Below are 237,512 nucleotides of genomic sequence, written 5' to 3' on the forward strand. Positions count from 1 at the left end.
GACCAACAGGAAAACTCAACTCTTCCTGGACAACACACCAAGATGAAAGGGTTCCATATCCTGATAGTCTCTCTGCTGATATGGTAAGCCAAATCCAGCAAAATTCAAAATAAAAGACCACCAGGCAGTGGCGAGTCATGCCTTTAATTCCCGCACTCTCGAGGCAAAGACAGGCAAATTTCTGTCAGTTGGAGGCCAGCCTGGTCTACAGAGCTAGTTCTAGGATAGGCTTCAAAGCCACACAGAGAAGCCCTGTCTTGGAAAAATAAATAAATAAATAAATATTAAAAAAGTAAAGATCAGGTTTATGGGAGAAGGGAAGAAAGGGAGGGGAATAGAGAAAAATGTGTAGCACAATAAAAGAAAGAAAAAAGTTTAAAATAAAAAAGACTGGGTTTAGTGGGCAAAATGTTCCCAGGTGACATTTCTGGCCCCTAGAGATGAGACTGGGTGAAGAGATGGGAAAAATCACATGGCTGCTCTCTAGAAGGAAGCTTTAACACCCTGTAGGCCTGTCTTGGATAGCTCCAGGGGATGAGCTCCAGCTTGGTGGGCTTTCTGAGAGGGGCAGAGTTTCAAATGCGGGTAGTGGGAACGAAGTGTATCTTGCAACTAAACAGTTACAGCAGAAGCATGGTGACATATAGGCAGACATGGTGCTGGAGAGGTAGTTGGGAGTGAGGTACTGGCCTCATTTGAGTATCTGAGACCTCAAAACTGACCTGCTTTGTGGCATGCTCAGTGGCATGCTTCTTCCAATACCACATCTACTCCAAGGGCACACCTCCTAACAGTGCAGTCCCCTGTGAACCATCATAGAGGGTGTGAGGGAGTTAAAACCTGGCAAAATTTCCTTGAGAGAGCCTTGGGTGACTTCTAGGTCAGACAGAAGTGACACAGATGTTGGAACCGAATAACAAAGACATCAAAGCTGTGTTGAAAGAAGCACAGCGGCTCCTGCAATCTTGGTGGAACTCTGAAACACAGCTTGCTCCAATACTGAGGGGACCTAAGAGGTGAGTGAGCAGTCACACGGCCCACTCTTTAGGACCTCCCCAGTGGGACAAGACCCAGGTGCCCTTCCCAACTCCCTCGGCTATTCTAGCCAACCAGCAGGGAGTTTCCTGAAGCTAGGCTCCCCCAAAACCCAAACCTATCCACTAGACCCCAAAAACTACTAACCACACCCCACATAAGAGCTGAGAGCTTGCTGTACTACTGAAGGGACCAAGAGCTTTCTACAACACTCAGGAGATTAGGAGAGAGCATCAAGAGAGCAAACCAGGAGAGATGACCAAGACAGCAGGTGTATAGAGCCTTTCTGAGACAGACATTGACAGTACAGGGCAGACCAAGAAAAACTCCCAAATACTCAGACAGCCACAGCAAGGATTGGACCAAGATGAAAAAACACTGTCAGCCTCATTTGAAGGAAGAGATGGGAAGTCACCAATGCAAGAATTCCTCCAACAACCTAAAAAGCACCATGGGATCACTAGAACCCAGTGGTCAAACAACAGGAAGACTTGGTCATCCTAACCCATAAGAAGTAGAAGAAAATGACTTTAAGTATAACTTTATGAAAATAATGGAGACCTTTAAAGAGGAAGTGAAAAACTCCCTTAAAGAAAGGGAAGAGAAGACAAACAAAAAATGGAAAAAATTAATAAATCCCTCAAAGATAACCAAGAAAACCAAGAAAAAAACCAAACAGGTGAAAGAAACAGTTCAAGACTTGAAGACTGAAATAGAGGTAATATAAAAACACAAACTGAGGGAATACTGGGTATGAAAAATCTGAATAAATGAACAGGAACTACAGAGACAAGTATAACCAACAGAATACAAGAGATGGAAGAAAGAATCTCAGGTGTTGTAGATACTATAGAGAAAATAGACTCATTGATCAAAGAAAACATTAAATTCAACAAAATCTTAACACAAAACATTCAGGAAATCTGGGACACCATGAAAACACAAAACTTAAGAATAATAGGAGTAGAAGAAGGAGAAGAAATCCAGTTCAAAAGAACAGAAAATATATTCAACAAAATTATAGAAGAAAATCTTCCCAACCTAAAGAAGGATATCCCTATAAAAGTACAAGAAACTTACAGAACACCAAATAGACTGGATCAGAAAAAAACATCCCCTCGCCATATAATAATCAAAACACAAAACATACAGAATAAACAAAGAATATTAAGAGCTGCAAAAGAAAAAGGGCAAGTAACATATAAAGGTAAACCTATCAGAATTACACCCAACTTCTCAATGGAAACCATGAAAGTCAGAAGGTCCTGAATAGATGTGCTGTAGACACTAAGAGACCATGGATGGAAGCCCAGACTACTATACCCAGCAAGTATGTCATTCACCATTGATGGAGAAAACAACATACTCCATGACAAAAACAGATTTAAACAATATATATCCACAAACTCAGCCTTACAGAAAGTGTAAGAAGGAAAACCCCAATCCAAGGAAGCTAACTACACCCACAATATCACAGACATCTGATAACCCCCCACCAGCACAACCCAAAGAAGGGAAACACACAAACACTACTACTACCAAAAAATAACCAGAGTTAACAACCACTTGCCATTAATATTGTTTAATATCAATGGACTCAATTCATCTATAAAAAGACACAGGCTAAGAGAATGGATATAGAAACAAGATCCAGCATTCTGCTGTTTATAAGAAATACCTCAACCTCAAAGAAAGACACTACCTCAGAGTAAAGGGTTGGGAAAAGGTTTCCAATCAAATGGATCTAAGAAACAAACAGGTGTAGCTATCCTAATAATTCAAACTAAAATCAATCAGAAGAGATGGAAAAGGATACTTTATACTCATAACAGGAACAATTCGTCAAGATGAAGTCTCAGTCCTAAATATCTGTGCCCCTAATACAAGAGCACCCACATATGTAAAAGAAACATTACTAAAATTTAAATCACACATCAAACCCCACACACTAATAGTAGGAGACTTCAACACTCCATTCTCGCCAATGGACAGGTCAACTAGACAGAAACTTAACAGAGAAATAAGAAAACTAACAGATATAATGAATCAAATGGGCTTAACAGACATCTATAGAACAAAAAGGAATATACCTTCCTCTCAGGACCTCATGGAACCTTCTCTAAAATTGATTATGTAGCTGTACCAGAAGATACAATGGAGGGGTAAGTGTGTTGTTCCTGACCGCCACACAAGCCCGTTTAGGGAACACACAATATTCCCGCCATCCTTATCTCCCTGGCTACTCCAAAGGGGCGGCTTCCCCCAGCTAAACCCTCTCTCCTGCTACGCCATCCCAGCTTTCTGCCTGGAACCCCTACCCTTCCCCTCTCCCTTTTTCGGGGCTTAAATTCCTCCATCTCAGCCGGGGTGGGCGCTGCGGGCCGGGACAGGCAGTGAGTGCAAAGGGACAGGAGTCCCTTTGTTCTTATAGCCGGCCTGCAGCAAGCTAAGACTGCAGGCAGGGAGACTTCTGACCCGCGAGTGGCTCTGATTCTGTACCAGAAGATACAAAGGAGGGGTAAGTGTGTTGTTCCTGACCGGCACACAAGTCTGGTTAGGGAACACACAATATTCCCACCATCTTTATCTCCCTAGCTACTCAAAAGGGGCAGCTTCCCCCAGCTAAAACCTCTCTCCTGCTATGCTATCCCAGCTTACTGCCTGGAACCCCTACCCTTCCCCTCTCCTTTTTCGGGGCTTAAATTACTCCATCTCAGCCCGGGTGGGCACCACAGGCCGGGACAGGCGGTGAGTGCAAAGGGACGGAAGTCCCTTTGTTCTAATAGCCTGTCTGCAGCAAGCTAAGGCTGCAGGCAAAGTGATTCCTGGATAGCAAGGGGCACTACTCCAGTAGAAGAAGACCCAGCAGAGGGAAGAGCCATTGGAGAGCATCTGAAGGAAGAGATGGGCAGGCGCCAAGGCAAGAATTCCTCCAACAATCTGAAAAACAACATGAAAACACCAGATCCCAGCGATCTTACGACAGAAGGACTTGAACAACCTATTCCGGAAGAAGTGGAAAACAGTGTCATTATGAAAGCAATAGAGTCTCTTAAACAGGGTATGAATAACTCATTTAAAGAAATAGAAGACAAATATAACAAAAAGATGGAAGAAATGAGTAAAGAAATGGAAGAGAAATATAACAAAAACTTTGAAGAAATGAGTAAATTCGTAAATGATACCCTGGGAAACCAAGAAAAAAACAATCAAACAGGTAATGGAATCAGCTCAAGAATTGAAAACTGAAATGGAGGAAGTGAAGAAAACACAAACTGAGGGCCAGCTGGATATGGAAAATCTAGGTAAACAAACAGAGACTTCAGGAACAAGCATAACCAATAGAATACAAGAGATAGAAGAACGAATCTCAGATTATGAAGACACCATAGAGAAAATAAACGCCCTGACAAAAGCAAATCCAACAAATTCTCATCACAAAACATTTAGATAATATGGGACATAATCAAAAAACCAAATCTAAGAATAAATAATAGGAGTAGAAGAAGGAAAAGAATTGCAGATGAAAGGTCCAGAAAATATATTCAACAAAATTATAGAAGAAAACTTTCCCATCCTAAAGAACGATATTACTATGAAGGTGCAAGAAGCATACAAACACCGAATAGACTGGATCAGAAAAAAACATCCCCTCGCCATATAATAATCAAAACACAAAGCATTCAGATTAAAGAAAGGATATTAAGAGCTGCAAAGGAAAAAAGTCAAGTAACATATAAAGGTAAACCTATCAGACTTACACCAGACTTCTCTATGGAAACCATGAAAGCCAGAAGGTCCTGGATAGAGGTACTGCAGAAACTAAGGGACCATGGATGCAAGCCCAGACTACTTTACCCAGCCAAGCTTTCGTTCACTATCAACGGAGAAAACAAAATATCCCAGGATAAAAACAAATTTAAACAATATGTAACTACTAATCCAACCTTACAGAGAATAATAGAAGGAAAATTACATCCAAAGGAATCCAACATTCCCAGCACTGCCTAAAATAACTCAGACATCTAGCGACCCTTCACAAACAGAACTCAAAGAAGGAAAACACATACACTCTACTACCCAAAAAAAAAAAATGACCGGATTCAACAACCACTGGTCATTACTATCTCTTAGTATCAATGGACTCAATTCACCTATAAAGAGGCACAGACTTAGATATTGGATACGAAAACAGAATCCAACATTCTGCTGTTTACAAGAAACACACCTCAACCACAAAGACAGACACCTACTCAGAGTAAAGGGTTGGGAAAAGGTTTTCCAAGCAAATGGACCTAAGAAACTAGCGGTGTGGCCATTCTAATATCTAACAAAATCAACTTCAAACTAAAATCAATCAGAAGAGATGGAGATGGACATTTCATACTCATAACAGGAACACCTCATCAGGAAGAAGTTTCAATCCTGAATATCTATGCCCCTAATATAAAGGCACCCACATATGTAAAAGAAACTCTTCTAGAACTCAAGGCAGTCATCAAACCACACACGCTAATAGTAGGAGACTTCAACACTCCCCTCTCACCAATGGACAGGTCAATCGGACAGAAACTAAACAGAGAATTAAGAGATTTATTGGAGGTATTGAATCAAATGGACTTAACAGACATCTATAGAACACTCCACCCAAATAGGAAAGAATATACCTTCTTCTCTGCAGTTCATGGAACCTTCTCGAAAATTGACCACATACTCGGTAACAAAGCAAACTTCCACAGATACAAAAAAAATTAGTAACCACCTGTGTCTTGTCAGATCACCATGGATTAAAATTAGAATTCAACAACAATGCTACCCCCAGAAAGTCAACAAACTCATGGAAGTTGAACAGTCAACTACTAAATCACCCCTGGGTCAAGGAAGAAATTAAGAAAGAAATTATAGTCTTCCTTGAATTTAATGAAAACAAAGACACAACATACTCAAACCTATGGGACACTATGAAAGCAGTGCTAAGAGGAAAGTTCATAGCAATAGGTGCCCAAATAAAGAAAACGGAGAAAGCACACATTGGAGACTTAACAGCACACTTGAAAGCTCTAGAAAAAAAAGAAGCTGATTCACCCAGGAGGAGTAGAAGACTGGAAATAATCAAACTGAGGGCTGAAATCAACAAAATAGAAACAGAGAAAACAATCCAAAGAATCAATGAATCAAAAAGCTGGTTCTTGGAGAAAAACAACAAGATCGACAAACCCCTATCCAAACTAATCAAACGGCAGAGAGAGCACATGCAAATTAATAGGATCAGAAATGAAAAGGGGGACATAACCACAGACACAGAGGAAATTCAGAGAATCATTAGATCTTACTACAAAAGTTTATATGCCACAAAGTTGGAAAATGTAAAAGAAATGGACATTTTTTTTAGATAAGTACCATATACCAAAGTTGAACCAAGAACAGGTGAACAATCTAAATAGACCTGTTAGTCATGAAGAATTAGAAGCTGTTATCAGAAATCTCCCTACCAAAAAAAGCCCAGGACCAGATGGTTTCAATGCAGAATTCTACCAGAACTTCCAGGAAGAGCTAATACCTATACTCCTTAATGTATTCCACAATATAGAAACAGAAGGGTCATTGCCAAACTCCTTTTATGAAGCTATAGTTACCCTAATACCAAAACAACACAAAGACACAACCAAGAAAGAGAATTACAGGCCAATCTCACTCATGAACATCGACGCGAAAATTCTCAATAAAATCCTGGCAAACTGAATCCAGGAACACATTAGAAAAATTATCCATTATGATCAAGTAGGCTTCATCCCAGAGATGCAGGGCTGGTTCAACATACGCAAATCTATCAATGTAATCCATCATATAAATAAACTGAAAGAAAAAAACCATATGATCATTTCATTGGATGCTGAAAAAGCATTTGACAAAATTCAACACCCATTTATGATAAAGGTGTTGGAGAGACTGGGGATACAAGGATCATACCTAAATATAATAAAAACAATATACAGCAAGCCGACAGCTAACATCAAATTGAATGGAGAGAAACTCAAAGCCTTTCCACTAAAATCAGGAACACGACAAGCCTGTCCACTCTCTCCATGCCTCTTCAATATAGTGCTTGAAGTTCTAGCAATAGCAATAAGACAACATAAGGGGATCAAGGGGATTCGAATTGGAAAGGATGAAGTTAAACTTTCGTTATTTGCAGATGATATGATAGTGTACATAAGCGACCCCAAAAACTCTACCAAAGAACTCCTACAGCTGATAAACACCTTTAGTAATGTGGCAGGATACAAGATCAACTCCAAAAAATCGGTTGCCCTCCTATACACAAGGGATAAAGAAGCTGAGAGGGAAATCAGAGAAACATCACCTTTCACGATAGCCACAAATAGCATAAAATATCTTGGGGATACTCTAACCAAAGAAGTGAAAGACCTATTTGACAAGAACTTTAAGTCTTTGAAGAAAGAAATTGAGGAGGATACCATAAAATGGAAAGACCTCCCCTGGAGGTATTGGGAGAATCAACATAGTAAAAATGGCAATTCTACCAAAAGCAATCTATAGATTCAATGCAATCCCTATCAAAATCCCATCAAACTTCTTCACAGACCTTCAGAGAACAATAATCAAGTTTATATGGCAAAACAAAAAACCCAGGATAGCCAAAACAATCTTATACAATAAAGGAACTTCTGGAGGCGTTACCATCCCTGACTTCAAACTCTATTACAGAGCTACAGTATTGAAAACAGCTTGGTATTGGCATAAGAACAGAGAAATCGACCTTTGGAATCGAATAGAAGACCCGGATATTAACCCACAAACCTATGAACACCTAATTTTTGACAAGGGAGCTAAAGGTATACAATGGAAGAAGGAAAGCATCTTTAACAAATGGTGCTGGCATAACTGGATGTCAACCTGTAGAAGGATGAAAGTAGATCCATATCTATCACCATGCACAAAACTCAGGTTCAAATGGATTAAAGACATCAACATTAATCCGTCCACTTTGAACCTGATAGAAGAGAAAGTGGGAAGTAGTCTACAAGATATAGGCACAGGAGGCCACTTCCTAAGTATTCCCAGTAGCACAGACAATAAGAGAAACAATGAATAAATGGGACCTCCTGAAACTGAGAAGCTTCTGTAAAGCAAAGGACACTGTCAGTAAGACAAAAAGGCTCCCTTCTGACTGGGAGAAGATCTTCACCAACCCCTCATCAGACAAAGGTCTGATCTCCAAAATATACAAAGAACTCAAGAAACTAGACACTAAAACTCTAATTAACCCAATTAAAAAATGGGGTACTGAACTGAACAGAGAATTCACAACAGATGAACTTCAAATGGCCAGAAGACACTTAAGGTCATGCTCAACCTCCTTAGCGATCAGGGAAATGCAAATCAAAACCACTTTGAGATACCATCTTACACCTGTCAGAATAGCTAAAGTCAAAAACACCAATGATAGCCTATGCTGGAGAGGATGTGGAGTGAGGGGAACACTCATCCATTGTTGGTGGGAATGTTCAGCTATGTTCATAGCAGCACTATTTGTAATAGCCAGAACATGGAAACAACCTAGGTACCCCTCAATAGAAGAATGGTTAAGGAAGGTGTGGAACATATATACGTTAGAGTTTTACTCAGCGGTAAAAAACAATGACATCTTGAATTTTGCATTCAAATGGATGGAAATAGAAAACGCTTTACTGAGTAAGGTAACCCAGACCCAAAAGGAGGAATATGGTATGTACTCACTCATAAGTGGATTCTAGCCATAGTTAAAGGTCTTTGAGTCTATAATTTGTGATCCTACAGAAGCTAAATAAGAAGGTGAACCTGAAGAAAATCATATAGTTATCCTCCTGGATAGTGGAACTAGGCAAGATTGCCAGGCAAACTCGGGTGCATGGGGGATGGGGGGTGGAAGTAAGGGAAGATGGTCAGGGAGGGGGGGAGGATTGGGTATGACTTGGGGGAATGGGATGGGGGGAGGGAGGAAGGATGGTTGTGGGAGCAGGGAGGTGTATATCTCAGCTAACGGAGCCATTTTAGGGGTTGCAAGAGACTTGATTCTGGAGGGGTTCCCAGTAAAAATTAAATAAAAAAAATTAAAAAAAAAATAAAAATTAAAAAAATAATAAAATAATAATAATAATAAAAAGAAAACATTTTACTGAGTCAGGTAAACCATACCCAAAAAGAGGAATTTGGTATGTATTCACTCATAAGTGGATTCTAGCCATAATTAAAGGTCTTTGAGCCTATTTTTCATGATCTAAGAGAAGCTGGATAGGAGGGTGAACCTGAAGTAAATTCAGGTAGTTTTCCTCCTGGAGGTTGGAAATAGACAAGAGTCCCAGGTGACCTCGGGTGCACTGGGGGGTGGGAGGGTCGTGGGAAGGGTAGGGGTTTAGAGAGAATGGAGCAGGGCAGGAATGGGGAATGCTGGGGGACTGGGAGGGGGAGAGGGAGGAAGGATAGATATGGGATCAGGGAAGAATATATCTCAACTAAGGGAGTCAGTTTAGGGTTTACTAGAGACTTGATTATAAATGGGATCCCAGGTCCAAGGAGAGATCCCCAGAATGTTCTCTGGACAGAGGAGAGGGTGCCTGAACTGGCCTTGGCCCATAACCATACTGATGAATATTTTGCATATCACCATAGATCCTTCATCTGGCGATGGATGGAAACGGAGACCCACTTTGGAACACTGGACTTAACTCCCTAGGTCCAAACGAGAAGCAGAAGGGAAGAGAACGTGAGCAAGGAAGGCAAGATCAGAGGGAACCTTCATCCAACAATGGATGGCGATACAGACGGAGACCCACATTGGAGCACCGGAATGAGTCCCCAAAGGTCCAAATGAGGAGCAGAAGCAGGAAGAAAATGAAAAAGGAAATCAGGACTGCGAGGGATGCGACCACCCACTGATACAAGGGGACTGATCTAATGAGAGTTCACCAAGGCCAGTTGTCTGGGAATGAGCGAGCGTGTGATCCAGCCAGATCCTCTGAATGAGGCCGGTTTCTCTGAATAGGGCTGGCCCGGAGGCTTTCTGAAAAGCCATTGACAATGACACTGGGACTTGTTTCCTCTGCATATACTGGATTTTTGGGATCCACTCTGTTTTGATGCTCACCTTCCTGGACCTGGAGGGAGGGGAGAGGAGTTTGAACTACCCACAGGGTGGGAGAACCTGACTGCTCTTGGGGATGGAGAGGGACGAGGAGAGGGAGTGGGGGGAGTGGGAGGGTTCTGGGAGGAGGGGCGGAATTGGAGACTTTTGTATTTTAATAAACTTTGAGAAAAAAATTAAAAAAATAAAAAAATAAAATAAATAAAATAAAATTGATTATGTACTCGGCAACAAAACAAACCTCCACACATACAAAAAAAAATGGAGTAACACCCTGTGTCTTATCGGATCACCAGGGATTAAAGTTAGAATTTACCAACAATACTACTCTCAGAAAGCTTAAAAACTTATAGAAATTGAACAGTCGACTACTGAACCACCCCTGGGTCAAGGAAGAAATAAAAAAAAAGAAATTAAGTCTTCTTTTAATTCAACAGAAATGAAGGCACAACATACCGAAACCTATGGGACACTATGAAAACCATGCTAAGAGGAAAGTTCATAGCACTAAATGCCCACATAAAGAAAACAGAGAAAGTACACATTAGTGGCTTAACAGCACACCTGAAAACTCCAGAACAAAAAGAAGTAGACTCACCAGGAGGAATAGAAAACAGGAAATAATCAAATTGAGGGCTGAAATCGGCAAAATAAAAGCAAAGAAAACGACACAAAGAATCAATGAAACAAAGAGCTGATACCTTACTAAAAATCTTAATTGTGACAGTGGGGTAACACTAACCAAGGAAGTGAAAGACCTCTTTGACAAGAACTTTGAGTCTTTGAAAAAAGAAACTGAAGAAGATACCAGAAAATGGAAATATCTTCCATGTTCTTGGATAGGGAGAATTAGCATAATAAAAATGGCAATCCTACCAAAAGTAATCTATAGATTCAATGCAATCCCCATCAAAATCCCAACACAATTCTTCCCGGACCTTGAAAGAACAATAATCAACTTCATATGGAAAAAAAAACCCAGGATAGCCCAAACAATCCTATATAATAAAGGAACTTCTGTAGGCATTACCATCCCTGGCATCAAGCTCTTTTATAGAGCTACAGTAACGAAAACAGCTTGGTATTGGCATAAAAACAGAATTGACCAATGGAATAAAATTGAAGACCCGAATATTAATCCACACACCTATGAACACCTGATTTTTTATAAAAACTAAAATTATACAATGGAAGAAAGAAAGCATCTTCAACAAAAGGTGCTGGCATAACTGGTTGTCAACCTGTAGAAGAATGACAATAGATTCACATCTATCACTATGCACAAAACTCAAGTCCAAATGGATTAAAGACCTCAATATAAATCCAATCACACTGAACCTGATAGAAGAGAAAGTGGGAAGTAATCTGCAACACATGGGCACAGGAGACCACTTTCTACATAGAACCCCAGTAGCACAGACAATAAGAGAAACAATAAATAAATGGGGCCTCCTGAAACTGAGAAGCTTCTGTAAAGCAAAGGACACTGTCATTAAGACAAAAAGGCAGCCTACTGAATGGGAAAAGATCTTCACCAACCCCACATCAGACAAAGGACTGATCTCCAAAATATATAAAAAACTAAAGAAATTAGACATGAAAATTCTAAATAGCACAATTTAAAAAATGGAGTATTGAACTAAACAGAATTCTCAACAGAAGAAATTCAAAGGGCCAAAAGACACTTAAGGAAGTGTTCAACTTCCTTAGCTATCAGGGAAATGCAAATCAAAACAACTCTGAGATACCATCTTACACCTGTCAGAATGGCTAAGATCAAAAACACTAATGATAGCCTATGCTGGAGAGGATATGGAATAATGGGAACACTCATTCATTGCTGGTGGGAATGTAAACTTGTACAGCCACTTTAGAAATCAGTGTGGCGGTTTCTCAGGAAATTGGGAATCAACCTACCTCAGGATCCAGCAATACCACTCTTGGGAATATACTCAAAAGATGCTCAATCATACTACAAAAGTACTTGTTCGACTATGTTCATAGTAGCATTATTTGTAATAGCCAGAACCTGGAAACAACCTAGGTGCCCCTCAACTGAAGAATGGATAAAAAAAAATTGTGGCACATTTACACATTAGAGTACTACTCAGCGGTAAAAAAACAATGGCATCTTGAATTTTGCATGCAAATGGATGGAATTAGAAAACACTATCCTGAGTGAGGTAACCCAGACCCATAAAACAAATATGGTATGTACTGACTCGTAAGTGGATACTAGCTATAAACATAGGAAATTGAGCCTATAGTTCGTGATCCTAGAGAAGCTAAGTAATAACATGAACCCAAAGAAAAACATATATAGACCCGCCTGGAAATTGGAAACAGACAAGATTGCCTGACAAAATTGGGAGCATGGGGGGTAGAAGGAAGGGAAGAAAGGGAAGAGGAGGAGAGAAGGGAAGGGTTGAGGAAAACTTGAGGGAATGAGATAGTTGAGGCAGGAAGGACAGATATGAGAGCAAGGAAAGAGATATCTTGATTGAGGGAGCCATTATGGGGTTAGTAAGAAACCCGGCTCTATAAAAATTCCCAGGAATCCACAAGGATGACCCCAGCTAAGACCCTAAGCAATAGTGGAGAGGGTGCCTGAACTTGCCTTGCCCTACAGTCAGACTGATGGTTATCTTAAATATCACCATAGAACCTTCATCCAACAACAGATGGAAACAGAGGCAGAGACCCACATTGGAGCACTGGACTGAGCTCCCAAAGTTCAGTTGAAGAGTAGAAGGAATGAGAATATGAGCAAAGAGGTCAAGACCATGAAGGGTTCATCCACTGAAACAGTTTACCTGAGCTAATGGGAGATCGCCATATCCAGCTGGACTGGGAAGGAACAAGCATAAAACCAACCTAGGCCCTCTGAATGCCAGAGGCATATGGAAGGCTCCAGAGCAGAGGGAGAAAGAAGTAGACTGAGCATGACCCACAGCCTGGACCTGGGAAGGGCCATCTGTAATAGAATGGAAAATAACAGGGAGTGATGGTTTCAATAAGGATGGCCCCCATAGGCTCACAGGGAGTGGCACTATTTGGAGGTGTGGCCTTGTCAGAGGAAGTGTGCCAATGGGGGTAGACTTTGAGGTTCAGAAGCTCATTCTCTCTTCCTGCTGCCTGCTGATGCAGATGGAGAATTCTCTACTACCTCTGCAGCACCCTGTCTGCCTGTGGCTACCATGCTTTCTGCCATGATAATAATGGACTGAATCTCTGAAACTGTAAGCCATACCCAATTAGTTGTTTTCCTTATTAAGAGTTGCTATGATGTCCCTTCACAGCAATAGAAACCCTAAGACAGTGAGTATAAAATAGGAGAAAACATAGTGAGATCAGGGCACAGCAAAGAAAGAAAAAGATACAGCCCAAAATAGCATGGTTTTAAGGAGAATGAGTAAAGGCAGAGCCACCTGTGAGCTGGGGAAGCTTTGAGATGGAAGGAGGGGAGAAGGCCTAGGATGCTAGCTTGAACTTTGAAATGTGTAACAGGTACTTGAGATACTGAGGAAGTCTGGAGGGCCACATGAGCTCTGATAGGCTGATAGGGTCCTAGAGAAAGACTGTGTCCCTTCTGTCAGAGGTAAGGGGAATGGCTCCTTTTGCTAACAGGGAAGTGGCTTCACATGTTCCCAAGGAGTGCTGGTGTAGTAGGAACCCTCTTGTTGGTTCCTGGCTGCCCAGACTCAAAATAACCACACAGAAACTGTATTAATTAAATTACTGCTTGGCCCATTAGCTCTAGCTTCTTACTGGCTAGCTCTCACATCTTAATTTAACCCATTTCTATTAATCTGTATATTGCCATGTGGCTGTGGCTTATCAGCAAGGTTCTGGCTTGTCTGTTCCTGGCAGCTACATGGTGTCTCCTGACTCCACCTTCTTTCTGCCAGCGTTCAATTTAGTTTTCCCCGCCTAGCTCTTTTCTGCTCTGCTATAGGCTCAAAGTTGTTTCTTTATTCATTAACCAATAAAAGCAACACATATACAGAAGGACTTCCCACATCATCTCCCTTTTTCTGTCTAAATAAAAAGGAGGGCTTTCACTTTAGCATAGTAAAATTACATATAACAAGACAGGCATCAAGAAAGAATTACAGTTACAACATTTGTATCTACTTTATATTTTATCACATTTAAGGAAAAATATAAGTATCTATTATCAACTCCATCAATGACTCCAGAAGGATATAGTATTACCTAAATAAACAGAAAGTACATTGTAAGCAATTTTCAAAACTTTGTAATTGACAGAGACATCTCGCTGCCTGGACAGTCCACAGACTTCTTCTGTAACATTGGGGCACCCATATTCAGTCTACTGGCCCAAGGTATCCGGCAGACTTTCCCATGAAGCAGGAAATTTCAAAGATAGTTCTGCCTATATTGGCAGTTTGTCAGTCACTTTCTTCTGTGTCCTACAGAATGTCTGGCAGATTCTTTCGTGAAACAGGAACCCCAAAGGACTGTCTCACCTTTAGACAAGTTCAGCAGTCATTTTTCTGTGGGTTCTGCACATCCAGTTCATACAACATAAGCTCAAGCAGTTCAGGCAAGAGCAGTTTCTTGCCCAAATGGCTAACCAATAAAAGCAACACATACACAAAACGACTTCCCACATTATGCTGGCTTGATTCTAAAAGTAAATCCTCACCAGAAATCTCCCCACAGTCCAGGCTGAGCCCATTGCTGGATATTTGGACTGCAGTTTGGAGTTTGGAGGAGCTGGAGTTTCCTTTGGAACTGGCATAGTTAAGGTAAGGGATTTACCATGACTGTGAGACCAGCTATCTGGGCGATACAAGTTCCAGGTCAGAGTGGACAGAGAGTAAGGAACTGTCTTTAAAATGCAGAGGAGAGAAGAAAGAAGCCTGCTTTTCTCTCTGCACAGCTCTGGCTGTGTTGTTAAGTGTGTGTGTGGTGTCTTAGCTGGTGTTTCTATTGCTGAGATGAAACACCATGACCAAAAACCAAGCTGGGAAGGAAAGGGCCTATTTGGCTTACACTTCAGCATTGCTGTTCATCACTGAAGGAAGTCAGGACAGGAACTCAAACAAGGCAGAATCCAGGAAGCAGGAGCTAATGCAGAGGCCATGGAGGGGTGCTGCTTACTGCCTGCTTCCCCTGGATTACTCAGTCCACCTTTTTATAGAACCCAGGAACACCAGCCCCAGGATGGTACCACCCATAATAGACTGGGCCCTCCCTCATTGATCACTAAATGAGAAAATGCCTTACAGCTGGATCTCATTGAGGCATTTCCTCAACTGAGGCTCCTTCCTCTGATGACTCCAGCTTGTGTTAAACTGACAAAAACCCCCAGTACAACTGACCCCTTCTCCACTTGGCACACAAACACATGACTAGTAAGCCACACACACGATCTTAAATGACTTTAAACGTCACTTATAAATTTAAAAGTCTTTATAAATTCAAACACATTAAAATTTCAGTCCTTTTAAAATAGTCTCTTTAAGTCAGGCAGTGGTGGTGCATGCCTTTAGTCCCATCACTTGGGAGGCAGAGTGATGAACCAGCTTCATCTACAGAGTGAGTTCCAGGAAAGGCCCCAAAGCTACATAGAAATCCTGTCTCAAAAAAAGAAAGTAAAAATAATCTCTTTAAAATTCCAAAGTCTTTTAAATTTTAAAATGCAAATCTCTCAACTGTGGGCGCTAGTAAAATACAATCTTCTTACTTCAAGAGGGAAGAATCATGGCACAGTCAAAAATCAAAGCAAAACAAAATTCTAACCATCCAATGTCTGGGATTCACTCACCATCTTCTGGACCCTCCAAAGGGCTTGGGTCACTTCTCTGGCTTTGCCCTCTGCAGCACACACGCAGCAGCACACACATGCAGCAGCACACACGCAGCAGCACACACACACAGCACACACACACGCAGCAGCACACATGCAGCAGCACACACATGTGCAGCAGTACACAAGCAGCAGCATACACAGCAGCAGCACACACACACACGCAGCAGCACACATGCAGCAGCACACACACATGCAGCAGTACACAAGCAGCAGCACACACAGCAGCAGCACACACACACATGCAGCAGCACACACGCAGCAGCACACACACAGCAGCAGCAGCACACACATGCAGCAGCACACACACGTGCAGCAGTACACAAGCAGCAGCACACACAGCAGCAGCACACACACAGCAGCAGCAGCACACATGCAGTTTGTCTTCTAGATTCTGGCCAGCTGCATTCCACTGTCGCTCCTGTTCTTGGTGGTCTTTCCGTGGTACTGATATCTCCAAGACTTGGGGTCCCATGCTCTAACTGGGCTGCACTTCCCCCAGTAGCCTGCCATGGGCTCTCCTCATGGCGACAGGCTCAACTTCCTTTCATGATCCCTTCAGTCCTGGGTCTCCGACTGCCACTGAAGCTTCCCCTTCACAAACAACCTTTCCTGGCCTCTCACAGTGCCGAGTTCCAGTAGTTCTCCATGATCCCTTCGTGTCTTCAAAACCAGTCCCACCTGGGCGACGTCTACACATGACCAATCCCTGCTGCCAGAAGGAGATACAACCATAGCTGCCTCTGGAACACAGCTTCTCTGTGCTCTCAGGAAACACTTCCCAGAAGATTTCACCTCAATGAAGCTGGTCTCTTCCTAATCACAGCTAATTTCTTAGCTTCAGCCAACCAGAACCAATTGTCCCAGTAACACAAAGGTTTCACTCCAGTAATTCTGGGATCTTGTAACCACAGCTGATTCTTCAGCCCCAGCTAACCAGAACCACAGGACCTTAATTCAAGGCACTGATGCCGCAGGGCGATCAGTAATGAAAAGTTCCCAGACTATCTTAATACAAAATATACAGCTTTAATAAACAGAAGTAAGACTTACACCAGCTTACACCAGAATCCAAACGATCCGTCCAGACGCAGGAGCCAGGCAAGAGAGAGAGAGAGAGAGAGAGAGAGAGAGAGAGAGAGAGAGAGAGATAAAGAGAGAGAGAGAGAGAGAGAGAGAGAGAGAGAGAGAGAGAGCTAGGGAAGAGCACTCGCCAGGTTTATCGGTAAACTTTAGCCTAAGGGCAACACAGAACAGAGTGTGATTGGCTGAAATTCCCTATCATCTCCCCCTTTTTTCTAAAATAAGACAGAACCAAACCAAATACAACTATATACAATAGAAGCAAATAATAAATATAAAGTTACAAACAATAAACAATATTAAGCAAGAAACATATAACAAAAGTTTTACTAAACATTCTATTTCAAGGAGTCTAATTAATGTAGAGGGTAACTACAACTATCTAATCTTCAACTCCATCAAAGATCTGAGAAGGAAAATAATTTTACTCAAGCAGCCCGGAAGTACAAGCGGGAAACTTCTGAAATGTGCAACGAATGGAAGAGACAACTGAATACCTGGGCAATCACCCAAAGTCTCATTTCCAATGTTGAGTCAACCTACTTTGGCTAAGGCCTGATGTAACTGACATGTCATTTTTCAAAGACAAGAAACCTTTTAGGACTCTCTCACCCTGTCTTGGCAAGATAAGACAATCCTGCTTTTATCCATTTACAGATATTTTGTAATTTTGTCAGTGGTTGAGGTATGGGCTTTTTCTTTGCCCAAAGGCCAGTTCTGCCAGGAAGAAGACAAGCTCCATGTGGAGTGTCTTTGGTGCTCAATGTTCTCTCGGGAGTAGAGCGGTGATGCCAGGAGCGATTGTGTCTCACAACTATAGAACTATGCGTTAGATTAAAGGCCATTTTCCACAGCTCTTCGAAGAGGTTGAAGATTATACTATCTATACTAAGTATGCACCTAAATAACCTGATTAGCCTAAATATAAATATAATAAACATATATGACTATTGATTTCTATTTATCTAACTTGAAGACTAAGAGAATGAACAACTGTGCAATGAGTGAGGACAATGAACTCCAAATGTAAACAATGTATATCATTACATAAATATCTTAATCAGAGGTAGGAATGTAAATATATGTATATATATATATCAATACAAATAGAGGTAGAGCATACTCACATACAATATTCAATATATCAATGTACAAAAATCAACACCAATACAATTTTCTAAAAACAATAACTCACAAATACCAATATATTATTATCCCATCACCAATCAATCCCCTTTTTTTGATAAACACCCCTGAGCTTATAAAATACCTCCTCCATTCCCTCATCCCTATATCAATTATAACCAATCCCTAAATTATATCCCTAAACCTAAGGGCAAATTCTACTGGAAGAGGGACATCGTCCTCTAAAATTGCTTCCAGCTGTCACGGGGGCGACGTTTCTCTTAGGGGGGTCCTGTGAAAATAATTGATGGTAAAATTCCCATATAAACATTTGGTGTGAGAGAGTTGTAAATAGTCTCTGAATAAGTTGAGGAGGTCTGGCCAGAGTGTTGTCAAATATTGTGCATCATCTGGAACTGTTTTGTGTAGCTGGTACCAAAAAAACAGGTCTAAGAAATAGCGCTATCAACATTATGACGTCATAGTAACCAGGTGGAGTTGGTGTTGTGGGGCCCCATCTTCATCCTAGAAGCTTTAAAGATTACTGCAGGAAAATTTATTGTTTGTCATGAGAAAGTTAAACATTATCTATGAAGACATATACAGATATATATATATATATATGTAAAGATAGAAACAGATGTGGGGAAAGGCAAAGAAAATTTATCAATTATACTTATTCTGTCCTGTATCTTGGCTCTTGGCATGAGACAGAAACTCTGGGATATCTCTTATCAACAGGCTTGGAAATGAAGAGGGACTGAGCCATAGTCCAACTCCAAAACCAGCTCTACATATTTATAAATAAATGCACATTAGTACATATTAAAAAATAGTAATACTTACCTAAACTATTTGGATTAATTGTTGATCCTCTTTGGGTCATAAGTGGCTTCTATATTCAATTATTCAGGGTCCCTTGGATCCTTTGAAAATGAGCGTTCTCCCTGTGGAAATCAGTGTGGCGGTTTCTCAGGAAACTGGGAGTCACTCTCCCTCAGGACCCAGCAATTCCACTCTTGGGAATATACCCTAGAGATTCCCTAGCATACTACAAAAGCATTTGTTCAACTATGTTCATAGCAGCACTATTTGTAATAGCCAGAACCTGGAAACAGCCTAGGTGCCCCTCAATAGAAGAATGGTTAAAAAAGGTGTGGAACATATACACATTAGAGTTTTACTCAGCGGTAAAAAATAATGACATCTTGAATTTTGCATGCAAATGGATGGACATAGAAAACGCTTTACTGAGTGAGGTAAGCCAGACCCAAAAAGAGGAACACAGTATGTATTCACTCATAAGTGGATTCTAACCATAATTTAAAGGTCTTTGAGCCTATTATTCGTGATCCTAGAGAAGCTAAATAAGAAGACGAACCTGATGAAGATTATTTAGCTATCCGCCAGGAGGTAGGAAATAGACAAGAGTCCCAGGTAACCTCGGGTGCATGGGGGGGGGGGTTGTTGGAAGGGGAGAGGGTTAGAGAGAAGGGAGTAGGGGAGGATTGGAGAAAGCTCGGTTGACCGGGATGGGGGGAAGGGAGGAAGGATGAATATGGGATCAGGGAAGAATATATTTCAACTAAGGGAGTCATTTTAGGGTTTATAGGAAACTTGATTATATATGGGATCCCAGGTCCAAGGAGAGATCCCCAGATTGTTCTCTGGACAGAGGAGAGGGTGCCTGAACCGGCCTTGGCCCATAACCATACTGATGAATATTTTGCTTATCACCATAGATCCTTCATCTGGCATTGGATGGCGATACAGACGGAGACCCACATTGGAGCACCGGACTGAGCCCCCCAAGGGCCAAATGAGGAGCAGAAGGACGAAGAAAATGAAGAAGGACTGCGAGGGATGCTATCACCCACTGATACAAGGGGTCAGATCTAATGAGAGTTTACCAGGGGCAGTTGGACTGCGACTGAACGAGCACGTGATCCAACCAGATTCTCTGAATGTGACCGGATTCTCTGAATGTGGCTGGCCCGGAGTCTTTCTGAGAAGCCATTGACAATGACACTGGGGCTAGTTTCCTCTGCATATACTGGATTTTTGGGATCCAGTCTGTTTGGATACTCACCTTCCTGGACCTGGAGGGAGGGGGGACGAACTTGAACTTCCCACAGGGCTTGAAACCCTGACTGCCCTTAGGGACAAAGAGGGAGGAGGAGAGGGGGGGAGTGGGAGGGTGTTGGGAAGAGGGGCGTAAATGGAAACTTTTAAAATTTAATAAAATTACTTAAAAAAAAAAAGAAAATGAGCGTTCTCCTGTGGAGACAAGAAGAGAACCCTGCCCCCAACCTATATATTTCTCTTACCTTTGGTGTGATTATTATCCTTGTAAGTGAGTTATCATTTATCTCTTCCAAGAGGCTTCTCCTCTTCAAACTGAACCTTTATTAATTTTGATGGTATCGACAATTTTTCTTCTCCTGTGGAAACAAGAGCAAAACCCCTTCCCCAACGCAGCACATCTTCTGGCTTCCATTGTGAGGTCAGCACATCCTTGAAAGAAATTGGTTGATTTAATTCAGCAGACTTTTCCAATATCCAGTGTCTTTCTGCAGCCGTTGTCCCCTTCTCATTAGCGTTGAGAAAATTTAAGGTTAATAAAGCATTATGTAACCTATTCCTGGGGGTATTTTCCACCCCTTTCTGTTTGTTCAACATATCTTTTATAGTTCGATTTGATCTTTCTATAACTGCTTGACCTGTAGGATTGTATGGTATACTTGTAAAATGCTTAATATTATAATAAACAAAAAATCGTTTCATTTTCCTAGAAACATAAGCTGGACCATTATCCATCTTTATCTGTGTAGGTATTTCCATGATGGCCATAACTTCTAATAAATGAGTGATTACTGAATCAGCTTTTTCTGAGCTTAAAGCAGTTGCCCATTGGAAACCTGAGTATGTGTCAATGGTGTGATGTACATATTTTAATTTGCCAAATTCTGGAAAGTGAAACACATCCATCTGCCAAATTTCATTCCTTTTAATACCCTTGGATTAGTCCCTGCAGGCAATGGTGTTTGGTTATAAAAAGAGCAAGTAGGGCATTTCTTTACAATCTCCTTAGCTTGTTGCCATGTAATAGAAAACTCTTTTTTCAAGCCTTTGCTATTGACATGATGTTTTTTATGAAATTCAGATGCCTGCAGCACACTAGCAATCAATAATTGATCAATATCTGCATTACCTTGTGCTAGAGGACCTGGCAGACCCGTATGGGATCGAATGTGTGTTATATACATAGGGCAAAGCCTGTTCCTGATCATGTCTTGTACCTGGATAAACAATGAGGTCAGTTCTGTATCATCAGGTATAAATTCAGCAGTTTCAATATGCAAGATAACTCTTTCTGCATATTGTGAGTCAGTAATTATATTAAGAGGTTCTTTAAAATCCCTAAGCACCATAAAAATGGCATATAATTCTGCCTTCTGGACAGAATCATAAGGACTTTGTTCCACTTTACTCAATTCTTCTGATTTGTAACCTGCTTTCCCTGATTTATTAGTATCAGTATAAAATGTACGGGCTCCGGTTATTGGAGCATCATGGACGATTCGAGGAAGGATCCAATAAGCTCTCTTTATAAAGTTAAGTCTCTTGCTTTTTGGGTAATTGTTATTGATTTCTCCCAAAAAAGTAGCACAAGCTCTTTGCCATGGTTCATTGTCTTCCCACAACTTTTTTATCTCATCAGCAGTGAAAGGCACTATAATTTCTGCTGGGTCTATACCTGCTAATTGACGAAGTCTCAATTTTCCTTTTATAATCAATTCAGAGACTTTTTCCACATAAGTTTTTAACTTTTTACTTGGTTTGTGTGGCAAAAAGATCCATTCCAAGATAATATCATCTCTTTGCATCAAGATTCCTGTAGGAGAAATTCTGGAAGGCAATATAACGAGAATACAACTAAGCTTTGGATTTACCCTGTCCACATGAGCCTCCTATAATTTTTCTTCAACCATTGTCAGTTCTTTTTCTGCTTCAGCTGTTAATTCTCTGGGACTGTTTAAGTCTTTGTCACCATCCAAGGTCTTGTTTAAATGAATTATTAGATCAGGTGTTATCCCAACAGCCAGTCGTAGGCTGGAGATGTCACCTAATAATCTTTGAAAGTCATTAAGAGTTTGTAACCAGTCTCTCCTGATTTGTGCCTTTTGTGTCTTAATTCTTTGTAAACCTATTTTATAACCTAAATAATTAACAGAATCTCCTCTCTGAATTTTTTCAGGAGCAATTTGCAATCCCCATTTAGGTAATACTATTTTTACTTCTTCAAACAGCCTTTCTAAGGTATCTTTGTTTTGATCAGATATTGAGATGTCATCCATATAGTGGTATATTATGGACTTAGGAAATTGTTTGCGTATAATTTTTAATGGTTGGCTTACAAAATATTGGCACAGGGTGGGAGAGTTTAACATTCCCTGTGGGAGGACGGTCCACTGGTACCTCCTTGTAGGCTGAGAGTTATTATAAGTAGGCACTGTGAAGGCAAACTTTTCTCTATCTTTTTCTTGTAAAGGTATAGTGAAGAAACAATCTTTCAGATCAATAACTATAAGAGGCCATCCCTTTGGTAACAGGGAGAGCAGAGGAATTCCAGATTGCAGAGGGCCCATAGGTTGAATAACCTTGTTGACAGCTCTAAGATCTGTCATCATTCTTCATTTACTGGATTTCTTCTTAACAACAAATACAGGAGAATTCCAAGGGCTAGTAGTTTCTTCTATATGTCGAGCATCTAATTGCTCTTGTACCAGCTGTTCTAAAGCCTGTAATTTTTCCTCAGATGAGGGCCATTGTTTAGTCCATATTGGTTTCTCAGTCAACCATTTTAGAGGCATGGCTGTTGATACCTCTGAAGGGCCGTCAATTGTGTTGTGTTCTTGTACAACTCTAATGGCCGGTTTCCGCCATCTGTAATATCTTGTAATATTGTCCTCAGAAATATAGGCTCTAGAAGCAGCAGGAATGTTAATTTGGGTATTCCATTGCTGCAATAGGTCACGGCCCCATAAATTCACTGCAATATTGGCTACATATGGCCTCAGTTTTCCTATTTGTCCATCTGGACCTATACAATTGACCCATCTTGTGCTTTGTCTTACTCAAGATAGGGTTCCAATTCCTAAGAACTGAATATCTACCTCCTGAAGAGGCCAATGCGGATGCCAAGACTCTGGTGTAATGATACTTACATCCGCACCTGTGTCCAGTAAGCCAGTAATAAGTTTGCCATTTACACACACTCTTAGCTGTGGTCTTTGTTCATTTATAGAAGTCTGCCAGAATGTTCGTTTACTTTGTCCTCTTAGATTTCTTGATTCATTCACCACATTTAACTCATCCTTCAGGCCATTATTGCTTTTAACAGCAGGCATGGGGCATTCGAATTTCCCTGAAGAGGCATGTTCTCTGCAGTGATGGGAAATGACTGGACCACATTTGTCTGCTCGAGGCCCCTCCTTACGTTTCCCAATGGCAACGGGTTGCCCTGATTATCTCTTGTTGACCTACACTCATTCGTCCAATGCCTGCCCTTTCCACATCTCCTACATAAACCTGAAGGCTGAGTCCTCCTATTCCTGTTATTCCTAGAAGAGGCATCATTCCTGGAATTCCATTGTCTGCACTCCCTTTTCATGTGTCCCATTTTGCCACAATGAAAGCATTTTGTAATCTGATGTCTCCTTTTACCTTTGGAAATTGCTTCTTGTACCTATGTTTCATTGCCATAATCAAATGTATCAACATTCATTGTATTGTACCCATTCATCCAAAGGCGCTGATCTGATCTTTAAAGGCCCCAGGATCCTTTTGCATTCTACATTGGCATTCTCATAAGCCAAAGACTCAATTACTATATTTCTTGCTTCTGGATCAGGTATCCCTATTTGTACAGCCTTAGTTAATCTTTGTAATAAGTCGCTAAAGGGTTCTCTCTGACCCTGTTTTACCCTGATATATGATTCTACTCTCTGACCTGAGTCTTGAACCCTGTCCCAGGCCCTTAGAGCTGCTGTGGCACATATGGATAAAATATTTTCATCATAAAGAGCTTGTTCCTGAGGATCAGAGTAAAGTCCTTCACCTAGAATTTGATCTAGAGAAACCTCAATTCCTTTCGCTGATTCTTGTTGTTGTAAAAGTCTGGCCTCTTGCTTGAAGAGGCATTTGAAATGCCATAAAGGTCCATTCTCCAAGACTGCTGACGTTAATTGATTCCAATCTTGAGAGGTTGCCCTGCTGTTGAGAGCCCAGGATTTTAACATCTCTCAAACAAAGGATGAATGTAGTCCGTAATTCACAATTGCTTGTTTAAATTCTTTCAGATCACTCATAAGTATAGGCTCCCATGTATGTTCTTTAATGACCTTAGGGTTTTTGGAGACAGTTATCTTTTCTGATGTTATTACTGGAAAGGCAGTATAACTCTGTGTAGACTCAGAGTTTTCGGAGGTAAATGTTGCCTTTCTATCTTTTGCTCCTGTTCATCAGAGTCTATGATTTCCTCAATCTTATTAAATCTGCTCACCATTGCCTTCTGTAAGTCCTGAATCTCTTGTCCAGTATTATGCTCCAAAGCCTTCATTAACGATTCTAAGGCATGGAGCTTGTCCGTCAGAGACACGATTTCCTCCCTGGACACTATCGCCTTCGTTGATAATTCTAAGGCGTGGAGCTTGTCCGTTAGAGATACCATATCCTCCTTGGACATAATCCTCATGGCATGTACTGTGCCTTCTTTTTTTTATTCCTTATTTATTTATTTAAAGAATTTCCACTTCCTCCCCCCATTCCCTCTCCTCCTCCCTCACCATTCCCAAGAGCAGTCAGGGTTTCCTGCCCTGTAGGAAATCCAAGTCCCTCCCCACTCCCTCCAGGTCCAGGAAGGTGAGCATCCAAACAGACCAGGATCCCAAAAAGCCAGTCCATGCAGACGAAACAAGACCCAGTGCCATTGTCAATGGCTTCTCAGTCAGTCCCCATGTAGGCCACATTCAGAGAATCCGGTTTGATCACATGCTCATTCAGTCCCAGTCCAGCTGGCCTTGGTGAGCTCTCATTCAATTAGTCCCCTTGTATCAGTGGGTGAACGCACCCTTCACGGTCCTGACTTCCTTTTTCACGTTTTCCTTCCTTCTGCTCTTCATTTGGACCTTGGAAGCTCAGTCCAGTGCTCCAATGTGGGTCTCTGTCTCTATCTCCATCCATCGTTGGATGAAGGGTCCCTCTGGTTCTGCTTTCCTTGCTCACGATCTCCCTCCCTCTGCTTCTCATTTGGACCTAGGGAGTTAAGTCCAGTGTTCCAATATGTGTCTCTGTCTCTATCTCCATTCTTCGCCATATGAAAGTTCTGTGGTGACATGCAAAGACTTAAAGTTCTTGTCAAATAGGTCTTTCACTTCCTTGGCTAGAGTTACCCCAAGATACTTTATGCTATTTGTGACTATCGTGAAAGGTGATGTTTCTCTGATTTCCCTCTCTGCTCCTTTATCCTTTGTGTATAGGAGAGCAACCGATTTTTTGGAGTTGATCTTGTATCCTACCACATTACTAAAGGTGTTTATCAGTTGTAGCAGTTCTTTGGTAGAGTTTTTGGGGTCGCTTATGTACACTATCATATCATCTGCAAATAACGAAAGTTTAACTTCATCCTTTCCAATTCGAATCCCCTTGATCCCCTTATGTTTTCTTATTGCTTTTGCTAGAACTTCAAGCACTATATTGAGAGGTATGGAGAGAGTGGACAGCCTTGTCGTGTTCCTGAGTTTGGTGGAATGGCTTTGAGTTTCTCTCCATTCCATTTGATGTTAGCTGTCGGCTTGCTGTAGATAGCTTTTATTATATTTAGGTATGATCCTTGTATTCCCCAATCTCTCCAACACCTTTATCATAAAGGGGTGTTGAATTTTGTCAAATGCTTTTTCAGCATCCAATGAAATGATCATATGGTTTTTTTCTTTCAGTTTATTTATATGATGGATTACATTGATAGATTTGCGTATGTTGAACCAGCCCTGCATCTCTGGGATGAAGCCTACTTGATCATAATGGATAATTTTTCTAATGTGTTCTTGGATTCGGTTTGCCAGGATTTTATTGAGTATTTTTGCGTCGATGTTCATGAGTGAGATTGGCCTGTAATTCTCTTTCTTGGTTGTGTCTTTGTGTGGTTTTGGTATCAGGGTAACTGTAGCTTCATAAAAAGAGTTTGGCAATGACGCTTCTGTTTCTATATTGTGAAATAGATTAAGGAGTGTAGGTATTAGCTCTTCCTGGAAGTTCTGGTAGAATTCTTCATTGAGACCATCTGGTCCTGGGCTTTTTTTGGTAGGGAGATTTTTGATAACAGCTTCTAATTCTTCGTGACTAACAAGTCTATTTAGATTGTTCGCCTGATCTTGGTTCAACTTTGGTATATGGTACTCATCTAAAAAAATGTCCATTTCTTTTACAATTTCCAATTTTGTGGCATACAGGCTTTTGTAGTAAGATCTAATAATTCTCTGAATTTCCTCTGTGTCTGTGGTTATATCCCCCTTTTCATTTCTGATCTTATTAATTTGCATGTTCTCTCTCTGCCGTTTGATAAGTTTGGATAGGGGTTTGTCAATCTTGTTGATTTTCTCCAAGAACCAGCTTTTTGTTTCATTGATTCTTTGGATTATTTCCTGTGTTTCTATTTTGTTGATTTCAGCCCTCAGTTTGATTATTTCCAGTCTTATACTGGAATTAACTTTATTATTCATTCAGGTTCAAGACACAATCAAGAAGAGGCTTTGTCCCGTATACATAACACACATCTGATCCCATATGTGTCTGCACAGGCTAAGGCAAAAACTGATCGATTGTTGATTGGAAATGTGCTGAAAGCCTCAGAATGTCATGAAAAACATCATGTCAATAGCAAAGGTTTAAGAAAGAGCTTCCTATTACATGTCAACAAGCTAAGGGAGATTATAAAGATGTGCCCTACTTTCTCTTTCTATAACCAAATACTGTTACCTGAAGGGAGTAACCCAGAGGGTACTCAAAGGAATGAAATCTGGCAAATGGATGTGTTCTACTTTACAGAATTTGGAAAATTAAAATATGTACACCACACCATTGACACTTATTCAGGTTTTCATTGGACAACTGCCTTGAGCTCAGAAAAGGGTTACGGCCATCATGGGTATACCTGCACAAATAAAGACAGATAATGGTCTTAGACACAGATAATGTGTCTAAGAAAGTGAAACAGTCTTTTGCTTATTATAATACAAAGCATACTACAGGCATACAAAACAATCCTACAAGTCAGGCATTTATAGAAAGGTCAAATTGAACTATAAAGGATATGCTGAACCAACATAAATGGAGAAAAAACACCCCAGAAATAGGTTCATAATGCTTTATTAATCTTGAATTTTCTTAACGCTAATGAGAAAGGAACAATGGCAGCAGAGAGACATGGGATTATAGAAAAAACTTGTGAATTAAATCAGCCAGTTTATTTTAAGGATGTATTGACCTCACAATGGAAGCCAGGAGATGGACTACATTGGGGAAGGGTTTTTGCTCTTGTTGTCACAGGAAAAGAAAAACTATGGATACCATCAAAATTAATAAAGATTTGCTTTGAAAAAGAGAAACCTCTAGAGAAAGAAAAATGAAAGCTCATCAACAAAGGTGACAACCCAGGTGGTAAGAAAAGCATATAGGGTTGGGGCAGGAATCTGTTCTTGTCTTTTCAGGAAAATACACATCTTCAAAAAGTCAAAAGAGCATGCACATTTGGATGCTGAAACAAGAAAAGATAAATATCCAGAGAAGATCGCCAAGGATAAAAGACTTATGAGGACGGGTGATCAATATATATACATATACATGTGTGTCTATATAAAGCTGGCTTTGGAGTTGGACAATGGCTATCCTTCTCTAAATCCAAGCTTGTTCTTTTTTTTTTAGTGATTTTATTAAATTATAAAAGTTTCCATTTACGCCCCTCTTCCCAACACCCTCCCACTCCCCCCCCCTCCCTCTCCTCCTCCCTCTTTGTCCCTAAGGGCAGTCAGGGTTTCCAGCCCTGTGGGAAGTTCAAGTTCGTCCCCCCTCCCTCCAGGTCCAGGAAGGTGAGTATCCAAACAGACTGGATCCCAAAAATCCAGTATATGCAGAGGAAACTAGTCCCAGTGTCATTGTCAATGGCTTCTCAGAAAGACTCCGGGCCAGCCACATCCAGAGAATCCGGCCACATTCAGAGAATCTGGTTGGATCACGTGCTCGTTCAGTCGCAGTCCAACTGCCCTTGGTACACTATCATTAGATTCGACTCCTTGTATCAGTGGGTGATAGCATCCCTCGCAGTCCTTCGTCATCTTCTCCGTCCTTCTGCTCCTCATTTGGACCTTGGGGGGCTCAGTCCGGTGCTCCAATGTGGGTCTCCGTCTGTATCGCCATCCAATGCCAGATGAAGGATCTATGGTGATAAGCAAAATATTCATCAGTATGGTTATGGGCCAAGGCCGGTTCAGGCACCCTCTCCTCTGTCCAGAGAACAATCTGGGGATCTCTCCTTGGAACTGGGATCCCATATATAATCAAGTTTCCTATAAACCCTAAAATGACTCCCTTAGTTGAAATATATTCTTCCCTGATCCCATATTCATCCTTCCTCCCTTCCCCCCATCCCGGTCAACCGAGCTTTCTCCATTCCTCCCCTACTCCCTTCTCTCTAACCCTCTCCCCTTCCAACAACCCTCCCACCCCCCCACCCCCCCCACCCCCCACCCCCCGTGCACCCAAGGTTACCTGGGACTCTTGACTATTTCCTACCTCCTGGCGGATAGCTAAATAATCTTCATCAGGTTCGTCTTCTTATTTAGCTTCTCTAGGATCACGAATAATAGGCTCAAAGACCTTTAAATTATGGTTAGAATCCACTTATGAGTGAATACATACCGTGTTCCTCTTTTTGGGTCTGGCTTACCTCACTCAGTAAAGTGTTTTCTATGTCCATCCATTTGCATGCAAAATTCAAGATGTCATTATTTTTTACCGCTGAGTAAAACTCTAATGTGTATATGTTCCACACCTTTTTTAACCATTCTTCTATTGAGGGGCACCTAGGCTGTTTCCAGGTTCTGGCTATTACAAATAGTGCTGCTATGAACATAGTTGAACAAATGCTTTTGTAGTATGCTAGGGAATCTCTAGGGTATATTCCCAAGAGTGGAATTGCTGGGTCCTGAGGGAGATTGACTCCCAGTTTCCTGAGAAACCGCCACACTGATTTCCGCAGTGGCTGCACAAGTTTGCATTCCCACCAACAATGGATGAGTGTTCCCCTCACCCCACATCCTCTCCAGCATAGGCTATCATTGGTGTTTTTGACTTTAGCTATTCTGACAGGTGTAAGATGGTATCTCAAAGTGGTTTTGATTTGCATTTCCCTGATCGCTAAGGAGGTTGAGCATGACCTTAAGTGTCTTCTGGCCATTCGAAGTTCATCTGTTGTGAATTCTCTGTTCAGTTCAGTACCCCATTTTTTAATTGGGTTAATTAGAGTTTTAGTGTCTAGTTTCTTGAGTTCTTTGTATATTTTGGAGATCAGACCTTTGTCTGATGAGGGGTTGGTGAAGATCTTCTCCCAGTCAGAAGGCAGCCTTTTTGTCCTACTGACAGTGTCCTTTGCTTTACAGAAGCTTCCAGGTTTCAGTAGATCCCATTTATTCATTGTTTCTCTTATTGTCTGTGCAGCTGGGGTCCTGCTTAGGAAGAGGCCTCCCGTGCCTATATCTTGTAGACTACTTCCCACTTTCTCTTCTATCAGGTTCAAAGTGGACGGACTAATGTTGATGTCTTTAATCCATTTGGACCTGAGTTTTGTGCATGGTGATAGATATGGATCTACTTTCATCCTTCTACAGGTTGACATCCAGTTATGCCAGCACCATTTGTTAAAGATGCTTTCCTTCTTCCATTGTATACCTTTAGCTCCCTTGTCAAAAATTAGGTGCTCATAGGTTTGTGGGTTAATATCCGGGTCTTCTATTCGATTCCAAAGGTCAATTTCTCTGTTCTTATGCCAATACCAAGCTGTTTTCAATACTGTAGCTCTGTAATAGAGTTTGAAGTCAGGGATGGTAATGCCTCCTGAAGTTCCTTTATTGTATAAGATTGTTTTGGCTATCCTGGGTTTTTTGTTTTGCCATATAAACTTGATTATTGTTTTCTCAAGGTCTGTGAAGAAGTTTGATGGGATTTTGATGGGGATTGCATTGAATCTATAGATTGCTTTTGGTAGAATTGCCATTTTTACTATGTTGATCCTCCCAATCCAAGAACAAGGGAGATCTTTCCATTTTCTGGTATCCTCCTCAATTTCTTTCTTCAAAGACTTAAAGTTCTTGTCAAATAGGTCTTTCACTTCCTTGGATAGAGTAACCCCAAGATATTTTATGCTATTTGTGGCTATCGTGAAAGGTGATGTTTCTCTGATTTCCCTCTCTGCTTCTTTATCCTTTGTGTATAGGAGGGCCACTGATTTTTTGGAGTTGATCTTGTATCCTGCCACATTACTAAAGGTGTTTATCAGCTGTAGGAGTTCTTTGGTAGAGTTTTTGGGGTCACTTATGTACACTATCATATCGTCAGCAAATAACGAAAGTTTAACTTCATCCTTTCCAATTCGAATCCCCTTGATCTCCTTATGTTGTCTTATTGCTATTGCTAGAACTTCAAGCACTATATTGAAGAGGTATGGAGAGAGTGGACAGCCTTGTCACATTCCTGATTTTAGTGGAAAGGCTTTGAGTTTCTCTCCATTCAATTTGATGTTAGCTATCGGCTTGCTGTAGATAGCTTTTATTATATTTAGGTATGATCCTTGTATCCCCAGTCTCTCCAACACCTTTATCATAAAGGGGTGTTGAATTTTGTCAAATGCTTTTTCAGCATCCAATGAAATGATCATATGGTTTTTTTCTTTCAGTTTCTTTATATGATGGATTACATTGATAGATTTGCGTATGTTGAACTATCCCTGCATCTCTGGGATGAAGCCTACTTGATCATAATGAATAATTTTTCTAATGTGTTCCTGGATTCGGTTTGCCAAGATTTTATTGAGAATTTTCGCGTCGATGTTCATGAGTGAGATTGGCCTGTAATTCTCTTTCCTGGTTGTGTCTTTATGTGGTTTTGGTATTAAGGTAACTGTAGCTTCATAAAAGGAGTTTGGCAATGACTCTTCTGTTTCTATATTATGGAACATTAAGGAGTATAGGAATTAGCTCTTCCTGGAAGTTCTGGTAGAATTCTGCATTGAAACCATCTGGTCCTGGGTTTTTTTTGGCAGGGAGATTTCTGATAACAGCTTCTAATTCTTCACGACTAACAGATCTATTTAGATTGTTCACCTGTTCTTGGTTCAACTTTGGTATATGGTACTTATCTAAAAAAAATGTCCATTTCTTTTACATTTTCCAACTTTGTGGCATATAAACTTTTGTAGTAAGATCTAATGATTCTCTGAATTTCCTCTGTGTCTGTGGTTATGTCCCCCTTTTCATTTCTGATCCTATTAATTTGCATGTGCTCTCTCTGCCGTTTGATTAGTTTGGATAGGGGTTTGTCAATCTTGTTGTTTTTCTCCAAGAACCAGCTTTTTGATTCATTGATTCTTTGGATTGTTTTCTCTATTTCTATTTTGTTGATTTCAGCCCTCAGTTTGATTATTTCCAGTCTTCTACTCCTCCTGGGTGAATCAGCTTCTTTTTTTCGAGAGCTTTCAAGTGTGCTGTTAGGTCTCCAATGTGTGCTTTCTCCGTTTTCTTTATTTGGGCACCTATTGCTATGAACTTTCCTCTTAGCACTGCTTTCATAGTGCCCCATAGGTTTGAGTATGTTGTGTCTTTGTTTTCTTTAAATTCAAGGAAGAGTTTAATTTCTTTCTTAATTTCGTCCCTGACCCAGGGGTGATTTAGTAGTTGACTGTTCAACTTCCATGAGTTTGTTGACTTCCTGGGGGTAGCATTGTTGTTGAATTCTAATTTTAATCCATGGTGATCTGACAAGACACAGGTGGTTACTAATATTTTTTTGTATCTGTGGAAGTTTGCTTTGTTACCGAGTATGTGGTCAATCTTCGAGAAGGTTCCATAAACTGCAGAGAAGAAGGTATATTCTTTCCTATTTGGGTGGAGTGTTCTATAGATGTCTGTTAAGTCCATTTGATTCAATACCTCCAATAAATCTCTTAATTCTCTGTTTGGTTTCTGTCTGATTGACCTGTCCATTGGTGAGAGGGGAGTGTTGAAGTCTCCTACTATTAGCGTGTGTGGTTTGATGACCGCCTTGAGTTCTAGAAGAGTTTCTTTTACATATGTGGGTGCCTTTACATTAGGGGCATAGATATTCAGGATTGAGACTTCTTCCTGATGAGTTGTTCCTGTTATGAGTATGAAATGTCCATCTCCATCTCTTCTGATTGATTTTAGTTTGAAGTCGATTTTGTTAGATATTAGAATGGCCACACCCGCTTGTTTCTTAGGTCCATTTGCTTGGAAAACCTTTTCCCAACCCTTTACTCTGAGTAGGTGTCTGTCTTTGTGGTTGAGGTGTGTTTCTTGTAAACAGCAGAATGTTGGATCCTGTTTTCGTAACCAATCTCTAAGTCTGTGCCTCTTTATAGGTGAATTGAGTCCATTGATATTAAGAGATATTAATGACCATTGGTTGTTGACTCCAGTCATTTTTGGGGGGATAATAGAGTGTATGTGTTTTCCTTCTTTGAATTGTGCTAGTGAAGGGTCGCTAGATGTCTGAATTATTGTAGTCAGTGTTGACAATGTTGGATTCCTTGGGATGTAATTTTCCTTCTAGTATTCTCTGTAAGGCTGGATTAGTAGTTACGTATTGTTTAAATTTGTTTTTATCCTGGAATATTTTGTTTTCTCCGTTGATAGTGAACGAAAGCTTGGCTGGGTAAAGTAGTCTGGGCTTGCATCCATGGTCCCTTAGTTTCTGCAGTGCCTCTATCCAGGACCTTCTGGCTTTCATGGTTTCTATAGAGAAGTCTGGTGTAAGTCTGATAGGTTTACCTTTATAGGTTACTTGACCTTTTTCCTTTGCAGCTCTTAATATCCTTTCTTTAATCTGACTGCTTTGTGTTTTGATTATTATATGGCGAGGGGATGTTTTTTTCTGATCCAATCTATTCGGTGTTCTGTATGCTTTTTGCACCTTCATAGGAATATCCCTCTTTGGGATGGGAAAGTTTTCTTCTATAATTTTGTTGAATATATCTTCTGGACCTTTGATCTGCAATTCTTCTCCTTCTTCTACTCCTATTATTCTTATATTTGGTTTTTTTATTATGTCCCATATTTCCTGAATGTTTTGTGATGAGAATTTGTTGGATTTGCTGTTTTCTTTGGTCAGGGCGTTTATTTTCTCTATGGTGTCTTCATAATCTGAGATTCGTTCTTCTATCTCTTGTATTCTATTGGTTAAGCTTGATTCTGTAGTCTCCGTTCATTTACCTAGATTTTCCATATCCAGCCGGCCCTCGGATTGTGTTTTCCTCACTGCCTCCATTTCAGTTTTCAATTCTTGAACTGATTCCATTACCTGTTTGATTGCTTTTTCTTGGTTTCCCAGGGTATCATTTACGAATTTACTCATTTCTTCAAACTTTTTGTTATATTTCTCTTCCATTTCTTTACTCATTTCTTCCATCTTTTTGTTATATTTCTCTTCTATTTCTTTAAGTGAGTTATTCATACCCTGTTTAAGAGACTCTATTGCTTTCATAATGACACTGTTTTCCACTTCTTCCGGAATAGGGCGTTCCAGTCCTTCTGTCGTAAGATCGCTGGGATCTGGTGTTTTCATGTTGTTTTTCTGATTGTTGGAGGAGTTCTTGCCTTGGCACCTGCCCATCTCTTCCTTCAGATGCTCTCCAATGGCTCTTCCCTCTGCTGGGTCTTCTTCTACTGGATTAGTGTCCCTTGCTATCCAGGAATCACTTTGCCTGCAGTCTTAGCTTGCTGCAGGCAGGCTATTAGAACAAAGGGACTTCCTTCCCTTTGCACTCACCACCTGTCCCGACCCGCAGTGCCCACCCCGGCTGAGATGGAGGAATTTAAGCCCCGAAAAAGGGAGAGAGGAGGGGAGGGGTTCGAAGCCAAAAGCTGGGATGGCGTAGCAGGAGAGAGGGATTAGCTGGGGGAAGCTGCCCCTATGGAGCAGCCAGGGAGATAAGGATGGCGGGAATACCGTGTGTACCTAACCGGACTCGTATGGCGGTCAACACACTCACCCCTCCACAGGATCAGAGCCCCTCGCTGGTCAGAAGACTCCCTGCCTGCAGTCTTAGCTTGCTGCAGGCCGGCTATCAGAACAAAGGGACTCCCGTCCCTTTGCACTCACCACCTGTCCCGACCCGCGGTGCCCACCCCGGCTGAGATGGAGGAATTTAAGCCCCAAAAAAGGGAGAGAGGAGGGGCCAAGCTTGTTCTTTAAAGAAAAATTCAGAGTTTTTGTCTCATGTCAGGAGCCATCTTGTATGGGACAAAAAGAAGAAAGAATTTAAGAAAAATTTTATTTTCTCCATGTCTATTTTGTCTATATCATATTTTTCACTGAATATATGTCTATATGAATAATGTTTAAGATTTCCAGAGTGAACAGTTGATTTCCCTATGGATCTTTTTCATGAAGTAATCTTGAAGTTTCCAGGAAGAAGATGGGGCCCCACAACAACTCCCCCTGGTTGAGATGGTATTGTGATGGTGATAGTGTTATTATAAGACTGGTTTTGGGTACCAGCTGCTGAAATGGTACACCTTCTCACAACATTCTGGCAAGATACTCCAATTTAAAACTTTGGAAAAACCCTATCAACTACGCAGAAATCATACAATTTAATTACCAGTAATCTTGAAACTTAACCATTGCTTTATTTTTACAGGATCCCATAGAAATAACATTGCCCCCATGACAGTCGGAAGCAATTCTAGAAGATGACGTCCTCTCTCCCAACAAAGTTTGTCCTCAGGGCTGGGGATATGTTTTAGGGGTATATTATTACTGGTGTAAGTTAGAGGGTTGGGGTGGAAATTATGTAGGCCCCGAGTTCTCCTTGAAAAAAAAAAAGAGGGAAAATTGAATGGAGTAATTCGTTTAGTGTGAATTTATTCACACTAAAAATAATAATAGTGAACAATAAAGTGAATGCTTGTGAGCTATTTTTTATGGACAATTTACACTGGTAAAATTTCTTGTATATTGATAAAATGTCAAATTATATTTGTTATCTCTGTTTACAGTATTTGTACATCTATGCAAAATTATTTTGTCAGATTGTATGCATGCATGTTTCTACCTCTGTTTAAGATGTCTTGTATACTGATATGATTTTAGGATATATTTATCATATTGCATTATATATTTCTATCTCTGATCAAGATACTTATACATTGTTTACATTTTGAGGTCATTTTCCTCCTTTATTGTGCAGTTGTTTAAAGACTGTTTAATATTCTGATATGAAGTCTTAGTATTTAAGTTATACAGGTATTAAGCATTATAGATCAATAGTCTTTCATGTTAGTTAGACTTATCAGGTTCTTTAAATACATAGAGATTGTATTCTGCCTAGATAGGTAATCTCCAACCACTTCAAAGAACTATAGAACATGGCATTTAAATAACTTAGGGTTCTGTTGATGTGAGACACGATTGCTCCTGACAGCACCAATCTATTCCTGAGAGCGTGTTGAGCACCAAAGACACTGTACTCAGAGTTTGTTTTCTTCTTGTCAAAACTGGCCTTTGGGAAAGGAGCTGCCCATGCCTTGACCACTGACAAAGTACATGGTATCTGGACTGGATAAGCAGGACACAAGAAAAAAAACTGCCAAACCTTGCGAAGACAGGGTAAGATGGTTCTGAAAAGTTTCCTGCCTCTGAAAATGGTCTGTCAGTTACACTAGGCCTTAGCCAAAGTTGGTTGCTTCAACATTGCTAATGAGACTTTGGGTGATTGTTCAGGTAGCCATTTGTCTCTGTCATATACTGCACATTTTGGAAACTGCTTGATTGCACTTCCTGCCTAGTCAAGTGATGTTATCTTCCTTCTAAAGCTTCCGATGGGCTTGAAGATTAGATAGTTGTAGTTACTTTCCACTTACAATTTAGCCAAGTCGTTTCTAATACAAGACTCCTTAGGATAGAATGATTATTGAAACATTTAGCATATGTTTCTTGTTTAATATTGTTTTATGCTGGTTGTAATTCTGATTTTTTACTTGATATCTGTTCTTAACATTTACAGTTTTGTATTGGGTTTGGAACTCTTTTATTTAGACAAAACAGGGAGATGATGGAGAACCTCCTTCAGCCAATGGCCTTTGAGAGGCTGGACCAGGCTGAGGCATGAATTTGAAGTACCAAAAAGCCATGGTCCTGTCCACTCGCCTCTCTCTTCCCAGGCTCCACACCTGGACATTGAACCCCCGCTCCTGTTCTGTGAGTTTCCTTTTTTAATAAAGAAAAACCTTAGTATACTGTATTCAGAGTTAACTTGGGGCTCATATCCCCCCCATTTGATACATTCTGCATCAAGAGGTATAGCGGGAAGAGAGAAAATGAGAGAAAAATAGAGGGACAGAAAGAAAGAGAAGGAAGAGGAGGGGGCTTGGAGGTATGGAGCTGCCTCTTCAGAAGAAGAGCGGAGAGAGAAAGGGAGGAGGGCCAAGACCAGCTTGCCTTAGTGGGAGATTGGCAGTGGTCACAGCTTGTCTTTTAAAGGAAGAGGGTACCCAGTTGACAGGTCAGGCCAGCATGATTATAATTAAAACACTAACTTAACACTTTCCTTGAGCTATTTTAATGTTAAATCATTTAAAATACTGGGGCCGGCTTAACTTAGTAGTTTTTTCCACAATCCAACGGCTTTCAGCAGCTGCTGTCCCTATTTTATTAACATTTAAATTTTAAATTAGAAGCTAGGAAAGCATTATGTGTTCTGTTTCTGGGGATCCTCTTATCCACCTTCTCTTTAACGAGCTCTTCCTTTAGAGTATGATTAGACTTTTCCTAATCTGTGCCTTTTATGACTGAATTTTCTGTTTACTTACATTAAATCCTAAATAGCTAAGAGAATCTCTTCTTTCTACATTTTTTAGAGAAATTTGTAATCCCCTATAGGGTAAATTTTTCTGTACCACATTAAACATTCTTCCTAAGGTATCTGTATCAAAGCAGCCAATAAGATGCTGTCATTATAATGTAGATAATAGACTGAGGGAATTGGTTACATACCACTTCCAGGGGTTGGTTTACAAAATACTGACACAAAGCTGGGCTATTTAACATTTTTAAAGAAAGTATTTTATTTTATTGATAACTCTTTACAGACTAGGCATTATTATAAGTAGGCACTGTACGGGCAAATTTTTCCCTATCCTGTTCTTGTAAAGGACTCCCAGGCTATAAAGATCCCACAGATTGAATTATCTTTTTAATAGCTCATAGATCAGCGAATATTTTTCACTTTCCAGATTCTTTTTTATTACAAATACAGGAGAATTCCTAGGCCTAGTAGTATTCACAATTGCTTAGCTTCTAATTATCCATTTACAAGTTCCTCAAGAACCTCCGATTTTTCTTTAGTTAGGGGCATTGCTTTACCCACACAGGCCTTAGCATCCTTTTTGTTCTTTAGTTCTTTGTTTGTATGTTTGTTTTTGAGACCGAGTTTCTCTGTAGCTTTGGAGCCTGTCCTAGAACTCCCTCTATAGGCCAGGCTGGCCTCAAACTCACAGAGATCCACCTGCCTCTGACTCCCGAGTGCTGGGATTAAAGACATGCGCCACCACCGCCCGGCTTATCCTTTGTTTGTTTTGGTTTTGGTTTTGGTTTTGGTTTTGGTCCCTTAGTTCTTATGTATTTAATCCACTTTATATCTTGTTCCTCCTGAAATAAGGATTTAATGTCTAAAAGCTGAGTGGAGACCTCTTGTAAAGGCCAATTGAGATCCTTGGATTGTGAAAAATGACAGACACATGAGCTTGAGAGTCCAGCAGGACCGAATCTCAGTGCCATTTTCTTGCAATGTTAGCTTTGGCCTCTCATCATTAATAACAGTTTGCCAAAACACCTATTTGCCAAAGCATTATTTTTAAAACCGTCTATCCTATAATTGGAGCTGTTTTACCTTTAAAATACGGGAGCAACAACAGCTCTCACCAGCTTCTGTCTGCAAGGTCTTTTTTACATAAGCCATCTAGAAAGGCTTTAAAACAAACTCTACAGGATTTCAGAGGTAACTCTAGACCACACTAATGGAACAGTCTTAGAAAGTCTTACAAAGAGGATCCTTCTGAACAGGTTCCACGTCACCTGTTAGTGCAGCTTGCCGGTCACTAACAGAGCGGATCAAACAATTTACCTGTATTTCATTTAATGGGGAAACAATTCCGTAAATCCTCTGTCAGTAAAAGGTGATTTCTACGAGCTCTTACCTTAGTAGCCATATTATCTAATAACCTAACAGCCCAGTCTGTTTCGGGTGTTACATTTTTATAGAATTTACCCATGGATATTTAGAAAGCAACTTTAAGAGCAGAGCCAAATTTTCAATAATGATAAACAGACAAGATCATACCCAATAATATAGCTAAAGTCATGAGTTTTGTTCTTTTAGTTCATTTAACTATAAAAATTAAGCATTTATCTAAACATTCTAGACAATCCAAAGAGAACATCTATACAATGAATGATTAATATCTCTGAAATTTTGACAGCATTGACTTAATATCTTATGCCCTGACCTCAATTGTTCTTACTAGAAGTTGAGCTTGTTTTAAATTTTTCTTTCTCCCATGAAAGAAACATTGATAATGATTATTCCCACTATTAGGGAAAATTAAAAGCACTTCCTGTTAGTCTTGTGCTGCCACTTTAAGAACTAACCACGCCCACCCAGCCACTTCTGATCTCCCCCTTCGCCATCTTTCTCTCTCTCTTGTGTGGTTGTCTCCTGTCGTGTGCACACGTTTTTCTCTGTCTCTGTGTCTTTATGTCTTTATATTTGTCTATCTCTGTCTTTTTGCTTTTCTATTTCTTTTTAAGTAATAAATGTTTACTCTTATGTTTATTTACTATGTCTTGTGAGCCTTTTATCCGCCGTAACCACCCGCCTGACTCCCCCGGCCACATGGCATTGCAGGGACTCACGGCCATCCTTGCCGGACTCTGTGAGCCGCCCGGGACATCCCATCATCATATTCTTTTTAAAAGAACAAAACTTCCCACTAAGGGACCTTTAATATTGAGTTATTCCCACTCTGAGGGAAAAACAATAGCAGCAAATTTTTAACCAGAACTAAGCAAACATAACAGACTTCTAAGTTCTGGGCTTGCTGATCTTGCTCAGGCTGTGGCAGGCAGGGTCCGCCTGTTGTTTCTTTGTAAATCAGCTCTGTGCTGAGAGGAGGATTGCCCTCAAAGACAGAGCTCTGATTTTTAACTATTCCCAATTTTTCAGATTGGAAAGTCTTTTATTTCCTCTACTGGGAAGAGGTTGCTTTCTTTCCTTTATCCTTTTTTTTTTCTTTTATTTCCTATCCTTCCTTCTTCTCTCCTGGGAGGATTTCCTTTTTTCTTTCCCTTTTCCCTACTGGGAAGTTCCCTTTTTCCTTTTCTATTCTTTGTCTCAGGAGCACGTGAATTTTCAAACGTGCAGTTAACTGCTCAGCCAGTCTAATTTCTACATCTGTTTCATCTGATGAGGACAGATGAATCGTCTCCTGAGTCCTGGCGCTCAGTGTCCTACCAACCTGTGAAGAAGCCCTCTCCTCTGACTGACCATGTCTAGCCTGAGAGTCTTCCCTGTCATGTTCCTGTTCTACCTCTGATGCAACTTTAAGTGACTTCTCACTCTGCAACAGTTCCAGAGCATTTGATATTTAGTTACATAAAGTCTGAATTTTTAACGGCATGGGCTCTCCTCTCAGATGAGCTCCCTCCAAGCTCTCATAGCCTGCTTCCAAACCTTCAGTTTCAGTTGAACAAGAGAATGTTATACCCAAATCCCAGATTCCCCACAAAACCAACTAGGAGACCGAGTTCTGTATGTAAAAACAAAGAGCCTTTATTCTTAAACAAGTTTGCAAACTCGAACTCTCCATGTGTCCAACATATTTGAGTGATCTGAGAGCCTTGAACTCAGTTAGGGTTGGGTTTTATAGTAACAAAGGTAGGGGGTGAGGGATTTCTAAGATTCAAGACCCCTGATTGACTGACATTTGTCTAGGTAATGTGTGTCCTGGTGAATGTGTGCTGGCAGGTGATCCCATCTACAATGGTTGGAATGTTAGGAATTTCTTTAGGATGGTCTGTTGCTGGGTGGTGCCTGGGTGGTCTCAGTTTGTGGTCTTTCTTGGAACCAGGTACTGCCTGAGGGCAAACTACCAAGACTCAGGCCTCTATTGAGCTTGTCATGGTCGGGTCCTACCATTTTCCCCTTCACAAGTACCATTGACAGGACCCAGCCATAGGTCCTGCTTGTGCAGGGGTTTAAGGAGATAGTACTGGAACCTAAGAACCATTAGCTAACAGATTTTTTTCTAGGACAGTGGCCATCTTCTGTTTTCAGTAGAGCTACAGTTCCTGTAGCTCTGATCTTTTGAGTACAACCAAATTGTAGTTGAAATCTTGAATGTCCTCTTTGTTTCTGTGTTTCTGCATAAAGAACCAAAATGTCTTTTTTTATTGTAGGACCATTTTAGTTAACAAATCCATTAGCTGACAACTCTGGGCTATTTTTCTGGTATATCAACAGGCACTATTGGTAGCCATTTTGTCCCCCATGCCAGGGAGTTCCTCCTTGTCTCAGCTTTTCAACCTATTCTGGGCAGAGAGCATGGGACAGCATGTTCTTTTCTGAAACTACTTCGAGCTGACATTGATGCATTGTTGTCAGGGCCCGAGAAGGCTGACCAGCTAGCCAAAGGTAAGGAGGGAATTCGGGCAATGGGACACTCATCAGAAGACACTCATCTTCACCAGAGTCAAAGAGACAGGGAGTGTCTATATCAGCTTAACTGGTCCACGTCAGCTTTCAGCAAGACCAGGGCTCACAGTCATTTGGAGCAGGTTGTAGTCAGCAACTGATGCTTAGATGTGTCTGCCAGTCAAGTACAAACCTATTGACACAACTTTAAACTAGGACCAGAAGTTAAAATTTATGTACTTAAATGAAAATAATACATTTGAAACTTTTAGGCCCATATTAAAGTCCATATTGTAGAAAAAAAGCAGATAACGGGTATCTGTAAAACAACAGGAATAAACTCATACCTTTGGGTCCTAGCTAAAACTACAGATTTTAGCTAGAAGCATGTATATTTTTCTATTGTCCATACAGCCAAGTATGGATTGGACAGAGGTGTTTTGGCCTGATGAGAAACTGTAATGGTTTAGATAAAACGCTGCACAGTTCCCCAAGGGGCACAGTAGGCCACAAGGGGAAGCCAGGTCCCACCACCTGAGTCCTCTGTGGGTCCCAGGCAGGTGGGAGGTGGTGGGTCAGTGAGGCAGCTGGTCCCACAAAGAGCTGTGGTGGGCAAGAGACAGAGACACATCATGCAGAGAGGCAAGTTTATTTAGTGGGTTGTGGATGGGAAAAGGGAATGGAGAGAAGGGGGAAGAAGAGAGAGACAGAAAGAGAGAGAGCACAGGCTGGAAGAGGTGGGATATCTGCTTCCCTCAGCAAGAGGGGAGGGGTTGGGAAAGGGCAGGGCTTGTCTCTTAAAGGGACAGAGCACCCAGGTGACAGAGCAGGCCAGCAGATCACAACAGGAACATCTTAAAGTCTATACCTAGACGGTAACCAAAATAAATGACCCAAACAGTAAGTAGTCAATGCTCTATCTGCTGATCAGAACCATACCACAGAAGGGGGGAAAAATCAGAAACATTTTTCATATCTTAACCTGTATTTACATCTTAAATCATTTTTAGACCCTCAAAGTTTATGAATTTTTATATCCTCAGACCTTTATGTAATGATCTGTCCTGTCCCTTTAAGAGACAAGCCATGCCCACTGCCTCTCCCCTTCTGCCAAGACAAGCTGATCTTCAGCTTCCAGCATGAGTTTCTTCATTTTTTCCTTCTCCTTCTCCTCTTTTCCCTTCCCTTTCATAACCCACTAAATAAATATACAGCCTCACTCTGCATGGCGTGCCTATTCATCTGTCTCTTGCCTGCCATGTGGCTCCCTGCTCAGGAGCCTTTGGAGACCTGTAGCCTGCTGCACCCCTCAGGAGCCTGCAGCATTTTATTTAATCCATTACACTTTATATATCTTAAACTGTTTTTTAAATCTAGAGACCTAGTAGCTTTAGAAAAAGCAAGGCTTGACTTCTATATCTATAAAATGAGCTAACAAGCTGGCTATGGCTTTGTGGAAGGATCTGGATATGTGCTGCTGAGTTTACAAGCTATAGCGACCTTAGCTATCAATACTATCAGAGATTTCCGAAGGATAAAAAAGTATACCTTAATACAGACCAAGTTGCTTTCAAACATATTAAAAATGACAGGGACCAGAGTTCATATACAGTTAGCCATACACTGATCTTCATAGCATTGGAGGCAGAAGTATCTTAGACAGGCCCATAAGGTGATTTTTTTCCCCCTGTGGAAGAGGGACATGGAAAAGTCTGACCTTATTTTGTCTAGGAAAAAGTGATACAATCAATTCTCCAATGCCCTGCTGTTTGCTCAGAATTTGTTCTGGGTCCTGGCAGCAGGTGTTGCACTGGGCATCTTTCCCAGTGGTCAGCATTATCATCATCCAGGTGGAGACATCGTGGTGTCCCATAATCTTCTCTGGAGACCTTGGGTCACTGCTAGGATCTGAAAGCCTCTGTCTGATAATAAGCTTTTTAATCATCATTTTAAATGCTATATTCTGCAGATCTCTGAAGTATGAGGGCTGCCTAGATCTGATTAGACAAACTTTATTTCTCGTTACTTGTTTTAAGTTTGATTTTGAAAACATATACAGGGACCTAATAAGGCTCATCCCAGTAATTAATTTTACCAGTACTTTAAGGATGACTGACTATTAACTTGTATTTCCTAACAAAGTTAGCAGAGCTTTTATAAGACTAGAACTTTACATTTTGTCAGGTTTAGCTTTAAAAAATAATGATTTTGAATTGAAGCTAATAAAGAAACTGAATTAGTCATTCCGAGGGTAAAAACAAAACAAGTTTATCTCCAGCTGTTAATGCTGTCTCCTGGGAAGGCAAGGAAAAGGCCCCAGGGCAAAATAGGAACCAGAGGGAGCCTAGGGGCTAGCATTGCCTTTGACAAGTTCTAAGGCTCCACAGCCAACTGTTAGGGTTGTGCCACAAGATCCTTTTGCCAGAGATAAGGAGGGCAACACCCTTTTTAGGGAGTTAGCACTTTCTCCAAGCAACTTGAGGGAATGGGAGCTTTATTCAGAATGCCTGACCTTGGGAAAGGGACTTTGTAAAGAGCCTTAGAAAACAACAATGTTTCAGTTGAAGTTTCTCAGTTCAATGATTGATTGAAGTATCATATCAATACAAAATTTTATATGACTCAGTTTATCCAAATAGCTTAAGCCCAAGAAAGTTAACAAAAACAAGGAGGCTTAAACATACAGTTTCAAATTTGAATAGACCTTGAACAAGGAGATACATTTTTTAAAACCATTAGTTAATATTTTTAATGCTTTGACCTTTTAATATAGTTTCCCATGTTATAGTGATCCTCCCATTACAAAAAAGTTGTTTTCTGTGTTATTCTACAGCTGCAGTTATGAATCTCAATTTAAACATTCGACATGAACGTGGTTCTAGGCTACTCCTGTACAAATCCCAAAGGATTGAGACCCTCAGGCTTCGACACTGTTCCAAGTCCTCTGTCAGACTGCTCAGGTCATTGTCTTCTGCATCACAAGGAAAGAACATCCAGTTTCTGGTTAGCTTTTGGTGCTTATAGCTCTGACCCTAATTTTAGTTTTTTATTGTAAGTCCAGACATTAACAATATAAAACATAAATGTCCCATAGCCTTAACTGTTTTTTTTTAATTAAAATCTCTTAAATGTCTTCCTGCCATATCAGAAATAAAGTACTTCTTGGTCCCGCCCTCGACAGCATATACACAGCCTGTCTTTTAGATCTCAGCCTGCTCCATTTCACTGTAGCTGGTGCTTCTGGTGACAACCCCCTGGCACTGGCATTTCTAAAACTGTTAAGGTCCATTGTTGTAACTGCACATTCTTTGGGGCTCTAGTCCTGCCATACATGTGTAAACCTCAGCTGTTTCCTGTGATCCCTTTATGTCTTTATGACCATTATCACCTGGGTGATTCTTAGATTAACAAAGTCTAGCTGGCAGAGCAGCATAAAAACATAATGGAAACTTTTATAATTTAATAAAATTACTTTAAAAAAAACATTGAGTATATATATATATATATATATATATATATATATATATATATATATGAATGAACGAGACATCATGCACAAATCTATCCCAACCCAAACTATCTTGGAGATCTCTTAAGCCCACCCCACGTGATCACCTTTAATTAAGATGGCGGTGAAATCATGTGGCAGCCATTTTTTTTAACTTTAGCAAAATGGCAACCCAAAATTTAAAATGGAATAATGCCTTATGTTTTTGTTTGTTTGTTTTGGTTTTGTTTGGGTTTTGGTTTTGGTTTTTTGAGACAGGGTTTCTCTGTAGCTTTGAAGCCTGTCCTGGAACTAGCTCTTGTAGATCAGGCTGGTCTCAAACTCACAGAGATCCGCCTGCCTCTGCCTCCTGAGTGCTGGGATTAAAGGTGTGTGCCACTGAAAGACCTGGATAAATCCAGATCCCCCTAGCAGGAAAAAATAGAGCCAAAAATCTAAGCGGGGAGAGAAGAATCAGAAATCTAGGATTAGCCGGTTCAGTGACTGTTTCAGGACCTAGCTGAAGATGAAGTTAGAATGTAATCTTGAGAATAATCTTGAGAAACAGGGAGTTTCCCCCTTGTGATTATCGTTGGTATTTTTGGAATACTCTGTTTCAGGAACTAGCTGATTATAATCTTGAGAATCATCTTGAGAAACAGGGAGTTGCTCCCTTGTGATCATCACTGGATTTTTGGAATTTTCTATGACGCCCTCCCTACCCCCTTTGGATTACTGGGCTGTGGTTTCTTCCCTTAAAAACCTCTTCTCACAGTTACTCCGGGTCGAACTCCTCCCCTGCATGAGTTATGAGTCTCGGCCCCAGTGCACTGGTTCCTGTCTTGTCAAATAAACCTCGTGTGATTGGAGCAAGGACGGTCTCTCGTGAGTTACTGGGGAGATCGTATTATCCCAAGACTTGAGTGAGAGTCTCCCCACTGGGGGTCTTTCTCCACCACCACCCAACGCCTTAGGTTTTTTTTTTAAGTTATCAATTCCCAGTGTTACTAACTTTTAACTAGTTTTACTTAAATTTTAACAGATTTTTGACCATATCTGACAAAATAAACTCATATCTGAAGCTACAGAATATGAGTGTTCTGCTTTGTTTTCTTCTTGTCATTGTGCCGGGAGCTCAGACTGACAGAGGGACAGAGGAACCTTTTACATAAGCATGGTCTAGCAAAGGAAGAGCCATAATCCAACTCTAGAGCCAGATTTTCAATAAAAACAGCACAAAACAGTTTTAACATGATCTATACCAAAAAGTCATCTGAATTTCTGATAGCCCAAATCCAGCAACCGGGGCATAGGGGTTGAGACAAACAACCTCTACCCACCTTAAACATTTCATTGAAAGAAGGCAGCCCTGGCCTGTGTGCTGGGACAACGCGGGCAGGTTTGCCGTACAAGCACAGGCTGCGAGGCAGCACGCTTGTGTGGGTGGGTGGCTGGGCTGTGCAGCCTTGTTGTTACCCCTATGCTTATGGCCCTGTCTACTGTAAGTGATCCCAATATCAAAGTCAAAGTTGTAGTGATTTGGGTCTGTCCCATCTCGTCAGGGTCAGTCTAAGTCAGGACAAAAACACACAACACACAAACACACAGGGCAATGAACAGATGAGTCCTCCTTGTGCCCCTGAGGCAGAACCGAACCAAAGACTACATTCTAAAGCTGTTTTGCGGAGCATCCCACCATCTGTCTACAGAACCGAGGCACCAAGAGCATCCCATGTGGCTGTCTACAGAACAGAGAAGCCAGGAACATCCCGCATGTCTCTCTACAGAAACCAGAGAGATCCACTCTCATACAGAAGGACCAGGGGGATGTCTCCCCAGGCACCCGGCCTGTGATCTTTTCACGTGTCCACCTAGATTGTCTACAGGCTCTTACAGTTACTGGACCCAATTACAGAAAGACATGAGACACAGACATGAGACATAAAATGCAGTTTAAAGGCTCCGCGGGTGGTATACGGGTGGGCTTGGGGGAACTGGGAGGAGCCCCCAAATGTTATGCCTCGATATACGAAGTCCCCCCAAAACCAACAAGAAGACTGAGTCCCGTGTGTAAAAGCAAAGAGCCTTTATTTTATACAAGTTTGCAAACTCGGTCTCTCCACATGTCCAATGTATTGGAATAAACGGAGAGCCCTGAGCTCAGTTAGAGTTGGGTTTTTATAGTAGTAAAGGTGGGGGTGAGGGATTTCTAAGGTTCAGGACCCCTGATTGGCTGACATTTGTCTAGGGGTGTGAGTGTGCTGGCAGGTGATTCTATCTACAGTGGTTGGAATGTTAGGCATTTCCTTTGCATGGTCTGTTTTTGGGAGGTGCTGGATAATCTCAGTTTATGGTTCTTCCTGCAACCAGGTATTGCCTCAGGATAATCTACTGAGACTCAGGCCGAGTCCTACACTGGCAGGGGGATAATGGTTGGAAGTCAAGAACTTTCTTTGGGTGCTCTGCTCCTATTAAGCTTACCATGGTGGGCTGAGTCCTACAGTCAGATGTGGTTCTAGTGCCTCACCTTCTTGGTGAGAGCAGTGACGTTTACCGTAAGGCAGACTCAGTCCTGGGGTCAGCATGGTGGTCAATATGGGGTTAGAAACTGGAAGGAAGTGCCTCCTGCGGTTTCCTCACGGGTAGGCTGCTTAGAACTTGTGTCCACACAGCCGAAGGGTCCCAAGTCCACAGGCTACAGTGTGAAGTGTGAGTGTGTGAGAGAACACTGCCCACAGTGGGTGTGTGTGAAGTGAGAGAGAACACTGTGCTCACAGCGGGTGTGTAGTCATTTATTAACAGACAGCAAATGCTATCTTGGCAGCATCTGAGATCATCGGCCCCGGGAGGTCGGTCACACAGTTGACAGGCACAAGGGCTAGGCAGGGCTAGAGGGAGCACTGTGTCGCTCAGTAGCTGGGGCTGTTTGCTAGATGCCGACCTGGGCACACCAAAGCTGTGTTCATATCTCAGAGAGTCAGGGGGCCCTGGGCCTGCCCTGGGCATAGCATCCAGACTGCTGGAAGATGAGCGTCTGAGCTGGAGTGTCCAGCTGAAGTCCCGAGAGGACTCTCACAGAAGTTCTGGCTAGGTGTTCACATATCCGTCTTCTGCTTTCTGTGGGGCAGGGATTGGTTGTTGTGCATCGCCAGAAACTGAAAATACATAACACAGCCACTTCGGAAGCCTTATGCCTGTCCTTTCTGTCCAGTGCTATGGCAGCCAAGATCACCTGCTGGGAGGACAGTGGGCTTTGGTGCCTCAGGAATAGTTGGGGACAATGGAGTCACCTCGAAGGCTGAAGCTGGAATAATTTTCACTGTCCCTTTTTGTCAACAGTACTGGGGGTCGAAGGCCCCCCATCTCTGTGGGCTTCTTGCCTGGAAGTGGAAGAACCTGGGCACTTTTTTCCGGGGGTTGAACGCTCCCCGTCTCTGTGGGGTTCTTGCCTGGAAGTGGAAGAACCTGGGCACCTTTTTCCGGGCCTCTGAGGGTGAATCTTCTTAGGTGGTGTGTAGGCCACTGGCTGACTTTGTTGGATACTGTTTCTGTCCTTTTGGGGGACGAAGGCCCTTTAAAGACCTCACAGATGACTTGATCGTCCAGGTACCACCAGTGCTGCAGCGGGTACACAGGGATGGGCAGCAGAACCAGGATGCTGAGCAAGGTGACCCAGCCCAGGACTGTCTTCTGGTAAGGCTGCTTCTCTTCCTGGCTCTGGGGACAGGGACAGTGGACCACAGGGGGAAGGGCTCAGTCTGGGTGCAGTGTCCCCAGGTCCCCAAGGCAGGAGATACAGGTGAGGGCTTGGTCTGAATACTCTGGGTGCAGGGTTCCCCAAGTCCTGGGGGTAGGAGATGCAGGATGGGGGGGATTGAGTCTATGTTCTTGGGGTTTGGGGTCTCCAGATCCCTAAGTGTAAGAGACACGGGGTGGGGTGCCAGGTCCCCAGGTTGTCGTGGGCAGGGTCGCACCATACTGTTATTCCAGGAGATGTAGTAGAGGGATTCCTTGTGGTAGAGATTCAGGAAGCAGATGGTGAGCAGCGCTAGCAGTGCGGGCAGTGTCACGTAAGTCCACAGGAAGGTGAAGGGCGCCCACACCAGGCGGCCCAGCTGGTTGAACATCTCAGCCCTGAACCTGAATGAAGGAGGTAGCCATCGGGATGTAAGGCCTCGGCATACCTGGGCAGAAACTCCTGATGCTTAGTGTGGGGAACCAGGCCTCCCTGGCTCTGGACCAGGTTTGGTTACCCCATGAGAATCGTTCAGCCACAGGATGGCGCCACCATGGCCCTTGGCCTGCAGGGCACTCAGGGATGCATCTTCCTGGAGGGTCTGCCTGCTCTCTGAGGACCTTGACTCCCGTGCAGTGCCTCTGCCCCCTGAAGGCCTAGGATGGCCTGGATAGCTAAGCCCCTCCCCCCGCTGAAGGCCTAGGATGGCCTGGATAGCTAAGCCCCCCCCCCACTGAAGGCCTAGGATGGCCTGGATAGCTAAGCCCCCCCCACTGAAGGCCTAGGATGGCCTGGATAGCTAAGCCCCCCCCCCCTCCAAGGGATCAGAAACTACCTCCTGATTCCATAGACGCAAGCCAGAGAAAGGTTCTGGAGCACCACAACAATGACGAGGACCATGGGGACCAGGTGGTTGTCAAACAGGAACACCACGTAGCTGCCGGAACGACTGGAGAAGACAAGGCTGCCCAGAAGTCCTCCCAAGCAGACAACCACTAAGGGTGGAGGTGGATGGGGCTACACTGGGGGTTGTGTGTTGGGGGTCCATGTGACCCCAGGATGCTTTGGGTGAGGTAAGTGAGAGGAAGACTACAGGGTAGGGGCTTTTGTACCTGGTACCAGCTTGGGATACTTGGTGAAGGTAGGGATGTTGTTCTGCAGCGGAAGCACAATACTCTCCAGGAGCATTGTCAGTGTGGCCAGACCCATGATGACCAGAGCCACGAAAAAGATGATGGCCCAGAAAGAGGAACCAGGAAACAATGAGATGACTTGAGAGAAGGCCACATATGCCAGGCCAGGGCCCTCCATGAACTGTGGGGGAGAAGGACTCTAAGGCAGTGCCGCGTCTGGATGGATGGGGTTGGGAGAGTACTTCATTAGTAATGTCTGCCACTCAGCGTGGAAATCGAGGAGGTTAAAGTGTTCAAAGTTGTCCCTCCTGGACTGTGTGACCTGAATGACGTTCATTTTCTGGGTCCCTTGAAGTGAGTTACAATGTAGATGTGCACATAGACGTGGAAGGGGAGCCAAGGTTAGTACTGTTGGCTGCGGTGAGGCCACCAGACCAGCCTCTTTGACAAACACACCTTTTCCTTCTGTACCAGGATGCTGCAGGGTAGGGAGAAATGGACCACCCTCTGCTGGAGTTTCAAGGGGAGCTGGCTGATCCAGTACAGGTATTCTTCTGGCGGTTTGTGAACGATGTCCTGGGGAGGCCGGGCAGCCTGGGGCAGCACACCTTTGCCTATCAGTCTGACCAGATTGGAGACATTCCTGCTAATGTAGGAAGAGAAAAGAAGATGGCAGAGAATGATCTGGCTCTCCAAGCATCACCAACCAAGGAGGAGGAGAATTGCATACAGATGTATACTATCATGGCTCTGGAAGTCCATGGTTGGGGGCTCTGTGTGAGTGAGTGTGTGTGTGTGTGTGTGTGTGTGTGTGTGTGTGTGTGTGTGTGTGATATATGTGATGTGTGTGGTATGTGATGTATGTGATGTGTGTATGGTGTGTGTGTGTGTATGTGTGTGTGTGTGATGTATGTGATGTCTGTGTGTGTGGTATATGATGTATATGATGTGTATGGTGAGTGTGTGATGTGTGTGAGGTATATGTGTATGGTGAGTGTGTGATGTGTGTGGTGTGTGTATGTGCTGGGGGTATAGTGTGGTATGTGTGTGTGTGCTGTGTGATGTATGTGATGTGTATAGTGAGTGTATGATGTGTGTGGTGTGTGTATGTGCTGTGGGTGTAGTATGGTGTGTGTGTGTGTGTGTGTGTGTGTGTGTGTGTGTGTGTAAGTGAGCCACCCCAATTAAATGCTTTCTTTACAAGAGTTGCTGTAGTCATGGTGTCTCTTCACAGCAATAGTAACCCGAGCTAAGACAGTGTCTAAGATGTGAAGGCCCCAAAACACAGCACTAGTCAAGTCCTTTCCATTAGTGCCTAGTATTCCATTAGTTGGATGGTTATGCTAACTTTTTTATGAAATCTTATTGCTAGGGTCTCAGATTGCACTTCCATGTTTACCTACAGGTAGACAATGGTCAGTCATCATTTGGGTCACTGAACAAAGTTGTGGCTCAGATGTCTGTCAGTGGAATCCCCGTGCAAGTGCTTTGACTGTGAGAAGTACTGTCTCCAAAGGCAGTGGCATTAGTTTGGACAAGGCTTCCTCTAGCTTCCCTGCACCCTGGCTCACACAGTCTCTGCCTGAACACTGGAGTCTGGAGCTGACAGTTACCGCAGCACATGCGCAGTGTGGTCTCCTCGGGTGCAAGCTGGATGTGGTGGCACATGCCTGTCACCTCAGCATTCCATAGGCCAAGGGGAGTCAGAAGTTCAAGGTCATCCTTAGCTACATAGACAGATCAAGGCCAGCTTTGGTGATGTGAGACCCTGTCTTTAAAAAAAAAAAAAGCCAGGTGGTGGTAATGCACACCTTTAATCCCAGCACTCAGGAAGCAGAGGCAGGTGGATCTTTGAGTTCGAGGCCCACCTGGTCTGCAGAGCGAGTTCCAGGACAGCCAGGGCCACACAGAAAAACCCTGTCTCAAAAAACAAAACAACTCAAAAGTGTTAGGCCCATGATATAGTTCAGTGGACAAATCACTTGCCATTCAAACTTTGAGTTTGATCTCTGAACCACACAAGAGAGAAGTAGACTCCACAAAATTGTGCTCTGACCTCCACATGCGTGCCCAGATGTGCAGGTGCAGGTGCACACATTCACCAAGCAAACAGACAGACAGAAATGGCTGCTAACCCTTGACATCCTAAATGGAAGGAAAACTGCTAAGTCTCTGAATGCCACAGCAATGAAACAAAAGAGCAGGGAGAGGCTTGTGGGAGGACTCAGAGGGAAGGAGGGGAAATTACATGACAATATCTCAAAAGATAAAAGAATAATTCAAAGTGTATACCAGTTCTGTGCCCATTGTGATAGCACATACCTTTATTATCTTGTGTATATAGTTGTTTTTTGTCTGCATGTATGTGTGTGTCTGTCTACCTTGTGTGGGCAATGTCCTCAGAGGCCAGAAGAGGGTGTTGCATCCCTGGGCTGGACCTATATAGATGGTTGTAAGTCACCATGTGGGTGCTGAGTAGTGAACCCAGGGTCCTATGGAAGAGCAGCAAGTGTTCTTTGTGTTTGCGTATTTGTTTTGGTTTCTCGAGACAGGGCTTCTTTGTGTAGCCCTGGCTGTCCTGGAACTCACTCTGTAGATCAGGCTGACCTCAAACTCAGAGAATCAACTGCCAGGGCCTCCAGAGTGTGCCACCACCACCTGGCTGCTGTCAGTGCTCTTAACCACTGAGCAATCTCCCTAGTCCTGGCACACACCTTTAATCCCAGCACTGGGAAGCAGAGACAGGCAGATCTCACGATTGTGAGGCCAGCCTGGTCTACAGAGTGAAGTACATGCCAGCCATGGATAGACAGTGAGACCTTGTCTCAAGTAACAAAAACAAAACAAAACAAAACAAAACAAACAAAAAAAGAAACAAACACACCCCAGTATTTGGCTACACCTGGAACCAATAAAGCAGAGCAACTTGGCAAAGCTCAAACTTAGTGCTTCCCAACTCAAAGACAGTCCACGCCAACAGCTGCCGCCCGCATCGTGGCAGCTGTGACATCATGGCAGCTGTGACAGCAGCCTTGCGGGGTAAATAAGCAACTTGAAAATGATCCTTAGCTTCGTCTGCAATTTCTGGAACTGTCCTCCTCTGTTAAGAGTGGGCATTGGTGGGCTACCTTTTCTGGTTGTTTACTCTGAAGATGAGGTGAAGTGGGTGCCAACGGAAGGGTTTGACCCACAGGACTGTGGTGCGGAAGGGTAGCCGGGGTGGGAAAGCTTCTGCTGGCATCGCCAGGTTATGCCACTCACTTCTCAATACAGCTGGGTCCGCTGGTTGTGGTCCAGAAGCCCAGCACCAGAAAGATGATGGCCGTGCTCAGCAATGACGTTACCAGGTTGACCATGGCCATAAAGGAGGCCAACTTGATGTAGTTGTCACCTCTGGTCTGGTAGGAGGAGAAAGTGATGATGGTGCCCATGCCAAGGCCAAGGGAGTAGAGCACATGGCCGCCAGCCTGGCGCCACGTGTCCAGCGATGACAAGATAGAGAGCTGCGGAGGAGAGGGTTCCCCGGTGAGAGGAGGCCGACGGGCCTGGGGAGCGAGGCAGAGAGGGACTCACCTCTGTGGTCACCAGGCGCCTGAGGCTGGCCATGGCACCTTGCAGGAAGAGACTGCGGATGAAGAAGCAGAAGAGGAGGACGTAGGGGAAGAATATGGAGAAAATCAGCATCTAGGCAGGTAGGTCACAAGAAGCAGGAGAAGGAAGAGAGAGAAAATATTAGTAAAGTTGAGGGTGGGCAGGATGCTATGAGGAGAAGGGAGGTGTTGGGGGGGGGGGGGGCTGGAGAGTGAGCCGGTCAGTGGGAGGTGAACGAGGAGGGCAGTGCCTAAGGAAAGACACCAAAGGTTGACCTCTGGCCTCCACGGGCTTGTGCATACCCCGCTGCACACACAAAAGATTATGTATGACAGGAGCGTCCCAGCACCCCCTCCAATGTCACCCACACTCCCAAACCGCCCAGAATCACGTTCCTGGATCCAAAGTCTCTTATGTTTCTGTTCCACCCTTTTACCTGTGCTTCCTACCGTGCAGTCGGGCCCTGCTAGCTCCTTCCTTCTCACTGTCCGCCTTGTTCCTGAGACAGGTCTCACTGTCCTGGAGCACGCTGATTAGACTAGGACCCTGGATCCTCCTGTCTCCACCACCCCTCTGTCTGGTCTTACACATGGGTGCTGGAGAGCAAACTCAGGCCCTCAAACTTCTGTGGCTTTTGTTTGTTTGTTTTCAAAACAGGGTTTCTCTGTGTAGCCCTGGCCATCCTGGAACTCACTCTCTAGACCAGGCTGGGCTTGAACTCAGAGATTCCCCTGCTTCTGCCTCCCAAACCCCAGGATTAAAGGCGTGCATCACCACTGTCCGCCCATGCTTCTTTCTCCCCAGCCTGTGAGGACCAATCTTCATTGTCTACCTGACTGGTCTTAGAAGCATCCAGGAGGTTGAGGCATGGCCCTGGGTGTGTCTGTGGGGCTGTTAGCGGATTAACTGACAGGGAAAGACCTACCTTGATGTCTGTGAAAACATCCCTGAGGCTCAGATGGAATAAGAGAGGGATGAGAACACCATCTGAGAGCTGAGGCTCCTCCGCCTCCTGTTCTGTGGGGACGCGAGGATGCGCACAACCCCAGCCATGCGTTTCTCACTGCACTGTATACCCTCAAACCGTGACCAAAAAAAAAAATCCTTCCTAAGGGAACTTGCTTCATGTCAGGTCACAGTGAGAAGACTAATGAGAAAAGGCCCCTTCACACCGAACCCCTAGTCCTAGCAGAGTCTCTGTTTGTAGGAACGGTGCCAAGAACTGGTATGAGGCAGCCAGATGCTCCCCAGGACACAGGCACCTCCTGCTCTACAGACAGAGTACTAGGAAGGAAACCATTTCTGCAGGGTCCACCGTGCACACCTGGAAGCCCAGGGAGGTAGAGGTGTTAGCAGAGCTAGGACAAGTATCTGCATGGGGGGTGGGTGTCAGGGACGGTGACCAGAGAGTCCCGTCAAGAGCTCGCTTGAGGTAGCTATGGCCTCTTCCATGGGACACTTACTGGGGACACTGGTGGGTGTACATGAACTTGTCCTCTGGACAGATGGAGGTCCTGAGGCTCAGCAGAAGGGAGGCCACTGGGACACTTACAAGCACTGAGATCTTTATCCTAGTAATCAGGATGATACAGAGGGAGACCCATATGGCAAAGAGACACACGGCGATGTTCAGGACCAGCGTCTCAATCCCTTCCTCCACTTGGCTGGAGACTTGAAGGATTGTGTGATACCAGAAGTACTGGAAGGGCACTGTCCGAAGGCACTCAAACTCTGCGGGGAGGAGGGGATGGAGATTCAGATACTTACAGGTCACCTTACATGGTGCCTCCAATAGCTCTTGCAACCATCCCATCTCCCTGTCCCTCTCCTTACCAGACATATTGGTGATCTTATGGAAATGGGGACTCCTTTTGCATTGTTCCCAGGGTGGAGGGTAATCAAAGGACTGGCCCAGGTACAAGAGGTTCCAGGAGATCAGAGCACTGTTGTACAGGCTCACCAGCACACAAGCCTGGGGAGGAGAAGGTGGGACCGAGGGGCAATATGGAGGAGGCAGGGCACCAGGAACCTGTGGGTCTGCCAGCCCCAACCTACCAGTGTGCTGGAGTAGCCCAAACCGCTTAGCCAGGGGACCAGCTGATTCCAGGCCCGGATGTTGTCCATCCGTAGCCAATGTCCTAGGATCATCTCCATGTACGAGAGGGGGATCCCCACCAGCAGCAGCAGGATGAGGTACATCAGCAGAAAGCTGCCTGCAGAAGGGTGGGATCTTGCTCAGGCAGCTGGGAGCCCCTCACCCCTCACACTCCTCCCTGGAGGTCTCGACACCCCTTCCTTAACCTGACAGTACATGCTCTGGCTTCACCTCCTCCATTCTGGTGGCACAGGTATGGGAAACGCCACATGCTGCCAAGTCCAATGGAGAAGGCCACCAAGATCAGGATATTCTCTGTCTTCTTCGCCTGGAAGTGGTTTGGGATCTTGGTAATTCGGACATCTCTGGTCTTGAAGCCCCAGGACATAGATGTGGGGTCGATGCCCCTCTTCCTGGACGAGGGGTTTTCCTCAAGTTCTTTGTCCTTAGCCGTGGGAAGTGCTTTAAGAAATTGGTCCATGAAATCTCTTCACTGGTTCCAGTCCTAAAGGGGTCTCGGGGTCACCAAAACAGCAGACTTTAGGATAGAACCAGTGTCCAGAGAAGCACAGGGAAGTGGGAGGAGTGGGGAGGGGGACATAAAGTGTTCCTTTCAGGCTTGGATTATGACGTGGGGATGTTTGATTTATTTTATTTTATTTTAGTGTGTGTGTGTGTGTGTGTGTGTGTGTGTGTGTGTGTGTGTGTGTGTGCGTTTCTCTCTTTGTAGCTCTGGCTGTCCTGGAACTCACTCTGTAAACCAGACTGGCCTCAAACTCACAGAGATCCGCCTGACTCTGCCAGACGAGTGCTGGGATTAAAGGCGTGCACCACCACTGCCTGGCTTTTAGGGGGGATGTTTGATTTCTAGTAAATTGCTGAGGCACAGGAAATAGCTACCAAGCCTGATGACCTGAGTTCACTCCCGGGACCCACGTGGTGGAAGGAGAGAAGGTATGCTGCAGACCGTCCTCTGTCCTCCACATGTGACTATGGCATGCACACACATACAACACAATAAATAAAATAGGCACCCATGACTATACATTTAAAAAAACAAATGGCATCGAATGTTTGGTTTTATATAGCTTTGGATTGCATGACATATTTGTTCTAAGGGAGGATCTCATTCGCTCAGGCTGGTTTCAAGCACCTTATGTAGCTGAGGATGGCTTTAAATTCTTCACCCTGTTGCCTCCAGCTCCTGAGTCCTGGGGCTACAGATGTAAGCCTCCATTCATGGCTTCAAACTATCTTTACAATAAGGAGGCAGATACTCTAACACGCTGCTCAGGCAAAGGCCAAACACACATCATTTATGCCTCAGAAAATACACAAAAAGAAAGCATGTATTTCTCAGTTTCATACAGTGAACTGAGAGGTGGCTCAGTCTTTACAAATGCACAGTGCTCCTGCAGAGGACCCAAGTTCAGCTCCTAGACTCAGCTGGGGTGACTCAAAACTACCTGTTTCTCCAGAGACTCTGACACTCTCTTTCTGCCCTTTGCAGGTACCTGCATTCATGTGCACATGACCATACCTAGACACATACATGCCCATACATGACACACACACATGTGCACATAACTATACCTAGACACACACATGTCCATACATAGACACACACATATGCACATGACCATACCTAGATACACACACCCATACAGACACACACATGTGCACATGACTATACTTAGATACACACACCCATACAGACACACACATGTACACATGACTATACCTAGACACACACACTCATACATAGACACACACACATGTGCACATGACTATACCTAGGCATACACACACTCATACATAGACACACACACACCACAAACATTTAAAATAAAAGTACATTTTGGATTTTTGTTTGGTTGGTTTTTTTGAGACAGGGTTTCCTTGTGCAACCTTGACTGTCCTGGAGCTCACTCGTAGACCAGGCTGGACCCAAACTCAGAGATCACCTGTCTCTGCCTCCCAAGTGTTGGGATTAAGGGCAGTGCCCCCATAGCCTAGCAATAAAAGTAAATCCTTTTTTTCTTTCTTTCTTTTTTCTTTTCTTTTCTTTTGTTGTTTTTTTTTTGTTGTTTTGTTTTGTTTTTTGTTTTTTGAGACAGGGTTTCTCTGTAGTTTTGAAGCCTGGCCTGGAGCTAGCTTTTGTAGACCAGGCTGCCAGGTTGGCCTCGAACTCACAGAGATCCACCTGCCTCTGCCTCCCAAGTGCTGGGATTAAAGGCATGCGCCACCACTGCCCAGCATAAAAGTAAATCTTAAGTAATGAAAACAATTGTTTTTTTTTTCTCTTTTGTGAGTTTATACTCATTTGTGTGTGTGTGTGTGTGAGTGTGTGTGTGTGTGTGTGTGTGTGTTCTCAATCAGCCCCAAAGAAAGGAATTCCTTCTCAGCAGGACACCAGGTTTTCCCTTTGATCTAGTGCCGAGAGGTTTCCATTTAGCAAAAATGCTAATGGAGATCAGGTGCCACCTGGTTTCCTCCTGCACGCTGGTTGCCATGGTTTCCACGATGCTGTGTCCCAGTCACAGCAGAAGGAAGCAGAAGAAAATGCACAGCCGCGCTGAGCTTTCTTTCCTTTTCTCCACATTTGTTCTTCCTAAACTTCCAGCTTATGAAATGCCATTAGCGCACGGAAAACCCTCCTGAACTAATCCTCCCAGTGTCTGCTGGGAGCCTCACACCCACGCCCCCTCTGAGACATGTCTGTCTTCATGGCCCTGTCAAACGCATGCCTTGCTATTGCCAGAGAATTGCTAATTGTGTCTGGAAGCCTTGTGGGAACGGGAAACCTTCTTGAATGAAGACACCGAGAAGACAAGACACATCAGATCTCTTTAACCAGCTCCTGCTTGCTGTAAGCGTCCAGCCTGAACCCCGAGGGAGCACTGAGACTGGCACTCAGAGGGGTGCCCTCTCCAGCGAGGGTTTTAACAGCACTTTACACACTAACAACTTCCCAGAGCCGGAGTGGTCACAGTGCTGGCTACCACACACCCGGCTGTAAATGGCTGTGCCACGCTCTGGTTCCCGGATCGCAGATTCCAGGCTTTCTCTGGCTAGGAAGTGCCTCTGGGCCTCTTCTGTAGGTTGAGTGCAGCCAGCATCCTGTTTGGGAACAGAGCAGGAGCCATCCAGCAAGTTTTGGGAAGAGAGAGTGCTACTTGCTGGTTGAGGTGCCTCCTGGCTGATTTATGTTTTAATTGTGTGTGTGTGGAGGGGTGCACACGAGTACGGGTGCCTGTGGAGGTCATATCTCCTGGAGTTGAAGCTACAGTCTGCTGCGTGCGCCTGTGCCTGCTGTAGATACTGTGAACATTCAAAAGATACCATGATTTTAGCTGGGTGTGGTAGCTCACCCAGCACACCAGAACTCCTGAGGCCGACAGAAGGTTCAAGAGTTCAAGGCCAACTTGGGCTACACAGCAAGACTTTGTCTCAAGAGTACAAAACAAAACAAAAAGACCCCACTGCCAAATCCTTCATGTTAAATGTTTGCTCCTTTTAGGTTTCGGAGGGAGAGGCAGCTAAACTTATAAACTTATATCACATAACTTTTTTATTCTGTAACACTGAGAACAGGGAATCTTTTGTTATAGTATATTATTGGTGATTATTATCATACACAAGACTATGTATTAACATCTCATAGGTACTATATGAATTTCTCATAAATTCTACATATTTTCTTCTATTATCACGTGTAATTTCCTATGACGTACTTATTTATTATTTTGAGACAGGGTCTCTCTATGTACCTCTGACTGTCTCAGAACTTGGCTATATAGAGTAGGCTGGCCTCGGACTCCCAGCAGTCTGCCTGCCTCTGCCTCCCGAATGCTGGGATTAAAAGAGTGAGTCTAATTATTCTGAGATAGGGTCTCACTGTATAGCTTTAGCTATCCCAGAGCTCTCTATGTAGATCAAGCTGGCTTCGAACTCAGAAATCCTCCTGCCTCTGCAACTGCAGTATTGGGATTAAAGGAGTGTGCTGACACGCCCAACCTAAAAATGTGTCTTTTACGGTTGCTCACAATCTAGGGTCCGTTTGCAGGTCCTCCAAGACAGCCCCGCCTACAGCATCCTTTTAGCGGTCCCCTCTGCGGACAGGAAGAGCGCCTCTCCCAATTGGGGAGGCTGGCTTCTGAGAAGGGCACAGCGGTCCCTACCCGCCTAGGCGCGCGACCCGCGGACCTCAGCGGAGGTGGCTGTGAGACCCACTCAGGGAGCCACAGCCCGATGACCTGCAGCTCGCGCGGGGAGCCGTTACTTCCCTCTGTCCCGCGCTGACCCGAGAAGCCCCCGGGTGCCAGGTAACTCTGGCTCGGTGTGGGCTGAGCTAAATAACTGGTTGCCGGATTTTACGGTGTTGGCTGGTGAGATCACCAGTTGCCAGGAGGATTAGATCGTGGGCTGAGTGAGGTCACCAGTTGCCAGTTAGATTTCACACAAGCACATGAAGGAGGGAAAAAGATGCCAGGAAAACTGCTAAGGGTGGAGGGTCACGTACTTATTATCCCAGCGCTGGAGAGGTAAAGGTCTGGGAGTTCCAGGCTCGCCTGGAAGGAAGGAAGGGAGGGAAGGAGGGAGGGAGGGAGGGAGGGAGGGAGGGAGGGAGGGAGGGAGGGAGGAAGGAAGGAAGGAAGGAAGGAAGGAAGGAAGGAAGGAAGGAAGGAAGGAAGGGAAGGAAGGAAGGAAGACAGTCAGAGGAGAGAAAGAGAGAGAGAGGGGTGAGGGAGAAGATAAAGATTAATGATGTTAATGAGTTAGAGCATGTAGATCCAAATCTTATTTTTGAACTTACTTGATGAAATGTGAGATTTTTTTTTAGAACTAAAAATAAAAACAGGGTCTCCAAATTTAGAATTGTAAGGACATCTCATGAAATTCTAGATGAACAATTCTTAACCCCTAGCCCTGCCCCCCAAAATAGTAGTAGTGCTGGCAAAGGCGCTGTTAAAGGGGAGCCAAGGATCTGAGTATTAGGGTTCAGAGTATGAACAGAGGATGAATAGACCTGAGAGGAGCAGGGGCCACATGGGCCGAGAGAGGAGATCTACTCAGACTTCTAATAACAGCTAATCCACGCTGCTACAGTGAGGTCCACCAACCTTCAGCATCACCTGCTAAGGGAGACTGGGAGGTCTAAATTTCCCCAGTAGTGCACACTTTAATCCCAGCACACAGGAGGCAGCAGTAGGTGGATCTTGGTGAGTTAGAGGCCAGCCTGGTCTACAAAGTGAGTTCCAGGACAGCTACAGCTACAAGGAACCCTGTCTCGAAACAGAAACAAAGCAAAACAAAACTCTGTGTGTGTGTGTGTGTGTGTGTGTGTGTGTGTGTGTGTGTGTGCATATTTGTGTTCACAGCAGAATCCAGTCACAGCAAGAAATACGGAGGTCAGAGGACAACTTGCTGGGTCAGAGCTCTTAGCTTCAACATCTTGTTCCCAGGAAACTCAGGTTGGCAGGTTTGTGGCACATGTCTCTGCCTGCTAAGCCACCTCACCTGCCTCTTAATTCATCTTCTTTGCTGTGTCTGGCCTCGCAAAGCTGCAGAGGGGGCGTCTGTGAGTTCATCACTGACAGACGGTGTGCATGAAGCAGGCAGGGAAAAAAAGCAGCAACAAGGGGCAGGAGCCATGTATTCACATAGTGGATAAGTTAGAAAATCTCATTTGACTATGGGGAGAGGAAGAATGGGTTACCATGGCATGCTCTGCTTTCTGAACTCACAGCCGCTGCACTGCAAATGCCTGCGGAGCACCTGAGCACTACTGGGCCCACCGACATCCAGTCCCAGTGTGAGCACCTGGCTTTGATCTGCCTTTTCTGTCCTACCTTCTGTCTGAAGGATGTAAATCTTACCTGAGAGCTTCCTAGGGATTCAAAGCCTATGCAGCACTTGCCTGTGAGAGGACTCTGCAAACTGAGGCGTCCTGGGACTGGGAGTTGCTTTGGCATTTGTCTCTGGGGAGTTTCGGGTAAGAGGTTTTGGTGTGTGGACTTGCTAAAAGGTTTAAATTGTGTAACAATAAAAAAAAAATCTTTTGCAAAGCTAGTCAGTGGGTTCACCAGCAGTTGACTCCAAAACCTTCCTAGAGTGACCCTGCCTCTTCTGCAGACTCTGGTGAACTGAACACTTGGCACAGCAGGGAGCCACGCATGAGCCCCCCCCCCCCCCTCTGGCTGAGGCCTTCTAGACAGTTAATGGTTGCTGGCAGAGGGAGAGACATTTTCCTCAATGGTGTGGTGTTATTCTTTTGGTCTGGTCCCTTTAAGGGGCAAGTCACACCCACTCCCAGCCACTTCTGATCTCTCTGTTGCCATCTTAACCTTCCTTCTGTTCCCCCTCTTGGCGTGTGCACACGTGTTCCCCCCCCTCTCTTTTTCTATTCCTGCCTTTCTTTCTCTCCATCTTCTTTAAGTAATAAATGTTTACCTTTATGTTTAGCCTTGCGTCTATTTACTATGTCCTGTAAGTCTTTTCTCCGCCACCTGGTCACCCGCCCGCCTGACTCTCCCGGCCGCATGGCTGGTACCAGCCTGTCCAGAACGCACTCCCGCCAGCTCTGCGGCTCACCGCGGGGAACCTGCACCGCTCTAGCCATCTCTGCCTGGACTAGCAGCTGTGGTCATGCCAGAATTATTATTTTTTAAAGAACAAAAGTGTAGCCACTGGCAAGGCGCCCATGAGCCTTCAACCCCTCACCCGTGCTCCTAAAATAAAACTAATTAAACTCTTTAGGTCACTAAGAAATAAAAAGGACATGAAAGTAGGGGGTGGCCTAGTTGAGAAGGGGAAAAGGACCAGTTGGAGTGGGGGGGACAGGAGAGGGAAATGAGGACCAGTGGAGAGGACAGTAGAGGAAAATGAGGACCAGTGGGGAGGACAGGAGAAGGAGATGAGGACCAGTGGGGAGGACAGGAGAGGGAGATGAAAACCAGAGGGGGGGACAGGAGAGGGAACTGAAGGTTGAGTAAAGAACACGGCACACACATAAGAGAATGTCATAAGACCTGGTATTATATATGACCAATATGGATAATAAACATTTTTAAAAGTTGAATGTAAAATTAATCAGCTTGTGAGTTTAACTACTGATTCATAAGAAATACATCAGCTTTTCAGGGCTGGTGATGCAGGCCTGTCATTCCAGCCACTTAGGAGGCTGAGGCAAGGGGATTGCAAATTAAAAGTCAGCCTGGGCAGCAATGAGACCCTGCCTCAGAAAGCAGAAACATGTAGTGCCTGGATTGAATTCAGGTCACCAGGCTTGGTAACAAGCACCTTCACCCACAGACCTATCTTGCTGACCCAAATCTAGTCTGTCTTTCCATCTTCTCCTCCTCCTTTCTTCTTTGTCAGTACTGGGGATGGAAGCCAAGGCATTGCGCATATTGGACAAGCCCTGCCCCACTGAGCCATGCTCGGAGGTAAACCAGCTCTCACAAGCATCCTTGGATTTCCACACAGCCCTGGGCATTTATATAACCACGCATGCACACTTGTTAGCATTCAGGCATTTACACCGGCCTGCTCTCAGGGACCTAGAGGGAGACGGCAGCAGCAGCAGGAGCCAAAGTGTGACACTGTAGCTACTGCAACCACTAAGTAGGGCACTGTCCCTGTGCGCATGCGCTACATCCCCTGACAAAAGGCAAGCCCTTCTCGTGTTCTCTCTCTCTCTCTCTCTCTCTCTCTCTCTCTCTCTCTCTCTCTCTCTCTCTCCCTCTCCCCCCCCCTTTCTTATTCAGGCCCCCTCTGCACCTCCCCGAAGAAACCTCCCACGTGAACTCTGTTGCATGCTGTCTGTTGGTGGTAGGCTGAAACTTCGACGGCGAGAAATGAACCACAGAGCTCAACAAACCCACGACGGGGTACAGGGAAGGAAGTGGGAGGAAGTGTGGTCTCCCAAGAGGGGAGCAGGCGAAAATGACAAACAGGCAAGTGGAGCTTACTTAAATGGGGAAGCTTGCACATGTGTACAGAGCCGTATGCAGCAACGCAATGCATGACAGAAGATGTAGGGTCATAGGGCCCCCAGACTGGCTAGGTGCCTGAATGCCGGGTGGTGGGCTGCCAGGGGGCAGGGTCAGTATAATGCTGGAATCCTAAGTGGTACCTCTTGGCTCCAACCCGCCAAGGTTGCCTTCTGCCACTAAACTATTACAACACTCACACTCTCAGATGTAAATGTAAAACAGCAAATGTGAAAAGAAAAAAAATTTAAAAAGCTACCCAAAAAATCACATAATGGGGAAATTTTATGTGTTCATATTTACTGATATCAAGTAAGTGCTATTTATTTTGGTCAGTATTACTTTTGTTAGAGTTTAAGAGCGTTAAGATGCACACCAGCATGTCTACAGCTGAAATGATCAAGTTGACATCTGCTTCAAAATGATGTGGAAGCATGTGGAAGGCAGCTTGGTTTTGAGTGGGAGGGACAGGCCACTCAGTGAGCACAGGCAATCCCTCACTCTCCTCTGTGAAGGCTCAAAGAGGCCAAAGGTCAGAGACTTTGGGACTTGTTAGTTCATTTGAGATTATTGTGCTTCTAACTCAAACAAAGGTCCCGCCTAGTTGTAAATCAAAGTTCTGCTCTCTGAGGCTGTTGTAAACAGGTGTGGCTAGTTGCCAGACCTTGTGCTCCTGAAATAGGGAAGTAATTGGTTCCTACCTAAAACAAAAGTCTAACGATCCAACTGAGTTCTAGTTCCCTTTATGGAAATAACTTGGGATTCCACATTCCACCCAGGGAGTGGTTTGCCTACAGTGTTTGGTCTATGGCATGAGTCAAGGGCATGAGCGGTGACCATACCCCATGACTTTCAATTTGTGTGTTAATGCAGTCCTTTTGTTCTGCTCCTACCTTTTGAAATCAGGGGTATATTAACCAGTTGGGAATTAAACACGAGCGAATTTTCAGTACTCACTGAAATTCCCTCCTGATAATATTGTAATGGTCTGTCCTGTCTCTTTAAGAGACAAGCCATGCCCACTCCCCCCTCTGCTGAGGCAGGCAGATCTTCCTTTGTGCTTACAGCCTGAGCTCCTTCCTTTTCCATCTCTCTCTTGAAGAGGCAGCTTCCGTGTGTGTGTGTGTGTGTGTGTGTGTGTGTGTGTGTGTGTGTGTCCCTCTCTCTCCCCCTTCTCCCTTCCCTTCCATAACCCACTTAATAAATCTCCAACCTCACTCTGCATGGCGTGCCTATTCATCTCTCGCCTGCAGTGTGGCTCCCTGCTCAGGACCAGCCGCCTTCAAAGACCTGAGATGTGGTCTTGTGGCATGCCTGTCTGTCTGTCTCTCGACTGGTTGCTCTCTGGACCCACTGCTCACTGCTGCCACTTGGAGACCTGCAGCATTTCGGCCACGGCAGTCATCGGAGATCCAGCAGCATTTTTAATTAATTCATTACAACTGTCCTATGTGTTTCTGTTGAAGGACCCCAACTCATTTTAGTCACAGTTATGTCATTTTGCAAAGAAGCTCAGTTCAGAGAAGGGCCCCCGAATGCTGAGCAAAGCAGGATACCTGAGGTCAGAACGAGGACAGCCTTATTAGGCTGCAGTACAGAGGATTTATGGTCAGACATCTGGTGAGATACCCAGGACAGCCTTAACAGGCTGCAGGACAGGGAATTTATGGTCAAGACATCTGGCCTAGGGGGAAACAAAGACTTCAAAGGACTGACCATATATGCTTGAGATAGGGACAGGTCAGTTATCTGGTTTCTTTGATCCTGGCCAAGGACCACGAGGCCTGCCCTCAAATTCACCCCTCGCCTCATTCAAACTGACCAATGGGACTCCTGTAACCGCGCTTTTGCTTCTGTAACATTGCTTCTGCCTATATAAAGATACCCCAAGACGTAGCTCGGGGTGCTCAGTTCTCCATGTGACTGCAGCACCCACAGGCCTGTGAACATTAAAGTTTGCCTCTTGTTCTTGCATCCAGTGGCTCTCGGACCTGGTTCTTGGGCACGGGTCTCCACGCATGTGAGACACCCTCCGGGTGCTCTTTCACTGTGTTTTATTATTTTTGTTCACATCTTCGTGTTCTTTACTGTATTTCTAAATTCCCACGCCTCCACTCTGGAAGAAAGGTATTTTTGTCGAGGCTGGCCCCCGACACTCCTCCTTTAGATATATTCAGAAACAACACCAGAATGACAATAACTGGAACAAGAAGCCATCATGCCTTGAGTGGGTGGGGGGGAGAGGGCCCTTATGACAGTAACACCAGAGGAGAAGGCTGAAGCGCATGCTCAGAGGCTGGAGGTTCCTAGGAGCAAATGAAAAGCTCAGTTACATCCACGGGTGCTAGGAAACTGGCTTGAGACAAAAAGAATCCCAGAGTTATCTGGGAACCTAGGACAGAACTTGGCTTCCCTGTTGCTCAGGATTTATTCCCAGGCAGTCTTGTGGCTATGTGACCAAGGACCATGAGCAAGTGTCAGTGTGAGGGTCTCAGCAAAGTCTTTGTCCCACGCACCAGCTCCGTGTTGGTGTGAGGGCGTCAGCAAAGTCTTTGTCCCACGCACCAGCTCCTCCAAACCCTCAAACTGTGCTTTGTAATCCTGTTCCCACAATCGCAACCCCAAAGCTGGAACTAGACTGAGGCAGAAGGAAGGAGGCTGAAGAAATAGGCTCTGACCCAGGTAGGAGACTGCCTGCTGGTGGGAGGAGCCACTCCATTCCTGCTCTCCTCAAGCCCTCAAAGATCTCCCTGTCTTCAGAGTGCAAGTGTGGGCTGGGAATCCCAAATCTCCGACTCGACACGTTTGGAGAACATCCATTCTCTGACTCTCTGGGAATGCAACCATTGCTATCCAGAACCTTCCAGGTCTCTGGTTACCTGGAAAGTAATTATCAGGTCAGTTCTGGAGTCATCTGGCCTGTCCTAGCTGGGCAGTTATCTAACAGATTCGACCATGAAACCCGGGCAGTGATGGTGCATGCCTTTAGTCCCAGCACTCGGGAGGCAGAGGCAGGCGGATCTCTTGAGTTCGAGGCCAGCCTGGTCTATAGAGGGAGTTCCAGGACAGGTAGGGCTGCTGCACAGAGAAACCCTGTCTTGGCGGGGAGATGTCAATATCTCTTTTCAAGCAGCTGGGACCCTTGTTTTCCAGCCACACAACTCTGCTGGGGTTCACCCTGGTAGTGTGCAGAGGTACACACCAGCCACACAACTCTACTCGAGCTCACCCTGGTTATGTGCAGAAGTACACACCAGCCACACAACTCTGCTGGGGCTCGCCCTGGTTATGTGCAGAGGTCCACACACACACACACACACTTAGTCTGTTAGTGCTGGAATGCAGACTTCAAAAATAATTTTAAAGTGAGTTAGTGAGGGGAAACAGACTCTAAGGACCATTTGCAAATGCCACTTCTAGCACCTTGGAGCTGCCTTGGAGCTACACCACTTGTGTGCCTTATTAGTTACTTCTTCCTGGAGATAGGGTCTCTGTGTAGGTCAGACTGGCCGTGGAGTCACCAAGATCCACCTCTCTCTACCTCCGGAATGCTGAAATTAAAGTCTGGGCTGTCGTGCCCGCCCTGCCAAGCTTTGAGCTGCTCTCACAAATGACCTGACACAAAGAGACTTAAAGGAAGAAAGGTTTACATGGCCTTGACCCTAAGGACCCATCATGACGGGGAAGAAATGACCACAGAGCTGGCTCCATCCATGGTGGCTGAAATACGGAGACCAAAGCAGACTAGAGCTGCCCCTGGGTGTGCAGGCCTGCTCCAAGAGCCTGCAGAGTAGCCCCACAAGATGGACACTGAGGATTCACACACACACTTCAGATCTGGACAGCACAGGAGAGGACCCTGGGTTGGAGGCTGACCCTGCTGCCCAGTTCCACTCCAGCCCTTAGCTCCTGGGCCAGGCCACTCTCCTGACCCAGGTTTTGGTTTTGGTTTTTTGGAGTAGGGTTTCTCTGCATACCCCTGGCTGTCCTGGAACTCATTCTGTAGATCAGGCTGCCTCAAACTCACAGAGATCCCCCTGCCTCTGCCTCCCGAGTGCCACCACGCCTGGCTTCTTTCACCACATCACGCTAGCCCGAATCACTACTGGCTCTTACTTGTAATCTTACACAGCTCCCAATTCCCCCTCCTTGGCTCTGCTTGGGCCTCCAGGGCCACCAGAGGTGCCTTCATAAAGTATATGTATGGTGGTGTATACCGTTAGTCCTAGCGCTTGGGAAGTAGAGGCAGACAGACCCCTCTGTGAGGCCAACATGGTCTATAGCAAGTTCTAAGACAGTCAGGAGAATATAGTGAGACCTTGTCCCTATTTTGTTTTTAAGCTGATGATGGTGCTCCCTACTGAAACCATTTAGTGTTTTGTGATACACACTCCACACAAGGCTAGGTCATATCATGGTTTACAAGGCCCCATCTTCTGCCCCCAATCTCCTAATTCTATTCCAGCTTCCCTGGATCCCTCGTTCCTTCAAAGCTTCAAGCAGGATATTTCCTCTGGTGTACACACATGCAAGAACACTCACACACATATATATACATGCACACCACATACACAATCATGGCTCCTCCCTTATTTTACTTAGGAGTCTTCGGACACATTACCCTACCATCAAGGCCTTCTTTACTACCCGTCCGAACCACACACACTGTCTCTGGACCAATGGCCTATGGTTTCTTGTCTTTTGTTCTGTGCACATGGACAGGAAAAGGGGAGCTAGAGCGGGGCATCAGCAGCTCCTGCTGCCGCCCTGTACTGGATTTTCCCAAGACAAATCTCTCGCTGAGCCTGAAGCTCTACTGTCTGGCTGTCAAGGCCCTGGTGCCCTCTGCTTTCACCTCACAGTACTAAAATGGGCGCCATGACCACTTATGTGGGTTCTAGGAAGAGAGCACAGACTCGGATGCTCGCACACCAAGGACTTGACCTGCTGAGCCTCCTCCCCGCCTCGCTTGCCATTCACAGGCTCCGTGTCTGTCAGTGTTGCTGCTGTGTCTATCCCACTAGAAAGTAAGGCCCTGAACACAGTGCTAACCTGACTTTATGCAGTGTCCCTGAAGCACATGAAACCAACATTTCTCAGAGGCCTTGACGTTAAGGGCTCTTGTGACACTCTGGCTTGACATTAGACACAACAGGAAAGCTGTCAACCCTCCCAAAAGATCCATGCTCCGGGGGCCTGGCACGGGCCTTCACCTCTTGGCCTTGTAAGCCCAGGCTATAGCAAGGTTTTCACACATGATGATGCTGATGATGGGCAGGGCGACCCAGTATTCACTCAGTAGTCAAAAGTAATAGATGCCTGAAGGTTGGATGAAGACGAGGCCGCACAGGAACATCACCACGGAAGCACCCACTGGAGGAAGCATTAGGTCTGCGTCTCGAGCAGATATCTGGGAGAAGATGGGACTAAAGGGAGATCCTAAGCCAGAGCTGGTGTTAGGGCTGCGGGAGAGTGGGGTCAAAGATGGAAGGACCTGTGAGAGTCCTTGGCTGTCTCCTGAAGAAGAAGGTGTCCTGGAGTGGGATGATGATGATGCCCAGCATGGACGTCACCATGGCACACAAACTCAGACTCACAGCAGCAGGAAAAAGAGCACAGTTCAGAAGGACGACCCGGGGAGCAGAGAGATGACCTCAGCGAAGGTCAGGAACACAAAGCCGGGGCTCTCCGCAAGGACGGAGAAGTGAAGTGCCTTCTGGACCTCCTCTCACGGTTCCCCACAGCCCTGAGTCCTGGCTCACGCAGCAGAACCCCGCCCCTGCAGTCCGGGGAAGGGGCTCTGTCTACTGCGACTGCGTTCCTACGTTACCCACATCTCTCTCCAGGACTAGTGAGAGCCGAACTCTGTGGGGCAGAGCGGACTCTCCAGCATCTCCTTGCTCTGGGCCATCTCCACTGACCTTCAGAAAATGCTTCTGGATGTTGCATTTGGGCACCTTGCTGAGGACGGTGCTCCTCACGGGTGGCAGGAGGCTGTTGAGCCAGGAATTGTAGGTGGAGGTCGGGTTGTTCGTCAGGTCAGGGGGCTGCACCTCAGGAGGTAGGATCCCCTGGGCTACCAGCATCATAACTGTCTCTGTGTTCCTGAGGATGGATGAATTAGAACCGTCAGGCCCTTGGCACACCGTCCTTCCCTTGCTCATCTTACAGATGAGAGAGATCTCGAGTCCAATATTACTAACGGTAAAGGACAGCCTGCAGAGAAGTCCGGAGGACGCCCACTTCCGGGGCCGTGAAGAATGTATGCCCTTGGGGAGCGTGGACTTCATAGGGATTCGTGGGCCTAGTCTTCACCAGCTTTTCTGAGACGAGTAGGGAAAAACCATCTAAACTCTACACTTCGGAGACTGAAGCGTGTGAGAGTCCCAAGTTGTACTAAGTCAAAGAACTGCTGTTACCTTGACTCTGACCAGAGCCCTTGCCAAGAGCAGGAAGCAAGCTTCGTGAAAGGTTGATCGTGTCCCAGAAACTAAAAGAGGATGCTCTTCTGGAGACAAGACAGCTACATACTTAGCTGTATGTTATTCGCATACTCATTGCGAATCATTTAAGCTGAAAGATATTTTTAATCTTTTGTAATTTTTTTCCTTTTGGTTTTTTGAGATAGGGTTTCTCTGTAGCCCTGGCTGTCCTGGAGCTCGCTCTGTAGACCAGGCTGGCCTCCCCAGGCCTAAGACTAAAGGTACGCAGCACCTCCCGGCTACCTACGGTTTATTTTAAAATCAGCTTTTGGTTGCTTTCCTTTGTTTACTAATTTTGTTGTTTATTTTATTTATCTATTGCTCCTGTTTTTAATGCCCTGGCTCTCGGGGGCCAGAAAGATGGCTCAGCAGTTAAGAGCACGTGCTGTTTCTACGCGAGCACCCGTGTCTGGCTCACAGCTGCCTGTAACCCCCTGCTCTAGGGATCCAATGCCCTTTGGATCCTGTGGGCACTGCGCTTACATGAACATAGTCCTGACACACAATTTAAAAAAACAATAAAAATGAATCTTTTTTTTTTTCTTTTTTGAGACAGGAAAATGAATGTGAAATTCATTCACCTCTCTTTGTGGTTTTGGTTGGCCTAGGACTTGCTATGTAGACCTGGCTTGCCTTGAACTCACTGAGAATCTTCTACTTCCGTCTCTGGACACCCAGCCTAGAGTGCTTGGAGTCAGCCAGGGCCGTGTTCGTGATAGGCAGTGGTCTACATTGACCACTGGGTACACCCCAGCCCTTTTCACTCTGTGTATATATTTTTAGTTTTTTAAGATGCTTTTATTTGATGTGCATGAGTGTTTTGCCAGCAGAGGGTGGCAAAGTCTCCGGAACTGGAGCACAGGTAGTTGAGAGCCACAGTGTGGGTTGTGGGAACTGAATGTGGGTACTCCACAAGAGCAGCCAGTGCGATTAAGAAATCGCTGAGCCACCTCTCCAACCTTCCCCGCTTTTAAATATTTATTTATTTATTTATTTATTTATTTATTTATTTATTTATTTATTTACTGGTTTTTCTAAGACAGGATTTCCCCAAGGAGCCCTGCCTGTCCTGGAATTTACTGTGTAGACCAGGCTGGCCTTGAAGCTGTGACCCTCCTGACTCCGGCTCTGAGGACCTGGTAGGACCTACAGTGTAGACCAGGCTTAGTCATGAAGATTTTAACAGCCCTAGGGCTGAGGTGAGATCCTCTGGACTGGGGCTTTGGAAAGAGACTTCTTGGAACTCAAGTCTTGTTCCTGTGGATAATCAGAGTCAAAGCTTGTGCTTTAAGTTACAGCTAAGGCTGCCTTATGGATACAACCTAGTGGAAACTTCAAATTGCCCCTTCTTTTGTTCATTTGCTAAACAACAGTCTTCTGCACTTTCCCTGCTCCGTGGGAGGACTGGCAGCAAGTGTCTGGCTCACTGTGACATTGAAGGCGGGGCCTTTCTCACGTCTGTACATAGTGAGCTCTAGGACTGCCAGGAAGAGAGACCCTGCCTCAAAAATCAAAAAAAAAAAAAAAAAAAAAAAGGCGTGGGGTGCGGGGGGTGGGGAACCTCGGGGGATGGGAGAGAGGGATATCTTGGTGTACCGCTGTTTACTTTCCATATTCATTTATTCAGTGCATACGTAGACGGAGAAGGCAGAAGAGGCATCAGATGCCCAGGAGTTACAGGCAGCTGGGAGCCTCCTAACATGGGTGCTGGGATTCAAACCTGTGTCCTCTGGAAGAGCAGCAAGGGTTATTAGCTGCTGAGGCATTTCTCCAGCCCCTTGTTAACAGTTTTATTCTTACAAGAAGATAAGTCGGGTGGTGGTGGTGCACACCTTTAATTCCAGCACTCGGGAGGCAAAGGCAGAGGCAGGCGGATCTCTGTGAGTTTGACGTCAGCCTGGACTACAGAGTTCCAGGACAGCCAGGGCTACACAGAGAAATCCTGTCTTGAAAAACAAACAAATGAACAAAAAACCCAGCCGAACAAAACACAACACAGTGGTCATGAAGAAGCGTCAGTGGGTAAAGGACCTGCTGGACAGGCCTGGTGACAATCCCCGGAACCCACGTGAAGGTGAAGGGCAGCACTGTCCTCACAAAGAGTCTCTGACCTCCACATGTGGGCCACGACAGTCCATCCCCACATCAAGTTCATACTTCAATACTAGCCAAACAGCTAAACAAATAACACAAATATGTTATTGTATGTGTGCGTATCAGACTTGCAAAATTAAGCCATCCAGCCAAGTTGAATAAAATGCTGTGCAAACAGAGAGATGGCTTCTCCCATTTCCCTGCTGGGAGGGTAATTCTGATTACATCACTGCGGCCCTCAGACCTGGAGCAGACCCTGTCCAGCTGCTAAGGCTTGCTCTGACCGCACAGGTGGAAGCTCTGCATCCTTGAAGCCCGCATTTTTATGATATCGCTGGTGTGTCCGTGTGACTAGACACATTCTGTACTAAACAAGTACGGACCGTTCCCGACAGCTGGGTGATGGCATCCACCTGCGAGCCTAGCAGACAGCCGGCTCAGAGAGGAAGAAAGCGTGTGCGCTCCAAGGCAGTCTGGGCTACAAAGGGATGCCGTACAGGGAGAAATCTCCTCACCGCGGCAATGTGTTTGGGCTGTGCCGTCCTGGGGTGATTTCTGTCTACAGGGAGACACGGTGGGAATGGGCAAGTGCAAGAGTGCATTACATGAAGGATGGAGCGGCTGCAGGTTAGCTCTGAGGTCTTCGAGGAACAGCTGCATCCGCCATACAGAACCCTGCGTAAGGCCAGGAGTGCATGTGTGCCAGGTGTCATGGGGCTAATTTCTGTGAACCTGAACGGAAGCACACCAAGGGAGGATCACAGGACTCAGGAAGCTAACCAAACTTGGGGGACACTGGAAGTCCCAAAAGGTCCAAGACACATGAGACCCCTCCCCAAGGTTATGCACACAGCCACACTTGCTGGGCAGAGGACTCTTCCCAGAACTGCCAACAGGAGGTCCAGGAAGCTGCAGGGATGCAAGGTGTCACCCACACGTGGCTCTCCAGTCACAGTGCTGCCTCGAAGCCTCTTGTTTTCTTGTAGGTAAGCTCTCACCATGCTCCCGCGAGTGACCCAGCCAGACTTGGGTGAAACCCGCTTGGCCTATGCTCAGTTCCCGTCTAGGGTGAACAAATATCTGTGTACGTACTCAGGAGAAGTCACACAACACCAGCTTCCAGAAGAAAATGACAGTCACTTGTGGAAATTGGGGTTACTAGGGAGAAATGCAACTCAGGTTTGCCTTCTCTGGAAGGCCTCTCTGACTCTCCCGGGCTCAAGAAAAGGCCCTATCTCCTCTCAACTCGCATTACCAGTTACCAGAAGTTTATGGCTTCGTATTCCATTCTTCACTCCTTCTCCCCTCGGGGCTGGAAAAGGCAATAAAAGCAAGAAAGGCACTGACGATTCCATGGTGGCAAAGGGCACTTCATGGGTGGCACCAAGCTCTGATGGCAGCAGAACAGCAGGACCGGCTCCAGGTCTCTCACAAGGTAGGGTGCTTACAGTTAATCAGAGTGTGCTACGTAATTAAAATGACAAGGGGGCCAGAGAGATGCATCAGCCATTAATAGCACTTGTTCTTGCAGAGGACCCAGATTCAGCTCTCAGCATCCATACGCTGGCTCACAGCCGTTGGTAACTTGTTTCAGCTCTGACACCCCCTCTCCTAACCTCCATAGGCAGCAGGTCTACACATGGCATACATAGTCTGGGCAGGCAAAACGTGCACACACAATGAATAAACAAATAAGAGACCCTTTAAAGGGATAAAAATAACGACAAGAGCTGGGCATGGTGACACACAGCTGCAAGCCAAGCTTCGAGAAGTAGAAGGAAGGAGAATCAGGAGTTCAAGGCTAGCCTGGGCTAGATAGGGAGACCCTGTCTCAAAACGCAAAACGTCCTCAGGGATCTTTGTTGTCACCACAGAGAAAGACTAAGGTCTGAGGTGACAGTGTGGTCAACACACACTCTGATTTTATCAGTATGCAATGTGCAGTGTATCACAATGTACCCAGTGAACTCACGGGATTGGAATGTGTCAATAAGACCGAGACAAGAGGAAGAGCTGCTGGTCGGTGTCAGCCAGGAGAGAATCTTGTTCCCTAACCCTTTGGAGTTTAGCTTTGCCAGATGGGCAGAGAACACTAAGTCTGGAACCCACAGCTCAGGGCCTGCGGAGGAAGCAAATGTGCATGGCTCTGAGAGGTAAACACAGGTGCTGTTTTCTGTGTGAGTGACCTTTGCATGCCTGCCATTCTTAGCCTCTGCTAGCACGTCAGCTCTGAGGTGGCCGTTGGCAGCCTGGGGCACTCTCTAATGTTCTCAGCTAAGAGGAAGCAGAGCTTTTAACCTCCCTGAAGTTGAGGTGTGAGGATGGGTTATGAAGCTGCCCAGGCTAGACTTGAACAGGAAACTGGCCTTACTTCTTGCAGCAGCGATGTGTGGTTATGGTGGCCCAGAAGCCCAGGATCGAGCATGACGAACAGCAAGGTGAGCGTCTTGATCAGGGCCATAAGGAAGGCGTCCCCCAGACAGTTGTTGAAGTCAGGCATATGTGAGGACAAGTAGACGATGGGCCCGAAGCCTAGGTCCCTGCTTGGGACCACACGGTTGGGTCGTAAATGCTTGCCACCTGAAAAGGAGAGGCAGGTGTGGAACTGCAGCCCCGGGTTACATATCCCTGCCCCCATTTGAGGTGCTTATCTGCAAAGAAAATATAATAAATTCCCACTGCTCCTGAAGTTGGGAAAGGAATTTTGAGTGCATGGTGATCACTCCTTGATCCCTGCTGGGGTCAGGTGACAGTCCCTTCGCAGCCCCCTCCTCTTTTGGTGCCATGGTATAAAAGCTAGCCCCAGCAGAACAATAAAAAGCTGTTCCACCTCAACCTCGTGCTCTGTGAATTCATTCAACCTGGACACCCTCCGCCAAGACTCTTGGTTCCAGCCCGCGCTGGCGCGGTAGGCAGGCACAACAGGGACGTCAAGGTTTGGGAAGGGACAACCATAGCAGAGACATCGTCTCTCGAAGGGAGGAGGTACAGGAGACAACGGTAGGCAGCTGTGCTGCTCTGAGGAAGGGCCTTGAGAACTAGCGGGTATTTAAGCCCATCGTCTGTGCCCTCCGAGGGCAGAGTCCGGAAGACGCAGCAGAGGATGACGAAATAGGGAAGTGTGGTGTGGAATCTGTGCAGAGTGCAGTATGTCAGCAGAGACTCACCCTTGGGTGTGGCTGAGGACTGGGGTGGGACTCAGAGGCGTCTTCGGGAGAAACAAGCTCATAGCTTGAGAGGGTCAAAGGCCCAGTGCAACTCACCTTCTCAAAGGACTTGGCCCCACTGATCATGAAAACACAAACGAGACACCAAGCCAGAGAGAGGGCTATGCCCAGGTTGAAGGCTAGAGGCCCCTCCATCCTCAGGCTTTCAGGGTCTGCCGGCACCAAAGGTACGTGTAGGGTGTTGCCTGCTCACATTCAGGATCTGGGAGGACATGGCTTTGGACAGGCCTGCTAGACGTGACAAATCCCCCCTCTTCGCCCGCTGCAGCCCCCTGCTCTTTCTTTTGTCTTCCAATTCATGCCCCTCCTTTCTATTTTCTCCTCTTCCCAGGTCTCTTCGTTTCTCCACCTCTCCTTCCTCACCAAAGCCACTGGAGTTCCTTCATAAGGGACAGGGCTGCCATAGAGCAGCCAAGGAGAATATGCGGCTCATGTAGAAGAGGACCCAGGAGTTAAACAGATTCATGTAGGTGTTGGTGATGAAGCACACCTGGAGAGCCGGGGAGATGTGTCTGGGAGGAAGAGCAGGGGCAGGGAGTGAAGGGTGAGGAGCAGTTGGGGGCAGGCTTGGGAAGCTTGGGGCTCCTCACCAAGAAAATGCTGTATCCCAGTCCACCAAACCAGGGACCCAGGGTCTTTCACAGGTCAATGCTGCCATGCTGTGCCCTCTAGCCAACGGCCATCTTCAGGAAGGAGAGAAATTCCAACCCAGAACAACATTAAGATGTACATTATAAGGAAGCTGCCTGTGGAGAGAAGGCAGAAGGACTCTGAGAGCCTCAGGCCCACAGTGCCTGTATTTCCTCACGAACCCAGGAAGACTGCTCACCAACAGCAGCCTCCCTCGGGCCACGGGCTTGAGGCTTACTGGCTCCACAGTCCTCACTGGTCACACTCCTTATAATCCTAGAAGTCTCAGATGCCTAGTTCTCCCTCAGCATCCTCCTGGTTATCCTGCGGGCCTATGCTCAAAAGCCTGCACTTCTGCTTCTCCTGACCCTGGGTCTCGGAAACATGGTTTCTATTGTTCTCCAGCATCCGGACCCCTCACAGATGTCATCACTGGGAGCCAGGGCAGCCTCACTTCTCTGTGCCTCCTGGGTTCCCAGACTTACAGCCTCCTCTGTGAAGCCACTGTAAGACAAAGTGCCAGAGACTAGCCAGCATCATCAGGTACATCATGGCCAGGATGTACTTAAGCTTGCTGGGCCAGAGCTGACGGGGAAGGAGGACGTCACTCTCTTCCCTGCTCATGTATCCCATCTCCTCCGAGGTTGTCACATGTCCCGCGCTACCTTCTCGCCAGCAAGAACGACGCGGGGCACTTAGGATCCTTCTGCAGTAAAGCTTTAATCCTCTTGGGAGCTAGAGCATAAGCCACATGGCGGAGACCCAGAATGAGGGGAACCCAGCCCTTATAAAGGAAACAGTCCTCGCTTCTGACGTGTCACTCTTGGATTGGTCCGCTGCCCATTATCCCAGATGATGCCTCGGGAGTAGGCAGGGACGCAGCGGTAGAGAGTTAACAAGCACGTGCGCTGGGATTAAAGGCGTGTGCTACATCACCTTGAACTCACAGAGGTCTGCCTGTCTCTGCCTCCCAGGCATCGGGACCAAAGGCGTGTACCGCCACACCTTGAGGTCGCAGAGGTCAATCTCTACCTTTGTTCCTAGAAGCAATGGAGAATGTGGTCCGGCCCTCCACAGTCACAGCCGCTTCTTTTGTGGCACTGGGCTTAGGTTGTAAGCCACCTCTTGCCTAAGCCTCCAAAGTTCACAGTGGCTTCCACTAGAAACCTCAGTCTTCAAGAGGCTGAGGCAGGAGAACTGCCATGACTTTGAGGCCAGCCTTGGGATACAGAGAGGGGCAGGTAAGAAGGGAGGAGGAGAAAAGGGAGGGAGGGAAGGAGGGAAGGGGAGAGAAAGAGAGAGAAGAGAGGAGGGGGGCTCTTCACAGTGGGCTTTGGTTTGCTGGTTTGTAAGAAAGGGGCTTCCTATGCAGCCCAGACTGGTCTGGAGCTGGTGATGCCCCTGCCTCTGCCATCTAAAGAAAGGCTTAGAAATGCCTGCTTTACCTCTGCAAGCCTTTTCCAGCTGTCAGCGCTCCAGCTCAGCTCAGAACAGTCGCAGAGGAGCCTGACCTGCCTCTGTCTCAGAGGGCAGCTGCTTCTACCTCCCCACCCCTCATTTCTTCACTGCCTTCCTCTCTGCCTCCTCTCCACCCCCAACTCCAGAGCCAGAGGATGGTTCTGCTCCTCATGTCTGGGGCCACTTTTCTCTTTGATCTTTGTGGTCCTGCCACTCTGACCTTTGTTGGTTCTTCAAATGCTCCACGGGACAGAGGACCAGGAATGTGCTGGGAAGGGAAACAATCACTGCCTCAAGCAAGAGGCATTGGGTTATTGGCAGTGACTCAGCTGGTAAGGCGCTTGCTACTCAGAAGGAGGATCTGAGTTCAGTCCCCAGGACCCACATAAAGGCCGGGCATGGTAGCATGTCTGCCATCCCAGCATTAGGCAGATGGAGATAGATCCAGCCTGCCCCAACTGGTAAAACGCTGTCTCGTGAAATGAGGTGGACAACTCCTGAGGAAACACACGAGGTGGTCCTCTGGCCTTCACACAACTACATGCACAGAGACATGAACAAATAAATACATACATGAACACATATACATACAAAATCATCAACGGTTGCTAATACAAGATAGTCAAAAGTTTGACAACGATAGACAAACCAGTGTTACTGTAAGATACAGCCTCCAGCCAGGAAACTGTATTCTGCTATCCAAAGCATGCAGTATGCCGTGTCCTCCTGACATGCAGTATGCCGTATCCTGACGTGATACACCAAGAACAAAAATGATTAACCAGAATGCAGTCAGGAGAAAAAACAGATAACCCCAAATGTAGGAATACTTTATAAAAAATAACCGGTTAATTCTTGTTTAAAATATCAAATTAGCACCCACGGTCCTGCCAGCCTGAGTTCAACCCTAGGACGCATGGTGGAAGGAGACAACAGATTCCTCCAACCTGTCCTCTGACCTCCATATATACACACAACAGAAAGAAATAAATGTAGTTTAATTTTTTGTTGTTTTTTTGAGACAGGTTTCTCTGTGTTTTCTGGCTGTCCTGGAACTTGTTCTGTAGACCAGGCTAGCTTCGAACTCAGCACTTCATGGAACCTTCTCTAAAATTGATCACATACTCGGTAACAAAAGCAAACCTCTACAGATACAAAAAAATTGGAGTAACCCCCTGTGTCTTATCAGATCACCATAGGGTAAAGTTAGAATTCAACAACAATACTACTCCCAGAAAGCCTACAAATGCATGGAAACTCAACAGTCAACTACTGAACCACCCCTGAGTCAAGGAAGAAAGAAAGAAAGAAATTAAAGTCTTCCTTGAATTCAACGAAAATGAAGGCACAACATACCAAAACCTATGGGATACTATGAAAGCAGTGCTAAGAGGAAAGTTCATAGCACAAAGTGCCCACATAAAGAAAATGGAGAAAGCTCACATTAATGACTTAATAGCACACCTGAAAGCTCTAGAAAAAAAAAAAAAGAAGCAGACTCACTCAGGAGAAGTAGAAGACTGGAAATAATCAAATTGAGGGCTGAAATCAACAAAACAGAAACACAGTCGGGCAGTGGTGGCGCACACCTTTAATTCCAGCACTCGGGAGGCAGAGGCAAGAGGATCTGTGAGTTCGAGGCCAGCCTGGTCTACAAGAGCTAGTTCCAGGACAGGCTCCAAAGCTACAGAGAAACCCTGTCTCGAAAAAAATAAAAAACAAACAAACAAAAAAAAACCAGAAACACAGAAAACCAAAGAACCAATGAAACAAAAAGCTGGTTCTTTGAGAAAATCAACAAAATTAACAAACCCTTATCCAAACTAATCAAAAGGCAGAGAGAGAACATCCAAATTAACAAAATCAGAAATGAAAATGGAGGCATAACAATGGACACTGAGGAAATCCAGAGAATCATTAGGTCATAATGATGTACTCCCCAAAAAACCTGTGCTCCCCAAAATTGGAAAATGTAAAAGAAATGGACAATTTTTAAAATAGATACCGTATACCAAAATTAAATCAAGTCCAGGTGAACAATTTAAATAGACCTATAAGCAACAAGGAGATAGAAGCTGTCATTAAAAACCTCCCAACCAAAAAAAAAAAAAAAAAAAAAAAAAGCCCAGGGCTGGATGGGTTTAGTACAGAATTCTACCAGAACTTTCAAGAAGAGGGAACACCTATACTCCTCAAAGTCTTCCACATAATAGAAACAGAAGGCTCACTGCCAAACTTTTTATGAAGCTACAGTTACCCTGATACCAAAACTGCACAAAGACTCAATCAAGAAAGAGAATTACGGACCAATCTCACTCGTGAACATGGACACAAAAATTCTCAATAAAATACTGGCAAACCGAATCCAAGAACACATCCAAAAAATCATCCATCATGACCAAGTAGGCTTCATCCCAGAGATGCAGGGCTGGTTCAACATACGCAAATCTATCAATGTAATCCATCATATAAATAAACTGAATGGGGAAAAAAAGATATGATCATTTCATTGGATGCTGTAAAGCATTTGACAAAATACAACACCCCTTCATGATAAAGAGTCTTGGAGGGATACAAGGATCATATCTAAATATAATAAAAAGCAATACACAGCAAGCCGACAGCTAACATCAAATTAAATGGAGAGAAACTCAAAACCATTCTACTAAAATCAGGAACAAGACAAGGCTGTCCACTCTCTCCATATCTCTTCAACATAATTCTTGAAATTTTAGCAATAGCAATAAGACAACATAAGGAGATCAAGGGGATTCAAATTGGAAAGAAAGAAGTCAAACTTTCGTTATTTGCAAATGATATGATAGTGTATATAAGTGACCCCAAAAATTACCAGAGAACTCCTACAGCTGATAAACACCTTCAATGATGTGGCAGGATACAAGATCAACTCAAAAATATCAGTAGTTCTCCTATACACAAAGGATAAAGAAACTGGGAGGGAAATCAAAGAAACATCACCTTTCACAATAGCCACAAATAGCATAAAATATCTTGGAGTAACACTAACCAAGGAAGTGAAAGACCTATTTGACAAGAAACTTGAAGTCTTTGAAAATAGAAATTGAAGAAGAGACCAGAAAATTGAAAGCTCTCCCATGCTCTTGGATAGGAAGGATCAACATAGTAAAAATGGCAATCCTACCAAAAACAATCTATAGATTCAATGCAATCCCCATCAAAATCCCAACACAATTATTCACAGACCTTGAAAGAACAATAATCAACTTCATATATAAAAAAAACAGGATAGCCAAAGCAATCCTTTACAATAAAGGAACTTCATCAAGCTCTATTACAGAGCTACAGTAATGAAAACAGCTTGGTATTGGCATAAAAACAGAGATGTTGACCAATGGAATCTAATTGAACACCTGGATATTAATCCACACCTATGAACACCTGATTTTGACAAGAAGCTAAAAGTATACAATGAAAGAAAGAAAGCATCTTCAACAAATGGTACTGGCATAACTGAATATCAACATGTAGAAGAATGAAAATAGATCCTTATCTATCACCATGCACAAAACTCAAGTTCAGATGGATCAAAGACATCAACATAAAGCCAGCCACACTGAACCTCATAGAAGAGAAAGTGGGAAGTACACTTGAACACATTGGCACAGGGAACCACTTCCTAAATAGAACCCCAGCAGCACAGACACTGAGAGAAACAATTGATAAATGGGACCTCCTGAAACTGAAAAGCTTCTGTAAAGCAAAGGGCACGGTCAACAAGACAAAACGACAGCCTACAGAATGAGAAAAGATCTTCACTAACCCCACAGCAGACAGAGGTCTGATTTCCAAAATATACAAAGAACTTGAGAAATTGGACACAAAAAAATTACATAATCCAATAAAAAAAATAATGAAGTACAGACCTAAACAGAGAATTCACAAAAGAGGAATCTAAAATGGCTGAAAGACACTTAAGGAAATGTTCAACATCCTTAGTCATCAGAGAAATGCAAATCAAAACAACTCTGAGATTTCATCTTACACCTGTAAGAACAGCCAAGATCAAAAACACTGATGACAACTAATGCTGGAGAGGTTGTGGAGAAAAGGGAATACTACTGCATTGCTGGTGGGAATTTAAGCTGGCACAATCCCTTTGGATGTCAGTATGGTGAGTTCTCAGAAAATTAGGAAACAACCTTTCTCAAGACCCAGTAATACCACTTTTGGGTATATATCCAAAGAATGCTCAATCATGTCACAAGGACATGTGCTTGACTATGTTCATAGCAGCTTTGTTTGTCATATCCAGAACCTGGAAACAACCTAAATGCCCCTCGATCGAAGAATGGATAAAAAAATGTGGTACATTTACACAATGGAGTACTACATAGCAGAAAAAAATAACAACAGCTTGAATTTTGCAGGAAGATGGATGGAGCTAGGAAATATTATTTTGAGTGAGGTAACCCAGACACAGAGAGACAATTATCACATGTACTCACTCATAGGTGGTTTTTAAACAGAAAGCAAAGAAAGCCAGCCTACAAACCACAATCCCAGAGAATTTAGACAGCAATGTGGACACTAAGAGAGACTTACATAGATCTCATATACATGGGAAGCAAAAAGTAGAAAAAGACAAGATCTCCTGAGTAAATTGGGAGCATGGGGACCTTTGGGGAGGATTGAAGTGGGAGGAAAGAGGCAGGGAGGGGAGCAGAGAAAAATGTAGAGCTCAATAAATATCAATAAAAAAGGTATAATAAAAAAGAAAAAGAAAAGGGAAATGCAGAGCAAATCTCAAAAAAAATAGAGGAAGTAGCTGGGCAGTGGTGACACAACCTTGAATCCCAGCACTTGGAGGCAGAGGCAGGCAGATCTCTGGAGTTTGAGGCCACCATTGCCTACATAACTAATTTTAGGACAGTCAGAGCTATGCAGAGAAGGAAAGGTTGTCTCGAAAAAAATAGAGGAAATATAGCTGTTGCCAATATAAATTAATCTCATAATTTGGAGCAGCAACAACAACACTGAGGGCTGAGAAGATAACAGTACAAGCTGGAGGACCTGAGTTCAGATCCCCAGAACCCAGGTGACAGAAAACAACGGAACAAAGCTACCCTAGTACTGAAAGGGGAGACAGGGGTCCTGTGGGGAAGCAGGGAGATGTCTGCCGGGTAGCTAGTCTAGCTGAACCCATGAACTCCAGGTTCAGTGAGCAATCTGCCTCAAAAAATAAGGTGAAGTGTGACAGAAAGCACCTCATATCAACCTCTGGGTTGCAAACATGAGCACACACACACTCTTACACATACATACACGCAGTCTCTCTCTCTCTCTCTCTCTCTCTCTCTCTCACACACACACACACACACACACACACACACTATCACCACTACCAACAACAACAAGATGGAAATAATTAACAAAATTAGAAATGAAAGTAGGAACATAACAACAAACACCTAGGAAATCCAAAGAATCATTAGGTCATATTTTAAAAACTTATACACCACCAATTTGGAAAATCTAAAATAAATGGATAATTTTCTCAATAGATACCACTTATCAAAGTTAAGATCAGATAAACGATTTAAATAGATCTACAACCCCTAAGAAAATAGAAGCAGCCATTAAAAGCGTCCCAAGCAAAAAAGCCCGGGGCCAAGTGGTTTTAGTGTAGAATTCTGAGACTTTACTAGAAGAGCTAACACCAGTACTCCTCAAATTATCCCACGAGACGGAAACAGAAAGAACACTGCCAAATTCATCTTATGAGGCCACAGTCACACTGACACCAAAACCATGAAAGAGTCAACAAAGCAAGAGAATTACAGATCTATTTCCTTTATGACCATAGATGGAAAAATATTTAGTAAGTACTTAAAAACCAAATTCAAGAACACATCAAAAAGATCATAACCAAGTAGGCTTCACCCCAGAGATTTAAGGATGGTTCAGCATATGAAAATCAGCCAATGCAATCCACCATATAAACAAACTGAAAGAAAAAAATCACAAGGTCATCTCACTAGATGCCAAAAAAGCTTTTGACAAAATCAAACACCTCTTCATGATAAAAGTCTTGGAAGAGCAGCAAGTATGATTAGCTGCTGAGTCATTTCTCCAGCCCCTTGTTAACAATTTTCTTAAGATCAGCCAGGTGGTGGTGGCACACGCCTTTAATCCCAGCACTCGGGAGGCAGAGGCAGGTGGGTCTCTGTGAGTTCGAGCAAGTTACAGAACAGGTTCCAAAGCTACAGAGAAACCACTTTAAAAAAAGTCTTGGAGCAATCAGGGATACATAGGACCTACCTAAACATAAAAAAGGCAATACATAGCAAGCCTATAGCAACATCAAGTTAAATGGAGAGAAACTCAAAGCAATTCCACTAAACTCAGGAACAAGACAAGGCTGTCCGCTGTCCCATATTTATTCAATATAGTATTTGAAGTTCCAGCTACAGCAACGAGACAACTGAAGGATCAAGGAGACACAAATTGGGAAGGAAGAAGTCAAAATATCACTATTTACAGATGATAAGATAATATACATAATCAGCTCTAAAAAATTTTACCAGGGAACCACTACAGTTGATAAACACCTTCAGTGAAGTGACTTTATACAAGATTAACTCAAAACTATCAGTAGCCTTCCTACATACAAATGGGCTGAGAAAGAAACCAAAGAAACAATACCCTTCACAATAGGACTCAAATATTATAAAATACCTTGGGATAACTCTAACTGAGCAAACAGAAGACTTGTATGACAAAAACTTGAAGGATTTGAATGAAGAAATTGAATATGATATCAGAAGATGGGCAGATCTCCCATGTTCATGAATCAGTAGAATTAATATAGTAAACATGGCCACCCTACCAAAAGCAAAAAGAGTCAGTGCAGTCATCATCAAATTCCAACACAAGTCTTTTTTGTTTGTTTGTTTGTTAGTTTTTTGTTTTTTTCAAGATAGGGTTTTTCTGTGTAGCTCTGACTGTCCTGGAACTAGCTCTGTAGACCAAGTTGACCTCGAACTCACAGAGATCCATCTCCTCTGTGTCCCAAGTGCTGGGATTAAAGGTGTGTGCCACCACTGCTCAGCTTCAGCACAATTCCTTATAGACCTTGAAAGGACAATACTCAACTTCATATGGGAAAGAAACCAAAAATCCGATGTTGGGATAATCTCTTTACATACCATGTAAAGATGTGTCTCTGTTTTCTCTCACCTGCCTAAGACACCTTCTGATTGGCTTAATAAAGAGCTGAATGACCAGAACTGAACTGAATGACCGGAGCTGGAGAGTTGGCTCAGAGGTTAAGAGCACTGACTGACTGCTCTTCCAGAGGTCCTGAGTTCAATTCCCAGCAACCACATGCTGGCTAACAGTCATCTGGAATGAGATCTGGTGCCCTCTTCTGGTCTGTAGGCATACATGCAGACAAAATACTTTATACACACTAAATAAACACATCTTCACAAAAAAGAGAGAGAGAGAGAGAGAGCTGAATGACCAATAGCTAGGCAGGACTCCCATACAGAGATAGGGAAAGAATCTGAGGTAAGAGATTCATCAACCAGACGAGGAGGAAATCAGATGTACAGTACTGAGGAGAGGTAACAAGTCACACGGCAGAACACAGATAAAATATGGTCTCCTGGTAATGGAAGATATGGAGCCTGAACTGTTCATCTTCTGTAACCTGGCAAGGCTTTCAGTGGTGGAACTGGGACACTTCCAGCCTCAAAGCCTTTGACCTACAATTTGCCCTGCCTGCAAGATGAGCAAGATGAGCTGGGGCAGAACTTGTGGGAGTGGCCTACCCATGCTGATGATCCAGAAGCTGGATAGAGTCAAACATGACTGGCTAAAAAAAAGGCTCAATGAAACGATTCCTAATGATGTTCTGCTATACTGACAGATCAGTGCCAAGCCCATCAGAGAGGCTTCTTCCAGCAGCTCACAGTAGCGAACGGACGGATGCAGAGACCCACAGCCATTCATTAGACAAAGAGCATCTCCATCAGGTCCCTCCCCTTGCAGCTCAGGGAACCCTGCAGGAGAGGGGAAGGAGGAATTGTGGGAACCAGAGGGTTTGAGTACACTGGGAGACCTGGCCTGCAAAATCAACTAAGAAGGGCTCATGAGGGCTCACACAGACCGAAGGGGCAATCACTGAACTGCATTGATCCTCACTAGGTCCTTTGTATATATGTTATAATTGTTGGGTTGGTGTTTTGTGAGACTCCTGGAAGTGGGAGTCAGGGTGTCTCTGATTCTTTTTGCTTGCTCCTGGGACCGTCTTTCTGCACTGGGTTCCTTCATCCAGCCTTGACAAGAGGGTTCATCTTGTTTTGCTGTTTTCTGTTGATGTCCCTGGGAGGCCTGCCCTTTTTTGGGGGGAGATGGAGAAGCAGAGTGGATCTTGGGATAGTGGGGGGAACTGGGAGGAGCGGACGGAGGGGAAGTTTCACTCGGGTTGTATTTTATGAGAGAAGAATGAGAGAAGAATAAACTTAAATCATTTTCTATCATTACTTCTTTTTGGGGGTGGTATCTTTTTTGAGGCGGGGTTTCTCTGGGTAGCTGTCTTGGAACTTACTATGTAGACCAGGCTGGCATTGAACTCTGAGTTCCACCTGCCTCTGCATCCCGAGTACTGGGATTAAAGGTGTTTCCTTGTTTCTACTTTTTCTTTGAGGACGAGAGTAGGATGAACAGAGAAAAAGAGTTTCTTAATGCACATAGAAGTTAACCAAGTTGAGGGCCGGGAAATGTAGCTCAGCTGGTTGAGTGCTTGCTCAATGTGCACAACGCCCTGGGTTCTAGCCCCACCATTGCTCAAGAGCAGGCGTGATGGCATGTGCCTATAGTCACAGTACTTGGGGGATGGAGATGGGGAGAATTTGAATAAAGACTTTTGTTATCCTTGAATACACAGCAAATTCTAGGCCATCTGGGCTACTTGAGACCCAATCTCAAAGACTGATCAATTTGGGGCTAACATTTGGGGCTGGAGAGATGGCTCAGTGGTTAAGAGCATTGCCTGCTCTTCCAGAGGTCCTGAGTTCAATTCCCGGCAACCACATGGTGGCTCACAACCATATGCAATGAGGTTTGGTGCCCTCTTCTGGCCTGCAGACATACACACAGACAGAATATTGTATACATAATAAATAAATAAATATTTGGAAAAAAATAATCCAGTGGGCAAAGGCACTTGCTACTGAGCATGGTGACCTCAGTTCAATTCCTGTACCCCACGTGAAGAGAGGAGAGAACCGACTCCCACACGGTGTCCTCTGACCCTCACACATGTGCCAGGACACATTCCACAGACACATGTCCACACAATCGTCAGTCAATACATGCGAAAATTTTTAAAAGTTAAGTATGTTGAGGAAGCAGGAGGCTTACCTATGGCAAACAAATCTTCATTACCATCAGATATTTTGCTCATATCAAAAATGAGACACACCTCCAAATAAAAAAGAAAATTTAGGGCCTCAAAATCTATGATGTTAGCAGTAGCCCTGACTCCAGTGCATCAGATAATAGTAATAATTTAACAACAGGTGAGTCATGTAATAAGGGGTAGAATTGCTTTTCTTGAAGACATTCAAAACCAGCTGCTGCAGAACAGAGTGTTTGACAATGTAAACGTTTGTTGCTTTTGTTTATGCTGCATTTTTTAACTATGTAAAGGTGTGTTGCTATTTCACCTTGCCTGCCGAAGGCACCTGATTGGTCTATTGGCCAATAGCTAGGAAGAGGAGGGATAGGCAGGGCTGGCTGGGAGAGAGAAAAGGAGAGTCAGCCAGTCAGCTAGGAGCCAGTCTGCCAAATGTGGAGGGAGCAGGGAAACAGGATGGAAATATGCAGATGAGGTAATTAAGCCTCAGGGCACCACCTAGATTAATAGAAATGGGTTAAGTTAAAAAAAAAACTAACTAGAAACAAACCTAAGCTAAGGCTGAGCGTTCATAGTTAATAATAAGTTGCCAAGTCATGGTTTGGGGTCTGGCGTCCAAGAAAACCTGCTACACTCTGCAGAACTGAAAACAAGTTTTCTGGAAAATTCAGTCACCTGGAGCTTTCAGTGACAGAACTGAGCACTGAATTTGATTCTTCGTTTACTTTATTTAACCATTTCTCTGTTTAGTACTCGGACCTTGTACATGCTAGGCAAGCACTCTCCCATTGGGCGAGCCACAGCCTCAGCTCCAGGGTTGAGCTCTGGCCAGCTGACCACTACTGATACCCTCTGACTCCTGCCATGTCGTGCCTGGCCCTTAAGCCTCCTCAGAAACACCCCTTCCACACATTTTACCTCCTTTCCCGGAACTATGGCTTCGGAAAGGAAAGCAAGCTGGTGTCCTGGCTCCTCCAAAACCGGAAATGGCTGTGCTCACCCAAAAGACCAGCCTTGAAGGGCAGTGGCGGCTGTGGGCGAGCCCTGAGGAGGCTGACTAGCCGGCTCACCTCCGGGAGGCAGGCAGTTTTCTGCGTTCTGAGAGAGAAGGGGCGCGGTGACCCTTGACCCCAGGACTCACTCCCTGCGGCCTGTGGAGAGCCTGGGGCTGCTGAATGGCTGCCCCTCACACCGTCCTGGCTGGCTCCCCTCACCCAGCCTCGGGATCCCTGGTAAGCTCTCCTGGGGCTGTTGAGGCGAAAGGGGCTCAGAGGCCTGGGCTGGAAGCTTAGCAACCTCTCCAGTCCTCCCGTGAGGCTGCTTCCACCTCATGAGCCCACGCGGCCTTTCCAGCCGTTTGATGCATATATGCCATTGCTATCCTCGCGCCTCCTCTGCAGACAGGCAGTCCCTTTTCCTCTCAGCCTTATACCCCATGTGACACACGTGCTGCCAAGTGAGGCAGAAATGGTGTGCTGGAAGACTCCGTGTGGATTTCAAGCCGCTGATATTTGCTCGCTGATACTTACTCAAACATTTACTATACTTGCTACTTTCAATAGCAGAATCAACATTCACCCCACCTGGCAGACTAGGGCTTTAGGGATAGCTGCTGAGAACTGAAAACGATCAGATAGGACACCAGTGTAGAAGGGAACTTGCCGCCCCGCCCCGCCTGATCATTGCGGTCCACCCCAGATCCCACGTGGAAAGGGAAGTGTCTCTTTCAGTCTGAGCATAAGATTAGAGGAATAACGGACCCAGAGAAATGGGAATGCCCCCTTAGGAATCTCATGCTGCGTAAAGGTGCCAACCAGAGGGTAACTTATCTCCCGATTTCAAGCTTGTCAGACACCTTACGGTTGAGGCCCAGACAGCGATGGGTCAGTGGCGGCCAGCACATCATGGACGGCTTAGATATGCATATTGCTAGCCCTCTATCTGCACTTCAGTCTCAAGTCAGGAGCCTGAGATGGATTGGAGGGGTCACTGACCTATTTGCCTCTTTCTGATGGGGCCACAGTGAATAAATCTTTTTCTGCTTTCCACTATTAATTCGGTTCTTTTAATTAGCTTACTGGGGATGAGTAGCCGAGCCTGGCTTGGGGCACAACCTGTGACAGGAAAGATCCAGCCCCCAAAAGTTATACACACACATACACACACACACACACACACACACACCTCATTCAAAATAAGGGAGTCAGGCATGGTGGATCACACCTTTAATCCCAGACTCAGGAGGCAGAGGCAGATGGATCGCTGTGAGTTCTAAGGCAGCCTGGTCTACATAGTGAGTTCCAGGACAGCCAGGACTACACAGAGAAACCCTGTATCAAAAAAACAAAAACAAAAACAGAAACAAAAAACAAAACAAAACAGGGAACAGCTTCTGAGGAATGACATCTGATGTTTGTCCTTCGGCCTCCAAATGCGTGTGTGCACTTGTGTGCCCTCATACACACATGAACACATAGCACATACACACACGAAAGAAGCGAGAAAGGAAGAAAGAAGAAAGGAGGAAACTGGGTGATAGGAACCACACACACACACACACACACCCCACTGTAAATCTATGAAGAACTGGGGACCTGACAAGTGTGAGGGACACATGGGTACATCATAGGAAACCATGGAGATGCTGGGTGTGCTAAATGACACCCCACTGCCGACGCCTGATTTTTCTGGCACCTCCTCCCCTTAGGTTTCTCCACAGAGGCAGGAAGTGCCACCTGAGGTTCACTTCCCCCACCGGATGTTCAGGCATTGCCTAGCTGCTCTCCTCACCCCTGGGACTGTCACACCTCCTTTGTCGCACTTTCACTTCCTCTGGTGTCCAACCCCAGCCCTGAGCACATGGGAGCACCTGTTCTGGGGGGGAGACCCAGAAAGACACACACACACACACACACACACACACACACACACACACACACACACACACGGCGAGGCCAAGAGGGACAAAGAGGGGCAGAGAAAGAGTTAGTTCAAGGGCTGTGGGTCCTAAACAGAGGACCGCAGGATGCAGGGGCGGAGCCAGTGAGCAGTGAGGTCAGAGTGTCTGTGAGGTTGGCCTCTGCAGACACAGCCCTGAGGTTCCAGGACCCAGATGTGGGTGGAAGTCCTTCAGGAGGCCCTGAGTACCCTCCCTGAGCCATGGACACCTGCGAGGGACCACCCATTGTGTCCTTGGTACCCACGTATTCCAAGGTACTGCTGTGTGCCCTGTGGAAGCCATGAAGAAGACAAGGACTCAGCTGACAGTCACTAAATGGAAAGGGCTGGGTGGAGCTCCACCCCTGGAACTTCCTCTTTCTCTGCCCTCTTCCTCTGTGCCTCCTTCTCTCAGTCTCTCTCTTTCTCCGACCATTATCCCCCTGGTCCCCTGTGGCCAACACCTCTTCTGTCTGGGTTCCTCAAGCTGGTCGCTCCCCATCTAGGAGAAGATGTCAGCCCAGGAGAGTTGCCTCAGCCTCATCAAGTACTTCCTCTTCGTTTTCAACCTCTTCTTCTTTGTGAGTTTACTCATGGCTGCCCGGCAGGGGTCCCAGGGCCACTGTGGCCCTGGATTGCCCACAACCTCCTTCTCTTCTCTTCCCGTAGGTACTAGGCAGCCTGTTTTTCTGCTTTGGCATCTGGGTCCTCATTGACAAGACCAGCTTTGCGTTCTTTATAGGTGAGGGAGCTGGGCAGTAAGGGAGGGTCTTCCCGGGGTGGACCTGACCCAGAACCCCACCCCAAGGCATCGCCTGGTATCTCCTTTGCCCCAGAGGCCCTTAGGAGTTACCAACTTTGCAGACGGGGCTCGCGTTCTAGTGGCCCATTGGCCACTGCCACCGTGCCTCCGTGCAGTGTCTTTCCCAGCAAACAGGGTGTGTAAACGGGATGTAGTGGTGCATGCCTACCATCCGAGCTCCAGGAGGTGGAGCGAGGGGAGCAGGAGCCTCCCCTTGCCTACACAGCGGGGTGGAGGCCAGGCTGGGCTCTGTGAGGGACTGGCTCAAAAACAACCGCAAGGAAGCGAGGTCATGATTCCAAACAATAACAGAAATGATAGACATCTCACAAATACTTCCTGTGTCACATCTTGGGCTGTGGCTCACAGACCCTCCCTTCTTGAGGTTCACAGAAGGGAAGTGTCTTGCTAGGTGTCACACAGCAGGGAAGGGGAAGAGCAGAAATAAGTTATACAAGGAAACTACTGATGAAGGGGGAATCAAATCCATAGCCTCGCAGCTGGGCGGTGGTGGCGCACGCCTTTAATCCCAGCACTCTGGAGGCAGAGGCAGGCGGATCTCTGTGAGTTCAGCCCAGCTTGGTCTACAGAGCAAGTTCCAGGACTGCCAGAGTTACACAGAGAAAGCCTATCTCAAAAAAACAAACAAACAAAAAAGCAACTCATTTACCACATTGATCACCGGGTTGAACAATGTTCTCATGCGTACTTCAGAACAATTCTAGGGTGTGTGTGATGTCTCACACCTGTTATCCCAGCACATGGGACGTGTGGGCAGGAAGATCAGAAGTTCCAGGTCACCCCTGGCTACAAAGTGAGTTCAAGGCTAGCCTGAGTTACAAGAGACTATCTTGGGGGCGGGGGGATGAAAAAGAAAAATTTAGGAAAATGTTCTCTAACCTGGTGGCCCTCCAAGGTTTAAGAAAGGGATCCAATACCACCGGACAAGTGACGCCACAGAAGCGAGACTACAAAGTCCAGAGAAGTGGGACCGGGAGCCAAAAAACAGGAGGAGAGTCTCAAAGGGAGAAAAACTAACTCAGGGCGGGAGATAGTGCTCTGCCTGGATGGCCAAGGGCAGTTGCTCTTTCCCGGGCCGCCCTCACTGACGTTCACCGCCTCAGGCTTGTCCTTCATGCCACTGCAGACCTGGGCCAAGGTCCTGGCTGTCTCCGGTGTCCTCACCATGACCCTAGCCCTCCTGGGTTGTTTGGGCGCTCTGAAGGAACTGCGCTGTCTTCTGGGCCTGGTGAGTAGCACTGCCCGTCACCGCTCCCCGTCATCCTGCCCCTTAGGGGCCTCCTTTCACCTGTCACCCCCCTCTCCGCTCCGTCCTCAGTACTTTGGAATGCTGCTGCTCCTGTTTGCCACACAGATCACCATGGGGATCCTCATCTACACTCAGCGGACCCGGGTGAGTTTGCCAACACTATTACCCCAACCAAGGATGCTGAGGGACAGGAGTGGGGAGAGAAACAGGCAGGTGGGCTCTGCCATCAACCAGGAAGCTGAGGCGCACAACAACGGCAGTCAGAAAGGCACAGGGACGGAGGCATAGAAAGGGAACGCTGGCGTGCTGTTGCATGTGGTCCTAGCTGTCACAGGCTAATATTAATCAGCCCAAGAGACCAAGGCTGGTCTGGGCAACAAAGTGAGGCCACATTTATTAAAAATGAAAGAAGGGGGCATGTGTGATGGCATACATCTTTAACCCCGGTATTCTGGAGGAAGAGGCAGGCAGGTCGCTTTGAAGACAGCTTGATCTATACAACAAATTCTAGGGCAGCCAGGGTTCCATAGAGAGATTCTGGAGAGGGAGGGGAGGATGAAGACAGAGGCAGACATAGACTGACTTCTGCTTAGCATTTATTCTGCTGGTGAGTGCTTGCCTAGCACTCATGAGGTGGCCGGTTTGGTCCCCAGTCATGGGTACCTGTAATTCCAGCACTTAGAGTTCCAGACCAATGTGGGTTACAGGAAAATAATTTTATTCCAAAATTAAACTCAAACTTAAAAAACAAAGAGGAAGAAGCAATGGAGATGTAAAAACCCGTAGAAACACTTCTGAGGTTCTGAGGAAGAGAGCCACTGCCAGTCATTCAGGAAGAAACCTAAGGGTGCAAAGCTGGGCTTCTGGGGTGAACACCATGGGCGGAGCTGGGGCAGTCGGGCTGGAGGACTCATTCCATCCTCACCCACACCCTCTCAGCTGGAACGAAAGGTGCAAGAGCTGGTGTTGCAGACGATCCAAGGTTATGGTGCCAACCTGGGTGATACAGCGGCTGAAGAGAACTGGGATTACACGCAGTTCCAGGTGTGTGAGCTCCCTACATCTCATGTTCCAGACAACACCCTGGACTCCGACGTGGTTCTAAAATCTCAGCTTAGGCCTGGGTTTCAAGAGACTCTGCCTCCGTGTGGGCCGCAGGTCACCTGTTCCCTCTTGCTTACACCCGTCACGCTGCTTGAGGACCCCCAGATGACAGTATCACTGTCCCCATGTAGCTAAGTCCCCAGACCCTTGGCCCTGACGTTGCTCCACCCCAATCCCAAAATTTCTATGCGAGGAACTCCCGTCCTTGCATGAAGTCCAGCTCTGGCATCCCAAGATAGAATCACAGGGGTGACCCACAGTCTCAGGTTCACCTGATGCTCCTGCAGAGCCCAGGTCACCCTGGCCCCATCGTATCTTACATACCCATCATCCCTACCCGGCTCCCAGGCTTGGCTGCACATCTACAGCCCAGACCTCGGGTCCCTGACTCTGTCCCCCATCCCATCAGCTGCGCTGCTGCGGCTGGCACTCTCCCCGGGACTGGATCAGCGCCCGAATGCTGAAAGGAAACGAGTCTGAGGGGCCCTTGGTGCCCTGCTCCTGCTACAACTCCACGGCAACCAATGACTCCTCAAGCTATGATAAGCTCCTCTCCCAGCGCATGGGGACCGCTGACCTATGCACTCTTCCCGCAAAAGCCCCCTACTACCGCGAGGTGGGACGGGCACTGGGGAGGTGTGCCGTCGGTGGGCGGGACCTCTAAAGGGCGGAGTCTTTAAGAAAGCGGGCTGGGCTTGGAGGGTGCGGCTAGATCAAAGGCGTGGCCCAAGGAGGTCAGGAGAAGCAGGTCCCCCAGAGGTGACTGTGACCCATACAAGCATGAGTCCAGAACAGAAAGGTAGGTGGGGCCCTCTGATGTGATCCAGGCCTACACGGGGCCGTGGCATCAGGCGGGCTTGGGAGGGGGCTGCTACAAGAAAAGACAGAGATCCTATATCAGTGGGCGTGACATACTCAGGAGCAGGTACCTGGAGGTCGGTGGTGCAGGAGCTCCATGGGATGGGCCCTCAGAGTGAGAGGAGAAACCTAAACAAGAGCGGAGCACAAGGCAAAGTTTGGAGAAGTCGTGTTTGGGCACCTAAAAGAAGATCTGAGGGGCTCCTGGGCTTGGGGGTGAGTTCCAGAAGCAGCAACACCTTTATTCTTTTCCTGCATCCCCAGGGCTGCGCGCAGAGCCTCCGGAAGTGGCTGCACAACAATCTCATCTCCATAATGGCTATCTGCCTGGGAGCTGGTCTTCTTGAGGTGACTTGGCCCCGCCCCCATCATCGATTGGTCTAGCTAGATGGTTTCCCGTTGCCGAGGAAACGCGCTTGCTTTGCGGTTGCGTCGTTATCTATGGCAGCACTAGCATGGGATGGGGCGGAGAACTGGCTTCTGCAAACTCTGGGCTGCCCGCTACACTCTCCCGCAGGTAAGCGAGATGGCGCTGTGTCTGCAGCTACATCGTAGAACGCTCAGCAAAGAGCCGGTGCTGCCGCTTCAGGGAGCCGAGGGTTCGAGCCCTACGCCCGGGCTGAGCGCTGATGGCAGCGGCGGGCGCCGGGTCGGGCTTAGCAGCAGCATCGGACGCAACAGCACCCCGTGGGGCAGCTGGGGCATAGCGGGTGCCTGCCCAACATGGGGGGACAAGGCACAAGGCAAGCTACCCATGGCTTTGGGGCCTTGGCCGTTGTGGGATACGGACGAGGAGCAGCTTGAAACGGAAAGCGCAGACGCTGAGTTGGAGGTCGGGGAACACGCAGAGACGGCCGCGTCTCCAGAATAAAGGACGCTGGGCTTGCCTCTGAGCTTTCAGACAGCCGCTGGGCTGCCCGCTCTCAGCGCCGCCAGTCACTCTAAGCTCCTGTGCACGCCCACTTTTTGCTTTTTTTTGGTTTTCCCTTCGGGCACCACCCCTTCTCCAACCCTGAAACACTGTCTTTCTCTGCAGCTCAGCTTCATGACGCTCTCAATATTCCTGTGTAGAAATCTGGACCACGTGTATGACCGGCTGGCCCGGTACCGCTAGGCCTGGCCCGTCGCATCGGCGCCCACGCACCTCCACGCAGCCAGGAAATGTTTCCTTCCTGGCTGGTCTTAGGGCTAGTGCCTTGGGATTCAATCCCTGGGGATCCAAGTGTCTGCCCTTACCGACAGTCATCACTTCCCCCACGGGGCCAGGGCCTTCCTTCTGTCCCCAGCTTCCTTCCCCATCCCCTCCTCTCCACACCATCTGTCTGCCACCTCCCACACGATACCTCAAATAAATACCCTTCGTTTTGGTAAAAATAGTTTTATTCTCCTTCGGAACATAAACCATCACTCTTGGGGAAAGGAAGGTGGCAGGGTGGTCTGAGGCTCACTTAAAATGGGTATGAGATTAAGAAGTCCCACCCCCACTGCTTGCCCTAGCTGAGATAACATTAATCTTAACACTGTGTATAAATATCTCCTTATATTAAAAAAAAAATTCAGGTCCCACTTCATTCTGCCCCCAGCTGGGAAGCCGTTATCTTCAATCTGTGACATCCCAGATCAGAGAAAGGGTGTGGGGAAGAGGCAGACATGGGGCGGGTGGAAAACAGGAAGAGTAAAGGCAATGAGTAATGTCTCCCACACCGCCAGGCTCCCTCTTGCAGAAGAGCACAGAGGGGCCCCGTAGAACCGAGACCAGTGCTGCACCTGTGGGCATGCACTCCTGTCCCCAATCCCTGATGCCCAGGAGTGAAGTGTCCTGTCAAATGCTCCCTGTGAGGTCGGCTCATTCAGCTCAACAAGTTTTGGGGTTCCCCTCTAATAGGAGCCAGCCCCCCCCCTTGCTCAAGCTTGAAATAGGCCTTTTATCATGGCCCTCTTCCAAATGAGGGGTACAGGGAGAGCCAAATGAGAGGCTCCTTCCTAGGAAGGGGGTGTTCTGAGGACAACCAGCAGCGGGGCCCCATCAGTCCCTAACCAGGCGGTAGATATGGTGTTGGGCTCCGTGTTCACTGGTGGAGACCTCAAAGACGTAGGCAGTGCACAGCAGCAGTTCCTGAGTGTCCCTGTTGGTCACCACCTGCCGGGAGAACAGGCTCATGCTGTGGCGAGGTGGTGTGGGGTCTGGGGCGCGGGGGGGGGGGGGGGGGGGGGGGGCAGGGGGCGGGACGACGACCTGCCCTGCCCGCCCCAGCATGTCACCTGGAGGATGGTGAAGTTCTCCAAGACACTGTTCATCATGTAGCGCTCGGGCAGCTGCCGCAGCTTGTGCAGAAAGTTAACCAGGTACTCACACATGGGGGAGCGCATCAGGCGGTACACAAAGCGCCCATCCTCCAGCTGGGCCCGCTCTGTCTGGGAGTGGGAAGTACAGTGGCCTAAGGACCAACCAGAGTCCCCCAGCACCCCACCTTTAATGACGGGGGCCTCTGAACCTGCAAACTAGGAACCTTGCATCCCCTCAGAGTCATGGTCTAAGACCTCAGTGACCCCCAAACACCCTCGATACCATCTCCAGACTGCGCCTGAGTCCCCCAGTCCCTCCTCACTCGATTCCTAGCACACCCTTAAGAACCTTTTACATCTTGTAGATTCGATCTCTAGACCTTTCAACCCTTGAAATGAGCCCTAGTTGTGGCTTTTAGTTGCTTATTCCTGTTTTGTTTGAGACAGGGTCTCGTAGGCCAGGCCAGCCTGGAACTCCTTCCGTAGCTGAGGATAGACCTGAAACTCCTGATGAGTGATCTACATGGTACAGGGCAAGCATTCCACCAACTAAACTACACCCTCAGCCTTCTGTGGAGTTAGTTCCTAGCACACGCACTGAGCCACCAGAGAGGTTGGGATGGCCCTCCCTCACCCCGCCCGCCCACATGCCTGTGACCGCTTACTCTGGATACAGGCTGTGCTCTAGCTTGGGGCCTCACCTCCACCTTCTCCACCACTTGCTTGCCAAAGGAGCAGACCTTGGAGGAGCAGGTAAGTGTCATGAGCTCCCGGCTCTCATACTGGCTGCTCACTCCATAGAAGCCACCGCTGCCTCCACTGGTCCCTGCCTCTTCACCACTTGGGCCCCAATTCAGGTCCGCCTGAAAGACAAGATAAAGAGACACAGTTGAACTGAGGAAAATCTGACAAATCCGGACCTCCAGGCTCCCTGAGCTGCACCCACTTGCTCTCCCCCCACACACCCCGTCTCAGCTTCCAAAGTCCCCGGGTCGGTACCGGTCCAAGAAGACTAGAGATGGAGGGTGTTGGGGATAGTATTTTCAGGTGTGTGATTTTTTTTTATCCTGCATTTGATTGACTGTGAAGCTGTGATGCTGTACCTGTCTAAAACACCCGATGGTCCAAATAAAGAGCTAAATGGCCAATAGCAAGGCAGGAGCAAGGATAGGCAGGGCAAGCAGGCAGAGAGTATAAATAGAAGGAGAAGGAAGAGGAACCAAAGAGAAGAAGAGGACACCAGGGGCCAGTCACACAGCTATACAGCAAGCCACAGAGAAGGAAGTAAAGAAAGGTATACAGAAATAGAGAACGATAAAAGCCCAGAGGCAAAAGGTAGTTGGGATAATTTAAGAAAAGCTGGCAAAAAAAAAAAAAAAAGCCAAGCTAAGGCCGGGCAATCATAACTAAGAATAAGCCTCTGTGTGTGATTTATTTGGAAGCTGGGTGGTGGCCCCCTCAAAGGAGGAGCTTAACATGATAAAACAGTAGGGGCCCCAGAATAGTCCTGACACTCACTATCTAGGAACCTAGGAGCCAGAGAACCCGAAAGCCCTAACTCCAGAGCTTCAGTCCAAGCATAACAGTGTAAGCTTATAATGCTAGCACTTGGGAGACTGATGCAGGAGGATTGTGAGTTTGAGACTAGCATGATCTATACACAAGAAACCATGTCTCTAAAATGGAAACAAAAGAAGTGGCTGGGGTTTAAGACAAAGAAAATGAAAATAAGAAAAAAAAGAAAAGGACTTTAGCCTCTGACAAGGGCCTAGTTACAAGCAGGCAAGTTACCCCCAGAGTTCCATATCCTCCTGCAACCTCCCACCTTCCCACCTCTCACCCGCAAAAGCGAGTGTTTTGACTCCCCACTATCAGCAGAGTCAGGCTCCTCCCCTTCCCGCCCATCCTCAGGAAAGCACCTGTACCTGTCACTCCAATGTCAGGCACAGACCAGGCCCCGAAGCCTGTGGCCTCCTTGAGAAGCAGATGCTGACTTTAGCTGCAGCTCTTTGGCCAGGACACTCACCTCAGAGCCCGACTCCACCCGCTACCCCAGCAACAGGGCATTTTGATGCAGGGCAAATCCCTATGCCTGTGGCCATGGTGGCCCACAGCTGGAACCCCAGCATTTGGGAGGCTGAGGCAAGGGGACTGTTGGTTGGAGGTTAGCCTAGTCTATAATGTGAAGGAGAGTCTGTCTCAAAAAAGGCCTCAGCCATGTGTGGTGGTGCACACTTTTAATCCCAGCACGCAGAGGCAGGTGGATTTCTGGACTTCAAGACCAACCTGGTCTACCAAGTGAGTTCCAGAACAGCCAGGGAGGAATGCCTTCTTGGCAGCTGCCTCCCCACCCCATCAGGAGCCAGGCTTCAGACAGCCGGAGGAGCCTCTGAAGCCTATGGTCAGTCTGCAGCAACCCACTTAGAGTCCTAACAGGCCTCCACACAGAGAGCTTAGGGGTTTTGTTGTTTTTGTCTTTTTCCAAGATTTATTTACTTTTATTTTATATGCATGAGTGTTCAGCTGCATGTATGTCTCAGCAACATACATGTGCAGTGCTATCAGAGACCAGAAGAGTTCCTCTGGAACTAGAATTACAGATACATGATGGTGCTGAATATTGAACCCGGGACCTCTGGAAGAACATCCAGTGCTCTTACCTGCTGAGCCATCTCTCCAGCCCCCTTTATTATTATTACTGCTTTTTGGGTTTTTTGGGTTTTGTTTGTTTGTTTGTTTTTTGGGTTTTTTGAGACAGGGTTTCCCAGTAGCTTTGGAGCCTGTCCTGAAACTCACTCTATAGACCAGGCTGGCCTCGAACTCACAGACAACACCTGCCTCTACCTCCCGCGTGCTGGGATTAAAGGTGTGCACCACCACTGGCTGGCTCTCTACTTATTTTTTGTTTGGTTTGGTTTGAGCTAAAGTCCCCCTAAATAGTTCAGGCTGTCCTTGAACTCTGTATTCTCCTGCCTCAGACTCTTGAGCATTGGAATGACAGGCATATACCATAATACAAGGCTCAAAAGCTCTATAGCCAGACACCCAGGGAAACCAAACTGACTGAAATCCCCTGAGCTCATCAGTGCCAGTCATACAACTGGACACCACCACAGTTGGTTACAGACAGCCCTCCATGTCCCCACGCTCGGCTCCACTCAGTGCCATCATAGAGCAGGCCTTAGGAAGCACGGCATTCAACCAACATACTCTCCCAGACAGTGTTTTATTATAGAATACTAGTTTAAGGTGTGCCACATTCATTTATGCTGTGGAATATTTGTTTAATGATGCAAAGATGTGCTGCAACTCTTTATGTTGCATTTGTTTAACTCTGTGAAGCTGTTACTTTGCCTGTCTAAAACACCTGATTGGTCTAATAAAGAGCTGAACGGCCAATAGCAAGGCAGGAGCAAGGATAGGTGGGGCTGGCAGGCAGAGAATAAGTAAGAGGAGAAATCTGAGAGGAGAGGAGGAAGGAACACTAAAAGGAAGCGAGGAGGACACCAGGGGCAGCCACGCAGCCACGCAGCCAAACACGGAGTAAGAGCGAAAGTAAGATACACAGAAGTAAGAAAAGGAAAAGCCCAGAGGCGTGAGGTTGACGGGATAATTTAAGTTAGAAAAGCTGGCTAAAAATAAATCAAGCTAGGGTGAGGCATTCATAAAAATACTCCGTGAGTGATTTATTTGGGAGCTGGGTGGCGGGGCCTCAAAGAGCAAAGAATAAGGAGTAAAACAAAACCCAACAACTACAGTGTTTGCTTTGTTTCTGAAGGGTGGCCCAAGCAGACCAAGACCCTCCTTGTGCCTGACTGGACTTAGGAACACTCACCCAGAACTTGACCAGGAAGAAGGCATGGGGTGGCCCTCGGTCATACAGCTCCCGGAGACCACCCTTTTTCTCAGGGAACTTGTCATAGATCTGCCGCACGTCCACGCTCTCCAGGGGCGGTGCTCCAGGACTGGGGCACTGCTGACTGATGTGGACAAACAGGTGCCTCTGGAACTGGACACAGGGTAAGGGGACATGATAGACCCAGATCCTCACCCAGTAGGCTGAGACCACACGCAGCCCGCTGGCCCCAGCAGTCTGTCCCAATCTGCTCACACCTCATCCTCTCCCAATCTCCAGTCTAACCTCTCCGACATTTTCCATCCCTCACACAGCTCCAGAGCTGACTCAGTTCCCAGAACCCAGCGCCTGCCCTCCTCTCTGCAAGGTTGCCACCTCCCACCATATTTTCATGTCATTAATTTCCTTGAAAATTCCATTTCTGTTCCTGAAATTTACAATGCGGCATCCTGCAAACTCCTATATAACCCTCAAAGCCCAGCTCACACGTGTCCTTTACAGGGAAGACTTCACTAGCCCCCCAGGGAGATCACCCTCTATACACACAAGAACTAGACGTGTTGTAGACTATTAGGTAAAGATGTGTTACATTTGCCCATGCTGTGGAATATTTGTTTAAATGATGCAAAGATGTGCTGCGTTCTTTTATGTTGCATTTGTTTTAACCCTGTGACCCTGTGTTACTTTGCTGTCCAAAACACTTGATTGCTCTAAGAAAGAGCTGAACAGCCTATTAGCTAGGCAGGAGAGAGGATGGGCGGGGCTCGTAGGCAGAGAGACCTGGAAGGAGAAGATCAAGGACCAAGGGCCCTAAGAGGAGGCACTGGGGCCGCCATCCGGCCATGGAGTAGGAAGTAAGGGAGGCTTTGAGAAAGGTAAAAGCCCAGAGGCAAGAGGCAGACGAGATAATTTAAGAAAAGCTGGCTATAAACAAGCCAAGCTGAGGCTAGGCATTCATAAGAAAGAATAAGTCTCCATGTTTTTACTTGAGAGCTGGGTGGCAAGCCCCAAAATGTAAGAAAGCCAACAACACTAGAGACAGGCTGATTGTATAGTCCTGGGGCTAAAGGACCACTAAGTCTCTGCGCTTGCTGGCTGGATGGCGGCCCCATCCTTGATCTTCTCCTCCCAGGTCTCTCCTACTTATTCTCTTCGCCTGGCAGCCCTGCCGCTCTCTCCTGCCTAGCTATTGATCATTCAGCTTTTTGTTAGACCAATCAGATATTTTAGACAGAATTCAGTCTACCATAGAGAAGGGAAGCATAAAATCAGCTTACAGATAATAGGAATGTCGGGAATAATTTATGTTATGAAAAATATCCTGGCAAGTATAGAAAAAGACTCAGAAGTGATAGTGTGTGAACCAGGTATGGCGGCATAAGCCTGCAAGAGAGGCGGCTCACAGCTGCAGCTGCAGCTGCAGGGGACCAGATGCTTCTCTTCTGGCCTCTTTGGGCACCTTGCAACACACACAGACACTTAAAGCCCCAATAAAAAGATAGGCACATGGTATTTTTCTAGGAGAAGGCTTGGGAAAGTCTCATGAGAAAATTTAGCCAGAGCCACTCACAGCAAGACCCAGAGATGGCCCTTACCAGACTGTGGGGAAGGCAGGCAGGAAGGTGCTGAAGCCGCAGGGGGCCACGATAAGTTCACAGGCAAGAGACCGCAGGAACAGAGTTCACATGGCAAAGGCATCTGTAAGCAGCTGAAGGGCTTCAGCTTGTGCCAAGTGGGATGTAAGGAGGTGCTTCAGTTTGGCTGTGGACATTTTGCTTGGTTTTCTTTTTGGGTTTTAGTTTTGTGTGTGTGTGTGTGTGTGTGTGTGTGTGTGTGTGTGTGTGTGTGTTGGGATTTTTGGGTTTTTACTTTTTGTTTTAGGTTTTGTTTTTATTGCTGCAGCTCATTTATTTCGCACTAGGGTCTCACTCTGTAGCTCTGCTGGCCTGGAACTCAGTGTCGCCTGCCTCTGCCTCACAGCGGTGGATTAAAGATGTGTGTCCCCACACCTGGCTCCTCTTCCTGGTTTTTGGGATAGGGTAACTTTCTGTAGCCCATGCTGACTTTGAAGTCACTATTATAGAGCAAATTGGTTTTGGGTTTTGTTTTGTTTTGTTTGAGACAGGGTCTCTCTGTGTACTGGCTGTCCTGAAACTCTCAGAGATTCTCCTGCATCTGTCTCCTGAGTGCTGGGATTAAAGGCACGCACTGCCTTGCCAGCTTGTGTTGTCTTGTTGAGACAGCGTCTTATATGTCCCTGCTTGGCCTCAGAATTCCCAGTGTGAAGAGGATAGCTGAGTTTCTGATCACCCTGCCCCCACCTGCAGGGTGTTGAGACTGCACATGTGTACCCCCACACCCAGTATACGCAGCCCGAGACTGCACGTGTGTACCCCATATCCAGTATACGCAGCCCCTGAGACTGCACTTGTGTACCCCATATCCAGTATACGCAGCCCCTGAGACTGCACGTGTGTATTCCACACCCAGTATACGCAGCCCCTGAGACTGCACGTGTGTACCCCACACCCAGTATACGCAGCCCTGGGGCTGGAAGCCAGAGCTTCATCTGTGCTTCCACTCTCCGGAGTGAAATCCCAGGCTTCAGGCTGACTTTTGAGCCCAAAGCAATGCTCCTCCAGGCTCCAGGGCTCTGGGATCACAGACTTCTCAGCAGCATCACCCTGTTTAGAAACCTTGACAGCCTGGTGGCTGGCTTTAGTGCGACTGCAGACACTGCATGCAGTGAGCATGCATCTCCCAGGCCTCTGCACTTGGGCATGAGCGCATGACTAAGGTCTGGCCAATGGCACGTGAACAGGCCCATAAAACCTCTCTCTTCCTCCACCTGCTGGTTGGATTCCGAGAACCCAGAAGATTCTGTATCACTAGAAAATGGCAGAGCCACAAACTGGCAAGGGTCAGGTCCTACATCACTGGGGTAGCCCTTCTGCTCAGCCCACCCGCTGAGAACTCACATGAAAAGCTGGCACTGTGGTGCACACTTGCCATAGCAGCCCTCAGGGAGCTGAGCTGGAGAGATCTCAGGAAGTTCAGGGCTAGCCTGAGCTACAGAGTGAGACCCACCTTAACAATAAAGAAACCAGAGAAGCAGAACTGTGGCTCTTTCCAGGTCCTTAGTGTGCCATTGCTAAGTTGGTCCAATGGCAAGAATTTGCTATTAGATGAATGACTGAATACCCCGTGTTCAATTCCCAGAACACCATAACAGGCTCGGCAACACGGGCCTGCAATTTCAATCCCCTTGAGCAGACTAGTTTATCCCCTGGCTCACTGCTTAGCCAGCCTGGGCTATTGGGTAAGCTCAAGCCCAGGCTCAAAACACAAGGTAGACACACCTCGGGCTGGCAACTGAGGACGGACACACACGCGCGCGCACGCACACGCACCAACACACCAACGATGACGACCAGCTGCTGTCTTCTGTCCTGCCCTTTTCCAATCCAGCATCACCCAGCAGGTTTTACTCACCGAGTCAACTGCGCCCGGTGGTTCCACAAAGGCTGAGAACTCTACCAGCTGCAGGCGTGCAGTGCCCAGGGCCCGAGCCTGCCAGGCTGGGGGAGATGGAGCAGGCGGGGGCAGGGGTGAGAGGGCTGGGGGCGGCTCATACCCTTGAAAGAGAAGAAAGAATTGCTCACAACAATGAACTATGTCCTCTTGGCCACCTCCACTTAGAGTTATAAGGAACTGGGATGGAGAGGCGGCTCATCTGGCAGGGCAGCTGCCTACTGTACAGGTAGCCCTGGGCCCTTTCCCCAGCACGACCTTAGAATAGCACACAACATCCTAGGGCTTGGGAGGGAAAGGCAGGAGCATGAGTTCAAAGTCATACTCAGCTACAAAGCAAGTTCCACCCTGGGATACATGAGGCTGCCTCAAAAAAAGGGTTAAGGTGGGGGCTGGAGAGATGGCTCCTTGTTAAGAGCACTGGGTGCTCTTTCAAAGACCTGGATTCACAATAGTCTGCAACTCCAGTGCCAAGGGATCCAGTGCACTCTCTTCTGGCCTCTGGAGACACCAAACACAATTACATGCAAGCAAATCACTCATACACATAAAATAATTTTTTTATAAAAAAAAAAAGCTTAAATAGTTCAAGACTCCCATGCTGCTAAAGGTGGTCATATAGTCCTTGCCAATGTGTCAGAGGAAATCTACCAAAAAATAATTCAAGAGATAAAATTTAAGAAAGCTTTTGAACCTGACCAAGTCTGGCTTGCAAGGGACATGGCAGAGTGGCAGCAGCCACGTCGGCATGATGAGGCAGGGAGGTAGCCATGTCGGCACGATGAGGCGGAGGCAACTCCAGAGGGACCTGGCCAGAATTCCAGACCTTGCATCAACTGGAATCAGTAAGCCTTTACTTTTCCTTGCTTTAATTTGGATAGTTTGCTATGTTGTAGAGTGTTTAACTAGGCAAAAATGTATTAATTTGTTTATGCTGCATTTGTTTAACTATTTAAAGATTGCATTTGGTTTAATTAAGTAAAATTAACCTGGGCGCAGAGAGGAGGGGCTAGCCGCTAGTTGACAGGAAGCGGCAGGAAGGAGCTGAGCATGGGTTTTTAGTTGGGGTGGTGCGGAGAGTGGTTTCCTGGGACACCAGCCGAGAAAGTCAGCTGCGACTCTAACTCTCTGAGCTGGCAGGTTTTCACCCTAGCCTTTGAATCTTGAATTTTATAAGAATGTAGAGATTTCGTTCAGGCTACTGTTAGCAGCAGCAGAGCCATTGTGGGGGGGGGGGGGGGGCGGACAGAATTCCCCTCAGGCTGCGGCCTTAGTGGCCCGGCAGCTAGCAGTGTGAAGAACAGCCACCATCTTCAGAAAGGTAGACCCACACTGCCGCTTGGAGCCACCGGCATTTTTAACTGTGTGGTGGCCTGCGTAGCTGTGGCCCACCGTGCTGTGTGGTAGGTTTAGGAGGTATGGCCTTGCCACTGGAAGGGGGCCTGGTACTTTCAAAGCCATATACCATTCCTAGTTTGTGTGGTTTAAGATGTGAGCCCACCCGCTGGACGTAGTGGCATGTGCCTTTAATCACCGCAATGGGAGGCAGAGACAGGCCACTGAGCGTTCCAGGCCAGCCTGGTCTACAGAGCAAGCGCTAGAACATGTCCCAGCAACAAAAAGAGACAAACCGGGGGGGGGGGGGGGGGGGGGGGGGTAAGAACTCTTTCACCAATCACTGTGGCCATTCCGTGGTCAAACTGGTGTAGAATTCTGGGCTTTTGGCAGAGCTACATGGGGATGAAGCTGCCACCAGGGAAGAGAAGGAAGCAGTCCCTAATGTTCACGCTGGGCTGCTACATCAGCCATGCCTGAAGCCGCCATTCTGTCCGTGGATTTCTTTCCTCCTCCTCCTCCTCTTGTTTCAGCACTCGGTTGTACACAGTTGAGAAAAAAGTGAAGGAAATGCTGCTGAGCTCAGGAACAGAAAGACGGAGCAGGGGAGCAGGCTCTCACCTGGTAGGTCGGTGGATGGGGGAGTCAGTGACACAGAGAACGGTGTCTGGGAGAAAGGCTTCACGCTGCAGGACAGAAGGAACCTGTGAGTGCAGTCAACAGTGTGGTCTGAAGCAGTAGTCATTGATCATGAAAGGCTAGGCTCCCGGACCAGAACGTTCCACAGATGACGGTGCAGTGGGTGCGATGACTGCTCCTCGTGGTTTTCACATGTGACTGAGGTCAGTGTCAACTGACCCCCCACAAAACCACACAGCCAGGGTGCCATAAAGCCTGGACTCCAACCCCAGTCATTCCCAACCATGAGGACTAGAATTGAACCTAGTGATACAAGTATGCTATGCATGTCCCCCTCTTCAGGGATCCTAGGCAGGGCTCTATCACTGTGCCACATCCCTAGCCCTCACTGGGGGACTCTAGACAGAGGCTCTACCGTTGAGCTGCACCCCAATTCCTGGTTTTGCTGCGGGGTCTTGCTGTGTAGCCGAGGCTTGCCTAGAACTCGAGATCCTTCTGCCTCAACCTCTGGAATGCTGGGATAACAGGAAAGAGCCACTACACCTGTTCTACACGAAGGACATGTTCCACCTCTGTGCTGTCCCAAGGTGGTGGACTGCCACTTAGCACTAGTCAAGCCTGAAGAATGGAACTCTTCGTGTAAATTTAATTCTTCTGTTTTTGAAACGGTCTCATTTGAGGCTGTCCTAGAACTCACAAAGACCCACCTCCCTGTCTCCCAGGGCATGGAACGCATGTGCAACCATGCCCAGCTGTAAATTTAGTCAATTCTAATTTAACTGGTGACTCACAAATAATCACTTAGACTCACACTCCAGAGGTCAGAGAGGTCAAGGGTCAACAGACCAAGATGAATAAGACAAACCCCAGGGACCTTCCCATTGGAATCCCAGGGCCTCTTCTTCCCAGCTCTCAAATATGTACTTCAATGGATTTCCCACAAGGCATGCTCTCCAGTCACCTGGCCATCACTCACATGTCAGCTCCTCAGGAAGACCCACCTAGCCTTCTAAAGCAGAACTTAGTGGGTATGGTGGCACAGTCAACATCACAGAAATTAGGGGGCGGGGCAGGAGGATCTAGATTGGGCTATAGAGCTGAGAATCTGTATCAAATAAAGAAAAAAACCAGACCCTTGAGGCTAGAGATGGACCCAGTGGTAGAACACTTGACTAAAGCACAAAGCCCTGGAATGAACCCAATTCTATAGATCTATATGTATGTATACATATGTATATATACACATGTTACATGCATATATGTGTGCGTGTGTATATATACATATACACATATATACACATGTTACACACATATATATTTCCTCTCCTCCTTCTTTCTTTACACATTCCAGGTCCAGGAATTTACAGCTTCCTGCTTTGTTCCTCAATAAGCGCACGCCCAGACACTATGTAGGTATTTAATAGTAAGCAGTGTCCCCTGTCACTGCAGAGGCTCACCTCAGTTTTCTGCCTGTGAGCCTCACACATGTTGTTTACCTGCCTAGAATATTCCCACCCCCACCTTTCGCCTGACTAAACCCTACTAACCTCAGAGAAAACCCCAGAACTTTCTCCCTCACCAGAAAACCCCCGGTGGTTCCTCACAACGCTGCACACTTCCAATGTGTATGCCTGAAAGTGAGGGCTTAATTAGCACTGGTCTCCCCCAGCGCCCAGCCACCCTCCTCTGCAGCGCACCTGCAGTTCCCGCAGCCCCTAGGGACTCGGCTGGACCCCACAACCTGTCATCTTATTCTCTGATAATACAAACCGGGTGCCTGGACCCCACAACCTGTCATCTTTTAGTCTCTCATAATACAAAACTCCCATGTTGCCCTCACACAGCCAGGCTACACCACCAGCATCCAGCCAAGCTAGGCTGGTTCTAGGGCTCCTTTTGTTTTGTTTTGTTTTGTTGTTTTTCGAGACAAGGTTTCACTGTAGCTATCAAGCCTGTCCTGAACTAGCTCTTACAGTGCATGCTGGCCTTGAACTCACAAAGATCGCCTGCCTCTGCCTCCCCGAGTGCTAAGATTAAAGGTGTGCGCCACCACTGCCCAGCTGGGTTCCTTTTTCTACAACACATCTGGTTATCCTCAGTGCCCAGGGAGTCTCCAGACACCTGAGACTCCTGTTCTCCCCACAATGAATGAATACAGTAGCCCCTTCCCCACCTTTAGCCCTCGGTGCCTGCCCCCCCAGGGGTCTAGAAGCGAGCCTTCACAAGCATTCTAATGGCCCCTCCCAGAAGTATCTTGGTCTATAACTGCCCTCCCATGATCCTCTGAGACCCACTCATCCTTCCCAGAAGCCTCTAGGTCTATTGTCTTCCTACAAGCATTTTGGGCACCCTTCATCTGTCCTTGAGCCTTGGACCTTAAGTTTCCCTTCTCGTAATACTTAGGAGTCCTCTGTCTCTCCAAGGAACCTTAAGACTTCCTCCCCAAAAGCTTCTGGGCCTTCTTCTCCCTTCCAGGACCACCTGTATCCATAACTGTCTTCCTACAGGACTTTATGGCTTCCTTTGTCTTTTATAGGAGCCTCTGGGTCTACAACTGCCTTCCCATGATTCTTTGGGCCCCCTACATCCCTCCAAGGTGATCCTTTGGGACCCATTCAACCCTTCCCAGGGGAACTTCACCAAACAACTGCCTTCCCATGATGCTTTAGAATTCCCATGCTCCTCCAGTAGCCTTTGGGCCTTACATCTGCCTTGCCGTGAGCCCCTAGAACTGATGTTCTCACTTAGGAGCCACGTTTTCCATGCACCCCTTTTCAGAGATGAGGGAAGGAGGCCCTAAGCATAGAAGGGGTCACCCCCAGCAAGACCCTAGCCAGCAAAGTGCAAGGCTAGACTTCAGAATCATCAGGCATGGCTCCAGAATCTATGTTCAAAATGGATGTAGGTGGGAGGGAAAGGAGAAGTGCAGGGGACACAAAGTACTCACTCTGGAACATTCCACGGTGGCCCAGAGTTCCCGGACCAGAACTGGAAAAGCTCAGTGGTCTAGGAAGAGACACAGATAATGGTCAGATATCCCCTGCTGGCCATTATAGCCCCATCCTTCTATCCCAGACCTCCACAGTTCCAACCCAGGCCACCTGAGGGCCAGAAGGACCCAGCTTGGCCTGGAGGGACGGTGCAGAGATGAGCTGTGCTGAAGACATGGTAGCCATCGTCTGGAAGGCCTTGTCCTTGGAGACTTGGTCCTGGGAAAAGGTAGAGGCCCAAGTTAGCGGGAGTTCTAGTCAAGACAGCCAGTGTGGATAATGTCAGGCTGTGGTAGGAGATGAAGGCATGGAGCTGACACAGGGTCCCCACCTACACTTTCTGCCCCTGCTGGCCTCCTCAGGAAGGGCAGTGTGGGAGGTACAGAGGTGTGAAGAGGGGCAAGGGGACTTACCACACTCAGAGTCTGACCCAGGGTGGGGGCGGGGTGCCAAGGGAACTGCAGGCTGCACCGGAACACACCCTGAGTCAGCCTGGCAGAGGCGAATGGGGGCTGCGCATGGAGCAGGATGCGCTTTACCTCAGAGGGAGAAAGGTTCCCAAGCCCAGGATAAGATACTAACGGGTTTTCTAAGTCAAGAAAGGGATAGACATAGTGTTTCCGCATGCCCAGGCTACAGGAAATGAGACTTCCAAAATCCCCTGGGAACAGGAAAGGGGTGTTTCGTATTCCAGACAGAACACAGAGGGGACTGAGAAAGTACAGAAAGATCGGAACCTCAGGGTTGCAGACCTACAGAAAAGGAAGGGAGCATTTCCAAGTAAAAGAACAGGAAGTAAGTCAGCAGTGGTGCTGCACACCCTAAATCCCAGCACTCAGGAGGCAGAGGCAGGAGGAGCTATGAGTTTGGGGTCCGTCTGGTCTACAGAGTGAGTTCCAGGACAGCCAGGACAGCTAAAGCTACACAGAGAAACTGTCTCAAAAAACCAAAACAAAACAGGAAATAATCTAGGCTAAAAGAAAAGAAATTGCACACAAAGCAACAGGGATGGGGATTCAGGCTGGAGGGCACAGGGCACTCACAGCGGCATGGACAGAGTAGATAGTACAATCCCCCACAGAAGGCACACGTGCAGGCTAAGGGAGGCAAGGATGGACCAGAGAAACAAAGAGGAAAAGAAATGAGACCAGCAGGGATGGAGGGAGGGGCTCTCACAGACAGAGACCAGCAGGGACGGAGGAAGGGGCTCTCGCAGACAGAGACCAGCAGGGACGGAGGGAGGAAAGGGCTCTCGCAGACAGAGACCAGCAGGGACGGAGGAAGGGGCTCTCGCAGATAGAGATCAGCAGGGACGGAGGAAGGGGCTCTCACAGATAGAGACCAGCAGGGACGGAGGGAGGAAGGGGCTCTCGCAGACAGAGACCAGCAGGGACGGAGGGAGGAAGGGGCTCTCGCAGACAGAGACCAGCAGGGACGGAGGGAGGAAGGGGCTCTCGCAGACAGAGACCAGCAGGGACGGAGGGAGGAAGGGGCTCTCGCAGACAGAGACCAGCAGGGACGGAGGGAGGGGCTCTCGCAGACAGAGACCAGCAGGGACGGAGGGAGGAAGGGGCTCTCACAGACAGAGACATCCTATCAGATACAGGAGTCATACAAACCTCTGCTTGATAAGCAGACCTGTACCTGCAGGCCAGGCCACTCCCTCAGGGTCTCTGGTCCCAATGGATCTCTCTCTTTATCTTCCCATTCCCTCCGTGTGGTGTGTGTGCCTGTCTGTCTGTTTCTCTGTCTCTGGATCTCCATCTCCTCCCACACCCATGTGTGTGTGCCCACCCCATCTCTCTCGGTCTCTGAATCTCTGTCCTTTTCTCAAATGGAATCTCTGATTCTGTACCTCCCCTTCGCCTTCTCTCCCTCCCTGCTCCCTCCGTCTCCCTCTCCCTGCCCAGCCTCTCTACCTTCTATTATCCTTACCTTCAACTTGGACTGAATTTCTCTTGATTTCCTTCTAGCCAAAACCTGAATGTGACTCGAGACCTGGAGGGATGAGAAGTAGATTTGAGCACAGGCCACGCCCCCACCTCGTCCCTGTAGCTGTACAGTGTTGTTTCTCCACAGGTGAGCACGCCCATCTGCAGGAGTAGAAGGGCAGCCTCCATGGCTGATCCTCCAGGCCCAGGTCCCTCCTGTCCTTCCTTCTTGGCTTTCAGTCTCTCTCTCTGAGCCCCTTTGTAATAACCCTCCTACAGAAGTCAGCTCAGACAAATCAGGTACAGGCACTTGGCACCAAACCTAATGCCTGAAGCTCCATCCCTGAGACCTACACGATGGAAGAAGAGAACCAACTCCTGAACGTTGTCTTCTGATTTCTACATGCATACCATGGCACATGGTTACACACACACACATACACACACACACAAAAAGTGTACTTAAAATTTTTTGTATTGGGCTGGAGAGATGGCTCAGAGGTTAAGAGCTGCTCTTCCAGAGGTCCTGAGTTCAATTCCCAGCAACCACAGGGTGGCTCACAACCATCTGCAATGAGATCTGGTGCCCCCTTCTGGCCTGCAGGCATCCATGCAGACAGAACACTGTACACATAATAAATAAATACATCTTTTTAAAAACATTCTGTATTACATTATGTGTGTGTGTGTGTGTGTGTGTGTGTGTGTGTGTGTGTGTGTGTGTGTATGGGTTCAAGTGCATCATGGTGCATATGCAGAGGTCAGAGGAAAAGTTGTGGGAGTTGGCTCTCCTACCATGTGGGTCCCACGGATGGAATTCATGTCAGGCTTAGCAGCAAGCCACTTTACCCACTGAGCCATTTCACAAGCACATAATCTAAATATTTTACAGAAATATCTGACATGCCTACAACACAGGGCATGAAACAGAGGTCAGGGTTCAGTCCGTAAAGTTTGCCCTTTATGCATGAGGATGTCAGTTCAATCCATGCAAATTTATAATCCTAGCACTAGAGGGTGCAGACAGGTGCGGGCTGGTACTTGCTGGCTACCCAGGCTGGTCAAATCAGCAAGCTTCGGGCCAGTGAGAGACCCAGTCTCCAAGCAGTGGCAGCTACTGAGATGAAACCTGAGGTCATCCACTTAACCTCCACATGCTCATTCATACATATGCATCAATACCCCTACACATACAAGCTTCATGCGCACACATGCCTAGATACCCCCACACATATACAAGCTTTATGCACACACATGCATCCATACCACCCCCCCACATACACCAATGCTCCCACACATACAGGCTTCATGCACACACATGCATGGATACCCCCACACACATACAAGCTTCATGCACACGTGTGGATCCCCTACACATACAGGCTTCATGCACACATATGTGTGGATCCACACACATACACGCTTCATGCACACACAAGCATGGATATACCACACACACAAGCTTTTTGTTTCCTTTTTAATCACATGAACCACATCTGCCTTGAACCTGAACGAGCACATTAAGATGGCCCTCAGGAAGTGCCTGGCCCCAAACGAAAGCCCCAAAGTGTCAGTTTTGAGACCTGCTTGCGAGTTCTCGTCTTCCCTGTCCTCAGCTTGATGTAACGGGCAATGAGTTCATTCCGGCCTGGAGGGGTCAAAATGGAAAAGAGCAAGACTATCAGCAGAACTTCCTGTCAGAGAAGATAAAGATGAGGGCTGAAGTTAGCAAGCCAACAATCCTCACTCATCTATAGCCAGGCCAGGCTGAGGGACTTCTCAGGGTCACCAGGTCAGTCATATACTAGCTATGTGGCCACTGACAAATCACTTAAGTCTTCTTGTGCCTCAGTTTCCCCTCATCTATGCAGAAAAAAAAATGCTAGTCTTTCTAAGTCATGGGAAGGGTACAATCCTCTGTTTTCTCAATTATTTATATATTTTTCTCTTTTCTTTTCTTTTCTTTTCTGAGACAGGTCTCTCTACATCGCCCTGCCTGTTCTGGAACTCACTATGTAGACCAGGCTGGCCTCAAACTCACAGAGATCCACCTGTCTCTGCCTCCTCCAGTACTGGGACTAAAGGCGTGCGCCACCACACCTGGCCTCATTTTTATTATTTTGAGCCAGGGTCTATAAAGACAAGGCGAGCATAGAGCTCAGAATGTAGCTGTGGGTGACCCTAAATGCTCACGGTGTGTGCCACCACAGCTGGCTAGACTCTGGACACGTCAGGGCGGCCACCGGGAACTCACCATACATCTTGCCCTCATCTGACAAGATGATCTTGCGTCGGCCGCACGGAGGATATATGGCCAGGGCCTCTTGAAAACTCTGCTCGATGTCGGGGCTCCACACACCCTCTGCATCAGGGCCCCCATCACCTCCAACACCCTCACTGCCTCCAGTGCCCTCCTCGCTGCCTTCCTCACTGCCCGTCCAAGCCCCGCCATCATCCAGGGGGGCCCCAGTCCGGGGTTCCCCCATCTGGGCCTGCAGAGACAAAGATCAGCAGCTGCGTCTGGTGTTGCAAGAACACGGCGGGAGCCCTGACTGGGGAAGTTAGGCCTGGACCTCTGAGTTGAAGCCTCGACCCCTGGGTCTGAGGGAGGAGAGAAACCTAAGCCTGGCACCTGGGGGGCTGTTCTCCCGAGGAACTTGCATTGGGTTGAAGTCACCTGACCATTTCAGAGCGGTGCCTGAGACCATGTAGACTAAGGCTGCGTCCGGATCTCCGATTTTAGGGAAGACCTGAGTCTGATTAGTTGCCAGGAGTGAAAACCTCCAGTTCCACTAAGAAGGAACGGGTGCTAAGACAGGAGCAGCAGCTGCAGGAAAAGGAGAGGCTGAGTCCAAGATCCAGCGAGAGGGTGGAGCAGAGACCCAGGGACAGAGACCCAGATAGGCACAGAGACAGGAGCATCGTCATGGCTTTCTGGCTGAGACCAGAAAGTAACCACAGAACCAGGTGGGGCTTGAGCTAGGGCGCCCATCAAGCCTCAGGCATTGGCACTCAGTAGTCCAGCCATCTGGAGGCCAGAACAAAGAGCCCAGGCATCCCCTCCCCCAGTCCCCATAACCCCCGCTGTGGGCGGGGCCTGCGTGCAAGCAGCCTCCACGGCCCGCCCCCTCCCCCTGGGCTCCGCTCCAACCCAAGCTCCCGTAGACTTTCCGGAGGCCAGGAACAGGGAAAACTTTTCCCGTACTGTCCGATACCGCCTCCCTGGAGGTTCCATGTCTTCCAGAACTTTCCCAGGCTCCCAAAGTTCTGAGTCCCATCCCCTCCTATGGACTCTCTACCTGGTGAAGGTTAAGCGAACAAAGACACCACCACCCCCAGGCCCAGCCCAGTGTGGTAGCAGCGTTCAGGACCCAACCCAGCCCACCTCCATGTGGCCAGACAAAGAGACAAACGAGCCTGGCAAGACAGACATCCCTAATGTCGTGCCCTGGTCCCCAAGCCTCAGAAGAGCATGGACGTAGGTACAAGGGGCCTCGTGGCTCTCGCCCAGCCACCCCCGCGCCTGATCTGCTCCGTGAGGGGGGCCACATGCCCACAGGGCGGACACTTGCAGAAAGGATGGCCCGGGAGGCGCGCGCCTCGCACCAACAGGAGAGCTGTGGCCCTTCGCTGCATGTCCTGTGTCCGCAGCCCCCCGGCCACCCCGCGCGCTCCTCCTGCCGCAGGCCATCCCCAGGCCCCTAACTCCGAGAAAGTTCCAGCGCCACACTACGGCTGTATCCCAACGCAAACTCGGGCCCCTAGGCAGAAAGAGGGCGGCGGGCAATTCCCACGCGGTCCCAGAAACACGCACCTCACCTCATCGCGCGGAACTTCCCACCCCAACTCACACACCCCAAGCAGAATCCCGATTCCCGCCGGCGCCTTCCTACCTCCCGGCCTGGGCTGGGGAGCCGCGGGCGGGCGGGGCAACACAGGGAGAAAGTTGCCGGGAGCTTTGTTTGGGAAAAGTGGGAGGGACCGCGGTGGGGGGGGCGGGCCCGGCAACGGGCTCGGGATCCCACCGTGACACTCGCGGCAAGGTGTTTGCTTTGGGAGTGTGAGGCCATCTAAACACTGGGTGCAGAAGTTGGGGTCTCTAGGAAAGGAGGTAGTTATGGGGGTCTGGATTCCTGGCTGTGAGGGAGGAGGCTGGGTCTTGGAGCCCTGGTTTTGAGAGAAGAGTATTGGGATCTGGACCCTGGGTCTGAGGGAGGAGGGCTGGGACATGGACTCCGGTGTCTGGGGGAGAAGGTATTGAACGTTGGGAGTTGAGGGAAGAGAGTCAACTCCTAGTTCTGATGGAGTGGGGACGCGACCTAAGTCACACCGGCGGGAATCGGGATTCTGCTTGGGGTGTGTGAGTTGGGGTGGGAAGTTCCGCGCGATAAGGTGAGGAGCGTGTTTCTGGGACCGCGTGGGAATTGCACGCCGCCCTCTTTCTGCCTGGGGGCCCGAGTTTGCGTTGTAATTTGTGTTTGCTGAGGATGTGGAATTGGCAAGGAAACAAAATAATCTTTACCAATTTTATATGTGTTTTTATTCTTATTCTGTTTCTAGATTTTTAAATTTTATTTCTGTATGAGCGTTTTTCTACATGTCTGCCAGAGGCCAGAAGAGGGCACTGGATCCCCTGTAACTGGAGTTACAGATAGTTGTGGTCCACCTGTGTGCGTGAGTCAAATAAATCCAGGTCCTCTGGAAGAGCAGCCGGTGTTCTAAACCACTGGGCCATCTCTGCAGTCGCGCGCGCGCGCGTTTGTTTATGCGTGTGTAACTGGAGATGAAACTCAGAACCCTGAGTCTCACGTGTGCTAGACAGACGTTCCACCGGAGCTGCCTCTGGTCCAACCTGTTTCTGCTTGATAAGTAGGGGGTTGAGGTGGGTTTGTTTACTTCTGAGAAGGACACAGCTTCCCTGTGAGCCAGAGTCAAGCCTGTTGGGCTGGACCCCCCAGAGTTCCTGAAGATCCAAGGAAGTGTAGACTCCTCATTACACAGGCACGAGTGGCTGCAAGTGGTACCTGTCGCAGAATAGAGGCGGAGCCTGGGGGCCTGGGGGCCAAAGAGTTAGGGTCCTGGGTCTTACTCTTTTAAATATAAAAGTCTAAGTAAAAATGACACCACTCATCTATATTCCCAGCGCTTGGGAGGTTGAGGCTGGCCTGGATGTCCTGGTTTGTTTTCTACTGCTGTGAAAACTGCCATGATCAAAGTAACTTGGGGAGTAATGGTTTTATCTAAGATGACAGTTATAGTTCATCTTGAAAGGAAGTCAGAGCAGGAAGTCAAACCAAGAACCTGGAGGCAGGAGCTGAAGCAGAGGCCGTGAGGAAGTGCTGCTCACTGGCTGGCTCCCTCCATGGCTTGCTCACAGCACCTAGGAACGGTGGGGGGGGGGGGATATGGAACCGCCCACAGTGGGCTGGGCCCTTCAATGTGATCATTAATCCAGACCGCGCTACAGACTTGCCTATAGGCCAGTTTGATAGGGACATTTTCTAACCAAAGCTCCCTCTTCCCAGATGACTCAGGATGACTCATGCTCTTGTTCATGAAGAGCTAAGCCGTGTGATGAACTACAGACTTTCTCTAAGAAAATAGACAAACAGAACCCCCAAAACAACAAAGAAAGCACGGTCGTGAGACGGACAGGTGACTCAAGGAAAAGGCTACCGCCACCGTTGTCCACTTGATGGTGGGAAGAACAGCGTCCTGAAAGTTGCCACCTGATCTCTGCACCTGCTTATGGTGCACACACAGATCCAAGGCCATGTTGCACTGCACAGCTTAAGGCCAGTCGAGGATGCATAAGACCCTATTTCTACATTTAAAAGGCAAGAAATGAGAAAAAAATGGAAGAAACCGGGCGGTGGTGGCGCACGCCTTTAATCCCAGCACTCGGGAGGCAGAGGCAGGCTGATCTCCGTGAGTTCGAGGCCAGCCTGGTCTACAGGAGCTAGTTCCAGGACAGGCACCAAAAGCTACAGAGAAACCCTGTCTCAAAAATCAAAAAAAAAAAAAAAAGAAAGAAAGAAAGAAAGAAAGAAATGGAAGAAGACAGGATAGTTGTCTCCAAATTCACAGCCAAGCGTGACTGGCATATGGGCTCTGTGGGTTCGGGAATTTGGGGTTTTCTTGGAAAAAATATAACAAAGGACTGTAATTAGGCTTTTTTTTAAAATAGTTGGACTTTGGGGGCTGGAGAGATGGCTCAGTAGTTAAGAGCATTGCCTGCTCTTCCAAAGGTCCTGAGTTCAATTTCTGGCAACCACATGGCGGCTCACAACCATCTGTAATGAGGTCTGGTGCCCTCTTCTGGCCTGCAGACATACACACAGACAGAATATTGTATACATAATAAATAAATAAATATTAAAAAAAATAAATAAGGGGGCTAGAGAGATGGCTCAGAGGTTAAGAGCACTGGCTGCTCTTCCAGAGGTTCTGAGTTCAATTCCCAGCAACCACATGGTGGCTCACAGCCATCTGTATGAGATCTGGTGCCCTCTTCTGGCCTGCAGACACACATGGAAGGAATGTTGTATACATAATAAATAAATCTTTTTAAAAAATAAAATAAAAATAAATAAATAGTTGTACTTTTTACATGAAATCAGCTGGAAAATGAGAAGACATCTATGGTAGTGATCAGAGGTAGTCAATGAATGAGGGTAAATCAAATCCCTTAGCAATGAAGGCATTTACAGTCAAACCTAAGTTCGACCTGAGGCCAGAATCAACTCTTCAAAGTTGCCCTCTGACCTCCACATATGCACCATGGCATTCCTATGTGCTAACACTCTGCTAAATAAAATTAATGATCTTAGACCCGAATATGGGATAAACAGAGGTCCAGGGAGTTCTGGGATACAGAAGCAGTACTCTGACTTAAAGGGCGCGGCCACCCGTGATTGTTGGTTGACTCCCATTGGAAAGTCGGGAGGGGGAGGCAGAGAACTCTGGGCGGACTAAGGGTTCCAAGGCCTGAGATCAGTGTTTAGGGCGTGGCTCTGCGACGGGGGCGTGGCCAATACCCGATGGGGCGCAGAGGCCAGGCCAGGTAATATAATAGAGGGTAAGATCATCTGGTGGGAGCATGGTTATAGAACAGGGCCTTGATCTGACTTAAGGAAAGTAATGAAGAGTGGAGGCATGACTCTGTATGCAGGGGCAGGACCGCGGAAGGAAGGCCTGGCTCATCCATGAGGTTATCAGCGGGGTCGGAGGCAGAGAGACAAAAGGCTGTGCCTTAAGGGACGTGACAGGCGTGTATTTTAGAGATCAGAGTTTAGGAAGATATGCTGGTGGATCTCTGTGAGTTCGAGGCCAGCCTGTCTACAAAGAGAGTTCCAGGATAGCCATAACCGTTTCACAGAGAAACCCTGTCTCGAAAAACCAAAAAGAGAGAGGAGGGGAGAGATGTGTGATTAATGAACAATAGAGGTATGGATTCGGTGGTGCCGTAATGGTGATACTACGGTGGTCGCGGGGTGGGCGTGGTCAGACAATTGGGGCGTGGCCAGTCTCGCGGAGTGGTGGCACCCAACGAACCCTTCAGTAATCTGCCCAGGCTCGAGGCCAAAACTGGATATTAACTGTCCCGGTCCGGCGGTGTCCGGAGCCGGGTGGCCGAACTGTGTCCAGGAGAAGGAGCGGATGTAGGCAAAGGTGAGGAACCGGGTCTGAGTGTGGTCGAACCCGAATGAACTGTGCCCGAAATGGAGAGTGCAAACAAGAGCCGAGAGACGCTGGGCAGGTGGGCGGGCGGGAGCTTCCCAGAGACCCGGGCCTGGGAAGGGGCCACAGAGGCTGAAACTGCCCTTGTTACAGCCTACCACCCGCAATGTGTCGACTGGGGGTTCTGCTGCTGCTGCTCCCCTCAGCCTTCGTGTCCTCTTTTGCTGTCCCGATCCATGATGCCGTCGCTCAGGAGAACTCCTCCGGGTTTCTGGGCCTTCAAAGTCTTCTCCAAAGCTTCAGTCGACTGTTTCTAAAAGTGAGTAATGGCAAGGCTTGGGGGACAGAGAGAGATGGGCCAGGCAGGAGATAAGAAAAGGAGTCAACGGAACACAGAGGTCTGGAATCGTGTCTCCGAAGGCAGAATGATTGTCTAGCATGCATGCAGCCTGGGCTTGATTGCCAGGCACTCAGGAGGGGGAGGCAGAAGGAACAAGAGTCCAAAACCACCTTCTCCTACACAGAAAGTTTGAGACCAGCCTGGGATACATGAGACTTTATCTCAAGGAAAAGCAGGATTATAAGGTTGAACAGACAGGTGATGGGGAACCGGCAGCACAAAAATAGGAAGAGAAACTGGGCGTGGCCAAGGAAAGCCCAGCATCCCAGGCAGCAGGTCCTTGGCTCACTCGAAAAAAAAAGTTCAAGGTCAACCTAGGCAACTTAAATCAAACTGTGTTTCAAAAAATAAAAAGAGCCAGACCTGGTTACCCATGCACTTGGGAGGTAAAGTCAGGACACTGTCTGTGAATTTGAAACCAGTCTGGTCTGCATACTGAGTTCCAGGTCAGTCAGACCTACATAGTGAGACCCAGTCAAAATAAATACATAGAAGAGGGCTGGGGTTGTAGTGGCTGAGAGGTGGAGCCCCCCCAGTCAGGGGTGCCAAGCTTGCCTATGTATGGGGTAAGAGGTGAAAAAAAGAGGAGAGGTGGTAGCCAGACAGCAAGGCACTGGGACAGAAAGACAGATGAATATTGTGGCAAGCGGCTCTGGGGACCAGAGGATCGAGGGGAAAGGGACACCCTGGATGTGCAGCAGGCGTACACACTGTTTTTCTCTGACCCTAGGATGACCTGCTACGAGACCTGGACAACTTCTTCTCCTCCCCCATGGACTTCCGGGACCTTCCCAAGAACTTCCATCAGGAAGAGAATCAAGAGCACAGAATGGGGAACCATACCCTCTCCAGCCATCTGCAGATAGACAAGGTGCCTCTCCACCACCCATGGTGCTGCTTTCCTGACAAGAGAGAGGAAAGCAGGTGTGTTCTGATTCTCTCGTATCACCCTCACAGATGACTGACAACAGGACAGGGGAGGTGGTTGTCTCTGAGAAGGTGGTGGCCTCCATTGAGCCAGAGGGGAGCACAGAAGGCGACTGGAAGGTAAGGACCTCCCTTGCCCCAGGAATCAGCATTTTTCTTTAGTTGAGAAAGTCCACTGTGCCACACTGTTCCAGTTCCCCTTCTGTTGCTGTCATAAACTATGTTAGCCAAAAGCAGCGTGGGGAAGGAATGGGTTTGTCTGGTTCACAACCCATCCTTAGGGGAACTCATGACATCAGCCATTCCTACTGTCAAGGGTAAAGAGAGAAAAAAACACATCTTTACTTGCTTTGCCTGTCTTAGGTGGTTCAGGATCTAAGGAGTGGTGCTGCCCACGAGGGATTGGTCTTCCCACATCCATTAACAACCTTGACCTAGTTCATTTCCCATTCAGGGCCTCTTCCCAGGTGATACTAGGCTGTGGCAAGTTGGTATTTAAGATTAGCCAGTGCATACTCTGTACATGGAATATCCTCCAAATTTCAGTGTGTCTGTGTCAGAAGGGCAGGTCAATAGGTGCGGCTGTAAACATAGACGATCCCAGTGCTTGAAAGACTGAGACAGGAGGATTGCCACAATTTCAGGCCAGAGACAAGAGGATCTCTGTGAGTTGGAGGCCAGCCTGATCTATAAAGCAAGTGGCAGGCCAGCCTGGGCTACATATCAGGACCCTGTCTCAAAACAAACCCAAAAAGTCTACTTGTAAACTTCAGAAAGTGTTTTGATCTTCTCAGAGAGTTTTAGCATCTCCAATGGCTTTGTGAACTTCAGTCTTTGAAAAGTCCAGCAATTGCAGTAGTACAGGGCACATCTCAGAGATTTTTTGTTTATTTTGGTTTAGTTTGGGATTTGTGTGTCTATCTGTGCCCACACAGGGGATGCCCAAGTAGGGCAATCACTCTCTACCTACTTGTTTTTATTTTTATTGTTTTTGAGATAGGGTCTCATTATGTAGCTGGATGGCCTTGAACTCACTGGGATTGCCCCCCACTCCCTGCTTTTGCCTGAGTGCTGGGATTGAAGGTGTGGGACACAATAGGCCTCTATCTTATTTTGGGGGGACAGAGTTTCTCACTGAATCTAAAGCTCATTCATCCAGTCAAGCTGACTGGCAGGAACCCCAGGGATCCTCCAGCCTCTGCCCTCCCAACCAAGTGTGGCCATTACCAGCATGTGCTGCCCCTGGCTCCTCCGTGAACGCTGGAGACTGAACTCGAGTTCTCAGAGCTGGGCACAAGCACTTCACTGACGGAGCCTTTTTTTGAGACAGGTCTCACTCTGTAGCCTACGCTAGCCCTGAACTTGCACCATTAAGCCCAGATGAGGTTAGGGTGATTTCAGAAAGAGAAATTTGGTATAGACAACCAGGAATGGTGACATGCCATGTTTGTTTTTGTGTTTTATGTTATTTTGGTTTGGTTTTCGGTTTTGGTTTTTTTGAGACAGGATCTCTCTATGTCATAGCCCTAGCTGTCCTGGAACTTGCTTTGTATTGCAAGCTGACCTTTAACTCTGAGATCCACCTACCTCTGCCTCCTAGATGCTGGGTTTAAAGACATGTGCCACCACGCCTGGCATAGTTTAAGATGTTTGATTTAGGGTGACCCAATATTTATGCCTCTACCTCCCAAATGTTGGGGTTCAAACTTAATGCTTTCTTTTTTGTTTGTTCTGGGTTTGGTTTTGGTTTTTTGATATAAGTTTTTTTCCTATGTAACCCTGGCTGGCCTGGAACTTACTCTGTAGAGTAGGCTAGTCTTGAACTCACAGAAATTTCGCTGCTACTTCTGCCTCCTGAGTGCTAGGATCAAAGGTGTGTGCCACCAACACCCAGCTAATACATTTGGTTAAGAACACTCGCTGTGGGCTGGAGAGATGGCTCAGAGGTTAAGAGCACTGACTGCTCTTCCAGAGGTCCTGAGTTCAATTCCCAGCAACCACATGGTGGCTTACAGACATCTGTAATGAGATCTGGCACCCTCTTCTGGCATGCAAGCATGCATGGAGGAGATATTGTATACATAATAAATAAATCTTTAAAAAAAAAAAAAAAAGAGCACTCTCTGTTTTTCCAGAGGATCCACAAGGCAGCTCACAACTGTAAATCCAGTTCCAAGGGACCTAACACCCTCATAAAAAATAAAATAAATTATATAGATAGATATCTATAGATATAGATATTTAGGCCAGCAGTAGTGGTGCACGTCTTTAAGCCCAGCACTCAGGAGGCAGAAGCAGGTGGATCTCTGAGTTCACTGAGTTAGAGGCCAGCCTGGTCTACGAGAGTGAGTTCCAGGATAGCTAGGACTATTAAACAAAAAAATCCTTTCTCAAAAAAAAAAAAAAATTGACAGGTCAGAGAGGGCATCAGGTGAGTCTGATGAGCTTGCGAGGTTCCTCCACGGGTGCTGGGACCCCAGCTCACATTCTCCGCAAGAGCACTGCTGATGCATGCAAGTGGAACACATAGTTAACATTCAGGGACCCCATATTATTGGGGCCTTTGAGATCAGCCTCAGCACCCTCAGGGTTCAGAACAGCACGGGAAAACTGAGAGTGAACAAATCAGCTCAGACCCATCTCCTCCTCATGTCTCTTTATTCTTCGAAAAAAGGGGTTTGCTCCCCACAAGGCTTCCACCAGACACAATTTACAATTCTTTAGGTAATAGCAATGATACCAAGCATGCGTTTCACAGACCCAGGAAAACTGATGACTTCTGGCAAGACGGGTGCCTGTTAGCTTACTACTGCCTGGGGGGGAGGGGGGCGTGCCTGTGAAGCTCCCAGCACCCACATGGCAGTTCACAACTGTAACTCCAATTCCGGGAATCTGGCATCCTTACACAGACATACATAAAGGCAAAGCACTAATTCAAATAAAAATAAATAAATCTTTCAAAAAATAAGTAAATAATAAATAATAAAACCAAACGTATTCCACAAAGAATGCAGCTGGCCAGACAGAAAACAGAACTATCGTCCCAAAAAGGGCTTTTTAACCGAAAAGCACCCAGTGAGCTGAAATGCAGGTTGAGGCGGTCCAGCTCCTTGGATGTGTGGCATTTGACCAGCATGTCCCCGTGCCTTATTCCTAGGTGCCCAAAGTGGAGGAAGGAGATACCCTGGTGCCTGTGCAGAAGGCCATAGATAATTTTCACCCAGAGCCCCGGCGGGTGGCTTTCTGGATCATGAAGATGCCAAGGCGGAGGACCCAGCCAGATGTCCAGGATGGGAGCCGCTGGCTCATAGAAAAGCGACATCGCTTGCAGGCCATCCGGGATGGGCTTCGTGGAGGTGCGCATGAGGACAACCTCGAGGAAGAGGTCCGTATCCCCCAACACGCCAAGCTGCCTGTACGAAAGACACACTTTCTCTACATCCTCAGGCCGTCCCAGCAACTGTAGAGTGGGGACCAATGTCCCTGCATAGTCCTTACCCCGCCCCAGCACCGTATGGAAATAAAGTGTTTTCTTCAATCTAACCTTTTGATATCCGTTCCCAACAAAGCCACAGTAGCTACTTCCTCTAACACATGCATTCAGCACACACATTGAGCTCTGAGTGTGGCTGGGCCAGCTCTTGCCTATGTCCCATTCAGAACACTCGCTGTCTTGGTCAGGGTTTCTACTGCGGCGACAAAACAGCAGGACCAAAGAGCAAGTTGGGGAGGAAAGGGTTTGTTTGGCGTACACTTCAGCATTGCTGTCCATCACTAAAGGAAGTCAGAATAGAAACTCAAGCAGGGCAGGATCCTGGAAGTAGGAGTTGATGGAGGGGAGCTGTGTACTGGCTTACTACCCAGAGTTGGCTCAGCCCACCTCCTTCCCCCCCCCCCCCAGACAGGGTTTCCCTGTGAAACAGGCCTGGCTATCCTAGAACTCACTCTGTAGACCAGACTGGCCTATAACTCACAGAGATCCACCTGCCTCTGCCTCCTAAGTGCTGGGATTAAAGGCACACCTTCTCATAGAACCCAGGACCAACAGTCCAGCACCACCGATGATGCATTGGGCCCTTCCCTCCCTCTGGGGCCTCCCCGCCCCCCCCATCTCCCCTTCCCCGTCCCTCATTGATCACAAAATGAGAAAATGGCTTACTACTGGATCTATCTCAAGGAGGCCTTTCCTCAGCTGAGGCTCCTTCCTCTGATGATGACTCCAGCTTGTGTCAAGTTGACACACAAACCAATCAGTCCACCGTTTCTTGGTTGGGCAACTTGGTCTCCTGTGGCATCATGGTGTGCACCTAGTACTGAAGCCTTTGGTCCAGCATGTCTGCCCTTTCAAGCCCCCAAGTTTTTAAAGGAACCGACCTGCCAGGTCACACCAGCTTTTTTTGGTTTTGGTTTTGGTTTTTTTTGAGACAGGGTTTCTCTGCAGCTTTGGAGGCTGTCCTGGAACTAGCTCTTGTAGACCAGCCTGATCTCAAACTCACAGAGATTGCCTGCCTCTGCCTCCCAAGTGCTGGGATTAAAGGCGTGCGCCACCACTGCCCGGCCCAAATATGTGTTTTAGATTTTACAAAATTATCAGAGATCTTACAAAAGGAAAAACAAATATTGAAAGGTTAATGTTTGTAAACATAAAAATATTTCTTGTTAAAAATATGAATTTTGTTTAAAAATTTGTTGCTAAAATTTTTATTTTTTATTCTTATTTTTGGCTTTTCAAGACAGGATTTCTCTGTGTATCCCTGGCTATCCTGAAACTCACTCTGAAGATGACACTGGCCTCAAACTCAGAGAGATCCGCCTACCTCTGCCTCCTGAGTGCTGGGATTAAGGTGTGTACTGCCACCACCTGGCTGAAAGATTAATATTTGTAATTTATGTGTATAACTGTTTTGTCTGCATGTATGTCTATGCACCATATATGTGCCTAGAGTCAGGAAGAAGGTCATTAGAGCTGTGGAGAGTGGAGTTACAGACCTTCTGAGCTGCCATGTGGTGCTGGGAATCCAGGCCTTCTGGAACAAAGCCATTGCCCTTGACCACTGATTTATCTCTACAGCCCCAGGAATAAATTCTGCTAATAAATACTGACAAAGCTAACAGTGTCCACCATGCCCCACAACCTGTGCTGAAAACAGTTGGCATACCTTTTTTTTCAAGATCAAGATGTGTCCTCGTTTGCTTTCTATTGCTACGACGAACACCATGATCAAAAACAGCTCAGGGAGTAAAGGGTTTATTTCATTGTCCCCATGTTTCTCAGATCACATGCACTGCAAGGAAGTCATGCAAGCGCTGAAAGCAGGATTGAAGCAAAGGTCATTCTCACAGAGATCCACCTGCCTCTGCCTCCCCAGTGCTGCCCCACCACTTGCCTCTGCCTCCCCAGTGCTGCCCCACCACCTGACTCTGCCTCCCCAGTGCTGCCCCACCACCTGCCTCTGCCTCCCCAGTGCTGCCCCACCACCTGCCTCTGCCTCCCCAGTGCTGCCCCACCACCATGCCCAAGTCACTGGCAGCTGAGCTACATGTCCAGCTCCTATCATTAATTGCATTTGTGTGTTTTTAAACAAAGGGGAGGAGGGTACACATATGACATAGTATGACGTGGATTCAGAGGACCTCCTTCCACCATGTAGGTTCTAGGGATTCATCCCAGGTCACCAGGATGGGTTACAATATCTTCACTTGCTGAATCAATGCACCAGCTTTTTTTTTTTTTTTTTTTTTTTTTTTTTTTTTTTTTTTTTTTATAATCTCACTATGTAATTGGGCCAACCTAGGACTTTGTAGACCAGGCTGACCTCACTTTCCTCTGTCTTCCTGCCCTTGCCTCCTGTGCACTGACTGTTATGCCCAAATCACAGAGTCCCCCCTTCCCCAAAACCAAGTCCTGTATGTAAAAGCAAAGGACCTTTATTCTTACACAAGTTCGTGAACTCGGACTCCCCGATAAAGGAGTAATTGGAGAGCCCAAGCTCAGTTGGGGTGGGGTTTTTATAATAGCAGAGGTAGGGGTGAGGGATTTCTAAGGTTCAGGACCCCTGATTGACTGACATTTGTCTAGGGGTGTCCTGGTGAAAAGCGATGGGTGTGTGCTGGCAGGTGATCCTATTTACAACGTTTGGAATGCTAGGAATTTCCTTTGGATGGTCTGTTCCTGGGTGGTGCCTGGGTGGTCTCTGCTGTCTTTCTTGGAATGAGGTATTGCCTTAGGGCAAACTACTGAGACCCAGGCTTCTATTGAGACTCATGGCTGGGTCCTACCCTGACAATGCCCAATTAAACAAAAAATGTTAAGCACCTCGTCATTCTGTTAGTGCCCATTTTGCGTAGAGCTCCCGAACCCTGGAGCGGTGCTTACGAATATTACTTGATGGACCCTGAACAGATTAAGCAGACCCAGAGGCGAAGGAAAGTGCGACAGGAGGCTTTGCCGTGGTTTCTGAAGTGGCAAACAGAAGAGCGGTTGGAGTCTTCTGTTCCAAATATCTTTGGAATTAGTCCAGTCACCTGCTCCTTCTACACTGCCATAGGGTTTAAAAAAAAAAAAAAAAAGCCCTCCTTCCTCTTGAATTTCCATTCAAGGTACCAGCCTGGACTAAATAGCTAGGCAATGTCTCAATAAATAAGAAAGTAAATAAATTATAAGTTTTGAAGGAAGATTGGGTTCATATTAATGCCAAAGGAGGGCATGGAGCGGAAGTGAGCTGGATCAGGCTGCGTATCATTGTGACGGTAGCGGGCGGGCTGGACCCAAGAGAAGACAGAAAGGACTCGGTTCTGTGACTGACGGGAAGCTAGGGATAAACAGGAAGTCCTTCAGTCAAACCCTACCCCACTATTTCGCCAAGCAGAAGGGGAAGATCCTGTGCCGGTGGTCTAGCGCCAAGGCTCGCTCCATCACTGCGCATGCGCTCGCTCAGGTCTAAGCGATTCTCCCGAGATAGTCTACGCACGCGCCAGCTCTGGGCTCACGGTAAGGGATCGGCTAGCGTCTTCGACCTGGTATGCGCCTGCGTGAAGACTATAGCCCCTGGAGGGGCGGGGCTTGAGGAAGGCCCGCTCATTTGCATTTCTGGCGGGAAAGGCGCGTGCGAGCACGCCTCTTTTGCGCCCTTCGCAACCGCCATTCGTCGTCGGTGGCCCTCAGCTGTGTCCCGAGAGGCACGACTCCAGGTACGCCCTGCCTGTGGCGACTTTCCCAAGAGGAGCCACGTCAGTCACTCCCGAAATTACTACGGGACTCCCCAGTAACATCACCAGCCAACTCCTTTTAAAAAATGCTCCTAGTTCTGACCAGATCCCCTCCTAAGTGTATGAAATCACCCCTCTTGGAAACTTTTTTAGTTAGTTGCTTTTGTTTGTCTGTTTCTTTGTTTGTTTCCCGAGACACGGTTTCTCTGTGTAGTTCTGACTGTCAAGGAACTCACAGAGAGCCGCCTGCCTCTGCCTCCCGAGTGCTCAGATTAAAGGTGTGCGCCACCACCGCCTGGCTTTGTTTTGCTTTGTTTAGACGCATTTATTTTATGTGTATGAGCGTTTTGCCTGCTTATGTGTATGTGCACCAGAAAAGGTTGTTGGACCCCAGGAACTAAAATTGCAGATGGTTGTGAGCTGCCTTGTGGGTGGTGGAACGGAACCCAGGTCTTCCGGAAGAGATGCCTCTCGGGAGCTCTGCTTTGGTTTTTGAGACAGGCCGTGCTCAATGTTGAATCCTGCCGCGTCAGCCCCCTGAGCGCTGATACCATGTCATCAGCTAGGATCTTCAAGATAGCCCTTCAGATTCTCCCTCAAAACTTGTCACAGGGGGCTGGAGAGATGGCTCAGCGGTTAAGAGCATTGCTTACTCTTCCAAAGGTCCTGAGTTCAATTCCCGGCAACCACATGGTGGCTCACAACCATCTGTAATGAGGTCTGGTGCCCTCTTCTGGCCTGCAGACATACACGCAGACAGAATATTATATACAGAATATTGTATACTAAATAAATAAATATTTTTTAAAAAAAAACTTGTCACAGACTCTTGCTGTGAAAACCAAGGCCTGCTGCATACACTACAAGTTCACCGCGGACCCTGAAATCCAGGGGCGCCGTAGGAATGCAGCCCTTGAATTCTAGTTCAGGAACCCTCCCAGACTTCCTCTTAGAATAGGGGGACCCACCCATGTCCAAGGCCTCTCAAACACCCACCAGAAACTTGATCTTCCTACTTCTTGAAGGAATCCTTTCTCCTCCCCTTGTCCCTTTTCCGCCTACTGAGTTCCTGAATGTCCCTGAAAGATCTCCCTTCCCCAGTGCCCTCTAAAAGTCCCTGGGCTGGACAGTAGGAGGATCACCACTATGAAGGCCAGCCTGGTCTACCCAGATTCAGAAGGCCCGCTGAAGCTCCAAAAGCCAAATAATAATGTTTCCAGAAAATGTGCAGTTAGTGCAGAGTGGTGGTTGCACTTCACAAGAGACAGAGAGGCAAGCAGGTAGGAACCGAACCCTCTGACCCTGTTGCCTGGCACCTGGGGGAATTGCCCTTTCTTTTGAAGGTGACCTTTACTTTTATTTTCATTTGTTTGGTTGATTGGTTTTTTGTTTTTTGAGATAGGGTTTCTCTGTAGTTTTGGAGCCTGTCCTGGAACTAGCTCTTGGAGACCAAGCTGGCCTCGAACTTACAGAGATCTGCCTGCCTCGGAGGGCTGGGATTAAAGGTGTGCGCCGCCACCACCCAACTGGTTGGGGTTTTTCGTTTGTTTGTTTGGGGTTTTGTTTGTTTTTCAAGACGGGTCTCTCTGTGCAGTAGTATTGGCTGTCCAGGAATTTACTCTGTAGACCAGGCCGGCCTCGAACTCACAGAGATCCACCTGTCTCTGTCTCTCAAGTACTGGGATTCAAGGTGTGCACCACCTGGCAAAAGTGACACTTTTAACTGACCTGACGGTAAGAGGAGCAAGCCAGCCCTGTCAGGGTGCAGAGGAGTGATCCCTATGTTGACAAGGGCCTTTGAGGGTCAGGCCGGGAGCTGGGAACCCAGGGAGCAGCAGGCCTGGGGACATGGAGACCACTGATGGAGAGGAAGCATGGCTCAGTGGTTAAGAGCACTTGTTCTGTGTCACCTTGATGGCTCACACCTTTAATCCCAGCACTCTGAAGCAGGTGGATCTCGGAGTTCAAAGCTGGGCTGGTCTTTGTATCAAGTTCTGGGCCAGTGAGGGATACAAAGAGGGACCTTGTTTTGTTTTTCAAAAAACAAACAAACAAACCTGAAACACTACAAATGTCCCAGTTTCATTCCCAGCACCCACACGGCAGTCCACAGCCATCTGTAACTCCATCCCAACGCCCACACGGCAGTCCACAGCCATATGTAACTCTATCCCAGAGCCCACATGGCAGTCCACAGCCATCTGTAACTCCAGTTCCAAGAGAGCTGATGCCCTCCTCTGGCCGCCAAAGGTATCACACACACATGCAGACAATACACTCACACATAAAATAAAAAATAAACCTAAAGGGAAAAAAGGCAAGGAAGCAGCAGTCCTGTGATACATATTCCTGGTGTGGCAAAAAGACCACAAATTCAAGGCCAACCTGACCATTGTAGGGTGGACCTGTTTCAATGAGAAGGCTGAAGTGCGGCTTAGCAGTAAAGTCCCTGTCTGGAATTGACTAATGAGGGACTGGTGTGTGGTTCAGTATATAGCACTTGCCTAGCATTTGCCAAGGAAAGACTGACAGTGTGACTTGCTGAGAAAAGTATGTGGAAGCAGGGGAGAGCAACGCTGAAAGTGGCTCAAATCCAGGATCAGATGGGCAGTCTCTAGGTCGTACAGGAGCCTGTTGAGCTTGGTGTTCAGCTCAGGAGGAATGAGATGTTTCTAGGCAACGAGACAGGGAGGCAAGGAGCGTCCCAGACAGAGACCACAGTAGGAGCCACAGGCCACTTTACAGAACACAGTGCAGGTTAGAGCTGCTCGTAGATACAGGGAGAGAAAGCAGCTGACCCAAGCAGGTACTCGCCCCAAGGTGATGGGGAACGATGTCCAGGCAGGTCAGCTCTGCAGCCTGTGGGAAGGGACTAGAGCCTAGGAGGAGGCTGGGCCATGGGCCTGGAGAGAAGGACCGCAGGCAAGACTGTGAGGAAAGTGAGACCAGCACAAGGCAGAGTCGCAAGGACAGAGATGGTGACTTGGTAGGGGAACAGAGGTGGCCACAAGGCCTGGGGCAGCAGTTAGCCCCACCCTCTTGCCACCCCCTTTGATCTTGCTACCTACTCTCAGTGCTCAGGTTGCCATCCCATACATAAACCCATAAAACAGGTTGGAGTTGGGGTGGGGATGGCAAACAGGTTCCGAGAACCCTGGGGGCCTGGGGCAGAGATGGAGCGGTTAGAGCACAGCTGGTCTGAGGAAACCATTACTCTGCCTGTCCTTGTAGGAGCTGTCTGGGCAGGCTGCCCCTTTCCCAGCCCTCCCTGCAGTGGAGCGGAGGTGAGACCTTCACCAGCAGCAGCGGAGGTGCAGGAGTGGTCCATGGACCTGCCAGAGGACCCGGCTAGTTCCACTGGACAAAGTAGGTGTCTGCCTGGAAGAGGAGGAAGAGGGAGCAGGAGAAGTGGGCTACTGGGGACAGGAGGCTCCGCACACGTAACGTCCCCCTCTTCCACCAACTCCTCCTGTGTTCAGGTCGTGGGCCAGTGATACCTTTCCTCTGGGTAAAACGAGTGCCCTGACCCTCTCTCTTCTGCTGCACCTTTCCCAACACTGGCATCTGTCTGTCACCTGCTTAGAGCATGGCTCCACAGACCTTATGCCCTTCTTGCCGGTATTCCCCAGTGTGTGTCCGTGTGCACACGCACATATAGACAGTCTTACAGTGCAGGAGATGGAATCCAGGGTTTGTGTGTGTTAGGCAATCAGCACTGAGCTGTTTTTGTTTCTGAGACAGGTCTGGCTTTGCACTTTCACCCCTCCTATATCTTCTTCTCAAATGTTGAGACTGCATATGTGCACCACTATGCTCAGCTTACAAGTGTAACTTTTAACTTCTTAAAAGAGAAAAGTTGGCAAGGGACTCCTACCTGTAGTCCTGGAACTAAGGGGCTAAGGCAAGATGATAGAAAGGTCAAGACCACATCAAGCAGGAGATGCGAACGGTGTTAACTGACTCTATTTAACTCTACAATTACAAACTGTTTTCTGCATTAAGCAGCATAAAAACATGCAGAGTTATTCCTGTGTTTTCAGACATCTTTGAGAGCTAGTGTGTGCTGCTTCCCACGAACAGAGCCCTGCTCCCCTACAGCAGCCTCTGCCCACTGGTGCTGCCACCTCAGAACAATTGGAAACTTGGTGCCTTGTAGGTGGATGCAGATACGTAGGTGTGGGTGCCGGCACACATCGCTCAGGGAGGGCCATCTTCTGTGGGCCAGACTCTGTCTCTTCTCTCACTCCTGTTCTCTTTCCTGCCCTGTCTCAGCAGCTCTGTTCCCAAGTATCTCTCCTTCCTCTGTTGTCATGGTCTCTTCCCTCACCTTATCTCCAATTGCTCTCTCTCCATCTCCTGAGGATGTACTAACAGGGAGAGTCAGTCTGATTAAGAACCTCTTGCCTCTAGATATACAGTTGGGGTCATTGCAGGAGTATCTTGCCTTTGCTCCTGGGTGTCCACAAGTGGGCCTGCAGCTTTGCTCAAGGCTGAGACCTGCACCTCAGCCTCAGGAGTAACCTCTGCAAATAAGGGTTTACAGGTAGACAGGTACCAGCGTGCTAGGACTAGGAGGCTGCCTGGCTTACCTCGCCTGCACCAGCAGAGGGCGTGTGGCTACCAGGAACTATGACCATAGCCAAGTCTACTCCTGAGACTGCCCTGGGAAAGGGAAGAACTCACACAGGAAACGCAAAGGTTGAAAGACAGGGATGGCAAAGGAGAGAGAAGACACTGGAACAAGATGGAGGACAGGAGAAAACAGGATCAAGGGGACTTATGAGAGAGGTTGGAAAAGAAGTAGAAGAAAGATCCTGAAAGAAAAGTTGAGCTGGGCGGTGGTGGCACACACCTTTAATCCCAGTAAGGCAAGTGGATCTCTGTGAGTTCGAGGCCAGCCTGATCTATAGAGTGAGTTCCAGGACAGCCACAGGTACACAGAGAAATTTTTGTCTCAAAAAAGAAAAGAAAAAGAGTCTGGAGAGATGGCTCAGTGGTTGAGAGCACTGGCTGTTCTTCCAGAGGACTTGGGTTCAATTCCCAGCACCCACATGGCAGCTCACAACTGTCTGTAACTCCAATCCCAGGGGATCCAGCATCCTCACAAAAAATGAAAGAAAAAGAAAAAAGAAAGGCCGGGCAGAGCTGGGAAATGAAGGAGGAGGGGCAGAAACGGTGTCTGTCTTGGGAAGGGGCTATGTCCCAGTGGCCTTACTTGGCCATAGTAACATGGAGGATAAAGAGCAGTGGGCCAGCCCAAGTCCACCTCCCCTAACTAACCTGGGCCCTTATGCCCTCCCTTGGGAGCCAGGAAGGGTCCAGGTCAAACCAGTGCCCTGAAGTGTGAGAGCGAGAGGGGGCTCTCCTGTGAGGAAGGTGACTTCGGCAGCTCTGGTGCTCCTGCCTCAGACTCATCTCTAGGAAGAGCAGCTGCCATGGTTCTAATGCTCCATAAGTGCCTGTGGTTATGTGCCAAGCAGAGTGCCTACCCACACTTTATCCCATTCTTCTCTAGGAGGGAGGTAGCTTTCCTGAAGGACACTGCTGAGGCTCAAAGTTGAGTCCTGAGCCTGCTGGGGGTGTGGAGCAGATTGCTCTCTTCATCCCCAGCTCAGCCTCTGCACTGCAGCCATGTGCAGTAGGCACCACCCCAGCAAGCAGGCCGGTGAGGGGTGAAAGCCTCCTCTAATTTGGAGACACTGTATGACATGGGGCATTTATTGAGTGCCTGCTGTATTCATGCCGTGTGAATATAGCTGAAGACCAACAGATTCAAGAAGACAGGCACATAGACACACATACACAATGGATCTGAGCCAGGTGAGAGCTGCTCTGCCAACACACACACCACCTAGACATATATGCACATACATACACACGCCACACACACATGTATGCATGCCCTCTCAGTCCTCTCGAGGCAGGATTTTACTGGCATGGAAACAGACCTCCCAAAGAAAAGTCTTGCCACAGACATGCTGTGGTGCTGCTGACTCGGGAGTCTGACAGGAGGCTCAGCTCCTAACCAGTCCCCTGCTACCCCCGCTGAGACAGCCCCATCCCTCCTCTTCCTCTCGGTCTGGGTCTGAGCTCCTTCAGCTCTGATGACGCCATGCTAGGGATGTAGAGATGAGAGACCTAGTCCCTGGGGAACTGGAAGAAGGGCTGCAGCAAGCGGGATCGATCTAGGCTGCCCGCGCCTTATCGGATTGTTCCTGGCTCTTCCCAGAATCCTCCTCCTTGTTTTCCTCAAGCCTGGTCCCCTCTGCCCGTAGTCTGGGAGGGTGGAGAAGGGCAGAGGTGAGTGAGGGTTATTTCAGAGCTCATTAATGGCTCCTGAGCCCATTGGATACAAAACGTTAAACAGACAGCAGGGGGCACTCCCTGGCCTGAGAGATGGGACTCACTTGGGAGCAGTGACTCAAAAACCCTCATGTTGCCCCCTTATTGGAAGCCTCCTCCTGTCCTTTACCAGTCCCCACCACAGACAGCTCTGAATAAATGATCCCCCAACTCAGCAGTGCCCGGTGTCCACTCACACGGGCTGGGCCCTCTCTTCTCTGCAGTGTACCTCTGGGAGCAGCCTGAGGAAGTGACTTCAGGACCGCTGCTCAGCCTGGAGGAACAGATTCTTAACTCCACATTTGAAGCCTGTGACCCTCACAAGACAGGTGGGGGCTGGGGAGCCACAGGGAGGGCTGGGCTAAATCCCTCCTTAGGGGTCCTCCAGGACCAGGAAAAGGACATGGATAAGGGGATGGAGTAGGAAGGACTTAAGGCCTCTAGCCAGCTACAGCAGTAGGTACTGTCCTGCCTCATCCTCTTTGTCCACTCTGAGATGGACTAGAAAATTTGGCTCAGGGGAGGGACTTGCCCCAGGTTCCTCTCCATGTTGTGGGGCAGGAGCACCACCAAACCCGCTGACGACAGGCACTGTTCCCAAGCCAGCCTGCCCCACTGGCCGTTGCCCAGTCCAGTCCTCCCCACCATACTCTGTCCCAGGCACTGTGGCTGTAACCCACCTCCTGGCCTACCTGGAGGCTGTGACAGGGCAAGGCCCCCAGGACGTGCGTCTCCAAACACTGGCCCGAAGCTTGGACCCTTATGGGAAGGGTGATGGAGCTACTGTGGAGTTGGACACCTTTCTGGTGGTCATGAGGGACTGGATTGCTGCCTGTCAATTGCATGGGTGAGTCCCTACACCAACAGCCTCCCGCCTGGGAAGTCTTGCGAGTTTGCTCTGCAGGTAGTACCAGTTAGACCCAGGAAGCCCATGTGGTTGACTTGAGGCTAAGAAAAGACCTATGAGAAGATATGGAGGGGTAAAGGGGTCTGAGACCTTGGATGATGGTGCAGGGGTTCAGGATGTAGAACTAGAAAGGACTGACAGTAGCAAGAGCTGTCATTCACAGCCTAGGCCCTGCCATCTGGCCTTACCCTCCGCCCATAAAGCCACTCTTACCCGCCTGCCCTCCCTTCCACCACCCAGACCTCTGCAGACACAGGTCATGGATATGGTGGCTGCAGGGGATCTGAGCCTCTTGCCTTTGATACAGGGGATTAGAGCGGGCAGAGGAGACGGCCTTCGGGGGAGCCCTAGCTTCTCCACACCTGCCATCTGGTGAGACTATTTATAGAAGGAGGCGGGTGGCAGGGGTCAGCAGGGGGGTTAGCAGGGACCTCTCATCTACTGGCTCCACACAGCAAGGGCTAAAGAGCTCAGCCTGCAGCTGTGGTGTCTCTGTGGGACAGTCCCCTCATCCTGGACATTGGGGTCAGGTTGTCCATTCCACCGCCAGCTCCAGCCCTAGTGCAGAGGCTGAGGAGACTGCAGCTTCCTTGCTCTCCAGCTGAGGCACCTGCCCTGTGGAAATCTTCCTATGGCACAGGCTCCTCCTCTTGGCCCTGCCCACACACACCCTTACACCTGCTTGCCTTTCCTTGGGAACAGGCACCTGTCCAGCCGTATTCCAGCCCTACGCTAAGACCCCACACCTCAGAGGTGCACCTCTAAAAGTGGCCCTCCAGAACCCAGCCTGCAGCTTTCTTGGCATTCTCTTTTTCTGTTTGATTGGCTTGATTTCAGTTTGGGTTTTTTGAGACAGGGATTCTCTGTGTATCCCTGGCTGTCCTGGAACTCACTGTATGGACCAGGCTGGCCTTGAACTCACAGACTGCTAGAACTAAAGGTACCACCACACCCAGTTCTTGGTATTCTCTTGAACCTTGAGGCTTCTTCAGTCTTGGGGGCCAGGGAAGTCTGTGAGCAGCAGAGGGGTAGGCCAGATCAAGTAGGGAAAGAGAGAGAGAGAAAGGAGGCTTAGGCAGAGGCTGGGGAGTGCCTAGGGAGAGGGTGAGGCAGAGTGAGGGTGGGGATGGTAGTGTAGAGTCTAATGGGCTGGACTCAAAAGATGACAGGCTGGGGCTGATGAGTACCTGGGGGCCTTAAAGATTGGGGAGAGCACCGGGCGGCAGTGGCACATGCCTTTAATCCCAGCACTTATGAGGCAGAGACAGGTGGATCTCTATGAGTTCGAGACCAGCCTGGTCTACAGAGCGAGTTCCAGGACAGGCTCCAAAGCTACAGAGAAACCCTGTCTTGAAAACAACAATAACAACAAAACAAAGAAAACAAAAAATCAAAAAAAAAATCTCTGGAGAAAGCTGGGAACAGAAGAATGGGCTTGGGGAATTAGAAGGTACCGTACCCCCTGGTGACTGGCTCTGAAGACCTAACTAGCTCCAGGCGAACATGAGCAAGCAGCCTGTGTAATAAGAGTAATTGAGCCCAGGGAACCCCAAAGCTACATGTGGAATCCTGAAACAATCTCAGGGTCCTTGGGTACCCCAATTTTTAAAGTCGCCAGAGAGTCCAACCTCTTCTTGTTTGTTTCTCCCTTTCTAGCATGCCCAGAAGCTGAGGAGCCAGCCAACTTAGAGAGCTTTGGAGGAGAAGACCCCAGGCCTGAGGGGTGCTTGTCCTCCCCACTCCCACCCCACTCAATTTTCTCCAGCCTGTCTGGGGCCAGGGAGTGGGGAGATTGGTATCCTTTGGCTCAGAGGAGCCTTAGAGTCTCATTCTGATTTGTCTTCAGAGGAACCCTTCCCTGTCCCACCTGGGAAGCTGGGGTGGGAGCAGGAGCACAGCTGGTGACTAGGCCCTTGCTGCCCTCAGGCCTGCCACAGCTGAGCTGCTGAGCAGCCTGGAGGACCTGGAGCTCAGCAACCGGCGACTTGCTGGAGAGAACGCCAAGCTGCAGCACAGCGTTGAGACTGCTGAGGAAAGTTCAGCGCGCCTAGGGGAGGAGATTGCATCCCTGCGCAAGCAGCTGCGAAGGTGAGAGCCTATGTCTTTCTTCCTGCCAAAGAGCTTGAGCCTCGGCTCCAGGTAAGCATGCCACTGCCCAACCCTGTCTTCCATTTCCCTCTCTCTGCATCCTGCCTTCTGGCCCTGTGGGTTCGTTCTGACTGTCTCCTTCCAGTTTTTGCTGTCATTCTCTGTCCTCTACCTCCTTTCTTTCTTTTCTGTGTGACCCATGCACCCTTCCTCCAGTGAAGAGTGAGCACTGTCGACACCCCACTCTGCATGCCCCTTGCCTTAGCTTATGTCTGGTCATAGTCTTCCTCATAGTCTGGGATGCTCTGCTTTGCTTCTCTGCCTGCCTCCGCTCACATCTGTGCCACCTGTCAGCACCCAGCAGGCCCTGCAGGTGGCCAAGGCTTTGGATGAAGAACTAGAGGACCTGAAGACTCTGGCCAAGAGCCTGGAAGAGCAGAATCGCAGCCTGATGGCCCAGGCCCGGCACACAGTGAGTGCTTACAGAGCACATCTGTTTGCAGCAAAAGGACAGAGGTGAAGGGGCAAAGGTTACCTGACTTCCAGGTCCTGTTCACCCACACTTCCCCAGGCCTACCTGCCATCCCTCATGAGCCCTCCTCAACCCAAGTCTTGAGTGATGCAAGTGCTGACTGCACTCCATCCTCAGGGGGGATGATGGAGCAGGGCTGGAACTGATTCTGTCCTCTCTGGGGGGGCAGGAGAAGGAGCAGCAGCACCTGGTGGCTGAGGTGGAGACGCTACAGGAGGAGGTAAGCTGAGGCCCGTCCTCCTTTAAGGGTTGCTGGCCCTGTCCTGCAAACCAAGGGGGCCCAGCATCCCACAGGCTGTCTTAGTCCCTAGGTTCATCTTGAGCCAGTTCTTCCTTTGTCTGCATTATGGTGCCCACCATCAGGAGCAAGCCAGTGGCTTCACTTCATGGGGTAGTATGAGGTTTAAACCAGAAGATGTTCAGAAAGTTCCTAACTCAAGGTAGGAGATGTAGGGTATATGCAGTAAAATCCAGCAAACTGGCATAGTGTTCCATGCCTGTCATCCCAGTATTAGGGAGTCTGAAGCAGGAGGATTTTGATTTCAAGGCCAGCCTGAGCTATATAACAAGACTATCTGGGGAAAAAAATCAGCTCTCATTATTTATATCAGCATGTTGTGGGTTTGATCCTTGGCAGTGCAAGTGAAACTGCAAGGCAGTTTAAACAGTTTGTTTGTTTGTTTGTTTGTTTGTTTTGGTTTTTCGAGACCGGATTTCTCTGTAGCTTTGGAGCCTGTCCTGTAACTAGCTCTTGTAGACCAGGCTGGCCTCGAACTCACAGAGATCCACCTGCCTCTTCCTCCTGAGTGCTGGGATTAAAGGTGTGCATTTGAACTTTTTAAAAAATATTTATTTATTATATATACAATACTCTGTCTATGTATATGCCAGAAGAGGGCACCAGACCTCATTACAGATGGTTGTGAGCCACCATATGGTTGCTGGGAATTGAACTCAGGACCTTTGGAAGAACAGGCAGTGCTCTTAACCGCTGAGCCATCTCTCCAGCCCTCGTTTAAACGGATTTTGGGGGGGGGGTTGTTTTTTGTTGTTGTTGTTGTTGTTGTTTTTTGGGTTATTTGAGACAAGGTTTCTCTGTAGCTTTGGAGCCTGTCCTGGAACTAGATCTTGTAGACCAGGCTGGCCTTGAACTCACAGAGATCCGCCTGCCTCTGCCTCCCGAGTCCTGGGATTAAAGGCGTGTGCCACCACCGCCCGGCCACTCTGAGTTCTTGTCCACATTGAAATTCATCTAGCATTAAATGATATCCACACTATCCCTCCTCCCCAAGGTAGCAGAGCAGTTGCAGATCCATGGTGGGTTCACATCCCAGGCAGCATCGGTCCTCACTTGACACCCATCCTCTGCTGTCCCTACAGATGGACAGCCTTCATTCCATCTACTTAGCCATCCATGGGCAGGCCAGAACTGCCTTCAAATCTGCTGTGCCCGTCTCCTTTCCTGGGTCACCCAGGGGAACTGGCTGCTTTCCTGTGGAGACACACAGCTGCACCTGTGTGGTCTACCTCTGCTGCCCTGCAGTAGCTCTGTGTGAGCTAGGAGGGAGGCTCACTCAGCATCAGGTGTCCCTGGTTCCGAGGTTCCCCTCCTTGCCAGTCACAGCTCAGGGCCTCTGAGCTTTTCAGCCCCAGCTAGAAGTTCTCTGTTTTGTGGGCCCTGGCTCCTGTCCTGAGTCTCTGCCTGTGTCTGTACTGGGCTTTTTACTGAAACCCTAGGTTTCCCTTCTTTACTTTTCAGTGGCTCCTTTGTAAACTGTCATTCCCCTTCCAGGGCAATGGGAGCCCCTGGGCAGCATGGCTGCTGCCTTGAAACCTGCATTCAGTCGGGATAAAAGAATCTATTTTATGTCTGTCTGTGCATCATCTGAGTGCCTAGTCCATGTAGAGACCAAAAGAGGGTGTGGAATCCTCTGGAACTGGCTACATAGGTTATGAGCTACCATGTAGGTTCTGGGAATTGAACCTGGGTCCTCTGGAAGAACAGCCAGTGCTCTTAACCACTGTGCCATCTCTCCGGCCCCCAGAATAGTTTTTTTTAAGAAAGAAGGAAATCTTATCCTAACACTTGGGAGGCAGAGGCAGGCAAACTCTATGAGTTCAAGGCTTGTGTGGTCTACCTAGTGAATTTCAGGACAACCAGAGTTAAGTAGAGGGACCTTGTCACCAAAGGAGGGAAGAATTGCCCAAAGTAGTTTCTGATGTCTGGGTTATCTGGTGGCTCGACGGCTTTTTTCTTTTTCTTCTTCTTCTTCTTTTTTATATTTTGTTTGTTTGTTTGTGTTTATGTATGAGTTTTCTGTGTGTATGCCTGCATGCCAGAAAAAGGCATCAGATACCATTATAGATGGTTGAGCCACCATGTGGTTGCTGGGAATTGAACTCAGGTCCTCTGGAAGAACAGCCAGTGCTCTTAACTACTAAACCATCTCTCCAGTCCTGGCTTTTTTTTTTCTTAAGTGAGAGTATGCTGAGAATGAACACAGAGTCACATGTGTTAGGCAAGCAATGCTGAGCCACATCCCCAGCCCTGTGGTTTTTGTAGCAGGGTCTCACTGTGCAGTGTGCAGGCTGGCTTTGAACTCCTAATCCTTCTGCCTTAGCAGGTAAGGCAAGTTCCTGCATACCCAGTCTCTTGACAGCCTTTTTTCCTGCTTGTGGCCTCATAGTCACAGATGACTTAATGCAGGTGGGGAGGCACCAGCTACACACACACACACTCCTGCCTCTCTCCACACTATGTCAACAACCATCTTCACCATATCATTGCATTGGCTGGGGAGGATTCCTAAACCACAGCTGCAAGGGGGCCTGGGAGGATGTCTTGCCTTCAGTCTGGAGCAGAGACAGCCAGGAGGGGCTAGGGTAGCTGTTCCTTTAGCAGCCAGGTTTCCTTATCACTGCCCCCAGGACATGTCATGCAACCAGCCAAAGCCAGCCCAGTGAACAGGCCACCATCACCCCTGACTCCTGCCCCAGGCCCTATGTCTGCAGAGAAATGTCCCTAGGCATGCTAACTCCATAGCTGAAGCTATTCTCAGCTCCTTGCTGGCCTGCTGCAGCTACCCACTGGGAAATAGAGATTGAGATCTCAGGTTACAGCAGGGCCTGGGAGGGTAATGGGACACAGCCTCCAATGGTCTGACTGCTGGCTGAATCCCAAAAACCCACAGCCAGTGCTTCTGCAGGAGACTGCAGGGTGTTTTTGGGTCCCCCCCACCAGGTGGACAGGTGTTGACACAGCACTCCCAGCTGTCCTTCCTCTACCCTTCACCCAGCAGCATCCCAGGCTGCTGCAGTGAGTGAGAGGCACTGATGACCTGGGGCAGGGACAGGCTGGAGACCAGAAGACCTGGCCTCTGTCTCCTGGGCTCTGGAGAAGGATGAGGTTTGCCAGACTTCAGGGGCCTGGGGCCTGGGACTCTGAATGGTCATATCCTTCCTTCCTTCCTTGGTTTGTTTTTCCAGGGCAGGTTTCTTCTATCCAACAGTCCTGGCTGTCCTGAACTCACTCTGTAGACCAGGTTGGCCTCACAGAGATCCGCCTGCCTCTGCCTCCCCAGTGCTGGGATTAAAGGTGTGCACCACCACCACCCAGCTGAAATGTCAAATTCTTTTATTTTATTTTGTTTTTAATTTTTGAGACAAGGTCTTGTTATGTGGCCCAGGCTGGCCTGGTACTCAAACCAATCCTCTTACTTCAGCTTCCCTGGTGCTGAGATGATAGGTGTTTTCCTCACACCCAGCTTTGAGCCATTTTATTCTTAGGTCCCACTGGGACCTTGCATCGAACTTTTCCTGAGCTCACTGCCTCCCCTTGGGAGGCTCAGACAGGCAACACCTCTCATCAAGCCCTGTTCGGGCCTCCTCAGTGAGCTTGGCATTGTCAGCTTCTCACAGGTCCTTCCCCTCAGAGGCTGAGTATTAGAGGTGGGACTGGACATCACAGACTACGGTTTGCTAAAGGAAATAATTGTATGAGTAGGTAAACACTGGGGTTGCTCCAGGGGAAACTGGACAGGAAAGCAAAAGATATGGATAAAAGAAGAAACCAGGGGCTGGAGAGATGGCTCAGAGGTTAAGAGCACTGACTGCTCTTCTGGAGGTCGTGAGTTCAATTCCCAGCAACCACATGGTGGCTCACAGCCATCTGTAATGAGATCTGGTGCCCTCTTCTGGCCTGCAGGCAGATACACAGACAGAATATTGTATACATAATAAATAAATAAATATTTTAAAAAAAAAAAAGAAGAAACCAAAATATAATTATTGGTGCCGGGCATGAAGATTAGGTGTGGTGGCCCTACCCGCTGAATCAGGAGGATCACAAGTTCAAAGCCTGCCCAAGCTATATAGTAATATTGTGTGTGTGCGTGTGTGTGTTCTGGGCTCATACTTTCCTTTAGTTTTGTATGTTAGGAAATATGAGTTTCTTTAAGTATCTATAAATGTTCATCTCTAACACTTATAGGAGGTGCACAACTCTGCTGACTCTGCTCTATCTGTTGTCATTAGTAGAAGAGCTGTGTGAACTGGAATAAATCCCTCAATCCCTCTGTGCCTGAGCTGCCTTTATCTTTAAAAATGGAAAGAGAGTTGGAATCTCCTGTGCAAAGTGCTTGGAAGTTACTATTTGCAGGGACCCCGTGACATCCTGTTGTCCCCTGATCAGTGGGAAAATGGAAATTTCAGCAGAGGTCCCAGCAGGGCAGGGGGAGAAGAAAGGGCTAACTGGGGTGCACACATGACAGTAAGTAAGCAAGGCTGTTCCTCCCTCCAGAATGGGAAGCTACTAGCAGAGCGAGATGGAGTGAAGAGGCGGAGTGAGGAGCTAGCCACAGAGAAAGATGCTTTGAAGGTGCATCATTTGTGCGAGGGACTGCTCACCTCCCCGCACCCAAGTCAGCACTGCAGCTGCTGAGAAGAGGCTCTTGCATCAGACTCCACATACCTCACAGCTGCCCAGGCAGAGCAGCTGACCCCCATGGGTGTCACTGGAGGCTGAGGGGAGATGTGGGGGGCTCTTGGGGGCTGGGTGGAGAATTGATAGGCTCCTTCCTTGGCAGCGGCAGCTCCGTGAGTGCGAACAGCTCATTTGTCAGCGGGAAGCAGTCCTCTCAGAGGTGAGGGCCAGGGCGGGGGCAGGCCTGCGCTTAGCATGCCTTCCTAGCCCCTGCCTTGTGTGGCAGGAGCCCACCCAGCTCTGAGCCCTGGGCAAGCGGCCCAGACTGGCCTCCTTGGGTCTCAGGGTGGCCTGCAGGGTCTGGAAGCTTCTGCCCCAGGCTTTCTCAACTCAGCCAGCCCCCACTTCAGCAGCTTCATGTCTTAGGGGATTGAACCCTGCCTCTGTTCCCCAGCGTACCCGCCATGCAGAGAGTCTGGCCCAGACTCTGGAGGAGTACAGAACCACCACCCAGGTAACAAGTGCCAATCTTTATGGGGTCTCAGCATCTGCTGCTTTCCTCCCCACTAGACCACTGCGTCTCTCTGCCCTCCCTTCCTCACTCTGCATCCCACAGCACTCACCTTGGGAGCTCCTGTCCCCTCCATGGGCAGAGGCTGCCTGGGTGGCTCCATTGTCAGTTTTCTCTGAGTCTGTTCTGCTTTTGTGATGTTCCTGGCTGTGCCTTATGTTCTGGGCTTGGCTTCTGTGCTCTTTGGGAGTTTCTGCCACTGCTTCTTCATCCTGCTCCCTTGGCAATATGTGTCTGGCAAGAGAAGCCCAAGATATGTGGGGCTCCACCAGAGACCATGCTCTGCCCTCCTTGCAGGAACTAAGGCAAGAAATCTCAAACTTGGAGGAGCAGTTGAGTCTGAGCCAGGAAGGCCCAGAGGAGTGAGTGGATAGTCAGGAGGGGACAGGACGTGGAGGGGAGGACGGTCAGGCATGAAAGGGGCATGATAAAGGTTTCAAACTGGTCCAAAAGATAGGACTCCCCGCTGTGTGGCCAGGCTCCTGGAACAGGCTGAGGCAGGAAGAGTAGGCTGGATCATGGCAGCACCCCCATCACTGGACTTGGAGATTCAGGCTATCCGGCAGGTAGGCTCTGCTTCTGTGAAATGTTCTAGAGGACACAAAGGCAGAAACTCCATGTGTCCCTGTGCGGACCCTCACTTCTGGCTCACAGTCCTAAAGGGCACTTGGTGACTCTAGCTCACACAGCTGCCACGTAGTACCTCCCAGTCACCTGCCCTTCTCCAGCTTGCTCTGTCTCAACCTCAGCTGTGAAAACTTCCTGTGGCCATGTTCCCTAACATCTCCTACCAATCTATGGCCCCGTCACCAATTCCCTCTGCACCTGTTCCATACCTTCCCACCTATCAGCTTGTCCCAGCCACACACCTGAGCCCCTCTATCCTGCCTGGGGCCTCACCTTACTCTGGCCCTGCAAGGTTTAGATACAACTTCTGTTTCTAGGAGCAGGATGCATCGTGTGTTGGCCTTTCCAGTCCTCTGTATGGAGTGTGGCAGTGGGAGGAGGCTGAGCCGCATGAGGAAGCTGAGTTTCCCTCTGAGGACCCTGCTAGGGGACAGGTGAGCAGAGGAGTCTCTGAGCCACAAAACTCCTGGGGCCCCCAAGGGGATTGCAGGATCCCACTGACTCTTCTAGCCCTCTTGCTGTGTTGTCTACTCCTGAGTTTAACTCTGAGGAAGCAGCCCTAGCCAACAGGACACACCCCTGCCCTCAAGGGACAGGCAAACTAAGCTGCCCTGTAGAAATCCTGTCATGATTCCCTTATTTACAATTGTTCATATTGTGGGAGACATGAAGTGTCTTTAAGAAAAGCTGCTGGGGCCGGGCAGTGGTGGTGGACACCTTTAATCCCAGCACTCAGGAAACAGAGCTGCTGGGGCTGGGCAGTGGTGGTGACACCTTTAATCCCAGCACTCGGGAAACAGAGGCAGGCAGATCTCTGATTCCGAGGCCAGCCTAGTCTAAAGAGCAAGTGCCAGGACAGGCTCCAAAGCTACAGAGAAACCCTTTCCGGGGGGGGGGGGGGACAAAAGGATGCTGGGCAGTGGTAGCATGCACCTTTAATCCCAGCACTTGAGAGGCAGAGGCAGGCAAATCTCTGGGTTCAAGTCCAGACTAGTCTACAGAGTGAGTTCCAGGTCAGACAGAGTTACACACAGAAACCCTGTCTCAACCCCCCTCCAAAAAAAAAAAAGAGAGAGAGAGAGAAAAGAAAAGAAAGAAAAGCTTAGTACTTAAATAAGTCTGAGCTACACAGAGATCCTGTCTCAAAAAAAGGGGTTGGGGCGGGCAGAAAGGCAAACATGGCAGCTTAGCAGGCTCACCATGGTTAAATTCCCTCTTTCCCTGAGGACAGAACCCAAGTCTGCACTATGCAAGGCAAGTGCTCTATCTACCACTGAGCAGAGGCCCCTGTGCTGGCTCTGCACACAGCTGACACCTCACAAAAGTCAACCCCAGTGGGCCAGCTGGTTCAGGCGACAGCTGGCCTGGGACAGAGGTGGAGACAGAGAGGGAAAGTGACCTTGCCTTAGGCCTGGAGAAGCTTGGGGACGGTTTACCAGACAGTATGACTTGGGTGAGGAAGTGACCAGGCCAAGGGGATTGTGCCCATCTCAGGAGGGCAGTGCTGAGAAAGGAGTGGGGAAAGACATCAAGTTTATGTGAAGTGACATCTTAGAGGACATCTGGGGGCGACCAGAGGCAGCAGGTGCACAGGCCTGGAGGTCACTCTTAGGACTCACTCTGTAATTCTGGAACTGGGAAGACATAAGCAAGAGGCTTAACATGAATTTGAGGTCGGCCTGAGCTATAGAGTTAGATCCTATCTCAAAAAAGAGCAATGTGGGGCAAGGTGGCCAGGCAGTAGAAGTGGAAGCAGGGGTTCTAGGCCATCCTCTGTACATACCAGCTTGGGCAACACAAGACCCTGTCTCAGCAAAACAGAACAACAGTAACGAAAGTGTCCGGTTAGTGGAGTTTGTGACTGAGGTCCCAGGCACAAAAGAGACGTCTCTGGATCTGGGCCCTTCGGAGGAACAGGGAGCAGCCTGAGACCCACAGAGGGAAGCGAGGAGAACAGGCTGGTAGGCGAAGACACCCTGGAAACACTAATGTCTGGTCCTCAGAAGGAGCTCAGTAGTTACCAGTGTCCATGGCACATGTGTTCCTGGGTGCTGAGAGGGAATCCCATGGGAAGCTTAAAAACTTGTATCCCTGGGGTCATCCACCTCAGTCTGGACCTCAAGTAGAGGGTGTCTGGATGGGCTACTGGTGCGAAGATAAGGAGACTAAACCTTAATGTTCTGCAGAGAAACTTCCAGAGAGAGCCACTGCATGCTCTAGAAGGAAGCAGAACACCATCCTCAAGGTAAGGAGTAGGTTGACGGAGTCCTCCCTCTGTGGATTCTGGCTGGGAGAGGATGAGAACTGGTGGCACCCTGCAGAATAAGCACACCCCTCCACCCCTCAATCTGTGAGCACATCCTGACCCTGAACCCCAGAGAGGCTTTCAAGGGCCGTGGGGGGCACCCCAAAGACCAGCCTGGATGGTATAGGTTTGCAGTTGTTACCCTACAGGAAGCCAGAGATGCAGGAACAAGGCTGATAGACACCTTGAGGGCTCCTAGCCATGGAAGACCCTGCAGGTTCTTCCAGAACCAATCTTGAGCCCCCATTCCTTGAGGGGCCTCTATGAGCCTCCATAGATCCCGAGTCCAGCTCTGTGACTGATGGGATGTGTTTTGAGGCCTTACTCGGGCTTTGAGTAAGAATGGAAAACACTGGATGTCTGGTCACAGCGCCCCCAGCTTCCTGTGGTGCCCCCCCTCCTCCAGACTCCTGCTGTCACAGCTAATGAGGCCCCTATACAATCTCTAATTGGACTTGCCTGGGCAGAGCTGAGATTGGGCTGCCTGGGTGCTCTGAGCAGTGTGACCTCCTCCTACGTCATGAGGGTAGAAGGAGGAAGGATGGGACTGCTATCAGCACATTTCCAGGGTGGCACCCAGCCCACTTTCCTCTAGAAAGCAGAGGACTGAGGTAACAAACACTGCGGCCCAAGATGGGATGAGGCTGGGGCCTGACCTCAAGGGGTTGGGGACTCAACAGCCTACAGCCCACATGAGCATTTCAGGGGCTCACACAGCCTGGACTGGGAGCAGCTGTGTCTCTGGGGCTGCTGGCTTGATAGCAGCTGCAGGGCTAGATCCCTGATCCTCAGGCATAGGCTGGTGTCAGGGGCACCTGGGTCCCTGTGGAGCCATCAGCCTCTGGAGCTTGTACCAGGGCCTCCAAAGCTGTGTCCCTGAAGCATAGGCTTGGGGAGACAGGGGCTAGCACACCTAGAGAAGTGGTTTGGACATGCGGGTCCCAAATAGAGAGGTTCAGAGCTGAGAGAGGGGAGGTACTTTTCCAGTCTCTGACAAGACCTGAAAGATCAAGGCTAAGAAATGGCCTAGCACCCCCAAACGGGGGTGCCCAGAGTTCACATACCCTGGGGTCTCTGGTATTGGGGGTAAAGCACAGACTTTGTTTCTGCCTGGGGATCAGCTGGAAAGGGACAAGTAGGAAAGCCTAGGTCAAGGGCTTCTGAGCCTTTTGGGGGTCACAACCTCCCAGATTTGATTGTTTTCAATCTCGGAAAAGTATACACAGGAGCCCCCATCAGACTGAGGACTGTTGTATCTGCAGCTTCCGGTGGGTAAGAGAACTGGGAAGGAGAGGTGTCCAATGACTCTGTTTGCTATAGGTTGTCCAGAAGACAGGAAGAAGAGGAAGAAGAAGAGAGCTGGGTACTGGTAGGCAATCCCTAGCACCCTTCCTATCCCTAAGAGCTGAGCAACTAATCCCAGCCCCTTCCCCCCAGCTTGAAGTCCTCGGGAACAGACAGAAAAATCATTTGGTCAGGCGATAACAAGGCCCTCAGTGCAGCTAATGAGAGGCGGGGGTGGGAATGGAAAGGGGGAGGCTGGAGGCAGTTGCCAGCCAGGATGTTCCCCAGAGACCCCAGTCACATACCTATAGGCTGTAATCCTCACAGTCTGAGCCTGGAGCCTCACAGCTAACGGCTACACCCCCACTGCACCGCAAACTCCCACACAGTCCCACTCACCAAAGAACTAGTGACCTCAGTGATTGGTCAGACTGCCTGGGCCTGGACGGATCCACCTTTCTCCACGGCTAGACAAAATGAAGGTCTCAGGCCAGCTCTGCTGAAGGGAAGGTAAAGGAACGCGATGAGAGATGAGTCCAGGGCTTGCTGAGGGATAGAGGGCAGGCTCTGGAGTCCTGACTGCCGCAGTGAGGAAGTCCGGCTCTTTTTCTCTGCCCTCAACTCAGGGCCAGGCAACATGGGAGCAGGAGCTCACAGTCGGGAGTGACATGCTAGCTGGTTCGTCATTGTTGTGGCCACTGTATTAGGAGCAGATGTGGGCATGTGAAGCCCTGACTGGCAGAAAGGTCCAGAGAGACAGGAGGAGTGGCAACAGGCTGGCAGAGCCTTCAGTAATTGGTCACACATGTGTCTAGCACAGGGACAGACACCTGTAAACCACTGCCCCGGAGGTAGAAACTTAGAGAATCAGTTGGGAGGGGGAGAGAGCTTGCTAAAAGCTCACACCCTTATTGACTACTGCGTGGACACTGCCTTGCCTTCTTTCCCCCCTTCTGTCAGCCCCGTGAAGGAGAGGGCTGTCATTATCCCTGACCAGGGACATGTGGCCTCGTGTGTGTGTGTGTGTGTGTGTGTGTGTGTGTGTGTGTGTGTGTAGTCAGAATCCAGGGTGCTGTCCAAAACCTCTGCAGAATGAGTGAGTGGATGTGCTGTGTCCTTTCTCCACCCAGGTTGGTCCCACCAGCCCTCTGGGAACCCCTCACTATGAGCTTGACCCAGGAAGCTCTCCTGAGAGGTAAAGGGGACCCATGGGAACTGGAAAGGGACCTAGGACAGAGCAGACCTAGCAGCCCGCCTGCCTTCCAGCTGTCAGGATGTGCCGGAGGTGCAGCGAGCCCTCGTGCCTGCGGTGAGAGAGCTGGTGCCAGCCAGGAGGCCCTGGGCCCAGCACTCCCCAGGGCTCAGGTGTGCCCTTCGGGTGTCTCCAGAAGCGGGTGGGGAGTCACATGTTGATAATAAGACCAGTCTCTCTGGGGCCACCTTCAGCCTCTCCTGCCTCCCCCCCAGAATCAGCCAACATCCACTGGTGCCCACACCCGTCTTGGGCCTGCTGCTGCTGCTCCTGCTCTCCATCCTGCTGCTGAGCCAGTCCCCGACACCCACTTGGCCACACCTGCAGCTCTACTACCTGCAGCCCCCACCAGTGTGAGACACCGTACCCCACTGTGCCTCCTTCTGTCCCTGATTCAGAGTCAGGACACGGGGCCAACATCCCTAAGTTGTTTTTATGTGACCATGACCTCCCCTGGCTTTTTCCTGTTTTCTTGACAATAACAAATCATGCAGTAATGACTTCAGCACAGGATGATTACCTCACCAAACAAGTTCAGGGAGTAGGGCACCTGGGCCTCGATTGAGTCACAGTGGGACTCAAGGTCCCTAGACTTTTTCCATCCTCTCCTGCTTCGGAAGCTGCTACTGCAGCATGGTGCTGGGCTGGGGAGAGCTCGCTGTTCCTGAGTTGTGTCCATGTGGTAGACGCTGCTGCAAGCGAGGCCCGTAGACCAGGGCTGGTCCTGCACTGCAAGTGCACTGTCTGCTCAGTCAGGGCGTGTCTGAAGCAGGCAAACCAGAGGCTTCTCTGACAGCTCCTCATTGGCAACTCCACAAAACACTGGGTCACGCAAGACCCCCTGCTTGCAGGTCTCTGAGCCCTCGAGTTGCCAGACTGCTGTGAAAGGGCCTCTGAACCTTAAGCGCGCCACAGGATCCTGCGCCAATAACTCTGGCGGCATCCTCAGCTTTCCCATGATTTACAAAGAGAGCCAAGTGGGATGCATCCTGGGAACACCACTCCCAACCCCACGCGTTCAGTTTTGAAAAGCGGCGCAGATGGGATACAGGCGGCAGGGGAGGATATTACAGGCTGAGAAGTAGGCTAGCCGGACAGCCCGGTCGCGGGAAGGAGACCCAGGGGTGGGTGATTTAGGAAAGGCAGGCTGGCAGCCACAGCGGGCTCTGCGAGTAAGATGCAGAAGTGGGACTGGAACCCCAGGCCATAAGCTGTTCCCAGTGCCCAGGAGAGGGTTGAGGAGGGCAGGCCCAAGCACTGGGAACGAGACCCGCTGCCTATGGGGCGGGGTGGGGATGGAGCCAGGAGGTCTGAGCCGATCCAAGTGCGGGAGGACAGGCCTGAGCTGGCGGGAGGAGGGGGTTTGAAGAAACGTGAGCCTGGTGTGATCTGTTGGAGACAGCGGTCAAAACTCGGATTTCTGGGCGTGAGGTAACGCCTCGTTACCAACCGGATTGATGTAGGCGCCGCCCGCTAACCGGTTCGGCACGGTAGCCCGGGCTTCCGAGGAGCAAGCAGCAGCTCCGCCCTCACAGCGTAAGAGCCAATAAGGATTCGGTCCGCCTCCAGAAAATGCAAATTTAGGAGAGCGGACTCTCGGGCCTGCTCTAGACCAATCAGGGCGCGGTCCGCTCGCTCCGTGTGCTCTCCGAAAAGACCGGTGTCCTGGGGCGGGGTGGGGGGGGGGGGAAATGGGGCCGCCGGGAGCTACGAGCTCTGATTGGTTGTCTGCTCCCCGAATCCCACGAACTCTTGCGAAGACCTTGAAGACCTCCTGGGTCAGTTGAACAACAGGCCCAGAAAGGTTGAGAAACTCCGACCCTATCTGGGCGTGGTGACACACGCCTTGCAGAGGCAGACAGATCTCTGTGAGTTCGAGGCCAACCTGGTCTACAAAATGAGTTTCGGGACAACCAGGATTGTTACAAAGAGGAACCCTGTCTTGACAAACCTAGGAAGAGGAGAGGGAAAAAAACCTGACCCAGGCGGTGGTGACACTCGCGTTTAATCCTAGCACTTGGGAGGATCTCTGAGTTCTAGGCCAGCCCGGTCTACAAGAGTGAGTTCCAGGACAGCCAGGGCTTACACAGAGAAACCCTGTCTCGAGAAAAGAAAAAAAAAAAAAAAGGAAAACCTCGACCCATCATAGAGCTGGATCAGGGCCCCACTACTGTGACAAAAGTAGAGCAGAGTGGCGACGGGATCTGGAGAGGGCAGAGACTCGGACAGACACTCGAAAGGGACCCCGGAGGCTGCGAAAACCAGTGAGGACGAGGAGGGGCCCCTCCCCACACACCCCTGCCAGGGCGGCTCAGCAAGAAGGCGTAGTCGCTGCGGGGCAGGCTCTTTATTGGGCTCAGGGCGCGTCCAGTAGCAACAGCTTCTGCATGTACGAGTCTAGCCAGCGGCGGCGCTCCAGGGCTGCTAGCAGGCGCGCGCGCTCCCGAAAGGCTGCGTCGTCCGCTAGCGCCAGGCTGCGCCGAGACAGGGGAGTACCCAAGTCCGCCCAGGCCCTGCCTGGGGCGCGGAGGCTGCGGGAAGAGAAGTGCAGGGGCTGAGCGCCAGGCCCCACGGACCGCCAGGCCCCATTGTGTTCTAACGTCAAACCCACCTCCACCCCGGCGTGTTATCTCGCCTTCCCTTGGGGTGTCTCTTCCCTTTCCTGGGAGTCGGGGGACCTCACACCTACCTGAACACACCAGTGAGGGGCAGGGCAACACCCGAGGCAGGGCCGGTGCCCCAGGGCACAAGCAGCAGCAGCAGCAAAAGCAGCAGCCGCCGCTCTCGGGGGCTCCTGGACACCTGGAAGGTCTCCATCACCTGTGGACACAGGGGACAGGATCTTGATGTCGTCATACAGCCCTGAACCTGGGAGCCCACGGTCCAACACTCACCATCAGCCTCCCTCCGGGCCCCCTACCGTGCAGTTAGCTCAGGCAGCGATGCTCACACCCTCCCTTATATACCAGCACAACCCCCGCCTTGGCAGTGACGCAGGCCGGGCAGGGGGCGCGGGGTCACTCCACCCCACGCTCATTAGGAGCCGCCAGCGGTAATGAGAAGCCTGGTGGGGGCCTCCGCTGCTGTGGCCGCCACCAACTAATTGGGACCCAGAGCTGGTACTGAAGAAGGGGAATGGGGGAAACAGACAGAGAGAAGGACACAAGGGGTGTGTCAGAGGGATAAAAATAGAGACTGCAGAGGGGGACCATTAGAGCACCAGTCGGGGACACAGAGAGAGGCAGAGAAGAGAGAGAGAAGAGGAATCTAAGAGGAGAAAGAGGGAAGGAATAACCTCCAGACAAGACAAAGACAGGGTGCCCTCGGAAGGAAATAGCAGGAAGAGAGGAAGGCCTGAGGGCTCTGGAGATGGGGAGGAAGGCTGAGAGAAGAGGGTGGGAAAGGATGTCAAGCTCAGCAGAGACAGGCAGGGAGGGAGAGAGGAGCAGGCAGCGTGCAAACAAGTGAAGTCACCACTGTGAAGCTGGACACAGCCCAGGGCTTCCACAGGTCTGTCTTACCCCTCCCCCCAGGGGACACCTGCACATGGTGAGGATAAAGCCCCGTCCTCCATACCTGGCATGTTTAAAGGGGGCTCCCAAGGACACCCCATAGTGTAGTACACCTCATGCCAGCACTCAGAAGGCAGAAGCAGGAGAATCCCCGCAAATCTGAGGCATGTGTGTGCTACATAAGACTGTCTCAAAGGAGGGGCAAATAGAGACCCTTCTCCCATACCATGGGCAAAGGCGGGGGACGCGAGCTTGAGAGGAGAAGTCTAAGTCTGGGATCCCAAACCTGAAGGTGGTCGAGACAGGGCCTTAGACCCCTGGGTTCTGGCAAGGGGGATACGTGGAAGCCTGGATTCTTTATTGTGAAGGGGACAGAGTCACCTAGTGGGATTAAAGTGGAAAGGTACCAGGGACTTGGGTTTGGTTGGGGAAATTGGAGAGGGCCCAGGACTTTTTTGTTTGTTTTCAAGACAGATTTCTCTGTGTAGCCCTGGTTGTCCTGGAACTCGCTCTATAGATCAAGCTGACCCAGAACTCACAGAGATCTGCTTCCCAGCTGCTAGGATTAAAGGTGTGTACCACCACTGCACAGCTGGGCCCAGGGCTCTTATATATGGGGAGTTTGTTTTGTGTCTGTTGGGCTGGTAGTTTTCAGGAGGTTTTTTATGTGTGTTTAATTGGTTGGTTTTATTTTTGTTTTAGAGTCAAGGCTTCACACTGCAGCCCAGGCTGGCCTGGAACTGGTTCTGTAGCCCAGGATGGCCTCAAATTTATGGCAGCTTTCCTAAAAGCCTCAGCCTCCCAGATGCTGGAATCAAAGGCATGGACCACCACCTGGGACCACCACCTGGGACCACCACCTGGCTCTTGTTTTATTTTGATACTGTCCTGCTAGGTAGCCTAGGCTGGCCTGGATCTCACTATGGTCACCCAAAGATGACTTTGAACTCATAATCCCACCTCAGCCCTCCAAGAACAGAGATCACAGGCCTGTACCATCATACCTGGCCAAACCTTGGCTTCAGAAGGAAAATAACTTAGTTAAATCCTAACTTCCTTCTCTGCCATAGTGATGAGGTCCTATGTCTGTTTCTTTAAGAACCTCAGCTTGTTGCTAGGCTCCCAGGATTCCCCAGGGAGGGGGTCAGGTGCGTCACCTGTGTGCCGCTGGGACCCTAGCGCCTGCCCCTTCCAGCGCCATTCAGCAGCACTCCCTGCCTGCCTCTTTGTCAGCGCTGGTCATCTGTTGTTGTCTTGGACACCACTGCACAGGTAAGAGACCCCATGACCCCAAGTGACCCTGTCCCACCCTCGCTCACTCCTCCATCTCTAGGCCACCATAGAAGCCATGGGTCCATCCTCTATAAACAGGGGACAGAGTTTACTGTCCTGCCTCCACCCCCTCAGGCCGAGGAGTCTATACCTCACATCCCTGTTTCTCAAAGGCCTGGAGCACAGATCCCAACATCATCTGACCCATGGTCCAAGGATCCCATGGCCTTTCCCCTGTAACCCTCAGCCCTTCACTCTGTAGGACTCAGAGCCCAGTAGCTTCCTTTCGGGGCCTTGGAGTCTTCCTCGAAGACTTCCTCTAACTCAGCTTGGGTCCCGGCATCTTGGGTCCTGATGTCTTAAGAGTCCTGGGAGGAGAAGGTCACCCCATGTCCCCTTGGCCATCTGATACCTTCTGAAGGTAGAATCTAATATTTGTGGGGCCATGGTATCATTGTGTCCCAAGTTTTCAGGGACCCCACTGGGAAATGCACTACCACTCTCGAATCCCTGAACTCCCGTAACCTTAGTGACCACAGTTATCAGCCCACACCAGGGACTTGCAATTGGGTTTTGCTGGAGTCCCTGGACAGACCTGGTCCTTCTGGAAGCCAGGGAGTGTGGCCCCTGGGAGTGTGTGTGACTCCAGCATGCTTTGGCTTTAACCTTTTCCTACCTACTCCTTCCACAGCTATAGAGTTCTCTGAGCCATGCAGCCCTTCCGCCCCATCTTCCTACTCTTCCTCCTTGGTTGTTTGGGTGCCAATGCGGCTCCCTCAGCCTCTCTGCCTGTGGGCTCCGACCCCCAGGGGACGGTCCAGCCCTCTAGGATGCCCATTGGTGCCCTAGATAATTCTCCTGGAGATGGGCCCACCCTGGGACACCCTGCAACAGTTCTTCCTGAGCCCTCCAAGTCACCCTCAGCTTCCCCTCATATTTCCAGGAAAAACTTAAGTGAGACCCCCAGCCCCAGCCTCTCAGATTCTCCAGAGACCCTCATGCCTGTCCAGCTCACAACCTCAGGCACAGAATCCCAGGATGCCTCACAAACAAACCCCTCCAAAACAATACTGCCAGAATCTTCTGAGACCCCCAAACCTGACCTGACTGCAATTTCCCAGTCTGGGTTTCTTGAAACCCAAAACCCTGATCCCTTCACAGCCTCACCCCCAGAATCTCCTGACGCTGAATATATTGACCCTACACCAACAGCACACCAAGACTCCCCTGAGACCCCCAAAGGACATACCCCCCAAATCACTCCTGGCGAAGAGCCTAAGACACCAAGTCCTGGCCCCACCCAACTCCTCGGCTCAAAATCCCTAGAGACCTATGACCCTGGTACCCCCAGAACCCTAAATTCTGCCTTACTGCCAACCACTCATCCTGACCTGACTGGAACTCCCCAGCCAGCATCTCTCATCACCCACAATTCCAATACCACTGACACCCCCCAAACACAGTTCCCCACAGCCCTCAACCAAAAGGCAACAGAGACAGCTGTGAGCTCTGACTTGGAAATCACCACTAGTCTTCCCGCCCAACCAGCAGCAACCTTCGGGGAGGAAACAACCACACCCAGTGAGCCAGGCTTGAGTCCCAGCCCAGCAGCCCCTGCAGCCACCCAAGCTGCCACTCCTGGCCTGTCCACCTCAGATTTCCTAGGAACCAAAGAGCTTAACGTACCCCAGAACTCGGGCCCTAATGGTCCAGATACCCCTCCTCCCTCGGCACGGATTGCAGGCCCCCCAGCTGCTATAGACAACCCCAATCAGGTAGCCCCTGGGATGCCACAGGCCCCTCAGAGACACAGCCGAGGAGAGACAGTCAACACTATCATCGTGGTGGAACGGGTGAAGGAGACTGGTGAGAACCTCAAGGCAGACGGCTGGGCCTGGACCTGGGTCTGAGAGAGGAGGGCTGGGCCTGGGCAGTGGGTCTGAGAGAGGAGGGCTGGGCCTGGGCAGTGGGTCTGAGGGAGGAGGGCTAGACCTGGGCAGTGGGTCTGAGGGTGGAGGGCTGGGCCAGGAGCCTTGGGTTTGAGGGAGGAGGGCTGGGCCTGGGCAGTGGGTCTGAGGGAGGAGGGCTGGGCCTGGGCAGTGGGTCTGAGGGAGGAGGGCTGGGCCTGGGCAGTGGGTCTGAGGGAGGAGGGCTGGGCCTGGGCAGTGGGTCTGAGGGAGGAGGGCTGGGCCTGGGCAGTGGGTCTGAGGGAGGAGGCTGGGCCTGGGCAGTGGGTCTGAGAGAGGAACACAGGGCCTGAAGTCTTGGATGTGAGGGAGGAGGGCTGGGTCTGAAGGATGAAGCACTCAGTTCAAATGGCTGTGTCATCTCTCAGGGGTGACTCTGGTCAGCCGCCCACGAGGCTCCATCAGTGGAGCCCTGTGCCTGTTCTTCGCGGGGACAGGGATGCTAATTGGCATCTTCCTCCTGCTGTGGTGTCTGTACCGCCGAGCCGCCAGACACAGGTCCTTTGCCCACCACCGGCTCCAGGACAGTGGAGATGAGCCAGGTGAGTCTTGCTCTCTGTGGAGTGCCCTCAGGGTTCCTTATCCAGTTTTCTGGGAACTTAGCACTCCCTTCTAAAGAACACAGACCCCACCCCCACCCCTGGGGCTGGAGAGATGGCTCAGAAGGTTCCAGAAGACTCAGGTTCAATTCCCAGCACCTACATGGCAGCTCATAACTGTCTGTAGCTCCAGTTTCAGGTGGTGTGACACCTTCACACAGGCATACATGCAAGCAAAACACAAGTACACATGAAATAAAATAAATTAAAAAAAAGAAAGAAAAACACAGACACCCCCCCCCGTAAATCTGGTCCTCCCCTCCCCCATCCTCCTCCTCTGAGATAGGCTCTCACTGTGTAGCCCAGTTTCACACACACACACACACACACACGCCTGACCCCACCCTCGCCCCTGCAGCTTTGCACCTGGACGCCCCGAAGGACCCCGTGGACCTCTACTTCTATGCCCCCGACGCGTGGGTGCCCTCGCACATCGCCACGCAGCAGCCGCCTCCCACGCCCGCACTGCCGCCCAAGCTGCCCCCTCCGCCCCGCGGGCCGCAGCGCCTGGAAGCCCTGTCCCCGGCCGCGCTGTCTCCCAACTTTGTCTGAAGACAGCAGCACCGCAGGCCCAAGCCTGCTTTGACGCCTAGAGGAGCCGCAGAGCCAAGCAGAGGTTCCCAATAAACCATCTTCCCCCACCAGCGTCTGCGCCGAGTGCTTGGCGAAGGGCGGGGGGTGGAGAAACTGAGGCCCGGGCTGGGGTGAAGCCTGGGTCTGCACACCCGCGCTCCCTAGGCCAGGCCTGGGGTCCGCCCGGCCCCGCGGCTCTTGTGACCCACATCCGGCGACAGCCTAGTCTGTACACCAAAGCGTTTATTGGGAGTGGATGGGGCAGGGCAGGGTTCACGGCACAGAGACAGACACCAGGACACAGCCCTGCCCCGGGAGCAGCCCCTGCCCCCAAGCCTGCTCCTCTCCTGGAGCTCCTTCGCTTCTCCCACACCTTCCCCAGATTGCTGAGCTGAAAGAGGGGTGTCCATGAGGGAAGCACCCCAGATTTGGAGTCATTTAGCCCCTGAGGGACACAACAAACGGTCACTGAGAAACTGAGGGCAGTATGACCCACCCAGGGGAGTAAAGTGCAAGGATTTGTGGGGGAAAGGGAGACCCTGAAACCGCCCCCCTCGGGGGGAGGGGAAGAAGTGACGGCTTCCAGCCACTACTTAGACCTGAAAACTGAGTCAGAAAAAGAGCACGGGTGAGCGGAGCCACGTCGGCCATTTCCCTGGACATTGTACTAAACTAAGGACAAGGCCTGGCAAACCGCTGATGCTGGGGGGCGGGGGAGAAGGAAGGGGTGGGGGGGACTTGAAACCGCCATTTTCCCCTCAAAACGCTGGTGAGAATCGGTCCTTGGAATGGCGGGCGAGGTTGGTGGCTGGTCGAACCAACCGGGGAAATGCAGAATTAACCTGGAAAGCCCTGGAACTGACAGGGGATGACCATGGATCTTTCAGAGTTGGGGACCAGCTGAATAGTCTTGGGGTAGCCTGAGAATCCCTGGGGTCCTAGGAAAAGGTGTAACCTCGAAAGCACAAGAGAAAGAGGTTGAACTGTCCATCCAAACAAAGCCCTGAAAGGAGAGATTTGAAACCACACAGGCAGACAGGCGGAGAACCACCTCCGGGGGGTTGGGTAGCCGTGAAACTGCTACTGCAGCTTCACCCCTTGAGGAGGAGAGAAGGGGAAAGGGTGGCTGGACAGCACTGCGAACGAGGGAGACTTGCATCTTAGGCCTGAGGCAGGACAGCGGAGTCGGGTTCCTCCACACTGCCGCCAGGCTAGAGGTGTGTCAGTGGAGGTCCTGGAAACTGCCAATCAGTGGGAGGCACGTGGTCAGTAGTCCCGGACTGGGGGCGGGGGCCTCGGAGGCTGAACTGTGCTGTGCGTGGCCCCATAGGAAGGGGGAGGCGCTGGGGGCGCCCCCGGGGGCTCAGCCTCATCTTCCATTTCACTGTCATCACTGCCAGCCAGCTGGTCGTGGCCAACAAAGCCACACTTCTCCTCGCTCATCTCCTCTGGCTCTGCCCACGGCTGCTTCTCTCCCGAGGCAAAGACCCCATAGAAGATGACACCCCCATAGTGCACCAGGGAGGCGATGAGGAACACGTACTGCCACTCCTCCCGAGTCTGGGGGCAGACAACACAACACGGCAGAACGTCAAAAGGGGGCGGGACACGGGAGGACGACCAGCATGGGCCGCAGGAGATGCTGGCTTTAAAAAGACATGTATGGGGGCTGAAAGGATTGCCCAGAGGTTGAAGGGTCTTGGTGCTTTTACGGAAGTTCAGTTCCCAGCACCCACATTAGGCACTCACAATGACCCGTTGGGCGCCCCCTGGCCTCTGTGGGCACAGCACTTCACGTGCACACACAATTGAGAATAACAGGAGGCCAGTGTGGCAGCGCACGCCTTTCACCGGGCACACGAGGCAGAGGCAGGCGGGTCTCCGTGAGTTCGAGGCCAGCCAGGACCACATGATGAGCCTCTGACTAAAAGAATAGCGTTGCTGAGGCGGCTCAGCGGCTAGAGGCGCTACCGCCCTTCCGGCCTGATTCTATCCCTGGGACTCACGTGGTGGAAAGAGGGAACCAACACACATCCCATAGCACAAAATAGCTCACACGCTCTAAGTCGATAAAAAAAATTAAACTAATAAAAATAGATTTTTTGAGATAAAATCTCTGAGTTTGAGGCCAGCCTGATCTACAGAGTAAATTCCTGGGAAGCCAGGACTGCACAGAGAAACCTGTCTTGAAAAAAAGAAAAAAAAGAAAGAAAAATGAAGAGATAAAAGAAAGGGAGAGGAGGGAGGCTGGTACTGGAAGGTTCCAGGCATTCATCGGGAGGTCTGTGCTAACCTTGTGCTTTGTCATTGCACCCACGATGATGGGGCACACCATCCCAGACAGTGTGCCCACGCCATTGGAGATGCCCATCAAGATGCTGGCATAGCGAGGGGCGATGTCCAGGTGGTTCACGTTAAACCCTGGTGGAGCATCAAGTCAGCAAACGTCACACCAGACCCTCACTGCAGGGTCGCACCCGCCCCCTCCTCCGCTCTCCTGAGGCACTCATTTTTAAAACATATATGTATTATGTGTATGTCTGTGAGGATATATACGTATGAGTGTAATGCCCATAGAGGCCAGAAGGGGGCATCTGATTCACTACTGGTGGTTAGGTAGCCCGTGGGAACCAAATTCAGGTCATCTGGGAGAGTAGCAAGTCTTCATTGCTGAGACAGCTCTGTTGCTCCCGAGGAGCCCATTCCAGTACTGACTCCATACCCCCAGCTACCCATCTGGGGTTCTCACCAGAGATGGCAAAGCCGCTGAAGCCCACAGCCAGGACAAGAAAGGAGATGGCCACACCCTTGGAGTGTGAGTATCCAACCACCAGCAGCAGCGTGGCTTCCATCCCAAAGCCTGTGAAGGACCAAGTCTCCCGAGTCTCTACTGTGACCCCACTGGCCACCCTGCACACATACCCAGTCGATTTCACCCCAGCCCCCTTCTTTTGACCCCATCTGGTGACCTCTGACCTGTGGAAGACCTGACTCCAGTTCCACCAAACCAGAGTGGATCCTGCTTCCCCAAGACGCAACCCAGCCCATGTGTTCTGGCTGCTCTGCCTTAAAAGGGCCCACTGTGATCCCACCTTCTGACTGGGCCACACTCTGTAAGACCCAACACCCCATGTCTGAACACTCAGAACTCAGACCTGTCCTTATTGCATAATGAAGCCTGGGACCCCACTCTCAACCATCTTGCTAGGTCCCCACCCATGACCTGTCTCCCTGAAACCCCAGTTACGGCCACTTTAGGGTGACTCCTGGTTTTAGAGTCATATAGGACTCAGGCCCCCTCCTTCCGCTTGGATTATCTCTACACCACCTGGGTCTGTACTCATCCGCCTAAGATTTCCACGTGGTGGTCTCCAAACCTGACGTCACGAAACTGTTGCACGCTGCCCTTACTCAGGCGGGGCCGGGTCAGCCATGCCCTTTGACCCCCCCGCCCCCCCGCTGTGCTCCGCCCGGGCCCCACCACTCACCCCCGCAGTTCATCAACTTTCGCACATTGGTAGTGGACATTATCCGGCGACTGCGCAGAAAGTCGGCAATCTGGCCCCCGATGGGCACGATGATGGTCATGACCAGGTGGGGCAGCGCAGACACCAGGCCCACCTGTGAGAACAGGTCATGGGCAGCCACTCCTCCATCCTCGCCTGGGGATGCAGGCACCTTCTCCCTCACCCCCACTGAGTCCCCTACGCCTGCCCTCCAACCTTGCTGATCTCAAAGCCAAACACTTCTTCAAAGTAGGCAGGCTGGGAGATGAGGAGCAGATAGAAGGTCCAGCTGCGGCAAAAGTTGGCCACAATGATGGCATAGACGGGCATGGATGTGAAGAAGCGCCTCCAGGGCGTGTTAAACTTCTGTGGGAGGGGAGGGCAGGGGAGGGGAGGGAAGGGGGGGAGGGGAGGGGAGGGGAAGGGAGGGGAGGGGAGGAGAGGGGAGGAGAGGGGAGGAGAGGGGAGGGGAAGGGAGGGCAGGGGAGGAGAGGGGAGGAGAGGGGAGGAGAGGGGAGGGGAGGGGAAGGGAGGGGAGGAGAGGGGAGGGGAGGGGAAGGGAGGGGAGGGGAGGGGAGGGGAGGGGAGGGGAGGGGAGGGGAGGGGAAGGCAGAGCAGACCATGCTTAGACAGATACCTGGGCTTGGGAACAGTATGTCCCTTCAGGGACCCCACCATAGCTCACTGAAGCCTCAGACATGGGCCTCATCTTTACTCTCAGGGCCTTAGGAATTCTAAAACTCCAGCTTTAAGGTTGCATCGTAAGGATGAAGGACGGGTCCTGACCCCAGAGGTCCTTCAGTTTCAGATGCTGAGCCTCATGAGAACCCATAAATGTGAGCCCAGCAGAATGTTAGGTCAGTCACTCCACAGAGTTTAGCCATAGCCACAGCAACACTGACTCAGCCCACCTTATACCTAGGCTCTAGGTCTGAGCTCCATCCAGTCTAATATGGAAACTAGCCCAGTTATTTTCATTTTCTTTTCTGTTGTTTGTTTGTTTGTTTTCAGTAGTGGGAATAGAATCCATGACCTCATGTATGCTAGCCAGGCACTCTGTCATTGAGCCACACCCCACCCCTCACTGAGGGATTCTGGGCAAATAATCTACCTGTGAGCTACACCCCTAACCCACTTTTCACTTTTTAACAAAGCTTCACCAAATTTCCTAGCTTGGCCCTGAACTCACTTTATAGCCTGACCTGGAACTTGCAATTCTCCTGCCTCAGCCCCTCAAGTAGCTGGGATGACAGGTCTTTATTACCAAGCCCCATTTGGCCCCAGCCTTTTGCTTGGTAGTCCTGTCTCCTGAGATTTGAGCCAGCCCCTCCTCTCTGCCCTGCCCAGCCCTACAGCCTCAAGACGACCAACCGTCACAGGGTTCATGAGCTTGGCACTCTCTCCGATGGCATCCTCGATGTATTTGCGCTCCTCTTCTGAGATGCTGGGGTGCAGTGCAGGGGACTCATAGGAGACCAGTAACCAGAATAGGTACCAGAAGATCCCGAAGCTGCCTGGGGGTGGGCAAGAGGGAGATGGGAGCAGGGTGACATCTGGCCTCACTCAGCCCCGGTGCCACCCAGAGCCACGCATTCAAGTCCCTCACCATAGACATAGAAGACAGAGCTCCATCCTGAATACTGCACCAGGACCCCAGCGAGGGGCATGGCAACCACTGCCCCAGCATAGGAACCTAAGGGAACAAGGAGAGTAGAAAACAGGTCTGTCGTCCCTGGATCCAGGAGAGCGGACCCTCAACCCCCGGAACCTACCACCTAAGCTGAGATCACAGCTCAGCCCCCCTCACACAGGAGCCGGCCCCCAGCCCCCTCTTACCACAAAAGGCCGTCGTCGCCAGGCGACTCCGTTCTAAGGGAGGGGCCCATTTGCTCCAGATGCCGTGGCAGGCAGGGTATGTGACCCCCTAGGGAGGGAGTACAGAGGTCAGCGAGAAGATGCTGGGTCACAGCGGGGAGCAGGGCTTACGGGACAGACTTTACCTCCACCAATCCCTGCAAGATCCTCACGAAAATGACACAGCCATAGTGGACACGGGCTGCTGAGGGGATCAACATGTTTAGGGTGGAGGTAGCCACAATGGCAAAGCCAAAGACCCTGTTGGAAAAGGTGGGGGAAACGGCAGGAGCAGTGAGGCAGGCACGTGGTCCCAGCCGTCTAGCCTTCCCAGCATCCCTAAAATTTTGCCTCTCCTGCCCACAACAGGACCTAAGGCCACCTCTGAGATTTGCCCTCAAACAAGGACCCTCCCAGCTTCCTGCAGCCAAGTCCAGGACCACGCTCGAGCTCCGCCACACACAACTAACTGCACTTTCTGCCACCCCGAGACTCCACCACTGTACCTGTTGGCTGCGAATTTTTGGCAGATAAATCCTCCGGGAATCTGAGTGACAATGTAGCCCCAGAAAAAGGAGCCATGGATGAGGCCGACGGTCTCTGGATCCCAGTTGAACTGGGCTTTCTGCGGGTCAAAATACACATCAAACTAGCCACCCTCCAGACTCATCCCTCCGCCAATCAGCACCCATAGACTTAGCGACTCAGGCCATCAGCAACAAGATCCCCTCCCCTTCCCCAAACCTGCCAATCAGAGCTCACTGGAGCTCCGCCCTTCTATGTTGCCAGGGCTTGCATTTTAGCTATAAGCTCTGCTGCCTAGTTCTACTTGCTTGCTTACCTCAGTATCCCCTCCCTGAACATCCCCAAGCGTGGGGGTGACTGCCTCCTGTTTGTGGACAGACCTGTATGGGGTCTAGGCAGGGCCAAGAAGCAGCTAAATTAGGGGTGTTCCCTGTGTATTGCAGCAAAGGTTGGGGCTTCAGGTAAGCTACAGACCAAACTAAGATTTTTTTTTCTTTTCCCAATTATGGGCATGGCTTCTGGAATACCCAAGTTAAAATAGCATAAATCTGAGCTTGGACGAGGCTTTATGTGTGGGCCAGAACTAATCAGGTGGACAAAGGCAGAGGGCAGAGGTCAATCTGGAAAGGATCTTAAAACAGGAGTGAAACTGTTTACATGTAACCCTGGGACGCAAACGCGGGACGCAAACGCGGGACACAGCTGTAAGTGAACTGGCTACAAGGTTCAAAAGTGGACCCAGGTAATGAATATCAAACCTAATACCGGTGTGACCATTCCTAATCTAGGCTGGAAAAGGGCGGAGCTTTCTTTATAACAGGGCGGGGCTTAGGAAGGCGGGGATTGCAAGAGTAAGGTCGGATCTATAGAGAGGCACGGATGGGCAGGACTATGGAATTGTAGCTGGGAAGGAGTGTGAACTGGCCGCTTGCGCCAACATGGGCCGTGAGCAGGGCTCGCCAGAGCAGCTACCTGCACCACAACGTGGCCCCCACGATGGGTCGTGCTGTTGTTGACCATGGACACGATGGCCACACCCAGGTTGCAGCGGATGCCGAAGCTGATGCAGAAACCCAGGCCGCTCATGATGGCGATGATGTAGCGGCGCGGCAGGCCAAAGCAGGTGCAGTCCACCACAGGCGGGTCCCGTGTGTGCGTGGTCACTGGGCGACCGTCGGCGCTCAGCTCCAGTGTCTCTGCGCCTTCCTGACGCTTCTCTAGCAACCTGCAGGGCAGCGAGAAGCAAAGACTCAGCAGTCCAGGCCCCTCCTCCCGGTGACACAGGGGTTCCCGGCTTAACCTTGCTTTGCTGTTCTCTCCAGGATGCAGGCATCTCTAGTCCTGTCTTTCCCTCCCTCCATCCAAGAACTCAGGGTTCTTTCTCCTCCTTGTGACACAGCAGTGCGCGGAAAAACCCATGTCTCTTGTCAGACCTCAGAATTCCTTCCAGTCCCAGGGGTCCAGGCCACCAGCTCGCTCCTGCCTGGATTCCACTCTAAGGTCAAGAGGTTCAATCACCTCCCCAGCCTTCTCCCCTCTCACCACTAGGGAGTTAGAGATTCTACACTATCCTTTGGGATCACAGAGCAGGTGCCTGCAAGCCCCTACTGCCAGCTCCAGGACTGTCCCCAGCCCCCTCCAGCAGATGCAGAGTCGAGTCTATTTGAGTCAGCAAAGGTACAAAGAAGGGACCTGTGTGCAAAGGTGTCAACAAAGCAGATGCTTCCAAGCCACCCCGGCTATATATACAGACCCCTCCCCCTGCCCCGGTCGCCCTGCTTCTAAGCCCCAGATATAGGGCTGAAGTCCATTCCCACATGTGTGGGTTCGGGAGTCCCTGTAGGTGCTGAGTCCAGCAGTTTGACTTGAGCCCCCCGGGGAATCTAGGGTTCAGACTGTCAGCCTGAGGAGCAGGGAGGGGGAGTGATGGCTGGTGTCCTGGCGGGGGACAGATGGCCCTGGTAGGGAGACTGGTGCATTCATTCCCGAGCACGACTCTCGCCTCCGCCCGATCTGCATCCAGGATTGAGTGTGAGGATGGATAGGGCTCATGGAAGGGCTGTCTCCCAGCCAAAGAGAGGCTGCTGGAGACAGATGGGGAGAGACCAGAGGGTGGGGAGATTGCTGAGATGGGGCGACAAAGACTGGGGCAGAAACATGGGAGGTAGACAGAGAACTAGCCAAAGATTTGGGGAAGGGGCAGGAACCTAATGGAAGGCTAGAGACTGAGAGAGAGAGAGAGAGAGAGAGAGAGAGAGAGAGAGAGAGAGAGAGAGAGACCAAAAGGGGGAGATGACAGAGACCTAGAGAAAGGGAGAGAGGGCCAGAGAATGAGACAGACAGACAGACTCAGGAGAGACAGCAGGAACTGACTGACATCCAAGTTAACAGACACAGACGTGGGTGAGATGGGCAGAGTCTCTGATATCAGAAAATGGAGAGATGAGGGGACCTCAGGACTAACGGGCAAGGTCAGTGAGGTCCCTGAAGTATGGAGACCTCGAGACTTCAACGCGGCCCCTCTGAGGCGGGTAGGTAGTTAGGGGATCGGGCTGAATCCCAGTAAGGGGCCAGAACAGATGGAGGTGAGGGAGACTAGGGCGGGGGAGGAAAGAACAGCCAGACGGGCTGGGGGGAGGGAGGACCAAAGAACTTAAGGAGGTGGGGAGGGGCAGGCAAGAAAGGGGTGGAGGCAGAAACCAGGCCTGTAATCCCAGCACTTGTGAGGCTGAGGCAGGAGGATTGCTACAATTTCAAGACCAGCCTGGGCTCCCGAGTGAGACGATGAGGGACAGCGGAGATGGAGCCCAGGTGGCAGTGCTGTACAAAGGTCTGAGTTCTAATCCCACCATTGTATATGCCAGGTGTATCGGCGCACATCTGTAATCACAACACTTGGCAGAGGCAGGAGGATCAGGAGTTCAAGGTCATCCTTGGCTATATAGTTGAAGCCAGCCTGGCTAACACCAGACTTTGTCTCAACAAAACAAGCCATATGGGGACGCTCACCTTTAGCTACAGTGCAATACGGCAGAGGGAGGGTCTCTCTTGAGTTCCAGGCCAGTCAGGGTGCACAAGAGCCTGTCAAAAAAGGGGGGGGGCTGGCCTGGGGATAGAAAGAGGGGGGGCCTGGCTTGGAGATAGAAGGGGGGCTGGCCTGGGGATAGAAAGAGGGGGTCCTGGCTTGGAGATAGAAGGGGGGCCTGGCCTGTGGAGAAAGAGAGAGGGTGTGGGGAACATCAAGGAAAGGAAGATAGAAAGAAACAGGGAGGAGTCAAAGACTGGGACTCAACACCCCCAGAATGAACATAGGCTAGAGCACCCCGCATGTTTGCCTCCATAGAACATTACCTGTGAGACTGGAGTTTGACCCAGGCTGATTTCTGATATCTGACTGACTGCAGGTGTGGGTCTAGCCCCAGAATGTCGATATGTGCTGTTTACATTAGGTGTGGGATCTCGCTAAGGGTTTTCAGACAGGGATTCTGAATCGCATACAGAACACAGGGCAGTGCAGGTGGGGCAGGCTAGGCGATGTGTGCATCCAGTCTCAGCACTGGGGAGACAGAGGCAAGGCGATCCGTGAAGGGGCCAGCTTGGGCTACCGGAGCCCTTGTCTCAGAATAACAAGAGTCACAGAGAAGCCCCATTTCCTCTCTGAATGACCCCAACTAGGCCAAGGATTTGGTGAGGGATGTGTTCCTTAGGGTGGAGTGTCCCCAAAGGAAGACGTGTCTCAACTGCTCTCTCAAGATACCTGCCCACTCCCTGCATCTCTTTCTCCCTATGCCTTGGTAGTTTTTTTTTTTTTTTCTTGTTTCTTCCTATTATAGAACTAGGAAACTGAGACTCCAAAAACAGATGTCACAGGTCCAAGGTCACACAGGAGAAAAGCAACTTGGGCCTGATCCAGTCCTGGCCCCCAGCATTGCCCTGCCCAGAACCTGGCCCAAAGAAGCAAGGCTCCTTGGCTCCTGGCTCCTCTTTGTCTGAAGTCACCCTGGGTTACCTGGTCCAAGAGACCCCCAGCCCCCACTAGCATCACTCATCTCGGTCTCCAGGAGCATCTGCAGCTCTTAGCTCTCGCTCCAGGCTGGGAAGGAGAATGACCTGTGTTCAACTGATAAGTTTGGTCCTCAGTCATTGATCCCCCTCCACTGTCAAAGTGAATTCTGGATTTTGTAAGCAAATAAATGCTTGGCCCCTCCCCAACTTTCTGCTGCTTCTCCTGGGGTCTCTGAGGTTGGAGAGGAAAGGCAAGGCTGGGGACCCAGAAGGGAAATGGAGAGACTAAGAGGGAGGACCTGAGGACCATCTCCCTCCTGCTCTCGCCCCCTCCAGCCCCCTCCACCAGCATGTCTTTCTCTCTAGCTCCCCTGACTTCACACTGGTGTATTTTGAGAAACTCGTGAAAGGAGGCGAGAAAAAAGGGTGGGGAGGGGCTGGGAATTGGAAACCGGAGAGGTGAAGTGTCTCAGCTCCCCTCCACCACTGCCCCCCACTGGGTGAAGCATCTCAGCCCCCCTCCACACTGCCCCCCACTGCACCTTCTTGCCCCCCTCTCATGTCACCTGAGGGTGGGGTTAACTTTGGAGCCAGGTGAGCCACAGCAAGGTGGACTATCAGACTGGCATTGGACTCAGGTGGCCCAGTGAGATCACCGAGGACCGTGTAAAGATGGACCAGGGCCCTGTATGGAGGAACTGGGGTCTAAGGGCACCATGCCCACGAGGCCATCTCCTCCCCGCACTGTAGATAGATATTTTTAGGCTTCTCAGGAGCTGAGTAATTTCTCTGACTTAGAGCCAGAGCTGGGGTTGGGGGTGAGGGGCTGGGAGGTGTCCAGGCTACCTCAAGGGACACTGGGGTCATTGGAATCGTGGTTCTGGATGGAAGCAAATCTCACCCAGTTCTAGCCTATATCCTTTGGGAAGTCCATATTACTCCCCAAAATTAATTTGTTTTTTTGTGACCTGAAACTCCCTCACCCTCAGAACCTGGGATACCCCAGATTTTTCCTCTCAGCTTAACCCCCCTCAAGGACAAGAACCAACAGCCCCAATCCGCTTTAGCTCCAGATTAAATGCCTCTAGGGACAGAACCTGGGAAAGAGGAGAGACGGGGAGAGCCAGGGTGGGAAGATAGCAGTCCGGGGGAACGGTCAGAGATGACAAGAGAGACAGAGATCAGAGTGGGGACCAGAGGTCCAGAGTGGAAGAGCGGGGGGGGGGGGGGGTGCAAGAGGCAGGGTCGGGACTGAGCCCAATGGCTTCTGGTCAGAAAGAGGGGACAGAGACCCAGAGGTGAGGGGAAGAGGAACCCGGAGAGTGGAGACAGATCTAAAGTAAAAAGACAGAAGACAGGTGGACAGGGACCCAGAGAATAGGGAGGGATACACAATCTCAAAGAAAAAGGCCCAAAGTGGGGTGAGGTGCAAGCGAGGGGGGGGGAAGGGGAGGGAGATAATGGACCAGGCAGGATGGAGGACAGCATCCACAGGACGGAATCCTGAACAGCTGGGTGGGCCTCCCCACACCATGCCAGGGTGTCCTCTCTCTTCTCCCTCTGTCCGTCTACTCCCGGGTGGAAAGGGGGCATCCTCACCCTTCCCCTCCCAGGAACCCCACCAAGCTCACCGGTGCAGCCTCCCCAGGGCGCGCCCCGCCAGCTTCCGAAACTCCTCCTGCCGGAACTCCATGGTGGCTGTGCCCACGCGGGTGCCCTGCCAATCCCCCCGCCCGCGGGCCCGGGCGGCCGCGTCCGGGATCCCGGGGTCCGCCCCGGCCCGGCCCGGCCCCGCAGCTCCGCTCGGGGGGAACCAGGCTGAGAGTGCCAGCTGCCCGGGGCTGTTGCGGGACTGAACGTCGGGGGGCGGGGCGGGGCGGGGCATTCACGCCCACCCAACGAGGCCCCACCCCTTGCAGTCAGGGCCCTCACTCTCTTCCCATCCAGCTACCTGGACTGTAGGCCAGTCAGCTAAACTCCTTATCTTGCAGACTAGACCCTCTCTCTCTCTCTTTTAACTCTCCCACCCCAGAGCCTCTACCTGGCCATCTCAAGGCCACGCCCTCGGAACCGAACTCTGAATTGCCTGGTGCCCCGCTACAATCCGGTTACCAAATTACTCTGCACCGTCCACGGGAGGTCCCTCCCTCCCTGATCTCTGTGCTGAGCTCACTTTTCCGTCTGAGCTTTGACTCTCTCATTTTCTTTTCTTTAAAAAAAAAAAAAATTGAGAACGGGAAGTGATGATGCAAGCCATTAATTAATCCCGGGACTTGGGGAGGCAGAGACCCTGTCTCAAACAACAAACAAAAAACTGGGCAGCCTGGCAGTGGTGGCTGCACCTTTAATCCCAGCACTCGGAGTCAGAAGCAAAGTGAATCTCTGAGTTCGAGGCCAGCCTGGTCTATAGAGCATGTTCCAGGACAGTCGGGGTTACACAGAGAAAAAGCAATTGATTGTTAAAGGGCTGGGCGTGGTGGCACACACCTGTTATCCTAGCTCTTGGGAGGCAGAGGCAGGTTCTCTTGAGTTCGAGACCACCCTGATCTATAGAGAGTTCCAGGACAGCCAGAGCTACACAGAGAAATCCTATCTCAAAAAAAAAAAAAGCTTTTTGTTTTTTGAATTTTTAATTCTATATGTGAGTATTAGACCAGCATGTCTACCTGCACTACTTGTATGCCTAGCAGCTGTGCACACTTAGAACTAGCATTGAAGACTGGCGGTGGTGGCGCACGCCTTTAATACCAGCACTCGGGAGGCAGAAGCAGGCGGATCTCTGTGAGTTCGAGGACCATGTCTCGAAAAACCAAAACAAATAAATAAATAAAGGTAGCATTGAATCCCCTGGACTGGAGTTGTGAGTAACCATGTGGGTGCTGGGAACTGAACCCAGGGCCTCTGGAATTACCGCTGAGCTATCTTTCCAGCCCCATCTTTCCTTTGGGGTGGGTCCCAGAGCCCCACACAAGCTAGGCAAGTCCGTGGCCCTCACTCTCAGACTGGCCTTGAACTTAGGACCCTTCTGCTGAAGCCTCCCGTGCCACTGGATCGGCTTTCCCCATAGTCTTCCGATTCCACTATTCCCTTTGAGTTCTACTTTTCCTTGGGGTTTATCCACCTCCATCCTTCTCTTTCTGAGTTTCAACTCTACCCCTTCATCCCTTCGAATTCTGCTCCCTACTCCTGTGTCCACCACCACTGCCCTTGGTGCCCAGTGGTTCCCTTCGCACTCCCTTAGAATATCCCTAGGCTCTATGACGCTCTTTTGAGTCTGGGCCCCATCGGTTGAGTCTCAGCTTCTTTCTGAGTTCTACCCCCAACCCCTAGATGTGTCCCCCTACTCCTGCGGACACCCCGTGTTCTATCTCTGCGTTCTGGGGCCTGGCTTCTCACCTTAAGTCTGTCCCAGCTGTGACTTCCTCTCGTGTCCCAGGATCTGTTCCCGCCCACCAAGTCCTCTTCCCAGCAGATTCCAATCCCAACCCTTGTAGTGGAGGAACCCTAACTCTCTGGTGGCCCTCAAACCAACGCTTTTCCCGCTGCGCATCCAGCTCCGGGCCTCAGCAGGGTGCTGATTTCCTCACCGTCTCTCTCCCCATGTCGGGCCACAAATGCATTTGGGATTAAATTTTCATGATGCGGCCCAGGAGGGGACGAGAGAAGCCCATCGAGCGGCAGGCGGGCGCGGACGATCTCGGTCGAGTCTCCAAGTCCCCGAGGAGGAGGGAGGCGGGCGAGCCGCGCACACGCGCCACCTGGTGGCCGTAGAGCCTCGGACTGCGTGCGGAGGAGGCGTCCGCGGCTCCGGGCCAGGTGTGAGGGAGGAGCAGATGGTGAGGAGGAGGGAGTGGGAAGGGGGCCCCCGCCGCTGCCAAATCCCGGGCGGTCGCCCGCACCATCACCATGGCGACGGAGGAAGGAGGAGCGCACCCGGCCTCACACTTTTCTAGGACCTAGAAACAAGTCCTTCGGTGGCCCAGGGAGGGCCTCAGTCTGGACTAGAGGCCCCGGTGACTGTCGCGCTCGAGTCAGCCCCGAGCTCGCCCGCCACCCCACGTTTCTATATGCCCACGGCTTCTAGATGGGACAGTCCTAGCTAAGACGCCTTAATAGCTAAGGCTTTCTTGCGCCCTCACGTGGGCAAGACTCGCTAGTTTGCTTGCCGGCATCCTGGAGCAGGATCCATGTCGCTGTTCTACAGACCAGCGTGGAATTTGTCATCCTCCTGCCTCAGCCTCCAGAGCATGTTACTGAAGGCATACCCACCGAGCTTGGCTACAGGACAGACACACTTAGGACTTTACCAGCTTTTCCAGCAGCCGTACGGCCATGGTTTTGGTTTTGTCGTAGTTTTCTTTATCACAGGGTTTTCTCTGTGTCTGTCTTGGAACTCACTCTGTGGAGCAGCTGACATTGAACTCAGAGATTTCCCCCACCACCACCACCTCTGTCTCTTGAGGGCTGGGATTAAAGGCCTGTGCCCCCGCTGCCAGGAATCTCTGAGTTCAAGGCCAGCCTGGTCTACAGACCAAGTTCCCAGACAAACAGGGCCAAGCAGAGAAATCCTGTTTTGAAAAACCAAACAAAAAAACAAAAGCTAAAAACTACATTTGGGGCTGGAGCGATGACTCTGTAGTTAAGAGCATTGTTGCTCTTGCAGAGGGCTGGGGTTCAATTCCCGTCACCTTTAGGATGGCTCATGACCAGAGGATTTGGAGCCCTCTTTTGAATTCAGCAGGTAAAACAGTGTGTATGCAGGCAAACCACTCATACACGTAAATAAATCTGAGTGTGTGTGTGTGTGTGTGTGTGTGTGTGTGTGTGTGTGCGCCTGTAGAGGTGAGAGGCCAACTTTTGGGAGCCAGTTTGCTCTACCACGTGGGGCACTGAAAAGGATCTGCAGTCCTCAGGCTCAGCAGCAAGAGCGAGTTCAAGGACAGGCACCAATAACTACAGAGAAACCCAAGGCAAGAAAAGCAAAAGAAAAGGGTGTAACTCAATGGTGCAGCAAATGTATGCATGGCATTGCATGTTTTTCCAATGTTTCTCTGTGTAGCCCTGGAACTCGCTTTGTAGACCAGGCTGGCCTCGAACTTTGTGGATCCACCTGCCTCTGCCTCCTGAGCGCTGGGATTAAGGTGTGCGTCACCACCGACTCCCTAGCATATGCTTGGCATTAGACGCCTTGGGTTACAGCAGCACTGAAAAGGGGAAGGAATATTGGGAAGTAGAGTGGGGGTGTCCCAAAGGCAAGACCAGCACAGCCTGCGCCAGGAGGAAGTGCAGCTGAGTCAGCAGGAAGTGGGAAGGGCTAGACTTGGGTGTGTTTGTGATAGGAAGCTGGACCCCAGGCATGGATAGAGTTCATGGAGTAGGGGCAGAAACCCAGAGACGCTGCTTGAGTTTGGTTGCTAAGAGACCAGCTAGCATAACCCCCAGTCGCAAGAGAGCACCCATTGCACAAGGGGAGGCCATTCTGGAGAGGGGGCACTAGGAGGAGAAGCAGAGTCGGTGGTGGGGGACACTGTTCTGTGAGGTCAGACCTGAGCCTGGAGGCCCAGGGGAGATGAAGACAGGAGTCCCGAAGGCCAGGGACAGCTAGGGGACACCAGGGTCAGAACTGACAGCCCTCTTTCCTTCCACCCGCCATGTCTTCATTTCTGAAGCTGGAAAGACCCGGAAAGACTGTTTACTTCACATTTAGAGAAGACACCAACGTGTTCTCCACCTCTGGAGATACAAGGAGATTCCGGTCAAGACACTGACAGGAGGGGCAAGAACACCATCAGCTGCTGAGAAAAGGAAGAGAACGAGGGTTCAGGACCCAGCCTCCGACAGATGCATGGCTCCAGGTTCCTGAAGTCCCACCAGGTACCTTTCTCCGGTGGTGGAAAGCAGCCCTGCTTGCCTCAGGGTTGATCCGCAGGGGAATGGAGGCATTGAGGCGGTACAGTTGCTGGGAGCCTCCCATCACCAGGTGACTCTCTCCAATCTCCAGGGTCAGTCCTTGAGCTCCGTCCTGGGGATGAGGTACAGTCAGCCCACAGCCCCAGCACTGGGAAACTATGTCTACAAGGTCGTACCATGCACGGTTGTGGTTTCAATCCTCAGAACCAAACAATGCAAACATAATCAAAGGGCAGTAACTCTAAATGTCAAGGAACGCAGACTCGGGAGAGCAGTGGCTGCACCTGCTGGTTTTCTGGGTCTGGGGACAGCCCCACATCATTGCCTCCAGAGATCAAACCCAGACCCAGGGTCCAGGCCCAGCCTCCTCCCTCAGACCCAGGGTCCAGGCCCAGCCTCCTCCCTCAGACCCAGGAGTCCAGGCCCAGCCTCCTCCCTCAGACCCAGGAGTCCAGGCCCAGCCTCCTCCCTCAGACCCAGGGTCCAGGCCCAGCCTCCTCCCTCAGACCCAGGGTCCAGGTCCAGCCTCCTCCCTCAGACCCAGGGTCCAGGCCCAGCCTCCTCCCTCAGACCCAGGGTCCAGGCCCAGCCTCCTCCCTCAGACCCAGGAGTCCAGGCCCAGCCTCCTCCCTCAGACACAGGAGTCCAGGCCCAGCCTCCTCCCTCAGACACAGGAGTCCAGGCCCAGCCTCCTCCCTCAGACCCAGGAGTCCAGGCCCTGCCTCCTCCCTCAGACCCAGGAGTCCAGGCCCAGCCCTCCTCCCTCAGACCCAGGAGTTCAGGCCCAGCCTCCTCTCTTAGATCCAGGACTTTGGCTCCTTGATGTCCTGACTTAGTCCCAGGGTGTCCAGACTCTCATTCTTTTCTCTGAGTAAAAAGTCGGCACTCACCAGCTTTGGGAGGTCAACTTCAGCCAAGAGGAGGTCAGGGGCTTCCAACCAAAGGTTCAGGTGAGGCCGTTCTGGGCTGTATGGGAACAATGGCAGACTGAGGGTGACCACCTGGTCTGACAGCCCTGTACCCTCTTCCTCCCTCCCTCCAACTCTGTGTCTCAGCCCTGTCTCTGCATCCCAAGAGACCCAGGATGGTCATCAGCCCAGGTATTCATGAAGGCTCACCCCTCAAGGGTCCCCAGCTCCTGGATCCGAGGACGTTGCTGGGAACGGATGTTCTGCTGCGAGATGGAGCCCAGGAAAGGCCGGTACTTCAGCATGCGCCATTCTGAGGGTTGCAGAGGGGGAGGTCGCTGAAGTGGGGTTCCCTCAGGCGGTGCCTCCCAGTCCACAGAGGCTAGGCCACCTTGCAATCTTGACTTTAGGAGGTCCTAACTACCTTAGCCCCACCCTTCCTGAGGAACACACCTAGACACCACCACCACACCCACCCCCCACCCCCAGCAGACTCCTGACCCCGCCCCTTCTCAGCCCCACCTGAGAAGCTGGTGGAGGAAATCGCTGGCACACTGGACTCACCTCTCCTGGTGTGCCATCCAGGCCGTTCCCACTGCCCTCTGGCCTCTCACCTGGGTTTAGCTTTAAACCATACTTGTCCTCAAGGCCCTCCTTGGCAATGGTGACCACCAGCTCCCGCAAGAAATCGCTGTTCTAAGGTGAGACAAACAAGAGACAGGATGGTGGGACAGGGTTGGGGGAAGCACCCTCCCGGGCCTTGTCCATTACATGCACCCCACCTGAATCCTCAGGTAGAAGTTGCTGTTGATGGCAACATCATAGGCAGTACAGCCCTGGCCTTCTGTGGAAAGAAAGAAGGAATGAGGACTCTAACATCCATAAGGAGAACTTACCCAAGGACCAGACCCAAGACACGGGAAGTGAGACCAGCACACACTACTTCCCAGGCAACTCAGACCAGGTCCTTCTTGGCTTCCAGGCTCAACTCCAGGTTGATGCCCATATCCCCAAGACAGACCCTGATCCTCTCCAGTGGCCCCAAGAACCACCTCCCTCTATCCTGCCCACCTCTAGAAAAGCTCATGTCTGCTCTAGAGAACCCTGACTGTCCACACTTCCAGTCTCTCCTAATTGTTGCCCGTCAGTCTAATCACTGTATCCCCAGGCATGGCCCTTGTCAATTTTCCATGTAGCTCAGCGTGGCCTCTAGCTTTCAACAATTCTGCCTCAGCATCCTAAGAGCCAATACTATAAGAGTGAGCCACCATGCCCAGCTTACTAGTTGTCTCTGCTTAAGACCCTCTTCAAATCTTTCCTGAGACAGGTTTCTCTGTCTGCCCTACTGTCCTGGAACTTGCTCTGTAGACCAGGCTGACCTCGAACTCACAGAGATCTGTCTGCCTGTGCTACCTAGTGCTGGGATAAAGGCATGCACCACCACTGCCCAGTTAACTCTTCAAATCTTATATCAGACTAGTATTGTTCCAGGCAGCCTTCTCTGAAGGCTCCTTAACCTCAGTGAAGAGCCCCAGGGCATGTTCCCTGCAGCCCTGGGTCAATCCGCTCTGGTTCCCAACCCTGACTGGAAGCTCCTGAGAATCGCAGGATGGTGAGGGAAGAGACTCGGCGTCTTCTAAGGGTACTGACTTGCATCCAGCTCAGCATGTGGCTCTCCCAGGCTCATGGGGATTCGGAAGCCAGCTTGGTCCTCCTCCAGCATCTGAAGCAGCTCGTCCTCAGTCACGTCCACCGGGGGAGGGATGGAGGGAGAGTGGCAGATGTTGATGAAAACCTTTCCTTCCGAGGAGTTGGTCTTTACGCAGAAACCTGCACAAGTGGGCTTATCTCGGCCATCTGTCCCTAGGCAGTCTCCTTCTCACCCCCACACTCACCCTCTCCCTTTTTTGAGACAAGGTCTCTCACTCTGTACCGAGGCTGGCCCAGACTTGGGATACTCCTGCCTCCTGAGATTACACGCCCTCACCACCACACCCAGTTCTCCATTTTAATTTTTATTACATGCACTTATTCTGTGTGTGTATATGTGTGGGTGTGTGCACGCATGTGCATTCATGCCGTAGCTGTTGTGTGATGTCAGAGAACAACATTCAGGAGTCAGTTGTTTCAGGGCACCAGGCTGAGTGCAAGGCCCTTGACTTGCTCAGCCACCTTGCTGGCCTTCCTTTCACTCTCTGGCTCTGTCTTCTTTGTTCCCCTCTGCCTCCCTCAGGCCCCTGACATTTTCTACTTTCTTTCTCCATCCCACCTCCCATTCTGCTGTCTGTGGTCCAGTATTTGTGATCCTCCTGCCTGTGCATTCACATAACTACTTCTAGGCCTTTGTATGCAGTTATGATCTCTTTACTTCGTCCTGTGCCCCCTGCTCCTAGTTTCTACTGACCTCTCTCAGGGTCTCCCATCCTTGCTCTGGGATACTCTACATCTCTCTCTCTATGTGTACACACACACAGACACACACAGACACATACAAACACATATACATACATGTGTATATACATCTATAAGTATAAAAACATTCACATATATGTTCCTATATATCTATATCTATTTCTCACCAGGCTGGGGCCGGATCTGTGTAGATTCTGACCTGTCCGCCTGGGCTTGCTGGAGCTCTTTGGAAGCCTGTGAGGGAAAAAAAAAGCAATCCTCCATGATACTTCTGTCCTGTCAAAACCCTCATGTGTTTCCCAAATGTTTATCTATGATGGCTAGGAGCACCTCATCTGTGATGGCTAGGAGCACAGGTTTTTTACTAATATTATATTATTTTTTTGTTTTTTGAATCAGGGTTTCTCTGTGTAGCCCTGGTTGTTCTGGAACTCACTCTGTAGACCAGGCTGTTCTCGAACTCATAGATATCTGTCTGCCTGTGTATCCCCAGTGCAGGAATTAAAGGCGTGCAGCACCACCACCCGGCTCACTTGTTATATTATACAGTCTAGGCTCCCTTTTCTTTTTACAGGACTCCCAAGATCATCCCAACTTCATTTCTTTTAAAGTCTAGTAAAGTTTGAGCTAAACAACTACATTTCCCATAGGCCTCCTTGCTACCGCAAGGCATTCTGGGAACTGATGCACCATCTCTGAGCGCCAGTGTATAAATATTTAAACACCCAGATTCCCAAAAGTCCAGTCAGGCCGCACCTGCAGTAGCAGCTCCTGAAACCGCACGGTCTCATCACCCATCGACTCTGCATCGCTTAGCTCTGGTGCCAGAAGCTTCGACTCCGCCATGGCCCTGGAAAAAAGTCCTAGGCGTTCAAAACGTTGAGAACTTTTCCCGGACAAACGAAGCCAGTTTATTGCAGGCCCTCGGTCGATTCTTAATACACCGCACTCTACCCAGAACTCGAAGATCTGTGCTGGTAATGGTCTATGGTTCCATGCGATGAAGGCACTGTCCTCAGTGTGTTGGGTCTCTTGATCGGTCCTGTTTGGCCGATGCGTAAATGAAAGACATACTTCCGGCCTCTGTAACCAAGGAACTGAAGCAGCCACCCTTCCGACAACAAAAAGCCCTATCATTCAAGCAGGCTCCGCGCCGACCATTTGTATTAGAAAACTGAAGTCACGCCCCCTTAACCAGCCAATCAAAAGTAAGGCCTGAGGCGGCCTGTGAAAAGATATACTTCCTGAATCAATAAAACCTACATTTCCACCCTTCGCTAACAACTGAGGGCGGTTCAGTGCAGAAAAAGGACTGTCACTCTGAAAATTTAGTATCTCTGTATGTGGCTCTTGTCTATCATGCGTTAGGCTCTGGGTCCGATCCCACCCAACACACACACCCTTAATTTCAATACTATTAACTACCCTTTTTGAGCAAAATGAAGATTTTTGTTTATAAAAAAAATTCATGGGGAGGAGAAGCTGGAGAGATGATTCAGTGTTTGAGAGTCTACTGGTTTTCCGAAAGACCAGAGTTTGATTCCAAACACCCACATGGTGACTCCAGGTCTAGGGGATCGAACGCCCTCTTCTGGCCTCCTGGGGGTACTCCATGTATGTGATACACAAGACCTGCAGGCAGGCAAAATACCCATGCACGTAAAAAAAAAAAAAAAAAGCAAATCTTTGCTTACTTTAAAGAAAATATTAGTGCTGGAGAGATAACTCAGTGGTTAAGAACACATGTTGCTTTCGGAAAGGACAAGTTCAGTTCCTAACACACACATGGTGGTTCACAACAGCCTATAACTCCGGCCCCAGTGGGTTTTCGAGACAGGATTCACTGTGTAGCCCTGGCTGTCCTGGAACTCGCTCTGTAGACCAGGCTGGCCTCGAACCCAGGGATCCGCCAGTCTGTGTCTCCCAAGTGCTGGATCAAAGGCCTGCGCTGCCACTGCCCAGCGACTCCTGTCCTTTCAAGGACACCCAGGGCTACACAGAGAAACCTATCTCTAAAAACAAACAAATAAAAGAATTGCTTTTCAGCTATCCCTGAGACCCAGTGACAGCTCTTGTTCCCTAGTGGACTCTTGCTCCCTAGAGGACCATCTGCCTCCAGTTATTTCCTTCTAGCCCCACCTCCAATTATTTTTTTAAGGTGGGAAAACATCAAGAACATTTTTCTTTTCTGCCGGGTTCGGCGGCGCGTGCTGTTAATCCCAGCACTCAGGAGGCAGAGCTAGGCAGATCTTTTTGAATTTAAGGCAGTCTGTTCTACGTAGTAAATTCCAGGACAGCCAGAGCTACATAGTGAGACGCTGTCTCAACAAAACAAAACAAGTTTTTTCTTTTTCTTTTCTCTTTTTCTTGGTTTTTCGAGACAGGGTTTCTCTGTAGTTTTGGAGCCTGTCCTGGAACTCACAGTGTAGACCTGGCTGGCCTCGAACCCACAGAGTTCCACCTGCCTCTGCCTCCCGAGTGCTGGGATTAATGGTGTGCGCCACCACCGTCCGGCCAATTTATTTTTTCTAAAGAGTCAAAATGACAATATGCTGTCCTTCCAAAGCTGGAGCACTTCTGTTAACGCGGAGACCGCCGCCCAGCCCACGTTGCTGTTACCCACGAAACTACATTTCCCAGCGTCCGACTATGGGAGCCATGGTGTGGCTCTAAAGGGGTGGGACACGCCCTAGAGCTCGCGCCCCGCCCTAGCCTGTGGGCCCCGCCCCTTTACTGGAGTGGGCGGTGCCGCCCTTCGGACCTCCACGTTCCCAAGGTCCGTCGCCAGGCAGTCCTTCGCGGAAGGCTTTCGGCGAGCGATGGCGGCAACGCGTGTCCGACCCTGCGCCCGCGAGATTTTCACGACACTGGAGTACGGACCGGTGCCGGAGAGCCACGCATGCGCACTGGTGAGAGCTTGCCCGGCGGCGGCCGTCTACTCCCTAGCTCAGGCTCACGGGCCGCATTTGGCGCGCGGAATCCCGTCGTCCTCTGCGGCATTCTCGGAAGCTCCGCCCCCCACCTCGCGTTATTCCCGCCGCGGGTCTCGTGGACGGGCTTGCATGCCGCATGCCGCTGTGGCGTTTCCTCCGAACCCTTGGCGGGGGGGTCACTACGGCCCGGTATCTCGCGCGGTGAGACCTCACACCTTCCCTCACCGTGGTTCCTTGGAGACTCACGGGAACGCTCAGAACCCCAAGTTCGTTAGAACTTCCTGTGAACGCCTGCCTCTATCAGAATATCCTTACGTTACTCCGTGAACTCCCAATCACCCTTCAGTTTAGTGGGTTTCTTTTAGAGATTTTCATATTCATAATCCTTAAGAACCTCATGATACTGGACTTCTTAGGGCTCTTGTAACACTTCAGGGTCTTCCAGAACCCACTTGGCTTCCTGGTGGAATTAAGTAGGGTGCCTGGGATTTTTTTTGCTCCTGGTCCCACAAATTTTTCCAGCGTCCAGGCAGGTAGATGGATATTAAGGAGGTTGGAGAGATAACCATCACTAACAGATGGGCTCCAGCTTTGGAAGGACTGCATTATAACACTCAGGTTTAAGAAGAGTGTTAATCCCAAAGATTAGAGGAGAAAGACCACCGACCTAAATCATCATGGCAAAATTAATTAAAGCAAGCTTTTTTATTTCTATCCTAAGGCAGGGTTCAAGAGGCCAGCCTTGGATGTGAGGAAGATAAGGTTTTTATATTTTAGATTTCCAAATGAAGAATTCGGAAGGCAACATAGTCTTTGAGGTTTCAGGAGCAGAACATAAACTCAGCAGATTAGTCAGAAGGACCTTGCTGAGACAGACAGGACTGCAAGGAGGTTGTAACAAGGTAGTCCTAACCTCTTGAAACGAAGACAGTCTTGTAAGATGGCTACAACTTTTTGAAACAAAGGCATGGTTGCCGGTTCCTGTAGCAGGCAGTACAGAACTATTTGTAGTTAATTTAAGGTTCCAGGTTGGGCATAGCCCAATCAATCCCTGAGAAACAGGTTTACTCGAAAATAGGAATGAATGAGCCAGCCTTTACTGTAGGATGGTTCCAAGCCTAAGATTGAGGCAGGCTGCTTCATGACGAGGTGCAGGGAGGTGACACCAAGTGCTGGTTAAGAGGGCAGTAGCCTAACTCTGATAGCTGGCTTTAGGGCTGGTCAGCCATTCCTGCATGGAGAGTCCAGGATGGGACAGACACGGAGCTCTGGCAACAGGGAGATCGACTCTGTCACAGGAGTCTAGTGTTGTGACGTGGAGACCGACTCTGTCCCGAGGAGTCTAGTATTGTGATGTGATCAATCGACTCTGTCACAGGAGTCTAGTGTTGTGATGTGGTGATCAATCGACTCTGTCCCGAGGAGTCTAGTGTTGTGACGTGGAGACCGACTCTGTCACAGGAGTGTAGTGTTGGTGACGTGGAAACCGACTCTGTCACGAGGGAGAGCCTAGTGTTGGTGATGTGGAGACCCACTCTGTCACCAGGAGTCTAGTGTTGGTCACGTGGAGGCCCTCTGTCACAGGGGGAGTCTAGTGTTGTGATGTGGAGACCGACTCTGTCACGAGGAGTCTAGTGTTGTGATGTGGAGACCCACTCTGTCGTGAGGGGAGTCTAGTGTTGTGATGTGGAGACCCACTCTGTCGTGAGGGGAGTCTAGTGTTGTGATGTGGAGACCGACTCTGTCACGAGGAGCCTAGTGTTGATGACGTGGAGACCGACTCTGTCACGAGGAGTCTAGTGTTGTGATGTGGAGACCCACTCTGTCGTGAGGGGAGTCTAGTGTTGCTTGACCTTTGGGCAGCTTCTCGACAAACAATTGTAGTGGAGATACCAACCAGAGAAATGCCAGCGTAAAAAGATTCTGCGCTAGGAGTAACTAGAAATACAGATGCTGGTGAGAGGATTGGGCAATCCAGAGAATAGCCACAGATGGAGGCTACTTAGTGGTAGAATGCCTGGAAATAGCAGTAGCAGGTCAAAGGCTGAGGTGGATGGATAGATGAGTTGTGCTAAGCATGATTTCACTTAATCCGTAGAACAACAGAGAGGGGGTTATTCTTGTTATTTTAGTGACAGAACCCAAGGTTGATGAGCTGAGTCATTTTGCCCATAGTCCACACAGCTTGAAGGAGTTTTGACATAGTGGCACACACCAGTAACCCCAGCATTTGGAAGGCAAGGCAGGAGATTTATGAGTTCCAAGACAGTCTCATAAAATGAGAGAAAGAGCTGGTCCTGTCACCATGCTTTGGACTCTGAACCTATCAGTTCACGTTCTCGTCCATGTGTGTCTGTCTGTCTCCTCCCTGTCCCCTTCCCCCTCCCATCCTCCCCATTTACTCTAGCAGAAGTCTCAAGTTTACAGTCTGAGCAACTCAACTAAGCAAACATGTTTTCCTTGGCTTGAGCTTTGTTTTTGGAAATGTCAATTATTGTACAATTAATTCCATCTAAACATCCTGGATTCTAATTTCTCTCCAAAATAAAATTCCAAAGTTTGGCAACTTTTTGGCTCTAGTTCCCTGACAGAACTCATCTGGACCCAATTGTCTTGGCTTCTTTGGAGACATTTTCAGTTCCCTGTGTCCAGCAGACGCTCCTCTCCCACTCCTGTGGCCTGCCAGAACCCTGTGGACATTCTTGTGGGATTTGTTTTTCCCTTTGAAGGGAAGTTTTCCATCTTTTACATAGCAGTCACTGTTAGAAACTCCCATGCACTCATCACTCAGCTTCAGCAGTTAGCTGGCTGCCCAGTGCTCCCTCTGCTTCTCTCTTCTCCAGAGTGCTGTAAACAAATGCTGCCTTCCCAACAGATAAGGCTTTGCTACCCAGTAACCCTGTTATTCAGTCTCATAGCATTAACTGTCATTCATTATACTTAATTCCTAGCTCACGTTCCCTTGCTCCACTTCCCAATGGCTCTATCCCTATGCACACTTCAATTTAGGACTTTTGGGTGACAGTTTTTCTTTTTAAAAGATTTTTATCTGTATATTTTTGTTCTTGTTTTGCTTTTTCGTCCTTCCTGACTGTCCTGGGACTCACTGTGTAGTCCCACTGGCCTTTAAATCATGGTGATCCTCCTGCTTCACCATCCAAGTTATAGACATATGCTGCCACACCAAGCCCATTTTGCTTAAAAAAAAAAAAAAAGAAAAAGGAAAAAAAAAGTAAAAATGACAAGCCCAGTTGTCAAGATAAGGGAAAAGCAACAGAAAGTGGGAAGTAGATGTTGGATTTAATAACCTCAGAAATGTAAGCAGGAAGAGAAAGCAGCATGAAGCATGCATGGAGAGTAAGACACAGTAAAGGCCACAGAAATAACTGACGAGGTGCTGTTGGGGGGTTAACCTATATTGTTTCATTCCCTTATCAGCAGGTTTGGGGATGTTTTAGCAGAGGCAGAGTGTTAGAAAACCCTGGCTAAGTCTGGTAGTGGTGAACACCTTTGATCCCAGCACTCAGGAGGCAGAGGCAGGCAGATATCTGAGTTAGATGCCAGCCTGGTCTACAGTGCGATTTCCAGGACGTTAGGGCTACACAGAAACCCCGTCTCAAAAAATAATAACTAATAATAATAATAAATAAATAAGCCCCTGGCTAAGGTTCTATGCTAGAGGACTAGAGAGATGGCTCAGTTAGCAGAATGCTTGTTGCACAAGAGTGAGGACCTGCGTTCAAATCCCATGCACACAAGTCAAAATCCAGTGCACCAAGACATGGTGGTGCACAGCTTTAACCGCAGCACCTGGGAGGCAGAGACAGATGGATTGCTTCTGAGTTCAAGACCAGCCTAGTCTACAGAGTGAGTTCTAGTCCAGCCAAAGCTGCAGAGGGAGACTTTGTCTCAAACAAAACAACGTAAAAAGCAGTACAGCAACACGCATATAATTTCTTTGTGAAAGAGGCAGGGGCAAGAAGATCCTTGGGCCGGCTGGCCAGCTAATTGCTAATTGAAACTGAGCTTCAGGTTCAGTGAGAGACCTTCTCTGACAAAAGACAGAGGGGCTGGACAAATGATTCAGCAGTCAAGAGAACTCGCTGCTCCTGTGACCAGGCACATGGTAACTCACAGCTGTAACTCCAGTTCCAGAGGCAGTGCCCTGTATTCTGACCTCTGTGGGCACTTCATACGTGTAATGCACTCACATACATGCATGAAAAACATACATACAAAAATGAATCAATAATGAGTCTTTAAAAAAAACAAGCTAGAGAGCAATTGAGGAAGACACCCAACATCAGACTTTGGCCTTCACATACAGTGTGCACACACACAAAATAACAATTACATGGTAGCTAAGTACCAGAGCTATGGCTGAAAGCCTGTGCAGCCAGTACTCGTCAAGCCTCAGGCACAGACTCCACAGCCTGGTCTCCTGCTCTCCCAGCGGTGGTGGCTGAGATGCATAGGAGCAGGATTGCAGGCGTGGATGTCCTTGGCTGGCTTAGCAGCCCACGTGACACAGAGAAGCGCGGGTAATATTTCTTGCAAAATGCTGGCTGGGGACATGGTGTCCTAGACACCAGGTGTCCTGGACCAGTGTGAAGTTAACAGAGCTGAGTGCTGGAATTAAGTTGAGCAGTAGAGCCTTTGCCTAATATGCTCAAGGCCCTGGGTTCCATCCCCAGCACCAAAAACCAAGCAAACACTACTGTGCGTTTCCAAACTTGGTCATTTCTCTATGGAAGGAAATGTTTTATTAATTATTTTTCTTTGAACATTTTCTATTTAACCTAGGTATAGTAGTGCACACAGGAGATGGAAACAGGAGGTTCAGGAGTTCATTCATGGCACCAGTGAGTTTAGACTACCCTGTCTAAAAAAGAGAAACAGGAAAAAAAAAAAAAAAGAGTCCTAGATCTTGCTATGTAACCCAGACTGGCCTGAGTACTGGGGCTATATAGAGTATAGCTGCAGTATTGGCTAACATGAGTTTCAGATGTTTTAATCATAGTAATAATAATAATAATGAACTAGAAGTATAATTTGGTAGCGCATAGGTCCCTGAGTTCAATCACCAGCATAAAGCAAACAAAAAACAGAAGGAAAAGAATCAGCTGAGGGCAAAAGAATACAAATATCTCCTCAAGGAGAACTCTGGCTAAGCACTGAGCTGTCGCAGCTGCCTCAGGCCCTTCTCCAAACTCTTTTCTTCCTCCAGGCCTGGCTGGATACTCACAACCGCCTCTTGGGCCACTATATCAATGGGATGTGGCTGAAGCCAGAACACAGGAATCCAGTGCCTTGCCAGGATCCTATCACAGGTTTTTGATGAACCCTGTCATTCGGGAAGGACAAAGGCCTCTCGCAGAGTTGCAGCCACACACATACCCAGCAACCTGTACTCAAGCTCCTGAGAGCAAGAGCAGCCATTGATGGTGGTCGTGGGAATAAGGGTTCTCATCTCTCCTAGTGACAGTCTCACTAATTGTAGTTCCTAATGCACCCCTAAAAAAGCTCTTTGAAGTCCCTCTCTGTTAAATTTCCTTCCTCAAGCAAATTGTGGTGGCTCATACCTCTAGTTTGGGCAATCCAGAAGCTAAAGCAGGAAGACCATGTGTTTGAAGCCAGCCTGAACTATAGAGTGAGTTCCAGACCAGCCTTGGCTTCATAGTGAGGCACTTAAAAAAAAGAAGAAGAAGAAAAAGAAGGCAGCTCTGTGGTTAAGTGTTAATGATCTTTCAGAAGACCCAGGGTCACGTCAGGCAGCTCACAACCACCTGCAACTCCAGCTCCAGGTGATCCTATGCCATCTCCTGGTCTCTAGGAGAACCTGCACTAAAGTGCTCACACCACACAGACACACATAATTCAAAATAAATTTAAAAGGCTGAGTGGCAGTAACACATACCTTTAATCCTAGTACTCCAGATACAGAGGTAGGCAGATCTCTGAGTTTAAGGCCAGCCTGTTTTACAGAGTGAGTTCCAAGACAGCCAATGCTACACAAAGAAACCCTGTCTCAAAAAGATAAATAAATAATAAATTTAAAAGACACAGTAAGAGAGGGACTAGAGATATGGCCCAGTGGCTAAGAACATTGACTGCTTCTGTCGAAGGACCTGGGTTCAGTTCTCAGCATCTACATGGTGACTCACAACCATCAGTAACTCTGGTTCCAGAGGATCTGACACCTGACCCCTATGGGCACTGCATATATTATGTACATACACACGTGCAGGCAAAGCACTCATACACATAATAAATCCAAATAAATAAATGAACACTTAAAACTCCAATGAAAAGGGAAGAAGGAAAAGAAAGTTGGTTCCTGGCCTCTGGGACGCGGTGAGCGCAGTGACCAGGGAGTGGCTGGAGAAGGAAGGGCTGACCTCTCGGCCTCACTGATCACCACGGGCTTCCCAATCCGTCCCCCACTGATTCGCAGGAGAAACCCTGGCCAGCTGCCTGCAAGCACAGGCTGAGGACGTCGCTGCAGCTGTGGATGCAGCAAGGACAGCCTTTCAGACCTGGAGCCAACTGCCTGGAGCTACTCGAGCCGAACACCTAACCCGGTGAGGGAACCAGGGACTCCATCTCCAGAGAGCCTTTTGTTTTAATGGCTCGTGTTTCCCGCATGCACGTGGGGCTTTAGTGGCCAGAATAGCTGTTGTTTCTCACGGTTCACAGTGTCACATCGTAGGGGCTTGGTTTCTCAGCGCTCCATCAGAATCCAAGCTCCCTGCTTCCCATCACACTTTAGGGACTGCTATAAAGATCCCATTTCCCATAATGCAATTGGATCAGAGACTCAGGTTCAAGTTCCCAGTATCTTTGGGACTGGTTGATAATTGGGGACCAGGACCATTCTATAGTTCCTCCCCTCCCCCAGAGTTTTGAAACTCCCCTAGTTTACATTTCCTATACAGCTTTGGTACCTGCTATCCCTGATAAATTATGGCTCTGCCCTTATATTTTCCAAAGGTTGGCCAAGATTATCCAGAAGCACCAGCAACTGCTGTGGACTCTGGAGTCCCTGGTCACTGGGCGGGCTGTTCGAGAAGTTCGCGATGGAGATGTCCCACTGGCCCAGCAACTGCTGCAGTACCATGCAGTCCAGGCCCATGCCCAGGAGAAGGCACTGGCAGGCTGGGAGCCTATGGGTGAGAACTTGTAGACCCCAGAGCCCTCCCGATCCAGTAAACCAACCTGTCCATCCCTCATTATGGATTTTTTGCAGGAGTCATTGGCCTCATCCTGCCAACTTCTTTCTGTTTCCTGGACATGATGTGGCGAGTCTGCCCTGCTCTGGCTATGGGTAGGTGGGGGCTGTGTCCTCCCCATCCCCTTTTCTGAGGGAGGAGGGCTGACACCTGGACCCTGACTGTGCGAGAAGAAAGAGCCAGAGACTGGGCTGCAGGATTCCTCAGTTGTTTTCCTTCCCCAGGCTGTACTGTGGTGGTCCTTGTGCCCCCAGCCTTCCCGACACCGCTCCTCCTGGCTCAGCTGGCAGGGGAGCTCGGCTCTTTCCCAGGGATCCTCAATGTGGTATGTGGCCCTGCCTCACTAGGGCCTGTTCTGGCCTCCCAACCTGGAGTCCAGAAGGTGGCCTTCTGCGGAGCTGTGGAGGTATCTAAAGGGCTGGGAGTGGGCTGGGCATGGCAGAGGGCCAAGAGGCTCCTGCCGCAACTGAAACCCGTGGGCCTCCCTCAGGAAGGACGCGCCCTTCGACGGAGCCTAGCAGGCAAGGGTCCCCAACTGGGCCTGGCCCTTGGCACAGAGTCCCTGTTGCTGCTGCTGGACTCAGCAGATGTGGACTCGGCTGTGGAAGGTGTGGTGGATGCCATCTGGTCAGACCGCAGCCTGGTGAGACCTGTGTGCTCGTCCTCAGATCCAGGGATCCGCCATATCGCTCCAAATACTTGGAGTGTTCACTCCCAACTTGTTTTACTTTCCGCTCTTTGGACCTTTGTATTATTTAAATCAGGGACTTATGTAGCCCAAGCTGGCTTCCAACTCATTATGTAGTCCCGCCTAGCCTTGAACTTCTAATCCTCCTGGGATTACCCGTTGTGCCATCAACTTTGTACACTGCACCCCTTGTCTACGGCTGCTCCTCCGTCCCTAAGGCCCAGCCTCTGTGGGAGCCTGTTCTCCCTACATTGCCCCTGACTTTGCTTGCTTCTGATGTACTTTTTCCAACAGGGGGGCCTCAGGCTCCTCATCCAGGAATCTGTATGGGATGAAACTTTAAAACGACTCCAGGCTAGGATGGCAAAGCTACGGAGTAGACGAGGACTGGATGGGGCTGTAGACATGGGGGCTCGAGGAACTGCTGCCCGAGACCTGGCCCAGAGCTTTGTGGATGAAGCCCAAAGCCAGGGTGGACAGGTAAGCCTCGATCACAAAATGGAGTCTTAGAGCTTGGCTACCTATCCCTGTTTGAGAGTCAGAAACTGCTGCTTCCGGACAAGCCCAAAACCCCTGAGTTTGAGAGAGAGCTAAGGCCTAGACTCCTGAGTCTGAGGAGGGAGACTGGAGCCTGGATACCTAAGTTCAGAGAGAAGAGCTAAAGCCTGGAGGTTTAGGGAGGAGGGTCGATGTACAGTCAGGTCTAGGGAGGACAGGCATCTGTATCTGTATCTTTCTCCTCCTTCCCAGGTATTCCAGGCTGGTGATGTACCCTCCAATAGCCCATTCTTCTCTCCATCCTTAGTTTCTGGCCTGCCTCCAGCTGCCCCATGTGCCCAGGCTGAGGTGAGACCTCTGAGATTGTAGATATCTTTCCCTGCCCTTCTGTTCTGAGTTACTCATGGGCAACACTATACCTTAGGATGATTCTGAGTTACCCTGTGACCTGGGGCTGTGAACACACTAGACCTTGACTAGACTGCTCCCCAAATGGGTGAAGTATTAACAGGAGGGGCTTGTTCCCAGCGAAGCCCCTGATACCCCTTCTAGGTTCCGTGGCCTGTGGTTGTGACTTCCCCTTTCCGCACAGCCAAGGAGGCACTAGCCCTAGCCAATGGAACACCTCGGGGAGGCAGTGCCAGTGTGTGGAGTGAGAGGCTAGGGCAGGCCCTGGAGCTGGCCTACGGGTAAGTCGGTGCTTTCCCCCTTTGCCACTGCCCTATCCCCCCTCAGGTATCTCCCTCTCCTCTGCCCCAGCTTCCTGTCCCCTGCCCCTCCCACCCCCTGGTGTCTTTACCTGCCTCACAGGCTCAAGATGGGCACCGTGTGGATCAATGCCCACGGCCTCCGAGACCCCGCTGTGCCCATAGGCGGCTGCAAAGAGAGCGGATCTTCCTGGCATGGGGGCCCAGATGTGAGTGCTCACCTTTCGCATTTGTATCTCTGGACACCCTTGAGTCTCCTTGTGACCATGCATCTCTCACAGGGTCTGTTCGAGTATCTGTGGCCCTTGGGGACACCTTCCTTGGAGCCCTTCCTTTGCGAGAGTCTCAACTATGACACATTTGGCCTTGCTGTGCCCTCCAAACTGCCGTCAGAGCCAGAAACAGAGCCCAGGTGAGCTGTTGCAGACCTGGTAGTCTAAGGGTGAGGGTGAAGAAGCTGGAGAGGGCACTTAGGGTCTCCAGTTCTGAGTGTAGCTTTCTGGGTCTTAGGACCTCATAGTCCTAACCTTAGGTCTGGAGAATCTCAGGTCTACTTAATGGTTTGAGCTTTCCCAGAAGCAAGAATCTAGGGGTACCTTGATGCACATAGGAATTTGAGTGTCCTAGAGGCTCGTTACAGTAAGAGTTTTGGATGGATGACCACAGAAGCTCATGGGATAGGAATTCAGAATCCTCCAGAGGTTCATGAGAATAAAAATTTGAGTCCAAAAGGTTCATGGGAACTGAAATGATCCAGCCAATATAATGGAGCATGGGATCTAAGTGGACCCAACACCTCCTACCCCTCACTCTGTGCAGCCCAGCACTTGCCTATGGGCTGTTCATTGGAGGCCGTTTCCAGGCTCCTGGGGCCCGGCGCTCCAGGCCTGTCCAGGATTCTTCAGGCAAACTCTATAGCTGTGTGGCTGAGGGTGGAGCCAAGGACGTCCAAGGTGCTGTAGAAGCTGCTCACCAGGCTGCCCCTGGGTAAGAGGGTCCAACAGAAGCCCAGAGGTCAGGGCTCCTGGGATGGGAGCCCTGGGTGGGCTGTGGATAAAGGTGGCTGTCTGGGAATAGCTGGGGCCAGGCTATACCCCTTCCATATCTTGCATTGTTTGCCCACAGCTGGGGGGCCCAGTCTCCAGGGGCCCGAGCAGTCCTGCTGTGTGCCCTGGCGGCTGCACTAGAGCGTAAGAAGCCAGTCTTGGCCTCCCAGCTGGAGAGTCACGGAGCAGCGCCTGTGGTCGCCAAGACTGAAGTAGAGCTGAGTGTGAGGCGACTCCAGATCTGGAGCACGCGGGTTCAGGACCAAGGCCAGACACTACAGGTCAGACAGTGAGCAAGTGGCCCCAGAAATTCTAGAAAATACAACTAACCTTGATGAGAGGCGCAACAGATCAGTGCTTGGCTAAGAACCCAGAGGGCTCAGACAGGGCAGGAGGGGAAGGTTACATACAATACTTACAGGAAAGCAGGGTGTTCGTGAGTATACACATTGTCAGAACTTCTCAGGTTATGCCATTTAACATCTGTGGAATGTAGGCTCGCTTATATACAAGAAGACTTTTGTAAACATGCAAGTAGTGCAGGCCTGGAATCTCAGCATTTGGAAGATAGAGGCAGACAGATAGATCATCCTTGGCCACATAGTGAAATTCTTTGTCAACGGGGGTGGGGGGGGGGGTGCAGGGCTGGAGAGATGACTCAGCCATTAAGAACACTGGTTGTTCTTCCAGAGGACCCAGGTTCAATTCCCAGCACCCACATGGCAGCTCACGACTGTCTGTAACCCTAGTTCCAGGGTACCTGACACCCTCCTACAGACATGCATGCAGGCAAAACACCAGGTACATTAAAACAAAATCCTTTGGCTCATTCATTTCAAAAGAGAGAGAGATGGGGCCACAGTTAAGAGCTCTTCCTGCTCTTACAGAGAGCATGGGTTTGATTTCAGCACCCAAATCGTGATGCCCACAGCCTCCTGTGACTACCTAGCTCCAGGGGAATTTTACTCCCCTTCCAACACTCACATAACATGCACATAACTGTGTCTCCCCACCTCCCCCCCACACATAGACACATAACTCAATAAATCAAGCCAGTACTCGGGAGGCAGAGGCAGACAGATGTTCCAGTTCAAGATCAGTAGGCTGTACAGAGAAACCCTGTCTCAAAATGTCAAAATAATTTAAGTAAATAATACATAAATCAAGCAGAAGGGGGTTGCGCCCTTGTTTGTTTATTTGTTTTATTTTTCGAGACAGGGCTTCTCTGTGTTGCCCTGGGTGTCCTGAAACTCACAATGTTGGTTTTATTTTGTTTTGTTTTGTTTTTGTTTCCAAGACAGGATTTCTCTGTAGCTTTGGAACCTGTCCTGAAACTAGCTCTTGTAGACCAGACTGGCCTCAAACTCATAGAGATCCACCTGCCTCTGCCTCCTGAGTGCTGGCATGTGCCAGCATGTGCCACCACCACCCAGCCTGAAACTTACTCTGTAGACCAGGTTGACCTCAAACTCAGAGATCCTCCTGCCTCTTAAATGCTGGGGTTAAAGGTGTGTGCCACCCCCACCCACCCACCCAGTGCACATTTTTAGTCCCAGCACTCAGGAGGCAGAGGCAAGATCTCTGAGTGCAAGGCCAGACTGTTCTACAGAGGGAGACCTATCTCAAAACAAAACAGAAAACAAACCAGACACAGATAAGGATTAGAGTTCAATGGTAGAATACTTGCCTAGCCCTAGCATGCTTGGAACCCTCTACAGTACCACAAAACACACTGAAAAATCTCAGCTACTCCATAGACTGAGGCAGGAGCATGGCAAATTGAAGGCAAGATACAGAGGCCCAGAGAGGTTTAACTCATTCAGATCCATATAGCCAACAAGTGGCCACTGAACTCCACTTTGGGAAAAACTCCAGGGTTTTTCCCTAAACCAGCACCCCCTAGACACTTTTTTGGAGTTGCTCTGAAGATAAGAACATGTCATATGTGGAGAAGGGAGAAGGGGGCAGGCAATGGAGAAGGCTCTGGAAACTTGTCCTTGATGTGGCGTCTGTCCCTGTAGGTAACAGGGTTGAGAGGCCCTGTGCTCCGGCTTCGAGAGCCCCTGGGAGTGCTGGCTGTGGTGTGTCCAGAGGAGTGGCCTCTGCTGGCCTTCGTGTCACTGCTGGCCCCCGCCCTGGCCCGCGGCAACGCTGTGATCTTAGTACCCAGTAGGGCTTGTCCTCTTCCAGCCCTGGAGGTCTGTCAGGTAAAATCCTCTGCCCCCCTCCTGCCTATGGCTGCTCCTAGGTCTTCTGGAGCTCAGCTGGCCTCCTCCGTCCTGGTAGCCATGATAACTTGAGTCTCAGCACCCCGGGGATCCAAGCCTCTATCACCCAAATCCTATTCCCTATAGGAGCTCCTATAGCCACTCCCAGCTGCCCACTCCTCACCTGCCCTATTGCTGCTCGACCCCTGGGCATCTTACTCTCTCACATCCTAGGATATAGCCACCCTGTTTCCTGCTGGCCTTGTGAACGTACTGACAGGAGATCAGGACCACCTGACCCGCTGCCTGGCCTTCCATCAGGACGTCCAGGCCCTATGGTACTTCGGTTCTGCTCAGGTACTTCAGAGTCCTTGGTGGTGGTGGTGGTTTTTTCAAGACAGGGTTTCTCTGAAGCCCTGACTGTCGTAGAACTCACAATGTGGACCAGTTGGCCTTGAACTCACAGAAATCCACCTGCCTCTGCCTCCTGAGTATTGGGATTAAAGGCATGCGCCACCACTGCCTGAAGGAAGAGGGTCTTCTTCATTAAAGGGCCTAAATGCCTCCCCTGCCCAAAGACATCTTTTTAGAAGACCTATTGCTAAGGACTGCATCCTAGCAATATCCTGAGTCTACCCTCCTAAACCATCTGTTGGTGGAAGGGAAGTCCCCATTGGCAAAAGCCTTGAGCAGGAGCACTAGGGAAGACGGGGATTCCCTGGCTCTACTTCCTCTGCATCTGGAAGGAATGCTGGCTAGGATCCGAATGTCCAGCCTTGTCAGGCACTTAGGTCCTCAGGCACAAGTCCTCGTTGCTAAGGAAGCAGCTGTTCAGCAACTAAGCTACTGGCAGTACTAATCACATGTTTCCCCATCCTAGGGCTCCCAGTTTGTGGAATGGGCCTCTGCAGGAAACCTCAAGTCTGTGTGGGTGAATAGGGGCTTCCCAAGGGCCTGGGATAAGGAGGTCGAGGGGGCAGGACTCGAGCTGAGTCTGCGTGCAGCGCGAACCAAGGCCCTGTGGCTGCCAATGGGGGACTGATGCCTGAAGCTACCCACTCACTCTTGCATGCCCAGAGGTACCAGATGCTTGGAATTTTTCTCTCAAATTTCCCATGGTTTCCAATAAACTGAGTAACTTCTACTGCTCTTGAGAGTGCGGGAACAGTGGCTTCTTCGTGTGTGGCCCAGTAGACAGCCCTGGGGCAACACTGTTTATGGGATGGATAAAGGGAACTCAGCCCCGTCCAGCACTCTGGGTCATGAGGAGTTAGAGGGAAGTCCCTGGAAGGCTCGGGCCCCTTTTATGCTTGGCACCAGACCTGGGTGGGCTGCAGGGCCGCCTCCTTCCCAATAGTCCTCTTTCTGAACTGGAAGATCTGTATCCCAGCACATCCCAAGGGGAATGAGATCTGCCTGTGCCAGCCAGAGCCAGGGGCCATCTGTACTGGGCCAGGTAGTGGGGGCACAGCTGCCAGGCAGGACCTGGCTTCCTGGATCCTAGACTGTGACTAGGTGTTTGCTCTCTCAACAAATCCCCATGGGTTTGGCTGTAGTTAGGCTTGTGCTTTTGTTTGGTTTTTCCCCATCTGGTCATTTTCAGCAAGGCCTCAAGGTATAGCTCAGCAAGTCTGTACATCCGATCCTCATGCCTCAGCCGGAGCCGGGTCACAGACGTGTGCCTCAAGCCTGAGTGCTGGCTTTCGAAGGAAAGCACTAAAGTTGTTTTGAAACAGGGTCTCACTATGGAGTCCTGCCTGACCTGGAACTCTGTGTGTGTGTGTGTGTGTGTGTGTGTGTGTGTGTGTGCATGTGCGCACGTGTACGCACACACAAAAGTCAGGAAATAACTTATGGGCATCAATTCTCCACCCCCATGTTAGTTCAAGGGATCACACCAGGTATTCATGCTTGGCAGTCATAACCAGTATCATTTTATCAGCTGGGCCATCTCACCCCTGGTCTGGAATTCTTGTGAGCCTCCTGATTTGCCTCCCAAGTGCTGGGATTATACATGTGTGTGGACGTGCCCACCCTGTTTTTCCTTAACTTTCTCTGCCAAGCCTTTTTACAGTCATAAAACAAGAAACATGAATAGGTACAGAGTCTCTGAGCTCACCGAGGCTGAATATGATGGCCATAGGAAAGAGAAGTTGGAAGTCTGTCAGGATGGCCTAGGTGTTGCAGTAACCCTGTATCTGGGCTGCAGCCAACTGATTGACTCGCTGCATGCTGTCAAGGCATGCTCGCTTGCTCTCTGTTCCTTTTCTTCTCCTTTCTCTATCATCGTTGCCTGGGGGACCGGGCAGATGGAGGCTATCTTAATCCATTTTTGTTTGTTTCTTTTGTTTTGTTTTTTTGTTTTTTTGAATGGAGCCTGTCCTGGAACTCGCTCTGTTGCAGGATCCACTGGTATAAAGTCAGCTAGGGTCCTGAATTGGGGAGACGCTAAGGCTAAGGAAATATCCGGTGAAAGGAACTGAGACAGAAACACAGGACAGAATCAGGAGGTCTGTAAGGTCGTGTGAGAACCGCCAAACAGCCCAGAGTTTATTCCAGGACAACCTTATAAGCAAAGGCAGAAAATTGCACAGCACAGACAGTCAGTCAGTATCTAAGCATGAGACCATTCTTGTCCTTGAGTGAGCAGCCTCCTCTCTAGCAGGCACTTGCGTCTCAGAAGCAGCCTCACTTTCTATCCTGATGTTCCTGAGGTTTGGTGTCAGCCGTATTCTTTATAGTAGATAGAATATTCTTTTCTCATGGGCTAAACCAGTAGTCTCACAGCCCTCAGGATTATTGTAAAAAGCAGCCAGGTGGTGGTGGTGCATGCCTTTAATCCCAGCACTCAGGAGGCAGAGGCAGGAGAATCTCTGTGAGTTCAAGGCCAGCCTGGTTTACAGAGCTAGTTCCAGGACAGGCTCCAAAGCTAGAGAAACCCTGACTCAAAAAAAAAAAAAAAAAAAAAAAGATTATTGTGAAAAGCAGAGCAGACAAGTGTGAACTCAAATGACTTATAAGTCAGAATCGACTCCAGATGGAAAATGAATCACACATGGACTCCCACACTCTGTAGACAAGGCTGGCCTCAAACTCACAGAGATCCACGCATCACTGCCTCCTGACTGCAGGGATTAAAGGTGTGCACCACCGCCCAGCTGACTGTATGTGTCTTAATTAGGGCTACTTTTGCTATAACACCATGCCCAAAAGCAACTTGGGAGAGAAAGGGTGTATTCAGTTTACACATTCCAAATCAAAGTTCACTGAAGAAAGCCAAGGTAGGAACTGATGCAAGGGCCATGGAAGAGCGCTCACTGCCTTGCTCCGCTTTGCTCAGCCTGCCTTCTGATAGCACCCAGAGCACCAGGCAGGGTTAGCACCCCTCACTGCAGCTTGTGCTCTCCCGCTCACAGGCTTGCCTGCAGCCAGATCTTATGGAGACAGTTTGACAATTGAGTTTCCCTCTGCTCCCATGACTATAGCTTACATTAGGGGATCTCTAGAGTTCCAGGACAGTAAAGGCTACACAGAGAAGCCCAACAAAACCCAGCCAGCACAGTATTTTCTTTATTATGTAAGTGGACATGGGCACATGAGGCCAGAAGAGTGTTGGGTGCCATGGAGCTGCACCCACCGTGGGACTGGACTCAGATCCTGTATGTGATTTTAGTCTTGAGTCATCTTTCCAGTCCCATGTTTTAAGGTTTTCTGAGACAGAGTCTTGCTGGGAGTGGTAAGCACAGACCCTTAATCCCAGAGGCAGGGCAAGAGGGTCCCCTTGAGTTTGAACGCAGCCTTTTCTATCTTGTTCCATGCCAGAGCTACATAGTGTGCGTAGTAAGGGTGTTGTGGGGATTCATTCAGCCAGCAGCCTTTGAGTGCCAGCCTATTAGGATGTGGTCTGAGGTATCAGTGCAGACAAAAAAAAACCATGCTTGCTCTCTCTTAGCTGATGGTCTGGATTCTGTTAGCAGCTTCCAGCGCCCGCAGGGCAAAGGACCACAGCAACTTACTTACCGCGAGTGTCCCCAGTAAATATTTGTTCTCTCTTATTCTGGGTTCTCGTGAACTTCCGTAACTACTACATAAGACTCTCAAAGAGAGAGCTTGACTAACCCTGGCTGAATTGGAACTCACTGCGTAGCCTAAGCTGTTCCAGAACTTACTGTGATCCTCCTGCCTCAGCCTTCAAGTGCTGAAATACCAAGTCCAATGTATTACTCTATTTAAGCTCCAGCTAGAGATGCCAACAATGTGAATGTGCGGTTCAGTTTCCAACACACGAGAAAGTTAAGGCGACACAGCCACAATGCAGGCCCACTCCCCCACATCCATTCCCAAGCCTGACGGCCTTCACCATGAAGAACCTTCACTTTTCACTCTGAGGTCATTGGCCAAAGAAAGACATTCAAACATGCCAGAGTTCCCAGGAGGGACCTTAGAGCTGCAGACCATCTACCTCGGGCAGGTGGACCAAGGAAGATACAGAAAACTCTACAGGGTTTGAGGTGTAGGCCAGCAATAGAGCTCCTGCCTAGTATCCCCCAGTAGGGGGCTGGGACAGGGTTCAACAGCAGAGCCCTGCCCAGCATGTATGAGCCCTGGGGCTGGGACACGGTTCAACAGCAGAGCCCTGCCCAGCATGTATGAGCCCTGGGGCTGGGACATGGTTCAACAGCAGAGCCCTGCCCAGCATGTGGGAAGCTCTGGTTCACTCACTAGAGCTACACAAAGAGAAGCTACGTTGTATTTTTGTCCAGTTTACTACCTCATCTCCCAGTTAAACGTAGAAAAAAAAAACTTCAACAACTTATAGAGGACTAGGGGCTAGCCAAGCTCTCACTGTGACAAAGCCAGCACTAGGCTGACAGACAGATTCCCTGGTGCTCTAAGAACAAGCTAACCATGGCCTGCGCACCCCACAGTCTATACAGCAGCAGTCGGGACTCGGAGCACAGGGGAGCCTGGGCAGACTGGAGTTGGAGATGCAGGACTGATTGCTTTGGAAGACTCGGGCTGGCTTCAGTCTCATAGTGAAGGATGGTTTTGCTGGCATTACAGGTGTGCACTGCCCAGCCTGGTTTCTGCTGTGCTGGAGATGGAATCCAGGGTTTTGTGCTTGCTAGCCAAGCGCTGTCTGATCTGCAACCGCAGGATCTTGCGATGCGTCACCATACATAATCCAAGAACAAGTAACCTGTGACTCATTGAGAGGACACAGTACAGGCATGTGCAGAAGCATGAGGAGAGCAGGGATCAGAGTGAGGGAGCTGGCGCGAACCCAAGAACGCCAGGAGCCTCGGGAAGCTGCTGTCCTAATGCTCTTCTCCCCTGGGTCCTTCAGAGGGAGCCAGTTGGACTTTAGACCTAATGGAGATAAACTCCCCACCACCTCCAGCCCCCCACACAAACACACACACAAAAACATAAACACATTCATGGCGTTTCTTTGTGTAGCCGTAGCTGTCCTGGAACTCACTCAGTCATTCTGTAGACCAGGTTGGCTTCAAGCTTATTCATCTGCCTCTGCCTCCTGAGTGTGTGTGAGAGCATCACTGCCTCGCTGGAGATGAGGTGTTGTTATCAGCAGGAAGCTAACATAGGAGTTGCCCCAGATCACTGTGGTCGCAAACCAAGAATGGTGGGAAAAGGGATACAGAGACCCCACATCATCTCTGAGACTGTGGTCCAGCTTGGGGGTTTTGCTGGAAAGACTGGGGTCCTGGAGACTGAGACCAGCATCATCTTCATCGTCATTATGTGGCTTTTGAGACAGGGTCTCATGTAGCCCGGGCTAGGCTGCAGTACAGGAGAGGATCTTTTCGGTGTTGGCGCCTGGGTCGTCCAGCAGGGATGAGTCCCCGTGAAAGGCCACAGCAGGCAGCTCTACCCTTAGCCACTTTTTCCTTTTTACATTTTATTTATGTCATTTGCCACGGTTTGCACATGAAGGTCAGAAAACAGTTTTTGGAGGTGGTCTCTCTCCTCTCCTGTGGGTCCCAGAGACTTAATTCAGATTATCTGGCTTTGAAGTTGGCACCTTGACCTGCCGAGCCACCTTTCTAGCCAGCCTTGGTTTTGTTTGGTTGGTTAGGTTTTCTTTTGTCTTATGTTCCTAAGACAGGGTCTCGCCATGTAGTCCAAGCTGACCTCAAACTCACAGAGATCCTAGGTGCTGGGGATTAAAGGTGGTGTCACCATGCCCTCCCTGCCTTTTATGAGACAGGGTCTTATGTAGCCAAGGCTAATCTTGAACTCCTGGTTCCCCTGCCCCCACGGTGCCACAGTCTTCGTTCTCAGCCTTTCAGGGGCAGCTCAGGTGCAGTCCAGGTACCAGCCCTGATAAAGAGCGGCACTCCCCGTACTCGGAAAATCCCGAGGACTTATCTCCCAGAAACCAAAACCAAACCCAGACACCACCTGTGCTCCACAGCAGTGATGGACAAGAAGAGTCAGGGCCTGCTGGACAGTTCACCTGCAGACACTGCAGGCGGGCAGAGTTCTCAGAGCAAGGACCTTTCAGGGTGGAGACAGCCACTGAAGAGGCCAAGACAATGGATAAGATAAGTGAGCCACAGGGCATGTTCAGTACTGATTAGAGCAAAGTGGGGGTCAGTCCGGTAGTGCAAGAGGAGCAACCTGGAAGAGGGAGTCATGGAGCCTCTGCCTTGTGTGAAATGGAGGCAGACATAGGTATCTGGAGGGGAGGGTGTCCCCCATGCTGAGTCAGTGCGAAGACCTTGGGGTGAGAGTAAACCCACCTCACGCACACCAGGCTAGTGTCGGACACGAACAAGGTTAGCAGGCAGAGGTTAGCCCAGCACAGGACCAAATTCTGCAGATCTTTGTGGCATTCTATTTTGGAGTCAAGGGCCTGGAGCGTGATAGACAAGTACTCTGCCGCTTACTCGCGGCTTCAAGGCAGCTGCTCTCTGACTGAGCTGTGTATCTGTCCCTCTCTTTACTGCTTGAGACAGAGTCTTAGTAAATTGCCCAGGCCGGCCTTGAATGCACTCTGTATCCAAGGCCAGCCTCTAATCTCCAGTCCTCCTGCCTCAGGCTCCTTGGTAACTGGGGTGACTGATCTGTACCATCACCGCCCCCACTGATGCCTGGACTTGTGTCTTGAAAGAATCAAGAACTCAGAGACTGGAGGAACTTGGCTGGCAGGTTCACAAGTTCTGTGTCCCTGCGAGCAGTTGGAGAAGTAGGAAACTCAGAAGGAAGGCCACTGTGACATTCTTTGTGGGAGATGGTGGCGGCAAGGCCAGCATGGTGGCTGCCGATGTGCTGGGCACTGGTCGGTACTGTCCGCGCGCTGTCCTAGCTGAGGCTTGCGGCCGCACCACTTCTCACCGCTGGGTGGCGCGTCCCGCCTGGGCACGAACTCACCCCTTGCCCGGTCTACCCCAAAGCTTCTTTCACTTTCGGTCTTTGGCTGTCACCAATTTAGTCTTTCCACACCCAGCTGGGGCAAGCCTGGTGCGTGGGGTGAATGGCTTTCTAGGTCCCTGAGGGGCGGTCCCAAGGTCCCCATTCCCGGACCGTGAGAGCAGGGTGCGAGGTTGGGGAGGATTCTGGGGACAGGACCGTCGGTCGGTCGGTCGGGGTTCTTAGAAGGGGAGATGACTTTTCACCGTAACTGGGGCTCATGCAGGAAGCCTGAGGGAGCAGGAGGCGGAAACGCACCCACATCAAGGGTGGCAGGGCGGGGCGGCGGGGCACAGGGGCGAGTGGGTAAGGGGCTGCAGGGTGCGAAGCCTGCTCTTCTATCCCTTCCAAGACCCTGCCACAGGCATGAGGGGTCCCCGGCCGAGATGACAGTGCTGGTGCCAGCCTGGAGTCCACATGTGCGTATACCTGAGGGGTGATGGAGCAGGGCGGAGAAGGGAGATGGGCGAGGGACGGAGGCATGGAGAGAGAGACCCGGGACAGGGTCAGAAGAAAGAGGACGGTGCAGGATGAGATGGAGAATATGGAGACAGGTTTGTCACAGTAACCAAGGTGCAGGACAGGCAGAGACAGGGAAGATGACACCCAGTTAAGGAAGGAGCAGGACACAGGGAGCCCCTGCATGGAAGTCAGGTACTGACACCACCTCCCTGTAGTCCTCCCTGCTGCTGCTGCTGTTGCTGCTGAGTCCTTGTCTGCGGGGGACACCTGACTGCTACTTCAGCCACAGTCCTATCTCCTCCAACTTCCACTTGAGGATCAGCGAGCTGGTGAGCCGGCTCCCACCCAGGCCAGGCCACCGTGCTGGTCCCAACCCACACCTTTGCCCTATCTCTCACAGTGTTTCTGTGGGATCTCTCTCTCTCTCTCTCTCTCTCTCTCTCTCTCTCTCTCTCTCTCTCTTTCTCTCTCGCTGTGTGTGTGTGTGTGTGTGTGTGTGTGTGTGTCTGTTCTACTGTCTGTCTCTGCTTCTTTCTGGGTCTCTCTCAATTTCTGGGTCCGTGTCCCTCTCTGTTCTTTTTCTCTGAGGGTCTCTTTCCTACTGTATCTTGGAGTCTCTTCTCTATGTGGGTCCTGTGTTCATGTTCCCTTGTCTCGGGGTCTGTTTCCAACTCCTCCGAGTCTCTCTAATTTGTCCTCTCTCCTTTTTTTTCTCCCACAGACTGACTACTTGCTTAAAGATTACCCAGTCACTGTGGCCATCAACCTTCAGGACGTGAGTCACTGTCGAAGGGCCCTGGGATGGAGGTGGGAACCAGACTCAAGATGCGCCACCGTTCAGGGACAAGGCTATGGGGCCACCTCCTGCTTCCTCAGATCTGGCGATTTAGACCCTCGCTTCCCCCCATCAGACCCAGGCGTCCGTCCTATCTCGATCTTTCAGAAGTCTGGCCCACCATCCTCCCTCCCTCAAGCTCTCAAGACTGTTCGTTTCTCCCTTAGGTGTAGTGGGCCCCTCCCTTTCAGGCTCCTGGCCCCGCCCCTCCGTCAGGGATCTTCAGACCTGTGGCCACTTTTCTCCCCTGATATCTGGCCGGGTCCCATCTCAGGGGGTTGGTTCTGTCCCTTCTCACACGACCCCTTCTGGTCTCTAGCAAGGCCCCACCTTTTTCAGTACCCTGGTCCCACCCTACCTACCTTTGACATTTGGCCACGCCCATCTTTTTCAGCCACCTAGCCCCGCCCTCCCTCAGTCATCTGACCCCACCCATCCCTTGTTCAGCCATCACCCGCCCACCCTGCCTCAATCTTCTGGCTGGGCCCATGCCCTGTTAGTCATCTGCTTCCAGTCCCTCTTCCCTGTGATTTGGCTTGCGTTTTGATCTGCAGGAGAAACACTGCAAGGCCTTGTGGAGCCTCTTCCTGGCCCAGCGCTGGATGGAGCAACTGAAGACTGTGGCAGGGTCTGAAATGCAAAAACTCCTGGAGGCAGTCAACACGGAGATACATTTTGTCACCTCATGTGCCTTTCGGGTTAGCACTGGAACTTGGTAACAAATGAAAAGAGCCAAGTCCTTCCCCAGGCCTTAAAGTAATACAGCTCTGCTAGGTCTTTTTTTTTGGGGGGGGGGGAGTTCTTTCGTCCACAGCACACCACAGAGGCACAGAGGTCGAGCTGGAACCTCCGAGCCCTGGAGTCACCTGGGGATCCTGGTACTGGGTCTGTGCCTCAGTAGGTGAAGAAGGCGTTACTAAGGGGTTCTCTCCTCTAACAACTGGAGAACCCTGGAGTCTTTGAGACCTGGGCCCACTGGCTCTGTGTCCTCTGCAGGTTAGGGCCCTGGGTTGGTGGAGACTCTGGTTTGACATGGTGATGACCTATCCATCCCTGCTCCCAGCCTCTTCCAGAATGTCTTCGCTTCGTCCAGACCAACATCTCCCACCTCCTGCAGGACACCTGCACGCAACTGTTGGCTCTGAAGCCCTGTATGGGGAAGGCCTGCCAGAATTTTTCTCGGTGCCTGGAGGTGCAGTGCCAACCAGGTAGCAGCACACTGGAGCCCAGCACCCCCAGTGCCACCTGGCTTGCTTGCTATGTGTCCTAGAGGCTTCTGCTCCCACTAGCTGGAACTTGAAACAAGGTCTTTCTCCTTTCTTTTTTCTCTTTATTTTCTCTTTCCTCCTCCTCCTGCTTCTCCTCCTTCTGACTTATCTATTTTTATGAGTGTTTTACCTACAAGTTGTAAGTGCACTGAATGTGTGTCTAGTGCTGAAAGAGGCCAGCAGAGGGCATCGGATCCCCTGGACCTGGAATTACACAGTTGTGAATCCCCATGTGAGTGCTGGGAAAATGAAATCAGGTCCAACGCAAGGGCAGCCAGTGCTTGTAACTGCTGAGCCATCTCCCCAGCCCTTTTCTCTTCTTTTGAGGTAGGGTCTCATTATATAGGCTAAGCTGGCGTTGAACTCAAAGCAATCCTTCTATCTGTCCTGAGTGCTGGGATTATAGGTGTGAAGCCATCACATCTGGCTTCATACCATTTTATTTTTTCATGTTACCGCATATTAATTATATATAGTAATTGTAGCAGGCTTTCTCTTTGGGCCACCAATCATCTCCCAAATAAAGACATAGAGACTTTTTTTAAGATTTATTTACTTATTATGTATGCAATGTTCTGCCTGCATGTATCCCTGCAAGCCAGAAGTTGGCACAAGATCTTATTACAGGTGGTTGTGAGCCACCATGTGGTTTCCAGGAAGTGAACTCAGAACCTCTAGAAGAACAATCAGTGCTCTTAACTGCTAAGCCATCTCTCTAGCCCCACATGGGATACTCATTAATAATTATGAATTCTTGGCCTTAGATTAGGCTACATTTTTGTTATGAGCATAGCCTTCAATGGCTGAGCCATCTCTCTAGACCTAGGCTTGTTTCTAACTAGCTTTTTGTCTGTTTGGTTGGTTTTTTGAGACAGGGTTTCTCTGTAGCTTTGGAGCCTGTCCTGGAACTCACTCTGTAGATCAGGCTGACCTCGAACTCACAAAGATCTGCCTGCCTCTGCCTCCTGAGTGCTGGAATTAAAGGTGTGCGCCACCATCGCCGGTTCTAACTAGCTTTTTTTTTTTAAGTTAAATTGACCATTTCTGTTAATCTGTGTGCTCTTGTGTTTGTGTGTTCATTTGTGTGTGTGCATGTGTGTGTGTGTGCATGCACAGAGCTCAAAAGAGGGTATTGGATTGGTAACTCCTAGAACTAGAGCTACAGACAGTTGTGAGCTGCCACGTGGATACCAGGAATCAAACCTGGGTGCTGGAAGAACATCCAGTGCTCTTAACCACTAAGCCATCTCTCCAGCCCCAGGGTCATACTTTTTATATCCAACTTGGTTTATTTTTGAAAGTGTTTCACTAAACATCCCTATCTGCCCTGGAGCTCACTATGTAGACCATGCTAACCTAAAATGCACAGAGATCCATGTGCCTTTGTCTCTACAGTGCTTGATTAAAGGCTTGCACTGCCAAGCCTGTCTCATCCTCGCTCAGGTTTTGACCTTGGTTGTTTGCAGGGCCCCTCATGCACCATCAGCCGTGGTCCAGGACTTTCAGTGTTTGCTCTGATGATCCCCTCTGTTACTTGGTTCTGCTCTCTCCCCAGAGTCCTCTACCCTGCTACCCCCAAAGAGTCCTGTAGCCCTAGAAGCCACTGGGCGTCCAGAGCCTCCATCCCGACAATTGTTTCTTCTGCTGCTGCTGCCTCTCACGCTTTTTCTGCTGGCAACTGCCTGGTGCCTTCACTATCAGAGGGCAAGATGGAGGAAAATGTTCCGCCCTGGGGTGAGCCAAGAGTCCAGGCAGTTGGATGGCGTGGGTGGTGAGGGATGAGGGTGGCAGGTGGCCTTGCAAGTGTACTGAGGCTGACTTTGTGGGGCCTCAGGTGCCCCTCAACTCCCATCCCTAGAATACGAAACTTGTGCAGCGTTGACTCCGCCAAGGTCTTATCTCGGTGAGTCTTCTGCTTCTACCAGAGCATGGAATGGCCAGGCTTGGGGGATACAGAGTCAAGCCAAGATTGGGGGGGGGCTCACTATGTCATAGGAGGGGCAGGAGTTCTGAGGAGTAGTGTGTGTTGGGGGAAGAAGAGTCTTTGATAAGCTTCCAGTGTCACAAAGCTCAAGGGGGTTCCGAAGCTGTCACTGTCACAAGGCAGCAAAGAGGCATGGAAGTGTGAGGGAAGAGCCTGACGTGGGGAGAGCAAGCACGGAGGGGAGGCAGGCAAGCAGGCAAGAAGGCGGGTCCCCATGCAGGCACTCATAATTCCTCTCATATGAGGCTACACCTGTAACCCCAGCACTCGAGAGGCCAGAGGAGGGGGATTGTCGCAAGGTCTGGCCATCCTTGGCTACACGGTGAGTTCAAGGCCATTGTGAGACACACAGTGAACCCTTGTCTCCTGTCTCAAATAAACAAACAAAGAAACTCAACCAGTGACCCTGATGTTTTTGCAGATGAGGTCTCACTATGTTGTCCACCTGACTCTGAATACCTTGGTGAATCTACCTGCCCCTGCCTTCCTAATAGTTGGGCCTACAGGCATGTTACATACAACAAGACTTTTCTTTTTCTTTTTTCTTGGTTTTCTCGGTGCTAGAGTTGGGAACCAAACAAGGAACAAGCTAGGCAAATACTGTGCTATTGAACTCCATGCCCTGCCAGAGGACACAATGTCCAGGCACGGTGATGAACATTCCAGTACTTCTGAGCTGGCGATGCTGAAGCTGGAAGATACTGACTTTAAGAAAAACTAAAAGGAAGAAAAAGAGAGGACACTGTAGCCCTGTGTGGCTGCTTCTGTCATCCCAGCTCCTTAAAATAAAAAAAAAATGACTGCTGGGCGTGGTGCTGCCTGCCTGAAATCTTAGTAGTCAAGAGGCTGAGGCAGAGGGATTTAAACAGCAAGGCCAACCCTGGGAACTTTGTGAGAACAATGAAGAGTAGCAATGCTGGGTGGGGCTGGGGGGAGCTCGCACTAGAAAGGCTCCGGGTTCCCTCTACAGCTGCAGCCATACAGCCACTAGAAACATTGTATCTGCACTAATATTCCCACTGCCGAACGGACTCCCTGCTAGCTTAGTTAAAACAATTAGGTGGAGAAACAGTTTCTAAACATCGTGGTTTCCTATTTCTGGGCTTGTTTCTGAAACACACACCATTTATCAGACATTTGTCTGTAAAATCAACTCTATTTACTAATTTTTGAGACGGTGTAGCTCAGATGGCCTGGACTCCTGGGTAATCCATCCTCCTGCCTCTACCTCTGGAGAGCTGGGATCACAGGTGTGTACTCTCACACCTGAGAGTAATTGCTCTTTTTTTTTTTTTTAAAAAAAATTACACTCAAGCCTCCCCAAAATAAATAAAAATTTAAAAATAATTCCACATGGTGGGGGCCTATGTGCACCGTTGTGCCTGTGCGCTAGTCAGAGGACAGCATGCTGGAGCCACTTCTCTCCTTCCATCAGATGGGGCCCAGGGGAACTCAGGGTGACAGGCTTCGTGGCAGAGGCCTTTTATCCTTTAAGTCAGCTTGAGGGCCATGATTTGTTTTGTTTTGAAACAGGGTTTCAGGTAGCTGTACCTGACTTGGAACTTGCTGTGTAGACCAGGCTGGCTTAGACAGATATCCACCTGCCTCTGCCTCCTCAGTGATAGGACTAAAGGTGTGTGTCTGCATGCCTGGCTGTGAGACTCCCTTTGGAAAGACAAAGAACAAAACAAAAAACCCTTGGAGCAGATTTTGTGGTCAAGTCTATAGTCCCTGCACACTGCAGAAGAGGCAAAAGGGCAAGGATTCTGGGTTATCTACTAGTACATAGAAATCCCAGACTAACCTAAACCGGGTGGGGTGGGGTGGGGTGGGAATGGGAGAGGTGGGGAGGGTTGGGAGGATGTAGATTAGTGGTAGAGGGCTTGCTTGAAAGGGGCGTGGCGGGGGCGTGGCTCAAAGGTGGAGTGCGGACCAAACGCCAGTCCTCAGACTATTGATCCAATTTTACAGAAGAGGATACTGAGGCAAAGCAGGAGTCACCTGACAGACGCTGCACAGCCTGGACACGGGGAAAGTTGGGTGGAGGTTGGCCCCCTCTTGGACTGCGCTGCCACTCCAGCTCTCTCCCCAGGATGGAGTCAACAGCAGAATCCAGCAAAAGTCCCACTCATCCCACTCTGTACAAAGTCCTTGCCCCCATTAACTTGTATATAAATGGTTTTTACAAGCTCTTCCGGACCTATCTGTGGATGGGACAGGGAATGGGTGGGCTATTTTAGGTTTCAGGATTTTGCGATGCTTGGTGATGTAATCCCATCTCTCCAGAAGCTGAAGCAGTATCTCAAGCCTGAATTGCAGAAATCCTACGTCAAAAGCCAAAAACAACGACAAAAGGTTCTGTTTGTTTTCTGAGGCCTCCAATGGCCCTGCGTCGGCACTGGGTAATGCTCCATAGAACCCTGATGTGAGGCTGAGGCAGGAACAGCCCAATTCCCCAAGATCATGACAGCAAAGTGGCAGGAAAGCCAAGTGTTGGAGACTCCAGGTAGAATCGACTCAAGCTGGGATGTGTGGGGAGGTTCTCACGGTGACTGCCAAATCGACTTGTTTGGCTTTTTGTTTGCTTTGGGGGGCTATAAATGCACAGCAGGGAGGGTATCTCAGATAATGTGCACAGCAAAGCTTTTGGAAACAGAAGCAGGTGGATGCATCTCAGGAACCTGAAGTCCTTCTTTTTTCCCCCAACTCTTTTTTGTTTGTTTGTTTGTTTGCTTACTTTGTTTTCGAAACCAGGTTTCTCTGTAGCTTTGGAACCTGTCCTGGAACTCCCTCTGTAGACCAGGTTGGCCTCGAACTCACAGAGATCCGCCTGCCTCCGCCTCTCGAGTGCTGGGATTAAAGGTGTTTCCCCACCGCCCGGCTCCCCGAACTCCGCCCGGCTCCCCGAACTCTTATCTTCGATAACTATTTCCATCTGTTTAATACTGGGAGACTGCTAAGCTCAGAAAAGGCCGGCAATTGTCTTGCACACCATGAGGGTGAAGGGAGGAAACACAAATCGCTATGGTTCTAACGCAACACGGGCGAGCCGGCCAGGACTGATGCACGCCCCCTTATGGCCACCACGTGTTCTGCAACCGTCGTTACTTGAGGGGAGCAATGGCGCTCCACACAGCGGACGTCTGACTGGAGACGAGCACTCCCTCCAAAATATGGCCGCCGGGGCTGGACGGCCTTGTCCCTCTGAAGCCGCCTCGGGATCCACGTGATCTCTCGCCCCGCACAGACATGGCCGCCAAGGGCTAACTCAAAACGGTGTCCTGATTGGACAATATAAAGATGACCCACCTTCCAGTCTGCGCATGCGCACCGCTGCGACCAATGAGAAGACGGAAAGCCTTCGGTTCGGCCCGGCCTGCGTCACTTCCTCCGCCCCTGCAGCAAGGGATAAGAAACCCTGCGCCAAGACCTCCTCCTTTCCCAGGCGGCTGCCGAAGATGGCGGAGGGGCAGGTAGGTCTCTGCGTGCCGGGTGGTGAGGGGGACGGGTGGGTTCCAGGCGGGAGCGGCACGGCATGGAGCCTTCACCCCACGCTTCCTGTGCCATGGGACTTACGGACGGCAGTTAAGCAAAATAGAAAGTTTTTCTGATGCGAGGGGAGTGTGTAGCGTGGGCATAGCAAGCCGCAAAGTCTAGGTTTGGGGCGACGAGAATGCGACGTTTTCCTTAAGGAAGACGTGAGTGGTGCTTGGGTTCCCAACACCCGGAAAGAATTTCTTCAGGCTTTATCCTAGGCAGTTGGGATGCGAGGAGCGTAGGCTAGCATGTTGCTCGGTTTGTACATTCATGTGGTTCCTAGGTAATGGGGAATTGCTGAAATGGAGACGCCTGTTTTTGTTATTTTTTGGGGTGGCTGCTTTCCCTCTAAAAGTTCTTCAGTAGGGTAAAGCCAGCTGGGCGGTAGACCGAGCAGAAGCATCGGGATTTTGTGGTTAATTTTAGACGGTTAAAAGTTGCTATTTGGAGATGTCTGGTAAATGGTGCTGTGGGACGTCTCCCCTTAGAAAACTACCCTGAGGATCTGTCTCTAGGAACAGCAGCAGAGGGAGGACAGTTGTGGAAGGGGGTTCTTGTGTGACTGTTCACTGTAGTTTGGGCTGGGTTGTCGGCACATGTCTTGAGAAATGAAGACCTCATCGCAACTTCCAACAGAATTAACAAACTAGACAGGACAGCCATTAGATACTGAGTTAAAAGGTTTTGCTTTGTACTGTTGATAGGATGGTTTCTGTTCTCGTGAACACGTTGAGACTCTGATGCAGAGCCACTGTGACCTAAACGTACCCAAAACTAAGTCTTAGTGTCGAATTTCTTTGTAGTACAGGACATTCCCACAGGAGCCAGTAGATCCCAGCTATCCAGTAGTTTGAGGCTTTTTAGAGAGTACGGTAAAGCTCGGCTAAGAATTTCAAGATAATGAACTGTAGGAATGCTAAGGAATTGCAGGCACCTAAAGTCTTCCCTTACCCATGCTGGACCTGCCTTGGCTGGTTAATAGGCATCCTGTGGGAAAAGGCACTGTAGTAGTTGGTAGTTTGAAGGGAGAGCCAGATTGCTCCCTAAGCTTCTGTCTCCTACAGGTTCTGGTATTGGACGGCCGAGGCCATCTTCTGGGTCGCCTGGCGGCCATTGTGGCCAAGCAGGTACTGCTGGGTAAGTTTCTTTCAGGATTTTCCTCTTTATCTGGGAGTCAGTGATGAGCAACAATCACCATCTTTCGTTTGAGTCTCACGACTGTGAGATCAACCCATGCACCGCTCTGAGACTTGCCAGCCCCTCGGTGTTCTGGACTCCTGGCTCAAGGGATTTTTAGAGCAGGAGATTGACTTTCTTTCCATTCGGGCTGGCTTTGCTGGGTGTTAGGTGTAACTTTCCTGACTGTCTACGACCCACATTCTCTCTAGGCCGGAAGGTGGTCGTTGTTCGCTGTGAGGGCATCAACATTTCTGGAAATTTCTACAGAAACAAGTGTGAGTTAGGGCTGAGGGATGGTCTCCAGGTGGGGCACTGACTTGAGTCCTGGACAAACAGATCTCTAGTTAGGAGCTGTTTCTGGAACTGAGGCCTCACCCACCTTTTCTGTTGACAGTGAAGTATCTGGCTTTTCTCCGGAAGCGGATGAACACCAACCCCTCCCGAGGCCCCTACCATTTCCGAGCCCCGAGCCGCATTTTTTGGCGCACTGTGCGAGGTGAGTGAGCTGGGACTGGGCTACGTGGAAGGCGGTTATCTCTGGCAGCCTGTGATGAGAATCTCTCCCACTCATGTTCGAGTTCCCCAACTGTGAGATGACTCCACATGCACTACCATCTGAGGCTGGCTCCTCTCCCTGTTCTGGGCTAGGGGCGGGCTTTCAGCCCCTCTGAAAAGGAGGCCTTCTGTTCTTCCAGGCATGCTGCCCCACAAGACCAAGCGAGGTCAGGCTGCTCTGGAACGCCTCAAGGTGTTGGATGGGATCCCTCCACCCTATGACAAGGTGAGCCGCGCAAGCCTAGCCTCACAGCCTCTGTGCGTCCAGCGTCTGTGATGTTCTGCTATTACCTACATTGTTTGAGCCTCATGAAAACGCCACTGGCTGAGACGCCTGCCCCAGCAGCCTCCTTCCCAGGTGTCGCTCACAGGTCTCTGAGCCCCTCTCGTTCTCTAACAGAAAAAGCGGATGGTGGTCCCTGCCGCCCTCAAGGTTGTGCGGCTGAAGCCTACCAGGAAGGTAAGCTCCAAATTGCAGAGTGTGGGCTGGGGGTACCTCAAGACTGGCACATGATGGCTATTTTCTCACGATGGTCTGCGGATGCCGCTGTCGGGCAGTGCCGATAATGCCATGGGCTCAACTGATGCCAGGAGGGGCTCCTGTGGGGGAGGGGAATGTGTCCTTTAAATAGAATCTCTAGGGTCCTCTAGCTCACCCTTGTGCTGCTGGGGCACCTTCCATGTCCTTACAGCTTTGTGCCCCTGCAGTTTGCTTACCTGGGGCGTCTGGCTCATGAGGTCGGGTGGAAGTATCAGGCAGTCACAGCCACTCTGGAGGAGAAACGGAAGGAAAAGGCCAAGATTCACTATCGGAAGAAGAAGCAGCTCTTGGTGAGGACAGGACCTGCAGCCTGGTGAGAGAGGTGCTCCTGGGAGAAGAGCCAGGCATTCACTATCACTTGTCTTTACCCCACAGAGGCTACGGAAACAGGCAGAAAAGAACGTGGAGAAGAAAATCTGCAAGTTCACAGAGGTCCTCAAGACCAACGGACTCCTTGTGTGAGCCCAATAAAGACTATTTGTGCCTCATGCCTGCCTGGCCTGCTCTTCCTCCACCGCCGACTAGGGAAATGGGGACAGAGGTGCTTTAGGCACTGCTCCTGTGGGAAAGGGTGTTTTTATAAAAGCTCTGAGAGTTATTACTTTGACTTTAGTTTTAATGACTGACTGGGCTGCTCTGCCCATCAAACCCAAGGCCATATGTATTCTGCAGCTGTGAGGATGAGGATGGAGACCTAACATCTGGGCTGGGATTCAGAAGTACACACTGGGAAGCCACTGCCTTTGCTCCTTCCCAATACTGCTCAGAAAGCAATTTTACTTTCTTCAACAGCGTTCTGTTGCTAATAATAAATTATTTGACTGTTAAAGAAAACTGGTATCTTTGCACTATGTATGCTATATAGGAAGGAACAATGGGGACCAAAAATTTGGAATTTATAGGCTGTGGTATGCTATTTTGTTGAAGGCACGAAGGTGCTTTGTTGCTCAAAAGGTGCAGGCACAAATCTTCCCGTGGATCCTGCCTGAAATGGTTTTACTTAACTCTAATTCAGCTGCAAAGTACGGGATGTCACTAGCACATGGGCTTCAGGAACTCAATGCCCCAAATGAATTAAGGCTGGGGAAGCTAGTTAAGGGTACTGAAAATGGGGAGCTGGAACAGTGCCAACCAGGGAAGAGAGGTCAAACTAAACAATTTTACATCGTTCCTCAGACATAAAGGCATGAAGGGTTTAAGGGACAGCCTGCCTTTTGGCTCACAACCATCTAGCTCCAGGAGATCTAACCTCCTGGCCCTCAAGCCGGAATCTCATATAAATTCCCACCAGCCTACACCAGATAAGACATTGGAGGTGCACACCTTTAATCCTCTAGTGTTTGGTTGCCAGCCTTGGTCTGTAGAGTTCCAGGAGAGCCAGGGCTATACAGAAAGAATGTCATTAGCAGAGGTATCCTGTAGTGCAGGCAGCTGTCCTAAGTGTCATCCCTGTGCACCATAATGACCAGGAACTTGCCTCATGAGGTTTTGCGTTTTGGAGGGAGGGTTTGTTTCTCTGTTGCTTTTTCTGTCCTGGTACCCATTCTGTAGACCAAAATGGTTCCAAAGCTGGAGGTTCTTCTGTCTCTCAAGTGCTGGGATCAAAGGTGAGGCCCACCACCAAACTGAGGGGGCTTTAATGTAGAATTGTTGATAGTGATTCCGTGGGCTACATCCTCAACTACAGGTTTGCTTAGACATACTGCCACAGAAAGACCACGTATGCTTGGAGTTTTAGGTTGGTTGAGCGGGCCAGCCTGGACTGGTTAAGCAAATGCAGGGTAGAGGAGGAATCCTGTCACAACATCGTGCCAGTTTCAGTGATCATGTTTGTTGGTTTGGGGTAGGATTGACCTCTGTCCCTCAGCTTTCGAGGTATTAGGTGGTATACAGTTGACCATGAACACGGCTTAAAACAATTTTGCTGGGGCTGGTGAGATGGCTCAGCGGTTAAGAGCACTAACTGCTCTTCCAGAGGTCCTGAGTTCAATTACCAGCAACCACATGGTGGCTCATAACCATGTGAAATGAGATCTAAATAAATCTCTTAAAAAAATTTGCTTATGGCTTGTCACACATTGGGTCTGTTTTCTTGGTGATTTAAGAAAAAAAAATCAAATTCTTTACATATTAAATCTTTCGCGAAATTGTAACATCCCAGAAAGACAACAACTAAAATTCCTTCCTCTCTATGCTTCCCCTAGGTGAATAATGACTAGTGTATCAGGAGGTCGCTTGATTCGCTAGGCAATCTCACTGTGTGGCCCTAGCTGATCTGAAACTTAACTGTGAGTGCTGGCATTAAAGGAATCCCAACACGCAAAACGCTATTCTATTTACTGTCCTGAATATAGCCGGGAAAATTCTTCTAACTCCATTTGGCACAAAGCTTTTTCTGCCTCCTGAGTTGTGGTTTAATTACTGGGGTCCCTCCGTTTCCGAGGGGTGTGGTCTCTCCAAAGGTAATCAGGTCGTAAACCCAGGAGGGAATGGGGTTGGAATATACACCCAACAAACAAACCTATGGCACCTATAGCTCCGGTCTTGGTGGTTTGTGGGAGGACCACGATGGTGTCAAGAGCGGTCTACAAAGAGACCGTGCCGCCGGTACACGTGGATGTATACTTTAATAAAGGAAAAAAGGCTAGTAATGTCAGCCCGGGTGAAACATGGCCACCGCCGCCTCTCGCCAGGAATCTGAAGACCACCACGCGGTTCTAAATTACACGTGACTCCCGTTCCCGAAGAAACCTGACCCCGCCCGGCTACTTTCGCGGAACCGCAGGAAGTCGCTTCCCAGCCTGCCGCCTGAGATCTCGCGAGATGATAAGCTCCGCTTCCGGTCCCATAGTCCTCCACTACCATGGCGGCGTACGGACAGTTCCAGAATCGCATGCTCTGCACCGGAAATGCCTCCTAAATCCGTGCAGGGCTGGCCATACGTCACTTCCGCTGCAGACCTCGCGTAGTGAAGAAGGAAACCCGGGAGTCAGCTCACCTCTCTTTTCCTCAGGCTGCCGGGAAGATGGCGGACATTCAGGTTTGAGCTGAGGGCTGGCGCCGAGGCTGGCGTCCCCGTCATCCTCCGAATTAGCCGAAGCGAGGGCGCCTACCCTGTGCCTTCATCTGTTGAGCGCCTCCGACGTCCTGGGCTTACACAGCCATGGGGTCTCAGGCACTCTGGGCGTTAGTCGTGTATGGCAGCGCGTGGGGAGGCTGCTTTCACACGGTTTCCCCGAGTGGGGGTGAGCGCCGGCTCGCTGGGGTCGGCACTGTTGCCGCGGGTCCGGCCCACTATGCCGGGCTGCGTGTCCGTGCGGTGTGGCTTCTGAGGGCGTGAGCGCGTGTGCTTGGGAAGGGCCTTCAGACGGGAAACGTGTTTGAACCTGGTGTGGTAGCTAGAAGAGATATGGGGTGGTTGTGGGCGCTGGCGTTAAGGGGTGGAAGGCGTCCAAGGGTGGAAAGGCAAGCTCACCCGGGGTCTCACCGAACGATTGTCCCTACAGACCGAACGTGCTTACCAAAAGCAGCCCACAATCTTCCAAAACAAGAAGCGTGTTCTGCTTGGAGAAACCGGCAAGGAAAAACTCCCTCGGTACTACAAAAACATCGGTCTAGGCTTCAAGACGCCCAAGGAGGTACAGGACCCTCCCACAGATGAGACTCGTGGCCTTGCATGTGGGAGCAGGGCCACCGCGCTCTTTTCGGAGTGGCTGCCTTCGGGGCTCCTGGGAATTGTAGTTTGGTAGTTCAAACTGCACTTTCTCGTCTTTTCAGGCCATCGAGGGCACCTACATTGACAAGAAATGCCCGTTCACTGGCAACGTCTCCATCCGAGGTCGGATCCTGTCCGGTGAGTAAGAAACTGAAGTGTGGCTCGAGGTTCTGAATCCAGGTTCTCCGGCAGATGATGTCCATTCTCACGATGGTCTTCAGACAGCCCCAAGGGCACTGCTGAGACAACCAATTGACAAAACTGATGCCAGAAGCGGGATTTCTTGGGAGCCCCGTTCAACAGCTTGTTTTGCTGCAGCATGAATTACCCTTGGCTTGCTAACACCTTCTCCCCCCACTTTCTCAAGGTGTCGTGACCAAGATGAAGATGCAGAGGACCATTGTCATCCGCCGGGACTATCTTCATTACATCCGAAAGTACAATCGCTTTGAGAAGCGTCACAAGAACATGTCTGTGCACCTGTCCCCCTGTTTCAGGTGAGCACAGTCCTCTACTAACCTGGCACAACCTGAGACAAGCATCTGTGTCGATCAGGAAGGGCCGCTGGTGGGGGGAGCCCTTAAGGGTGATTTTGGAGAGAAGCTGGGGTGTCCTGTGGGAAGAGCAGAGTGGCTCAGAGTCAGGTGTATAGACTGCTGAGGAACGGCAGGCAAGGTTACTGCTAAATGTCTAGGAGAAAGAAACGAGTTTTTTGAGTTGCTCTTAGCAACCACCCAAATGGCCACTGGTGGGTGGAGCCATGGTGGGGACCCGCAACCTTTCAGTGGGGATACAGGGAATGCTGGGGAGGTCCCTCCTGAAGACTGCTTCTTGTGTAACCCTCAGGGATGTACAGATCGGCGACATTGTCACTGTGGGAGAGTGCAGGCCCCTGAGCAAGACGGTGCGCTTCAATGTGCTCAAAGTCACTAAGGCTGCTGGCACCAAGAAACAGTTTCAGAAGTTCTGAGAGCACTTTGACCAGCTCCCTAGAACAAATAAAGTTATTTTCTGGCTATACAACAGGTGTGGAATCTCTGTCCTGGGCCAGAGTGGGCTTGCACCTAGGCTTCTCTGATCTAGGGTGTCTGCTGCCTTCCCTTCATCTGTTTCTCAGGTCCTCCTGCCTCTGCCTCCCAAGTGCTGGGATTAAAGGCGTGCCCACCACCACCTGAGTTAAGGCTCATTTTTTTTTAAGCCTTGATAAATCTTGCCATCCAAGTAGACATGGTCAGTTAGTTATTTGGTGCCACTGGTCCCTGCCCTTCACATCCCAGTCCCTGGAGAGGAAGTAAGTGAGGCCATCCCTGACCTCATTGAGGTCAAGCCTTAGAGTGCCCCAGGGGGCAGTCTGACACATGCCCCCACCCCACCCCCATAGCTGGAGAGGAAGCACTCAGCCTCCCAGGTGAGCCACCTAGGTAGAGGCAGGCTGTCCACCTTGAGTGTCAACAGTGTTTGAATGTCCACTTCCGGAGAGCCGCTGCCTACCACTGGTTCCCAGGACAGGGCGCTGTTGAGATGGGAAAGATGACTTGGTATATGGGAAGAGGGCCCCAGGGTAGTGGGAGTGGTGGGGATACCCACTCAGGAAAAGGACCCAAGGCATCCCCAGGTATGTGGGAAGGGGACAGACCTGGAGGGAGCTGGAGCTGCTGCTGCTGGAGTTCCCAGGTCCCTGCCCCCCAGGCCTGTACCAGGGTCTGAAGAACAGCACTGGTACAAGGGTTGGGAGACAGGGCCTTGGGAAGAGTCCTCTGCCTGCAGGAGATGCCGCACACTGCCTCACTGCAGCCTTCTGCCTTTTACCAGGCCTCTGAGGGAGGGGGTTCCTGTCAAAGGAAGTGGGCCTACATCAAAGCGAGCAGGAAGGGGCAGGGACAGGTCAGGGGGGCCACCGCCCAAGCTGGGATCCTGCCAGCCACCCCTGAGGGGAGGGACTGCAGGGGACAGGGACCCTGAGGAATCTGAAGCCAATTGTTAAGAGGTGTGGCCCCTCCAACCACAGGTGCTTCCGTTCGGGTGGGGCCTTGTGTTTACAGCAGCCTAGCTCTTATTTCCTCCCAGTGGTAGTTGGGGCTTCTTGGTACCTGTGACAGGCCATGAGGAGGTGGCAACAGGGAGGAGAGACCCCTGGCTGCCCCCCTGGCACAACTGAAGAGCAGTTTCCCTCTGCACTCGGGCTTGCTGAAGTCCCCAGTGCCAGCCAGACTGGCACTTCCACCCTAGGTGGCTTGATGTTCAGTTATTTTGACAGGGTCGCTTTGTGCCCCTAGCTGGCCGGGAGCTCCCTCTGTTGACCAGGTCAGCCTCAGGATCTCTAGGTGCTGAGATTCCAGATGACATCCCTTTATGGTCTTTCTCCAAGCTGGTTTCTCTGTAGCCCTGGCTACCCTGTAACTAGCCCTCTAGACTAGACTAAAAAAAAAAAAAAATACACTGTCTGCCTCCCGAGTGCTGGGATTAAAGGCTTGTACCACCACCATCCAGTTCCGTTTTGGTCTTTAATCTTGGGCACCTATTTGCGTCTGACATGTTCAGCTCAAGAATCACTTGTAGACATTGGTGGTAAGCTGAGACAGAAGGGTCTTTAGAAGTCAAACCAGCCTGGGCGGGTTAGACCCTGTCTCAGTGAAAATAAGAGCTGGTAGGGATGTGGCTCAAGGTTGTAGCGCCTGCCTAGAATCCGCCAGCACAGTGCTGGGATTGTAACTCTGAGGTGAAGTGCTTTGTCTAGAGTGTACGGGGTTCTGGGGTCCATCCAGTACCTCAGACCAACTGCAAGCATTCGGGAAACAGACTTGAGGAGAAGCACAGTTTAAGGCCACAGGAGACCCTGTCTCAAAAACAAGAAGCAAAACATGGTGGTGTACATTTTTAATCCCAGCAGACAGATCAGAGTCCAGCCTGTCTACACAGAACCCTTTCTAAAAATGAAAATATTTGAGTGTGTGCCTACCACAGAACCCCCAGACCTCCCCCCCCACACACACACACATGAAGGTCAGAGTATCTGTTCTCTTCATCATGTGGCTCCCATGAGTCAAACACAGGCCTTCATGCCTGGCAGCAAGTCCCTACCCACTGCTCACTAAACCATCTCCCTGGCCCTCACTTCCTCCTTGGTTCTCTTACACAGAGAGGTGAACATACTTCCTGTCTGTCTGTTGCGATGACTGTAAACCTGTACCCCTTGTCCCTGTAAGTGGAAGCACAAGCAGGTAACCCCCAGCTCACTAGCTGTGTGGCCTCGGTTAAGTGACTCCACAGACCCAGAGTCACATCTGTAAAGGGTGTCCATCCACACTAGCAGCTGGGCAGGTGGGACACCACAGCCCTGCAACAGTGACTTTTGGTAGGTAGCTGCAGAAGTTTGCTATGGTGTGGGACCTTGGGTCTTTTAGAGCAAACTCTGTGGAGTCATTTTAGTATGCTCCTGGAAGATTCTGTGGCATGGCATGTCTGCTGGAGACCATAGGGCTTCTCAGCAGGGTTCTGGTTTTTGTTTAGTTTGGTTTCTGTTTTGTTTGTTTTTGTTTTTTTGATACAGTTTCTCTGTATCCCTGGCTGTCCTGGAACTCACTCTGTAGACAAGGCTCTTCCTTAACTCACAGAGATCCACCTGCTTCTGCCTCCCAAGTGGTGGAATTAAAGGCATGCGCCACCACCACCGGGCACACCCAGGGTCCTGGTTTGGTGACAGCGAAACAGGGCAGACCTGGCTCGGTTCTGACTGTGGAAGACCACTGGAGCACTCTAAGGAGGCAGGATGGCCAGCAGGGGTCGCTGCTGCTCCTGTGTGGGTTGTTTCCTTCTGAGACAGTCTCACTGTGTCGCTTCACTGTTAGCCCTGACTAACCTTGGATTCCTAGCCAAGTTCCGGCAGCCGCAGCCTCCATTGTGCTGGGATTGCGGGAGCTGTGATGTCCTGGATTCCAGTGCCCTGTGGCAATGGGAGAGCCTGTTGGTACAAATATAGGCGCAGAGCCCAGGCTATACATACTGACTTTTATTTGTTTGTTAGTTTTGAAACAAGGTCTCTACATAGCCCTGGCTGACCTGAAACTCTGTAGACCAGGCCGGCCTTGAGCTCATAGAGATCCACCTGCTTCTGCCTCCCAAATGCTAGGATTAAAGGCCTGTGTCACCATGGCTGGCTCTGTTGTGTGTGTGAGGGGGTGCGCATTTGTTTTGTTTTTAGTTTTTCAATGTTTTGTTTTGTTTGTAGTTTTCTCCATGCCCTTGTTATGTTGAGCTTGGGATCGAACTCAGGGTTGCACAATTGCTAATTAAGAATTCTACCAACTGAGCTACATCCCCAGGCTCAAACCCAGAATACTTTAAAAAAATTGTTTTTCTTAACCTGCAGTGATGATGCATGCTTTTATCCCAGCACTCAGAAGGCACAGTCAGGCAGGTCTCTGTGAGTTCGAGGCCATCCTACTCTACAGAGCAAATTCTAGGGCAACCACTGCTACACAAAACAAACAAACTCTGTCTTGAAAAACAAAACAAAGCCCTTTCAATTACAATTAGATGTGTCTGCCACAGAGTGACGTGGAGGTCTACTGCATCCAGAATGGCTCTGGAGACAGACATGTCTGGGGCATTCAAGGAATGAAGAAAAATGGACACACAGGAAACCTGAGCCCCCGGGGGAGAGCACCGTTTATTACATAGAGTTGAGCAGAGAAGCTGGGCAATGTATGCGGCTCATCTCCACGGGGCGGTTGGTCTTCAGGCCGTGAGAGCTACCGTGCGTGGGCTTTTCCCCACACACACCATCAACAGCCACACATGGCCCCGAGAAAGGCTTTGCCGTCCTCACAGCATCGCCAGTGGCGGGACTGGGGGTCTTTGCCATTTTCCCATGGGACTGGGACTGAGGTTCTTGACATGGTACTGCTCTCATGAACTCAGGGCCTCCTCTGTTCCTCAGAGATGGGAGGATAACTTTGGGAGTCAATTGATTCTCTCTTCCTTCCACTCAGATTCTGGAAATGAAGCTGGGGTCATCAGGCTTGGCAATGGGCATCTTTACCACTGCACCATCTCCCCAGACCCAGACCCGTTTACTTCTGTTCCCTAAGAAATCCATTCAGAACTGAATGTTTGAATGGAAGTAGTGCACACTTAATCCCAACACTCAGGAGGCAGAGATGGCGAATCTCTACATGTTAGAGGCCAGCCTGGTCTACAAAGTGAGCTCCAGGACAGCCAGAGCTACACAAAGAAATCATGTCTTGAAAAAACAAAACCAAAAAAAAAAAAAAAATAGAAGAAGAAGAAAAGAAAAAAAAAATCCTGACAGTTTACAAAGCAGGCATCACATACAAGCTTTTAAAAAGAGATTAAAGAATATGTATGTGCTTGAGTAGCTGTACATGCATCGTGGGCATTGATAGGCAAAGACATTTAAGGAAGAACAGTGTTCATCCAAGTATAGCTTCTCAAGAGAGAATCCCCTGTGGGGTCTTTTTTGTTTTTGTTTTGTTGTTTGTTGTTTTTTCGTTTTTTCAAGACAGGGTTTCTCTGTGTAACAGCGCTGGCTGTCCTGGAGCTCACTCTGTAGACCACGCTGGCCTCGAATTCACTTGAGATCCACCTGCCTCTCTGCCTCCCAAGTGCTGGGAACAAAGGCGTGCACCACCACTGTCCGGCTAAACGTTTTTATTAGATTTATTTAGTGGGTGTCTGTGGTCAGAGGACAACTTCTAGAGGTCAGCTCCCTCCTCCCATCACGTGGTTTCCAGGGACTGAACCCAGGTCCTAGGACTTGCACAGCACCTTTACCCGATGAACTAACCTTCAGCCCTGTGCAAACACTTCTAAGGGTTTCCCCTACTTCTTTTTTGGTAAATGAACTCATAGGGTGTTTCCCGAGAGGCACAGGGGTAGGATCAGAACTGATAAAGACCTTGTGTCCCAGGAATACACAAGGGGCTTAGGATGCTTCTGTACAGAACACACAGTTTATAGTTTTGTTTGTGAAATTCCTCAAAAATTGTAATTCACAGCTGGGAAATGAGGAAGATGAATTCAGGGGCCATGTATGCTCGGCCTTAAACAGAGTTTGCTGCAATTTTATATTCTTTTGAAATATCACTTTGAAGGAATGTTGTCCCTTGGTAAGCAACCAACATCATTAATTGGTTAATTACGAAGGCTTTCTTTTTTTTCTTCTTTCTTCTTCCCCCTCACCCCCACCCCAAGATAGAGTTTCTCTGTATAGCCCTGGTTGTCCTGGAACTTACTCTGTAAATCAGGCTGGCCTTGAACTCACAGAGATTTGCCTTCCAAGCAGTGGGACTAAAGGCATGTGCCACCAGTGCCTGGATCTTTTCTTTAAAAAAATTTTTTTTCATGTGTGTGGTTATTTGGCTTGCATGGATATCTGTGACCACCAATCTGTCCACAGATGTTGGAAGAAGGCATCAGATCCCCTGGAACTGAAGTTACTGAAGATTGTGCTGGGGAATTCATCCCTGGTCGGTCTCCGCAAGAGCAGCAAGAGCTCTGAAGTTCTGAGCCTTCTCTTTCGCCTCCAAAACCCTTCTTATATTTATTTATTGTGTGTGTGTGTCATAGTGCATATGTGGAGGTCATAGGTTGTCCTCTCAGGAGTCTTTTCCAACATATAGGTTCCTGGGGATCGAACTTGGGATGTCAGGATTGGTTGGCAGGAAGCACCTCTACCCACAAACATCTTGTCTCCTCTTTTTGGTATCTTTTTGTCCTTTTGTTCTGTAGAACTTAGGAAACATTTCTCATGCCCCTGAGCCCCGGCTGAGTTCACCAAGACAGCAGGCGGCATGGGAGAGTTTACTGGTCGCACTGAGATGCAGCCCCAGGGCTAAGAATTGGAGAGACTGTGGTCGACCAAGGGTTCTAGGGACTGTCTGGAGTGTCTCCTGTGTCACTGTGCCCTGGGTACTTAGGTCTTATCAGTGAGAACACCTGTGGGGCTCATGTCCTGTCCACGTGGACATCCTACTTTGCTGAGGAATAAGTTTGACAGCATGGGTTGTCTCTTCTGCAAGGGCTAAAATTCCAGTGATGGGAATGTGCTTACAGAGCGGAGCGGAGCATTAGGGCCAGGGAGGTGGCTCAGCAGGTAAGCATGCTTCCATGCTGTTAAGTCCAAGTCTCTGGAGCTGGATTTGCCATGCAAATTACATGAGGGTTTTTATTTCAAATTCGAGGTTGGACCAAGACCTTTCCAGCTCCCCAGCATGGTGGGTATGGAGAGTGTGGTAGGGAGCCCTGAGAGGATAGAACTTTTTTTTTTTTTTGAAGACTTATTTCTTTTTTTATGTATACAGTATTCTGTCTACATGCATGCCTGCACGCCAAAAGAGGACACCAAATCTCATTACAGATGGCTGTGAGCCACCATGTGGTTGCTGGGAATTGGACTCAGGAGCTCTGGAAGAGCAGTGCTCTTAACCTCTGAGCCATCTCTCCAGCCCAGGGAGGATAGAACTTTTAAAGGGGAAATGCCGTAATCAGGGGAGCTCATGTCCTGTTATCTTGGGATTGGCTAAGGAAGGCATAGGGTAAGGTAGTTTCTGAAGCCATTGATCAGTTTTTGAACGCAAAAACCTAACAAAGAGCCATAAATTACTGACAAGGTATGTTCAAGGACAGGATGCCTCCCAAGAACATCTGGACCTCATTAAATTTCATGGCCCTGCTGCCTAGCTCCGTAATTGGCCATTTTTAGGGCATCTGTTCAGCTCATTTCTGGAGCTGATCTGCTTCCCCCCACCCCCACCCCCACAGCTCATTATGTGGCTTAAGATGAAGCCTCCTCTTTAAAATGGCGTTTGCAAAGTCAGGTCCTCACAATGCCAGCCTTATGACCTTCCTATGAGCCCCAAGAATCCCTCAGTGTAAGGAGAGAGAGGATTCCAAGGAGCTAGCTTCTAACTGCATGTACACACCATGCGTGTACGTTCTCTCTCTCTCTCTCTCTCTCTCACACATGCACGCACGCACGCACGCGCACACACACACACACACACGCACATCACATTCACTCAGAGTAAACTCATAGAGAAGGGTAGAACTGGGCCTGGAGAGACCGCTCGGCAGGTTAGAGCACTGATTGCTCTTCCAGAGGACCCGGATCCATTTCCCAGCACCCACATGAAGGTTCAAAACCATTTTAACTATAGTTCCAGGGGATCCCACACCCTCTTCTGACCTCCATCAGGACCAGGCATGCGCAAAGCACACAGACACACATTCAAACAAACCATCCATATACAGAAAAAAAATAAAAGAGAAAACATTAAAAAATAAGTCACTACTAGGGCTGAGGTGTCACACAGAGAGAGGTACAGTACTTCTCTAGAGTCCATGAGGCCTGAGATTGAGTTCCCAGCACTTACAGACTAACAAGCCAACTACCTAGCTAAATGCACTCATGCATACATCCAGGGTCGAGTGTCCTACAGGGGAAACAGGAAGCCCCACGACAGACTGCAGCCTGGCCTGCTGAGCCACAACTTTGCTTAGAACCCAGCCTGTTCCAAGACTAAATGAGGAACCCTTACCTGTCGGGTGCTCTGTGCTGTGTAGATCGGTCAGAGAAAGAGGTCTGTCCAAGCTGAAATTTTAAGGCCTCTGATGAACTGAGCCCCAAACAGCCATATAAAGGCGTATTTATTGATTGCTACATGAAGTTGTTTTCTGGGTCAAGTATTTCTTCGCACCAAGGTCCCTAATCTGGTCTATATGTCCCTCTAAAGGAAAGCATCGCGTGCCCTCGTGACTTTAGACCCTTAGTGCAGACCGTTTGCAGTCCACAGTGAACCAAGAGCCTCAGGTGTGCCAATGGCGTCTTGTGACCAAAGTCATGCGAACGCTGCAACGCCCTGTCAGAAAAACAGGTCCACAGGTCCCAGAAAGCAATCGCTGGTTTCCACAAAGATTCCTTCCTGTTTTCTACAAGGATTCCTCAAGGTCAAAGCGCTTCTAGAAAACAGCATTCATTCTAATGTTTTCCTGGACCAGTGAAACCTCTTCGTTTCAATGTCTGCCCCAGATACAGTGACTCTGCTTAATTCCTACAATACTTTCCTCCTACCCACCGCACAGATCAGCAAGGCCCCATCTCTGGGTCTGCGGTCATCTTTTGAAGCTGCCTCACAGGGCCGGGGCGGGGCGGGGGTGGCGGGGAGGACATGGGACGTTCCTGCTCTGCCACAGGACCACAGGACCTCAGGAACCTTGGGATAGGGGGAGGGTCTGTCTCAGGAGAGAGGTGGGTGTGATCTCCAGTGCCAGAAGGCGACATTGATGCTGCAGGGACTGACATTAATAACTCTGGCAGTCAAGTGTTTATTAGTAGTTACCAACGCCACAGACAGACAGACAGAGAGGCAGCAGCATAGATGGGCTCTGAGGAGTGAAATGGAGCCCAAGTGGCAGAAGTGGGATCTTTTTTGCATCTTTCTGAGTGAGAAAGCTTTCACAGAAAGTCCCTGCAGCCACGCTCTGGTTCCCAGGCAGTAGGCAGGGAAGTGAGAGGCAGAGGAGAGCTATCTGTGTGGATATTTATACCCACTTCAAAGTGATGTGATGTGAACTGACTTCCTAGGTGACAGGTCCGGCCTACCCCACCCCCACCACAGACTAAGTTCATTCAGCAGGGTGTCTGCAGGTATCTTTGAAAGCGGCTGTTATGGCCAGAGCAGACTTTTTACAAACAGAACTGGAGGAGGGGCTGAGACAGAGCTCATGGGCCAGCCAGTCCAGCTGAGCTTTGGGTTCCAGGTTCAGTGAGAGACCCTGCCTCAAAACAAAACAACTCAAGGTGAGAGAAAGCACTCTGGCTACAATAGGGTCTCCAGGAGTCCAGAGACGCTGGTGTCCACCAGGTCTATAGGGTCTGCTGGAGTCCAGAGACGCTGGTGTCCACCAGGTCTATAGGGTCTGCAGGAGTCCAGAGACGCTGGTGTCCACCAGGTCTATAGGGTCTGCAGGAGTCCAGAGACGCTGGTGTCCACCAGGTCTATAGGGTCTGCTGGAGTCCAGAGATGCTGGTGTCCACCAGGTCTATAGGGTCTCCAGGAGTCCAGAGACGCTGGTGTCCACCAGGTCTATAGGGTCTGCAGGAGTCCAGAGACGCTGGTGTCCACCAGGTCTATAGGGTCTGCTGGAGTCCAGAGACACTGGTGTCCTCCGGGTCCTCAGGAGGAAGCTGTTCTCTGCCCTTTCAGGAGTGGAACAGGTTTACTGGGGCCAGATGGACCCACAGTGGCAGGACTTGCTTGTACCTTGACTGCATTGTCAAGATCGGATAAGGTCAGGCCCAGACAGCGTCTGGCGTCCTTATCCTAGAAGAGGGTTTCAGATAAAGCCAGTCTCCCCAGTTAATGGTGAGGGGCACTCCAGAGAAGCTGATCTCAGGGACTTAATGAGTGTTCCCCAGATATGACACGTGGAGCTAGATAAGGTGTCTAGGGTTCATTGAGAGACCTGTGTGCTGGAAAGTACTCAGCGGCCAAAGGGGCTACACAGTTCACAGTAGCGCAGAATTTATCTAGCTATTTATTTATTATTATTTTGTTTTATTTATTTATTATTCGTTCTATTATTTATTTTGTTTTGTTATTATTTTGTCTGGGCCTGACCTTATCCGATCTTGCCAATGCAGTCAAAGTGCACACATGGCACCTCCCAACCAACTGTGACTCCAGTTCCAGGGGAGCTGAGTCCCCCCTCCTCTGGCCTTAGCTGGTGGCAGGTATGCACATGGTACACAGACACATGTGCAAGCAAATCACCCACACACATAAAATAAAAACAAGTAACACATCTAAAAGAAATTCTGGCTGGGTGCTGGGGCACATGCCTTTAGTCTCAGCACTTGGGAGGCAAAGGTATTCAGATCTGTAAGTGCGAGGCCAGCCTGGCCTACAGAGCAATTCCAGGACAGCCAGGGCTACACAAAGAAACCAAATCAACAAAAAAGACAACAACGACAGCCACAGAGCTCTGTTGGCTGCAGAAATGGCTCAGGGTGACGCACTTGTCAAGAAAAGGTGAGGACCAGAGTTTGGGCCCCAGAACCCATACAAGATGGTCAGGCTTGGTGGCCTTCCTATAATCCCAGCACTTGGTGCTTCAGAGGGAAGGGATCATAGAGTAAGCTGGTCAGCTAGACTGACCGGAACCAGTAAGCTCCAGGTTCAGTAAGAGACCCCGCTTCAGTTAAATGGAGAGCCATCAAGGACATTCCTGATGTTAACTCTAGGCCTCCACAATTGCATATATCAGCATGTGCACCCACACATGAACATGAATGCACACATGCAAACAGACAGACATGCATGACTGTTACATGTGCGTGCAGGGAGAGCTCTTTCAAGATTTCCACTGGCCCTCTAGATTAGCATTCTCAGCTTGTGAGTTGTGACCCCTTTGGAGGTCAAATGACCTTTTCTTTTTTTTTCTTTTTTTTTTTTTAGATTTATTTATTTATTATGTATACAACATTCTGTCTGTGTGTATGCCTGCAGGCCAGAAGAAGGCACCAGATCTCATCACAGATGGTTGTGAGCCACCATGTGGTTGCTGGGAATTGAACTCAGGACCTCTGGAAGAGCAGTCAGTGCTCTTAACCTCTGAGCCATCTCTCCAGCCCCTCACATGACCTTTTCACAGGGGTCGCAGATATTTATGTTATGATTCATAACAGTAGCAAAATTACAGCTATGGAGTAGCAACAAAAATAATTTTAAGGTTTTGTGGTCACCACACCGCAACATGAGGAACTGTACTAAAGGGTCCAGCATTAGGGAGGCGGGGAAGCACTGATCTAGGTCTTTTCAGAAAGCTGAGGGTGACAGGCTGCGTGAAGAGCCCTCTCTCCCTGGGTAGAGCAGAGCCCAAGGCTAATATGTTCGCTCTTTTCTTTCTTTCTTTCTTTCTTTCTTTCTTTCTTTCTTTCTTTCTTTCTTTCTCTCTCTCTCTCTCTCTCTCTCTCTCTCTCTCTCTCTCTCTCTCTCTTTCTCTTTTGTTTTTGTTTTTGTGTTTTGTTTTGTTTTGTTTTTTGAGATAGGATTTGTCTGTGTAGCTTTGGAGCCTGTTCTGGAACTTGCTGTGTAGACCAGGTTGGCTTTGATGGAACTCACAGAGATCCATTTGCCTCTGCCTCCCAAGTGCTGGGATTAAAAGTGTGCACCCCCACCCCCTGGCTCAGGGTTAATATATCCTAAGAGTACCGTGGTGACCTTAGAGTACTGTGGTGACCCCTATCTGCTTTAGAGGGGATGCCATTGTCCACCTGCTGACCGAATTCACTAGAACCACTAGATATTCTGGTCCTGGCATGGTGGTTCCCCTACGCTGAATAGGCTGTAAAGGACCTGGGCGGAGGGGGCAGAGGAGGAGAGCCCGAGAGAGTGTCAGAGACCCAGCTGGGTTGCAGACTTATTGAGAATGGGTTTTTTTTCTATTTATTTTCTTACATCTCTTTGTGTGTGGTGATGGTGGCGGTAGGTGTGAGCGCCACGGCACAGGCCTGAAAGCCAGAGGCCACCACTCAGCCATCATTTCTTCCCTTTCACAATGAGGGTCCCAGGAGTCCAACTCCGGCCTTCAGGCAAGCACCTCCACCCCTGAGCCATCCTTCTGAGCCTATTTATTTATTTGGGTTTTGTTGTTATTTTGTTTTTGAGTCAGGGTCTCACTAGAGATCTCCGGCCTCTGCCTCTGCCTCCCGAGTGCTGGTTAAAGGTAAGCCCCACCAATGTCCGGCTGACCCAGGAGCTCACCTCCCTGAGTGCTGGGATTGTCGGTGTGTCACCTTTACACTTGGGTTCTGGATATCAAGCACCGTCTTCGTGTTTGCACCGCAAGCATTGCCAACGACCATCCTCCCAGCCACATTCAGTTTCAACCCTGAAGATCGATGGAGACTGCTTCGGAGTTATTCTGTGAGAGACAGGAGGGACCCTTGTCTTTAACTTTTCCTCTACCAGAGTGACAAGCGTGGGGGTGACTCAGTCTTGTTGACTACGTGGCTTCCTTTGGCTTCCTTTGGAATCACAAGGGCTATGTATCATGGGAAACTTCTGTCTCTAGTCTGGAGGAGAGGTGACTTATCAGAGCTCTAGGGCCCTTTTCATGGGGACCCATGGCCCCCGAATCCTGGATAGCTCAGAGGACAAGGGTCAGAATCCTGGCTGGCCTCTTTGACTTGCTAAGGTCTCTATGTTCTCTGAAATACCAGTAGACAGGGTCCCCAGTTTGGAAGAGGAAATAATGAATTTTAGTCTTGGCTGGCTTGGTGCTAGCTTTGTAGACCAGGCTGGCCTTGAACTCATAGGGATCTGTAACAGGCTTTCTTTTGAGCCACCAACCAGCTCCCAAATCAGACCCAGAGACTTACTCTTAGTTATGAATGCTTGGCCTTATGCTTGGCCCACTTGCTCTTGTAAATTAACCTGTTTCTCTTCGTCTATGTTTTACATCGGGCCTTTTTACCTTTCTTTCATTCTGTCCTGCTCCCGAGTCTGGCTGGTGGCTGAACCCGGATGTCTCCTCTTTCTCCTCATTCTCAAAATTCCTTCTGCTACTTACTCTCTCTGTCCACTAGCCCTGCCTATCCCTCTACTGCATAGTGATTGGCCATTCAGCGTTTTATTAAACCAATCAGGTGCGTTAGGCAGGCAAAACAACACATCTTTACACAATTAAAGTAATATTTCATAACAGACATCTCCCTGCCTTGCCTCCCAAGTGCCAGGCAGAGGGAAGCAAACCTCTGAGGGGCCATCTTGGTCTACATAAGGAGTTCTAGGACAGGTTTCAAAGCTGTCTTGAAAAACCAAAAAGAAGAACAATGTTTAGTTTACGTTTTTTTTTAAATATTTATTTATTTATTTATCATGTATACAATATTCTGTCTGTGTGCATGCCTGCAGGCCAGAAGAGGGCACCAGACCTCATTACAGATGGTTGTGAGCCACCATGTGGTTGCTGGGAATTGAACTCAGGACCTTTGGAAGAGCAGGCAATGCTCTTAACCTCTGAGCCATCTCTCCAGCCCTAGTTTACTTTTTTAAATGGTTTTTCAAGGCAGGGTTTCTCTGTAGCTTTGGAGGCTGTCCTGGAACTAGCTCTTGTAGACCAGGCTGGCCTCGAACTCACAGAGATCTGCCTGCCTCTGCCTCCCGAGTGCTGAGATTAAAGGCATGCGCCACCACGGCCTGGCCCAATGATTTTTTTTAAAGGAAAAAGTACCACACCAGCTGCTGTAGTTGCTGCTGCTGCCAGCATTGCTGGAGACTCAGCCCAGCATCCCCAAGGATGGGGAGCTTCATCTCCACACACAGGCAGAGCAATCCCACCCCTAGGAATTATGGTTCTTCCAGCTGATATGAGACCATCCATGGGCTCCCCCCCCCCGTAGGAGGAGCCTGTTCATCCCTGCCGCGCAGAACCGAAATAATTACACAGGAACCATATTATTTAAATCACTGCTTGACCTATTAACTCCAACTTCTTATTGGCTAACTCTTACATCTTAATTTAACCCATTTCTATTAATCTGTGCATCACCACAAGGTCGTGGCCTATCAGCAAAGTTTCAGCACCATCTGTCTCCAGTGACAGGCTCCATGGTGTCCCCCGACTCTGTCTTCTTCCTCCCAGCATTCAGTTTAGTTTTCCCCACCTAGCTCTGTTCCCCTAGAGCTCTGCTATAAACCCAAAGCAGTTCCTTTATTCATTAACCAATCAAAGCAACACATAGACAGAAGGACCTCACACACCATTCCCCTGCTTAAAAGACACCTACGGTCATGCCCCCACCAGGAATGAGGTTCCCTCCACCAGCAATTACAGGCCCATCTCCTGTGGGAATTTGTCCACCAAGAACCTAAAATAAGCTGGGCATGGTGGCGCACACCTTTAATCCCAGCACTCAGGAAGCAGAGTTGGAGGATTTGTGAGTTCAAGGCCAGCCTGGTCTACAAAGTGAGTTCCAGGACAGCCAGGGTTACGCAGAGAAACTCTGTCTAAGACACAACAAGTAAAAGAGCCCAAGAGAGTGGTGATAAATACCTGCCTTCTTTGCCTGGCATCGCATCTCACGAAATTGTGTTGTGGAGCTCTGTGTCCCCTCTCACTGCACTAATTATAGCTAATCACAAATACGGAGTAATTAAACCGGAAGAAAAAGGAAAGCCCGACAGCTTGAAGTTGGACCCCACAACCCACACAAAGGTGGAGAGCGAGTCCACAGTGGTCCTCTGACATCTAGGACATGAGAGCAGCCGAGTATGGCAGGCGTCTGCTGGGTGGGGAGGTGGAAGAACCAGGGCTGCAGGGCCTAAGCTACAAGGCACCCTGCCTCACAGCAGCAGGCAGGGGGCAAGTGAGGAAGGGAGGACTGACTCCTGAAAGTTGACCTCTGACCTGCACACATGCCATGTAGCCCATGCAGATGCAAAATAAACAAACAGCATTGTTGTTTCGAGACAGGTGTCTCCGTGTAGCCCTGGATGTCTCTGGAGGCATCCGCCTGCCTCTGCCTCCCAAGTGCTGGTATTAAAGGCGTGTGCCACCACGTCTGGCATAAACATTGTTTTTAAAAAATAAAAATCTTTGGTCTTTGTGAGAAAAAACTATGCAACACATACATTTACAAAATTTTCAAAAGAAGGTTGAAGCTAGGTGATGGTGGTGGATGCCTTTAGTCCCAGAACTCGACAGGCAGAGGCAGGTGGATCTCTGCAAGTTCGAGGCCTATCTGGTCTACAGAGTGAGTTCCAGGACAGTCAGAGCTGTGACACAGAGAAACCCTGTCTCAAAAGAACAAAAGCAAAAAACAAAAAAAATCAAAGAAGTCGACTGAAGTCTGTCTCATCCATGGTGTGCTGAGCCCGTGGTCCCATCCACACCCGACTTCAGGGGTCACGTCCTGTGTTGTGCTGGGTAGAATTTATTGCTCCTTGGGTCTTGTTTTCTACGAAGGCTCCTCTGTACACTTTTGGACCTCACAAGAATCTGAGAGTTACAAAGTTTTGCATTCCAGAAAGATCTGCCAAGATAATGACTGGTGTTGCTTAGGGAGCCTAGCTCAGCAAGAAGAGAGAACCCACAGAGAGCCAGGGAGGTTTCCATGTTAACCCTGAAAGTGCAGGTTTGGATCCAAAAGAAGTGTGTTTCCTGGGGAGCAGAGGAAAGAGAGGGGGCTGGGGCGGTCTGTAGAATGCCTGCCCACTATGCCTGAAGTCCCAGGTTCAGTCCCAAGCACTGCACCACCCACACATGGTGGGGCCCACCTGGCTGGGCTACACAAGCTGTTCTTTTTTGTCTCTCTCTCTCTCTCTCTCTCTCTCTCTCTCTCTCCTTCCTTCCTTCTTTCTTTCTTTCTCCTTCCTTCCTTGCTTCCTTCCTTCCTTCTTTCTTCTTTTTTATTTTTATAATGTATTTATTTATTTTGTTTTTTTAAAGACAGTATCTTTGTGTAACATAACTGTCCTGGAACTCACTCTGTAGACCAGGCTGCCCTTGAACTAAGAGCTCTGCCTGCCTCTGCCTCCCTAGTGCTGGGGTTAAAGGCGTGCACCACCACCACCACCACCGCACGGTTAATGTGTTTATCTTTATTTTATGTGCAGTGGTGTTTTGCTTTCATGTATGTCTGTGAGAATGTTGGATCCCCTGAAATTGGAGTTGTAGTTGGTTGTGAGCTATCATGGGGGTGCTTGGAATTGAATCCTTGTCCTCTGGAAGAGCAGCCAGTGCTCTCAACTGCTGAGCCATCGCTCCAGCACCCACAAGCTGTTCTCAAAGGGGTGAGGAAGAGGGGGCTGGTATGAGTAACCGTGCTTATGGCCAATCCTGCTGATCTGAGGTAATCCCCAGGGTCCACGCTGGGAGGAGAGAACCAACCGTTGTGGTTGTCTGTCCGCAGTGGCCAGCCTGCCTCCCCATAATTAACATAATACCAAAGGGGACCAGAGGGAGAAAGACAGAGGTTGAACTGTAGAATCCTGTTCAGTGGAGACCTAGGACCAAGGATGGCAAGCTGGATGCTGAGCTGGGTATTTGGAACAGGTCAGCCACAGAGAAAGTTGTAGAATATTACTTTAAGTATATAATGGTGTGTTGAATTTGTTTATACTGTATTTTTTAATTATGTAAAGATGTGTTGCTGTTATACCTTGCCTGCATAAGGCACCTGATTGGTCTAATAAAAACCTGAATGGCCAATAGCTAGGCAGCAGTAGAGGGATAGGCAGAGCTCGTGGGCAGAGAGAGTAAGTAGGAGGGAGAATCTAGACTCAAGAGAAAAGAGAATGAGGGAGAAAGGGAGGGAGATGACGCCCAGGCTAGACAGACTGCTGGAGAAGCAGGAAGCAGGACAAATAGAACAAAGAAATAGAACATTATGCCCCAAGGCATAATGTAGGTGAAGAGAAACAAGCCAGGTGCTGGTGCAGGACGGGAGAATCTCTGTGAGTTCAAGGCCAGCCTGGTCTACAAAGCGAGTTCCAGGACAGGATCCAAAAACCTACAGAGAAACCCTGTCTCAAAAAAACCAAACCATGGGGCTGGAGAGATGGCTCAGCGGTTAAGAGCACTGACTGCTCTTCCAGAGGACCCGGGTTCAATTCCCAGCACCCACATGGCAGCTCACAACTGTCTGAAAATCCAGTTCCAGGACATCTGACACCTTCACACTAATGTACATAAAATAAAGTTAAATAAACCATATTTAAAAAAAAAAAACCAAACCAAACAAACAAAAAACCCAACAACATAAGACAATAAAAATATGGGACTAATAAAAAATGCTAGAAAAAAAAAAGGAGCTAGACAAGCATCATAAGATAAGGCAGAACACTCATAATTAATATTAACTCTCCATAGCATGGGGGCTGGCGGCCCGAGAAAGCCTGCCACAGAAGGGGACGCATCCAAAGATCCCCTCCTGGGGGCTGGAGAGATGGTTCAGCGGTTAAGAGCATTGCCGGTTCTTCCAAAGGTCCTGAGTTCAATTCCCAGCAACCACATGGTGGCTCACAACCATCTGTAATGAGGCCTGGTGCCCTCTTCTGGATTGAAGAAAGAACAATACTGTATACATAATAAGCAAATGAATAAATATTTTAAAAAAAAAAAACCAAAAAACAAAGATCCCCTCCTGGCCACCTTGTGCAGTGGAAAGATGTTCTCTGAAGGGGTGAGGGTCGCTAGGAGTGGTGGTACACCTTTAATTCCAGCATGAGAGGCAGAGGCAGGCCAGCCACTGAGAATTTTGAGACTAGCCTGCCTACACAGAGTTCCACCAGGCTGCATAGTGATGCCTTGTCTCAGGTAGGTAGCTACACAGATGACAGATGGGTAGAGAGACAGAGTAAGGAAATGAAAAATACGAGGCCAGGAGACAGCTCAGCAGGTGAAGATTCTTCTGAGTTCACCCCGGGACTCACAGGTGGGAAAGCAGCAGACCCGTGAAACTGCCCTCTGACCACCACACCTTGCCGTGCACAAGCTTCATAAGCACACAGTAACAGTGACAAATAAACCTTTAATAAATCAATAAGTTTTTGGAGACCAAGGAAGTGGCTCAGTGAGTAAAACGCTTGCTACGCTCACATAGGGCCTGAGTTCAGTCCTGGAGTCCACAGAAGACAATGTGATCCTGGAAATGGTTCTGTGCCCCGCCCCTCCCCCCCCCCACGCAGGCACACGCTCGAACTCGTGCGCACGTGCGCAGGCGCTGATAATAAGTTAAATTTAAACTGCTTCAGCAGTGTGACGTGAACGTGTGTGCTGAGGATGAGTGTGGAGGGCGTGCAGAGAGGCCCACGTGTCTTCTGCTGACCTCCACTGTATTTTCTGAGGGAGCATCTCTCACTGAACCTGGAGCTCACCATTTTCGCTCATCACCAAGTTGATCAGCAAGCTCCAGGTATCTTCCTGGCCTCTCTACCCCAGTTCTTGGGAAACAGAGGAGCGTTAATGCATTTGGCTTTTTATGTGTGTGCAAAGAATCCAAACTCAGGTCCTCAGATTTGCTTACCAGCCCTCACCCTTTGCAGCATCCGCCAGACACGACCCATTCGATGTGGGATTCCCCTCTATATGTTATGAATATGTTTTATTACCATTGGTTACTAAAGAAGCTGTTTTGGCCAATGACTTAGCAAAGTGAGGCAGAAATCCAAACAGAGATGTAGAGAGAAAGTAGACGGAGTCAGAGAGACTCCGAAGGAGAAAGACGCCAGCCAGCACTTTACCTGGTAAACCTTGTGGCAACACACAGATTAATAGAAATGGGTTAATTCAAGATATAAGAGCTAGTTTAGAAATATGCCTAAGTCATTGGCTGAATAGGGTTGTAATTAACATAGTTTCTGTGCCTGGGCAGCCAGGAATGCTAGTGCAGTCTCCCTTACACCCACTGAACCATTCCCCCAGAAGTTCCTGCTTCCTTTCATTCCCTTTCCTTTTCTTTCTTCCTTTTTTTTTTTTTTTTTTTTTTTGACAGGGTCTCACCTTGTAGCCCTGGATAGCCTAGAGCTCTTTCTATAGACCAGGTTGGTCTCAAACTAACAGAGATGCTGACTTCCTCTGCCTCCTGAGTCCTGGTGTTAGAGGTGCACAGTGTTATTCCTTTTCCTTTTGAAACCGGAGAGATGAACTTTGGGTTCTGGGAGTCACACTCTTGAAGCTTTGGTTATGAAGCTTGCCCTTTAACGACTGAGCTATATTTCCATGCCCCTACTTTTTTAATATTTATTTTGTGGGCTGAAGAGATGGCTCGGCAGTTAAAAGCACCAGTTGCTCTTCCAGAGAACCTGGGTTCAGTTCTCAACAACCATAGCTGACAACTGTCTGTAACTCCAGTTGGAATTCAGCACCCTCACACAGACACACATGCAGGCAAAATACCAATGCATGTAAAATAAAAATAAATAAATTAATAAAATATATTTATTTACTTTTTAAAACTTTTTAAAATTGATATTTATTGAGCTCTACATTTTTCTCTGCTCCCCTCCACCTTCAGTCCTCCCCCAAGCTCCCCATGCTCCCAATTTACTCAGGAGATCTTGTCTTTTTCTACTTTCTACTTCCCATGTATATTAGATCTACGTATGTCTCTCTTAGTGTCCACATTGTTGTCTAAGTTCTCTGGGATTGTGGTTTGTAGGCTGGCTTTCTTTGCTTTATGTTTAAAAACCACCTATGAGTGAGTACATGTGATAATTGTCTTTCTGTGTCTGGGTTACCTCATTCAAAATAATGTTTTCTAGCTTCATCCATTTTCCTGCAAAATTCAAGATGTTATTATATTTTTTCTGCTGTGTAGTACTCCATTATGTAAATGTACCACATTTTCCTTATCCGTTCTCTGGTAGAGGGGCATTTAGGTTGTTTCCAGATTCTGGCTATAACAAACAAAGCTGCTATGAACATAGTTGAGCACATGTCCTTATGGCATGATTTGAGCATTCTTTGAATATATACCCAAAAGTGGTATTACTGGGTCTTGAGGAAGGTTATTTCCTAATTTTCTGAGAAATTGCCACACTGACACCCAAAGAGGTTTTGCCAGCTTGCACTCCCACCAGCAATGCGGAAGTGTTCCCTTTTCCCCACAACCTCTCCAGCATAAGACAGGTGTAAGATGGAATCTCAGAGTTGTTTTGATTTGCATTTCTCTGATGACTAAGGATGCTGAACATTTCCTTAAGTGTCTTTCAGCCATTTTGTATTCCTCTTTTGTGAGTTCTCTGTTTAGGTCTGTACTCCATTTTTTTTATTGGATTATGTGATCTTTTGGTGTCCAATTTCTTAAGTTCTTTGTATATTTTGGAGATCAGACCTCTGTCTGATGTGGGGTTAGTGAAGATCTTTTCCCATTCTATAGGCTGTCGTTTTGTCTTGTTGACCGTGTCCTTTGCTTTACAGAAGCTTTTCTGTTTCAGGAGGAACCATTTATTAATTGTTTCTCTCAGAGTCCGTACTGCTGGGGTTCTATTTAGGAAGTGGTTCCCTGTGCCAATGTGTTCAAGTGTACTTCCCACTTTCTCTTCTAAAAGGTTCAGTGTGGCTAGTTTTATGTTGATGTCTTTGATTCATTTGGACTTGAGTTTTGTGCATGGTGATAGATATGGGTCTATTTTCATTTTTCTACATGTTGCTATCCAGTTATGCCAGCACCACTTGTTAAATATGCCTTCTTTTATTCAGTTGCTATTTTTTGCTTCTTTATCAAAGATCAGGTGTTCGAAGATGTGTGGATTGATATCCGGGTCTTCTATTTCGTTCCATTGGTCCTCCTGTCTGTTCTTATACCAGTACCAGGCTGTTTTCAGTACTGTAGCTCTGTAGTAGAGTTTGAATTCAGGGATTGTGATGCCTCCAGAAGTTCTTTTATTGTACAGGATTGTTTTGGCTATCCTGGGTTTTTTGCTTTTCCAAATGAAGTTGAGCACCATTCTTTTGAGGTCTTTGAAGAATTTTGTTGGTATTTTGATGGGCATTGCGTTGAATCTGTAGATCGTTTTTGGTAAGATTGCCATTTTTATTGATTATTATGTGGCAAGAGGACATTTTTTGGATGCAGTTTATTTGGTGTTCTGTAAACTTCTTGTATCTTCATAGGCATATCTTTCTTTAGATTGGGAAAGTTTTCTTCTATGATTTTGTTAAATATATTTTCTGTGCTTTTGAGTTGAACGTCTTCTCCTTCTGTAACTATTATTCTTAGATTTGGCCATTTCATGGTGTTCCATATTTCCTGGATATTTGGGGTTAAGCTTTTGTTAGATTTAATGTTTTCTTTGACTGATGAGTCTATTTCCTGTATTGTATCTTCAGTGCTTGAGATTCTCTCTTCCATCTCTTGTATTCTGCTGTTCATGCTTGCATTTGTGGTTCCTGATCTTTTCCTTCCTCATGGTTTCTGTTTCTATAATTTCTTCAATTTGTGTTTTCTTTATTGTTTCTATTTCAGTTTTCAAGTCCAGAATAGTTTCTTTCATATGTTTGATTTCTTTTTCTTGGTTTTTTTTTTAAGTGATTTGCTGATATCTTCCAATTTTTTTTGTTTGTCTTTTCCTCAATTTCTTTAAGGGAATTTCTCATTTTATCTTTAAGAATTTCTAACAATCTCTTGAAGTTATATTTTAGTTCATTTTCTTCTGGTTCACCCATATTTGGTTGTTCAGGTTCTGTTGTTGGTTTTACTGGTGTTGTGTTGCTCTTGTGGTGTAGCGTGTGATCTTACCTTTTCTGCTCATCTTTTCCTCTATAGGTGTGGTTGGGGCTGTCTGAGATTCTGTTGAATAATCTTCTAGGTGTCAGTGAATCCAAAGCTCAGATGGTTTTCCTCGTGGTACAGTCGGTGTCACAGTTCTAGTTATCCCGTTGGTTACTCCTGTTCCTGGAGATAGCTCAGTGCTCCTGTGCTTTGCTCTGCTCCCTTGGAGTTTGCTGTCTCAGGCCTACTTTGGCCTAGGTTGCCGGCTTTGCCCTGTTTCTGTAAATCCTGGACTGGATCCCCTCCTGCAGAAGTCCCTGACTTGGAGTTGAACCTGTTCTGGTGGAGATTGCTGAGTCTGGATCTGGTCGCTGGCTCAATCCTGATCAGCCAGTGTCCCAGGACTGTATTGGCTCCTGAGGCTGGATTTGCTCCTGGCTTCTGCTTCCTCAGGCCTTCTTTGTCCTAGGTAGCCTGTTCAGAGCCATTCCTGTGGAATTTGTTGCCCAAGGTGGAGGAGTTCCTTGCCTTGGGCAAATGTGGCCTATGTTACCAGCTTTGACCTGTATCTATAAATCCTGGTCTGGATTATCTCCTGCAGAATTCCCTGGGTTGAAGTTGGACCTGGAAGGGTTTGAGGCTCCAGTCTATTGCCTCAGAGTTCCCAGGCTCTGGTGCGCCCAGACCCGCAGAGGACCTGCTTGCTTCCTCAGAGGTCTCAGACTTGTGCTGGAACCTGCAGGGGTTCCAGGTTCCTGCCTATTCTCTTTGATATCCCAGACCAATGCCCAGACCCACAGAGGTCCTGGCTCAGGCCTACTCTCTCTGAGGACCCAGACTCACCCCAGTCCCTGCCGAGATATCTGCTTCCTGCCTATTCCCTCAGAGGTCCCAGGTTCACTCAGGCCCAGACTGGCACAGGTGCTGACTTGGGCCTAGTTCCTAGGAGGTCCTAGACTCACACCCAGACCCACCGGGGTCCTGGCTTAGGTCTTCTCCCTTGAAGGTCCCTCAGCGGTCTCTGGCTCTGGCTCACTCGCTCAGCCGCTCAGCCGTTATTCCCCTGTACCTGTTCCGGTGGAGATCGCCGACTCTGGATCTGATCCTATTTACTTTATTGTTAAACAACCCAACCACAGTTTCTCCTCCCTCCTCTCCTCATAGTTTCTCCTGCTACACCTCCCTTCTCCCTACCTCTCCCATCCACTCCTCATCCCTTTCTATTCATAAAAGGGCAGGCCTCCCATGGATATCAGCCAGCCATGGTATAACATATTGCAGTGAGACTAGGCACCTCCTCTTCTATTAAGGCTGGATGAGGCACCCCAGTAGGAGGAAAGGGCCCCAAAAGCAGGCAACAGAGTCAGTCCCATGGAAGCTCCCTGGGTAGAACCAAACACAAGTGGCAAAAAAAAAAAAAGTCAATGAAACGATTCCTAATGATACTCTGCTATACTCATAGATTGGTGCCTAACCCAATTGTCATCAGAGAGGCTTCATCCAGCAACTGATGGAAACAGATACAGAGACCACAGCCAAACATTAGGTCAAGCTCAGGGAATCCTGCTAAAAAGAGGGAGCCACCGGGGTCAAGGACATCACAAGAAAACCCACAGAAACAACCAACCTGGGCTCATAGAGGCTCACAGAGACTGAGTCAGGCCCCGATGTCGTATTACATGTCTGAAGGTCGAGTCAGAGGAGATAGAATGCATACAACTCGTTAGGTTCTACTGAAGATGTGTCCTCCATTGAAGAGGCATTTCTAGATGGTATGGACTTTCCCTAAAACCAGGGGTGAGACCCAGGCTCACAGCGCTGACTTAACTGAGCTGGGCGTCCCTCAAGGAGGACGGAACTCAATGCCTCAGGCCGCAGTGATCTCGAAGCAAGATTGATGAACTAGAACTGGCCACCAACAGGTCACGAGGAGGAGCTGGGGAACCTGTTTGGGAGGAACTGGTATAATGCCCGTCAGCTGCCTCCTCCTGCAGTGGAGGCTGAGAGGAAACGCTGGCCCAGGAAGAGAAAGGAGATGTGGGTGGTGGACCGCTCACGCAGCAAGGGCCACAGAAGTTGGGCGTGGCGGTTGTGGTGTTCTCATCAATCTGACAAAAGTTAGGGTCATCCGGGATGATGGAGCCTCAGCTGAGACAATGTCTCCATCTGATCTGCCTGTGGGGGCATCTTCTTGATTTCTTATTGATGTCAGAGGCCCAGCCCACTTGGGCAGTGCCATCCCTGGGCAGGTGGTACTGAATTGCGTAAGAAAGCAGAGTGAGCAAGCTCTGGGGAGCAAGGCAGGGAACAGCCTTCCTCTAGGGTCTCTGCATCAGCTCCTCGCTCCAGGTTTCTTGTTTGAGTTCTTGCCCGTGATGGGGAAGCTCTGTCAACCAATCACATCTAGTGAAGGTGTGACTACCTGGAGCCCAGGAAGAAAAACTGGGAGGACCCAGGGGCAGGCTCTCTCTGCGTGCCTCCCGCAGACAGATAGGAAGTTGAACCTCCCACTCTTGACGCGTGAGTTTCCCCTTGTAACCATTAAAAATATAATGGTTATTCTTGAGCTGGCCTAATTATTTCCCACATCGAGCTCATTAGCAACATGTCCGGACTTCCCATCATGGAGGGATGTGAAAGACGAAACAAAGACTTTCCTCCCCAAGTTGCTTTTGGTTGTGGCTTTTTATCACAGCAACAGATGCAAAGTGCTACTCACTCTAATACTGCACTTGGGGGAAAGGCTCAGGGTGAACCTGGGCTACAGGGGAGCCTTTCTCAAAACAAGAAGTGAGGGGAGAGAAAAGACAGTTTCCTCTAGAGGAGCTGCCACTGTCGGTCACACCACTCTGAGGGCAGACTGGAAGACAGTGTCCCCTTACCCTGGCAGTGACAATAAGCCATCACCAAAGTGTCCCTCGGCCAGTGCCTGTCTGTGCAATTATAACCTATGGTGCTTTACAAGAAGCTGAAAGGAACCCCTTAGCCGCTTGCACCCTGTGAGGTGACAGCAGCCCAGGATAACAGCCTGGCCACTCTCAGGTCTCTTTATTTTATTTTATTTTATTTTTTTTTACAAATATTTATTTATTTATTATGTATACAATATTCTTTCTGTGTGTATGCCCGCAGGCCTGAAGAGGGCACCAGACCCCCTTACAGATGGTTGTGAGCCACCATGTGATTGCTGGGAATTGAACTCAGGACCTTTGGAAGAGCAGGCAAATGCTCTTAACCTCTGAGCCATCTCTCTAGCCCCTCAGGTCTCTTTAGAGAGTGAATAAGAGCTCCCAATGGCTTACTCAGTGACCTCAGGCACCCTAGGAAGAAGTGGCCAGAAGACAAAGGAAGAGAAGCCCCATTCAGGTCACCAAAATACCATTCTAGGCACAGTGTTGATAGGCTGTGGGTTCACCAAGACGGCAGAAGGCTGTGGTAGAGTTTATTAGATACGCTGAACTGAAGCCACAGTGGAAAATTAAAGAGGCCATGCCTGTAGAGGTGATCTAAACTTTTAACATCCCCCTCAAAAAAGAAAGAAAAACCAAAAAACTTTTAAGACTTTTTTTTTTTTGAGTTTTTTGAGACAAGGTTTCTCGGTAGCCTGTTCTGGAACTCACTCTGTAGATCAGGCTGGCCTCGAACTCACAGAGATCCGCCTGCCTCTGCCTCCCGAGTGCTGGGATTAAAGGTGTGTGCCACCACTGGCTGGCCCCTAGTTTTGGGCTTTCATTGCTGTAGTAAGTACCATGACCAAAGTAGGTTGGGGAGGAAAGGGTTTATTTAGCTTACACGTCCATAGACCTGTCCATCACCGAAGGAAGGCAGGGCAGGAGCTCAGACAAGAACCTGAAGCACAGAGGAGCGCTGCTTACTGACTTGTTTCCATGACCACCAGTCTGCTTTCTTATATAGCCTGGGACTTCTCCTATGCTGGGTGTCAGTCAAGAAAACACCCCACAGACATGCCATATGAGGTCCCCTCCTCCACAGTCCACAGACATGCCGTATGAGGTCCCCTCCCCCACAGTCCACAGACATGCTGTATGAGGTCCCCATAGTCCACAGACATGCCATATGAGGTCCCCTCCCCCACAGTCCACAGACATGCTGTATGAGGTCCCCTCCCCCACAGTCCACAGACATGCTGTATGAGGTCCCCTCCCCCACAGTCCACAGACATGCTGTATGAGGTCCCCTCCCCCACAGTCCACAGACATGCTGTATGAGGTCCC

The 237,512-nt window shown here is 49.1% G+C and overlaps 14 protein-coding genes, 2 long non-coding RNA genes and 5 other non-coding genes across 49 annotated transcripts; 14 read left to right on the plus strand and 7 right to left on the minus strand.

The window, feature by feature from the left end:
- Positions 1 to 48,010: 48,010 nt before the first annotated feature.
- LOC125402961 (sodium-dependent neutral amino acid transporter B(0)AT2-like) lies at positions 48,011 to 59,523 on the minus strand. Of its 5 annotated transcripts, none has more exons than XM_048438021.3 (12): positions 59,351 to 59,523; positions 55,536 to 55,809; positions 55,265 to 55,422; positions 55,043 to 55,181; positions 54,762 to 54,940; positions 53,192 to 53,302; positions 52,880 to 53,121; positions 50,075 to 50,264; positions 49,598 to 49,799; positions 49,321 to 49,480; positions 48,724 to 48,889; positions 48,011 to 48,466 (listed from the first exon to the last, which is right to left on the minus strand). In XM_048438021.3, the coding sequence occupies exons 2-12, from the start codon at positions 55,783 to 55,785 to the stop codon at positions 48,011 to 48,013; spliced, it is 2,253 nt and encodes a 750-aa protein (XP_048293978.3). In that variant the 5' UTR covers positions 55,786 to 55,809; positions 59,351 to 59,523. The 5 variants fall into 5 exon arrangements, with proteins under 5 accessions (XP_048293978.3, XP_048293980.3, XP_048293977.3 ...); XM_048438023.3 differs by having other exon boundaries at positions 52,880 to 53,016; positions 55,536 to 55,819; XM_048438020.3 differs by having other exon boundaries at positions 55,536 to 55,819.
- An 8,625-nt stretch (positions 59,524 to 68,148) lies between these two features.
- Positions 68,149 to 76,471, minus strand: LOC125402940 (orphan sodium- and chloride-dependent neurotransmitter transporter NTT5). The gene is given in 15 exon segments (XM_048438002.3): positions 68,149 to 68,671; positions 68,793 to 68,894; positions 68,897 to 68,984; positions 69,021 to 69,025; positions 69,216 to 69,403; positions 74,246 to 74,299; positions 74,301 to 74,412; positions 74,415 to 74,454; positions 74,905 to 75,036; positions 75,138 to 75,241; positions 75,244 to 75,303; positions 75,465 to 75,591; positions 75,692 to 75,794; positions 75,796 to 75,847; positions 76,217 to 76,471. Coding segments are annotated over 15 exon segments (1,479 nt in total). The 5' UTR covers positions 76,365 to 76,471; the 3' UTR covers positions 68,149 to 68,507.
- Positions 75,123 to 76,471, plus strand: LOC148118240 (uncharacterized). Its single transcript, XR_015736340.1, has 3 exons — positions 75,123 to 75,268; positions 75,433 to 75,567; positions 76,137 to 76,471. It is a non-coding gene; the product is annotated as an uncharacterized LOC148118240 (long non-coding RNA).
- A 13,161-nt stretch (positions 76,472 to 89,632) lies between these two features.
- Positions 89,633 to 94,937, plus strand: Cd37 (CD37 molecule). Of its 4 annotated transcripts, none has more exons than XM_085682875.2 (9): positions 89,633 to 89,805; positions 90,036 to 90,110; positions 90,199 to 90,271; positions 91,456 to 91,580; positions 91,671 to 91,745; positions 92,541 to 92,645; positions 93,115 to 93,321; positions 93,828 to 93,911; positions 94,081 to 94,575. In XM_085682875.2, the coding sequence occupies exons 1-9, from the start codon at positions 89,752 to 89,754 to the stop codon at positions 94,432 to 94,434; spliced, it is 1,152 nt and encodes a 383-aa protein (XP_085539001.1). In that variant the 5' UTR covers positions 89,633 to 89,751; the 3' UTR covers positions 94,435 to 94,575. The 4 variants fall into 4 exon arrangements, with proteins under 4 accessions (XP_085539001.1, XP_085539002.1, XP_048293985.1 ...); XM_085682876.2 differs by lacking the exon at positions 94,081 to 94,575 and adding an exon at positions 94,600 to 94,937 and having other exon boundaries at positions 89,665 to 89,805; XM_048438028.3 differs by lacking the exon at positions 94,081 to 94,575 and adding an exon at positions 94,600 to 94,937 and having other exon boundaries at positions 89,688 to 90,110.
- Positions 94,926 to 114,080, minus strand: Tead2 (TEA domain transcription factor 2). 3 transcript variants are annotated; one of them, XM_048438025.3, is made up of 12 exons: positions 113,946 to 114,080; positions 112,386 to 112,623; positions 111,715 to 111,779; positions 110,136 to 110,198; positions 108,312 to 108,419; positions 108,158 to 108,216; positions 105,193 to 105,257; positions 103,198 to 103,340; positions 99,685 to 99,858; positions 96,551 to 96,712; positions 95,826 to 95,978; positions 94,926 to 95,703 (listed from the first exon to the last, which is right to left on the minus strand). In XM_048438025.3, exons 2-12 carry the CDS (start codon positions 112,615 to 112,617, stop codon positions 95,590 to 95,592), a joined length of 1,338 nt encoding a protein of 445 aa, XP_048293982.1. In that variant the 5' UTR covers positions 112,618 to 112,623; positions 113,946 to 114,080; the 3' UTR covers positions 94,926 to 95,589. The 3 variants fall into 3 exon arrangements, with proteins under 3 accessions (XP_048293982.1, XP_048293983.1, XP_048293984.1); XM_048438026.3 differs by having other exon boundaries at positions 114,025 to 114,076; XM_048438027.3 differs by lacking the exons at positions 110,136 to 110,198; positions 111,715 to 111,779; positions 112,386 to 112,623; positions 113,946 to 114,080 and adding an exon at positions 109,820 to 109,969.
- A 3,562-nt stretch (positions 114,081 to 117,642) lies between these two features.
- Dkkl1 (dickkopf like acrosomal protein 1) lies at positions 117,643 to 122,681 on the plus strand. The gene is made up of 5 exons (XM_048438030.2): positions 117,643 to 117,802; positions 117,965 to 118,130; positions 118,942 to 119,082; positions 119,169 to 119,258; positions 122,296 to 122,681. The coding sequence occupies exons 2-5, from the start codon at positions 117,978 to 117,980 to the stop codon at positions 122,602 to 122,604; spliced, it is 693 nt and encodes a 230-aa protein (XP_048293987.1). The 5' UTR covers positions 117,643 to 117,802; positions 117,965 to 117,977; the 3' UTR covers positions 122,605 to 122,681.
- A 3,540-nt stretch (positions 122,682 to 126,221) lies between these two features.
- Positions 126,222 to 147,681, plus strand: Kash5 (KASH domain containing 5). 2 transcript variants are annotated; one of them, XM_085682871.2, is made up of 21 exons: positions 126,222 to 126,329; positions 129,579 to 129,713; positions 132,914 to 133,018; positions 133,350 to 133,536; positions 133,904 to 133,968; positions 134,453 to 134,536; positions 135,253 to 135,319; positions 135,523 to 135,684; positions 136,039 to 136,156; positions 136,386 to 136,436; positions 141,015 to 141,092; positions 141,301 to 141,357; positions 141,592 to 141,651; positions 142,006 to 142,070; positions 142,187 to 142,274; positions 142,653 to 142,769; positions 144,522 to 144,580; positions 145,961 to 146,009; positions 147,055 to 147,119; positions 147,191 to 147,289; positions 147,392 to 147,681. In XM_085682871.2, the coding sequence occupies exons 2-21, from the start codon at positions 129,674 to 129,676 to the stop codon at positions 147,531 to 147,533; spliced, it is 1,758 nt and encodes a 585-aa protein (XP_085538997.1). In that variant the 5' UTR covers positions 126,222 to 126,329; positions 129,579 to 129,673; the 3' UTR covers positions 147,534 to 147,681. The 2 variants fall into 2 exon arrangements, with proteins under 2 accessions (XP_085538997.1, XP_085538999.1); XM_085682873.2 differs by lacking the exon at positions 134,453 to 134,536 and having other exon boundaries at positions 126,223 to 126,329.
- Positions 147,682 to 149,163: 1,482 nt separating this feature from the next.
- Pth2 (parathyroid hormone 2) lies at positions 149,164 to 150,053 on the minus strand. The gene is made up of 2 exons (XM_048438004.3): positions 149,866 to 150,053; positions 149,164 to 149,707 (listed from the first exon to the last, which is right to left on the minus strand). Exons 1-2 carry the CDS (start codon positions 150,030 to 150,032, stop codon positions 149,533 to 149,535), a joined length of 342 nt encoding a protein of 113 aa, XP_048293961.1. The 5' UTR covers positions 150,033 to 150,053; the 3' UTR covers positions 149,164 to 149,532.
- A 2,209-nt stretch (positions 150,054 to 152,262) lies between these two features.
- On the plus strand, positions 152,263 to 155,167 carry Gfy (golgi associated olfactory signaling regulator). The gene is made up of 3 exons (XM_087901446.1): positions 152,263 to 153,826; positions 154,296 to 154,469; positions 154,885 to 155,167. The coding sequence occupies exons 1-3, from the start codon at positions 152,671 to 152,673 to the stop codon at positions 155,076 to 155,078; spliced, it is 1,524 nt and encodes a 507-aa protein (XP_087757572.1). The 5' UTR covers positions 152,263 to 152,670; the 3' UTR covers positions 155,079 to 155,167.
- Positions 155,168 to 155,322: 155 nt separating this feature from the next.
- On the minus strand, positions 155,323 to 166,817 carry Slc17a7 (solute carrier family 17 member 7). Of its 2 annotated transcripts, XM_087901445.1 has the most exons (13): positions 166,621 to 166,817; positions 161,957 to 162,209; positions 161,301 to 161,375; positions 160,966 to 161,084; positions 160,606 to 160,720; positions 160,442 to 160,529; positions 160,212 to 160,298; positions 159,977 to 160,119; positions 158,822 to 158,971; positions 158,588 to 158,720; positions 157,849 to 157,959; positions 157,393 to 157,520; positions 155,323 to 156,659 (listed from the first exon to the last, which is right to left on the minus strand). In XM_087901445.1, the coding sequence occupies exons 1-13, from the start codon at positions 166,680 to 166,682 to the stop codon at positions 156,366 to 156,368; spliced, it is 1,758 nt and encodes a 585-aa protein (XP_087757571.1). In that variant the 5' UTR covers positions 166,683 to 166,817; the 3' UTR covers positions 155,323 to 156,365. The 2 variants fall into 2 exon arrangements, with proteins under 2 accessions (XP_087757571.1, XP_087757570.1); XM_087901444.1 differs by lacking the exon at positions 161,301 to 161,375 and having other exon boundaries at positions 166,621 to 166,815.
- A 3,848-nt stretch (positions 166,818 to 170,665) lies between these two features.
- Positions 170,666 to 177,120, minus strand: Pih1d1 (PIH1 domain containing 1). 5 transcript variants are annotated; one of them, XM_087901451.1, is made up of 10 exons: positions 176,981 to 177,120; positions 174,976 to 175,069; positions 174,387 to 174,453; positions 173,458 to 173,637; positions 172,590 to 172,651; positions 172,422 to 172,503; positions 172,018 to 172,120; positions 171,790 to 171,865; positions 170,868 to 171,011; positions 170,666 to 170,784 (listed from the first exon to the last, which is right to left on the minus strand). In XM_087901451.1, exons 2-10 carry the CDS (start codon positions 175,063 to 175,065, stop codon positions 170,746 to 170,748), a joined length of 843 nt encoding a protein of 280 aa, XP_087757577.1. In that variant the 5' UTR covers positions 175,066 to 175,069; positions 176,981 to 177,120; the 3' UTR covers positions 170,666 to 170,745. The 5 variants fall into 5 exon arrangements, with proteins under 5 accessions (XP_087757577.1, XP_087757575.1, XP_087757576.1 ...); XM_087901449.1 differs by lacking the exon at positions 176,981 to 177,120 and adding an exon at positions 175,174 to 175,367; XM_087901450.1 differs by lacking the exon at positions 176,981 to 177,120 and adding an exon at positions 175,164 to 175,367.
- On the plus strand, positions 176,996 to 190,676 carry Aldh16a1 (aldehyde dehydrogenase 16 family member A1). Its single transcript, XM_048438038.3, has 17 exons — positions 176,996 to 177,128; positions 182,380 to 182,482; positions 183,607 to 183,733; positions 184,143 to 184,321; positions 184,399 to 184,476; positions 184,606 to 184,787; positions 184,872 to 185,024; positions 185,364 to 185,549; positions 185,820 to 185,915; positions 186,120 to 186,256; positions 186,378 to 186,483; positions 186,556 to 186,686; positions 187,094 to 187,261; positions 187,400 to 187,601; positions 189,342 to 189,527; positions 189,762 to 189,884; positions 190,408 to 190,676. Exons 1-17 carry the CDS (start codon positions 177,039 to 177,041, stop codon positions 190,567 to 190,569), a joined length of 2,409 nt encoding a protein of 802 aa, XP_048293995.3. The 5' UTR covers positions 176,996 to 177,038; the 3' UTR covers positions 190,570 to 190,676.
- A 6,001-nt stretch (positions 190,677 to 196,677) lies between these two features.
- Positions 196,678 to 204,834, plus strand: Flt3lg (fms related receptor tyrosine kinase 3 ligand). Of its 13 annotated transcripts, none has more exons than XM_087901457.1 (9): positions 196,678 to 197,012; positions 197,314 to 197,380; positions 197,639 to 197,752; positions 198,145 to 198,198; positions 198,813 to 198,956; positions 199,322 to 199,466; positions 201,082 to 201,260; positions 201,361 to 201,429; positions 203,482 to 203,702. In XM_087901457.1, exons 2-8 carry the CDS (start codon positions 197,348 to 197,350, stop codon positions 201,382 to 201,384), a joined length of 693 nt encoding a protein of 230 aa, XP_087757583.1. In that variant the 5' UTR covers positions 196,678 to 197,012; positions 197,314 to 197,347; the 3' UTR covers positions 201,385 to 201,429; positions 203,482 to 203,702. The 13 variants fall into 13 exon arrangements, 10 of the variants coding, with proteins under 10 accessions (XP_087757583.1, XP_087757584.1, XP_087757587.1 ...); XM_087901458.1 differs by having other exon boundaries at positions 197,004 to 197,087; XR_015736385.1 differs by lacking the exon at positions 196,678 to 197,012 and adding an exon at positions 203,044 to 203,267 and having other exon boundaries at positions 197,101 to 197,380.
- A 58-nt stretch (positions 204,835 to 204,892) lies between these two features.
- Positions 204,893 to 207,810, plus strand: Rpl13a (ribosomal protein L13a). The gene is made up of 8 exons (XM_048438055.3): positions 204,893 to 204,983; positions 206,112 to 206,184; positions 206,436 to 206,501; positions 206,621 to 206,722; positions 206,922 to 207,007; positions 207,182 to 207,241; positions 207,490 to 207,612; positions 207,698 to 207,810. The coding sequence occupies exons 1-8, from the start codon at positions 204,969 to 204,971 to the stop codon at positions 207,782 to 207,784; spliced, it is 612 nt and encodes a 203-aa protein (XP_048294012.1). The 5' UTR covers positions 204,893 to 204,968; the 3' UTR covers positions 207,785 to 207,810.
- On the plus strand, positions 206,218 to 206,300 carry LOC125403049 (small nucleolar RNA Z195/SNORD33/SNORD32 family). The gene has a single exon (XR_007232826.1). It is a non-coding gene; the product is annotated as a small nucleolar RNA Z195/SNORD33/SNORD32 family (small nucleolar RNA).
- On the plus strand, positions 206,767 to 206,851 carry LOC125403047 (small nucleolar RNA Z195/SNORD33/SNORD32 family). The gene has a single exon (XR_007232825.1). It is a non-coding gene; the product is annotated as a small nucleolar RNA Z195/SNORD33/SNORD32 family (small nucleolar RNA).
- On the plus strand, positions 207,048 to 207,117 carry LOC125403050 (small nucleolar RNA SNORD34). The gene has a single exon (XR_007232827.1). It is a non-coding gene; the product is annotated as a small nucleolar RNA SNORD34 (small nucleolar RNA).
- Positions 207,287 to 207,375, plus strand: LOC125403051 (small nucleolar RNA SNORD35). Its single transcript, XR_007232828.1, has one exon. It is a non-coding gene; the product is annotated as a small nucleolar RNA SNORD35 (small nucleolar RNA).
- A 2,120-nt stretch (positions 207,811 to 209,930) lies between the features above and the next one.
- On the minus strand, positions 209,931 to 212,795 carry LOC148118241 (uncharacterized). Of its 2 annotated transcripts, XR_015736387.1 has the most exons (3): positions 212,674 to 212,795; positions 211,557 to 211,650; positions 209,931 to 211,273 (listed from the first exon to the last, which is right to left on the minus strand). It is a non-coding gene; the product is annotated as an uncharacterized LOC148118241 (long non-coding RNA). The 2 variants fall into 2 exon arrangements; XR_015736388.1 differs by lacking the exon at positions 212,674 to 212,795 and adding an exon at positions 212,478 to 212,667 and having other exon boundaries at positions 209,931 to 211,650.
- Rps11 (ribosomal protein S11) lies at positions 210,221 to 212,207 on the plus strand. Its single transcript, XM_087901462.1, has 5 exons — positions 210,221 to 210,362; positions 210,829 to 210,960; positions 211,100 to 211,175; positions 211,405 to 211,534; positions 211,884 to 212,207. Exons 1-5 carry the CDS (start codon positions 210,348 to 210,350, stop codon positions 212,005 to 212,007), a joined length of 477 nt encoding a protein of 158 aa, XP_087757588.1. The 5' UTR covers positions 210,221 to 210,347; the 3' UTR covers positions 212,008 to 212,207.
- On the plus strand, positions 211,225 to 211,311 carry LOC148118243 (small nucleolar RNA SNORD35). Its single transcript, XR_015736490.1, has one exon. It is a non-coding gene; the product is annotated as a small nucleolar RNA SNORD35 (small nucleolar RNA).
- Positions 212,796 to 237,512: the final 24,717 nt, after the last annotated feature.

This window comes from Myodes glareolus, chromosome 24, assembly GCF_982192425.1.
Source record: "Myodes glareolus chromosome 24, mMyoGla1.1, whole genome shotgun sequence".
Classification (NCBI taxonomy): Eukaryota; Metazoa; Chordata; class Mammalia; order Rodentia; family Cricetidae; genus Myodes; species Myodes glareolus.

Bases quoted from the DNA above. Each gene is read 5' to 3' on its own strand.
- LOC125402961 (XM_048438021.3), bottom strand. From the start codon at position 55,785: ATGGACCAATTTCTTAAAGCACTTCCCACGGCTAAGGACAAAGAACTT. The intron at 54,941-55,042 runs GTAAGGAGAGGG...TCCTCCCCGCAG, and splicing joins TAAGATCACCAATATGTCTG to AGTTTGAGTGCCTTCGGACA. The intron at 49,800-50,074 runs GTGTGTTTGTCA...TCTCCCCCACAG, and splicing joins TCCTGGTACAGAAGGAAAAG to TTCATGGAGGGCCCTGGCCT.
- Cd37 (XM_085682875.2), top strand. From the start codon at position 89,752: ATGGACACCTGCGAGGGACCACCCATTGTGTCCTTGGTACCCACGTAT. The intron at 90,272-91,455 runs GTGAGGGAGCTG...TCACCGCCTCAG, and splicing joins CAGCTTTGCGTTCTTTATAG to GCTTGTCCTTCATGCCACTG. The intron at 93,322-93,827 runs GTGGGACGGGCA...CTGCATCCCCAG, and splicing joins AAGCCCCCTACTACCGCGAG to GGCTGCGCGCAGAGCCTCCG.
- Tead2 (XM_048438025.3), bottom strand. From the start codon at position 112,617: ATGGGGGAACCCCGGACTGGGGCCCCCCTGGATGATGGCGGGGCTTGG. The intron at 108,420-110,135 runs GTAAGGATAATA...ACCTTTTCCCAG, and splicing joins AAATTCAGTCCAAGTTGAAG to GACCAAGTCTCCAAGGACAA. The intron at 96,713-99,684 runs GTGAGTGTTCCT...CTTGTCTTTCAG, and splicing joins TCTTCCTGGTCAAGTTCTGG to GCGGACCTGAATTGGGGCCC.
- Dkkl1 (XM_048438030.2), top strand. From the start codon at position 117,978: ATGTGTCGACTGGGGGTTCTGCTGCTGCTGCTCCCCTCAGCCTTCGTG. The intron at 119,083-119,168 runs GTGCCTCTCCAC...TCACCCTCACAG, and splicing joins GCCATCTGCAGATAGACAAG to ATGACTGACAACAGGACAGG. The intron at 119,259-122,295 runs GTAAGGACCTCC...CCTTATTCCTAG, and splicing joins GCACAGAAGGCGACTGGAAG to GTGCCCAAAGTGGAGGAAGG.
- Kash5 (XM_085682871.2), top strand. From the start codon at position 129,674: ATGGACCTGCCAGAGGACCCGGCTAGTTCCACTGGACAAA. The intron at 141,652-142,005 runs GTAACAAGTGCC...CCCTCCTTGCAG, and splicing joins AGTACAGAACCACCACCCAG to GAACTAAGGCAAGAAATCTC. The intron at 147,290-147,391 runs GTGTGCCCTTCG...CCTCCCCCCCAG, and splicing joins CAGCACTCCCCAGGGCTCAG to AATCAGCCAACATCCACTGG.
- Pth2 (XM_048438004.3), bottom strand. From the start codon at position 150,032: ATGACGACATCAAGATCCTGTCCCCTGTGTCCACAGGTGATGGAGACC. The intron at 149,708-149,865 runs GTAGGTGTGAGG...CTCTTCCCGCAG, and splicing joins CCCCTCACTGGTGTGTTCAG to CCTCCGCGCCCCAGGCAGGG.
- Gfy (XM_087901446.1), top strand. From the start codon at position 152,671: ATGCAGCCCTTCCGCCCCATCTTCCTACTCTTCCTCCTTGGTTGTTTG. The intron at 153,827-154,295 runs GTGAGAACCTCA...GTCATCTCTCAG, and splicing joins GGAACGGGTGAAGGAGACTG to GGGTGACTCTGGTCAGCCGC. The intron at 154,470-154,884 runs GTGAGTCTTGCT...TCGCCCCTGCAG, and splicing joins GGACAGTGGAGATGAGCCAG to CTTTGCACCTGGACGCCCCG.
- Slc17a7 (XM_087901445.1), bottom strand. From the start codon at position 166,682: ATGGAGTTCCGGCAGGAGGAGTTTCGGAAGCTGGCGGGGCGCGCCCTG. The intron at 160,530-160,605 runs GTAAAGTCTGTC...CTCCCTCCCTAG, and splicing joins TCTTGCAGGGATTGGTGGAG to GGGGTCACATACCCTGCCTG. The intron at 157,521-157,848 runs GTGAGAACCCCA...ATGCTCCACCAG, and splicing joins CAGCGGCTTTGCCATCTCTG to GGTTTAACGTGAACCACCTG.
- Pih1d1 (XM_087901447.1), bottom strand. From the start codon at position 175,356: ATGATAGGGCTTTTTGTTGTCGGAAGGGTGGCTGCTTCAGTTCCTTGG. The intron at 174,454-174,975 runs GTGCGGCCTGAC...TTTCCCTCACAG, and splicing joins TTCAGGAGCTGCTACTGCAG to GCTTCCAAAGAGCTCCAGCA. The intron at 172,652-173,457 runs GTCAGTACCCTT...TTCTTTCCACAG, and splicing joins ACATGCTGAGCTGGATGCAA to AAGGCCAGGGCTGTACTGCC.
- Aldh16a1 (XM_048438038.3), top strand. From the start codon at position 177,039: ATGGCGGCAACGCGTGTCCGACCCTGCGCCCGCGAGATTTTCACGACA. The intron at 182,483-183,606 runs GTTTTTGATGAA...ACTGATTCGCAG, and splicing joins TTGCCAGGATCCTATCACAG to GAGAAACCCTGGCCAGCTGC. The intron at 189,885-190,407 runs GTACTTCAGAGT...TCCCCATCCTAG, and splicing joins GGTACTTCGGTTCTGCTCAG to GGCTCCCAGTTTGTGGAATG.
- Flt3lg (XM_087901455.1), top strand. From the start codon at position 197,156: ATGACTTTTCACCGTAACTGGGGCTCATGCAGGAAGCCTGAGGGAGCA. The intron at 199,467-201,081 runs GTAGCAGCACAC...CTCTCTCCCCAG, and splicing joins GGAGGTGCAGTGCCAACCAG to AGTCCTCTACCCTGCTACCC. The intron at 201,261-201,360 runs GTGAGCCAAGAG...GTGGGGCCTCAG, and splicing joins GGAAAATGTTCCGCCCTGGG to GTGCCCCTCAACTCCCATCC.
- Rpl13a (XM_048438055.3), top strand. The intron at 207,242-207,489 runs GTAAGCTCCAAA...GTGCCCCTGCAG, and splicing joins GGCTGAAGCCTACCAGGAAG to TTTGCTTACCTGGGGCGTCT. The intron at 207,613-207,697 runs GTGAGGACAGGA...TTTACCCCACAG, and splicing joins GGAAGAAGAAGCAGCTCTTG to AGGCTACGGAAACAGGCAGA.
- Rps11 (XM_087901462.1), top strand. The intron at 210,961-211,099 runs GTACAGGACCCT...TCGTCTTTTCAG, and splicing joins GCTTCAAGACGCCCAAGGAG to GCCATCGAGGGCACCTACAT. The intron at 211,535-211,883 runs GTGAGCACAGTC...TGTAACCCTCAG, and splicing joins CACCTGTCCCCCTGTTTCAG to GGATGTACAGATCGGCGACA.